The sequence below is a fragment of the Elgaria multicarinata genome, chromosome 3 (assembly GCF_023053635.1).
Source record: "Elgaria multicarinata webbii isolate HBS135686 ecotype San Diego chromosome 3, rElgMul1.1.pri, whole genome shotgun sequence".
Classification (NCBI taxonomy): domain Eukaryota; kingdom Metazoa; phylum Chordata; class Lepidosauria; order Squamata; family Anguidae; genus Elgaria; species Elgaria multicarinata.
In genome coordinates, this window is record NC_086173.1 from 14,279,246 (window position 1) to 14,562,274 (window position 283,029).

Below are 283,029 nucleotides of genomic sequence, written 5' to 3' on the forward strand. Positions count from 1 at the left end.
CTAAAACTAATATTACATGTTAATTTATCATTTATAGCAATATCCCATATTTCTTTATAGAAGATTGATATATATATATAAGAGCAAACATTGTTCAAGGCCTGGGTGATTAAAGAGGACTTTGCCACCAATGGGTACCATAACTGTGAAGACCCTCCTCACCTTAGATGTTAGGGACCCGGATGAAAGCCAATGAGTGCAGGACATGGAATAACGGGCTCAAGTTAAAGGAAGCCAGATTCTAGCTGGACATCAGGAAAAACTTCCTGACTGTTAGAGCAGTACTCCAATGGAACCAGTGACCTAGGGAGGTGGTGGGCTCTCCCACACTAGAGGCCTTCAAGAGGCAGCTGGACAACCATCTGTCAGGGATGCTTTAGGGTGGATTCCTGCATTGTAGGGTGACCATATGACCGGATTTGCCCGGATTTGCCCAGGTTTCTGATGACAAATCTGGGAGGGGGAGGGGAAATCTGGATTTCTCCCCAAAGAGCAGCTCTAATGGGAATTAACAAAAATGCTTATAACTCCATCATTTTTTAAGATAAAGTAATGAAACTTGGCACGATGGTAGCTCTTAGGAAGGGCTTTAGTCATACCAAATTTGAAACAGATCCGTTCATCCATTGATTTTTAGAGAATTTTTTAAAAATTGAGGTTTTAAAATTATTATTTTTAAAATTGTCATTTTTAAAGATAAAGAGATGAAAGTTGGCACCATGATAGCTTTTAGGTAGAGCTTTAGCCATACCAAATTTGAAACAGTTCTGTTCATCCATTGATTTTTAGGATTTTTATAAAATTTGAGGATTTTATAAAAAATATATGTTATTTTTAAAGATAAAGAGATGAAACTTGGCACCATGATTGCTCTTAACAAGGACTTTAGCTATGCCAAGTTTGAAACAGATCCGTCCATCCATTGAGTTTTAGGATTTTTTTAAAAGTTTGAGGTTTTAAAATTATTTTTTAAAAATAATTTTAACATGGCGACCATGTTGTCCTCCTTTTTGGTTTCCAAAATATGGTCACCCTAGCATTGAGCAGGGAGTTGGACTCGATGGCCTTGTAGGCCCCTTCCAACTCTGCTATTCAATGATTCTATGATTCTATGGGGATTGCCTGCACTTGATGGTGCAGGTGTTGTTCAGGACCTCCAAGCAGCACAGAGCGATATTGTGCAGGTTTCACCTGCTAGGGCAAGGAAGCAACCTCAAAAGGAAGTAAAGTGAGCCCTCCTTTTACCCGCAATGTGGTAGACGGGAGCCCAAAATGCCAAAGCTGGACCATGGGCAGCAGTCCAGAGAGAGCAAGTGGCCAGGAACCTGTAGCTACGGGTTCCAAATCACCACAGCTACTGAATCACCAGAAAAAGAGGAAATGCATCACCAAAACAGAGGGGCAAAAATTTGCATGCACTAATCCATTTGTATAGATGCAACCTTGGAAATAATTCCTATAACTGAAATAGAGATATGGTCCATCTCACCATAGTGTGGAAGACCACAAGCACATGTCCTGTGTGCCTTGTTTTGTCTGCTGTCCAGGTGGGCAACAGTTCTTATGGTTCTTTATCTTTAAACTAGAATTGGTCTAAATAGAGGTCTGTCCTCTGGTAGCCCTTCAAACAGAAGACTGTAAAAGAGGGCACATGGCCACCAGCGGACCAAAACATAATCCAGAACCAAAGGGCAAAACAGGAAGCAAGCAGGGATATGCAGACTGGGAAAAAACGAGCTCACCAGAGTTCTCCGATTTCCATCTCAAAGTTCATTCTGACTCGAATCCGTATCAGATTATAAACTTTGCTTTTTCCCCCTTCCACATGAAGATTAGTGCATATTTTCATGTTTGTTTTTCCAAATGTATGCAACAATTCCGCCAACTTTAAGATGTACGCATTGTTCTCCCATTGATTAAAGTGTATTTCTGTGTGATTTTCAAATGTACACATTTTTTCATGCACATTTTTCAAATGTACACATGCTGTACAACACTTCTTTTTTTCATTTTGGTCCACAGACCATATTGTGAACTCGTAAATGTATAAACTTGGCAGATTCCAAGTCCCGAAGGTGCGAAATGGGTAAATCCTGATAAAAACAACAACCCCAAACTGAATGAATTTCTCACACCTCACTAGAAGCAAGCATGTCAGAACTAGAGGACAAACCAGGAGGTGGGATGAAAGACCTATCCAGGAAGCAGGACCAAATAACAAGTCAGAACCAGAAGAGAAACCATGAGTCAAGCTCAAAGAGCAGCCAAGAATCCGGGAACACCCCAGAGCTCCATGAAAATCTAGAACTTGGGGCCATCCGCAAGCGCGTTTTACATGCGCCTTTGCTATTTGTGGTTGCTGAATAGAAGCTGCTTCTGGTTGAATGTAGACCATCTCACCAAAAACAGGATGGGTGTGGGCAAGGCCTCAAGGGCTTAAAGATTGAGGGAGGGCCAGCCAGGTCGATGAACAGGTCGCCAGAGCAGAAGAATGCATGGGCCCATCCCTGCAATGAAGGTACTGGGAGTTGAGGTACCCTGCTGTTAAAGATGCAGTGAATATGATTCATGCTTTTTTAAAAAATTGCAATAAAAAAGCTAACAACATGCCCCTACTTCCGCCGGCAGCAGATTTTTAAATACAAATTATTGTTTTAAAAAAATGCAGATGGCAAGTGCAATTGTAAAAGAAGCATTTGCCTGGAGCTGAGCCAAAATGTCATTTTAGAACTTTTCCTTCATAGACTGGGTGAGGTGCAATGCAAAAGCAGGGAAGGCATTCTGTCGTTTTCAGGAAGGTGTGGGGGGGGAAATTTCACATATTGGGAGATGGGACTAGGGAGAGACTTACCAGCAGCGAAAACAAGCCTTTTTCTTTTCTCCTTCCCTTCTTTATAAAAAAAAAAATACTCTGGCCATCACAGTAAGCTACCAGCACTCGTTTGTTGTAGAAAAGGACCATAGATATTTTTACAGCCAAAAACAATCCAATTAGCAGTTATAACCATGTACATGCTTGACTATAAAGTTGGGTGTGTGTGTTATTTTTAAGAGCAGTGAGCAGTGATAGACTTCAACATGATTGTGCTGGCCACGGTGCTAATACCAGGCCTGTCTGCTGCTATTTGGTGCTCTCTGAGAGCCTTCCAGGACACATAGGGGCTGCTCTTATATAGGCTTGAACCACAGTACTTCTCTATTTTAGAAATTAAGCCTTGCCCTCACCTCCGTTCTGACTGAGAAGACACGCCTCCCCTGCCCTGCAAAACAACAACAACAACTTTGGTGTGATGGTATTTGGTACCCGAGTGCAGCCATCCATTTTCATCCCTGCCTGCTTCCTCAGGCAAAAACACACACTCTCCTTTATGAACATATCTTCAGATCCAGGCATCCAAGCAACAAAAGCTTCTCAGAACAAGTCCGCACTCTCTTGTGCTGCGGTGTGCTGAGGATGGGCTGTGCTGGGCCACTCCCCACGGACCTTGTTTGCACAGATCTGTGGCTTCCACGGAAGCCCAGCCCAAGGAACACAAGCTGCAATGAATCACTGCAATATTGGATTAGATGTCCCTCCTGCGGATGGTTAATTCAAACCATCCCACAGCACAGCCTTCCAGCTCATGTGGAGGGATTTCTGCAGCAGGGCAGAGGGGGAGAAAGCAGGGATTTAGTGAATGGCACGACTCAGGCCCTCCATTTTGCTTTCTTCTCTGCTTTGCCCTTCGATCGCTAGGTGACCTAGACAAGTAACATCCCCTGGTTTTGCCTCTGCCTTGGTTTACCTCCTGTGAAATGGAGCGAACAAGCCAGCACTGCTTACAGCAGTGTTATTGGTGCTATCTGCATATAATGAATGAAACACCAAACCAACAATCCCAGACAGTGATGCATGCAGTGATGCAACCCCCTCCCCTCTTCACCCCACCCCACCCCACCCCACTGCACTAGATTGCATGAGAAACTAGAGCAGAGTCTGCTAGCAAAGGCTGCCCCTGTTGGCATATTTTGCTCCATGCCAGCACGTTTCATCCTGGGGCTGGCCCCTATGTAGGGTGACCCTATGAAAAGGAGGACAGGGCTCCTGTATCTTTAACAGTTGCATAGAAAAGGGAAGTTCAGCAGGTGTCAATTGTAGGCATGCAACACCTAGTGAAATACCTTCTTCATCACAACAATTAAAGCTGCAGGGGCTATACGAGAGTGACCCGATACAAAAGAGGGCAAGGCACCTGCAGCTTTAACTGTTGTGATGAGCAAGGCTTTAGGGTGGATTCCTGCACTGAGCAGGGGGTTGGACTCGATGGCCTTGTAGGCCCCTTCCAACTCTGTTATTCTATGATCTATGACCTGCAGCTTTAACTGTTGTGATGAAGATGGAATTTCACCAGGTTCCCCATATATACAAATGACACCTGCCGAAATTCCCTTTTCTATGCAACTGTTAAAGATACAGGAGCCCTGTCCTCCTTTTCATATGGTCACCATATTGTATGGCCTCGGACAGACTGTAAATGCTCAGTGGTAGGGTGACCACATGAAAAGGAGGACAGGGCTCCTGTATCTTTAACAGTTGCATAGAAAAGGGAATTTCAGCAGGGGTCATTTGTATATATGGAGAAATTGGTGGAATTCCCTCTTCATCACCACAGTTAAAGCTGCAGGAGCTATACAAGAGTGACCAGATACAAAAGAGAGCAAGGCACCTGCAGCTTTAACTGCTGTGATGGAGAGGGAATTTCACCAGGTGCTGCATGCATACAAATGACACCTGCTGAAATTCCCTTTTCAGTACCACTGTTAAAGATACAGGAGCCCTGTCCTCCTTTCCATATGGTCACCTTACCCCTATGTAAGGCACCCCCAGCCATTTTGCTGCACAACATGATCAGGTCATATGAGACACATGCCTATTTAACTCTCATAGCTTTCACCAAAGAACCCTGGGAACTGGAGTTTAGTGAAGGAGCTGATAGTTATCCATTGGAGATTTCCATCCTACCCTCAAGGAACTATAGTTCCCTGAATTCTCTGGGGAAAGAAATGCCTATTTAAGCTAGTGTTGGGGTGCTTCTGGGTGGAGACCTTTTAGAGCTATTAATCTTTTCATTTATTTATTGCCTTTCCTACACTGCTCAATAACCAAAGCTCTCTGGGCACTTTACAAATTAAAACTTAAAAATGTAAAATATGAAAATAAATTATTATTATTATTATTATTATTATTATTATTATTATTTATCATTATTCCTAGTAATAATTTCTAATAATAATAATATAAAACATAAAAATATTTAAGACAGAATAAAACTATAGCAATAAAATAAAAGCCAGAAATAGTGCAAGGATCTTAAAGCACTGGGAGTGGTGTCCCTGAAAAGGGCCTGTGCAGCCACTGGCTGCTTCCCCACAAAGCCAGCAAATACTGCTTAAAAGCTTGAGTTTGTTAAACTTTTCAACAGCGTTTATCACCAGCCGGCTTGGGTTGACTCAGCCTTCCATCCTCCCGAGGTCGGTAAAATGAGTACCCAGCTAGCTGGGGGAAAGGTAATAATGGTTGGGGAAGGCAACGGCAAACCACCCCGCTATAAGGCCTGCCAAGAAAACGTCAACGAAAGCTCCAAGTGTTAGTAATGACTCAGTGCTTGCACGAGAAGTTCCTTTCCTTTCCTTACTTACCACCATCATGGCAAAGCGGCCGTGATGCAGGGCAGACGCCATGACCACCTCACCTGCTGTGCTGTGCGCTAAGGAAGGATGTCTTGTCCAGCACTGAGATCGCTTGTGCTGCTGCTGCTGCTGCTGCTAAAACAGCACCCTTATTATTATTATTAAGGGTGAATGGGGGAGGAAGAAGCAGGTCCACCTTGCCTTAGGTGATGCACTGCCTTGTGCTGCTCGCTGTGGGGTCAGAGGCACTGCAGGCAATTGACCATATCAGGAGCCTGGAGCCTTGGTTGACCCTTCATTTTGTAGGCCATTCAGGGGCCCAGCAAAAAGGGTTTTTTGAAAATAGGTGCGGGGTGTGTGTGTGTGTGTGTGTGTGTGTGTGTGTGTAGAGAGCCTTTGCACACTGCAGTAGGACTCTACAAGTGCAGTGCTGCTGTTGGCAGGAGTAGATTTTGAGGTGAACTGACCAATTTTTCCCATGTCTTTCTCAAGTTCTTTTGGACAGGAGTCGGGGACAGGAGAGACTTCAGTCCAGCTCCTCTCCCTCCTGTTCTCTCCTGAGTCCAGATATCTCATAGCGAGAGTTGGCGGGGGGGGGGGGCAGTTCTCCTGAGGTTCAGACATTCAGGACCAGTAGAGAATGGCCCCTGGTAGCTCAAGGGAAGGGCCTGGCTGAACTGGGAGGCTCGGGGCAGGGAACAGCCTGATGAACATGATGAAGAATTAACAGCAGAAGCTTGCAAGCAGGACTGGTCAGCAGTCAGCCTCCTTAGACAGCTCCCAGAGCCCTGGCAGGACCACTGCTGATGGTGGCTCTAGGCCTTCCCTTTATTTTTATTTTTCTGGCCAAGCAGTGCCTGGTAGATGGATCTAACCACCCTTTAATTTTCCCACAATGTGCCTGACCAAATATGACTCTGGGGCATTCTGGAAAATTACAGAATGTCTAGGCCTGGCTGGCCAACACTGCATGGAGTGCTGCCACTGCAGCCAGATAAGCCTCATTGGCAGGGGGACAATGTAGGAGACTTTGGCCGTTGCTAGACGAAGGTTTAGCCCGGGCTGAAACCCGGGCTCACCCCTGTGCATGCAGATGACGCGCAGGGGATCCCGGGGTCAGCCCAGGCTAAACATTCCCTTGACCTGGGATAACTGGATCCGCTTGTGGCCCGGTATTCCCGCAGCCCCAGGCTGAGCCCGGGGCTGCAGAAGGTCTAGCTGGTTCCGCAGCTTTTCCCAGCTACGCGGCTTACTCGCAAGTAGCCGGGAGAAGCTGTGCCCATCGGGCTGGGGGGGAATCGCGGGGGGGAGAGATGGGGGCCGGGGGGAAGAGCGGACCCAGCAGGAGAGATGAGGGGGGAAGAGCAGAGCCAGGGTGGGGAGATCGCAGCCAGGGGGGCGGAGGGGGCATTGGACATGGCAAGTGGGGAGGCGGGGGAGGCGAATGGGTGGGAGGGGCATCAGACATTGGGGGGAATCGGGGGCAGGGGGAGCGGGGAACCCTTTTTTTAAAAAAAGGCCCACCTTATCGTTGGTGTGCTCCTGCACACCTGGCCCCTTTAAGTTTTTTTTTAAATGGCCGACGCAACGGGGCTTTCCCTTACCCCGTTGCGTGTCACGTGTAGACTGGGGCGACGGCCCGTGCTAGCTGCAGCGCGGACTCGCCCCTACTCCCCACCGGATTAACAGGTAGGTCTAGCAAGGCCCTTTGCTTCAGTCCCCCCTCAAGCCTAGAGCCAGCTGGGCCTGCCAGCAAGCCAAATAGGAAGTACCCTACCCCCTTGATTCTGCCCTCACCCCCATTCTGAGATGTTTGTGCTCTTTCCCCTGGAGTCTGTAAGAAAGAGGAGGCTGCAGAACTGAAACTTCAAGCAACTTGAACCAGCAGTATGAGGGAAGGTTACAACAGCTGGGATTGCTTAACTTGGAAAAAGGAGGCTAAGGGGAGACATGATAGAGGTATACAAAATGATGCATGGTGTAGAGAAGGTTGATAGGGAGACATTTTTCTCCCTCTCTCATAATAATAGAACCAAATAGGATTTTGCCATGAAGCTGATTGGTGGAACATTCAGGACAGATAAAAGGAAGTACTTCTCTACACAGCACATAGTTAAACTATGGAACTCACTACCACAAGATGTAGTGATGGACACCAATTTGGATGGCTTTAAAAGACGGTTGGATAAATTCCAGGGGGAGAAGGCTAACAATGGCTACTAGTCCTGATGGCTATGTGTCTGCTACCTCCAATTTCAGAGGCAGTATACCTATGTAACCTAAGTGGTGGGTGAGAGGGTGCTGTTGCACTCATGTCTTGCTTGTGAGTTCCTGGTCATCAACTGGTTGGCCACCATTATTATTATTATTATTATTATTATTATTATTATTATTATTTATATAGCACCATCAATGTACATGGTGCTGTACAGAGTAAAACAGTAAATAGCAAGACCCTGCCGCATAGGCTTACATTCTAATAAAATCATAATAAAACAATAAGGAGGGGAAGAGAATGCAAACAGGCACAGGGTAGGGTAAACAGGCACTGGGTAGGGTAAAACTAACAGTATAAAGTCAGAACAAAATCAAGTTTTAAAAGCTTTAGGAAAAAGAAAAGTTTTTAGTTGAGCTTTAAAAGCTGCAGTTGAACTTGTAGTTCTCAAATGTTCTGGAAGAGCGTTCCAGGCATAAGGGGCAGCAGAATAAAATGGACGAAGCCGAGCAAGGGAAGTAGAGACTCTTGGGCAGGCGAGAAACATGGCATCAGAGGAGCGAAGAGCACGAGCGGGGCAATAGTGTGAGATGAGAGAGGAGAGATAGGAAAGAGCTAGACAGTGAAAAGCTTTGTAGGTCAACAGGAGAAGTTTATATTGGATTCTGAAGTGAATTGGAAGCCAATGAAGAGATTTCAGAAGCGGAGTTACACGGTCAGAGCGGCGAGCCAGAAGATGATCTTAGCAGCAGAGTGGTGAACAGAAACCAACGGACTGATGTGAGAAGAAGGAAGGCCAGAGAGAAGAAGGTTGCAGTAGTCCAACCGTGAAATAACCAATGCATGAACAAGAGTCTTGGCAGAAGAGACAGACAAAAATGATTGAATCCCGGCAATATTATACAGGAAAAAATGACAGGATTTAGCTACTGCCTCAATATGAGGTTACCATGTGAGCAGAATGCTGGACTAGATCCAGCATGATCTTATGTTATGTTCACACATCTTCACTGAGATTGAGGCCCTTTCTACACCTAAGGATTATCCCAGGAAAATGGAGGGATCATAGAATCATAGCATAGCAGAGTTGGAAGGGGCCTACAAGGCCAACAAGTCCAACCCCCTGCTCAATGCACGAATCCACCCTAAAGCATCCCTGACAGATGGTTGTCCAGCTGCCTCTTGAAGACCTCTAATGTGGGAGAGGCCACAACCTCACCAGGCAACTGATTCCATTGTCGTACTGCTCTAACAGTCAGGAAGTTTTTCCTGATGTCCAGATGGAATCTGGCTTCTTTTAACTTGAGCCCGTTATTCCGTGTCCTGCACTCTGGGAGGATCGAGAAAAGATCCTGGCCCTCCTCTGTGTGACAACCTTTTAAGAATTTGAAGAGTGCTATCATGTCTCCCCTCAATCTTCTCTTCTCCAGGCTAAACATGCCCAGTTCTTTCAGTCTCTCTTCATAGGGCTTTGTTTCCAGACTCCTGATCATCCTGGTTGCCCTCCTCTGAACACGCTCCAGCTTGTCTGCATCCTTCTTGAATTGTGGAGCCCAGAACTGGACGCAATACTCTAGATGAGGCCTAACCAGGGCCGAATAGAGAGGAACCAGTACCTCACGTGATTTGGAAGTTATACTTCTATTAATGCATCCCCAAATAGCATTTGCCTTTCTTGCAGCCACATCGCACTGTTGGCTCATATTCAGCTTGTTATCTACAACAATTCCAAAATCCTTCTCATGGAAAAGAAGAAAGATAGTATTAAAAGCTAAGTTAGCACCCCACCATCAAGATCACCTCCAAGATCCTTCTCGTTTGTAGTATTGCTGAACCAAGTATCCCCCATCTTGTAACTGTGCATTTGGTTTCTATTTCCTAAAAGTAGAACTTGACATTTATCCCTATTAAATTTCATCCTGCTGTTTTCAACCCAGCACTCCAGCCTATCAAGATCACTTTGAAGTTTGTTTCTGTCTTCCAGGGTATTAGCTATCCCACCCAATTTTGTGTCATCTGCAAATTTGCACCTCCTCGTCCAAATCATTAATAAAAATGTTGAAGAGCACTGGGCCCAGGACTGAGCCCTGCGACACCCCACTCGTTGCCTCTCCCCAGTTTGAAAAGGTTCCATTGATAAGTCCTCTTTGAGTCCGATTCTGTAGCCAATTGTGAATCCACCTAATAGTTGTTCCATCTAGCCCACTTTTAGCTAGTTTGTTAATCAGAATATCATGGGGCACTTTGTCAAAAGCTTTGCTGAAGTCAAGATATATGACATCCATAGCATTCCCACGGTCCACAAGGGAGGTTACCTTATCAAAAGATGAGATCAAATTAATCTGACAGGACTTGTTCCTGACAAATCCATGTTGGCTTCTAGTGATCACCGCATTGATTTCAAGGTGTTTACAGATTGACTTCTTTATAATCTGCTCCAGAATTTTCCCAGGGATGGATGTCAGACTGACTGGTCTGTAGTTCCCAGGTTCTTCCTTTTTGCTTTTGAAGATAGGGACAACGTTAGCCCTCCTCTAGTCGTCCGGCACCTCACCTGTCTTCCATGATTGTTCTTTGCCTGCTCCCAGGATCCACTGTGTGTCATTTGGACACACTGGGATGTTCCCGGGCGGAAAGGCAGGTGTAGAAATGGCCTTGGTCCTGGTATCGTCCATGACTGTTGAAATCCTCTTTCCTGTGGATTCTGCTGCTGCTTCTCAGCCTTAAAAAGCTCCATTCAACGAGCGTTTTATTGCATGCTCATTGCTGGGCACTCACGGAGTTTGCTCAGGTCCCTCACATGACATCGTCTGCCTCCTGCATGCCTTCTGCCCTTCCTTTCGTGACAAAAAACCCCCTGGTTAAGTCTGATGTATTTTTAAACTCGGAATTGCTGCTCTCTCCTGCTGTGTGCAGGAGAAGCAGAGCCATTAGAACAGCGGACTCAATGGGCCTCGTGCTTGTTCTGTACTTCCTCTTTTGAAAGAGGAAGTAACTGAGGAAGGGAAACACGGGCAGAGAAGTGACGGTAGGGAGCCTGTTTCCCCTGTGTGATGGAGCTTAAACTGTCTTAAGCAGTTTTCTTTCAGCTTTTTCTTATCTTCCCTCTTCCTTAAGGGTCTCTCAACTGCCCTCCTCTTTTAACATTCTCCTTCCTTCACTTCCTGCAGCCTGTCCTCCCCTTGCCAGGTTGGATATTCCCATAATGCTGCAGTCTGGGTTCCATTTGGGCTATATGAATAAGTGGGCATCATATTTTGGAGAATTTGATCCATATCTGTCCACTCCAGTAGTTGCCGTCCAAACTAGATCTTCCTTTGTTTTACACCTTGGTAATGTTGAGCATTGGCTGACTTCACAGTACGAAATGTGGGGTGCTTCCAGTTGGATGGGTGCCAGGACTAACAAGCCAAAGGCATCGTGCAGCTGTTCTGGCTTTTTCTCCTGAATGGCTTATTCCATGAATGAAACGAAGCGATGGCATGATAAAAAAAAAGTGAAGGCTCTTAAAACGGTAGAGCAAAGGTCAGATCACTAAGTCTGCCACAAGGGGGCAGCACGTGCTTGGGGAAAAATGTTGACTAAATGTATTACTGATTATGGAGAGCGCAGGAAGGCTTCTAAAACATATTTGAGGGGAAAGTGGTCTTCGTGGCTACCTGCGCTTGGACTAACATGGAAACAAAACAAGAGGCGCCAGGGCTCAGCCCATCACACCATCTGACCCAGGATGCCCCTCATTCTAATTCTAGGTATCTGGTGACTGCTTGTGTTTACTCAGTGGTGAAAGCACTTGGCATATGCTCAGAAATTCCTTTATGGCATATGTTTGGGGTGGGATGGGGTGGGGGGTAAATACAGTAAATGTGACATAAGCCTACCTTTGGGTAAATAATGGTAATTTAAAAACTACAACCACTAATATAATCAGTAGTAGAAAGCTAAAAGGAACATAAGGCATTGAAGAACACATATGTGAGCCGTTGTAGCAAATGTCATGTTTCGTGGTTTTCAACATCTGAGGACCTTCAGAGAGGCCTGCACAACTCTCCCTGCACAACCTTAATCAGGTTCAGCACGTGGCCAAGTGACAGGAAGGATGAAACTTCACTGGAGGGACACTGGGCAATAGCATTTCTTGTTGACCAAGTGGCCACACACCATTATGGAGTTGGGAACATACACTTGGCCTGCAGAAGATGACAGATACTCATGGGCCAGGTGAGACAAGGTGTTTGTTGTGTAGTTTGGAACATCAGAAGCTGCCGTATACCAAGTTAGACCCCGGGGTCCACCTAGCTCAGTATTGTTGACTGGCAGCCCTGACTCTCCAGGATTTCAGACAGGAGTTTTTCCAGTCCTATTTGGAATGAACCTGCATCCAACGCTGGTGCTCTACCACTGACCCACATAAAAAGTTTTTTTAAAAAATGAGACAGCTAGAATGGAATGGGGGTGGGGGCTGAGGGAGATTGGGACTGTGACATTGGGGGAGGCTTAACTTACTCAGAATCCACACACCACCATTTTGCTGGCTGAGGTAGAGCAGCTAATGGTACCCAAAGTCAAGATGCATAGAACCCATGGCCAGCCAAGTTATTTTGGCAGAATATCCCACAAGTGTCTCATCATACCCCTAGCAGTGAAATGACAACAACAACAGCCATGTGGTGTGGTGCTTACAGTACTGGGACTGGGAGTCAGGAGACCCGGGTTCTAGTCCCCACTCAGCCATGGAAACCCACTGGTGACTTTGGGCTAGTCACAGACTCTCAGCCCAACCCACCTCACAGGGTGGTTGTTGTTGTGAAGATAAAATGGAGAGGAGGGTGATTATGTGTGTCGCCTTGGGTTCCTGTGAGGAAAACAGGCAGGATATAAATGCAATAAGTAAATAAAAATAGCTAACAATTTGCTGCCCTTTCATGACACTCAAAACCTGACGCAACTGCCTCACTCTGCTTAATGGTAGGGCCGGCCTCATATTTCTTTAAAAACAACCACCAGTACAGTGCGGTACAAAACTATGTGACAAACATCTTGTATAATTTGGTCATACAAGTAGCAGGTCTGGGAAGAAGCCATACCCGAGACCTTGGAGACCTGTTGCCAAGTTGAGCAGACCATGCTGGTTCTATGGATCCAACAGTTTGACTCTACAGGGATGCTTCAAATGTTCATATCCATACATACGTACCTGCACCGGGGTGTTCATGAATAAAGTCATATCTGTAATATATGTAAATGTATATTATGTATATGTGCATAAATTCATATGAGCGTATGGGGGTGGATGTGATTGCTTTGTGCACTCGTCTTCCAGCCTTTAAACCTCCATGGTGCTCCTTCCGTTATCTCTGTCCAAGAGCTCCATTGTATTAAACAGCATCTGGGAAGGATGCTTGCCGGATTTCTCTACTTTCTACTTTTGAAAAAAACAAACAACTATTTGCAGTGTAACAAATGTGGTCTTACGTTCTTAATATCGTCCCAAAGTCAGGGTCCTTAATCTGGTTAGGCCTCATCTAGAGTATTGCATCCAGTTCTGGGCTCCACAATTCAAGAAGGACGCAGACAAGCTGGAGCGTGTTCAGAGGAGGGCAACCAGGATGATCAGGGGTCTGGAAACAAAGCCCTATGAAGAGAGACTGAAAGAACTGGGCATGTTTAGCCTGGAGAAGAGAAGATGGAGGGGAGACATGAGAGCACTCTTCAAATACTTAAAAGGTTGTCACACAGAGGAGGGTCAGGATCTCTTCTCGATCCTCCAAGAGTGCAGGACACGGAATAACGGGCTCAAGTTAAAGGAAGCCAGATTCCGGTTGGACATCAGGAAAAACTTCCTGACTGTTAGAGCAGTGCGACGGTGGAATCAGTTACCTAGGGGGGTTGTGGGCTCTCCCACCCTAGAGGCCTTCAAGAGGCAGCTGGACAACCATCTGTCAGGGATGCTTTAGGGTGGATTCGTGCATTGAGCAGGGGGTTGGACTCGATGGCCTTGTAGGCCCCTTCCAACTCCGCTATTCTATGATTCTATGTTCTTCAAACCATTTCTGTGGGTGGGTGGACATAACCCTTACCGCAGGCTGTCAAGAATGTTAATCAGCCATCACCTCTGCGACTGTTAATCTTCACAGCTCCTCCTGTCGGAGTCAAAAATAGGCCAGGTTGCCACAACGGCTCCACTCCCAAACAGCTGCAGAAGGGAAGAGGTGGTTGAAGGGAATCAGCTTGGGAGCAGCGCCCTGCTATCTCTGCACATCGACACATGTTTAAAACCAACAGCGCCCACCACACTGTCTCTTCCTCAGCCAGTTTCTGCTTGGCTTCCCCGGCCTTAGACCACAGCTTAACGGTTTCCTGACTATTTCAGTACGCAGTACGTCCGGGACACAGGGCTTCTGTTTGAATGCGTGGATATGCAGCTGCTTTGTGACCATGCAAGGAAGTCACATGTATGTCTTCCTTCTCTCTCTCTCTCTCTCTGTGTGTATATATATATATATATATATATATATATATATATATATAGAATCACAGAATAGCAGAGTTGGAAGGGGCCTACAAGGCCATCGAGACCAACCCCCTGCTCAATGCAGGAATCCACCCTAAAGCATCCCTGACAGATGGTTGTCCAGCTGCCTCTTGAAGGCCTCTAGTGTGGGAGAGCCCACAACCTCCCTAGGTAACTGATTCCATTGTCGTACTGCTCTAACAGTCAGGACATTTTTCCTGATGTCCAGCTGGAATCTGGCTTACTTTAGCTTGAGCCTATTATTCCGTGTACTGCACTCTGGGAGGATCGAGAAGAGATCCTGGCCCTCCTCTGAGTGACAACCTTTTAAGTATTTGAAGAGTGCTATCATGTCTCCCCTCAATCTTATCTTCTCCAGGCTAAACATGCCCAGTTCTTTCAGTCTCTCTTCATAGGGCTTTGTTTCCAGACCCCTGATCATCCGGGTTTCCCTCCTCTGAACACGCTCCAGCTTGTCTGCGTCCTTCTTGAATTGTGGAGTCCAGAACTGGACGCAATACTCTAGATGAGGCCTAACCAGGGCCGAATAGAGAGGAACCAGTACCTCACGTGATTTGGAAGCTATACTTCTATTAATGCAGCCCAAAATAGCATTTGCCTTTCTTGCAGCCAAATCGCACTGTTGGCTCATATTCAGCTTGTGATCTACAACAATTCCAAGATCTTTCTCGTTTGTAGTATTGCTGAGCCAAGTATCCCCCATCTTGTAACTGTGCATTTGGTTTCTATTCCCTAAATGTAGAACTTGGCATTTATCCCTATTAAATTTCATCCTGTTGTTTTCAGCCCAGCACTCCAGCCTATCAAGATCACTTTGAAGTTTGTTTCTGTCTTCCAGGGTATTTGCTATCCCACCCAATTTTATGTCATCTGCAAATTTGATAAGCGTTCCCTGCACCTCCTCGTCCAAATCATTAATAAAAATGTTGAAGAGCACTGGGCCCAGGACTGAGCCCTGTGGTACCCCACTCGTTGCCTCTCCCCAGTTGCCTCTGCCTGTGTGTGTGTGTGTGTGTGTGTTGGTAGCAGGTTTTGTGGTGGAGGGGTTTACATTAGAAAAGATCTGAAATTCAAACCAGGAGTTCATTTCAATATAGATGCAACTTGCTGTGCTTTCCTGTCATGTCCTTTGTGGCTCAAAAAATTGGTTGAATTGCCACCAAATTGGATTATGACATTTATCTGGCAATCTGTATGACGGGGTACTGAAACCCCTTTCCCCTGACCAATGATGGTGTGGTGGTTTTCTAGTTTTTGGGCAGGTTCAAATGCCTTTCCCTAAGGCTTAGTTACTGGCAGCAAGATCTTTGAGCTTCAGTATGCCGATATTTATTGTAGCACTGACCCCACCCCTTTTACCCCGCCTACCATTGAGATGAGCCCCACCCACCCCAAGAATTTCTCTGAAATGGAATTTGGCTTTTGGGATGAAAGAGGTTCAGCACTCTTTCTGTGCAATCTCAGAAAGTTCCTGCATAAAATAATTGCCAGATATTCAATTATTTCAAATTTCTCTTGGGGAAAACTATCTTAGATTGTGTTAATATCCACCTCTGTTTGATCATCTTAAACATTACCCTTTCCTGTTTCTCTTACTTCTTCAGTGCCTTTCCCCACCTAAACACTCTTCTGCTTCTATCTCTCCATAAATTAGTTACATGGGCAATCCTGCTCAATCTAAGCTTATGTAGCAAATGGGATGAAATCCATAACAAACTGAGACTCAGTCCAGACAAGACAGAGGTACTGTTAGCGGGTGGTTCATCTGTCCGGCGAGGTGATGTTTGCCCTGTCCTGGACGGGGTTGCACTCCCCCTAAAGGATCGGGTCCTTAGTTTGGGGGTGCTCTTGGATCCAGAACTGTCACTTGAGGCACAGGTGAACTCAGTGGCAAAGAGCACCTTTTACCAGCTCAGGCTGATATACCAACTGTGCCCTTATCTAGACAGATATAGCCTAGCTACAGTTATCCATGCTCTGATAACCTCTCGTTTGGATTACTGCAATGCGTTATACGTGGGGCTGCCTTTGAAAACGGTCCGGAAGCTTCAGCTGGTACAAAACAGGGCAGCACGCTTACTAACAGGGACTGGCCGGCGAGATCACATTACGCCAGTCCTTTTCCAGCTTCATTGCGTGCCAGTCCAGGTCCGGGCCCGATTCAAAGTGCTGGTATTGACATTTAAAGCCCTAAACGGCTTGGGGCCAGGTTATTTGAAGGAATGCCTCCTCCCATATGTACCTACCCGGACCTTAAGATCATCTACAGGGGCCCTTCTCCGTGAGCCCCTGCCGAAGGAAGTGACGCAGGTGGCTACTAGGAGGAAGGCTTTCTCTGCTGTGGCACCCCGGCTGTGGAACGAGCTCCCCAGAGAGGTTCTCTTCGCACCTACATTGTTTTCCTTTCATCGCCAGCTGGAGGGGATCTACACTGCGTACTGAAGGCTCTTGCGTGCGCCTCCAGTGCGCCCCGAAAACGATTGTGTAGATCCTGCCTGGAAGAGGCAGAGGAAGAGGCGGAGGCGGCGGAGGCTGGGGAATCCGGCCGTGTCCTTGCTGCCGCCGCCGCCCACCTCCCCGCCGGCCTCCTGCTGCCAGCGAAAGAGCCACCCCGCCTTCTTCCGCCGAGCTCTCCGACCCGGGTGGCTCTTTTGCCGGCAGCAGGAGGCCGACGGGGAGGTGGGCGGCGGTGGCAAGGACGCGGCCGGATTCCCCAGCTGCCTCCTCCTCCGCCGCCTCTTCCAGGCAGGATCTACACAATCGTTTTCGGGGCACACTGGAGGTGCACGCAAGCGCCTTCAGTACGCAGTGTAGATCCGCCCCTGAAGACCTTTTTATTTTCTCAGTATTTTAACACCTAATTTAACTTAAATTTAAACTCTGCTGCTTTAATTTCATATTTTAACCTATATCAATTTTTGCTGTGTGGTTTTATCCTGGTCGTGCTTTTTATATTGTATTTTGTATTTGTGTTTTTAAATTGTTGGTTTGTTTTATTATGCTCTTCATGGTTTTAATTTTTGTGGACTGCCCAGAGAGCTTCGGCTATTGAGCGGTATAGAAATGAAATGAAATGAAATGAAATAAATAAATAAATAGCCTGTTGTGACCAATTTGTTCAACACTTCACAGATAAAATTGCTTGTATACATGCAGACTTGGATGCCATTCAAATCCAGTGGTTAACTTTGGCCTCTGCTGATCCAGTTTTAATGGTCACGGTGTTCCCTCAGTTATGACCTTCAGTACAACTTGCAACACTTGGAATGTCGTGAGCAGTCCTAGGGCTTCTTCACCAAGGGTGATCAAGATTAGCTACCCACAGATGTTGCAGGTCCTTTACATGATCTCATCAACCTCCAGGGACTCTTCGAGTTTATGACCTTTATCCGGCATTGTATAGCATGGAGAAACTCTTATTTTTATTTATTGCATTTATATACCACCCCATAACCAAAGCTCTCTGGGCAGCTTACAAAAGTTAAAAACAGTAAACATTAAAAACAAATATAGAAAATTTAAAAACTTAAGAAGCATAAAAATACCACAGTAGCCTTGTAAAGCATTTTCTCTATGAAATGCTTATGAAGTGTTTTACTTGCTTGGTATATTTCTGCTCTGGCACTATATCAGCAGCTGTAAAATGAAACATATAGAAAGGTATTCCCTGAATCAAAGCACATGTAAAGGCGCCGATCTTAATCCCACAAAGAATCTGGAAGCAGAAGTCCCAGTAAGGCTGCATGGTTTTAGCCTTGTATAGTGAAGCCCTCTGCAAATAGAATGTTCATGAATATTTCGGGTCTCTGCCTGCTAAGGGCCAGAAGAGATTGCCAAAAACACTTCCACATATCCATAACATAATGTGTCTTTTTGTGAACTTTTAACTGTAAACCACTTTGGGAACCAATGATGACTGAAAAGTAAGATATAACTACACATAATTACACACTCCGAAAAGCTGAGTCTGCTTCCGGGAAAAATTGGGGTTCTGTTTGCAAATAATACTAACCCAGGCTTTAGCATTCCAAGGATGAAGCTTTGTAAGCCTCTACCTTGCACACTCCTGATCCCTGTTCGGCACACCCACAAGGCTTTCTCTTTCATCTCAATTTTTGACTAACTACAGTTTAGCATTGCTTCCAAACTCAGACAAACCAGGGAAATCTTAACTATGATTAATTAAAACGAGCCAGTTTCAAACCATGGTTTATGAAGCTGGCTTGTTTTAATCAAATGTAGTTAAGAGAAACCACAGTTAAAGCTTCATGTCTAACGCTTAAACTTTATTTAAAAAATACAATTTAAAAAAATGGAAACAGAAGTGCTTGATCACCTTGTGGCCATGCTGGAGCAGAGAGGGATGTCTGTCGCCCACAGTGACAGCAGCCTGAGAGCTATGGTAGTCCTGTAATGATGGAAAGGATGAAAAGGCCACTTTACCCAGCCCAAAGAACTGAAGAAAGGTGGGGCTCTAGCTGGCATCGCCCACAGGCCATGTCTTGCCTTTGCTGCTGCCCTGCCCTGGCAACTATTTGAGTGGCTTTATGCAGCCAGGTTAACCCTCGGTGCTTAGAATAAGCTCCTATGTATTCGTACTCACATTTCTCTATATCGCATTTAAAGCCCTACATGGTTTGGGTCCAGGCTACCTGTGGGATCGCCTTCTCCCGTACAATCCACCCCACACACTCAGGTCCTCTGGGAAGAATTTACTCCAGCCAACAAAAACAAGGCTGACAACTATTACCCAGAGGACCTTTTCTTCTGCCGCTCCCAGTTTGTGGAATGGCTTGCCGGGAGAAATTCGTCAACTTAACAGTCTTCCAGAATGTAAGAAAGCCATAAAGGCTAACCTTTTCCGGCAGGCCCACCCAGTTGAATTTAAGATGCCTTTTTTAATGGTGTGCTGCTTTTAATGATGCACTGGTTTTAAATGTTTGAATTAGTTGTTTGTATTTTATGGTGTTTTTATTAGTGTTGTACCCCGCCTCGATCCAGAGGGAGAGGTGGGTAACTAACAAAATTATTATTATTATTATTATTATTATTATTATTATTATTATTATTATTATTTTGGTGCGAAGACACGAAATGGGGCAGAATAAGCCAGTGGTGCAGAAGTGGGGAATTTCAGTAAGCGAAGCTTTTCTCATCCCACCCAAGGCATGTTGTACCTACCAAAAGTCCTTCCTCTGCACCAGCTCAACCCAACCTGATGACCTCCAGAAATATTGGACTACAACTGCCATCATCTGGCTGAGAGTGATGGGACTTATAGTCCTGTTGGGGGAGGCTGCTCTACACAACCCTCAGAGGTCCAGAGTTCTCTCTTGGCTGCTGGATGCTCGGATCTAGGAATGGCAGATGAGTCATTGCCCTGTGGGGCAATTTTATCTCCCATCACCACCCTTACCAAATGTTAATGATTCATAAGGAAAAGAGAACTGGTTTCCAAATTTGGGTGGGATTGAAATATTCCACAGTTTTATGTTACATCTCTTATGTTACAGAGAGGCACAGGATGCCATCAACGCATTTCTGGAACTTAGTGCACTCTTCAACTCTTTTGGCTGATGCTCTTTCCATTAGGGCTGTGCACAGACCCCCCTGCTCCGCCCCGCTCCCGATCCGCAAATTGTGGATCGGGTCCGCTTCGCCCCGCCTTAATCCACCTAGGGTCCGCTGCTGAGCTCTGGCTCCGAATCGGAGCTCCTCAGCGGCGGGGGATGGAGCCAGGTAAGGCCCCCCTCCCTCCTCCCCCTTACCTACTTCCATCCCGGCAACTGCGGCCTGGTCTTTCTGTTTGAGTCCTCGGGCTCAGTTGAAGCATCCGCAGGGCCGTGGATGGATGCAGGTAAGAGCCCCCTCCCCCTTGCCCCCTTACCTGGCTCTGCCGCTGCCGCTGCACAGGTGGCGGCGACAGGGCCAAGTAAACCCCCCTTACCTTTTTTGCGGAGCTCCAGATCGAGGCGAAGGACCCGCCTTCACCTCGATCCGCTCCACGACACTCCGCTGCTCCCCCGATCCTCTTCGCCTCCGCCTTAAGGGGAGGCGAAGCACCCCAATCCGCTTCTGCTTCTCCGGTCTGAGGAGAAGCAGAGCACAGCCCTACTTTCCATCCTCTTGGGGAGCTCCCTCTTGCTGCAACTGATTTATAACGTGGAAGCTAACGCGTGTCAACTAATTAAGGCTCTTTAAGGCTGGGAGTTATGGCACTTTTGTCTGTCTAAACATGAATAGGATTGTGCCCTTGGTGGTTGTTTATTCGTTCAGTCGCTTCCGACTCTTCGTGACTTCATGGACCAGCCCACGCCAGAGCTTTCTATTGGCCGTCGCCACCCCCAGCTCCCCCAAGGTCAAGTCTGTCACCTCCAGAATATCATCCATCCCTCTTGCCCTTGGTCGGCCCCTCTTCCTTTTGCCTTCCCTTGGACAGCAATCCTAAATGGACAAGGAGGAGGATCAACTAAAACTTCTAAAGACCTGTCAGTTCAGGCAAGCCAGGGGTGGGAGTGGAAAGGTGAACACTTTACTAGGCTTTTTAATCTGGTGGGTCATTTTTGTAAACACACACACACTTGAAACCAATGGAACTAGCTATGCCAGCCTGATCCTGGGGTCCCTCAGGAGAACAGAGAAGCTTTGGATCTGGGTGCAGCTCCATTCTGCTCTGTACTGCCTCACTCTTGGAATGACCCATTTTGGGGCCTGCCACTGTTAGGAACACCACCAGCTTCAAATTTACATCCATAAATCTCTCTGCAATGTGTCACTGGGGCCAGCCAGGCAGACATCACTACTGCCACCACCACTGGTGGTGCTCCTCCCTGCCAATGGAAGGGGTTCTTTCCCTTATCCTAACCACCACCACCTGCAGCCAGCAGATCTGGGGTTTAGGATTGTTGTGCTCTTAATTTCTAGTTCATTTAAATGGATATTTGGGTTTTTTTGGTGGTTTTAAATTTTGTATATCTGTTTTTAATGCTCATTGTTTTTACCTTTTGTAAACCGCCCAGAGAGCTTCAGCTATGGGGCGGTATATTAATGTAATAAATAAATATTTAGTTATGTATTCATTTATATTTGTTAATTGCCCATAACAGAGTTAATACATAGTTCTGATCAATTCAGCAATTAAATTTAAATAACTTGTTAGATTGCCATTAACTTTAGGTTATATTATAACTGGGGTTAATACATTCTTAGGGATATTTATGCCAGTTTAAGATAACTTGCAATTTAATAAACAAAAAACTATCTTTAGTTATTATTATTTTTTCATTCTCTGTTACCATAAATAAACCTGAACCCAGACTATTTATTTATTTATTACATTTTTATTACAAACATTAAAACCATAATAAAACAACCAACAGTCTAAAAACACAAATACAAAATACAGTATATAAAGCACAACCAATGTGATCTGGCTGGCGAGATCACATTACGCCAGTCCTTTTACAACTTCATTGGCTGCCAGTCCAGGTCCGGGCCCGATTCAAAGTGCTGGTATTGACATTTAAAGCCCTAAACGGTTTGGGGCCAGGTTATTTGAAGGAACGCCTCCTCCCATATGTACCTACCCGGACCTTAAGATCATCTACAGGGGCCCTTCTCCGTGAGCCCCTGCCAAAGGAAGTGAGGCAGGTGGCTACTAGGAGGAGGGCTTTCTCCGCTGTGGCACCCCGGTTGTGGAATGAGCTCCCCAGAGAGGTCCGCCTGGCGCCTACACTGTACTCCTTTCGTCGCCAGCTGAAGACCTTTTTATTCACTCAGTATTTTAACACTTAATTTTAACTTAAATTTAAATTATACTGTTTTAACTCTGTATTTTAACCTTATATCAATTTTGCTGCGTGGTTTTATCCTGGTTGTGCTTTTTATATTGTATTTTGTATTTGTGTTTTTAACTTGTTGGTTGTTTTATGATGATTTTAATTTTTGTGAACCGCCCAGAGAGCTTCGGCTATTGGGCGGTATAAAAATGTAATAAATAAATAAATAAATAAATAACCAGGATAAAACCACGCAGCAGAATTTTAATTAATTCTGATTAAAATACAGAATTAAAACAGTAAAATTTAAATTTAAGTTAAAATTAAGTGTTAAAATGCTGAGAGAATAAAAAGGTCTTCAGCTGGCGACAAAAAGAATACAGTGTAGGCGCCAGGCGGACCTCTCTGGGGAGCTCATTCCACAGCCGGGGTGCCACAGTGGAGAAAGCCCTCCTCCTAGTAGCCACGTGCCTCACTTCCTTTGGCAGGGGCTCACTAAACACTAAACTAAAGACAAACAGCATCAAAAGCAATATGCAGTCTTGATTTACAACAGTGATGGCCTTCCAGATGTTGGACTCTATTTCCCATCAGCCATCATGGCCAGCCATCATGGAGTTGTAGTTCAACAGAATCTGGAGGGCTACATGTTCCCCAGCCATGACTTACAGCTTTACTGATAAATCAACTAAAGCTTTAGTAGATTAATCTATTTATTAAATCAAGTAAAGTTTGCAGCTCTTTTAGGAAACTCTTATTGCTAAGTGGTCCCAATTTTATTTTTCTGCCCGACCATTCAAGAAAGAATTGGGCTGTTTGGGAGAATACAGGTACAGCTCTCAGAGGCCCATTTGGAAAAGAGAGTAGCCCTCAACAAGCTGGCCTGTTCTAACCCTTCATAGAATCATAGAATAGCAGAGTTGGAAGGGGCCTACAAGGCCATCGAGTCCAACCCCCTGCTCAATGCAGGAATCCACCCTAAAGCATCCCTGACAGATGGTTGTCCAGCTGCCTCTTGAATGCCTCTAGTGTGGGAGAGCCCACAACCTCCCTAGGTAACTGATTCCATTGTCACACTGCTCTAACAGCCAGGAAGTTTTTCCTGATGTCCAGCTGGAATCTGGCTTCCTTTAACTTGAGCCCGTTATTCCGTGTCCTGCACTCTGGGAGGATCAAGAAGAGATCCCTTCACATTAATTATCCCTTACAGCGCTAAGTTGTTGTTGTTGTTGCTAGCTAAATCACACCCTGGGCGGCAGCGCTCCTAAGATCCTTTGCATACCAGGAAAAGGGTTTAAGGGGGGAAATGTTAAAAAATCAACAGATGACCCAATCCAATTCAAATTGGGTATGCTTACAGCTCTCCTTAATATCTATTACTGTGCCAATTTTGATGTCTTTATCTTTAAAACTTACACAGATGTAAGCATTTGTTTAATCTGAATGCCTAAAAGTATCAAATCCTGCTCCTGCGCCCCAGTGGCCGCTCAGAAAACAACAAATGATTCGCTCCAAAACTAGTAGCAAAATAGGTCGAGTCTTTTGGCTTTATAGCACGATTAAAACAGGATGCCTGGGAGTACGTCACAGTCAAAGCAGATTATAAACTGGAAAACGTCAGAGTCCTTTGCACGCAATTTGCAGTGATTGCACAGTATAACGCTGGCAGTGGGAACTAAACGTGCAATCTACTCAGAAGTCAATCGTATTTATTTCAATGGGGTTTACTCCCATTTAAGCGCATACAGAATTGAAGCTGAAACATCCTTATAGCAGGGGCCCTTTCTTTAGTGCTTTGCAGTTGCTATGGCGCAACACCATCTTTTTAAAAAAGAAAAATGGAACGCTCGCTCAGCAGCTGCTAAACTTCGCCTCCATCCCTGGGGCGGGGAGGAGGGTGAAGGGAGGTGAGTACTGGCTCCTCCATGCCAGGCTCCCTGGATCAGAGTGTTCATGCCCCAGTTGTTCACTGGTGCATAAAATTCTGCTTTCAGCAGAAATGTGTTTACTGCATGAATCAGAAAGGGAAGCATTTGCGTCTAGTGGTTAGAGTGGGAGGGGGGGTTAGAGAGGGTAGAGATAAAGCTGGGTTATATTCCAGATGCCAGAAAACAATGTCTTTTCTTAGAGATGCTCCAGGTTGTGTAATCCTAGCTCTGAGGTGGAGATGGCTCAAACAGACAGCAGGGACACAGCCATTCCTGGGTCTTGCTTTGGAGTCTGGGAGGGACACAAGGAGTTACGAGAAGGGCAGGAGAAGTCTAAACAGGAGCCAAGCCAGTGGGGTTCTTGCCACGGCAGTAGCTGGTGTTTCCATGGGGCAGCATCTAAGGCCCTGTGTTTCTCCTCCAGAAAACAAAACAGCTGGACACAGATTGCATTCTCTCCCTTGACGTCTGCCGTGTGCATGTCTCAGCTGGGTTTGTGGCAGTGACACAGACACGCTGTCTGCCCTGGGCGGACTGGCCGTTAAAAATGGATCTGATTAGAGGCTGATGGACTGCTGCCATTCATGGAGCTTGTGTGGGGGGCAGAGAAGGGAGGTAGTTCTTGCAGTGTGGAAAGTGTCACATTGGTCCTTGCATTCAGTTGTTGTATCTATTAGACTCAAAGGCAACTATGAAATATGAACCCGATCGCACTAACTTTGTGAAGAGAACAGGGATCATTCAGTTAGAGTTGCAATGTGATCAGTTCTGTGGACAGGGCGTGAAAGGCTGGGCTGCTCCAGATTCCTGCTTCCCCTACCATCTGCCAGGTGTGTGCCAGCTGGCCCCAATTTTGTCTGTCCATCAGCTGCTTTATGCCCATCTGGAAAGGGCAATGGTGACAGGCAAATGACTATTGAACATGTTTTAAGCATGAGTTTGACTGATTTCTGGATGTTGGTGTAGATGTATTTTGGTAAGCCCAGTTTCTGAAGGTTTTCTGTAAAAAAATAAAATAAATGATGTGAGTAATGGAATAATTGGAACTTTTTCCTGTTGCCATAGTTCTTTAACTTCCATGGCCAGTGGTGTATATTTTTCTCTCCTTTCCTATCATCATCATCATCATCATCATCATCACCATGTCTACCTGTCTCTCATTGTCTAGAGCTGGTTGCATAGGCGTGCGCAGCACATTTCATTAGGTGGTTCAGCCAGGGATTTTTTTAAAAAAGGCAAACATTGATTGAATATACAGCAATAAAGGACTTTTTTTTTTCATTCATCAAACAAACGAAATAAACGAAAACTGAAGTAAACTGTATTTTTTTAATTAACAAATAATCTGTACTGCACTGTTGTAATTATTTGATTGGGACTGAAGTAGAGGAGCACTAATTTTACTGTACTTATTGTCTTTAAATATGGTTAAATATCCCACAGTTACCTTGCTATCCTGTTTCTACAATTCTTTTTCTCCTGTCTTTTTTTCTTCCTCTCTTTGTTTTCAGGCTGCATCCTATTCACATTTACCTCAGAGTAAGTTTGATTGATCTCAGTGGGGCTTAGTTCTGAGTAGACATACATAGATTGTGCTGCAGCTCTGTTTTAAATAGGGATGTGCTCCGCTTCTCCTCGGAGCGGAGAATCAAGAGCAAATTGGCCTGATCTGCCTTGCCCAGAGGCGGAGTAGAAGCGAACCAGGGTCCTGGAGAAGCATGGCGAAGAGAAGCGGCCATAGGCGGAGCGCTTCTCTTTTCACAGAGCGATCCGCCCGCCATTTTGGATAATTTCGCCCATAGGATTGCATTGCAGAAAATATTAGGGGATAACTGTGTTGTTTTTAAAGCTATCTTTCTGAAATTTCGTGTGCTTAGAGAGTCATGGCTGGGGGTCATTTTGTGCCTACTCTCAGCACTCCGCATGGTGCGGTTTGCTTGCTATAATTTTCTAAAAAACAGGGTAAAAAAAGTGGGAGAGGTACCTTTTTGAAGTGCTGAGAGGCAGATTCAACTCCCAGTCATGATCACCTGATGAAGCATCCTCCAATCCCAAAGTTGCAGGAGGGGATAGGCAAAACAGGATACTTAGTAACTTGGGATACTGGGAAACTTCTCTTTCTTAGTCTGAACGGACTTTTCCCTGTGTTTTTTAAAACAGTAGCCCCACCAAATGCACAAACACAACCTGAAATTATATACTAAGCAAATAAATAACAGATAGGAAACACAGCACTGCTAGCCACCCTAACCTTGGTGAACAACTGAATAGATGTGGTGCAAGGGGATGAGGTCCCTTAGGGCATGTGGATGTGCCCAGTGCACACACACTGTGTCCTGCCCTTGGAGGGTAATCAGAGCCCTCCAAAGAGTAACTAGTGGAGACTAATGCCTGTCATGAGTTGAAGTGACAGGTAGCTTCTTAAACACTGGTGTGTACTTAGGGCCAGTCAAAAATTGGCATATCCCCCTCCCCCTGGGCACGTCCACTTTCCTCTTACTGGTAAAAGACAGACATAGCCTTTTTTAAAAAAAATCATTGTGGTTCAACTCCTTGTTGTTGTTATTATTATTGCTATTAATATTAATTAGTACTGCTATTATTAACGTTACTATTGTTGTCGTTGTTGTTGTTTAATAATGTCTGTGATCACAGTGCAGTCAATCAACTCTGAAGCAAGGATCACAAAGCTTTACTCTTATCCTCCTAGCCTCCTAGTTATGAGATGCAAAAGAAAAGGCATCTCTCTATGCTGCTCCCGCCTCACAGGGATGGTTTGCATTACTGGCTTTGAAATAATCCTTGGCTCACTTCCTTGTGCCCCCAGAAATGTCTGCTGCCTGCCTGCCTGCCTGCCTGCTACCTGCCTGCCTACGTGCCTTCCCCCCGGGGTGCTGCTGTGGTGGGGCATCTGCTGGGACTGACTCCCCCATACTAGATCTATGGCGTATCTCTGCCTGGGTCTCTGCCTGCCTGCCTGTCCTCCTCCTCTGTGACTGCCTCGCAGGGATGGTTTGCAATGCATGACTTACTGCTGGCTTTGAAACAAACCATCCTTGCCTCACTTCCTTGTGCCCCCAGAAATGCCTGCTACCTGACTGCCTGCGTGCCTTTCCCCCCGGGGTGCTGCTGTGGTGGGGCATCTGCCGGGACTGATTCCCCCATACTAGATCTACGGCATATCTCTGCCTGGCCCTCTGCCCGCTTGTCCTCCTCCCCTGCCCGCCTCACAGGGATCGTTTGTGTGTGTCTTGCTTTGTCTCAGGGGACATGTCCTTCCTGCGCTCACTTAGACTTTTTGAAGTTCCAAATCAATTTTTAAAGTGTGGAAGAAGATTCATATTTAGGGTTATCTACTCCCCAATTCATGGCATGTTGGGATTTCCTTTGAAATGGCCCCATTGAGCTGTCTGCAGCTTTAAATCTCTGAGATACTGGGGTGTCCGATTTTCAAAAATTCCCCAAAAATCAGGGGAGGCTTGGATTGGCTTGAGGCTTGGCATGCATGTGTATACGTGCATGAGGAGCCATGGTGCCTATCTTGAGGTTTCTAACATGAAAATTGATGGAGATATAGAAAAGGGTGTGTGAATTGGGGTTAGGGGTGCTGTGTTAGAGGTTAAAGCCCCCCCAAAAAATTAGGGGATGATGGAATTTGCTTGAAACTTGCCATGAATGTGGATGTGCCTGCTTCCAAGTTTTTATCTGTCAAAATGTCAGAGAAAAGCCCATGTCTGAAAATGGAGTGTCCGATTTTCAAAAATTCCCCAAAAATCAGGGGAGGCTTAGATTGGCTTGAGGCTTGGCATGCATGTGTATGCCAAATTTGAGGTTTCTAACGTTAACAGAAAAAAAGTTGTAGGCTTTTTTGGATTTCAATGCAAGCCTATGGGGGGAAAAGTGGAGCTCCGATCCGGATCCGGAGCTTCGCAGCGAACCGGAGCGGACTATAGGCGGAGCGGAGCGGAGCAGACCCGATCCGGAAGTTGCGGATCTGGAAGAGAAGCGGATTGGGGGGTCCATGCACACCCCTAGTTTTAAAGTGACACAAGATACACACATACCATGTTTACCAAAAGAATGGCTTGAGAAAAGGGGGGCTGGACACCCTAAAATAAGCAAGGGCAGATAGGAATTGTTTTAGCAAGCATTCTGAAAATGGTGCTGCTGAATGAACCCACCTTAGCCAGGAGGTCCTGGGGGGCATTGCAGTTCTCCCCCCTTCGTTTTCTCTTGCTGGAGTCCAGACTGGGGTGGGCGGTGGGGCAGCAATGAGGAGAGAAGGCACGTAAACAGACAGGTTCTCTCTCTCTCTCTCTTTCTCCCAAACATTAAAGTACCTGCAGGGCTGATGACAAGAGGATGGCAGTGGCTCCGAAGGGGGGAGGGCCCCAATCCACAGCTCCGGTCAATCATACTACTTACAGAAACAGTCCCCTCCTCGGCTCCACCACGTGCTGCTTCCTGGCTGCAGCGTGGCTGCTGCTCCCACCTTGTTCAGCAACTGTCGCGAGAGGTCAGGCAGAGCAGCTGGGAACAGGGAGCCGCTGAGTGAGTGAGTTAAAGAGCGAGTGAGCGAGCTGGGGGCGGCAGCGGCTGCACCGATGAAAAAAGCCTTCCGGAGGAGGAGCAGGGAGGGGAGCAGCTGAATTTGTCCCTCTTTCCTACAGCTAGCACCGGCCCTGCTACTGCAACATGGCTGTGGCGGCGGATTAGGGTGTTCAACTGAACCCTTTAAACCTGTTGCCCTCACACCAATGGCTGGTTGCTGGCATGCGCCACAGCTGGCCTGTTGAGACGATGCATAAAGCTGCCTGCTCCTCCCCCACTCCTTACATTTAGCCTTCAAGGGCAATGGAGAGGATATTTTCTCAAACCACGGATCTTTGCCCCTCCCCTTCCCCTCGTCACCAGTAGCACAGTGCACAGTGGCCGGTAATAAAAAGCTGGCAATCCCGCAACTGGGCCTGCTGCGTGCTTTCTATTTCCTAGCCACCAGGGATGCCACATTTACACCAGGCCTCTATTTTGTCTCCCAGAGCACAGCGGTGTAGTGGATCCAGGGCTCACAGGGACACAAGCTTGGCACTTTTCTATTAGCAGGGATGCTGGCGTCACCTGCCAACCCCCTCAAAATTCCCTGCTAGAAACGGTCTGTTGATATGGATCATCAGAGTTGCCTGCGCTTTTAGGCTCTCCTTGCAGGCTACAGGAACATCACGATGAGCGACTGCACTTCAACATTTACCACTACACCACTTCTGGAGCATATCTCCCTCGCCACATGAAGACAGTCGTGCTGGAATTAGCAGCACAAGCTCCTTCTATGGATGGTTTCATTGCAGTACCCTCTCAAAGGATAAGCAGAAACCCAAGAATATAAGAAGAGTCCTGCTCTGGCAGAACAAAGATCTATGTGAGGCCAGCATCTGGCTATCCAGATGTGTCAGAGAAGCTTAGAAGTGTGGGATGGAGTTAACATCCCACCCTCGTTGTTTGCTCCCTAGCAACTCTTACGCAGGGTACAGCTACACAACCACTCATTACTGTGTTTACTTCCTTATGTGTCTCTGATATTTCCAATGTGTGTTGTTCCATGTTAGTCTCGGTAGTCTACAATCAGATGTAGGCATGTGTCAGAAAGAAGGTGCTCCTTCAAAAGACACATTGCTGGCTGTGCTTCCGTCAGCTTATTATCCTGCCATATCCCATCATGCAGTGTTCTAGAATCTTATAATCATATGTGACATTGCACACTATCTCGGTGATAACCCCTAGAAATCCAAGGAGGATGGTGCTGGGCAGCAAGGCAACCTTCATGTCACAGTACTGCTGGCCGAGAGGTTATGTTGTCAACTTTCCAAATGTCAGTAAAAGACACCATTTCATCATGAGACCATACACATCACACTTTCAATACAAGCCTCAGGCAAAAGAAGAGGCGATTGAACATTGGCCACTACAGAGTCATTAAAATGTTCAAATCTGAGAGTTCGAGGAATGAATCCTATGTACTTGTGATAACGATTAATAACACTCAGGGCTGGTGCTACCATAGAGGCCACTCAGGCGGCCGCCTAGAGCGCCAAGCCAAGAGGGGCGCCGGGCGCAGCGCAGCACTCATGCGCATTGGTTGTGAGCCGGGCCTGGGTGGGTGAGATGGCGCCCCGTACCCGCCCAGCCGAAGCAAAGCCAGGGACGCTGGGGTGGGGGTGGGGTGGCTCCACGTTCGGACTTCCTGAACGGGCTGGGAAGAGAGAGAGAGAGAGAGAATGCATGGGTGAATGGGGTGCATGGGGTCTTTGAGTGAATGCATGTGTTCATGCGTGTGTTTGTTTGGAGTGAGTGATGCTGAGTGTGTGCGTGCACACACGTGTGAGTTGGGGGGATGATTTGGAGGCGATATTCCTATTAAATAATGCATTTTAGACACATAGATGTTCTTTTCCAATATGTTTGCTGTAATTTCACTTCTGTACCTAAGCAACACTTTTGGCAAGTATTTTTAGAGCAGGGAAAATCTGGCATTTAATTGTAAAAGTGAAAGAAAGTGTGATTTTCCCTTGTATATTTGTGCTATTCTGCTATACTACAGCACCACCTAGTGTTTATGTCACAGAAAGGCAGGAAAGGAAACACTCCTCGTGTAGTGCTCAGAGCTCAATTCTGCAATGAAAGTAGATACAGTAGATACAGCCTCATATGGAAAAGCTAAAAAACCCAGCAAAATTGCATTGACTAAAAAGCACAATACTGACAGGAATAGTGAGAGCAAAACAGAGATCCCTAAATATTTTGGCTCATGGGCACATTTGTAATTTTGAGAAAATGCTATGGATGCCTCAACAGTAGGGTGACCATATGAAAAGGAGGACAGAGCTCCTGTAACTTTAACAGTTGTATTGAAAAGGGAATTTCAGCAGGTGACATTTGTATATATGGAGAACCTGGTGAAATTTCCTCTTCATCACTACAGTTAAAGCTGCAGGTGCCCTGCCCCCTTTTGTATCTGGTCACACTAGTATAGCTCCTGCAGCTTTAACTGTGGTGATGAAGAGGGCATTTCACCATATACAAATGACACCTGCTGAAATTCCCTTTTCTATGCAACTGTTAGATACAGGAGCCCTGCCCTCCTGTATCTAACAGTTGGTCACCCTATGCAACAAAATGGTGGCCATAGTGGACAAGGCCAATCACAAAATACCTGCTGTGGTGGGCATAGATCTAGTAAAAAAAAAAAAAAGATCACTGGATCATGAATTTGTATGAATATTTACACAGGCTCCTCCCAAAACCACCATCAAATTAACACTTACAATGGTAGGTATAGAATGCATAGTAAAAAGTACAGATTCCGGCACAAAACCATGTATCCAAGGTACGAATCCCAATGGATCTTCATGATTTTTATATGGAATACCAACAAAGCCACCCTGAAATCACAAAACACATTGGTGAACATGTGGGGCCCAGATGCACTCTGGGTAAATGAAAATGGCGGGTGCTAAATCCTAAAGTAGGATTTACAGATTTTATCCATAGCTAATAGACATACCTTCCAGAAAGTACTAGATTAGTAGTTTTAGATCCATCCATGGCGATGACCATCACCACATGTGGCAGAAAAGCCTATAATAGTATATGTTGTACAAAGAAGTGCTTTAATTCATCTGTCCTGGATTTACTACCCAATTTCTTTTGAGTGACTACGGGTTCTAATGCGATGAGAACGAGAAAGAGAGAGATCTCCACCCCGACACAAAGTTTTATAACCATATGGACCAGCTGGGACTGTTTATTACAGGACCCCTACATCAAAGCGGTGGGGGGGATTTGGGATAACAGCCTAGAAAAGGGTATAAATTGTTATTCATTCTCCTTTGTTGGCACTTGAGGGAAATCATTAAGAAGCAAATAATTAAAAACTTAGATGGGGAAATAAACTTAAATACGTACAGGCACAGAGAAGGTATTTCACTATATATGTAAACAGGAAAGGACTGAATTAAAATTAAAAGTGAACAGGATAGTGTGGTGTGTACATTCAGCCCATTGCTAAAAGACTAAGTTAGAATCGTCCATGCATGCCGGAGCTATACTAGAGTGACCAGATTTAAAAGAGGGCAGGGCTCCTGCAGTTTTAACTGTCCGCCTTTTCATATGGTCACCCTACCACAGATGCAATTTTATGTATACTTAGGCCTTAGTTAGACCTACCGGTCTGGCGGGATGGAGGGGTGAAGATCTCACGATATTTTTATTGCGAGATCTCCCCTTCTGTTCCCATGTGGTGTGCGACGACCTTGGAGGGAGAGGCGTCGCATCCGCCATTTTGGGTTTTTTCTTAAAGAAGAAGATGTGCATAAGTGCTCATGCGCAAAAGGTAAAGTTTTTATTTATTTTTTAAAAAAATATTTTCCCCGCTCCCCACCCCACCCCACCCCACCCCACCCCCGATGGGCTGAGGAGTTCTGCGCCCCATGCACGGGTCCCGGCTCCTCGCGAGGAACCAGGACAAAATGTGGCGCCCGGCCACATGTTCTGGAAAAAGCAGGCCTAAAGTGTAGGGCGAGATCCCGGGGCAAGGGAGGGATCCCAGGATCGCCCTGGGATTTTGCCCCATCTAGCTAAGGCCTTAGTTAGGGTGACCATATGGAAAGGACGACAGAGTCCTGTATAACAAAGGGAATTTCAGCAGGTGTCATTTATAGGCATGCAGCACCTGGTGGAATTTTGGAACTGCAGTGTGATTGGCATCCTGATTTACATTTGCAGCGGACCAACTCTCCCATATTGCTGAAAGAGATGTCCACAATGGTGTCCATATACCATCAGTTTTTATCCAACTCCACTTTGACGGTGGAGGTAAGACCAGAATTGCAATATGAAAGAGAAGGGACAGCGCATGAAGAATTTTCAAAAGGGAACTTTGTAATCCAAAACACAAAAAAGCCTTTTTCAGCCATTGCAGTGGATCAAGCACATGAGCAACAAAATGCTTGTATTAAAGGTGAAGGAGGAGCTATCGGGCTTTTTCAAGACGCAAAAGCACTATGACTGGTCCAGAGATAAACAGGTTAGTTGATGAATTCTGTATTCCCCATATATACAAATTACGCCTGCTGAAATTCCCTTTTCAATGCATCTGTTAAAGATGCAGGAGCCCTGTCCTCCTTTTCATAGGGTCACTCTACACAAGCTGCTTTTCAACCCCCCAATTTCCTGGTTTTCTCAAGGGCAACCGCTTTCGGTACAGCATTTTCCCACAAAAACTGCTCCTTTTGAAGCTTTAAATAAAAATATAATACCGTCAATCCTGCCTAATCTAAACTCTCCACACACCAACCACCTCACTGTCTTCACATCACACAACATTCCTAAGGTAATTCTATTCCTAGGTAATCAGTTACCTAGGGAGGTTGTGGGCTCTCCCACACTAGAGGCCTTCAAGAGGCAGCTGGACAAGCATCTGTCAGGGATGCTTTAGGGTGGATTCCTGCACTGAGCAGGGGGTTGGACTCGATGGCCTTGTAGGCCCCTTCCAACTCTGCGATTCTATGATTCTAAGTCCCTAGAATCCAAACACCTCAATAAATAACTCTCACTCACTCCTCAAACTCACATACATCCCATAAAAACGGCCAACACTCTCTTTATATACTCCTTTCCCCCCACCTATTACATCTAAACCACACCCACTCAGTTCTAACATTCCATACTTACCAGACATACGAATCTAGACATATACAAGATACTAAATTATGGGGTAACGCCACAGCCAGGAAGGGGCACGGCCTTCTGGGGAATGCTGGAGAGCCAGATTGGGACCCTGGAGGGTTAGATTTGACTCCTGGGCTAAGGGTAAAGGCACAAGAGCAGTTCCAGTAAAACAAAATGGGCAACTCTAGCAAAAGAAAGCTGCGATTAATCCCTGCAACCCAGGCCTTACCTTCCCCTAGTGTTGCTAATGTTTGATCTGGCAGCAAGGTTCCTGTGCCATGACAGTTGCATAATAATACTAGGGCCTAGTGATTAGAGGATGAGAGAAACAAAGCCAGGCCCCAACCACCTGCTAGGGCTTTAACAGGTGGTTGATGAATCAGGCCTGGCATTAGCGGTTGCTGTGGTTGGGCACCTGTTTAAAGCCCGTAGAAGTTGTGCCATTGGAAACAACACCGCTGCTTTTTGCCTTCTCTTTTTGTCTGTGTACAAGCTCAGACTGAGACCAAATAAAGTTGTGCTACAGCAATAGGGAGCAAAAAGGTATGGAGTGATAACAGCAACTGCAGCAGCTGTGGCTCAGAGCAGATGCTTTGCATGCAGCAGGTTGCAGGTTCGATCCCCGGCATCTCCAGATAGGGCAGGAAAACTCCTGCCTGAAACCCTGGCTGCCAGTGGATCAAGGGTCTGACCTGTATAAGGGAGCTTCTGATAGAGCAGCATTTTGGGATCCAGCTATAGTAAGGGTGACCATATGAAAAGGAGGACAGGGCTCCTATATCTTTAACAGTTTTATAGAAAAGGGAATTTCAGCAAGTGACATTTGTATATATGGGGAACTTGGTGAAATTTCCTCTTCATCAAACCAGTTAAAGCTGCAGGTACCCTGCCCTCTTTCAAATCTGGTCACTCTAGTATAGCTCCTGCAGCTTTAACTGTGGTGATGAAGAGGAAATTTCACCAGGTTCCCCATATATACAAATGACACCTGCTGAAATTCCCTTTTCTATGCAACTGTTAAAGATACAGGAGCCCTGTCCTCCTTTTCATATGGTCACCCTAAGCTATATTCCAGTCCTATTCCTGCTGCCACTGCGCATTCACCTGCCTCTCAACGTCCCTTTCACTGCTACCATCAACAACTGCTCCCCCTCTCCAGTGCTGGCAATGATGAGGAAAAGGAGCAGCAGGAGGCTATCAAAGGTATAAGGTGGGTAGAGGAATAGGGAGTTATGGGGAATCTGGGCATAAGAGACACCAAAACCAGAATCAGGCCTTACCTTGACTGCCCTTCCCATTCTAGCTATTAAAACTCTCTGGAACAGAGCTGGCTCAAGACATTTCCTGCCTGAACTGAAGGACCAGATGGTGCCCTTCCCCCATTCAACGTACAGAAGCTGGCAGGACTAACAGCTGGACGTTATTTCAACACTGGGGACCGGACAGTGTCTCGCTCTGCAGCTGAGGGCAGCAGGCTTGCTTAGAGGGCAAGACGTCCGGCACATAGCTCTATCCTCAAAAACTCATCTCTCCCAGCATCTGCTGCCTAAGGCACCGCCTCTCTCTGCCTAAGCGGAGGCAGTGCGGTGTAGTGGTTACAGTGTTGGACTGGGACTTGGGAGACCTGGGTTCTAGTCATCACTCAGCGATGAAGCACTGACCTACTTCAGAGGTTTGCTGTGAGGATAAATTGGAGAGGAGGAGGACTATGTAAGCTGCTTTGGGTTCCTTGCAAAAAAAAAAAAAAAAGACAGGATATAAATGTTTAAAAAATATATTATGGAGGAGGAGGAGGACATAATAATAAGTAGGGCTGGCCAACAGAATCCTTGGGGTGTGGGAAGACATATAAAGAAGGCAGTCCTGGGATTCTGGGATCCCAGAAGGATATCTAGTTTGCCGCTGTATTTGGACTGGACTGGCTGTGAGGGTATTGCATTCTCCCAGTGCTTTAAATTGTACTGTTTTGTCTCTAGGATATTGGCGTTCACCACCACCACCCCTTTGGCTACCATGCCTCACTAGCACAGGAAGTGCTGCATTGTAAGGAGGGGTTCAGACACGCCCACAACTTGCCACTCTAGCCATGCCTTCGGAGGCAGCTTCATGTGCAGATAGTGTATTAGTTGGTGATCAAGTTTGTTGCATGCTTTATGTGCCATTGTCTGCACTTACGCCTGTCCTTACTGGCCCCTGAGCAGGCCATGCTGTGTTTTTATGTTCCTAGTCAGTTGGCGTCTGTAGGAGCCAGTGGCAACTCTAGGCATTTTGTTGTCTGACATTTTGCTCTTCTCACAGGCATTTGGCAGCATCTGAGTCTTTTTGATCAGGTCCTGGGTTGACTCTGGCTGATGGTTTTATATTGTTTTAGGTATATGTTGTTGTATGTGCTATCTGTTTTATATCCTTATGTGGATGGTTTTATAATATATTTTAATGTTTTTTAATTTTTGTGAACCACACAGAGAGCTTCAGCTATGGAGTGGTACAGAAATATAATAAATTCATGAAATAGTATAGAGTCCAAATGGTGTCAAGGCCAACACTTGAAAAGCCTTGCTGCACTATTCAGATACCCATTCCAGCCTTCCTCCCGCCTCCCCCCTGACTTTGCTCCAGTCCCAGGTTGACATCCCCAAGCCCCCTGCCTCTTCCCAAATGGTTCCCCAGCACTCCAGCGCCAGGGGCTCTCTTAGGGATGGTTCTGGGCATAAGGGTTTTTCTGTATCAAGCCACAATGGCAGGGGTGAGCAACTTGTGGCCTTCCAGATATTTTGGCCTACATCTCCCATACCCTCACCATTGGCTATCCAGGCTAGGCCCTATGGGAATTGTAGGCCAGCTCTGCACAATGGAATGAGGCTGATTTCCATGCTGATAGCTGCAGTGATCTGAACACCAAACTGGAACCTTCTCCACACCCACCTTCTAGTTAAGAATATGTCCAAATAAAGTTAGGCTGCCTTGGAGCATTAGGGCTGGTTGGTTCATCTCTTGATGATGAGGATAATAGCCATAGCAGCCTTCCCCAACCTGGTGTCCTCCAGGTTTTTTACTGCAAATCCCAGCATTCCCAGCCATTGGCCATGCTGGCTGGGCCTGATGGGATTTCAACTCCAAAGCATCTGGAGGACATCAGCCTTGGCTGCCATATGAAATGGTGACTTACGGCTGAGTCAGGTACCACGGGTGATGAGAGGTTTCCATATCCCCTCCAAACCTAAATGCTTGTAAAAGGATTGTGGGTAAAAGGTTTAAAATATACATTAAGTACCAGACTTAAAGAGAACGTTTATAAAATGATGTATAGATGGTATGTGTCTCCCTCAAAATTAGCCAAAATGTATTAGGGTACCTTGGGAGACTGTTGGAAGTGTGAAGAACAAGAGGGAACCTTTCAACATATATGGTGGTCCTGTAACAAAGCAAAATCCCTTTGGACTCACGATTCATTTGTTAATGCAAAAAATATTAAAGACCAATCTACAAATGAAACCGGAATCATTCCTGTTGGGACTTATGGACGATCAACTTAAAGAAAAAGGAGGAACGCTGTTTTTGTATTTGACAACAGCTGCTAGACTCCTCTATGTGCAAAACTGGAAAAACACACAAGTACCATCAATGGAGGAATGGCCGTCAAAGGTTTTGGAGTTGGCGGAGATGGCCAAACTTATGGCGTTAGTAAGAGAAAAATCGACAGCTTCGTTTGTATTGGACTGGAAACCTCTGATAGAATATTTGCAAGAGTTGGGAAAAATGATTTATATGTCTGTGGATTCAATATATAATGTTGGTGGACTTAGTACACAATACTGTGCTGGCTAGAGAGAAATAAAAATGCTATAATGTAACAGTATTTAGGGAACTAACTAGTAAGAACAGTTAGCCCACATGTCTGACATGAAGAATGCCTTAAGTGTAATATGGCCTTGTGTGTTTTGTAAGTGTGCTTTTATAAGTAGTATTGTCTTGTTTGTTAAGTTTTGACTTTGTGTAGAAAACAATAAAATAGTTGAAACGGCAAACTAAAATGCTTTTCAGTGGAAGCAGTTCACATATTCAAGTGCAAGTCACTGAGCCTTGAAGGCATCAAATGTTGTCCCTGTGGGTGTGAACTGGCCCTGGGTATATCGAGCCCAGTACTAAGGTGACCAGAATCAAAGGGGGACAGGAGGGTTCCTGTATCTTGAATCATTGTGCAGAGGAGGGAATTTCAGAAGGGAATTTCTCCACCCTGCATGACAAAATTCATCTTTGCACCTGATCACCATGGCCAGGACTAGTCTCCTCTGCTGGACGGCAACTTTCTTGTGACACAAGTGAAGGTCTTTCACTACCCGAGATGCCTTGATGAAGATGCATGGGCTGAAGTTGGGACCTTGCACATGCAAAGAATCTGCTTTCCCCTGCAGGACTGCATACCCACCTGTTAAAGGTATCAGAACACAGGACTCCCAGGTGCTGTGCTTTGTATACTCCGGTCTGCTTGTGTAAAGCTACAGTGCTAAACTGTCTGCAAGGGAAGCAGGTGCCTGGACACAGCCCTGGATGAGTCAGGAGAACACCACAAGCAGCAACGGCCAACTTTGAGTAGGGAAGATGCACTCATGGCAGCCTCAGAGCACATCCTCACAATTCAGCGTCCAGTGCACTTGGCACATGTGTGCAGGATCAGAGGCAGGGGCACAAGGGTGGGCAACTCAGAAAAGTCAAACACAAAACATGTGTTTCTTACATTTACATCATGTCTCCACCCTGAAGAGCTCAAGGCCATGCACATGGTTCTCTCCAATTTCCTACTTCTTACTATTATTATTTATTACATTTCTTACCGTGCCATAGCTGAAGCTCATCACAACAATCCTGTGAGGTAGGCTAGGTTGAGATAGTGACTGGCCCAAGGTCACCCAGTGATCCTCATGGCTGAGTGGGGTTTTAAATAGGGCTATGCAGTGGGGACCCCCCCGATCCGCCTCGGAGGCCGATCCAGAGCCCCCGAAGCAGCCCTGATCCGGGCTGTGCAGCCAGCACCCAGAAAACTCTCCCCACTTACCTGGTGCCTCTGCTGTCTGCTGCCGCAGATGGCGGAGGCACCAGGTAAGACCCCTCCCCTCTTACCTGTGTCCACCGGATGCAAGCTGGATGCAAGCCAGCGGCAGACGCAGGTAAGTGGGGAAGGGGGGCTTACCTGCTGCCTCCATCTTTCTTCTGACAGCTTCCGGTGCCACCGGAAATGAAAGGGCGTAGGCCACGCAATAACTTAAATTCGTGTGGCCTACTCCCTTTCATTTCCAATGGTGGCACTGGAAGCTGCCAGAAGAAAGATGGAGGCAGCAGGTAAGGAGACTGGTGGGGGGAAGCTCCGAAGCACCCCAAAGCTTCGGAGCCAATTGGCTTCGGACGCCTCTGCCTTCACCCGAACTGCCTCAGATCTGGTTCGGAAGGGTTTGAACCAACCTGATCCGCTTCGGATTTGGGGTTCAGATCCGAGGTGGTGCACAGCCCTAGTTTTAAACCTGGAGAGGTGAGAATTTTTCTGTCTAAACATGCATAGGCTTTTGCCCAAACTCAGCCTTTCCCAAACTGGCACCTCCAATAGCCATGCTGGCTGGGAATGAGTAGAGGTGCAGCCCAACACATCCAGATAGTACCAAGTTGGGGAAGGCTGCTGCTCCAGCTACTAGACCAACCTGGTCGCTACAACAGTATATTGCCAAACAGGTGGCACAGCCTTGCCTCCCAATAAATGGCTGCCACCTGTGATGTGACACCCCCACCCCCGGGAAGCTCTGGCTGTGGGCATCAACCTAGTGGCAGGAAGAGAAAGACAGATGTGACCCCAGGGATGCAGCTCATGGGGAAAGTCCTCCTGCACAGGTGCCACTGATATACATGGCAGATGCAAGAGAACCTAAAACACATTCATTTCAATGGCGCCTGCAGGTTCGGTGTGTGCGTGTGTGCACTGGCGAGAGTTTGCATTTCTCATCTCAAGCACTCACAGGCCGACTTGGGCCAGCCCTGGTGGACAGATGTACACCATCTGGCTCGAGTCAGGAGGTGCGGTGGGCGGTCTGCGTGTTATGGCGAGCAAACGCAAAGAAGAAGATAGCAAGGACTGGGGAGGAAGAAAGGAAATTTCGCCATAATTTTAGGCTGTAGCTAGACCGAAGGTTTATCCCTGCATCGTCCAGGGGTCAAACCTGTTCATCTAGGTGACACACAGGGGATCCAGTGCTCAGGCAGGGGCGAGCCCTGGATGATCCCAGGATAAACCGTAGGTCTAGCTGTGGCCTTATTCTCTCCCCCCGCCGATGCCCCAGCTGCACGCGTCCTCTTTGATGTAACAAAAGAGGGCTACCCGAGCCCTGTTCTCTTTTGCATCGGGGTCACCCTAGTTAGCAGAGCCAACTTTTTTTTTTCCCCTCCAAGGGCCTGATCCGGCACCTTGACCAGCAGCCTGGCGTGGAGAACTTGATCAGAGGGCCCTTTTCCTCGACTCTTTCTCCCCGTGCAAGACAAGCTTCACCTGCTTCGTTTCTGAGTAACGTTAAGGGCCCCGGAGCCAAACCAGAGAAACCCAAACCAAAAGTGGGGTGTGTGTGGGGGGGGAACCTGACCACCCCGCCGCCTCGTAGCGCGCGTGCTTGATTGGAAAGATGCGGGTCCATTTATCCTTCACCTTGGGAACTGCGGGGTGTCCGGACGCGCCTCCCTCGTGAGCGCGTCCGGCGTGCCGGGGGTTAACGTCTGGTCCTTGGCGAGCTTGTCTGCAAAATCCTCCCTCTGCTCTCCAAGCCCGTTCTTCAAAAAAAGGGGGAAAAAAGAAAATCAATCTTCGCGGCCCCTGGCCAATAAGAAGAGCCCTGGGCTTGCGGAGCAGCCAATCGGGCGGCAGCAACTGCACGGGTCTGACCCACCCCACCTCTTTCCTGAAAGCTGCCCACAGATGGGACGTGTATGTATAAGACGTCTATATGTTTCTCTCCATAGAGGCTCGACGTAGATTTGAACGGGAACCGGGAGCGAAGGGAATCGGCGCCGGGTTGGTTACAAGAGGCAACGCGGCGGGCGGCCGCTGGCACCTCTTGCTCCGGAGTCGCCCCCTGCAAGTGTTCACACACGGAGCAACTTCGGGTGCTGGGTTTTTTGGGGGGTGGGGGGGTTTGGCTCCCTGAGTAACTATGTCATCGGCTCCCGCTCCATCCAACGTGGGTGCAAACGCGGGACCGGGAGGGGGGAGCGCTGATCTCCGGCGCACCCCGCCCGCCCCGTCAGTTCCACCCTGGGAAGCGAGGAGCCTCGTCCAGACGGCTTCCGACAGCCAGCGAGCCTAAGCGGGTCCGGCAGCCGCCTTCCTCGGCAGCCGCCTTCCCCGGCCCCCACCCCGCGGAAAGCAACGCGGCTTTCTTTGGGAGGGAGCAGCGGCCGCCTTCGCACGGCGCCCCTCCAACTTTCTCCTTTCCTTTGGGCGTGCGAAAGGGAGGGATCGCCTCCCGCCCTCCCTCCGCTGACCGCCTTCATCTTCGCGCTGGGAATGCAAAGGGGGCGAAAAAGGAAACCGGCCCCGCCGCCGCCTTCTCTCCGAAGTGACACCCGCGGCACCCCGGGAGGAAAAGGCACACAAAGAAAGGGAAAGTGAGAAGCGTCTTCTTTGCACGCAAAGCCCCCGCCGCGCCGCGCCCAGGCGAGAGATCAAAGGAGGAGCCGTGAGTAAGACACTCTTTGGACGGTCCTGAAATGGCCCCTAGAAGGATCTCGGAGCATTTCGGGGGGGGGGATGGGTGGGGGGGTCGCCCTACCCCAGTCGCCCCCCCATCCCACTGGGCCTGGCTTTTGCACGCCCCAGGGGCAGACGCCACGGGGAGGGGAGGCCGCCGCCGCCTTCCCTTCCCTTCTAGTCTGTGGTCAGGATCAAGTGGGAAGGCGAAGCAGCGTGACGGCGCACCCGGGTCTTCAATCTCTCGGTCATGAGCTGTCCTAGACGGCGGGAGGGGAGAGAAGAGACCCGTCTTTGGCTCCTCCGCAGTCGAATGGGAGTAGACGGGGGGGAGGGGAGAGGGGGCAGGACGGGGGAGCCGTTGCGCCACTTGCCCTCGGTAGTACTTCATGTGCTTTGAAGTCCTAATCGCCTTTTCAGAAACTCCCCCCCCCCCCCCCGCCTCCGCTCCCAGTACATAAGATAAGGGTGGGACTCATTTGAGACTTTCCCAGAGAAGAAATGTTCTGCCATTTAGGGAAGTGAAAGATGGAGGTGTGCAATTCCCCTTCATCTCAGACTTGGGAGACGTCGTGGGCCGGCTATTGGGTGTTACAGAAGTGTAAATTAAGAAATAAAACATTTTCACAGAGCCCTTGTGGGCCTGGTAGGAGTGTTTTGTCCCTAGAATTAGGGCTCCTGCCCTTCTAGGGCCGGATCTACACTACTGCTTTAAAGCGCTTTATAACAGTTATAAAGCGCTTTTACTGCTTTAAAGCGCTATAAAACTGTTATAAAGCGCTTTAAAGCAGTAGTGTAGATCCGGCCTGTCCTGCTTTGGTTTCGGACTCAATTCGGCCAGTTTGGGGCTGTTGTTGGACTGCACCTGGCCTGCAGCTGTGCAGTCAAAACTAGCAGACTAAATGCATATGAAGGTGGGGGGTAAGTGGAGGGGGGTCAATTAAATGTATGTGGTTCTCCTACATTCCCCTGTTTCCCTGGAAGTGTTGTCTGAAGGCTAAATGTTCTGTTCTGGTTTCCTCAACCCCTAAATTAAAAGTTATCAACTGTTATTGACCTTAGGTTATTGACCTTAGAGTCAAACCTGACTCTTCAGAGTGGGAAGGCCCAGACCTTTTCGTTGCCAACCTAAAAGTCAAAGACTACTTCAAAGGTTAGGGAGTTTGGGCCCTGGCCCTCCACTTCTCACTCCCCTCAGCCAGCTTTCCAGAAACCATAGTGGCAGGCTCAGGTTGGCTGCACAAGCAATTCCAGCTGTACTTAAATAAATAATAATAATAATAATAATAATAATAATAATAATACTTCTTGGGATGCTGGTGAAACCTTGTGCTACCCGCGACATCCAGGGTTCTTGTGCGGTCTTGCTGAAAATGGTCTTGGCTGGCAACTGGCATTTCCACATTCTGGGTGGCAGCCGCTAAGGATCCTGGGGTGTGCACCTCTTAGATCATGCAATACTGCTCTTTTCTCTCTCTTTTTTTTAGGGGTAGTGGATATCGAGGAGTGGACAGAGAAGTGGGCTGCCTTGCTTGCTCTTAAGGATGGCCCCAAATTAAGCCTTCTAGGTGCAGTGGTGAAATGAGTGGGTGTGGTCAGGTGAATATTGAGTGCCAATGTGAGGTTTAGCTAGGGTGACCATATGAAAAAGAGGACAAGGCTCCTGTCACTTTAACAGTTGTATTGATAAGGAAACTTCAGCAGGTGTCATTTGTATATATGGATAACCTGGTGAAATTCCCTCTTCATCACAACAGTTAAAGCTGCAGGTGCCCTGCCCTCTTTCAAACCTGGTCACTCTAGTATAGCTCCTGCAGCTTTAACTGCTGTGATGAAGAGGGAATTCCACCAGATTCTCCATATATACAAATGACAGCTGCTGAAATTCCCTTTTCTATGCAACTGTTAAAGACACAGGAGCCCTGTCCTCTTTTCCATATAATAACCCTACATAAGCTATAAACTTATTTAAAAGGGGGGTTTGAACGCCCGAGGGTCAAATTCAGTTTTGGAGATGCTGTTGGGGGCGGGGGCTGCGGTCCAGTTGTAGGTGGAGCAAAGGCAAAAGGAGAGGGGTCAAAATACTCCAGATACCAGGATATTTTAGCTTAAAACTCCTCCTGTTAGTAACTAATCCTTACAAGAGGCATTTCGCCTTTTGGAATGAGGGACAACATACACAAGCCAAGAAATTGCCAAACAATCTGTGATTGGGGGAAAGGGGTTGGTTGTTGTGGGGCCAAGGGGGGGCCGTCTGGCGAACCTCAGAAGGTTAGATTGGGACCCAGGGGTTCAACACCCCGACTTTCAAAGTCCCATTGTATATTTGAATCATTAACCTTGAGGCTGAGCAGTGTACGGGCTGCAATCCTATACTCACTTTCCTGAGAGTAAAGCCCTGTTGAATTCAGTAAGACTCAGACGTGAGTAGGCATGTACAGGAGTCTGTTGATTGCTAAAAAGACTGGTGCCGGGGGACAGGATTCTGTGGGAACCCTCCTATCTGCTCATGAAAGCAGCCTTGCTCCTAAGTGTGTGGTGGAATCAGGCTGAAGTTGTTCGGTTCTGTGTTAAAGGTGCTGTATACATGCTCTGGGAAGCTTTTTTTTTTTTAAAAAAAAATAGCCTGCTTCATAAGGAACATTCGTTGCATATGGGAAGAATTGGGCTGGAATTGTAAGACAAAGGCTAACCTTGCTTGCAAAAGATTGCAAGGAACCTGCAAAGAATGTGCAGATGGTGTATCCAAAGTTTCTAGCTAAGCACAGCCATTAGGCAGAGTGAGGCAGCTGCTCTAGGCAGCTGCTTTTGGGTGTCGTGAAAAGTCAGCAATTTTTTACTTTTTAATTTATTATTATTGCATTTTTACTCCTAAGGAGAACTGCTAGTGGGATTTTTCTGCCTCAGGTACCAAAATAATTTGGCTAGCCCGAGGCTGAGCAATTACAGTAATTCTGCTGCTGTGCTTTAAGGCTCTTCTCTTGTAGTTAAGGAGTTTGGTGCTGACAAAATGGCTTCAGAAAGCAACCAACAAAGGGCATTTTCTTCAGTCTATGGTGGGTAGTGGTCAATATGTTGCCAGCCGGCACAGGTTCACCTTGCAGCGATATGGGCAGCAGTGCTAGAGGTTCATCAGACGAGCGTTTTATTGCATGCTCGCTACTGCCTACTTACAGATGTGCGCACATCCTTTAGATGATGATGTCCGCCTCCCACGTGCCTCCTGCTCCTTCCGCTTGTTTTTCCATCGCAAAATAGACCGCTTTTAATCTGACTTCTTTTTTTAAAAAAAATTCCACAATCTCCTTCTGTGTGCAGGAAAAGCGATGCGATAAAAACGCCCCCTGAATGGGCCATGTGATCTTTGTTTACTTTCTCTTTCCCCTCCTGGCAGAAAGAGGAAGTAAAGAGGGACAAAAGCGAGGGCGGAGAAGTGACGGTAAGGAAACACGATTTCCCCCCATGTGATGACACTCCTACTGTCCACATCAATATACAGCAACATGAACTGTGTGGCCATTGACTTCTTGTCCCTCAACAGAGGGCACCGAGAATGCCAGGAGAGGTCCATTCACTGGCACCTCATTCTAATCTAGAGTGATATTGCCACGGAGAACATGGAAGAAAACATTGAGTCATTCCATACCAGCAGTGTATTTGGGATATCTGGGCCTTGAGCCACCTCAACGGAGGTGCAAAATGGGCATATCAGAGCCCATCTATTGGAAGTTCTTCAAGGTAAAGTTATATAATAGACATGTTTTCGAGATGATAGATCAAAAGCCATACAGTCGCTTGCTTAAGGAGGCCATGAGGCCGACAGTTCTACAGCTTCTCATGGGCCTTGTGCCCCAGCCTAACACAACAAAGGTATAATTCTCTGCATGTTTAGACAGAAAAAAGTCCTACAACTCCCCAGCCACCTTAAAGCAGTTTAAGGCTGCAATTCCATACACACTTACCTGGGAGTAAGTCTCAGTGAACTTGAGTAGAACTTGCTTCCAAGTAGATGTCCATAGGATTGTACTGTAAATCAATGAAAACAATTGATGGGGGCGTTTAAAAAATTGTGACATTGCACGGTAGCAGTGAACAGGTTGTCATTGTTGTCGTTTTATAAAGCACAGCAACTTAAGAGCGAACTGTGGTTTCACAACCCTTGACTCATCCCTGGTACCAGTTCTTACTAGTGCCATCCTATAAATGTGTACTCAGAAGTAAGTCTCATTGTGTACAGTGGGACTTACTCCTAGGTAAGTGGGTTTTGGATTGCAGCCAAAGCATGGGTGTGGATGGGAGAGGGTGTGCAAGAACCTCTAGTTATCCCACTGCTGCTTCCAAATCGGTATCAGTTTCTAGCAAGGAAATGCTTCCCTTTCAGAAGAATCGTAGTCTAGAGGAGAAGTGGGCAGGAAGGACCCCTGACATAGAACAGCGTATTAGCCCTGTGCGATTCCAATTTAGCAAACCCTCTGGATGCTTCCTATGGCAGCTTCTCGCAAAAAGCTCATACGCCGCTACTGCCTTTCTCATGAATATTTTGCATTCCACCGTGGCCAGCTGTCTGCCCACATTGTGAACTTGGGGGGCAGGGGGGGGAAGGAACTTCCTGCAGGTCTGGTTTTATTTCTGTTAAAGTTACCTCCCTGCGTCACTGGATGAATCTGAAAATACAGCCGTTAACTTGCACACACAAAACACTACATCTCAGGCACGTCTCTGAGACACGTGAATGGCAAATGGATTTCTGAGTTTTGCCAGACCTGCCTCTCCCAGGTTGAACTATTCACACATTACAAAGATGAATCAGCCATTTCATGCATTTTAGGAATTTGGTTTGGGGAAGATTGGGGCAAGGGAGAGAAATAGCCGAAGTCAAGTGAAGGCTTGACTTTGCTCTCTTGGTCTTCCTCCCCATTCTGTGTGGAGCCTCTCGGTCAGGGGTGAACAATGCGTGACCATCCAGATGTTGGACTGCAACTCCCAACAACCCTAGCCAGCATAGCCAGTGGTGAGGGCTGATGGGAGCTGCAGTCCAACAACCCCTGCATGGCCACAAGTTGCCCCTGTCTCTTAGCCATGTGCTACACCTGCTCAAGTTTATTATGCTGCCGCAGCCAGGCAAACTGCCTAGTACAGCTGACCTCATAATGCTTACAGCTGCATACTCTGCCCAGAAGAGCTGCCTTTGGATGCTGAGCTGCATGTGAAGTAAGGGCCAAAGAAGACCCCATGCTTAAATGGTCCTTGCATTTATTGTGCAGGATTCTTGTTCTTTTTAAGCAAATTGCATGGTGGAGGGGAAAGGGCTGATAATCAACAGAACCAGAGCAGGCATGGGGGAAGAAATTAACCCTATCCTCCCCTGCTGCAGTCCCAAAGAAAACCCCTCCTCTGAAAGTGCTGTTTACATAGGGTGACCATATGGAAAGGAGGACAGGGCTCCTGTATCTTTAACGGTTGCATAGAAAAGGGAATTTCAGCAGGTGTCATTTGTATATATGGAGAACCTGGTGAAATTCTCTCATCACAGCAGTTAAAGCTGCAGGAGCTATACTATAGTGACCAGATACAAAAGAGGGCAGGGCTCTTGCAGCTTTAACTGTTGTGATGAAGAGGGAATTTCACCAGGTTCTCCATATATACAAATGACACCTGCTGAAATTCCCTTTTCTATGCAACCGTTAAAGATACAGGAGCCCTGTCCTCCTTTTCATAGGGTCACCCTAGGAATGAGGAAGGGTTTGTTTTAACAATATCGGAGGAGCAAGAGCTGCGTTTCTTTGAGAGCAGAGAAAGTGCTTTGAAAACACTTCACCCAAAATGTTTTATGGTTGTTGTTTTAAAAAAAGCAATCCCCACCTGCATTGTCACTCATCTCTACTCTCAACCAATTCATAGGTATTCTAAGGTCCTGCATACATTTACACATTTAAACAGGTTTTATGCCTTTGGGGCCAGGATGGCTGATTACCAAGCGTGCTTCCAGATGTGGCTTTTATCGTGCAGCTGCCCTGCATTAAATGTGGAATTTACTGGGGGCCCGAAATGATGTTGCCTCCCACGTGCCACCCTCCTGTGTCTTCCTACTGCTTCTTCCACCTTTTCTCTTTCCACAAAAAAAAAAAGTTTGGAGGCACCCTGAGAAAGCGGAGAGGGCCAACTCAGAGGTGACGTGGCCTCATCTCCCAGTGTCTTCAAATTTGAAAACAGATGCTGGGGGCACTTTGGTTTTGATTGGATTGCTGGGGGAAAGATACAGGGAAGGACCATTGCCTCCATGCCCCAGCTGTGGGCTTTCTGGGGATGCTAGTCTAGATCTGGGATAGGAAGAAAGTAGATCTCGAAATGCTTTGGACTTCAACTCCCAGAAGCCTCTGCCAGCATGGCCTGCAGTACTAGCAGTTGAAGTCCAAGATACCTAGAGATCTACCTTCTGCCCACCGTTGGCTCTATATCTGAGATGGACAGCCTGGTGACCTCCAGATATTGTGGACTACAGCTCCTATGAGTCCCAGCCAACATAGGCAGTGGTGAATATGGGAATTATAGTCCACAATATCTGGAGGGCACTGGTTTGCCTATTCCTGGTCTAGATGGAACCTTGAGCTGACCAAGGCAGCTCTCATTCCCATGCCACCCTTCAGTATTTACTCCTCCATTCTGGCTAGGGATGATGAGAGTTGCAGTACAACATCTCTGGATGACATCAGGTTGGGGGAGACTGCTGTAATGCTTGGTAACATCAGCAGCAGTTAATGGCCAGATCTACACTACTGCTTTAAAGCGCTTTATAATAGTTTTGACAACTGTATATGGAGTGTGTCCTGGGCCCCAACAGTTGTCAAAACTGTTATAAAGCACTTTAAAGCAGTAGTGTAGATCCGGCCAATATGAAGAAGATAGAATCATAGAATAGCAGAGTTGGAAGGTGCCTACAAGGCCATTGAGTCCAACCCCCTGCTCAAAGCAGGAATCCACCCTAAAGCATCCCTGACAGATGGTTGTCCAGCTGCCTCTTGAAGGCCTCTAGAGTGGGAGAGCCCACAACTTCCCTAGGGAACCGGTTCCATTGTCGTACTGCTCTAACAGTCAGGAAGTTTTTCCTGATGTCCAGCTGGAATCTGGCTTCCTTTAACATGAAATGTTGGGCTCCCTTCTCCTGCCACTCGATAAGGGGGGTGGAAAAATTCTGCAGAACCTCTGGGCTTCTGACGTTGTGTGTCCTGATGTTAATGTGTGGAAATGCATTGAACTCACAAAGCTGCCCCACCCCCCTGCATGCAATATCCTTGTACACCAGAGCCACTTAAGGATACTTCAGGCCTTGCTCTAGGGGAACTGCCCCACTTCAACTCTCTGAAATGCATTTACAGTTTTTTTTTATTACTCTTATTTATTGACTGCTCTTCAGCCATGAGACTTGCAATAGTTTCCAATGAAATCACCAAAATGCTATAAAAATCTAACGCAGCATACAATGGCAGTGGGCAGTTAATAATCCAGCATAAAAACAGGTCTAATAACAGAAGCAAGACCCAAAGGCCTGGGAAAATAAGAGCTTTTCTACACGAGGCTGTTTAACCACTGTATCTACTGTTGGTTTCATCACAGAATTGAGATCCAAGCTCTACACAACAAGCTTTTGCTTTTCTGCTACGTAACCTCTAGGTGGAGCTGTACTATAGTGGAATAGTGAAAACACATAAGTAGAAACAGCGCTGCGAGAAATAATACCCCATTTTCCCTGTTCTAAAGTAAACCGGGAAAGCACTCTGAAAGAAGCAGAAGTGAAACTGGAGAATCAGTTTGTTAAGAATGTAAGAAGTGCCACGCTGGATCAGACCGAAGATCCATCTATTCCAGCGCTCTGTTCACACAGTGGCCAACCAGCTGTTGACCAGGGTCCAACAAAGCAGGACATGGTGAAACAGCACCCTCCCATCCATGTTCCCCAGCAACTGGTGCACACAGGCTTACTGCCTCAGATACTGGAGGTAGCACATAACCATCAGGGCTAGTAGCCATTGATAGCCTTTGCCTCTAGGAATTTATCCAACCCCCTTTATGTTGAAAAAAAACTATAAACAACTGTGAATAAAGAATCTCTAGTACGCAATAAATGTCTCATGTATGTTATTTTGAGGGTCCTAGTTGGCAGGAAAATGATATATAATAACTTTTAATGAATAATAACCTGTCTTTCTTTTATTATATTTCTATCCCACCCACTTAACAAAGGTTCTCTGGGCGGTTTACAAAGAGTAAAACTCTAAAAGTACAACATAATTTAAATCTAGATATTTTTGTTGTTTATTCGTTCAATCGCTTCCGACTCTTCGTGACTTCATGGACCAGCCCACGCCAGAGCTTTCTGTCGGCTGTTGCTCCCCCAAGGTCAAGTCTGTCACCTCCAGAATATCATCCATCCATCTTGCCCTTGGTCGGCCCCTCTTCCTTTTGCCTTCTACTTTCCCTAGCATCAGTATCTTCTCCAGGGTGTCCTGTCTTCTCACTATGTGGCCAAAGTACTTCAGTTTTCCTCCAACACCACAGTTCAAAAGCATCTATCTTCCTTCGCTCAGCTTTCCTTATGGTCCAGCTCTCGCAGCCATAGGTTACTACGGGGAATACCATTGCTTTAACTATGCGGACCTTTGTTGTCAGTGTGGTGTCTCTGCTCTTAACTATTTTATCAAGATTTGTCATTGCTCTCCTCCCAAGAAGTAAACGTCTTCTGATTTCCTGGCTGCAGTCAGCGTCTGCAGTAATCTTTGCGCCCAGAAATACAAAGTCTGTCACTGCCTCCACGTTTTCTCCCTCTATTTGCTTGCTATCAATCAAGCTGGTTGCCATAATCTTGGTTTTTTTGAGGTTTAACTGCAACCCAGCTTTTGCACTTCTTCTTTCACCTTTGTCATAAGGCTCCTCAGCTCCTCCTCACTTTCAGCCATCATAGTGGTGTCATCTGCATATCTGAGATTGTTAATGTTTCTTCCTGCGATTTTAACTCCAGCCTTGGATTCGTCAAGCCCAGCACGTCGCATGATGTGTTCTGCATACAAGTTGAATAGGTAAGGTGAGAGTATACAACCCTGCTGTACTCCTTTCCCAATCTTAAACCAGTCCGTTGTTCCGTGGTCTGTTCTTACCGTTGCTACTTGTTTGTTATACAGATTCCTCAGGAGGCAGACAAGATGACTTGGTATCCCCATACCACCAAGAACTTGCCACAGATTGTTATGGTCCACACAGTCAGAGGCTTTAGAATAGTCAATAAAACAGAAATAGATGTTTTTCTGGAACTCCCTGGCTTTCTCCATTATCTAGCGGATATTGGCAATTTGGTCTCTGGTTCCTCTGCCCTTTCTAAACCCAGCTTGTACATCTGGCAATTCTCGCTCCATGAATTGCTGGAGTCTACCTTGCAGGATCTTGAGCATTACCTTACTGGCATGTGAAATAAGTGCCACTGTCCGACAGTTTGAACATTCTTTAGTGTTTCCCTTTTTTGGTATGGGGATATAAGTTGATTTTTTCCAGTCTGATGGCCATTCTTGTGTTTTCCAAATTTGCTGGTGTATGGCATGCATCACCTTGACAGCATCATCTTGCAATATTTTAAACAGTTCAGCTGGGATACTGTCGTCTCCTGCTGCCTTGTTATTAGCAATGTTTCTTAAGGCCCATTCAACCTTACTCTTCAGGATGTCTGGCTCTAACTCACTGACCACACCATCTGACCTATCCCCAATATTATTATCCTTCCTATACAGATCTTCCGTATATTCTTGCCACCTTTTCTTGATCTCTTCTGTTTCTGTTAGGTCCTTGCCATCTTTGTTTTTGATCATACCCATTTTTGCCTGGAATTTACCTCCGATATTTCTAATTTTCTGGAAGAGGTCTCTTGTCCTTCCTATTCTATTGTCTTCTTCCACTTCCGCGCATTGCTTGTTTAAAAATAATTCCTTATCTCTTCTGGCTAACCTCTGGAATTTTGCATTTAATTGGGCATATCTCCCCCTATCACTGTTGCCTTTTGTTTTCCTTCTTTCTTGGGCTACTTCCAGTGTCCCAGCAGACAGCCATCTTGCCTTCTTGGTTTTCTTTTTCTTTGGGACATTTTTTTGTTGCCACCTCTTGGACAATGTTGCAAACTTCTGTCCATAGTTCTTCCGGGACCCTGTCTACTAAATCTAGTCCCTTAAATCTATTCTTCACTTCCACTGCTTATTCATTAGGAATATTAGTGAGCTCATATCTAACTGATCTGTGGGTCTTCCCTGTTCTCTTTAGTTTGATTCTAAATTGTGCAATAAGAAGTTCGTGATCTGAACTACAGTCAGCTCCAGGTCTTGTTTTTACCGTCTGTATAGATGTCCGCCACCTTTGGCTGCAAAGGATGTAGTCAATCTGATTTTGGTGTCGGCCATCTGGTGAAGTCCATGTATAAAGCCATCTTTTAGGTTGTTGGAAGAGTGTGTTTGTTATGCACAGTGAGTTGTCCTGGCAAAATTCTATCAGCCTATGTCCCGCTTCATTTTGTTCTCCTAGACCATGCTTACCTGTAATTCCAGATGTCATTTGACTACCCACCTTAGCGCTCCAGTCTACTGTAACGAAAATAACATCTCTTTTTGGTGTATTATCCAGTAGGTGCTGCAGATCCTCATAGAACTGATCTACTTCTGCTTCTTCAGCATCTGTGGTTGGGGCATATATTTGGATCACTGTGATGTTAAATGGCTTACCCTGAATTCGAATTGAGATCATTCTATCATTTTTTGGATTGTATCCAAGCTCTGCTTTAGCCACTTTATTATTAATTATGAAGGCTACTCCATTTCTTCTGTGATCCTCTTGTCCACAGTAGTAAATCTGGTGGTGATCTGATGTGAAGTGGCCCATTCCAGTCCATTTCAGTTCACTGACACCCAGTATATCTATATTTAATCTTGACATCTCACCAATAACCACATCCAATTTGCCCTGGCTCATAGATCTTACATTCCAGGTTCCTATGGTGTGTTGATCTTTAGAACATCGGATTCGTCGTTCACCACCAGCACCGTCGGCCGCTAGCTTTCCTTTCGGCTTTGAGCTAGCTGCGTCATCACATCTGGGGCTAGTTGAACTTATCCTCTGTTCCTCCCCAGTAGCATTTTGACCATCTTCCAACCTGGGAGTCCCATCTTCCGATGGTATACCGACATATCTCTGGTTGTACTGATCCATTTAGTTTTCACGGCAAGAATACTGGGGTGGGTTGCCATTACCTTCCCCAGGGATCGTATTTAGTCTGACCTCTCTACCATGACCTTCCCGTCTTGGGTGTCCCTTCACGGTTTAGCTCATGGCATCCTTGAGGTGCTCAAGCTCCAGCACCACGACAAGGTAACGATCTCCTTTGCTGGAGAAAACCAGATATACAACCATTTTAAACTATCAACAACAATAAACAAACAAGTCATAAGACCTGTTAAATACCTTAGATGCTGTCAAATGCCTGGGAGTAGAGGAAAGTCTTAACCTGAGAAGATGACAATGTTGATGCCAGTTGGGCCTTACTGTGGAGAGCATTTCATAATCACAGGGATGGGGGGCACCACCAAGAAGGCCCTGTCCCTTGTTGTCGTCCTCCGAGGCTCCCTCAGAGGAGGAATTTGGAGGAAGGCCTCAGATGAGCACAGTATATGGGTATGTTCAAGCCATAATCATTATTATGTCCAAACCTTCAGGTTCCTGCTATAAATTTGGCTGCCGCGTTTTGTACAAGCTGCAGCTTCCAAACCATCTATATTTCCAACTTTTGATACTTGGGGGGTGGGGGGACTGATTTTTTCTGGATTAAAATTGAAGGTGAAAGTTTACTCTTGCACTCAAAAAGATATTGGCCATGTTCGTGGGGAATCATGGGAGACTTCTGAAGGCAGAAGGCTTGGGAAAGCTGGTGCAGATATTCTTCTCATGCCTATTAGCTGTAACGCAGCATCCTGGGGCATTTTTCCTCCCAGGTTTGAGATGATGACACTGCCTGTATATTGGCAGAGTAGGGGGAAATCAATGCTGAAGAGCAGCTTCTGTGCCCTAATGGGTGTATTTATTTTATTTATTTTATTTTTAAAAAACATTTTTATTCTGCCTTTCTAAAAGAAGAGATAGCCAGCGAACATACAGATAAAAATAAAATGATATGTCAAATCATGATCCATTCAAATGCGAGAGAAAATTAAAAGCAACGTTTTTCAAAAAACATAAATATAGCAGTAATCAAAAACTTATAACACAAAGCCACAGCTCAGAAAAGGCCCGCTGGAAAAGTGATTCATCTGAAGTAATGGATGGATGTAGCCAATGATATGACTTATTTCTGGGATGGCAACCTGGTACCCTTTAGATGTTTTCGACTACAACTCCCATGATCCTTCACGATTGGCCATACTACCCAGATCTGATGGGAGTTTTAGTTATTGGCCTCATTTTCTCAAAGAGCACTTCAGTCCCTCATGCAGGGCCCAGCCTACCATTGGGTAGAATGAAGTGTTATGAAAGGACAGCAAATTATTAGATATTTCATTTATTATTGTTGTATTTTTACTCCCAGGGAGAGGTGCTTGTGAGCTTTTCTGTCTCAGGTGCCAAAATAACTTGGCTAACCTTGGGTAATTTTTATCTTGATTTGTATCTCCCCGGCGGAGTGAGAGACATCAACTTGACCTGACCAGCGGGCTCAGATGGCCCTGCTTGGGTGTCGCGCAGTCTGGAAGTTGTGAAGCTGGGGAATGTTGTTTTACTTAAATGCTGTTTTAATCAAGCCCTTCTGAAGCTACTTCAGCATACTGTACCTTTGCAGTGTAAAAAGTTCAAAAACTACTGGTTTACAGGCGAATGGTTGGTATTTTCAGAATAACGTCATTCCTTCCATGTGGACTTTGCTCCTTCACACTGAGCTGGAAAAGGTGCAGAAGGGGCAACCTTTTCAATGGATTAGAACAACTCCCCTATGAGGGATGGATGCAACGTTTGGGGGTTGTTTAGCTTGTAAAAAAATAGATGCACCGTTTGAGAGACAGGTGTGCAAATGATGCATGGGTGGAGAAATTGGGTAGGGAGACAGTTTGCCCCTCTCCGGTATAATACTAGAACCCAGTGGGGTCAACCTATGAAGCTGATTGGTGGGAGATTCAGGGCAGGTAAGAGAAAGGATGTCTTCACACAGCACTTAGTTGAACTATGGAATTTGCTCCCACAAGATGGTATGATGGCCACCAATTTGGATGGCTTTAAAAGGGGATCAGAGAAATTCATGGAGGAGAAGGCTCTCAATGGCTACTAATCCTGATAGCTCTATGCTACCTCCAGTATCAGAGGCAAGTGTGCCTACGTACCCCAGTTGCTGAGAAACATGGGCGGGAACGTGCTGTTGCACTCATATTCTGCTTGTGGTTTCCTGTGGGTAGCTGGTTCACTGTGTGAACAGAGTGCTGGTCTAGATGGACCCTTGGTCTGATCCAGCAGGGCTCATCTTACGTTCTTACACTAAATTAGGACAAGGGTTGCCTTTCTGTTTCTTATATAGGGTTTTGGTTTTTTGTATTGCTCTTCCTTTCCTGCCTTGCTTTGCCCTCTTCCAAATACCACCTTTTGGGGGCAAACAGAGAATGGAAAGTGGTGCGGGAGAAGAGTTAATCTACCCCTACAAGGAGAATCATAGATTTAAGTATGGATTGGGGGCTACTTATTTATTTATTACATTTTTATACCGCCCAATAGCCGAAGCTCTCTGGGCAGTTCACAAAACTTAAAACCATAATAAAACAACCAACAGGTTAAAAGCACAAATACAAAATACAGTATCAAAAGCACAACCAGGATAAAACCACGCAGCAAAATTGATATAAGATTAAAATACAGAGTTAGAACAGTAAAATTTAAATTTAAGTTAAAATTAAGTGTTAAAATACTGAGAGAATAAAAAGATTTTAAAAAGCAGTTGTAAGCGCACTTATAAAAGGGCATTTTAAAGGACATTTTCCAATGAGTAGTTAGCTGGCCAGCATCCTTTTGTTTTGAGTCCAAATGGGCCTGGGTGTTTTGGAGCAATATCTGTCAAAACAGGGAGGTGTCCTCTTTAGCTCCTGTAAGTGTCTCTTTCTAGCTTCTTCCTTGCCACTCTTCTCCTGCTTAGAGGCAAAGCTGGGATTTATTTTTAGAAACAGGGGAAACACTGTGGTGACTGTAACTGAGCATGGGGAGTTGGTGTGGACCTCTAGAGCTGCAGAGGTATCATTACTGCCCTCCAGAGTTTTATTTATAGTTCCAGGAGGTTTACTTAGAGGAACACACCCACCAAAATTTGCTACAAAAAGGGAAAGTAAGCCCCTGGCTGGAGGCTGATGCAGTTCCTTAAAGGGACAGACTTCATTTCCATGCTGCAGAGACAAGCGTATTTAAGAAGTTGCACCCATCCACCTTCTCCTCACATATATTATGAGGCACAGTCAGCTGGCCCTTGTGGTGAAAATAACTACAGCAGGGGTGGGGAAGTTGTGGCCCTCCAGATGTTTTGGCTTACAACTCCCATCAGCTTCCACCACTGGCTATACTGGATAGTACTGATGTAAGTCAAAACATCTGGAGGCCGCAAGTGTACACTGTGGCCATAGTTAGATGGGGCAATATCCCGGGGATCGCCCCGGTATCATCCCTGTGCATTCACATGACGCACAGGGCATCCCAGGAGCAGGAAGGGATGATCCCTCCATTTCGCCGGGATTTTGCCCTACCTCTCCAGCCCTGTTTTTCCACAGTCCTGGGCTGATCCCGAGACCACGGAACGTGTGGCCAGGCGTTGCGGGTTGTCCTGGCTCCTTGTGAGTAAATGTGAGGAGCGGGAAGCCAGGCACGGGGGTGGGGTGGAGGGAGAGGGAGTTTTTTTTAAAAAAAAAATACTCATGATTTTCGCACAAGCGCTCATGTGCTCCTTCTTGTTTGAAAAATAAATTCAACATGGCAGCTGCGATGTCGCGTGCTGCATGTAGACCAGAGCGACGATCTCACCATCATAAAATCTAGATCAGCCTTCCCAAACCTTGTGCCCTTTAGATGTGTTGGTCTATAGCTTTCAGCACCTGGGCAATGCTGAGAGTTGTAGTCCAGCATGTCTGGAGGACAACAGGTTGGGGAAGGATGATCTAGGCAAAGTCAATATGTGTGCACCGAGTTGTTGGTTATAACGGTTTAATCACCCACGTCGTAATTTTAAGACTTTGAAACAGGTGCCAGAGGCCTCAGCTAGACAAGGGGGTAGTAGGGCAACGATCTCACAATTTATGATCGCGAGATCGTTGCCCTGGTCTACACGTGACATCGTGGCCGCCATTTTGAATTTATTTTTTAAACGAGAAGGAGCACTCGTGCGAAAACCGTGAGGTGTTTTTTTTTAAAAAAAAAACCACACCTTCTCCCATCCTTGATGGGGACAGAGCTCTTGAGGAGCTCTGTGCCCCGTGCCTGGCTCCTTTTGGTTACTCACAACATGCCGGAACAACCCGCAACGCCTGGCCACACGTTCCGCTGTCTTGGGATCAGTCCAGGACCATGGAAAAACCGGGCTAGAAGGGTAGAGCAAAATCCCAGGGAATTGGAGGGATCATCCCTCCCTGCTCCCGGGATGCCCTGTGCGTCATGTGAATGTACAGGGACGATCCTGGGGCAATCACCGGGATATTGCCCCGTCTAGCTATGGCCTAAGACATCCATGGTTTTGTACTTTAATCATGAATAACATTCATTTATATAGCACCTAGAGCTAAGCATTGTGAAAGGCATTAGAAGGGCTATCCTTTTCTACAGGTCACAATATAACTTTGTAAATAAACTTTGAGCAGGAAAGGTTGGATGACTGATTGCTGGTGTGATTTTTGGAGGTTCTGCAACCAGAAGGCAAATTAATTGTTTTAGGCTGCAATCCTATGTCTACTTACCTGGGAGTAAGCCCTGTTGAAATCAATAGGACATATCTCAATAGACATGTATGGGCTCATGCTGTAAAGCTTTAATAGAGAGTTGATGTGCTTTATTTTTTTCATAAGAAACAAACAATATTGCTACCTGAGCCATTGTCCACATGCAACCTCAACCCATGGCATCTTACCCTTTCCAGTTTCTCTACTTGAGGTTTCCCCAGCTTGGAGGGAATCTACACGTCGTACTGAAGGCGCACGCAAATGCCTTCAGTGCGACCCGAAAGCGCGTGTGTAGATCCTGCCCTGGAAGAGGCGCAGGAAGAGGCAGAGAAGGAGGCGGCTGGGGAATCCGGCCGCATCCTTGCCGCCGCCGCCGCCCACTTCCCCGCCGGCCTCCTGCTGCCGGCGAAAGAGCCTCTGCTGATCCTGGCTACTCACGGTGAGGAGGAAAGAAGCCGGGATGGGTGCCGGCAGCAGGAGGCCGGCGGGGAGGTGGTGGGCGGCGGTGGCAGCGACAAGGACGCGGCCGGATACCCCAGCCGCTGCCTCTGCCTCTTCCTGCGCCTCTTCCAGCAGGATCTACACACGCGCTTTCGGGTCGCACTGAAGGCGTTTGCGTGCGCCTTCAGTACGACGTGTAGATTCCCTCTTGGTGTCTTCCAAGTCTATGCTTTGGACTTCAATTCTCATCAACCACGGCCAGCATGGCCAATGGTCAGGAATACTGGGGGTTGTAGTCCAAAACATCGGAAGGGCACCAGGTTGGACAAGGTTGCAGTACTGGGCCTTTGGATTTGTCAAAAGGGTTTTTTTGTAAGGCTAGTGAGAAGGATGAATTTTGCCAGGAGCCAGCTTTTCTCTTCAGTCTGGCACTGAGGAGAATCTGCAGCCCATGGAATTTTCCATTTCTACACAACTCTTAAAAGTACGGGAGCCTTCTCAGGTCTGGACCTGACAATGCTTACAGTTCTGCACATGGCATGATTTCAGGGGTCCTTGGCATTTTGGGTAAAGGGGAAAATTCTTTCGTAGATAAAGGTAGTAAGGAGATGTTTTGTAAGATTAGCAAAATGACCATTGTCGTGAGAGGAAGGGCTGGTCTGGGAAGGAGGGTTTATAGCTATGTTGCAGTTGCAAGGGGAAGAAATTGGCCTAGCCCCAGAATAATCCCCATTGATCTACTTTCTGCCCTAGAAATGAACCGTTCGCTTCCATGGCAGAAAGTTACCGGCAGTATTGGGTCAGCCAGGCTGCTGCGGTTGTAGAAATCTTTCTCAACCGGTGCACTTTATTTATTTGTTACATTTATATCCTGCCTTTTCCTCTTGCAAGGAGCCCAAGGTGGTGTACTTGATCCTGATCCTCTCTATTTTACCGTCACAACAACCCTGAGAGGTAGGTTAGGCTGAGAGTCAGTGCCTGTGGCCCAAAGTCACTCAGTGAACTTCATGGCTGAGTGAGGACTAGAACCTGGGTCTCCCCAACCCCAGCCCAACACTCTGACCACTACACCGCACTGGCTTGCAACACTCTGGTGCTGTCTCCTCCCAAGAAAACCACCTGAAGGGGCTTGCTCTGAACCGTTCATTGCTCAAGGACAGGCGGCGTCTGTGTGTGCACGCCTAATATTTTCAAATGAAAATGTGCAGCGAAATAACTATGACGACTCACACAGAGTTTCTAGGTACTTGGCCTTCCAAAGACCCACTCTTGGGGCCTATTTGCGCTAACAACTTAAATAATTGAACCATCTTAAAAGCACCTTTATGGATTCTCTTCTTAGGGAGCTAGAGCTTTTTGCGCTAGTAGTGAATCTCTCAACGCTTCTGTTGCAGAAAGGGATGTAAATGCTTACAGCTCTTGCTTAGTGCTCGTAGCTGCAGGCGGCTGAGAAGCAGATGAGTTGGGCCAAGAGGTTGTATGTTAGGGATGGGCCAAGCGGTTGTATGTTAGGGATGGGCCAAGCGGTTGTATGTTAGGGATGGGCCAAGCGGTTGTATGTTAGGGATGGGCCAAGAGGTTGTATGTTAGGGATGGGCCAAGCGGTTGTATGTTAGGGATGGGTCAAGAGGTTGTATGTTAGGGATGGGCCAAGAGGTTGTAGGCCAGGTTCATACTGGTGTTCCTCACTGGGAACACACAAAGGGGAGACAGGCTTCTCCAAACACATGTAGATCTGCCTTCCCCAACCTGCTTCCCTCCAGTTGGGAGTTGTAGTGCAGCATATCTATAGAGCACCAGGTTGGGAATGGCTGATCTATAAAGGCATGTGTCAGAGGGTGGAGGCAGCTCTTCCTCCCATTCATGCTTTCCATGCATGGGGGTTACCCAGGTTCAGATTTTAGCTCAGTTCTTTGGTCACTTGGGTAGCTAGAAGTATCTTGGCCTCAGGTCTCTGCTGTATTTTATTTTATTTTATTAATTAAAGGGAACCCATCTTGCTGGGTTCCTAGAGATGTCGGACCTGGCCATGGTGACACATGTCTTATTTACATCCCGATTGGATTACTGTAACACACTCTACGTGGGGCTGCCTTTGAAGAGTGTTCGGAAACTCCAGCTGGTTCAAAGAGCTGCAGCCAGATTGTTGACCGGGGCTGGTTATAGGGATCACACAACTCCCCTGTTAAAACAGCTCCACTGGCTTCCAGTCTGTTTCCGGACACAATTCAAAGTGCTATAAAGCTCTATATGGTTCGGGTCCAGGTTATTTGAAAGACCGTATTCTCCCTTATGAGCCTGCCCATGCTTTGAGATCTTCTGGAGAAGCCCTTCTTTCAGTCCCACCTTCTTCACAGGCACGCTTGGTGGGAACATGGGAGAGGGCCTTCTCAGTGGCTGCTGCAGTGCTCTGGAATTCTCTTCCCGGGGAAGCTAGGCTGGCTCCCTCCTTGATGGGCTTTCGGAAGCAGGCTAAAACTTGTTTGTTCCAGCAGGCCTTTGGGGAATAATCAGGCCCTCCATCTATGTTAATGACTTATAATTTTGTTGTGTATTTTAAACGTGTTTTTCCCCCCAATGTATGTTTTAAACTTTGTAAGTCTGCCTTGAGACCCAGTATTGAGCAAAAGGCGGGATGATGATGATGATGATGATGATGATGATGATGATGATGATAATAATAATAATAATAATAATAATGGATTTGAAAAGGCTGCTCTTTTTAAGAGTGCAAAGAGTTGCAAAGAGAGACATTTCAAATTTCTAAGCACTCATTTCAACCAAATCTGTAGGCTTCTGCTATTCCCTCCTCCTCCCTGCCAGCTTTGTTTGTACCTTTTCTAAAACGCTGTTAGTGTAAAAAGAGTGAGCTAAGTGCGTTGGCTGTTTTGTGTGTGTGTGTGTTTAAGTGTGCAGTGTTCAGTGCATACTTCATTAACAATTTTGTTCCTTCCCTGTTTTGCTCTGCATTTAATTGAGGCTTCGATCATTTCTGATGGTAGCTGTTTTTACCCAAGGTGTCGTAAGCAGCAATGAGAATGCGAAATACATTTTTGTCTCTGGGTTCTTCCAGAGGACAAAAACAACAACAACCCAACACTACAATAAACTACGTTGCTGAAATATAGGGTGACCGTATGAAAAGGAGGACAGGGCTCCTGTATCTTTAACAGTTGCATAAAAAAGGGAATTTCAGCAGCTGTCATTTGCATATATGGAGAACCTGATGAAATTCCCTCTTTATCCCAACAGTTAAAGCTGCAGGAGCTATACTAGAATGACCAGGTTTAAAAGAGGGCAGGGCACCTGCAGCTTTAACTGTTGTGATGAAGAGGGAATGTCACCAGGTTCCTCATATATACAAATGACACCTACTGAAATTCCCTTTTCAATACAACTGTTAAAGATACAGGAGCCCGGTCCTCCTTTTCATAGGGTCACCCTATGAAATAGCACTAGTGCAATATGGATGGTGGGGAGTGAGTTGCAGCAGGAGGATATAATTGCACTGCCAGGGTGGGGCAGAGGCCACCTGGAAAACTTAAACAGGCTATATGCCCTGCAGTGCCAGAAAATGGGAGTTTACATCCAAAAATTCATTTTTAAAAAATGAAGAAAATTGAATGAGGTTACAGTGCTATAAGGGATAGAATATCCATGATCTTGCTTTAGGGGGATCACCTGTTTCCTGCTTTGTCTTTGGTTCTTTCTAAAAAGTACACAACGTTCCAGCCTTGAAGAAGGATACCATCACTGTAGGGGAGGGGAACCTTCTTCCTGTTCACTAGGGGTGGATGTTGTTGTTTTAGTTTAATTTTTAGCAGAGCTGGGGGGATTGCGTCAATGCAGGCAGCAAACCGTGCTGTGGCTGGCATGGCCCAGAATGCTCCTGCAGTTACATGGAAAACGAATGGAAGCTTTCTTTCAGAAGGGGAGTGTGTTGCCCATCACTTGGGGTGATGTCACAGGCCCTGTCCAATAGGCTCCCACATCGTTCATCACAACCACCATTCATGCTGATTTCTTGAGCTATAGATGTGCTCCCTAGAGAGCAGGAAGGGGCTCATATTTTCCAAATGACACCATATTTGTGGGGGCAAAATGTGACTGTGAAAGGACATAGAAAATGCATTTGTATCCTCTTTGCCAACACTGATAACAACTCAGAGTCTTGTTATAGCACGTCAAAGACTCAACATGTTGTTTACTAGGGTGACCATATGAAAAGGAGGACAGGGCTCCTGTATCTTTAACAGTTGTATTGAAAAGGGAATTTCAGCAGGTGTCATTTGTATATATGGGGAACCTGGTGAAATTTCCTCTTCATCAGCACAGTTAAAGCTGCAGGTGCCCTGCCCTCTGTTAAATCTGGTCACTCTGGTATAGCTCTTGCAGCTTTAACTGTGGTGATGAAGAGGGAATTCCACCAGGTTCCCCATATATACCAATGACACCTGCTGAAATTCCCTTTCCTATGCAACTGTTAAAGATACAGGAGCCCTATCCTCCTTTTCATAGGGTCACCGTACGTTTACCGAGTTTCCAAACTAAATTTGGGCAAGCTAAATGTGTTTGTGAGGTGAATTTCATGGGCTAAAGCAGGGAAGGGCAACTGTGGGAAATCCAGGGAGCAGTTTTGCCCCCAAATTCACCTGTTGGCCATACTCCTGCTGCTACCCCAAGGGTTTCTGTGGGGTGGTAATGGCAGCGAAAAAACACCACCAATTCGCCACCAATATTTGGCAGCAAACAGCTACAGAACATGCTTAATTTGGCCCAAGTAGCATTTCATACTGGTTTTCTGCTGATTTTTTCTGGTGGTTTGGGGGGGTTCTTTTTTATTTTGCTATAGCTGCGGTTGGGGGCAGCAGGGGCAGCCTTGTGATCAAGTGGGCTGTAGTCCATGAAAACTTATGTCGTGTTAATTTCCAAAGTCTTTTAAGTTGCTATTAGACTAGCCTTCCCTGATCCGGTGCCCTCCAGGTGGTTGGACTACAACTCCCATCACTCCCCGGATGATGGGAGTCGTAGTCCAATCCATTTGGGGGGTGCCAAGCTGGGGAAGTCTGTACTAGAGTGTTTTTGCTGCCACACAGTATAACACAACTACCCCTTAGAGAGTTCTCAACATTGTACATTCCCTGCTTGAAACACCCACCTGGAGAAGACCCCTGCCTTGCTTTCTTGGCAACTGGAACCCAAATTAACTGAACCCCCAGCAAATGTATTTTGTTTGCCCAAGCTTGCAATCCTATACTCTGATTTCTGGGAGTAACAGCCCCATTGAACCTAATAGGACCTATTCTTGAGTAGATTTGTACAACGTTGCACTGCCAGTGAGCCAAACGTTGTTTTTGTTTTTGCAAAACAGCCAAGCCAAAGCAATTTGAGGACACAGCAATATACATTCCTGCGCTACCGGTTCAGCATTTTAGTTCCAAACAGGAAGTATGTAAGAAGCAGATGATGTTATGTTGCAGGGGGTTCATTCTGTTGTGTGAACTGGACCATGTGCGCCAGCACTACAATTGCTGTGACGCTTCACACAATCAGACCTTCTAAATCAGCTTTCCTCAACCTGGTGCCCCTGAGATGTGTCGGACTTCAACTCCCATCAATAGCAATGCTGGCTGGGGCTGATGTGAACTGTAGTCCGGTACACCTGTAGGGCACCAGATTGGGGCAGGCTGTTCTGCATCATCTCATCCATTTGTGACCCGCCCAGAGAGCTTCGGCTATTGGGCGGTATAAAAATGTAATAAATAAATAAATAAATAAAATCTAAGCGCTGCCGTAATGCTTCTCATGTAAACGAGGTTCTGCATGATAAATGTCTTTGTTAATGCTTCCTGTGGCCCCCATTCAAATAGAAAGGCATTAAGACTGTAGATCTTCCGTACTTGTTCAGTGGCTGGATTCTGTCAGGCTCGGCTCAGGCTTCTTGTTTCAAACCAGATCGATCTGCCTGTGTGGCTGCATTTGAGAGGATTTCTCCTCCCTTGAACAAATAGGAAAACTTGAACTTCTTAGGATCCACTTTTAAGTTAGATAGTATGGAGGTGGCCCTACAGTGTGGTGGCCATGTCAGACAATGGATGCTGGATGTTGTTAAGGACAGCAGAACAGGAGATTCTTCTGACTCAGGGAGCATGATTTACCACAGAGGTGGGCAACGTGCAGACCTACAACTCCCATCATCCCTCACCATGGACTATGCGGGCTAGGGTTGATGGAAGTCAAAATACGGCAATGGAACCAGTTACCTAGGGAGGTTGTGCGGTCTCCCACACTAGAGGCCTTCAAGAGGCAGCTGGACAGCCATCTGTCAGGGATGCTTTAGGGTGGATTCCTGCATTGAGCAGGGGGTTGGACTCGATGGCCTTGTAGGCCCCTTCCAACTCTGCTATTCTATGATTCTATGATCTGGAGGCCACCTCTTCCTGGCTTCAGGCTATCGAAGGAATATGTGTTTGGATTAGGACTGGCCCAACTGCACAAACAAACCGAAGGGTGCCCTTGCATCTTTCTTCCCCTTTCCCCACTCTAAATCACCAAACACTTAAAAACTGCTATTCACACCACAGTGGAAATAATGCAGGCTAAGGGCGCAATCCTATCCACATATGGGGGTCATCTACACCAAGCAGGATATTCGACTATGAAAGCAGTATAAAAAAGGCAGGAGCCACACTACTGCTTTATAGCGGTACTGAAGTGCACTGCAGGATCTACACTACTGCTTTATAGTGATACTGAAGTACACTGTTGGGGCCCATGACACATCTACACCAAGCAGGATATAACACTATGAAAGTGGTATGGAAGCAGTATATGGTCTGTGTCAATGGGCCCCAACAGTTGTCAGTGCACTTCAATACTGGTATAAAGCAGTAGTGTGGCTCCTGCCTTTTATATACCGCTTTCATCGTGGAATATCCTGCTTGGTGTAGATGAGACCTTAGACAGGAAAAAAGTCCTTCAAGTTTTTTACTTTGAAAACAGGCATAAGATTATGTCCTGAATGTATGCTTTCATGGCCATGGATTTCCTTTCATGGCCATGGATTTCCACCTCCTTTGGCGGTGCTGCTGTTGTTATTGTTGCTGTTGTTGCTCAGCAACTGGTATTTTGCAGGCATACTGCCTTTGACTGTGGAGGTTCCAAAGGACTATCACAGTTAATAGCCATTGATATCTCTCTCCATGAATTTGTCTACTAAGCACAACCAAGAAGTCACTCTCTCTCTCTCTAATTGTCTTACTCCCAAGGACAGCGGGAGATGATGATCTTCGTTACTGGGGTGGTTGGGATGGGCCAAGATGGGCCACGTGGCTTAGGTCCCAGGTACTTGTTGGACCCTCATGTCTCTCCGGCCCAAGAGTAAATTTAGGCAAGCTGGTGCACCTCTCCTTTTCAATGTGTCCCTTTTGTCCCTCTGCTTGTCCCAATATGCCTCTTTGTATCTGTATACTGGAAATGCTTGCAGGAGCAAGTAAGAGGAGAGAGAGAGAGAGAGAGAGAAGGAGACTAAAATGGAATGAAATGCCACACTAGAGGCATTCAAGAGGCAGCTGGACAACCACCTGTCAGGGATGCTTTAGGGTGGATTCCTGCACTGAGCCGGGGTTGGACTCGATGGCCTTAGAGGCCCCTTCCAACTCTACTATTCTATGATTCTATGTCCCTTCTATCTGAAGTGTTGTGGGGAACAAACGTGGCTCCAGCAGCAGTCTGTGTAAGGAAACGAGAGGAAGGAAGTCTGGCTCAGAAGCCAGAGAACCTGCAGCTAGTTTCCCTCCCAGCTCCTGCAAGGTGGGTGATACAAGGGGAAGGATGAGAAACAGAGCTTGGTCATGAGCGCCTAGAGTGATGACCTCAGCAGCTCCTGCCTGTCAGAAGAGATCCATGCTGACATCTTTGCGCTTGGAGGCACTTGGCTGCCTGCTTGAATGGATCCATGTGCAGCCGGGGCTGAACGCATCAAGAGAGGACTCGGTGCTTTGGAGGAGGAGGTGGAGGAGGGGACCCGGGCTCTGCAGATGGGGCTGGGATTCTAATGCGTGGCCTCAGGAAGGAAGAAACAAGGAGGGGGGATTGGGTCTACCCCCATCCCAAACCCTGGCCTGCCACCACAGTGTTTGGCACCCTACCTCTATCTTATTCTCTTTCTCTTTTGGGAACCATGACTGGTCTCATGCCCTATATTGAGACGAAACCCATGAGTTTCTTGAGATGCCAGCTCTACTTTATGCGTTTCCATGCATCTGCTCAGCTCCCTTTGCATAGGTGGGCAAACTTCATCTTCTTTTTTTTAAAACCCTTCATATTTTTAAAAAAATACAGAAGAACTTCATAAAGCAGTATTTCGAATGTGCAATAACTGCTTAGAGCAGTGTTTCACATACAAAAATATTTGCATAAATTGAAGATGCATTTTCAAAACAAAGTACTAAATAAATTGATTCAGTAATGTCTTATTAACGGTCTACATGTAATTTCAAACTGCACTTGGCTTTACTTTGATAATTTTACAAGGATTTAGCAGTAACATAAAAATAAGACCTATTTCTTCTTCATAATTTAGGCTGCTGTGCAGAACTCCTGGCTCAGTGGGACTTGCTTCTGAATAAACATGTTTTAGAATCCCTCGGTACACTATATCATTTAATAAATAATTCATATTCATTTAACAAATCTCTTGCAAGTTAGTAAATTCTTTTGGCTATAAAAGAAACCCTGCAAATTCCGTATTTGGTCCCTGGAGTATTTTATGGCCAATCAGCTGTAAATCACCAAGAGATCTCCCAGTTAGATCTAGAGTTGATTTCTGCCCACCCCCCATAAAAGACACAGGAAAAGTTCTCTCAAAATGATGTACAATGCAGGCAGTGTAGCCAGGCAATAGTCAGAGCCTCTCTCTACACAAGACTTATAAATGCTGTAATTACTTTTGGTTTCATTCCTTTTCTGCTTTTCTGCTACAGAATCTCTAGGGGGCACTATGCAATAGTGGAATACTGCAATTACACATGAGAAAATACCCTTTCTTTCACTTTTGCTTCTGTGAAAGAAGCAAATAATGCTTATTCACCGTTGTTAAAGCTGTGTCTTTGGAACAACAGAACCATTGAACTATAGCTGTGGTCTGGAAGGATCACCTGCTAACCATTTTTTTTCCTTTTTTAATAAAATAAAATAAAAATAAAGGAAGATATGTGCACTTCAAATCTGGAGGAGAAGGTTGTACACGACCAAGAACTAGGTTTTTAAAAAATAAAATGTGGCTTGAGACAAAACAATAAAGCTGTTGTAGTGTAGCCAGACAGGCCAGTGTTCCCCAACCTGTTCCCCTCCCATCAGGGCCAAACAAGTTCAGTCCTTCCTTCCCTTCACTAATAGGGGGATAATGCTAACCTATCCTGAAGTGCTGTTGGAAACAGCAGAAGCTGATAGCTCCGATGTCAGTGGGGCAGTGAATCCACTCCAGGTTGCAATCAAAACTCTAAAGGAAACATTCAAGGTGCAAAGGGTGATTCACAGGGCTTTGAAACAGATCCAAATTGAATTGAAGCAGGTCCGAATCAGTCTGAAGCACAGATAGACATGAAAATTGGCACCATGGTAGGGCTTCAACCCTGCCAAGTTTGAAGCACATCGGTTCATCCCCTGATTTTTAGGATTTTTTTTAAAAAAATTGAGGTTTAAAAATTATTATTTTTAAAATATGCTGTCATTTTTAAAGATTAAACTTCACACCATGATAGCTCTTAAGTAGGGTTTTAAGCATGCCAAGGTTGAAGCATATTGGTTCATCCCTTGTATTTTGGGGAATTTTTAAAGTTCAAACTCAAAACTCCTCATTGGGGTCTAGCACCTTGAGAAGCAACCACGTTTCAGGAAAAAAATGAAATTACAGACAGACATGAAAATTAGCACCATGGTAGGGCTTCAGCCATGCCAAGTTTGAAGCAGATAGGTTCAACCCTTGTTTTTTGATGGAATTTTATAAATGTGTGCTTTATTATTGTGTACCACTTGTGCACAACACACACAGACACCTACACACAAAGTAGAAGACATTGAAAGACTAAACAACACAGAACTCAAAGAGGATGTTATTATTGCTGCATACGGTGCAATAAGATGGACCCTGAAACAATCCTCCTTGCCTTCTATTAAGGGGATGCCAAAGCATCTCTCACTATCCATGTTTCAAACCACTGTGCCTATCTTGCAGGGCTGGTTTGTTTGCTTTTTGACAGCCTCTCTGGGCCAGCCTGCCTCTCTGCCCTTCTGGTGCCTGGGAGATGTAAATGGGCTGGGTGGATCAACCCTACAAGCTTATAGCATACTTATAGCTTATATAGCATTGAGCAAGGGGTTGGACTCGATGGCCTTGTAGACCCCTTCCAACTCTGCTATTCTATGATTCTATGCTCCCAGTGCTCCATGGCCATAGCTGCCTGCTGCCTCTTCTCCTCTGTGCCCGCCTTGCAGGGCTGGTTTGTTTGCTTTCGGCCGACTTAGAATCATAGACTCATAGAATAGCAGAGTTGGAAGGGACCTACAAGGCCATCGAGTCCAACCCCCTGCTCAATGCACGAATCCACCCTAAAGCATCCCTGACAGATGGTTGTCCAGCTGCCTCTTGAAGGCCTCAAGTGTGGGAGAGCCCACAACCTCCCTAGGTAACTGATTCCATTGTCATACTGCTCTTAACAGTCAGGAAGTTTTTCCTGATGTCCAGCTGGAATCTGGCTTCCTTTAACTTGAGCCCATTATTCCGTGTCCTGCACTCTGGGAGGATCGAGAAGAGATCCTGGCCCTCCTTTGTGTGACAACCTTTTAAGTATTTGAAGAGTGCTATCATGTCTCCCCTCAATCTTCTCTTCTCCAGGCTAAACATGCCCAGTTCTTTCAGTCTCTCTTCAGAGGGCTTTGTTTCCAGACCCCTGATCATCCTGGTTGCCCTCCTCTGAACCCGCTCCAGCTTGTCTGCATCCTTCTTCAATTGTGGAGCCCAGAACTGGACGCAATACTCTAGATGAGGCCTAACCAGGGCCGAATAGAGAGGAACCAGTACCTCACACGATTTGGAAGCTAGACTTCTATTAATGCAGCCCAAAATAGCATTGGCCTTTCTTGCAGCCACATCACACTGTTGGCTCATATTCAGCTTGTGATCTACAACCATTCCAAGATCCTTCTCGTTTGTAGTATTGCTGAGCCAAGTATCCCCCATCTTGTAACTGTGCCTTTGGTTTCTATTTCCTAGATGTAGAACTTTGCATTTATCCCCTATGTGTGCCCTCATAGCTGCCTCCTTGCCTCCCTACCTGCCTGAGCACCTGCATAATTCTCTCCAATGTGATCTGTCTGGTCCTGCCTTGCAGAGCTGTTTTGTGTTTCTGGCTTTGCTTTGACTCAGTTTCTAAGGCACATTGCTCCCAGCCAGGTAATGTGTGGGTTCTAGGCAGCCTACTTTCCCTTTTTGTCTCTGAATGGGAAGAGCCTGAGGATGTCAGCTTCAGAACAAAAGAAAAGTAGGGGAGATTTGCACTTGAAGGGAAAATGTGAACTTGAATGAATACACACCTTCTTAAATCACTCTTTGCTTTGAGTGGCTGCTTAAATTGTTCCCTTGAAAAATCGCACATTTAGCATTGGAAGAAAGGAAAGGAACCTGTCGTGCAAGCACTTGAGTCATTGCTGACTCCTAGAGGGGTGCCTGCTTTCGCTGACGTTTTCTTGGCAGACTTTGTAGCGGGGCGGTTTGCCGTTGCCTTCCCCAGTCGCAGTTACCTTTCCCCCAGCTAGCTGGGGACTCATTTTACCGACCTCGGAAGGATAGAAGGCTGAGTCAACCTGAGCCGGCTGCCTGAGAACCGGCTTCCGCTGGGATCAAACTCAGGCCGTGGGGAGAGTTTCGGCTGCAGTAACTGCCGCTTACCACTCTGCGCCACATGAGGTTCATATAGCAGTGGATTACAGGAAAACCAATGCAAGTCTATGGGAAAATGAAAAATCTGAATAATTTGGACATCCGAATCTCGATTCAGATCCAAGTCAAGGCGGACTGGGTCTGAATTGATCCGAATCAGCCTCAATTTAGAAGGTCCGAATCAGGATCCGAAGCAAATCATGGGGTCTGTGCACAGCCCTATTCTCTGGATAGTTCCTTTAGAGTTCTGGATAGCTCCTAATGAGAAATGGAATTGAGAATAAAACTGCCAGTATCACACTGCCTGTATACAAATCTATGGTGCAATCAAACTTAGAATACTGTGTACACCACCCCGTTGACATTGGGGCCATCAGCCTCCATTGGTTGGAAGGATGTTAGAGTTGCAGAATTTTAGAGGTCATCTAATCCAACCCCCTGTTCAGTGCAAAATTCCATGGCAAGCTAATAATGCCTGCAAAGCACTTTGTGCGCTGAGAAGCACGCTGCACCTGTCAGGGAGTGGAAAGAGGTTTGGGAGAGGCATTGCTTTGCTTCTCTTGATGCACTTTGCTTCCCTTGATGCACTTTGCTCGTTTCTTTTGTCCCATTGTTGCCTCTCCTCAAACAGGTTTTATTGAAATAATACAAAACCCTGCTTGCCGGACCCACGAGCAGGGTGAGCGTGTACAGCGGGAACACATGTCTCTTTTGATCTGCCTTCAGTGCTCTGAAGGGGTGGCGGTGGCAGTGGTGGGGGATTCCCCCCAGCTCAAGATGCCGGAGGAAACATCTGGCAGATTGCACCCTATATGTGAATTAGGGGGAGTCAGGGCAGCTTTCGGCTTGCCCATCAAAACCGGCCCCCGCGTGAAGCTTTAACCTGCTGCAGCAACCCAACAGGGACCTCCTCCTCCTTTCAGTGCACACTGGGATTAGGCGGCCTGCTTGTAACTGGGCTCAGAGGCACAGTGCTTCCCCTAAGCTCCTTACTCTCTTTCTAATTTGCTATTGGAACTGAATACATTAACGGGGATGGCTGTCAGCAGAATAGCCAAATCCCAGGCGGGGGGGGGGGGGCGTCCCCTGCTGCTGATTAATCCAGAGCAGGTCTCCTGCATTGCTGCCTCTTAATTCAAGCAGTGCTTGGCAGAGATCTTTCCCCACTACTGCCAGGGACTGTGTATGTGCATGTGCGCGCATGCATTTATATATACATACCTAACTCCTGCCATTTCTTTTTATGTGGCAGCAATCTAATCGTGCGCGCGCACACACACACACATGCAAATTCATCGCTGCCATGTTAAAAGGAATGGCAGAAGTTGCACTGAGCTTCAAAGCAGCAGCTCAAAAAGTCCGACACCAGAGAACAGATTTTGCAAATCAATGAGAAAGGTGGGGGGGGAGCTGTTTTGGTGAGCCAAGTCAATTGGAGGCTGCCTTACCGGGGTGGAGGATGCAGGGTGGAGGAGGGGGGCAAGGGCAGTGCTACCATAGAGGCCACTCAGGCGGCCACCTAGAGTGCCAAGGTAAGGGGGGCACTGAACGCCGCACCCGTACCATTCTGAAGCCGCCCACCCGCCCGCCCCAGTGTCCTGGCTTCGCTTCGACTGGGCACCCACCCAGCTGAAGTGAAGCCACACACACACCACCACCCCAGCGTACTGGCTTCGCTTTGGCTGGGTGGGCGCCCAGCCAAAGTGAAGCCAGAACGCTGGGGGGGCTGGAAGTTGCTCTCCCAGAGTGGTTTCCGGCCGGGTGCGCCATTCCAAAGCCCCACACCCCAGCCCAGCGTCCTGGCTTTGCTTCGGCTGGGTGGGCGAGATGATGCCCCACGCCCAGGTATGCTGGGGTGGGTGTGGGTGAAAGCAGCTCACCTGCCTAGGGCGCAAAATAGTCTGGCACCGGCCCTTGGTGGGGGTTAGGCTATTTGCTGTGGATTTTAGATAGTCAAGACCAGATTAAGGGAAATAGGGCAGGCTTGCCACCCCATATGTTCAAGGGGAAGCTCATTTTGGAGATGAACCTCTGCACATTTCTCCCCTCCCCACCCCCTCACTGGAATTCTAGTTTTTCTTCCTTTTTAAAAAACAAACACCATTCCACTTCCAAAGTACTTGGTGCTAGCCGCTGCATAAGTGAACGGATATCAATACCTGGGCTTAAATTATCCTTCATTGAAGTCCTGAGAAGTGAACAGTGCAGTTCTATATAGGTTGACTCAGAAGCAAGTCCCACTGAGTTTAATGGGACTTGCTCCCAGGTAAAGGTGTATAGGACTGCAGCCTCAAAGAGGTGGAGTTATGTAGGGTGACCATATTTGGGAAACCAAAAAAGAGGACGCCTAGTGTGTGTGGGGGGAAGCAGCTTTCTGAGTCCTGCAGAAAGTACGCTATTCCCCCACCACCTTAAAGAACCCGATTGGAGTGGAGGAGGGGAAAGGATTTCATTCTGCACCACCACCATCCATTCCAATTGGGGCCTTTTCTATAATGTCCACGAATGACCCACTTTCCCCTTTAAGACCTCAATTGGAGCTCGGGGTGGGGGAATGATGTGCCTCAAGAAAGCATGTCATTCCCTCCTGCCATGCTAATGGCAGCCTTAAAGGGGAAGGTGTGTCATTCCAGGACATTATTGAAAATTATAGAAAATCCCCCCTGACACCATGGAAAGAACAAAAACCAGGACAAATCTGGGGAAATCCTGACAGTTGGTCACCCTAAGGAATGTTTCAGTTGCCCCCTTGGGCTGGTTTCTTAAAATCAGACTTGCAGAATAGCTCTCATGTGCCTGAAAACCTTCACACCTGACAGTTTGGAAGAAAAACAGGGCCATCCTGTTTGGGTTGCTACATACTTGGGCATGCAAAAGTATAAAAATGTGTATCTTTATAATCTCCAAAATAGGTTTTCAAGGACCTGTGTACTTCCAGGAATGAGGGTATAGAGATAGGAAAATGTAGAATAAATCTGTTTGGATAGGAAACTTCCAGGTTCCCATGGAACACCAAAAAACCAGGAGCTCCTCCTTTGCTGCTTAATTTTGTTTTGAGATGGGGGGGGCAGGAGGAGGAGAGACATGACACACTGTGGCTCTGTCACTGCTCTACTAAAACCTGGATTTCTCCATTGTTTTCTATGGGCGGCTCTCCCTTCCATCCTGGGGCCAGCAAGGAAGGAGCAAGGCCTTTGGCAGGCTGACTGACCTAAGCTTTTCAGGCTGTGTGTCTATGCATTTGGCCTATGGTCGAGAGCGGCTGAGACATGAAATGTTAGGGTGACAGCTAGGGCAGGGAGGAAAAAGAAGCTCCTAACAGCTCTATAATGAGTATTCTGGAGGGGGACATTCGAGTTGCGGAAAGGTGGGCCATGAAGTTTAAAAGCACACACACAAAAAAAACCTTCCTGTGGCTATATGGGAATATTTCATGAAAAAGAAGACATCTGTTCTCTTTTCTACACTCCAGAAGGCAATAAATTGCTCAGGTTCGGGACTGGGCGTGAACCTAGAGAGCTTTGGATATTGGGCGGTATAAAAATGCAATAAATAAATAAATAAACCCCAAACCTGAGCCCCCTCTAGTGTTAGGTAGCACAATGGCAGAAGGAGGGCAACCAGGATGATCAGGGGTCTAGAAACAAAGCCCTATGAAGAGAGACTGAAAGAACTGGGCATGTTTAGCCTGGAGAAGAGAAGATTGAGGGGAGACATGATAGCACTCTTCAAATACTTGAAAGGCTGTCACACAGAGGAGGGTCAGGATCTCTTCTCGATCCTCCCAGAGTGCAGGACACGGAATAATGGGCACAAGTTAAAGGAAGCCAGATTCCAGCTGGACATCAGGAAAAATTTCCTGTTAGAGCAGTACGACAATGGAACCAGTTTCCTAGGGAAGTTGTGGCCTCTCCCACACTAGAGGCATTCAAGAGGCAGCTGGACAACCATCTGTCAAGTATGCTGTAGGGTAGATTCCTGCACTGAGTGGACTCAATGGCCTTGTAGGCCTCTTCCAACTCTACTATTCTATGATTCTATAAGGCTTCTGGTATTGGGGGGACAACGACTCTCTGTGGGGGTCCTCTCCACAGAGAGGCCTAAATAAGGGCTCTGTTCTAGGCTGGGAGATATACTGCAACCTTTTATTGCTAGGCCTGTTCGTTCCTACCCTTAACAATATCTTGTCTGTTTGGCACAGGCTTCAAAATAGTAAGAGTAGAGAATTGCAGGGCGTGTGTGCGTGTGTGTGCATGTGTGGTTTTGATTTGAGGCAGGCTTTCATTGCAGCAGCCTGGCTGTGTCTAGACACATGATCACTTCTCATTCATTTCTGATGGGACATCAGGTTACAAAGTGAACCTGCAGCTGGCCTGTGGGGGTTGAAAGACCATGGGCATCCCTTTCTTCTTCCTTCCCCCTTCTCTGTCATCTTTTTCTTTCTTCTCCAGCTCTCTCTTGCCTTCCGTCTCCTCTTGAGCAGAAGCGTAAAACACCCTGGCTACCTTGGCCAGCTCTATTTATTTATTTATTTATTACATTTTTATACTGCCTAATAGCCGAAGCTCTCTGGGCGGTTCACAAAAATTAAAACCATCATTAAACAACCAACAGGTTAAAAACACAAATACAAAATACAGTATCAAAAGCACAACCAGGATAAAACCACGCAGCAAAAATTGATATAAGATTAAAATACAGAGAACAGTAAAATTTAAATTTAAGTTAAAATTAAGTGTTAAAATACTGAGAGAATAAAAAGGTCTTCAGCTGGCGACGAAAAGAGTACCGTGTAGGCGCCAGGCGGACCTCTCTGGGGAGCTCATTCCACAGCCGGGGTGCCACAGCGGAGAAAGCCCTGCTCCTAGTAGCCACCTGCCTCACTTCCTTTGGCAGGGGCTCACGGAGGAGGGCCCCTGTGGATGATCTTAAAGTCCGGTCAGGCACATATGGGAGGAGGCGTTTCTTCAAATAGCCTGGCCCCAAACCGTTTAGGGCTTTGAATGTCAATACCAGCACTTTGAATTGGGCTCGGCCTTAGACTGGCAGCCAATGAAGTTGTAAAAGGACTGGCGTGATGTGGTCTCGTCGGCCAGTCCCTGTTAGTTACCGTGCTGCCCTGTTTTGTACCAGCTGAAGTTTCTGGACCGTTTCAAAGGCAGCCCCACGTATAACACACTGCAGTAATCCAAACAAGAGGTTATCAGAGCATGGCCCCATCTCACCTCCGGATGTGAGGTGATCCTCTTCTCCCCCGCTAAAAAAAACCCTTTCCAAGATGGAAGGTTCTTACCTTTTCATAAAACGAAACTGCTCTTCTGAAATTAATTTGGGTGGCAGTGTGTCTGGTAGCTATAACATTATTCATTTGACATCTCCCCTGCCCCCCATCCCCTGCCTCTCTCGTAATACTATAACCCATTGGGGTCATCCCAGATTCTGATTGGTGGAAGATTCAGGACAGATCAGAGGAAGGACTTCTTCACACACAGCGCATAGTCACACTGTGGAATTTGCTACTAGAAATGTCCAAGGGGACGGGGCCAAGACTCACTCAATGATCTCCATTGCTGAGCAGGGATTTGAACTCAGGTCCAAGTTTCAAAGTCAGCCCATCGCTCCATACCATCTGTCAGGGATGCTTTAGGGTGGATTCCTGCATTGAGCAGGGGGTTGGACTCGATGGCCTTGTAGGCCCCTTCCAACTCTGCTATTCTATTATTCTATTATGCTTTAGGGTGGATTCCTGCATTGAGCAGGGGGTTGGACTCGATGGCCTTGTAGGCCCCTTCCAACTCTGCTATTCTATGATTCTATGCATTGGGTTAGTTGGACATAAGTCTTTTGCAGTGAATCTGCAGGAGGCACATGTGGAAGGAGGGAGGGAGGGAACTGGAATTCGGAAACCACCTGGCATATACAGTGAATGGATCAAACCCTTGATGTAAATATTGTTTGCCAGCAAGAGTACCTGGAAGAAAGAGCAGGGTAGAGTCACAAAAGGAATCAGATAAATGGGGAAATGAATGCTCCAGACTGCTTTAGGGTGGATTCCTGCATTGAGCAGGGGGTTGGACTTGATGGCCTTGTAGGCCCCTTCCAACTCTGCTATTCTATTATTCTATGAAAATATAGACTGTGCTTCTATGCAGCAGCCTTGAATTTCAGTGGGGTTTCAGGGACTGATTGGATGTTTTCAGGGATCACTATGTCTACTTTTGATCGCAGAATTAAGATCTGAGCTCTACACAAAAAGTTCTTTCCCTTTCCTGCTTTTCCATTACATATCCTCTAGGTAGTGCTGTGCTATAGCGGACTAACGCAAATTCACAAGTAGGAAAACACCGTTTCTTTCACCATCAGAAATAATACTCCATTTTCCCTGCTCTAAAGAAACCCAGGAAAGTGCCCTGAAAAAACAAGCAAAATTGGAGCGTCAGATCATCGTCTAAATACAACCACGAGTAAGGAATCACGAGCGCACAATAAATGCCTCATGCAGAAGAGCCCATAGAGGATTAGGCTTTCATTGGCTACTAGTCATGATAGCTGTATAGTTCTGAATGCCAGTTGCTGGGGGAAAGCAGCAGGAGGCGGCTATGGCCCTCAAAGTCCGCTTGTGGGTATCTTCTTGACCACTGTGGGAAAGAGGATGCTAGACTAAAGAGACTATTTATTTATTGCATTTCTATACCGCCCAATAGCCCAAGCCTTTGGGTCTGATCCAGAACGGCTCTTCTTTTTATTTTCTTTTGCGTACCCCTTTTCAGTATTCCAGTCCAATCTCCATTTCTGATTCCACAATGCACCATCCCATTCCCATGCCCCAGCAATCAATCAGCATTCTATGGCCGCACTTAATCCTTTTATGGGCTCTTTGGGGGCTCTCCCCACCCAGGAAGGTTCCCCACTAAAGATTTGTGTGCTCTGCATACCTCCAGGGTCCCTGTGGCGTGAGTGGTGATGCCATTTTGGCTACATAAACAACAACACTCACTCCTGAACATCAGAAATTGAAGGGATGAGTAGTAATGATGAGGAAACCGCATCTGGAACCGAGCAGAGCCCAAGCGTAGGGTAGCCAGATGTTTTCTTTCACTTCCTGGTAAGGCTCATGTGCTGTTTAACAACGGCATAACCATCATCAGGACCATGGCTCAATAGTAGAGCGTATACTTTCCATGCACGAGATTAAGCTCTAGCGTCTCCAGACAGCAAGACTGGAGGGAAGATCCCTCCCTGAGACTTTGGTGAGTGGCTGCCAATCAGTGTACACAATACTGAGCAAGATGGAGTCAGCATAAGGCAGCTCCATATGATGTTAATCCAGGACTAAACAAGAGGAAACGATTCAAAGGAATCCAGGGATTTAAACAGAGGATACAAAAACTTGGCAACTCTAGTCCAAAGGCTAGACTTCTGTGCAACAGGGCTGCTCTTGAACGGCAACATTAACCACCGAGCCCTGATTGTCTCCAACGAGACCTGAAAAATCCTTCCTGTCCTCGAGTGCCTTTAAATTTCTTTTGACCATATTTTAAAAGTCGCTGGTTGTGGACAACTTTGCTGGGATCCTTCTGCAGTTTGCAACTGCCACCTGCTGGCCATGCCATGTCATGACAGATCTACACTTTGAAAATGGTTTGAAAACTGTGTATGGAGTGTGTCCTGGGCCTAAACCAGTGGTTCCCAAACTTTTTCAGGTAACCGCCCCTTGGTTCCACAAACTCATGCCCAGTGCCCCCTACCCTACACTATAAAAATCATTATTCAGAATAGCGGTTTTCAACGACTCACTAAGGAAGAGAATAACAATAAAATTCAAAAACAGTAACAATTAATTGAATATTTGTTCAAAATCTGAAGCATCCACCGCAGGCTTGCCGAGGGAGGGAGGGAAAAGGGAGCGAACGCCTCTGTTTTGCAGCCGGCGTGGCGGCGCACACCAAGCAGTGTATTCTCTTCATTAGCGTTTTGGTGCTTTTGAAACATTTCAATTCACTGTTAAAAGGACTCTTCTTAAACGGTATTAATACAAGTGTGGATTCTTCCCCTATATGGCCAAACTACCTTCTTCCATAAAAATGTCCCTGGGTGTTAAGACCTTCTGGAGAGGCGCTTCTTGGAAAAGACCACCTCGAGCGCCCCCCTGCCGCCCCTTTGCCTCTTAACGCCCCCCTATGCAATCCCACCGCCCCCAAGGGGGCAGTACCACCCACTTTGGGAACCACTGGCCAAAACAGATGTCACTACTGTTATAAACTGTCTTAAAGCTGTAGTGTGGATCCTGCCCTTGTCTCCTTCTGTAGGTTCAGTTCTTGACGTTCTGTCCATGAGTCATCTGTGCTCTATAGCAAGAAGGTACGAATGTTGTCTTAAGGTACCATCTAAAGTCAAGAGGAAAGTAGCTTGAACCTCTGCAAGTGGGCCTAAAACAGGAATGGGGGAGCCTTAGGCCTCTGGGCCAAATCTGGCCTTCCTGATGTCCCAGTGTGGCGCTCTGGGGTTCCACCCCCTTTATCCCAATTACCAATCAGGTGGTTTCCTGGTTTTTGTGCAAGGTTTTCTCCATTCTAAAAGGTTAAAATGCCTCTCCTTAGACACTGGCAGTAAGAGCTTTAAACTACAGCAGGCTGGCTGTTTTTGTTGTGATTTTGGTGTCCCTCCCCGCCCCATTGTCTTTGGTTCTGCCCACCACTGGAATGTGGACCTCAAGAGCATTTCCAAACTGAATATGGCCCTCAGACTGAAAGAGGCTCCTCACCCCTAAAACAACATTAAATAGGGTGACCATATGAAAAAGAGGACATGGCTCCTGTATCTTTAACAGTTGTATTGAAAAGCGAATTTCAGCAGGTGTCATATATTGTATATATGGAGAACCTGGTGAAATTTTCTCTTCATCACAAAAGTTAAAGCTGCAGGTGCCCTGCCCTCTTTTAAATCTGGTCGCTCTAGTATAGCTCCTGCAGCTTTAACTGTGGTGATGAAGAGGGCACTTCACCATATACAAATGACACCTGCTGAAATTCCCTTTCCTATGCAACTATTAAAGTTTCAGGAGCCTTGTCCTCCTTTTCATATGGTCACCCTACATTAAACCAACAACCACCACCCAGCCATTGACTACCAATGCCAACAGTCCATCCAGTGGACCCAGGTAGGGAGAGGCATTGCTTTTGCCTCTTTCGTTGCAGGTGATATGGCTAACCGGGGAGCAAGGAACGCATAAGCATTCAAAGCGCTTTGTATATGTTAGGAATCCCTACACAACAACCTTGTAAGGCAGGGCAGTCATCCTGTCCACTTCCTCTTTTGCCTCAGGGCTAGAAGGTAGCATTCTTTTGCTGGGCCTGTGTTTGCTCTGTGGGCTGCCCATTGCTAACCCTTGCTCTGAGGCGTTCATTCAGGAATCCTCTGAAGAGTGTTTTCGGAGACTGTCGAGTGTATTCTGTGGAACTCTTTTAAGCTTTAGGGATCTTCAAAATTTCAGGTGTTTTATTTTGTGGATGTCTGCAGGGCCTGTGGAGTTTTGAAATAAAAGGCGACCATTCATTTAATGAGGCAGTGGGGAAAAACTCACTTTACACAAATGCCCTCAGACCTGCCAACTACAGAAACCCACTGGGCCAAGGTGCCTGCCCAACATGCTTAGGAATGTATTCATTTTTTTCACATAAGAAAATAGTTAATATATTGCACTAGTGTAGCATAGTGCACTATGAGGTAAAGCAGGAAGTCCGTGGTTCAAATCTCACTGCTGGCATAAACTCCTTAAGAAGCCATAGACAAGGCAGCCTTTCTTGGTCTCAGTCCTCCCCAATCCAGGCTGCAATGTGGAGATGATGGTGATGATCATGATTTTGTGAACCACCCAGAGAGCTCCGGCTATTGGGCGGTATAGAAATATAATAAATAAATAAATAAATAAATAAATAAAATCATGGAGTTGAATGAAGGTCTTGAAGGCCCTCTTGCCAACACCTTGCTCAATACAAGGAATGCAGAACTACAGCATCCCCACCAGATGGCACTCTCCGGCCTTTCTTTGGAGACCTCTAGTGTGGGAGAACCCACCATAGCTATAGGTCTGTGGTTCCCAATTGGTGGTCCGCGGACCCCAGGAGGTCCGCATAACCCACCCAGGGGGTCTGTGGCACCATTCACGTATTCACCATTCATTTCTGGAGTCCACTGGTGACGAATTCCTACCAGAAGTAAAATATAACATCCCTGAGCACCTGCAGGATTTAGTGACTAGCTTCAAAGATTACTTCCCTGCACCTAATCGTGAAAACTCATGGAGAAGGAATCTTTTTGAATGTGGTGATGTACAACTAAGAACTCTATCTGTGGAAGAGCAAGATGCACTTGTTGACGTGACTTGTGATGGTTCATTGAAATCATTTTTCAAAGAATATAGACTGGACCAATTCTGGGTGAAGGTTTTTCCTGATTATAAGAAGTTAGGGGGGAAAGCTTTGAAACATCTAGTTCCCTTTTGTTCCACATATCTTTGTGAACAAACATTTTTGACATTTTGTTATATGAAGAAGCATAGAAACCGGCTCGATGTTGATCCAGATTTGAGATTAAAAGTAGGAAATACTGAGCTGGATGTGGAAGGGATTGTTCAGGACAAAAAGAGGCACAATTTCTCCCATCACATTTAGGTTTAGTAGCTGCTAGACATGTCATAATTTGCTCAGTTGTAAGCTAGACATTAGTAAAATTAAATTCATCTTTATATTCCTAACTAAATCATCGTCATTTTTGTGTGGTAATATCACAAATATCACAAATTTTATGGTCTTTTTTTTAGTATACCTAAAATCCTTTGCTTATTAGGGGCTACCCCTTATTTTCTCCAAAAAATTGCTTCGCACAGGTAACTACCATAGAGAATAAAAATTTTCAAAAGTAGGGGGTCCATGGCTTGGCATTTGAAAAACAAGGGGTCTGCAGTACTTAGCTAATTGGGAACCACTGCTCTAGGTAATTGCTTCCCTTCTTGATGTGCTCTAAGAATTGACTCACATTTCACTTTAGTGTGGTCTATAGGGAAGCCTGCTCCAACCTGCTGCTTTCAACCTGTTTTGGACTTCAACTCCCAGGATCCCTGACTATTGGCCATGCTAGCTAGTGCTGGTAGGAGCTGAAGTCCAAATCGTTGGGAGGACACCAGGTTGGGGGAGGTTGCTATAGATTTCTATTAAAGTAGGGTGACCATATGAAAAGGAGGACAGGGCTCCTGTATCTTTAACAGTTGTACTGAAAAGGAATTTCAGCAGGTGTCGTTTGTATGCATGCAGCACCTGGCAAAATTTCCTCTTCATCACAACAGTTGAAGCTGCCGGTGCCCTGTCCTCTTTTAAATCTAGTCACTCTAGTATAGCTCCTACAGCTTTAACTGTTGTGATGAAGAGGGAATTTCACCTGGTTCTCCATACATACAAATGACACCTGCTGACATTCCCTTTTCTATGCAACTGTTAAAGATACAGGAGCCCTGTCCTCCTTTTCATAGGGTCACCCTAATTAAAGAAATCATGGATTGCTATTATTTTATTTATGATTAGCAAACAGACATGGCTTTGCATGGGTGGGAACAACCTTCCATTTGGTACAGTGACACTGTACAAAGTTGCACAGTTGCACTGTACAAAGCTGCACAGCTGTCAGAGTTGGACACATTGTGTGTTCGTCCTGTGTAAGTGAAGCCAAGGCTGCTGGCACAGCTAGGCACTAGTCCCTGCATGGTGCACCCCTAAAGCCCCCTGAAAGAGAGGCCTACCCTCTCCATTCCCGTAAGGGGAGATGTTATCCCACAGCACCTAGGAGGGGACAGCTGAATAATTTGTCCCTCAGGCCTTCTCCCCCATGGCTTCAAACTGTACCTATTGCAAAGCTTTAAGTTGGTTATGGAATGATGTGACGGATGATGGTACTGCAGGGTTCAAACACACAGAGACTTTTAAGTTAATTAATACCATCAGGTGCAAACCCATACTGTCCCCTTAGTATGCATGCCAAATTTCAGGTACCTAGGTTGCACAGTCTTGGCACTATGGCTCAGACAGACAAACCTCTTCTATTATTATTGATTATTGTTCTTTAAACATGCATAATTTCTCTTTGCAGAGCATCCTTTTGACCCCATGCCCAAGTCATCCCCTGGAGAACTGGCAGAGGGCGCTTGATGCCAAAGCATCGCTGGCGTCCTCGAGGAATGAAGCAAAGCTGTATTTTGTGAAGGCAGCCCAGGTGGTTCACAGCATTCACCTCCTGCTGCAAGTTTCACGTCCTCCTTGCACGCAACGGTGGAACAACTTGCGAAGGGCAGAGCTGCATGGCATCTCGGCTACCAATTAACTGTGGAACAAGCCACACACTGTGGTTGGTTGGGTGTGTATCGCCATCATGGCATCATCTTGTTGGAGCAAAATTTGAGAGCAACCTAGAGATGGAAGCTGACAGGCTGCCACGGACCAGGTGAGATTATTTGCTCATCTAACCCAATATTGCCTCCTGTGGCTGGCAGCAGAACCCCAGGGACTCAAGCAGAGGCTGTTCGCAGCCTTACAGCCTGTTGCACTCTAGGTGTTTGGAACTACAACTCCCATCAGCCCCAACCAGCAAACTAATGACTGGGGATTATGGGAGCTGTGGAACAAGCCTTCTGGAGGGTGTCAGGGTGCCTCCCCCTGTGGGCAAATAAGGACCTGTGACCTGCAGGGGCTCAAGTTACAGGAAGCCAGATTCCAGCTGGACATCAGGAAAAAACTTCCTGACTGTTAGAGCAGTACAGCAATGGAACCAATTACCTAGGGAGGTGGTGGGCTCTCCCACACTAGAGGCCTTCAAGAGGCAGCTGGACAGCCATTTGTCAGGGATGCTTTAGGGTGGATTCCTGCACTGAGCGGGGGGGGGGGGGAGGTTGGACTCTATGGCCTTATAGGCCCCTTCCAACTCTAGTATTCTATGATTCAAAACAACTGGACGGCGCCAAACTGGGGAAGGCTGTCCTCAGGGCTGGGCAGAGGGGGGGCAATGGGGGCAGTTGCCATGGGCCTACAATTTTGAGGGGGCCTACTCCGAGTCCCCCTGGTAGAGGCAAAGGGGGACTCTTTGGTAAAGATTTGTTACAAAATAGCTATTTTTCTGTCACTGCCAGCAACAGTGGCCTCTAATGAGAGGAGCTTCGGTGTCCTAAAGCTAATCAAGTCATACTTTTGGTCCGCAATGGTGCAAGAACATTTGAATGGATTAGCACTTTTGAACATTAACACTGACAAGGCAAAGTTGCTTGATTTTTCTGTTGTTGATGATGAATTTGCCCAAAGAAAAGCACATTATTATTATTATTATTTATTTATATAGCACCATCAATGTACATGGTGCTGTACAGAGTAAAACAGTAAATAGCAAGACCCTGCTGCATAGGCTTACATTCTAATAAAATCATAATATAGTGTATATAGTGTATAAGAAGTGATGTCTTATATACATCTTGAATAAAAGCGCTTGCCATTACCTTTTTTAGGTAAGGTAAAGCCAGGGAGTTCCAGAAAAACATCTATTTCTGTTTTATTGACTATTCCAAAGCCTTTGACTGTGTGGATCATAACAAACTGTGGCAAGTTCTTGGTGGTATAGGGATACCAAGTCATCTTGTCTGCCTCCTGAGGAATCTGTATAACAAACAAGTAGCAATGTAAGATTGGGAAAGGAGAACGGCAGGGTTGTATACTCTCACCTTACCTATTCAACTTGTATGCAGAACACATCATGCGACGTGCTGAGCTTGTAAAATCGCAAGAAGAAACATTAACAATCTCAGATATGCAGATGACACCACTTTGATGGCTGAAAGCGAGGAGGAGCTGAGGAGCCTTATGACAAAGGTGAAAGAAGAAAGTGCAAAAGCTGGGTTGCAGTTAAACCTCAAAAAAACCAAGATTATGGCAACCAGCTTGATTGATAACCGGCAAATAGAGGGAGAAAACGTGGAGGCAGTGACAGACTTTGTATTTCTGGGCGCAAAGATTACTGCAGACGCTGACTGCAGCCAGGAAATCAGAAGACGTTTACTTCTTGGGAGGAGAACAATGACAAATCTTGATAAAATAGTTAAGAGCAGAGACACCACACTGACAACAAAGGTCCGCATAGTTAAAGCAATGGTATTCCCCGTAGTAACCTATGGCTGCGAGAGCTGGACCATAAGGAAAACTGAGCGAAGGAAGGTAGATGCTTTTGAACTGTGGTGTTGGAAGAAAATCCTGAGAGTGCCTTGGACTGCAAGAAGATCAAACCAGTCCATACTCCAGGAAATCAAGCCAGACTGCTCACTTGAGGGAATGGTGTTAAAGGCGAAACTGAAGTACTTTGGCTACATAATGAGAAGACAGGACACCCTGGAGAAGAGGCTGATGCTAGGGAAAGTGGAAGGCAAAAGGAAGAGGGGCCGACCAAGGGCAAGATGGATGGATGATATTCTGGAGGTGACAGACTTGACCTTGGGGGAGCTAGGGGTGGCGACAGCTGACAGAAAGCTCTGGCGTGGGCTGGTCCATGAAGTCACGAAGAGTCGGAAGCGACTGAACGAATAAACAACAACAAAAAGATGGATTAAAAATAGTAATAAATGAGGTGATCAAATGCTTCCCACTGCAAAGGGTACAGTGAGTGTGTGCTGAGCTATGATAGGTTCACCTGCCTGATGGATCACTGCACCTGTAGAAACCCTGCAGCTTGGGGAAATGGAAGAGTGGTGCCGGGAACCACCTAGACCTGTAAAATTCATGCTGCTGTTCAGTTCTGTCTGTCTGTCTGTCTTTTCCACATAAGCCAGATTTTCTGCAGTGTGAGACAGAGGAGGCTGAGAAAAAACACAGGAGAAGACCAACATTGTGTGGATCCCCATGAAAAGTGAGTGAACAGTGCACAACAATGCAACTACATGCTTTGTAAACTGCCCAGAGAGCTTCGACTATGGGGCAGTATATAAATGTAATAAATAAATAGTGTGGGAGCACTCCAGGTCAAGGTCCATGAGGCTAACAACCTAAAATGCTAATAACACTTTCATAGCTAGTGTTATCTAACCAGCGGTGGCTTTGGGTATCTACTTTCATTTCAACCAGAACCTTAAGATCTGCCAACCAGAGCCTGGTGCAAAAGACATTCCCTTAGAACGAAAGAATTCTAAGCCCAGGAATTTGAATGCCAGGATGGACGGAACTCACAGCCCTTCCACAGAAAATCCACTCCTGGTTACCCCAAGCTTTCTTCATTACAGAATATAATTTAGGGTGGAGGGGAAAGTCCTTTTTTGTTGGTGCATTGTTCAATTATTGGGAGTCAGAAATCCTTGCTGATCTACTGCAGATTACCCAGAGATCTACCAGGCGATCCAGATCTATGTAGCAAGTATGTATGTTTGCTCATACTTGCCTTACTGTGTTGAGTGGGGCTTACTCTCAGATAAATGTGCACACAGAAGTGCATCCGAAGGGATTGAACTGTAAACCAGGACGGCCCGGCCCGGCCCAAATCCCAACCCAGTCTTGTGCTGAACTTACCAGGTGGCTTTAGACAAGCTATTTTCTTTCACTCTCAGCCCCCACATCTGCAAATAGGATGATTTTGTTTGTTTGTTTGTTTATTCTATTTATATACCGCCCCATAGCCGAAGCTCTCTGGGCGGTTTACAAAAGTTAAAAAAAGTAAACATTAAAAATAAAAATACACAAAGTTTAAAAACATAAAAAGCATAAAAACAACAGTATCCTTATGAAAACATCACAGTGGTGATGGGCATGCTTGAAAGGATTCCTTGCTCTCTGAAAGCACTGTATGTGAATGCTAAGCTTTATTTATTTATTTATTTATTTATTGTAGGGCCTCCTGCCTTGATGGGCGGTGGGAGAGGGGGTTTCTTTCCTTTCAGTGCCTGATCCACAGGCTTCCAGCTCCTTGCTGCTGAAGCTTTTCACAGCCCCCATTTACGATGACCCCCAGAAGGGCAGAGAGGGCTGCTTCATCATTGCCTGATTACCAAGGAGGGAGACTGGGAGATCGTTCTCTAGATAACATTCAACAGAAAGGTTGCTTGTTTAGGCTTGTTCAACAGCCTGCACTTGACACCTGCCCTGTATTTATTACCAGGAAAAATCCTGTTGTTGTGTTAAGAGAGGTAATGATGTGGGAGGGAGAGCTTTGGTTCACCCCCCCCCACACACACACACACAGCTATTTGCTCTTTTTCCACCGCTCCTTGGGCCAGTTAGCAGCATTGCTGTAGGAGCCATTACTGATCAGTCGAAAGATGATTTTATTGTTGTATTTTAGTGCTGAGTTTTTGTGTTGAAATCATTGTGTTCACTGCTTTGGTAATTTTAATAATAATAATAATATATTTATTTCTTACCTGCCTCTCCCTTTGGATCGAGGCGGGGAACAACATTAGAACAGGAATCAACACATTTTTAAAATTCTTGATTTTACATTAATCTGAGTAGGCCTGCCGGAAAAGGCTAGTCTTTAAAGCTGCCTTAAAATCACACAGAGAGTTAATTTTATGAATCTCCTCCGGCAGGCCGCTCCACAATCTGGGGGCGACAGAAGAAAAGGTCCTCTGGGAAACTGATGTCAGCCTAGTTTTAACTGACTGAAGTAAGTTCACCCCAGAGGACCTGAGTGTGTGGGGCGGACTGTATGGGAGAAGGCGATCCCGCAGGTAACCTGGACCCAAACCATTTAGGGTTTTAAAGGTAATGACCAACACTTTGTACTTTGCCCGGAAACTAATTGGCAGCCAGTGGAATGATTTTAATGTTGGGGTAATATGCTCACCCCTAGATGTACTGGTGACCAACCCGGCTGCCATATTTTGAACTAGTTGAAGTTTCCGAACTAGGTACAATGGTAGCCCTATGTAGAGCGCATTGCAGAAGTCAAGCTTTTAGGTTACCAGCGCGTGCACTACTGCCTTTAGGTCTTCTGACTCTAAGAAGGGGTGCATCTGGCGTATCAGCCGAAGCTGATAGTAGGCAGTCCTGGCTGTCGCATCTATCTGGGCTGTCATTTGGAGCGACGGATCCAGGAGCACCCCCAAACTGTGAACACAGTCTTTCAGGGGGAGTGTAGCCCCATCCAGAATTTTGATGGGAACAGAATTCGTGAACGGAATAAAAAGTAAGGGAAGGGTCTCTTTCAGGCCTGAGCTGAATCTCCCTCTTGTCTCTGGTGACCCCAGCTTCTCTGGTGACCCCTTTCACCCTGGTATTAGGGAAATTCCTCTAACCTGGTAGGAAAGGGACGACTTCACAACCGGTCCAGAAACAGAGACTCTTTATTATACTGTGCACACAGGAGACAGCCCTTTACCTCATACAAATCAACGGCAGAGACTCTCTAACCATCAGCCATATCAGCATACATTTATACTTCATCCAAGTTGCTCAGATGAAGTCATACTTTTCCCTCCTCCCTCCTGTGACTGATCACAAGTCCCATACATGTTCCATAAGCAGAAACCCATTCTTACATAAAACAATGCCATATTTTGGCAGCCTATGACCTGTACAAAATGTTGCATTCTGTTCTTTGATAAGCACCTCAAGGAGAGAGAGGAATTCCAGAGTATGCTCTGACCCTTCAGAAATCCCAGGTCAGAGGTCTTTCGATGGTAAATAGATTAAACAATGTGCATCTCCAAGTCTGTGTTCCAAGAGGTCGAAACAGCCTTGGAGTCTTCTGTATCTTGTTTTGAAAGGCATGAAGGTGGGGGGCCGAGGGAAAGTGTCACCTCAAATTGAGGGGCTTCAAAAGGGGCATTTTCAGATTTCTCTGTCACTGGGATGATTCCGGATGAGGCTTTTATTGTGAAATTGCCCTGCCTCATCCATAGAACCTTTTGGGGTGGGGAGCATCTGGAATCCAACGTATTCCAGATGGAAACAGGATATGTCTCAGGAGGCTGCTATGGGGATCTGTCTGCCTTGCATGCCCACCTTCAAAGAGCTATGCAACCCTTCCTACCTGTACCCAGAAAAATGTGTTAGGCTCAAATCTTCAATTTGGTTTTGTTGGAGTTTTGTTGTTTACTCTAACATATCAAGAATGTAAAAGCAGTTGAGAAGCCTGGAATGGGAGGGTGTGGGCAGAGAGAAGAGAAATGTTCTATGTATGCTTTACAGCTGAAATAACACACATGGCTGTATAAAGCACACATACACCCCACCCTTTAGTCCATTAAGTCCAGGGTCTAAACTTGCCTAGCTGCACTGCTGCAATTCTCTGCATTGTCCTGCCCTGGGTTCCATTTCACATTTTTCCATGGTGCTCAGTGTTACCCTATTTTACCCTCGCAACTTGATTTTCACGGGGTTATTTATTTGATGTGTTCATTCAGAGAAAATGTATATATCACTTTTTCATAAATCCCAAAGCGATTCACATAATAAAACCCTTTTTATCATTGCACAAATGATTCTGTGGGGTAGATGCGGCCAAAAGATATGAGGCCAAAACCTCTCCACCGTGCCTGGGTCCAGCTCCAGGTGAGAGCCCCCTCCCTCCTGCTACCAACTGTGTCTGCAGAGGCCACCAGCGAGGGAGGAAGCAGCAGCCAGGCACCTCTCCACCGTGCCTGGGTCCAGCTCCAGCTGAGAGCCCCCTCCCTCCTGCTACCAACTGTCTCTGCAGAGGCCACCAGTGAGGGAGGAAGCAGCAGCCAGGCACCTCTCCACCGTGCCTGGGTCCAGCTCCAGCTCAGAGCCCCCTCCCTCCTGCTGTCAACTGTTTCTGCAGAGGCCACCAGTGAGGGAGGAAGCAGCAGCCAGGCACCTCTCCACCGTGCCTGGGTCCAGCTCCAGCTGAGAGCCCCCTCCCTCCTGCTGTCAACTGTTTCTGCAGAGGCCACCAGTGAGGGAGGAAGCAGCAGCCAGGCACCTCTCCACCGTGCCTGGGTCCAGCTCCAGCTGAGAGCCCCCTCCCTCCTGCTGTCAACTGTTTCTGCAGAGGCCACCAGTGAGGGAGGAAGCAGCAGCCAGGCACCTCTCCACCATGCCTGGGTCCAGCTCCAGCTGAGAGCCCCCTCCCTCCTGCTGTCACCTGTAACTGCTGAACTTTCCAACTAAGATTGTAGTGCCTGAATTTGCTTTCCTTTCCCCCCCTCCTCCTCCTCCCTCCCAATCCCCTTTCCTTTTGTGTCATGTCTTTTAGATTGTAAGCCTGTGGGCAGGGACTGTCAAGAAATACTTTTGTAAGCCGCTGTGAGAGCCTTTTTTGGCTGAATGGCAGCATAAAAATCCTTAAATAAATAAATAAATAAATAAAAGAAAAGAAGAATTCCTGGCCTGATCGCCCAGTGAGCTTTGTTGCCAGTCTGATCTGGACCCAGCTTTCCCCACTCCTGCTCCAACGTTGTGTCCATGGGGGCGCACCGGCTACCCCAAAATGGGGGCATATAATGACCAACTGCCAGATGGCAACACCACAGAGCATAATTTGGGTGTCCTGAGAACAATATGCCAGTTCCTTGGCTCCAAACGCTGGAAGTGAAACTGAACCCTCTTCCTTTTTGCATGATGATCCCCATTCACATCTAGTGACGGCCACTGATTTGGATGACTTTAAAAGGGGATTGGACAAATTCATGGAGAAGGCGGCTATCAATGGCTACTAGTCTTCATGGCTATAGGCTTCCTCCAGCATCAGAGACAGTAAGCCCGTGTACACTAGTTGTAGGTGGACTTGGGCAGGAGGGTACTGTTGCACTCATGTTCTGCTTGTGGGCTTTCTGTATGCATCTGGTTGACCACTGTGTGAACAGAATGCTGGACTAGATGGACCCTAGGTCTGATCCAACATGGCTCTTCTTATGTTCTTATGTAACAGGCAGCAATTCAGCAGATGAAACCGTTTCACCATTACTGGACTTCTTGGCTGGATTAAGTCAACTTATTTACCCCACCTCCGTTTCAGTCACAGAGACGCCATAAAAAAAAAAAAAAAGGACTGAGCAGACAGGTTCTCTCCCCTTCACCTTCGCATGGACCCTGTAAGGTAGGTTACTTCATTTTCATTTTACAGAATGGGGCACTGAAGCTGAGAGAATACCACGGCACGGGGCAGAATCTACTACACACACACACACACACACACACACACACACACACACACACATTAACACCTCTCTCCAGCACACGCCCAGACACACCCAGACACTCGCGCGCGTGCGAAAGGCAAGAGGTCTTGCGGAACATTCAACGCTGTCGGTGAGTTTTGTCAGTGGGGTCAAACCATCGGCTGTTGAGTGTACCATGCGGCCTTTGCAGGCACCAGAAGTGGTTCAGCTGTGGGGTGCAAAGAAATGGCTTTCTCTACGACAGTGAGTTCAACCCCGGGGCATGTACAAAGGGGTCACAATGTGTGAAAGGCACCTCTGCAAGGGAACAAAGGGAGGTTTCTTCACACACACACACACACACACACACACACAGCTTAAAGTACTTCTTGATTTAATTGCTTTGTAATCTACCTGTATAAAAAACTACTTTGGCCAGGATGCTCGTTGGCCTTACAAAGGCTGCTCCTGTTTTGCCCTCTGTATGAAGACAGACCAGATACCTGCAAACTTGATATTCATACAAATAAGGCTCCAGAGTCATGAAAACACTGTAAATGTTTGTGTGTTGCGTTTGTGTGTGTGTGTGTGTGTGTATTTGCATTTGCTCACATTCTTGCCCTTATTGCTACCGTTGACAGTTCAGCCACTCTTCAACCCAGGCACAGGGCACCTTAAAACATCCTTCCCCAATCAGATACCCTCCTGATGTGTTGGACTACCATGCCCATCATGCTCCAGCCTGCATGGGCAGCTCCTTTTTGTCATGTCTGCCCAGAACCATGCAGTTTGGTGTATGGTTATACCTACAACTGGGAAATGATTGCAGGAACTTCTGCGCACCTCTGCGCCTCTCCTTGAAAGTGGGGCAGAGATCTGTGTTGGTTCAGTTTTCATGCTTTCGTGCAATTACATTTGGATTATTTGTAAAATGGCTTAGAAGCCCAATTTTGGCCCAGAAAGGTGGCTTCTAAAATTAAAAACAAGTAGCGCCGCTCAGGGCTGGTGCCAGACTATTTTGCACTCTATGCAGATGAGCTGCTTTCACCCACCCACCCCCAGCGTCCCCGCCCCACTGTCCCTGGGCATGGGGCGCCATCTCGCCCACCCAACCGAAGCGAAGCCAGGACACTGGGGTGGGGGCCCGGCCGGCCAGCTGGCTTCACAAAGGCGCGCCCAGAAGCTGCTCTCCCAGAGCGGCTTCCGCCCGGGCACGCCGTTCCGAAGCTGCCTGCCCACTCCCCCACCCCAGCGTCCTGGCTTCGAAGCCAGTGCCGAGCCAGAAGCCGCTCCTGGCTTCAGAAAGGCGCGCCCAGAAGCCGCTCTCCCGGAGCGGCTTCCAGCCAGGCACGCCATTCTGAAGCCGCCCACTCGCTTCCCCACCCCAGCATCCTGGCTTCGAAGCCAGCGCCCGGACAGAAGCCGCTCCTGGCTTCGAAGCCAGGACACTGGGGTGGTGGGGTGGGCAGGCAGCTTCGGAACAGCGCACCCAGAAGCCGCCCTCTCAGAGCTGCTGTGGGAGAGTGGCTTCCGGGTGCGCCGTTCGGTGCCCCCCTTACCTTGGCGCTCTAGGCCGCCGCCTGAGCTGCCTCTATGGCAGCGCCGGCCCTGGCTCCGCTTTGCAGACCTGCCTGCTCCCTGCCAGTCTACTCTTGATGACTCCAGAGGAGATATGTGGGTCTACTCCAACGTATTCCAGATGGAAGCAGGATATGTCTCAGGAGGCTGTTATGGGGATCTGTCTGCCTTGCATGCCCACCTTCAAAGAGCTATGCAACCCTTCCTACCTGTACCCAGAACAATGTGTTAGGCTCATAGCCTCTCCCCCCACCCTGAAAAAGCTGTATATAAATAAAGTCAGAGGTTTACTGATTGGTGCTTCACTTTCCGGAGGCCTCATTTATACCAGCAAGAACTGTGACACTGTTGGAAGGGGAGTCTTGCTAGAATTCCTTTTCGGTAGATACTTGAGCCTTTTAGCACACCTTCCCCAACTTGGGGTCCCCAGAGAATGACAGTGCCCATAATATTTGCCATGCTGGCTGGGAGTGATGGGATTTGTAGTCCAACAGCCCCTGAGGACCCCAGCATGGGAAAAGCTGTGCTAGAGGACGTGATCTCAAGCACCTGCCAAACAGGAATCTTAGCATGACTCCCCTTCCAGCAGAGTCACAGCTCTTGCTGGTGTAAATGAGACCTCTGGGAAGTGCCGCACCATTTAGTAAACTTGTGACTTCATTTGCAAACAGCTTTTCTGTATGGACTATACTCAAAGTGGTTCGCAATGGAGCATGAAAGCAGCAAACCAAAATACAAATCCATCAACGAGACATAATTCTGCACACCACATCCCTCCGAAAGACAAGTCCCCAAAATGTCATAATAAACTCTGAATAAAAGGCACCTCTATATCAAAAGAATACATAATTCACTACTAACAGGGAGAGAGTGATGAAACCCCTCTGACCTAGCAGCACCATTGCAAAGAGGAACTTTACTTTCACACTTTTAAACTCTCAATCCTTCTGGACCTGATCACGTGGGCTGATGTGGCTAGGGATTTTGCATCCCCAGCACTTGGGAATCTTCTGTGAACAGCAATTCCATTGTGCTTAGTGCTCCTTTCTGACCCAGCCTTCCCCGGCCTGGTGCCCTCCATATGTGTTGGAATTGGAATACAACTCCCATCATTGGCAATGCTGGCTGGCGATGCTGGTGGAAGTTGCAGTCCAACACCTCTGAAGGGCACCAGGTTGGGTAAGCTGGAAGAGCAGGTATGTTTTCTTTTACAACTTTGGGACTTCGCTTCTTCCCCAAGGCTTGGGGTGTTTTAGGGCTTGATCCGAGCTTTCACAGGATCCTGTGGAATCCTGTTTCCAGACGATCTCTCTTCTGGACCGAGTCTCTGAAGCCTGCCTACAAAGTCACAATCGACATTCATTCTGTCAGTGGGTTGTGATGCTGGAGGAGAAGCACACTGATCAGTGAATGCAACTGTGGCTGGAAGGGACACTCAATCAGCACAGTTGTGGGACGTGCGGTGCGTCAAGGTGTTTCTTCTCACATCTGCTTGGCATCACCAGTGTAACTGTTAGGGAAATGCTCCTAACCTGATAAGGGAAGGAACGACTTCACAACTGGTCCAGACACAGAGACCCTTTATATTACTACGCGCGTAGGGGAAAGCTCCCCACGTACAAACCGATGGCGAAGACTCTCTACCCATCATCCACATCAGCATACTTTTATAACTTTCCAGACCCCTCTGCGCATTATACAAGAATCCCTCCTCCCATCTTCTATTGATTACATATTTTCTACATTTTCCATAAACAAAACTATTCTACTTAAAACAATGCCCCATATTGTGACAACTGTGTCCATTGTACGCAACTCCTTGTACTTTGATAAGACCCTAACTGAGGTCAGCCGAAAATGTCTCCAGCCAGCTGTGAGCCTCTTCTTGGTGCCCACTTGAAGGGGGGGGGCGGTCTTGTTGATAAGACTTCGAGATGCCTCTACGTCTGGGGAAATATGAAAACTTGTTTTTGGCCTCAAGGCTTTCTTTCTGATACGTTTTAGGGACTGTAACCTTTCCCTTATGTCAGATTAGCAGGGCGGATGAGTGGGCGAAGGGTTTAAGGCAGTGGTTCCCAAACTTCTTCAGGTCACCGCCCCCTTGGTTCCACAAACTCTTGTCCAGTGCCCCCTACCCTACACCATAAAAATCATTATTCAGAATAGCGGTTTTCAACGACCCACTAAGGAAGATAATAACAATAAAATTCAAAACAGTAACAATTAATTGAATGTTTATTCAAAATCCAATTACAATTTTTTAGTTCATTCAATTAAACATAATTGATGAACTTGATCCAGTGATATCATCTTTTCAAAGTCTGATAGTCATTTAGCAAGAATATTAGGTATCACATTTAGTAACTAGGGTAGAGTACCTCACTATTCTGTAAATTCTTAATGTGATGGATGGGCCTGATGAAGTGATTCCAGTTTCCCAATGTCTGGTTTAAAGTCACTTAACATGAGTCTTAAATCACCACGTTTAGTAATCTGGAGTCGATTTCTTTGCTTGGAGAGAAGTAGGCAGACCACACTAAAACCACATTCCACCAAATATGATGTTGGAAATGCAACCAGAAGCTCCTGAACCACTCTCCATAGTGCAGGATAGCAATTCACCATTAAAAGGACTCCTCTTAAACGGTATTAATACATGTGTGGATTCTTCCCCTATATGGCTTGCGACCAAACTACCTTCTCCCATAAAAATGTCCCTGGGTTTTAAGACCTTCTGGAGAGGCGCTTCTCGGAAAAGGCCACCTCGAGCGCCCCCCTGCCTCTTAACGGAAGCTGCAGCTCGTGCAAAATGCAGCAGCCAGATTGATTTCGGGAACCAGAAGGTTCGAACATATAACACCTGCTCTGGTCCGCTTGCACTGGCTGCCTGTATGTTTCCGAGCCCAATTCAAGGTGCTGGTTTTGACCTATAAAGCTTTACACGGCTTGGGACCACAATACCTGACGTGGAACGCCTCTCCCAACATGAATATACCCGGTCACTACGTTCAACATCTAAGGTCCTCCTCTGGGTGCCTACTCCGAGAGAGGCTCAGAGTGTGGCAATGAGGGACAGGGCCTTTTCGGTGGTGGCCCCCAGAATGATCTCCCTGACGAGGCTAGCCTGGCGCCAACAATATCTTTCCGGCACCAGGTTAAGACTTTCCTCTTTGCCCAGGCATGTGGCAGCACATCTTAATCACCTACATGTTTATTTTTAATGCTTTTTAATGCTTTACGTATGTATGTGCTGAGTTTTAAAATTTAAATTTTTTTATACTCGTTTATCTCAATTTTAGAATTCCTGTAAACCGCCCAGAGAGCTCTAGCTATGGGGGCAGTATATAAGTGTAATAAATAAATAAATAAATAAATAAATACCCACCCACCCCACTATGCAATCCCACCACCCACTTTGGGAACCACTGTTTTAGGGTAACCTTGAGTAGAAAGGGAAGGAGAGGCACATTTGTGTCTTTCCGTATAGAGGCACGAAGGTGGGGGCCAGAAAAGGAGTGTGCGTACTTTTGCACTTTTATTCACACTGGAATGAGGGGCTTCAGCTGTGTGTGTGGGGGGGGGCATTTTCAGGTTTTCCTGTCATAAAGTCAGGGGAAATCTCTTCACTCATAAGGCTAAGTTTTGCTAAGCGAGCTATTTATTCCATGCTGTGCCTTGCATGTGTAGCTCAAAAATAAGCCCTATATTTTCCATAGGAAGATTGGCTGTGTTGCCCAGGGGTCAGCCACGGGGTTATCAGGGGTGGGGATGGGTTCCTTGGTCAAATAGCAGCTTGCTCAGCTTTGAGACAAAATCACTCTGGGCTGGATTCAGTTTTAAGCTGGATCAACTGCGCTGAGGGAAAGGGGCTTCCCTGCCCCCCCACCCCTCCCACAGCAGCCCCTCCAGTCCCCTGGAAATGCCACCCAGAGAGTTAGAAGACCCTGCTGAAAGGGATGAGGGGGAATCCCCCCAAATTGGGTGGCGAGACCTTCAATGAGCGGAGCCCTTCCCCTTAAGGAAGGCAGATCCTGGATCCACACCTCTGAAAGGAGGGGTTTGGACTGGGGAATCAGATCGGTGGATTGGGGATGCTTAATCCTTTCCCATCCCACCATATTTAGCCCATAGTTTGCATGATATGCACATTAGGCTGTCCAGATTGGAGGGATTGGAATATGAGAAATGAAAGCTAGCCAGTCCTTCAGCTGTAAGGTAAGAGGTGCAAAGACTCTAGTGTTAGGGAAATGCCTCTAACCTGGTAGGAAAGGGGCGACTTCACAACCAGTTCAGAAACAGAGATTCTTTATTTACTGTGCACACAGGAAACAGCCCCTTACCTTGTACAAATCGATGGCAGAGACTCTCTAACCATCAGCCACATCAGCATACATTTATACTTCATCCAAGGGCCTTGCTAGACGAGGCCTTAGCGCGCTTTGAGGCCCGGTTTCCCTGCTGTGCTTCCAGATGACGCACAGGGGAATCCGGGCTCAAGGCGCACTGAAGCCTCCCTTAGGGCGCCATAAGCAAAGTCGCTTATGGTGCGCCTTCTCCGCAGCCCCGGCCTGAGGCCGGGGCTGCGGAACGTCTAGGAAGGTCCGTGGCTTTTCACGGCTACTCGCTTACGAGTAGCCGCGAAAAGCCACGGACTTGGCACAGCGCTCATACGAGTGCTGTGTCCATCACGCCAGGGGGGTTTGATCCCGGGGGGGGGAAGATGGGGGAGGGAAGGCCGGACCGGCAGGAGAGGGGGATGGAGGAGGGCGACACACGGGAGACGGCGAGGGGATGGCGGAGGGCGACGACGGGGACGGCGAGGGGATGGCGGAGGGCAACGACGGGGACGGCGAGGGGATGGCGGAGGGCGACGACGGGGATGGCGAGGGGGGGCGGAGGGCGACACACGGGAGACGGCGAGGGGGGGCCGGAGGGCGACACACGGGAGACGGCGAGGGAGGGCAGATGGGGGGGCTTAAGTAAAAAAAAACTTACCTTCTCCGGCGGCTTTGGGGCGCACGTGGCCCCTTTAAAACAAAACAAAACAAATGGCCACGCTGCAGGGCTTCGGTCGTCCCTGCGCGTTGGCCGTCTAGGAGGCGCGCATTAAAGTTAGTGTGCCATCGCCCCGCCTCCAGGCAGGCTCAGGTCTAGCAATGCCCCAAGTTGCTCGGATGAAGTCATACTTTTCCCTCTTCCCTCCTGTGACTGATCACAAGTCCCATACATGTTCCATAAACAGAAACCCATTCTTAAATAAACAATGCCATATTTTGGCAGCCTACGACCAGTACAAAATGTTGCATTCTGTTCTTTGATAAGCACCTCAAGGAGAGAGAAGAATTCCAGAGTGTGCTCTGACCCTTCAGAAATCCCTGGTCAGAGGGCTTTTAGTGGTCAATAGATTAAACAATCCACGTCTCCAAGTCTGTGTTCCAAGAGATCATAGAATCATAGAATAGTAGAGTTGGAAGGGGCCTATAAGGCCATCAAGTCCAACCCCTTGCTCAATGCAGGAATCCAGCTGCCTTGGAGTTTTCTGTATCTCGTTGTTTTGAAAGGCATGAAGGTAGAAGTTAGAGGGAAAGTGTCACCTCAAATTGAGGGGCTACAACAGGGGCATTTTCTCTGTCACTAGTATACCTGATCCATGCATTGACAGATGTTTGGTGGTGGGCACCTAAAGGGTGCAATTTTGTGCCTGCTTACAAGGGATCTAGTTGGAAGGGTACATGGGACTAGGGGAGAAAGAAGCAGGGATTGTATAAATGTATACTTTCCTGCAATGTGAAATCTATTTTGCACTTAGCGTAGCTATTGGCCAGGCTGCCTGGGACTAATGAGAGTTGAAGTCTAAAACCAGGATGGGGAAAGACTGCTATAATTAAGTCTGCTTTTCTTGCATTTCATTTTAGGACAGTTTCAACCTGCCAACTTGGGGACTTTTCCCATTGTGTCCACATTTTTCTTTTTCCCTGCTCCAGTGTTTGTTTTGTTTAACATCCCAAGGATCCAAATCTCAACAACTAGAAGGGCGTTTTCAAGCACAACACAACTACAATGCTTTGTGCACAAACAATTGTATGTTTTACAATGGGGTTTGACAAACATCCATATCAATATACTAAATAACGCTTTTCAAAGATGTTCATCAAGTAAGAAGTAGTTTGTAGCAGTGTATTGTTATTTAGTTTATTGATATGTATTTTTTTTGTCAATGTGCATTTTCAAGCACCTTCGGGTAAATAAAATTGTTAATGTATAAAGCACTTTTTTGTGGCTTGGAGATTTATAAGATTTTGTGGGACAATAGCTCATGTCCTAGATTAATATAATGCAAATACAGTTATGCACTGTCAAAAAAAATCAATGCATTTTAAAAGCGTTTGTTGTAGTTACTTATATTTCACAATATTGCAGCGTTAAAGTGTGTAAGATAACTATTATTGTTGTTGCATTTATATCCCACCTTTTTTCCACCAAGGAACCCAAGGCGGCATACATAATCCTCCTCCTCTCCATTTTATCCTCACAACAACAACCCTGTGAGGTAGGTTGGGCTGAGAGACTCTGTGACTGGCCCAAAATCACCCAGTGGGTTTCCATGGCCGAGTGGGGACTAGAACCCAGATTTTCCGACTCCCAGTCCAACACTTTAGCCACTACACCACACTGGCTCTCTATCTATTTTACTAGATAGAGAAGAAATGTCCCTCTAAGTACTCTTAAGAATTTCATATTTGATCAATATGATCTGCTGTTAATTCCTTACAATTCCTAGTTCCATTTCACAAGCATCCAGTTAACTTGTCCATCTAAATTTTGGTAAAGGTTTTCCTGAACCAATCCATGATAGAATTTCCCACTTGATTTCCTTATGCTTGCAATCACAGTATTTGCACATTTTCAACAGGAGGGTTATAATTATTCACACACATTTTTATTCTTTTTCCTAACAACAGTCCACAAAATCATATAAGATTATAAAATCACAAAAGGCAGATTTCACAGCTTGATCCCAATAATTGCAAAAATAATTCTTAGTACTTTGTTTTTGCCCCTACCAGAAAACAAACAAACCAAAAATTGAGTAAAGGGCAAAGCCACCAAATATGTATGGCATCTCTTGCCCTCCATTTCCAATATTTATTTATTTATATATATTTTAATCTTTTTTTATTGTGAATGTTAACAAAACAGAAAAAAGTTAATCATGAAAAACAAAAACAACAAAAACATTGCATGTATTCCATTCATTTTTTTAAAAAAAGGGAGTTATGCATAGGTTTCAAGAAAAGCGGACCATATGGCCATGTATTTATCCACTCACAAGTCGCACCTACATAACACCCATTCAAATGTTGATAATGTTGTTAAGTCCTCAATCCATTGCATTATGGGAGGTAAGCATTTGTCTTTCCAATGTGAAAATATAAGTCTTCCAATATTTAAACTACAAGTTCAATCGCAGCTTTTAAAGCTCAGCTAAAAACTTTTCTTTTTCCTAAAGCTTTTAAAACCTGATTTTGTTCTGACTTTATACTGTTAGTTTTACCCTACCCTGTGCCTGTTTACCCTACCCTGTGCCTGTTTGCATTCTCTTCCCCTCCTTATTGTTCTACTATGATTTTATTAGATTGTAAGCCTATGCGGCAGGGTCTTGCTATTTACTGTTTTACTCTGTACAGCACCATGTACATTGATGGTGCTATATAAATAATAATAATAATAATAATAATAATAATAATAATAATAATAATAATAATAATAATCTGAGTTGTGTTGTAAATCCTACTAAATCTCTGTAGTAGGGGTCCCCAATGTGTGAGCATATTTGGGAAATTAAGAAACTGCTGCAGGCACCACGACAAAATGGTGCACAGAATGTCAGACTTGGGCCATAGCTAGACCTAAGGTTTATCCCTGGATCGTCCAGGAGTCAAACCTGTTCATCTAGGTGACACACAAGGGATCCAGTGCTCACGCAGGGGTGAACCTTGGATGATCCCAGGATAAACCTTAGGTCTAGCTGTGGCCTTGATGTGAGTCTCAGATGCAGCACCACAATTTTAAATGTTAAAATGTCCTTGCATCAGCATTTTTATACTGTTTGTTTTATACTTTGGTTTTAATTTTTGTGAACTGCCCAGGGAGCTTTGGCTATTGGGCGGTATAAAAATGCAATAAATAAATAAATAATTTTTTTACATTTGTAGTAAATACCAGCATTACATCTGCAATGATAACCAAGCTTCTGCAGCTGTAACAGTAACCGCTCATATTTGCCCCTTGCTCAAGCTCCTTGGGGTAAGGACATCTCTATATCTTTAGTTTTATTTCATTGCTTGTAAAACTTTGGAAAACTCTACGAGTTAGCGCCAGACCAAGTTAGTCCTGTTTAGTCCCATTGACTGTACAGCACCATGTACATTGATGGTGCTATATAAATAAATAATAATAATAATAACATCAGTAGGAACGTTTGATCATGACTAACTTAAAACTTGATTTCAATACAAAGAGAACACTACTAACTTTGTCCAGATCCCATGTATATTGGTGGTGGTACTGTAGTGCTTAGGGTCAATTATGACCAGGGGGAGATCTGGGTTCAAATCCCCACTCAGACATGAAGCTCACTAGGTGACCTTGGGCCAGCCATTATCTCTTAGCCTAAGCTACCTTGCAGGGTTGTTACTAGGATAAAACAGTGGACAAGGGTGGTGGTGAAGAACCATGCACTTTAATGAAAAATAGGGAATAGATTTTTGACTCAAAGAGTCAAAAATCCCTTTGTAGGGAGTGATCCAGGATGAACAGTAAACCCAGCCTGGAAAGTGGTGGTGGTGGTGTTTTTTGCTGCAATTAAATTTAACCTTACCTAAAATACTGTTCCAATACAAATCAAAAATAAAAACGTTAACCACAGTTAAAACCATAAAATAAACCATTATCAAACGTGAGCTAATTAAACAACCAGGTCTTCGGGATAAACTTTGAACCGTAGTTGTAGAAGGACGAATTAAATCGTTCAATAGAGGCAGCCCCATGCAGTATCTTTGCGATTTTGTGATTTTCAGCTTAGTTGCAACAGTCAACTGTTCGGTCAGGAAGGTGATTTAACTTTTTTTAAAAGCTCCCCACCTCCTGCCTGCCTGCCTGCCTTTTGGGGGGTGGAGAAATCAAGGGAACGGCAGAAACAAGTCAAACTGTTTGGCTCCAGCTATTGTTGGGGAAAGGTGTCTAAGCGCTTGGAAGTTACTATCCAATCGGTTAGCCGGGAGCCGGTTAGCCAACATTGCCTGGCCGGCAAAATAGGAACACCATGACTTCTGATTTCCAGTTATGGAAGGACTATTTCCAGCTTGCCAAAGTGGTGGAAAGGATCTACAGAGAGGAGGACGGCCTGAAGGAGACCTCTCTCCCCGAGCACGGAGAGGCTTCCCTGGAAGGGAATGGCCAGGCGGAGGGGCTGCCTTGCTCTTTCTGCAAGAACAACGGAGAGTCCAAGCACGTCTACATGTCGCACCGGCTCAAGGACGCGACTGGAAGGGTGCGGTGTCCGATTTTAAGGAACTACACATGTCCTCAGTGCGGTGCGTCCGACGACGCGGCCCACACCCGGAGATTCTGCCCCTTAACCAACAAGGGCTACACATCCGTCTATAACAGTAGCATCCGGAATTCAGCGGGGAAGAAGAAAAAAGGTTAGTCGCTAAAAAGCAACTTACGCATTATATATTGTATTGGGCCCAGATTCAGGCATACTTCGAGTAGACGTATGCGCTTGAAATTAATGCGCTTTAAATTTCGTTGACGAACTTCACTCCCTTTAACCAATGGATCTACTTTGACTAAATCCAGATCCAGTCCCTGATCGATTTGTTTTTGCGGGGTGGGGGGCAAAATTGCTTTTGAAAACAACAACACCCCCAACTTTGTTTTCTCTCCAAATTTAACAGCATCAAGTGTGAATCTGCACTACTAGCTCTTCTAACGTAAGTATTTACCATGATTAAGTATACATTACAGGAATGGAGCTGGAGCCAAGCGCTACTATGGTCCGTAGACGACGCCACTCCTAAACGCCTGTCTGCCGGCCTCACGGGGCTCCGGATTCTCTCGCGTCTTGCTAAAGGTTCGGGAAGGAATTGGTTTGACCGTTTCCTTTCCGGAGGAATGTTGCAGGAGCAGCTAGCATTGCGCCCCTGCAGTTTATTTATTTAGGCTGCAAACCTATATGCACTTACCTAGGAGTAAGCCCCGTTGAATGCAATGGGACTTAATTTCGAGTAGACGTGTAGGATTGTGCTGTAAAACTTTTTAACCGCGGCTTTCCTTTAAAAGGAACTCTCAAGGCATCTTCTAACATTGTATCTCTTTTAGAACAGACAGACCCAACACTTACATGCCCAATACTTGGTTTCCATGCAAGGAGATAACAAAACTCCCAACTACCAAGTCAGAGTATTAAGCATAGTGCCTACAGATCTATAAATGGGCCTGTTCCCTGGTCACTTTCTAACCTCAGCTGGACCATGTGCAGCAGTGGCTTAAAGTGTTGTGTGCAACAGCACAGCTTGTGGTTAGTGCTAACCCCAGAGAACTAGAGTTTTGCTAACCACAGGCCCTGAAGTATCATCTGAACTGGCCCAATGGGATGAAAAAGGAGTTTATGGAGGAAAGGAAATAACATTTTCTTGGCATTTTTTGGGGTCGGAGATCTGCAGTCTTCCTCCCCCACCATAAACAAATGTTTATTATACAGTAACCTTTTTTACAGCCCAAAGTTATAAGCATAATTACTTTCCATTCAGGTTTCATCTTTTATCCTGTTCCCTCTGCAGTCTTATTTCAGGATTATTTTGGTGAAGGTAGAGACGGTGTCTCTATTCCTATATCCTTCATTGAATAAGATTTGATTATTGACCAATTCTTATCCCGGGATTAAAAAAGTTTTCAATGCTTATCTACTGAGAAATTAGCTCCATTGAATTCAGTAGAACTTACTCCCAGCCTTAATGTTTTCTTTCATTTTATTGAACTGTTTATGAATTGTATTAGTAATCTTGGGCTTCAGCTAGACGAAGGGGATTCCGGGTTAATCTCAGGGATATTGACTATCGAATGCTATGAAGTAATTGTGTTTAGCTTGCAAAGTCTTTCTAGGAAATATCATCCTCACCGATTTCCTTTGGGCTGTGGAATTTAAAACTGCCCCAAAGGTGATACCAGCTCAGACATGAGTGCATAGTCAAATTCCAGAAAGATAAATTTATCAGACAAAAAGGCGAAAAACCATGGAAAGGAACTTTCCCCAACCTGATGCCCTCCAGATTTTTTCAGACAGCAGCTCCCATCATTTCTAACCAGAAAGCCATGGCTAGCTGGGAATGCTAGGAGTTGCAGTCCAACACATCTGATGGGCGCCAGGTTGGGGAAGTTTGACTCTCTTTTTTTTTAAGCAATTCATTTTAAGAGTATTTAGTGTGTGATTACTTTTTGTATATCACAATTTAGCAGTGTTAAAAAGGTTCTGTGGTACCTTAAAGGCTAACAGGGCAGAACTTTCCCTGGTGAAATGTTTGTCCCAAATTGAAACATACTGGGCAGAGATGACAGACGACAGTGGAGCTAAAAGGCCTGTAAAAATGCATGCAAAATAAGAATGGAGTGACCCATTTACATGATTAAAGGCCTGTAAAAATGCATGCAAAATAAGAACGGAGTGACCCATACATGATAATGCAAACTTTCTAGTGATGCAGCATCTGAGACTCATATTAAGTCTGACATTCTGTGCACATCATTGGTTTTCAACTGGGTCATACACATTAGTAAATGAGAAAACATTTCAGGAAGCCTTCCTTGAGTGACTAGCCACGATTTAATCAGAACTGTTTCTTTAAAAATAGTAATTTTAATAAGGCTTTTTTCTACTATCTGCTCCGCTTCTAAATCTTGGATGTGGAGCAGCATACAGATATTGTAAATAAATAAATTTGTAAAGCCACCATCAGACTATTAATTTAGGGTGGTTGTGTAATAAAAGATGGATGGATAAAAACATCATGTGCATGTATGACCAAATGCAAAAGACCAGGAGAGCTCTTTTACATTTAGAAAAGGGAATTTTATCAAGTGCAGCTTTTCTTTCCACTGCATTAAATAAAAATTCATCGGATAAAATTACTCAATAAAAGTACAGAAGCCCTGTCTGCCTTTGCATCAGGTCAGTCTAGACAGAGGAACATGCTTGGTTAAAATGTTTAAATTCGGTCTGATACTGCAAGTTACAAAAAAGTGTCCTTATTATGAAAATGTTGACGGTGACACCTATTGCATAGCTACATCTTAGGCTGAAATCATATGCCCACTTATTTGCAAATAAGCCTCACCAAAACCAGTTGAATAAATATGGATAGATTCAATGGGGCTAACTCTAGTGTATATAGGAATTCAGCTTAAGTTTCCAGATAAAATTTTATTTTTCCTCAAGTGGGTTTGATTTTTTGTATCTGAACTAGTATCTTCAGAAACAACTATTTTTAAATGATGTGTGGGATAAGAAACACAGGCCCCTCATAGGCTCTGACAGCTGACTAGGTATTTTGGACACAATCGAAAATACTAAAGCATGTTTTGGCAGTTGCTGTTCATTTCAGTGTAGATTGTAAATGAGAACTTGCTGGATCTTTGGCATTTAAAGCAACATACATACAAGTAAGAGAAAACAAAGAATATTTGATTTCTATTTACCAAGTTGATTTTCTTTTCGGTGGGGGGAGATATTTTTTATTAGATTTCATTCAAGGAAGTAATGATACATAATCATCAGCACACAGGTTCGGTAACAATGTTGCCAGAATAGATATGGGGACAGAGTTGGGATCTGAGTCTGCTTCCTGTATATCTCTGGTGTGTGGTCTGTTGTTACTGGTGCATACCATACAAGGCTTGTGCTAAGTGTCATTGATCAGGATGAGCTGTAGATCATTGATTATATGTTTGAGTGGTTTTAGTTGGGAACTGTAGATGATAACAAGTAGTGTTCTGTTGTTTTTGTCATTACATCAGGGACTCATACACCTGCCTATCATATATGCTATAGAAGCCCTATCCAATAGAGCATTCTGCATAGGACAGACAGGCCAATCCCTAGGTCAGGGGTGGGGAACCTGCGGCCTTCCAGATGTTGTGATTGAAATTAAAGTTTGTATTGTTTTTATCATCTCTTTCAGGTGATATCACTTTTCCTGAGGTCTGGGGAGATTCTGGCTCTAATAATTCACCCTTAGTGGTTGATAACACGGAAATGAACTCATACACAATCCAAAGAAAACACGGGTACCACTGAAAGACTTGAATGACAATTTTATACAGGTGCATATCACACATGAGACCCTGGCAGTGAATTCTCACAGTGCTAATAGTCAACTCACTTCAAGCTATTGTTTTTCATTCAGCTGTTCTCTTTTTACTTGAATTAATGTACATTCATGTTCAAGGTGTCCAGAGAGAGAAATTTTATCTGATATCACAAGTTAGCAGTCCCAAGTCTAATTGTTTATGCTTCTAATTGTTTACTATGCTTATTATACTTTCATGTTTTTGTTTTAATGCACTCTTGATTTAAGTTATTTTTGTTAGCTGTTTTTTGGCGCTTATATTCTATGGTTAATGTTATATTTTTGTATGGTTCTTTGTTGTATTTATTTATTTATTTATGAATACAGAGTTTCCGTTTTAAATGTAAACAAAGGATGTCGCTGTTGTTTTTCATAATGGAATTCCCAACACATTTACAATTGAATACTAGTGAGGGATTTTCATTAGACAAGAAATCTAGGTTTCAGTGGAAGAAACATAAGTACGTTCTGGAGAAAGAAATCCTATGGCCCCCTAGACAGCATCTGCGGAGCCATAGAATTATTCAGATTTCTGCAACCAAGGCCAGGGACAGTGTGAGGATACAAACTTTTCCCAGCCTCCATTCCTCTCCCTCCGTGATGCCCATCTAGCTAAATTGCAGAGCAGGAGGTGCAGTTTGGAAGGTTACAAGTACCCAGGGTGGATACAATAGGATTGTACCCCAACACTTGCATTTGAATCAGTAGGATTTAAAAGTGATCAACTTCGGTTATCTTATGCCTAAATTTGTCATTGATTCCAAAACTTTAATTTGTGAAAAATTGAATAGTTAAACTAGAACTCTATAAATGAATAAGCATCATTTTTCAATATCTTATAAAGTGAAATTGGCTCTTAAATAAGATTTTTCTTTCTCTGCTTGTATTCTAAAAGCTACATTTTGGGCTAATAGAGGAAAATTGCAGATAGGCAAATGAAGATAGGCAAATATAGGACAGAAATGTGGAACATATGGCCTGCCAGATATTGTTGGACTGCAATTCCTATCATTCCTCATCATTGGAATCCTTGATCCTTGATATGACAACTCTCCATTTCTGCCAGGGGAAATCCCAGTCATAGCCAATAGTTCACATCCAGATCATAGTGCAGTTTAGAGGTTACATACATGAGCTTCTTAGATATGAAGACAGTGGGAAGGTGAATTAATGACCGTAGCAACTATTCAAAGTTGTATGTCAAGACACTAGGTCTGATTCTGAAAGCTCCTTCACATTACAGTGATAGCAGGATGTTCAAGCAAGAGTAAATCGTTATATTCAATATTAAGCTATTTTATTCTGTAACTGTGGTATATTCATTCAAATAAGATCATGGCCACACTGCTAGGCACAGCTGAAGAAGACTGCACCAGAACAGAGCAAACTCTTACAAATTTCAAAGCAAACAATGATATTCACAAGCTACAGCTCTCTCTCTTCCTTTTCACGGTACATAGTGTGCTTGTCATATTGTTCATGCTGTGAGGAAGAAGCTTCCCAGGTTGTCTGTTTCTCCGGAACTTCATTCTCTTGAAGGAATCCAGATCTCTGTGTGTACTCATGATCAGCCGACTACAAAGAAAAATAACAAACCACACCACAGTGCAATCCTCATTCACATGCTCAAGTCTTCCTGGCTTAATAGGAAGATTCTGGGTTTTTTGCTCCAAAATGAATGTAATGGGCTTGGATTAAAGAAGTGCAAATAAATCATGAAAGATAAGTTTTCAGTTTCAAGTGCCACATCCCCCCAGTTCTCAAGATGTTCCAACTACCACTCTGCTGCTGGACTGCTTAAGTTGTGGCAGGCCTGCAAAGGGAATTACTGTTCTGCCCCATTCTGGAACCAGAGGCTTCCTCACTTGAGCTATGTCTGATAACTCAACAGCAGCAAGGGACAACTTCCCATCAGTCAGTTAGAACTGCCACATAATCTTTACAGGCAAGCAGGCCCAATCTATAGCTCATTTTAGGTCACAGTGATGTAAAATCTAGGATGACAATTTCCCCTGACACACAGTCACGCATCCTGACATGCATTCAGACATGCGTCCACACACATGTACACACAAGCACCTGCACCCTCTCTAGGACACCCCACTAGGAGCCCACCCAGGGACACCTGGAAAAGGCGAATGAGCACAAGGCAGGGAAAGGGAGTAGCCAGACGCCCCTCAGTAAAAACTCCATTTACTCCCATGTAGGTGACTTCCAAGCCCCTTTCTTGCCATAATAAATAAATGGAATCTCTTCAAATCATAGAATAGTAGATTTGGAAGGGGCCTAAAAGCCTATCGAGTCCAACACCCTGCTCAATACAGGAATCCACCTTAAAGCATCCCTGACAGATATCTTAAAGCATACCTCTTCTTATGTTCTTGCTTGCCATTCTATTTTCAGTCAACATAATAAAACGTGTTCATTGTACTGATGCCAGTGCACCCCATTCTAACAAATTATTGCTGGTACATACTAAGAATCTAGTGCCTCAATTTGCTCCCTCCTCCCCAGCCCTTTTCTTTTGTGTCATGTCCTAAATTGTAAGCCCGCAGGCAGAACTGTGTTATTTCTTATATTTCTAAGCTGCTCTGAGAGATGTTTTGGCTGAAGGGTGGGATAAATATTCTATAAATATATTACTTCTGAAGAACAGGGCATACGTCAATTTATCTATAGGTATCTTGACTTCACTCCTCGTACTTGGAGTATATTACCAATACACCAACATTTCTGAAACACTGAAAATGCACTAACAGCAACGAGCACTCCCATATCATCCAAAGATTGATGGGGAAGCTCTAAAATGGCTGTGGATGCTATGAGCTGGCAGAACCACATTTATTATTCTTTCAGACAAATTAAGAAGTGTAATATAAGATATGACATGGAAATACGTTCTTACTTGAGATTAGAAAGCTCCTTAATCAGTCCGCAAACAACATCTGTTGCATCTTCTTGCTTGGATGGATCACAAATCCTCTCCATCACTTCATTCCTGATTAAAAGAATGATCAAGAACTGGAGCATCAGACCAGAAATAAATGACCCAGTCCACATCTAACAGCAACAAATCATGGGTTAATTAATTAACAAACAATTTGCCATGCTCACGTGCTGCCACCATTTTGATTACGCAGCCTCGAACCGGTTCTTCCATGACCTACAAACTTGGACACTATGGGTTAAACAAACCATGGTTAACCACAATTTCTTCTTAGGTTAATTGGGTTATTTAACCCATGATTAACCCATAGTGTCCAGGTTTATACATCATGAAATAACCAATCGGAGGTTGCATATTCAAAATACTGGCAGCACACACTAAGCATGTGACATGGCAAATTGTGGGTTAATGGGCCAATGTCCTCAAGAATTCAAAATTGGCCTTAATACTGTGTGGGTTTATCAAGTATCATGCGTTTTCAAACAACTCAAACAAAAGTGAAAATGTTTCCATGCAAAACGGAATTAGCACATACAAGTGGCACTTGAAACAAAATGTTTTCTATTCTTATTCACTGCTCCAGTCAATCAGCTATGCCTTCCTCCAGGATAGTCCATTTCTTTCCACCCCAAAACAGTCAAGTCAGTATTCTATGGTCATTAAACACACTCAGTCCTCACTGGGCTGGCTTGGGGGTCCCCATTTGGGGGTGGGTGGGTTTCTAAATATTTTTTGTACTTCTGAAAACCTTAGATACCTTTTTATGTGTGGATGTTGCTGTTTTGGCTACATAAGGCCCAGTGCACAGCTCTGAACTTTGACAATACTCCGTACATTTTCACTGATTCATTTTTATGACTAAATTTTTAACAGGATACAGTTGCTTTGGATTCTGTTAAAACATTCATCAGGGGTCACATGATAGACTAGTTGCCTGCATGATACTAAACCAAGAATATTCACTTCTGCAGGATATTGCTTGCTGTTATTTGAATCCCTTGAAATACAAATGAAAGTTTTCTTTAGGCTGACACACACATGCAAAACTACTCCTTTTAGCTGCTCATACAAATGATCAGGAGACAAGCATTAAGATACTGCTGGTTTAACATCACTGTAACTGAAAACTACTGTCATGGGCATGCATATCAGAGCCCCAGAAACAGTGACCCAGTTTGCAAGTAACAACAAATTATCATAGAATCATAGAATAGTAGAGTTGGAAGGGGCCTATGAGGCCATCGAGTCCAACCCCCTGCTCAATGCAGGAATCCACCCTAAAGCATCCCTGACAGATGGTTGTCCAGCTGCCTCTTGAATGCCTCTAGTGTGGGAAAGTCCATAACCTCCCTAGGTAACTGGTTCCATCGTTGTACTGCTCTAACAGTGAGGAAGTTTTTCCTGATGTCCAGGAAAATCTGGCTTCCTGTAACTTGAGCCCATTATTCCATGTCCTGCACTCTGGGATGGGTTAAACAACTCTTAAATAATTGGGGCCATATGGCAGCTGACAAGTACACTGCCACTCGCCCAATTGCCACTTTGCATTTTTCAGGAATGCCATGTTTCTGGGTTGTTCAATGCTACTTCCAAACCCGGAACTCATTAACCTGTGATTTGTTGTTGGGTTAAAACTGCGTTGTTTGCCTCTCAGCAACCCAGAGTTCTGAGTTGGCATGTCACATCAAACAACCGAGGAGTGTTCCTGGGTTGTTTATGAAAATGGATGCAAAGCAGAAGCAGCAAGCGTGCGGGAGGCAACGTGCTTCCTCCAGCATAGCTCTGCCAATTCATGGGTTAAACAGCTCATGAACTGATGTTATGTATGAACAAGGTTGCTATCCCCCTCCCCATATCTTGTCCTGTTTGTGATCCCCTCCAAATGTCCATGGGTTCCCTGCTCTCCTAAAATAACATCTCACATGATGTACGCAATAATTCTAGAATACATGTTTTAATTGTGAGTTCTGTTTCATTGCATTTTTTTCTTACTTAAGCAGCCAGCCTCAAGCCAGGGGGGGAAATAAAGATGGACATTTAAAAAACAAACAAACAAACAAACAAAAAACACTTTCATTTGCTTTGCTCTGGTGTTTCAGCACATTCTCACGTGGACATGAGCTTGATTAGACTGTCTAGAATGCAAAATAAGAAAGTCACATTAGGAAATCTACTTACCTGGCATTGTTTTGATGGGTTAAAACAGGGGCTAGTGTTTTGGTTCCATTTCCTCCCCCTGCAGAACACTGACCACTTTTATCTGTGGTACATGTATGTGGATTATCCAGAAAGGTTGTCTAAAGGGTGAGAAAAGCAGAAGCACAAGGATGTTCTTTATGTAAAATACAGCAATAAAAGACTTATTCAGTTATCTTGCTCTTTCAATTCTACAATCCCAATTAAAATCAAGTTGGGATATATGGATATACAATCCAGCTAGGTTTTAGGTTGAGCTACTTTGGGGAGGTAAGTGGACAAATCCTTACTCTTCGCCTCCAGTGTGGTCTGCTAGCAAGTCCCTTTTCACCACCACCATTTCCAGAATTATTGCCACTGGGCATGTTCAGACAACACGCTAAGCCATGGTTAGGCTGCTAACCCTTTTTGCAGCAAATGGTGAGTGTGTTTAATCCAGTTTGCACAATGTGCTATGTGATGGCTTACATGACAAGCTAAACCATAATGTTTAGCTCAAAATGCTTAACCACCATGGCTTAGTGTGTCATCTGAACAGGGCCATTGACTTTATTCTCTGTTTTTTTTCTTTTCCTCTCCTGCTGCCAAGATTTATATGGGGAGAAGAAGAAAGGACATTTAGACATCTAGGGGATAGCCCCATGCTGTTATAATTCCACTTTTTAGAAATGAGTGATGTGTATTTGGTATGAATGGGAACTGATCATTCAGCAAGGAGGGATTCTATTATGCACCCCACTGCCACCAAAGTTTGCACATAAGTGAGCAAGACAGGAAAAGGGAGTGAGAAAAGATGAGGATAGATACAGGCTGAAAGTTTCTTGAAAGAAAAGAAAAGGGAGAGGAAGCTTGGATTACTAACTGAGAAGCTACACAGAACACCTCAAAGGAGCTGGAGTTGCCCCAAACCAAGTGGAGGTTTGTATGCTTTACCTTACAAATCAACTCCCTATGTGAAAGAAACTAGACAGCAGGGAGACATGTTCCAACCTAGCCTTCTAACTGACATGCTGGATTTCTATGTACATTTTTTTTAATATAGGGAGGAGTATTCCATCATTTGAGTCCCATCTGAAGTTTAAAGTGGTACAGCCTTGACCCAGGCTTACACTGTTATCCGCTTTCTATAAGAATTTTTCCTTAGTGCAAGAGGGCAGCTCTTCCGATACATTTCTTCTCCCCTGACTTAAGTATGTTTCTTTGAGAAATGAGAAATAGTTCACAGAATCATTATCAAATAGTTGCAAAAGAGATTCTTTGGATTGGAAATTGTCATACATGTAAACTGGACAGACCTATACATTATTAATTGTAGTGATTTTCAACAGCAGAATGCCATTCAAAAGTATTTAAAAATTGGCACCTCATCATTAATGTATCCATTTCTTTTTAACGTTATAAGCCACTCTAGGATATTATTCTGCTACATAAATAAAAATAATTTAGGCTATAATACTGTGTGTAGTTGTTTAAAGTCAATTTCTTCTCATATCACTATGAGAGGTACCAATAATTGTGCGTAGGAATGTAACATTAACATAGTGAACCGCTCAGGGAGCTTCGGCTATTGGGTGGTATAAAAATGCAATAAATAAATAAATGGTTAATAACAGAATTTTAAGGCCCTATCTGTTGTACAGTAACTGATATTTTAAAATGCAGAATCATCACGTTCTTAATCTAGTCATTAGTATCTACTTACCTTGGGTGGTGACAATTCACGGCTGTTGCTTTCAAAGATGCCCTGCAACTGACTGTCAGGCAGAAATTCCAGATCCATAGAAAGGGGACCTGCACAAGGAGAGCATGTTTGGGCCCTAGCATCAAAACTGCTTGGCACAGTCATACTGGAACATGTACGCGATGCAAGGAGAGTCCTCTGGGTGTCTGAATCAGTATTATGTTCTCCACTAAGATCACCTATCCTCCTCAATGTTGGAAGAACCTCTACAGAGGAAAGACAACTTTCTACATGGACAGGTTTTCTCTTGTTTTCCACACACATGACCATTTCCTTTTTTCCATCCAGATTTGCATCGGTGAAAATGAAAGAGCTTTCTGTTAGCTTTTCTTTTGTTTCTGCCTTGGGAATCTTGGCTAAAGTTTGCTGGCCATTAACTCTATTTGATAACGTTTCCATAATTTCAATGGGTCTCAAATCAATTCTATCAAATTCTGGTTGTTTTGTATTTGACATCAAATTCTCACAACTGTTTTCCTTCTGCTGTTGTTGGGTCAGCAGGATTGGAACTTCAAGGTCAGGTGAGGCAGTGGTGATCTTTGCAAGGCTTACTTTCATTCCAGTTTCTTTTTCCTCTCTCCCCTTCTCTTCTCTACAAACAATATCTTGCACTGAGGTCTTTCTGTTCTCAGATTGAACATTCCAATCAGGCTGTGGGAATAATGGATTACTTCTTACAATAACCTGTTCACATTTTGATTCAGAAACATTTGCTTCCTTTCCCAAATAAATACAGCCAGATTGATTATCAGGAATGACTTTCCCAGAAATATCTTGGCCTTTGGCAATGTTTTGCTCTGCAACAGAGGTCTCTCTCCTACAAAAGCTGCTTTGTGCTGAAATTCTTCCCCTACCATTTTGTTCTACCAGTTCTTCATTTGTCCACAGATTGTCCTGGTCTGTGACATTTTCAGTAGTTGCAGATTTGCATTGAGTGTCTCCAGGTTCATTACTGCTGCAAATATAATTTCGTCCTTCAGTTTTCCCATTTATGGATGGATGACTCTGGTTTCCTTCTTTGGCATCAATACTTCCCATTTTAATCACACTGTATATACACGGATAGTTGCTTTGTTCCCCACATGTGGAAACTGATAAATTTGTCACTAGAGAAGGTTGTGTTATGCTGTTCTCTTCTTGCGGTTGGCTAACTATGCACTCAACAAGACCTACACCTTTCCTGCTTCCATTTTCAGTCCAGTTTGCTTCTTCTATATCAGCTAATTTTATATCCTGGATGGCTTTGTTTTGTTCCATACCCATGTCCAAACTATCCAGATGGACTTCTTCATTTTGAGTGCTTATAGTATGGTCAGCGATCCTGTCCTCTTCCAGCATGCTAATGTTCATCTCCTTAACAAATGGACAATTAAGAGACTTTACAGAGAATTTTCTTTCAAGGCCACCAACATCCTCATTATTAGGTGCATAAAGAGAAAAGGAAACCTGTTTCTCTGGCATGTCCTTTTCACAAATGCTTGCTTGTAAATTGGGTTCTGCTCCTGCTCCTTGATGAGCATCAACAAATCCTGAATTGGCATCATCATTGTTCACTCTTGTAATGCTGTCCTGTTCTTGCATTTTAACATCCAGTGTTTCACTCACTTCGTCACAATGGAGAGTCACTTGATTTCCAGCATCCTCTACTTTTGCCACAAATAAATCCATCAGTTTAAGTGACTCTGAAAAAGCCACAGCATTCTGGGCTGCATTGTTTGTTGTGTCAAGTACATTTCCATCCATTTGTTGCGCCTTAGAAGAAGTTAAAAATTGTGTTTGAGTAGAAAGAAGCAGCACAAATATTTAGCATTTGCAGTTACCTGTTCCCACACTGCCCTTCGTTGTTACCACTTCCAGATTCACTTACAGTAATACCGAAACAATTAAAATGAACAATATAAGCTGGCATATTAATAAATCTATTACAATAACAGAGCAATACAACCACAGTGGAAGCATTAAAGTGTTCATAAAGGTGTAGGAAAATAAAATGTGGTTTTTTTTGCATGGTGCCAGGTATGCCACCTTGGGGAAAGCATTCTACCATAACTAATAAGGCTCATTCTCCAGTTGCCACCTATCTAACCTTCTTGGAAGAAGGTCCTCCAATGATTACGTACAGCATACAGGCATCTACATGTGCCAGTATGCAGTCTTGCACATAATGGCACAAGTTATCCCATTCCACTAGGTAATACTCAAATCTTTTTATCTGCCTTTGACAAATAAACTTTGCTAAAACACTGAACCGTGGAATGTATACCATGAAACTCTTTTAACTTCTAGAGGGGGTTGTACTATTGCTTAAGGAGCAATTTCAGTTTGAGGGGTACTCCTATCGTTGTTGCTGGAGGCACATGTAGTCTCAATGACAGAAAGCACTTTCCATCAGCTTCAGCTGTTTCATCAACTGCAACCTTTCTGAATAAAAAGCCTAGCATCACTTTTCGATGCTCTGGTAATTTTCAGGTTAGACTACTGCAATGCATTATACATTGCACTGCCTTTAAGATGTTCTAGAAATTGCAGTTAGTGTAAAATACAGCTGCAACAGTGTTCAGCGGCCAACCATGAGGAAACACTTCTCTAAATGACAACTGTCATATTATATTATATTAATTATATTATATTCAAGCAGGTAGGGCTTGTTGTCAATTGCTAAATCAGTGCTCATACCCAAACAGTTGCAGTTTCTCCAAAATTCCGTTCAGTCAATGGCTGTTTTTGCTTTGTAAACACTGGTACTAATTTTCCACCCTTCAAACAAGAGTGAGATAATTAAGAATCTGATATACTCACTCAACAACTTACATAACTAAGCAGATAGGTATCAATAGAATGGATTTATCTGACTTGTGGAAAAACATATTGGCTTGGATCCTAAATTGCAGAAGTGATTCCAATCCAACAAAGGCTCATATGAGTGGATTTTAATTTTCACCAATTCACCCTCTCCCCTACAACCCCCAGCAAGTCTTAGTTCAAAAATGAATCACTACTGTAGCTAGACAGGGTCCTCAGAGTGAGGAACAAGGAAAGTTCAAGTTTATTTTGTGTAGTGAAAGTCATTCGAAAGAATTCGAAGAAAGCAAATTAACAACATGAAGCTACAGTTGCTGTTAAAATACTAACATAAGTTCAAAATATAACTCACATCATTTAAGAAAATAGAATGTGTGTGCCCCTACCCCAAAACTGTTTGTTTAGTGTATCATCTAAACTAGGGATGATACACTGGCTTGCTCATAAACAAGCCAGAATTCATAAAGCAAGAATAAACCCTGATTATGATCCTGGCTTGTAAAGTGATGTTTAGATTCAAATCATTCCTGTTTAGACATAAGGATTTTAGCACCAAAGCTGTTGCCTTCACAGAAATTACAACAAAATCAGCCACTTTCCTACCTCCATTAAGATGTTAATAGCTCTGAGAATTGTACAAGTCTATTCAACAGGGCTCCTAACAATTTTCCACCTCCACTATGAAGGTGTGTTGCTGTTTATAACCCTATTCATGTATTACTAATAGGGAAATCACAGCGAACAGGACTGTGGGTTTACCCCTCCCCTACAGCACTCCTTCCTCCCTTGCCACATTGAGCATAATGTCTGAAGGGAGCTTCCTGTACTCAGAGACTCCTTGGACAACTTAGAAACTTGATCACACAGTTATAAGACTCCATGAGTACCTACCACCACCAGAAATTAGGCAGAACATGGTGACGATTGGGTGAGAGAAACAATGCCACCTTGGGAGCAGGGATAACTGCACTACACAGTTTACACAATTTCTCTACTTACACAATTAATGTGTGAATAAAGCATGTATCTCTGAGAATTCTACAAGTCAGTGCAATAGCAGTCCTAGGATTTCTCCAAATTTCCTATAGTGACCACATTTTAAGTGACAGAAGAATAAATCTTCTACTAGTCACTGTTCACATATGCAGTATCATCAATTTAGTCAAACTTCCAAAACAAGTTACACCATGACTTAATATGGCATTTTGGTAACAGCCCTTCGAGTGAGAAATATAACAGGCAGAAAGAACCTAATAGTTAAAACATTTTAATGAACGAGATAGTCCAATAAAAATGCTCCATCTCACTTGCACTGTTTTGCACATTATTTGAAAGACTTAAGGGTATTCAATTCTTCCATGTGTTCTGTCCATGTGTAACATGGACAGAACATTGTTATCTTTTCGGCGCCAGGTCAAGACTTTTCTCTTCTCCCAGGCATTTTACAACATATGCTAAGGTTTTTTTTTTAATGGACCTCAGAACTGTTGTTGTTTAAATGGATACTGTTGTTTTATACTGTTTTTATATTTTTGACTGTTTTAAATTTTGTGTACTTTTTAATGTTCAGTTTTTAACTTTTGTAAACTGCCCAGAGAGCTTCAGCTATAGAGCAGTATATAAATTTAATAAATAAAAAAATGTCATGCCACCCCACCCCCCTCTGTTGGCTAATATGTGCACCAATGTCATTCTGTGGCTGTATTAAAGGGCCATACATGCATATACATGGAAGAGTTGTATGCACATGTACCTGTATCTGTGTATGGCCACCTACTTCACATGGCTGAATGAAGTGTATGTTGGGTCTTCTTGCACATTGAGCAAAATCTATGCATGTTTATTCAAAAGTTAGGTCCTTCTGTTTTCAATGGAACTTTCTTCCTAGTGAGTATGTTTAAGATTGTAGCCGTAGCAGTTTGTCATACAAGGCTTAAGACGGATGTGGGGAGTCAGTCTAGGGCTAAAATATCCACAGCGTAAGTCTTGGTGCACATCAAATCAATTTGATATCCCCTGATCACAAAAATTTGAATTTGTTCAAGTGGCAGCAAGAAAACAAGATACAAAATGGAAATCAAGGCAGTTATGCTTTAGAAGTACTTCACTTCATCTGAGTAAGTGCGAGGGTGCAGAGGAGGGGGGTGAGATCTTTGACTTGCCCTTCTGAGCTTGGATTGCTCGTCCCTGAAACACTTGCTTATGGGCCATAAGATTTCTTTCTTAGTAATTAAAATAATTCTAGGGAATTTCATCTTGTTTGAAAATCCCAGGACATTCCATAGGTTGGGAGTGGGGAACCTGTGGCCCTCCAGATGTTGCTGAATTACAACTCCCAGCATTCCTGGCACTGACCATGCTGGCTGGGGCTGATGGGAGTAGTTCAACAACATTTGGAGGCCCAGAGGTCCCACACCCCTAACACAGATGAAAGGATTTTAAGGAATATCAAATTTGGATGTCCAGAACTGGAATCCTAGGACCAGAGGAAGATAACCTTCCACTTCCTGATGAAAGACTTTGCTTTTGGGTGGCTACACACACTTTCTGGAACCTTTCCATCATCTTCTCCCCTCCTACCCACCACATGCACTTTAAAAAACAACAAACTAGATATCTGAAGAGTTCTGGGAAGCTTGAAAGCTTGCTCATGATCTCATCACATTTCTGTTAGTCCTAATAAAATGGCTACTTTGGGATTAGACTGGTATCATTAATAAATATCTATATAGAAAAAATTACATACCTTGTTGGACAAATATCAAAGCATTCAAGTTTTTTAATTAAACAGAATTCTACTTCAGGAAGAATGGAAGAGAAAGAAATTCCTAGCACATTCTTAGAAAGCCAAGTTGATTAGCAGTGCAAATATTTAGTCACCTCATTTACAAAATGTGTTACCAGTGTCCCCTACCCCATTTTAGCATTCACTAGCAGGATTATCTGTTGTAAAAAGCCAAGATCCATCCTATTGGTATTTACATTCATCAGTGTAATAGTACCCACAAGAGTCTTTGAAAGGTGCTATGGCAGGCTCCTTTTACAACAATGGCTGAGAGGTCAGAGAGTTTACCTTTTGGAATAACTGCTCATTCACAGGCGATAAACTTCTTGGTTCTAATTGCTTGCTACAGATAATTAAAAAAATGCACTGTGTATTGCTTTCATGGATGCCTTGCATCTGTCCCTTGCATTTAGAATGGTTTGTTTTGTGATGGTGTTGATCCCTGCTATAGAGCCAGCCATAAATCATTTTCAAGCACTTTAAGGCCAATCAACAGGGAAGTAAATGTGTTTTGTGTCCAGAGGGTATTCTGAAGTTAAGATTGTATGAGAAACAATGAGCTGCAAATTATGAAGCTATTTACAGGAGGTTTCTCTCATTAGTGTTCCCTACTCAGCCTTGACCCTTACTTCTCAATTGTACTCATGAATTTTATCATTTAAAAGAAATCCATGCACTGGAAGCTGTTGGGGGACAGGAGAGGGGGGATGAAAAAATACAACAAGGAAGAGTAAGAAAAAGGGAAAAGCATGGATATATGTGGCTTCTCCCCAAGTTTGTTAGTACTATGGCACTAAACCAGAAGTGAAGAAAAGGAGCCAATGGATCTGTAAGCTAGCGCTATAATCACAGTTTTGGACTGTGCTAAATGAATTAATTCTTCTGGTGTCCAGTCTGAAGCTAAGCTAAGATGAATAAGGATGAACATCACAGTCCTTTTCTGGGTTGCAGGTCACTGAATCAACACACCTAATAAAGACTTTATCTCTAGAACAGCCTTCCCAAACCTGGTGCCCTCCAGATGTTTTGGACTACAACTCCCAGGACTCCTGACCATTAGCCATGCTGACTGGGGTTGGTGGGAGTTGAAGTCTAAAACATCGGGAGGACATCAGATTGGAGAAGGCTTGAAAAAGCTTGCTCTTGAAAAAGCCTTACTCATTTACTTTACTTCCGATTCAAATAATAATAATAATAATAATAATAATAATAATAATATATTTATTTATTACCCACCTCTCCTTCTGGATCGAGGCAAGGAACAACATTGAATACAAAAATACATAAAATTATTAAAAACATATAAAACGAATATATTATTAAAATAACAGGGTATCTATTTACTTTAATAGAACTGGGATAATTGACTTCCTCTGATATCAATTGTAATCCTTTGACTTTCCAGTACTTCATTTTTTCACAGAAACTTTTCCTTTTCATAAGCTCAATAGTAAAAACGAATGGATGCCAGTTACAAATACAGCGTTAGACAAGCCTGACAGTTTCAAAATTGTAATGTTTTTCTGGTGTTTAATTATCCCTAGCAAGTATGTGGGAGAATAAATATGTCACTGAAATACATGTACTGAAGACCTTTTTATTCTCTCAGTATTTTTACACTTAATGTTAACTTAAATTTAAATTTTACTGTTCTAACTCTGCATTTTAATCATATATCAATTTTGCTGCGTGGTTTTATCCTGGTTGTGCTTTTTATACTGTATTTTGGATTTGTGCTTTTAACCTGTTGGTTGTTTTATTATGGTTTTAATTTTTGTGAACTGCCCAGAGAGCTTCGGCTATTGGGCGGTATAAAAATGTAATAAATAAATAAATAAATAAATAAATTATATGTCTCAGTCTGAAATAGAACTAATATGTAGTGACAGTGAAACTGAAGGTGGACCAAATACTTTAGTGGAAGAGAAAAGAACTCTGTTGAAGTAGATGAGTGGTTGTCAGCATATCATGCACAGTTCTTCAGATTGCTGACATTAATTAGTGCAGCCTTCTCCACCTGGTGCTCTCCAAATGTGTTGAACTACAACTTCCAGTATCTCCAGTTGCCAATGCTGAATAGGTGATGTTGGGAATTGTACTCCAGCAAATCTGAAGGGCACCAGATTGGGTAATACTGAATTAATGGACTGGTTCACACAACATAGCTGGGCCATCATGGGTTATTTAACCCATGATGAGCTGCAGGGTGTGTGAGGCTGCCATTTTGAATATGCAACCCCGGATCAGGGATTATGCCATCCTGGGCACTGTGGGGGAGTCAAGTGTTAAACTACACTTGTGTAACCCTATTACTAATTAAATAATTATTTAACCAATGACAACTTGCCAGGTTGTGCACACTTGGTCACTGTGTCAACAGTTTTCAGTAACATCTTCCCCTTACATTTAATCAATGTAAGGGAAATACATGCTGTTGTCTTTAAATTTTTACAAGTATTCCAATAAAAATGTCTAAACATAACATTTAAATTACATTGAATGTGCTTTAATTTCCCCCTTTAAATATTTCACGTTAAATATCAGATATTTCTCTGAAATTTTCCCTGGAGCAGAGATAGGAAAAATTTTTGGGCTTGTAGGCACATTTGACATTATGAAAAATGCTCTGGACCCAATTACAAATTGCCACATGGGTCAAAATATTCGGAACACCCCTCTTCCTTGGATTCTGACGTTTCTTGTCCTTCCCTTCCTCTGGATTCTCATTCTTCTTGTTCCCCTTTCTCCAGGTTCTTACTTTTTTGCCCCCCTTCCCCTGGGTTCTTACCAAGAGTCCTTGGTGGTGAGTGTGATTCCTCACCCAGCAAGCTGTTTTGCAGCAGGTTACCCTTTCCCCCATTTCTATTAAAATCAGTAGATTGTATTTAATTTATGAAGCATAATAATTACCCTAATTAAAAATTTCCTGGAGACCCAGATCACTGCTTGTATCCAGATCTATTGCCAAACTTACTCTGTTGGGTTTTTTAAGGCTAGTTCCTTCACATTCTTGAGGTGCTTGCACTACAGTTGCTATTAAGGAATAATTATTAGCCTGAAATGTCTGTACTGGCGTTTCTAGATGATTCTCTCCTGTCAGCTGGGTCTTCTTCCTAAGGCTCTTTTTTGCTTTGGGAATGCTGAGCGCCTTGCTTTCTAAATTTAAGAGGGGGGGGGATCCACAGTCAGTCATACTGGTACAGCTTTATGCAAAAGAAATACAGTAAATAATATTGATGTTACAATAGAATTTATTTATTTTATTTATTTATTACATTTTTATACCGCCCAATAGCTGAAAGTGAGACTTTTAAATTCCATTTCAACTGGAGTATTAAGCACATCATGGTTAAATCTTCTGTTGAAATTAACATATATTTATTACATTTATATCCTGCCTTTTTTCCTCCAAGGAACTCAAGACGGTGTACATAATCCTCCTCCTCTCCATGTTATCCTCACAACAACAACCCTGTGAGGTAGGTTGGGCTGAGAATATGTGATTGGCCCAAAGTCACCCAGTGGGTTTCCATGGCTGAGTAGGGATTAGAACCCAGATCTCCCAACTCCCTGTCCAACACCTTAGCCACTATACCACACTGGCTCTCATAGAATATATTTAATATTAACTGGAGTATGCTGTATCAAATGTATTGAAGCATAACCTCTCATAATTCTTACTTAAACAGATACAAGGTGAACAGCTGTTGAATATACAAGTGTGGACAAGTTCTCTATGGACAAGTTCTGTCCTATGTTTCCCTATGGGCAAGTGCTTTCCAATAGATCCCTATGGGCAAGTATGGGCAAGTACAATCATTTGTTTTAGTATGTCCCTACCCATACATAGGAAGGTCATAAGTTTTATCTATGGAAGGAAAGGAAAGGAACCTGTCGTGCAAGCACTTGAGTCACTGCTGACTCCTAGAGGGACGCCTGCTTTCGCTGACGTTTTCTTGGCAGACTTTGTAGCGGGGCGGTTTGCCATTGCCTTCCCCAGTCGCAGTTACCTTTCCCCCAGCTAGCTGGGTACTCATTTTACCGACCTTGGAAGGATGGAAGGCTGTCAACCTGAGCCGGCTGCCTGAGAACCAGCTTCCGCTGGGATCGAACTCAGGCCATGGGGAGAGTTTCGGCTACAATAACTGCCGCTTACCACTCTGCGCCACACAAGGCTCATCTATGGAAACTTGAATTTAAAATCACCCTGTTCAGACAACATGCTAAGCCATGATGATTTCTCTGCTGTGGCACCCTGGCTGTGGAACGAGCTCCCCAGAGAGGTTCGCTTGGCGCCTACATTGTTTTCCTTTTGTCGCCAGCTGAAGACCTTTTTATTTTCGCAGTATTTTAACACCTAATTTAACTTAAATTTAAACTCTGCTGTTTTAATTTCATATTTTAACCTATATACATTTCTGCTGTGTGGTTTTATCCTGGTCGTGCTTTTTATATTGTATTTCTATTTGTGTTTTTAAAATGTTGGTTGTTTTATTATGCTCTTTTGTGAACCGCCCAGAAAGCCTCGGCTATTGGGCAGTATAGGAATGAAATAAATAAATAAAAATAAATGACATAGGACCTGTTCAGAAGAAACCTTAAACCACGGCTTTAACCCTGGCGAATATGGCAAAACCCCTAATCACCTCTTTGCTGATTAGAAAAGGCTAGCATCCTTTCTGATATCTAGTGTAAGAACAAATGCACAAATAATGTGACTGTAACCCTACACACACCTTCTGGGGAGTAAGTCCTACATGATCACAGCAGGACGTACTTCTGAGTAAGCATGAATAGGGTTGTAAGTCATAAGATTTCTGTCCTGAAGAAGGCAGGATTGGGCTGCCAGCAACAGCTGTTCTACTGCATCCTCTTAAGAAACATAAAAAAACCAGAAGATTTTGGAATTTCAAAGCAACTGGAGCCACAACTGGGTGCATTTTTAATATTTTGCCAAGAGTTCATTTTGACACTTGTGTATCCTGTTTCCCCTGTCTATAAAACTGTAAAGAAACAGTTCTACTTACACATCCCAATTGTGTATTAAACTTCATGTTAGATCTGTGAAGTTCTGCTTGAAAGAGAGTATTTGCAAAGTAGAAATAAATGAATCCTGATAGAATTACAAGCAAAAAAGAAAGAATTAGAAAATAGGAATTTAGAAGAAGTACAGAAGAATTTGATTTACATGAAAAGAGAGTATTTCAAGAATAGTAATAAAAATTCAAAGGTGTTGGCGAGGATCACACAAAAGGAAAAGTCAAAGAATTTGATAGGGATAGTTAAAGATAAATTAGGAAAGCTATGCAGTATTATGAAATTTTTCAAGAATTTTACCAAGATATATAAAGAAAAGGACACATTGAAGACAAAGATGGAGAGCTATATAGATAAACATATAAAGAAGGGTCTGATAGGGGAAGATAAAGATTTAATGGAAAGATATATTTCTCAAAGTGAAATAGAAGAAACCATAGATAAATTGAAAGGGGGTAAATCCCCCGGTATAGATGGATTGGGATTGGAGTATTACAAAACGTTTAAAAAAATATTAGTACCGAAATTAATGAAACTGTATAATGGGATAATAGAAGGAGATAAGATACCACCATCGTGGGACCAATCATTAATCATATTAATTCCAAAGCCGGATAAGGACTTAACAGTCCCAGACTCTTACAGACCTATCTCATTAATAAATCAGGATGCTAAAATTTTATTAGCTATAATGGCAAGGCGGATGAACACATTTATAAGTAAGTATATTGGGGAAGATCAGTGTGGTTTTATAGCGGGAAGACAAATGCACAATTTAGTTGGAAGAGCTTTAAATATAGTACAGGAAATAAGAAAGACACAGATAAAAGCAGGAATAATAGCTTTGGATATATTTAAAGTGTTTGATTGTGTGAGTTGGCTAGCACTAAAGATAATAATAGAAAAGATGGGATTTGGAGAAAGATTTAAAGGCTTAATTGGACAATTATAATCACAAAATTCAGCTTTAGTAGTGATAAATGATGGAGTTACAGAAAAGATACAACTGGCCCGAGGAACAAGACAAGGATGCCCGCTCTCACCGGTCTTATTTGTATTGGTCATAGAACTATTGGCGAACGTGATAAGAGATGATAACAACATTGAGGGAGTAGGAGGTAACAAAAAAATAAAAATAAATGTTTGCAGATGATATATTGTTGACAATTAAGAATCCATTGGAGAAAATGGAAAGAATAAAATATAATCTGAGGGAGTTTGAGGACGTGACTGGATTATGAATAAATTGGACAAAATCAGAGATGATGTTATTTAATTATAATAAAAAAGAAGGGAAAGATTGGGAAAGTAAAGAGAAGAATATAAAAATTAAAGAAATAATGCAAAAAAAGAAGAAGGAGGGTTAGGACTCCCAAATTTAAAACTACATGGCTTGGGACCACAATACCTGATGGAACGCCTCTCCCGACATGAACCTACCCGTACACTGCGCTCAACATCTAAGATCCTCCTCCGAGTGCCTACTCCAAGGGAAGCTCGGAGGATGGCAACAAGGGAGAGCGCCTTTTCAGTGGTGGCCCCCCGACTGTGGAATGATCTCCCCGATGAGGCTCGCCTGGCGCCAACATTGTTATCTTTTCGGCGCCAGGTCAAGACTTTTCTCTTCTCCCAGGCATTTTTAACAGCTTTTTAACAGCTTTTTAACAGCATTTAACAACGTTAAGTTTGTTTTTAATGGACCCCACAATTGTTGTTTTTAAATGGATACTGTTGTTTTTATACTGTTTTTATGTGTGTGTGTGTGTGTGTGTGTGTGTGTGTTTAAATTGTATACTTTTAATGTTTACTATTTTTAAATGTTGTAAACCGCCCAGAGAGCTTCGGCTGTGGGGCGGTATATAAATGTAATTAAATAAATAAATAAATAATAAATATATTATGTAGCTAATAGGTTAAGACATGTAGTAGAAAGTATGATAGGATTAGGAGATTTAAGTTGGTTGGAGGATAGAAAGGGAGAAGATAAAGAATGAAAATTAGAAAATATATTTTTCAGAGAATATACAAAAAAATGGGGGGAAGAAATAGAGAACCCCCTTTTAAAAAAATCACTGGGTAATATGGCGTGCATACAAAAAGGACTTACTTCCAAGTATTTCTCCAATAACACCAGTGATAATGTTGCGGAATTTTCCAGGAAACTTAAAAGATAAGTTGGGGGAAATTTTAATAGAGAAGAATGTAATGAAGCTAAGAGATTGGCTAGGAAAGATGAATATTCGAGAAGAATTAGTGGAGAGACTAAAGGAGAAAAAATTATTGTGGTTAAATTATTTTCAATTAGAACAATGGACGAAGAAATGGCTAAAGGATAACGGAGAGTGTAGAGTGATTACGAAATTTGAGGAGCTGATCTTAAAAAAAGAAATGGAGAAAGGGGAAAATAAAATGATAAAAGGGTTAACGAGTGAAATATATAGAATACTAGTTGGGAAGGGGGAGACAGTAAGTATGGGTAAGATGGTCTGGGAAACTGACTTGAAGGTACAAATAGGGCAACAGAGCTGGGAGGGAATATGGAAACAAAGAGTGTTGAGAAATATGTCTGTGAGGATAAAAGAAAATTATTATAAGATTATATGGAGGTGGTATCTAACCCCGGTGAGATTAAATAAAATAAATAAGTTGAACTCAGCAAATTGTTGGAGAGGGTGACAAAAAAAAGGAACGTATTTACATATGTGGTGGGAATGTGAATTTGTTCAAAAATTGTGGAAAATGGTATTTAATGAGATAAAAGAAATTGTAGGAATGGAGATTGAAGAGACACCTATAGTGGCATTGTTATCATTATATGGGGAATTAAACTGTAATAAAGAGACAAAAGAATTGATAACGAATTTGCTGATGGCAGCAAGGTTAATGATATCTAGGAACTGGAAGGTTCAAGGAGATTATCATATTGAAGATTGGTATATTGGTACATTGATGGTGCTATATAAATAAATAATAATAATAATAATATGGGATATTGCCATTAATGATAAATTAACATGTAATATAAAAGTAAGAAGAGGAATAACAAAAATGAATGATTTCGAGGGAATATGGAAAGTTCCTAGAATTTGTTTTATCTGAGGGGAGTGGGAAACCACCTCCAGAAGAAACAATGAGATTTTGGAAACAGGACTAGATCCCGGGGTGGGAGGTGCACTTTTATGTTTAGTATGATTATGTTAACAGATTACACTAGAAAATATGCTATTAAGGTTATTCAACATTTATGTATTATGTGTTTTCTTTTATTGTATTTGATGTATGTTTAAGTATTGGAAAAATAAAAAAATAAAAAAAAATCTGTGAAATACTTTGGAAAAAATTAATAGAATATCTTATATAAAGGCAAAAAAATACATTGTAATTATATTACCTAAAATTGATGGCTTCTTCCTCTTACTCATCTTAATGACTTGGTGAATCTAAAAAGGAAATATCAGTTGGGGGTGAATGTTTAAATAAAACACTGATAAATGTTATACAATATATGTCATGGTGTTATGAAGGCTTAATAATATGCTTTTCTGAGACCTTTTAAAATCCATGAACATTGGCATTTACGAGCAATCCATTGTTTCAGTTGCATGAAAATCTCTCCTCCAGCTTTCTCTAATTAAAGCTGAAATTAATTTGGAGGAAGTAACACTCAGGCAAATCTTAGTTTGAATGTTAGGAGTGCAAGGGAAACGAAGAAAAACATCAAGCAGTAGTGCATTTTAAAAACTTTTCCAGTGCTCCATTTTCCTAATCCAAATAACCTTTGTCTAACACACTTGTATTAAAAAATAATTTTAAAAATATTTTTATGCCCAGTAAAACGTCGCAAATTGATTAATCTGAAGTGATGTTCTGCTCTAGAGCTAGCACAGGAAAAGGGATAGGCTAAACTATTCTCCCTCATGTATTTACAGAAGGAGCTTTTGTTTTGTAAAATGTCGAGGGGACGCATTCAAGAATGGAAAACTGAGGTGAAAGAATTCCAAATTCTGCCGTCTGGTTCTGTGTAATGCACGTAGCGGCTCTACCAGGCATTAAGACAACAGCTTAAAAGACTCTTTAGAATCACAATGGCAAGAGATCCTCCAAAGCCTTTCCCGCCAATTCTCCTCAGGAGCGGCTCGAGCAGATTTCAGCCGGCCGAAGGCTGACAAGCCACATCTCCCGCCTAATTCCCTCGTCTTAGCCCCACCCTCTCAGCTCTCCGAGGCCACGCCCAACTTAGCCCCACCCACCTAAGGCCTCGCCCCGCCCGCCCTCCGTCTCTCCAAAATCAACTTTCCCCGCCCATTCCAGCCTAGTTTGACAGGAACGTAGAGATAGAAGAAGGTTAGAGTAGCGCTCAACTCCTGGTTTCCGGTATTATTATTTTTTGGGGGGGGGGGGTCTCTTGCAAAGCGTGGTAAGTTTTACCACAGGTCTACATACAAGTGGTAGAAGAAGCCGGGCTGTCAAAAAGTACTCTGCTCAAGCCGCCACCACCACCACCCCGTCCTCGCTATAGGGAGGCAATAATTTTGGGGTATATTTATTCCGGGCTGTTGCAAAGGAAAGGGGAGAATAAATTTTAAAGCGCACCTACGGGGTTTTCCTTACTTTCGCACTGGGGTTTTTTTTTAACCCAAACACTCTGTAAAGTGCCATGTACGTATATATTTAATTTATTTTTTCCGCCAAAAATTGCGCTCAAGGTGGCTAACAATAAGAGCCCATAGCTAGTGGCTGTTTTAGATAAGATCGAGGAATGCATAATATTTCTTAGCTTCTCCACTTCCAGCTCCAATACGGAGACAATAACACTGGGCAGTTTTTCTCCCTTCCTAGCGCAGGAAGCATTAGCAGGCCAGCATTTTATTTTTTAAAATTAAAGTGCATTTTCCCCATTTGAAAACGCATAAACTCCCGCCTTTGCTTCCAGCTTTTGAGGGCTTGGGGGGGGGGGGAAACTCGTGGTGCCAAATTACTGCATCGATATAGTTGCTGGTTTTTCCTCTACGATCTCTTATGAGCAGTTGCCATTTTACTATGCTAACGACAGCTACGAAAACGAGTTAGACATAAGCTGATAATAGCTCTAACTGTATGATTTCATGTTTGATTCTTGCTTTTTGTTTTTTTCATGGATCTATGGATCGCAATAAAGAAGTATGTATGTAAGTCGGATCTGCAGAGAAAAGAAGACTCAAAGTAGGGGCTTGTTTGTGTGTAGGGATGGCAACGATGGTCGTAAAGCAAGGAGGGTGTTGACGCCAACGCTGTTGCTCATTTTCGCCCTTGCGAGAGTATCGAGTGGGAGAGAGCCGTAAAGCAAAGTGTGGTGTTGACGGCTGCCGGAGAGAAACCAGGAAGTGAGTGTTTGTGATGGGACCAGGGGGGCGGAGGGGAGGGGAGATGTGGGGAGATGTGTCCCCCCCCACCCCCGTCTTCTCGCGGGCGATGTTGGGCGGAGGGTGTAGAGTCGGACGTGCAAGTGCTTAGAGGAGAGAAACGCAAGGAACTGGTGCACCGTAGAGCCTGAAAGCCTAATCTTAAAAGATACTTCGCATGCTCTTAACTTAGTATCCTTAACAACCGTCTTGCAAGGTAGACCAACGGGGCTTACTCTGATTTCCCTGATCAGCATTTCATTTGATGTCTTTAGGTGTCTTCCGTCTGTGGAATGGGAATTCTGGCCTATCGTACATGTCTGTTGTAAGGATAACAAAATAATGCACATTAAATGCTTTGGAAGCTCAAGCACTGCAAACGTTCTAGATATTATTTACTGGGGGGGAGTGAGAAAGGGAGCTGAGCTGTGACTGGGTAGAGTTAGAATGATTTGTGACTTGACAGGGAAGATGGTAGTGTAGATATTTCTGGGAAACACAGATCTGGAAAGTGGGGAAATTTGTAGCCTGTTTTTATGTGTATTTACTTGGAGGTATGTCCCACTGGGATTTGATCTCAGGGCTTGCAGGTGTATTTCATTCAATGGGACATATACCTTAATAAATGTAAATAGCATTGCTACTCTATTGAACTCAGTGGGACTTGCTTACAAGTAAGGTACATAGGATTGGACTGCATGACACCAGAAGAAAGAAAGAGACATCTGGGGCTGTGATGGTGAGGAATTGGGCGGCTCTTGACTTGGTGGCATCGTTTTCATTTTATCTGGTGTTAATTGAACTGTCTTCTGGGATGCGGAGCTTCTTTGGAGAGGAAGTAGGGCAACAAGCAGCTGAAAGGGGAAATAACGTGGATAATTGGAGCGAGGGAAAGACGAACAAGGTCTGACTGATCCCATTAAATACCCAGCTCCATCTGTCCCAATGCTATCTTGCACTGACCGAGAGCAGAATAAAGAAAAATGAACAGGAACAGAAATCCACCGCCACGGGGAGGCAAGGGCACTGCTGCACCTAGACAGGTGAGTCACTATACAGCTGTCTTCCTGTTTGTGTGTGAGATACTCTTCCTTTCAGGTGCTTTGTTCAAGGACGTGTTGGTATCTGCTCCAGGTTGCTGCTATCCTGTCCTGAGTTCTGTGAAGTAATACTCTGTGCATTGTACAGATCCTCTCTTGGCTTGTGCCAACAGGTCAGACCTTCTGCTACAGGAAACTATAGTAATAGTAAAAGGGAACAATATAATTCTAAGTGCTGCCAAGTGCTGTGTTTTCATGACTCTAGTTGTAGTGTAAATGTTTCTGATTTTCTATATGGCCAAAGTCTCAAGCAGTGCTGCTGTTCCCCATGCACGGAGTGACTGACACATCTTGTGAACAGAGTAAAAGGCATGTCAGCCAAGATCTATAGTTTCTCTTCCCCAGTGGAGGCTGGTGGTGCTTAGCACCTTGGATAGCTTCTTTAGAATTCTGACTAAAGTCTGGAGTGGATTTATTGCCCCACTGATCATGGAGCCATCAGCCTCCACTGCTCATCCCTAGCATGTAAATATATTCTGTGATTCTATTTTACTTCTAAATTTATTTATTTATTTATTTATTTCATTTCTATACTGCCCAATAGCCGAAGCTCTCTGGGCGGTTCACAAAATGGGTTAAATGGTTGCTCTATAGCTTTAAGATTAGGCTGAAACAGTATTATTTATTTATTTATTTATTTATTTGTATCCTGCCTTTTGCCCAATACTGGGCCTCAAGGCGGCCTTACAAAATTTTAAACATATACATTTTAAAACCTAGGAAAAGAAATTACAATATTAAAACATTAAACGTTTAAAATACACAACAATTTTGCAAGTCCTTAACATAGATGGAGGACCAGATTATACTCCAAAGGCCTGCCGGAACAAAGAAGTTTTTGCAGCCAAAATTTCTTGACAAGAATGTCATAAAGTTTAAAGGATGCAAGAATGCAACTCTAGTGCGCTGATATACATATGCAATTACTGGGTCCAGAAACAGGCAGCAGCGCAGTGCTAATGATCCAAGCAGGACCATATGTCTGACTCCATGTCAAAGCCTGCACAAATCATCCTGACCTGGTTCAGAAATATGTACCCATTCCACAGGTCAGCCACTTGTGAGCTAAAACAGTGCTGTATGATGTTAATGGAACTTTTGCAACACTTAGCAATGTTCCGAGTTAGAGCTATAAACATATGAAGAGTGTCATTGAAATTCAGTTTAGGGCATAATCCTATGCATGTTTAAACAGGAAAAAAGTCCTACATCTCCCAGTATCCCCCAACCATAATGACAGACTGGAACATGCTGGGAGTTGTAGGATTTTTTTCTGCCTAAACACGCATAGGATTGCGCCCTTAGTTTTACTTCTGAAACTATCAAGGAGTGTTTCTACTGCTCAGTATCTGTGTAGTGGTAACAGCACGGGTACATCATTGACCTGGTTTATGGTTAGAGGGCAGAATGGAGAGGAGAGGAAAGTGCCCAATAACACTTCCCCAGTGTGAACTGGTAGCCAGGTGTGGCAAAGGTGAGATTAGTTGCCGGAATAATAATTGTGCAAAACACTTCCTTGTTCCGGAAATGGCTTGTGACTTCAAGAGGACTCTCTTCTTGCTTCTCCTCTCGACTCAGTGAGCTAGTGTAAATCTATCCCAGGAGTCCAGTCCACCTTTTGATATTGCAGCATGTGGCAAAAGATGCAGAATGTAGGGCAACCAGCTTTCCTTGTAATCCTGCTGTTGAAAATTGTTCACATTCTGAGGGCTTTTTCCTGGAGGATTATTATGGGCTGAGACAAAAGACCCTGATGGAAGGCAATAAGCGGTTGCCTAGGGCACTGGGCTCCTGCACAGTAAGTTAAAATGTTAACGGGATAAAAGTTCTATTAACAGATTGAGGCACAATGTTAGGACAACTTAAATGCTAGAAAACCACACACACACACACACACACACACACACACACACACAAACCTCAATGCCCAGTGGCTATTAGTGTAGGAGCCGCCAAAAGAGTTAATAACTTCCCTTTCTGAACTAGCTGGAGACTTGGGAAAGAATTGTAAAGGTAGAGGATACGGAGAAGTGTCAGTTCAACACATAGAAGCAAGAGGGTTACATTTCAAAGGGGATATGTTGCCCCCCCCCTTTTGGTGTCCCCCCAATTACGGTGCTTCTGAATTGTGCTCCTGGGTCTCTCCTTTTTCTTACTGTTACGTCTCCTCCATTCTTCCCAAGATGACACCTCTTCTTGTCAATTTCTTGTATGTTACCTACTCCATCTCAGCCCTTCCTTTGACAACTGAGACATTTAAGCATTCACTAGGCAAGACTACACATTACAGGCAAGCGAAAGTGCATTCCTGCGCACTTACGAAAGAACGGGGGGGGGGAATCTCTATATACACATCTGCATACTCCCAAAGCACCGATTTTTTTTTTTTTGAAGACAGCAAACAAATGACAGCCCCTCCAAAGTGCTGTTTGAGCATCGGTGTGGAGGGGCAGTTACTGGCAAGGGAGACTGGAGATCGAAAAGGGAGAGAGCACTGGCAGGATCACAAAGAGCGGCACGAGCATTTATGCCGCTCTTGCCAAGTGGCTCTGTAGCTGGTCCCAGCAACCCGTGGTAAAATCACTTTCCAGGTTTGGACAGCACAGCAACCCACCACGGATATGAACAGCCCTACAATAACCCATGGGTTCTTACAATGGCTTGTTTGTGAAAATTATGTCACCTTGAAGAATATGTGCCGGGTTTGGCCAACACAACAACTGTTTTGAGGATAAAATGGAGGGTGGGGGAAGGCTGTGTAAGCCACCTTGGGTTCCTTGCAAGAAGAAAAAAGGCAGTGTATAAATAATGGACAAAAGAAAATCCAACCTTTTACAGTGGGGGAAAAATGTGCAAAAGTCAGGAAATTCCCAAATGATTCATTGTTGGTGGGGGGAAAGGAATGGTAAGTAATTGGCCATCTGGAGATTTGGAGGGCCAGATCGAGACCCCAGGCAGGTGGATCTTCGCCATGAGATTGTGCACCCATGCCTTAGATCACATATGGCAGCATTAATAACCAACTTAGAACTTTGGGGCAAAGACATTAACAATAATCTCAGGCTATTATGGTTCAAGAATTTGAATACCAACAGTGCAATCATATATCTATCTATCTACTCTAAAATGGGTCCCATGGAGTTCAGTGAGCCTGCTCCCAGGATACTGGGTAAAGGATTGCAGCCGTAGAAAGACTTTTTAAAGAAGCTTCTGTGCTGCGAAAGTTGGATAACATGAGACTGTTTTATTTTAGTTTTTTAAAGAAATGGCTTTCCATGATTAAGGAAAAATGTATTATGGGGAGGCAAAGGTTGATGCAGAGATGAATGCTGATGGAAGCCTCTTGAATGCAAATATGCTTGAATTATAGGGAGCTCTAACCTTTGGACTTGGATGTATTCAGTGTGTATATGGCAGACCAATAACATTTAATACTGATCACAGCCCTCTGTTTGGTGCATAGAAAAGAACATGATAGACAGGGCCGGGCAAAGCTGGCAATCGGTCCAGGCCAGACGGGAAATGTAGGCCCCATTTCAAACTGCTCATTAAGTATTTTTGAATCAGTTCTAAATACATATGAACTAGAACGATTTATAAAAAAGGTAATGGCAAGCGCTTTTATTCAAGATGTATATAAGACACCACTTCTTCACATTCAAAAGTGCTTTACGTGCTTTTCTTTGGGCAAATTCATCATCAACAACAGAAAAATCAAGCAACTTTGCCTTGTCAATGTTAATGTTCAAAACCGCTAATCCATTCAAACGTTCTTGCACCATTGCGGACCGAAAGTATGACTTGATTCGTTTTAGGACACCAAAGCTCCTCTCATTAGAGGCCACTGTTGCTGGCAATGACAGAAAAATGGCTACTTTGTAACAAATCTTTACCAAAGGGACCCCCTTTGCCTCTACCAGGGGGACTCTGAGTAGCCCCCCTCAAAATCGTAGGCCCATGCCAACTGGCCCCACTGCCCACCCCCCTCTGCCCATCCCTGATAATAGATACATCCTCCAAAATAGAACTGCATTTCTATGGAAGTGTCATAAAATGCTTATAAGACACAGAATGATACAACACAGTCCAGGTTCTGTGTAGCCTTAATAATTCACCAGGTGCCGCTACTAACTAACGCTTTTGATAAGTGGTAGCACCACTTGAAAAGAAAGCATCTGCAAACACATATATCTTAAATGAACTTTACTGGAAGGATTTGAGTGTTTTTTCCTCTCATCTGGTTGGATTTTGTAGACATTCCCAGGGCACAAAGCCTTCATGGCTGCAAGTGTGCTAGTTCTATGGGCAAGTCCCCCTCAGCCCAAATTGGATTGCAAATAAACCAAGCTGTTTCCCCCAGAGCTGACTTAGAAATTGACCAACCCTTGCCTTCTGCCCAGCCATCCTCAACTCTCATCCCAACTAGTACTGGGGGATGTAACAGGAGCACTGGCGATAGTACTCCAGCCCATGATGAAAGAAGATGGCGATCTGATCCCTTCCTCCCCTTTGCCTCTGGTGTGTTGCTAGCATGCCAAGGACTGAGAGCCCCAGTGGCCCTTGGGAATTGTAGTTTTTCCAAGGGACACTGATGCCTTCTTTCCTGGTCTAGAGAAAGAAGGGGAAAAGAGATCCTATCATTTTTCTTTTAGCATGGCTGGAGTGCCAGTGCTGCTGCTCCACCTGTGCAGTCATAGAATCATAGAATAGTAGAGTTGGAAGGGGCCTACAAGGCCATTGAGTCCAACCCCCTGCTCATTAAGTGTGATTTGAAAGCAAGGGGGTAGGGTTGTGATGACGGAGGGGACAAGATTTTGGAGATCAGGGTGGCTCTCCAAACGGATGGGTAAGGTGAGAACTCATTAAGTTGGATTTTAATGAGAGCAAAATTTTGGAATTTACCTCTTCTTTGAGGCAAGTGTTGTGAGCTCCCAAAGATTGTACCCAAAGCCAAGCTGGGCGGGTTTCTCTAGCATCTCTAGTGCTAACATATGCATTATTCAAACATGCCTGTGCGGTGACATCTGTTGGCTATAAAGGAATGCTACTCCTGTTAGAGGATAATAAAACTCTAGAACTTCCATCGGGGGAAATTTCATCCCAAGTTCCATCTGTTGCCATCAATGCTCAGACAATGCCTGCAGTGTTGTGAATGCAGACAGCACCTCCAGAGTTCTCCCTTCCTTTTGGGCAGTACGTAGCTACATTTAAGGAAAGTTTCAGTGGAGTCTCAGCTGCATTGGATATACTTTTGCAAGAAGCTTGCAGCATGTAGCTCGCTTTTGCATGTGCTGATGACGCAAAGCAGCTGTCTCCAACCTGGTGCTCTCCAGATTTGTTGGAGTCTGAAGGGGACCAAGTTTGGGGGGAGAGGGGGAAGCCAGGGGGTTGGACTCGATAGCCTTATAGGCCCCTTCCAACTCTACTATTCAATGATTCTATGAAATTATGCTCTTCCAGTTGTTCGGTAGATGGTAGTATATTGCTCTTTGCTTGAGTAGTACTGAGGCATTCCTATTGCAACATTCTGTTAGATTTTTGGACAGTTACGGTCCGTCACATAAATGGTTTTGCTTTACAGTTCATCATCACCAAATCGCTCCCATTCAGTAAGCTGGTGTTTCTTTTCCAAACTGTGTTCCTTGGAAGCGTATCAGGGGCACCTTGAAGGGGAAATTAGTAATGGTTGACAAGCTTTCCTCCAAGGGGATACCAGTAGAATCATAGAATAGTAGAGTTGGAAGGGGCGTATAAGGCCATTGAGTCCAACCCCCTGCTCAATGCAGGAATCCACTCTAAAGCATCCTTGACAGATGGTTGTCCAGCTGCCTCTTGAATGCCTCTATAACTTGCAGCTCATGGAAGAGTGTTGAGAATGTCCTGGCGTAGGCCTGATGGGGCAATGGTGGGGCACAGCAGAAATGTGAACTGAGAATGTGCCCCCGAAACCTTTGCAAGGTGTTCGCACTTTGTGGCTGGCACTCAGGGATTCCTTGGGAAGGCAGATCAATGTTGCAAGGTTTCTCTCGAGGTATAGAGTACGGAAACTGCAGTGCTAGGCCATATCCTGTTGTTCTCATTTTCTTTCCTTCATTGGGAGGTAAGAAAATAATGAAACAGGATCTCATGCTTTTTATTTATTTATTTGATCACAGCTGCTCACAGGAGAAAATTAAAACAAGAAAACATCAAAATACAAACAAATCCAATAATATCATGGTGAAACAACAAACTAAATAAGAACACCTTTCGAAAGGAGAATACCACATTCAGCTAACCAACATGGAGGTGAATGTTTACATGAGCTGAATTAACTAAGCCCAAAGGCTTGGCGTCTCAGGGTATCCATGAATGGTGCCCAGCAGGCCTCTCTGGGGAAGGCATTCTACAGAGTTGCCACCACCACTGAGATAAATCTGCTCTTAGTAGACATCTCCCACACCTTATTTGGTGGAAGCACATAGAGCAAGGATCTTAGATGGAGTGCAGAAGAGGTCACATTTGAGAGAATCCACCCCTGAAGCATCAGGATAAGCCTTGTAGCCATAATTACAAATTTTACACTTGCGAAATAATTTCTGAATGAAAACTGGCTTCCCCAAACAGGCAGAGGTTGGTGCTGGTGCTTCTTTCTTCTTGAAAAGTAGGCAGTAGGTCTTCTAAGAACAGCTACTAATTTACAATAAGATCAGCATCACAGGAACTTACCTGTGAAGCAAGGACTAATATCATTAACAACTAAGGCTCCACTAGTTTTCATGACTGTGTCTTGTTCCTTGTAGATGGGCTTGCTGATGGATTTTTCTCCGGAAAGCATGGTGCCCAGTGAAGGGGAGGATGATCAGGAACTAGAGGCCGAGTTCCTGGCCATTGTTGGAGGACAGCCAAATGGAAAAAGTAAGTGGTCTTGAGGACTTTGTGTTGTTGGTGATTGCTTGAGACAGTGATTGGAGAGGTTTGCTGTGTGTGTGTGTGTGTGTGTGTGTGTGTGTGTGTGTGAGAGAGAGAGAGAGAGAGAGAGAGAGAGAGAGAGAGAGAGAGGCTATATGTCTTCCATGCCTAATCAGTTGCTGCTCTGGGGCCTTCTTTTCCTCCACACCTTTCTGCTTTTGTGGACTCTGAGCTTCTCTCCCTCTACAGTGTCGCCCCTCCACCTGACTCTTAAAGGCAGCTCTTCAGGCTGCGTCCATATTCTGTCTATCCCCTGCCATAGTCTCCACTCCCGGCTGGAGGAATGTTTTGGGTGACAGCACTGGTGCCTCATGCTTCCCTTTTTCTGGGGCAAGTGCAGGGAAGAGAGACTCACCTGCTGCTTCAAGGGCTAGGCCGTTGCCCCAAACCACAAGCTCACCCCTTGGACCTGGTTTGCATGATCATAGTAGGTTAAACAAGCCACGGTGTTTAACCTTAAACACGATGATTTGTTTAAGCTACTGCGAGTGCCATTTGCCAAATTACCCGCCCAGGCGTGGCTTGTCTTGTCATCTGAACCCTGGCAGCATGGCTTGTTGAAGGGGGAAACAACCCTCAAATAATCCATGGCTTGTTTAACCCACAGTGAGCGTGTGAACTGGCCCTTTGAATTCACTCCCATTTCCTTTTCCCCCTTCCCCCTGGCATGGATCACATGAATGCATCTTGGGGCCTCGATGCAAGTACACACACACACATACACAGAGGAATGCTTCTGCTTCAAGCCCTGCCAGTAGCCTCCTGTGTAATTTTTGAGTCTAAGGCAAAACTACACCCAAGTATTTGATGAAAGAATCTACTTGATTCTTACAAGCATCTTCCCTCTTGAGTACTTTGTTTTTCCTTACATAAGTTTGGCACCTGCCTTTCAGATGGCTTTGTGGTCATTCATTTATTTATTCCTCTGCAGAGGATCTGCATATAGTGCAAAATCAGTCCTGGACCAATCCAGACTTGATTTTGTGACAATGTATTATGGGTTGCTGCTTCTTTCCAGCTCCTTTGCCGATGGAAGCTATTGAACGAATGGCTGCTCTCTGCATGACGGATCTCGATGAAGAGGGTGGGGATGGAGAGGAAGATTTGGAAGATGATGATGAACTGCTGGTAAAAATGCCTTGCGGGGGAGGGTCTGGTTGCATTCTGCGGCTATGTTGCGATACTAGGAGATTTATTTAGCAGCCATGGTGTGGGTAGTGCCAGGGTACAGAGCCGCAGGACCCAGGACCACATCAGGCCCTCTAGGGTAGCAGTCCCCAACCTTTTTGGCACCAGGGACTGGTTTCGTGGAAGACATTTTTTCCACGGACCGGGGGGTGGGGGGGTTGAGCGGATGGTTTTAGGAAGCCCCCCCCCGCCCCCCCACTCCAGCGTCCTGGCTTCGTTTCGGCTGGGAGGGTGCCCAGCTGAAGCGAAGCCAGGACGCTGGGGCGGGTGGGCGGCTTCGGTACGGCGCGCCCGGAAGTTGCTCTCCCAGAGCGGCTTCCAGCCAGGCACGCTGTTCTGAAGCCGCCCCACCCCACTCCAGCGTCTTGGCTTCGCTTTGGCTGGGCAGGCGAGATGGCGCCCCGCGCCCAGGTACGGGGGGGTGGGGGTGGGGGTGTGAAAGGAGCTCACCTGCGCGGCCCAGTTCCTAACAGGCCATGGACTGGGACCGATCCGTGGCCCGGGGGTTGGGGACCCCTGCTCTAGGGGTCCCAATCTGGCCTTCCAAGTTTTTCCAGAAGGCCACACTCCTTTCCTCCAACCACCAATCATTTGGTGCCTTTCCTGAGGCTCAGTTACTTGCAGTAAGAGCTGTAAGCTGCAACGCGCTGATATTTTTGATATTTTGGGCCCGCCTCTTTTGTTTGACCCCACCCATCACTCCTCGAACTGAAAGAGGTTTGAGACTCCTATTTTAAGCTGCAATGGCTTGTCACCATTTCCCATGTATTTGTCTAAACCTGCTGTGTTCAGAATAGAGACTTCAAAAGTTGGAAGGGATCGAAAAGATAATCAAGGCAAGATTTTCGTACCAGCTATGCAGAGATCAATCCAATTTCAAACAGACAAAAGCTCTTTTTCTGGGTAGAGTGACTGAACCCCCCCCCCCCACTTAACAATGGCTTTCATGTACTTTCTTGTTTTGAGCAGAGTTTGTCAAGAAAGGGAAAGTAAACTTTGGTTGAAGAATGTCTACTTAGCCTCTAGATCAGCCTTCTCCAACCTGGTGCAGACGTGTTGGACCTCAATTCCTAGCATCCCAGAAGCAGGAGTAAAGAAAGTAGATAGTGGTATCAATGAAGGCTGCAGCTTTCAATGAGCTATTGAAGGCAGCTAAAATGGAATCAACTAGTGGCTGTGATGGAGGAGGGGAGAAAGGGATGCAGAGAGATGACAGTAGTCGGTGGACTTGGTACATTAAAGTTAAGGAAGTAGTGAAAGACTGAGGAACCAGGGGGGATTATGGCAGGTTTTACTTCTTTTCCTCTTAAAGTTAGAGAGGAAAGATGTGACGAAGCCATTAATCAGCAATATATAATATGTCTGTCTCTTCTTTTTCATGCATTGGTTATTTCTCGGTTGGACTACTGCAACCTTCTTCTCATTGGCCTTCCTTCTTCTCACATCAGTTCCTTGGTTTCTGTTCACCACTCTGCTGCTAAGATCATTATTATTATTTTTATTTATTTATTTATTTATATAGCACCATCAGTGTACACGGTGCTGTACAGAGTGCTGTACATCGTCTTGGCTCGCCGCTCTGACCATGTTACTCCACTTCTGAAATCTCTTCATTAGCTTCCAATTCACCTCAGAGTCCAATATAAACTTCTCCTGTTGACCTACAAAGCTTTTCACAGTCTAGCTCCTTCCTATCTTTCCTCTCTCATCTCACACTATTGCCCCGCTCGTGCTCTTCGCTCCTCTGATGCCATGTCTCTCACCTGCCCAAGGGTCTCTCCTTCCCTTGCTCGGCTTCGTCCATTTTCTTCCGCTGCCCCTTACGCCTGGAACGCTCTTCCAGAACATTTGAGAACTACAAGTTCAATCACAGTTTTTAAAGCTCAGCTAAAAACTTTTCTTTTTTCTAAAGCTTTTAAAACTTGATTTTGATCTGACTTTATACTGTTAGTTTTACTCTACCCTGTGCCTGTTTGGTGCATTCTCTTCCCCTCCTTATTGTTTTATTATGATTCTATTAGAATGTAAGCCTATGTGGCAGGGTTTTGCTATTTTATTGTTTTATTCTGTACAGCACCATGTACCCTGATGGTGCTATATAAATAATAATAATAATGATAAGGGAGGCAATCTTTGAATTAATACTGGGGAGTTGCAGTCTAACACCTCTGAAGGGCACCAGATTGGGGAAGGCTGAATTAATGCTCTGTTGGAGTACTCCAGATAGTTACATTTGGATAAAAGCTGGTACGGAAAGTCTTCATCCAAATAGCTTGCTGTGCTTCTAATCTTCGGACAGCTCTAAAGCAAAATGCTGGCGTTCTGTAGGGTGAATTTTTAAAATCAGAACATTTAACAAATATTGTTTCCCTCCTGCGTAGGCTGAACTCAGTGAAGTTCTTGAGGAAGACGCCGAGGCCAAGGACGCCCCGGTGCCTGTGCCTGCTAAGGTACAAGTGTAGGTCCCCACTTGGGTTCCTTGCTCTTGCCTTCTTGGTGGCCACTTTTTTCAACCAAGTTTGGGGGGAAATTGGTTTTTCTTTGCAGATCTGTGGCTAGCACTAGTTGATGTTGCAGGGTCTTGGGCATAAGGCATTCAGAGGCCCTGCCTGTTTGAGTCGTGTCCGCTGTAAATGCAAGGGGGCAGTGACTGGGACACATCCACCTCTTGCATATCCCATGAAATGAACAATGCTGCCTAGGTTGCCAAGGGCGGGAGCTGTGACCTGGGAAGCCCTTTGTTCAAACCTCGCCTCAGTTATGAACTCACTGGGGGACCATATGAAAAGGAGGACAGGGCTCCTGTATCTTTAACAGTTGCATAGAAAAGGGAATTTCAGCAGGTGTCATTTGTATATATGGAAAACCTGGTTGAATTCCCTCTTCATCGCAACAGTTAAAGCTGCAGGTGTCCTGCCCTCCTTTAAAACTGCTCACTCTAGTATAGCTCCTGCAGCTTTTACTGTTGTGATGAAGAGGGAATTTCACCAGGTTTTCCATATGTACAAATGACAGCTACTGAAATTCCCTTTTCTATGCAATTGTTAAAGATACGGGAGCCCTGTCCTCCTTTCCATATGGTCACCTTGCACTGTATGGCCTTAAACCAGGAAACCTGTGGCCTTCTTAGATTTTGTTTAACTCCCATCAGCCCCCAGTCAGCATGGGCAGTGGATGGGGATGATGGGAGTTGTTGTCCAGTATCTGAAGGGCAAGAGGTTTTCCACCCATGCCTTAGACACCCCACTATCATCCAGCCTTATTCCCACCCATCCATAATACGGAGATAACTGTGATTTACTGTTAGACCACTACTAAAACAGCAGCTGAGTGGTTGTGGTAAGGGTTACTGAGGTAGACTGTGAGTGTGTGAAGTACTTTGCATTCTTGGTCTAAAGCACAATGTAAATGCTAATTGTTAGCGGTTATATCACACTTCAGAGAGCCCAAAGCAATAAGCATACACACTCAGTAATCCTTGCACAAGCCCTGCAAAGTTGGTCCATAATAATTATGATAATAGCAGGAGAGCAGAGGTTTGGCACTGAGGTCATGACTTCTGAGAGTATGTGATTTCCTTTTCTTTACCAAACAGGCTAATTCCAAGTGGCTGTCTCTCAGTTTACAGCACACAGGCAGGTGGGCGCTATGGCAAGAGAGTGGAGGGACATTTCCCTAAACATGTGTCTGGAACTATTGCAAGGGTAGGCAACCTGGTGCCCGATATTTTGGGAGTCCAACTCCCATCAGCCCTGCCAGCATGTCCAATGGTCAGGGAAGATGAAAGTTGTAATCCAACAACATCTGGAGGGCACCAGGTTGCCTAGCCCTGAACATTTGGGTCAGGGCCCAAGGGCTGCAAGACTTCTATGACTTGCTCTTCTACAAATGACCAGTGTTGGTTTGCCTGAAAAGAAGCATCTGTTTTGTTCTCTGCCAGACAAACGATGCCCCAGCGGATTCCAGCAGCACCGAATCCATTTTGCTAGAAAGACTGGCCATGTACAAGGCTGCGGTTGCTAATGCAAAATTATCTGGGGAAAGCTCTAAAGTACGCCGCTATGAAAGGGGTCTCAAGGTAAGCCACGTAATATTTATTTAATTTATTTCTGGAACATTTATATCCCACCCTATATCATTAAGATCTCGGAGTGGTGTACAGTAATAGTCACTGGAACATAATTGTTTAGCTTGGTGGCTATCAGATCTTTATAGGAACACCGGAAGCTGCCTAAAACGGAGTCAGAGCCTTGGCCCATCTAGTCCAGTGTTACTGACACTGACCAGCAGCCACAGCTCTCCAGAGTTTCAGGCAGGAGTTTTCCTGTTCCTATCTGGAGATGCCGGGGATCGAACCTGGGACTTTCTGTATGCAAAGCAGGTGCTCTTACCACTGAGCTATGGACCCTTCTAGTTTATGTTAAAAATTAAGGGGGAAGGGCTTAAAAAAGCTTTTCTTCCAATAGCTGACTGGGGGATATCCCCTTCCAACACATTTGGAGGACACCAGGTTGTAAGCTGGAATAACTTGTGTTGAATTTTTGGGATGTGCTGTTACTTTATGACGCTTTTTTCTTTTTCCCCCCTTCCAGACTCTGGAAAACCTGTTGACCTCCATAAGGAAAGGCAAAAAGATTGATAACGATGAAATTCCTCCCCCGGTAACTTCAGGAAAGAACACTCCTTCCCAGCAGGCCTCTCCTCTGGAGACAGCGCCAGCCTCGCCGGCCTCCGTGCTTGGCAGAAGGGCTGCATTAGCCAACCACCTTCCTCCAGAGCCTGCTTCTGTGGCCCCTGAGCCACCACTGCCCATCTCACCGCCTGCCTCTGCACTGCCCCCCAAGTTGCCACCACCTGTCCTTCCAAAGCCAAAGATTTCTCCAGCCCCTGCTGGGCTGCTTGGGTCCCCAGAGACACCGCAGCCAAGGCCTGCCCCTTTGACACCTTCTCCTTATTTGGGTTTGTATTGAATGCAAATTTTCAGTTTAAAAAGACTTTAGTGTGTGTGTGTGTGTGTGTGTGTGTGTGTAAGAGAGAGACATCGACTTTGGACAACACATCACAGCTTGTCATGGCTGCCAGGTCACATACGCAACCCCTAGTCAGGGGTTGTCATGTTGTGTGAACCTGGTGAGCATGTGGGTTATATGAGGCTTAAACAACCCTTGCATAAGCCTAAAAAAGAACCTGGGTTATGCAGGGGTTGTTTAACTCTCACATAACCCATGCTAACTGGGTTCAGACAGTACAACATCCCAAGTGGGCGTTGCATATTCATAATGGCAGCAATACAGTCTCCACAGCCTCACGGTGGATTAACCAACTCATCATGGGCTATTGTGTTGTGCGAACATTCCCAGAGAGTTTTTTTGGGAAGGGTGACTTGCTGGACCACAAAGAAAGAAAGCCTCTTCCACCTTGAGTTAAAGCCATGTTTAGTCTTGCCTCAGTTTCCAGAGAGCTTCAGCTGTGGGGCCGTATATAAATACCCTATTTCTTCGATTCTAAGACGCACTTTTTTCCCATATAAACATCTCTAAAAATGGGGTGCGTCTTAGAATCGCGGGTGTGTCTTAGGTTTTTTTTTTTCTGTTGGTGGTACTGAAATTAGTGTGCGTCTTACAATCGATGGTGTCTTACAATCGAAGAAATATGGTACAATAAATAAATAAATGTTGGGCCTAGAAGCCTCTTACTGATCTGCACGGGTTTTAGCCAACTGCTGGTAGGCAGTGTGTCTCTTCACATATCTAGTTGTATCATCGGCTCCCTTTCCTCCTAGCCCTAATTCTTCCTACTAATATCTCCCTGGTGTTAGGACTCCTGGGTTTTAATTCTATCTCCCCATCAATCTTGCTGAATGGACTTGTACATAATATAGTAGTAAGATACCTCTAAGGCTCTTAGGTTTGTTTCATCAGAAGTCACAGTTCTCAAGACACAACAGCGCAATTCCTGTCCATTGCATGGGGTGAGGGGAGAGGTCTTTTCCCCCAAAAATAAATAAATTCATTATAAATTTGAAGTGAGCTTTACTTCGTTTCTTCACCCCTCCCCTGAATAGGAATTGGAGATGTGGCCTGGAAAAAAATTCCAGGGGGGAAAAAATGAACAAAGAAACCCAAATTAAAAACAACATTTTTTTCCAGAATGTTTTGGGATTTTTTTGGGGGGGGGGACTCTTCTTTTCCACCCACCCCCCAGGTTCCACCCACAAGCCCTCACATCTGTGTAACAGGAATTTTGTTTGATTTTTCTTTAAAAGAAACCTATTGTTACCCATCCTAGGCCTTTGGATTAGGGGCAGGACATAAATCCAAATGAAGCCCCCTACTAAAATCTCCACTTGGGAAAATGTGGGTCTCTGACATGATGGCCGAGATCCACGGAATACTTCAACTTGTTGCATGCACCCCCACACTGTGTTCAAATTGTGTTTCTCTAATGGCAGTTCCTTCTCTAATGGCAGGTGGCTTTTGAAATTGTGATGTGCCACTGCGGCCTGCAGTTTAAAGAGCAAGGGGGATCAAAAATATCTTGGGGGATGGGGGGGGGCAACTAGCCAAAATAGTTCTCTCCGGACTCCCAGTTTGTCAACTCTCTTGGATTGACAGGAAGGTATGGTGGCATGACGTACTTCTTTGCTTGTCCTCAGATTCCAAAAACTCCAGTGCTCAGACCGCCCTGCAAGCCAGACAGCGGGAGTACAAGCTGGCGGCACTGCAGGCTAAACAGGAAGGCAGCATTGAAATGGCTACCAAGTATTACCGCATAGCCAAGGTAGGCACGCTTCTGCAGCAAGGCTGTCATCCATTTGGCAAGAGGAGATGAAAAACAGACTTTTGGTGGTTACAGGGAAGTACGGGAAATGTTTCCCGGTGCTGTTTTTGTGCGAAAGGGATTCAACCCTGATCAGAGCAGGAAGAGGGACTTGGCAGCAGACCAGATGTGTCTGCTGTTAGGATCCCTGCGATGCAGGGTAGAGGACTGAGGAGGAGGGAGACGATGGGGCAAACCACCCACCCATAGTGGGTGGTTTGCCTGATCGGCAGCTGGGTGTGCTAACCATGCAAGGTGGGTTGTTCACAAAACGCCTCGCCCAGCATGGCTATCCACCCACCATGGATTACTCAGCAATACTACAAACAAGAAGGATCTTGGAATTGTTGTTGATCACAAGCTGAATATGAGCCAACAGTGCGATATGGCTGCAAGAAAGGCCAGTGCTATTTTGGGCTGCATTAATAGAAGTATAGCTTCCAAATCGCGTGAGGTACTGGTTCCTCTCTATTCGGCCCTGGTTAGGCCTCATCTAGAGTATTGCGTCCAGTTCTGGGCTCCACAACTCAAGAAGGACGCAGACAAGCTGGAGCGTGTTCAGAGGAGGGCAACCAGGATGATCAGGGGTCTGGAAACAAAGCCCTATGAAGAGAGACTGAAAGAACTGGGCATGTTTAGCCTGGAGAAGAGAAGATTGAGGGGAGACATGATAGCACTCTTCAAATACTTAAAAGGTTGTCACACAGAGGAGGGCCAGGATCTCTTCTTGATCCTCCCAGAGTTCAGGACACAGAATAACGGGCTCAAGTTAAAAGAAGCCAGTTTCCAGCTGGACATCAGGAAAAACTTCCTGACTGTTAGAGCAGTACGACAATGGAACCAGTTACCTAGGGAGGTTGTGGGCTCTCCCACACTAGAGGCCTCCAAGAGACAGCTGGACAACCATCTGTCAGGGATACTGTAGGGTGGATTCCTGCACTGAGCAGGGTGTTGTACTCGATGGCCTTGTAGGCCCCTTCCAACTCTGCTATGCTATGATTAGTGCGATGTGTGAACTCAGCCTGTGTTCAGATCTGTCTCTGCTGAGAACTCAACTCGGTGGCCTTTAGACAAGTCTCTGTTTTCTTAGCCTTGGCCTCTCCCATCTGCAGTTTGGGAATAATACTGATGCACTTTCTGTGGTTACTGAGCTCAAGAGCGTGGAGTGCTCTGAGCACATTTTAATGCTAGACAAATGCTAAGTATTGCACTGGAGGAGGCAGCAGCCAGAGAAATAAAATTGAACTGGCAGCAGATGGGTTGCCTGCTGTGGTTTATGGCATTTGCGAAGGAGGCTATAGGCGGGAGCTTGAGTAATTAAATAGGGCTATAGGAGCCAGTTTCTGATGCCAGTCACTTAGGAGAAGAATGGGGTCTGCTGGGAGCCTGTAGGCAGGTTATTTGGGCATTGCTTCTTATCTGCCCAAAAAAATGCAATCAAGAAGGAGAAATAGAGGAAATTGGGTCTAGGAAATTGGGTCAGCTGAAGCCCAGGAACCTGGATTTCCACTGAACAGCTGCAAAATGGTAGGGTGACAGGATGGAGAAGTAGCTGTTTGTGTTCACCCTTTAATTCACCCGCCACATTTTCCCCATAACACCTCCTGCCAGGTCCCAGCCAGGTTTCTGGATGTATGTGTTGCTGAATCATGGGAAACGGTGGACTAGGGGGGAGGCATTTGTGGTGGGGGAAATGACAGACAGAATGTAAAGGAGTGCCACATTGCCTTGCAGGTCACAACCTCCGTAAAAGGCTTGGCCAGCTTGTAGCTCTTTGCCTCACTTCACAGCGAAATTACAGGTTGAAAAGTTTTGCTGCTTAAGTTGCGCTCAGCTCTTCAGTTGAAAGGATAGAGAAGAGCAAACGGTTGACGTGTTATGTTCATGTCTTTCAGAGCTTGGACCCTCTTTTGGTATCTGTGGGTAAAGGAGAGAGCGTTGATCTCAGCCGTCTGCCTCCGCCTCCAGGTGAGAATGGTTGAGAACCTGGCTGAGTTTGTCTCGCTGTGTCCCGGGCGTGAGCTTTCCTAGCATATAAAACGGAGGGAATCTTCACCAGGAAGCAGGTTGGATTGGGATGGTGCACAAAAAGGCAAAATATTTTCTTCAGTGTTCCACTCACAATCCTCTGTGTTGAGAGATGGTATGCCAGTCCGATTTTCTAGTTGAGAGCAGGTTTATTGATTAATTCCCTAATCATAGCTGGCTGTTGCCCTAATACAAAGCGTCTAACTACCTGAAAACGTAAGTACATTAATCAGTTCTTTAATGAGCTCGGTATTCCTAAACTGAAATCCAAAAGCCTGAAACCATTTGGATTAATCCTTGAGCAATAATTAGGTCTGATCCAGGTAGCTCATCCTCACAGAGGAGTTGTCATAGCCAGGAACTGCTCTGTAGCCTTCATAGTCCAAGAGCCAGGCCAGGATTTACTTACTCAAAGAATGCAAAAGCTTAGTGAATATTTTTTGTTTATATATTACATAAGTGTCTCAGAAAAGTGAGTCTTACAAAATTCCAGTGGTGATCGTGGGCTGCGTGATGACATCATCAATATTACTGCCGCGCTATTATGTAGTTGCCACATTTAAATATGCATAACTTCTCACCCGTTTATGCTACAGAGATGGGTTTTTTTCTGAAATGTTTCAAATTTAATGACAAATACTTTTTGTAATTACACATTTTTGTTAACTCCATTAGTTTTTGAGATAATTTCATTTGAACGTATAAAATCAGTGTTCACATTGGTTATGTGTGACGTTTAACCATGATTTACTCGAAAACTATACGACTTTCAAAAGAATACTTACGAACAAAAAAGTTGCATTTTTAAATGAGGATTAAGAAAATGTATAATAACATGGGGTTTATTTACCCCAACGCTTAGGGAATTATGAGTGATATGTCGTTATACGTCCACTTTCTCAGGATTGTATGATTTTACAGTTTATCGTACAGCTGCCCACAACTGGAATTATGTAAGACTTGCTTTTCTGAGACACTTATGTCATATATAAATCAAAAATATTCACTAAGCTTTTGCACTCGCTGAGGTAAATAAATCCTGCACTGAAGACAAAGGACACGAAGTCTGGGGCTTCACATGAGACTATCAGGAAGCCAACTTCTTCCAAAGATGCTTTAGGGCTGCAATGTTATATACACTTACCTGGGCATAACTTCCCTTAAATTCAGTACGGCTTACCTCCGAGTAGGCCTAGATTGCACTGCAAGTGTCTCCTTTGCGTTGTTCTGCTCACAAAGCTGAATGCTAGTATGAAACGCTTGTATATTTTAGCAGCCACCCAGGTTTATAATGGCTTGTTTCAGCCTGGTGCCCTCCAAATGACTTGGTTCACTACTTTCATCATCCCTCAGCCAATATGGGCAGCATGATGGGAGCTGTAGTCCAGCGCATCTGGAAGTCACCAGGTTGGGGAAGAGTGAAGTGTTGCAAGTACTTATATCAATTCCTAGTTTTTGGCTAGGAAAACACACTTGTTCTTGTTTCTTGCTTATGGCTGCTGACAGGAACGAAGTGGAGTCTCCTTGTGTGAAATGCTTAGCCTGCTACTTAATTTTGTTACCTTTTTGCATATAGGGAAACCTTCATGTTTGCTCAGTAGTGAAAATCGTCTTGCCTTGTGGTTGGAGGAAGGATTGGGAATGCTTAAGATTCATTCCCAGCTCAGACATGTATTTATCTAGGAAGATTTAGATCCTGCCCTTTGAGTAAATGAATCGCATGGCTGCTTACAATACATTGTTTTATAAGCACACACATGATATACACCCTGAGCCCTGCCAGGGCAACTGTATTGAAGCAGATGCATTGTGAAAATGTGGTCTAATTGCTCGGCACACTTAGGGCCAGTTCACATGGCGCTTAGGGCTCACCATGGGCTACTACAAACCGAGGGCTATGTGAGGGTCATTTAACCTTTGAATAACCTGTGGTGGCCAGGTTTGGACAGTATGACGCAATCCCCTTTGAAATTGAATATTCATAATGGTGACTGCATGCACCTGGCATGTGCCATTTATTTATTTATTTATTACATTTTTATACCGCCCAATAGCCAAAGCTCTCTGGGCGGTTCACAAAAATTAAAACCACAATAAAATAACCAACAGGTTAAGAACACAAATACAAAATACAGTATAAAAAGCACAACCAGGATAAAACCACGCAGCAAAAATTGATATAAGGTTAAAATACAGATTTAGAACAGTAAAATTTAAATTTAAGTTAAAATTAAGTGTTAAAATACTGAGAGAATAAAAAGGTCTTCAGCTGGGGACGAAAAGAGTACAGTGTAGGCGCCAGGCGGATCTCTCTGGGGAGCTCATTCCACAGCCAGGGTGCCACAGCAGAGAAAGCCCTCCTCCTAGTAGCCACCTGCCTCACTTCCTTTGGCAGGGGCTCACAGGGAAGGACCCCTGTGGATGATCTTAAGATCCGGGCAGGTATATATGGGAGTAGGCATTCCTTCAAATAACCCGGCTCCAAGCCGTTTAGGGCTTTAAATGTCAATACTAGCACTTTGAATCGGGCCCGGACCTAGGCTGGCAGCCAATGAAGTTGTAAAAGGACTGGCGTGATGTGATATTTAATCCATGGCTTATCGTAGATTAAATAACCCACGGTGAGCCTGACGCGTCATGTAAACCATGCCCACAGGTGTTTGGGATGCGCGGGGAGGGGAGCAAGATAGAGAAGTGGTGTTGGGGAAGACACCCTCCCTGGCCAGATAAAATACTCAGAGTGGATGGGGAATTGTTTTCATTGGGGAGGGAGTTGCCAGCCTTTTAGGAATTAGCTTATTGTCATGCTTTTAACTGGTTGTCTGTTTTCCACAGATCAGCTGCCCAAGGAGATATTGTCATCCCTGGGCGTGCAACAGCCCCCTGTGGCAACGACAACGCCCCTTGCCCATGCTGTGACCCCTCCGGCACCAGCCGTGTCAAATGCAGGAGGTAGGAACCCCAAAACATTTCCTTGTTTCTCCCCTACCTGAAGGATGCTGCTGTACTGTGCAGAGCCAGTGGTTCAGCTAATGTAGGTCAGAAGTGCAGGTGCAAGTCTTGCCCCATCCTTTTTCTTCTGTGCTTTCTCGCTGGCTTTTCTGAAAACAGTTCTCACCGAATTAGGAAATCTGAATCTGGGTTGTGCCTTACTTATTAATATTTATTTTTCAAAAAATCTTTATACCCTGCCATTTTTTCACAGGTCAAGCAGCTCACAGCATAAAGAACATATCCACTGTAAAATTACCAAATATATATATGTATGGCAAAACATGGAAGAACAACAGCATTAAAATAACCAAGGATTTTTTTATTATTACTACATTTTTATACCACCCAATAGCCGAAGTTCTCTGGGCGGTTAACAAAAATCAAAACCATAATAAAACAACCAACAGGTTAAAAACACAAATACAAAATGCAGTATAAAAAGCACAGTATAAAAAGCAGTGTGTATATGAACATGATCTATGGAAAACACAAGGTCACCCATGACTGTAGGGGATCCCCAGGATGCTCCTTTTAGGTTAAAAATTGCCACTAGGCCATTTCTTAAAATTGAGGCTGTGGCGGATAAATCTCAAAGACTTGTTGGTCATTCACACACAAGTAGGAAGGAATCCCCTATAACTAGGAAAGATTCCTTTAATCTGGGTTGTGTCATGTGGAGTGTGGCTGGGTAGGATGAAGAGTAGGTACTGGTTCCTCTCTATTCGGTCCTGGTTAGGCCTCATCTTGAGTATTGCATCCAGTTCTGGGCACCACACTTCAAGAAGGACGCAGACAAGCTGGAGTGTGTTCAGAGGAGGGCAACCAGGATGATCAGGGGTCTGGAAACAAAGCCCTATGAAGAGAGACTGAAAGAACTGGGCATGTTTAGCCTGGAGAAGAGAAGATTGAGGGGAGACATGATAGCACTCTTCAAATACTTGAAAGGTTGTCCCACAGAGGAGGGCCAGGATCTCTTCTCGATCCTCCCAGAGTGCAGGACACGGAATAACGGGCTCAAGTTACAGGAAGCCAGATTCCGTCTGGACATCAGGAAAAACTTCCTCACTGTTAGAGCAGTACAACGATGGAACCAGTTACCTAGGGAGGTTATGGACTTTCCCACACTAGAGGCATTCAAGAGGCAGCTGGACAACCATCTGTCAGGGATGCTTTAGGGTGGATTCCTGCATTGAGCAGGGGGTTGGACTCGATGGCCTTGTAGGCCCCTTCCAACTCTGCTATTCTATGATTCCATGACTGGTAGCACAATCCTATACATCAGTCTTCCCCAACCTGGTGCCCTCCAGATGTGTTGGCCTTGCTGGCTGGTAGTTATGGGATTTGTAGTCCAACACATCCGGAGGGCACCAGGTTGTGAAAGGCTGCTGCACATGCTTAATCCCGCCATGATGTAAGTCGCACCATCTTCGGTGGTGCTTTACTCCCTAGCAAGTGTATTCACGATTGCAGCCTTAAGCTCCTTTAGGTATCTTCCAGTACAAAACATAAAATAATCAATTTATAAAAAGAATTTTAAAAATTATAGGCATTGAAAGATGGGAAAACAAAAAACAAATAAGAAGTTCAAGGAGCAAACATAGCCTGTGATATTTTAGAATATTTTTCACAACAACAACAGTTTATTGCGGCCAATAGACCATTCCAGCAAATAAAAATTTTACATACAAGCAAACTGAACATACCATTAACTATTAAAAATCAGGCGATCATAGAAGATCTAAAAGAAATGGCCAAGTTCAAAAACTTGGCCACTTGCTCAGTAATTGATTTGTCTATATTACAAAGTAAAAGAGACGTTAAGAATTCAGTTGGGTGACCAGGATAAGATTGTAAAATAGGGTTTAGAGAAGATCGTTTCTAGCCCCTAGATAAAATCTACAAAACAGTAAAACATGAGATACAGTTTCCACTTCACTATTGTTGCAGGGGCAGCATCTGTTGAGCACTGGAATTTTATTAAATCTGCCCTCCAGAAGTTTGGAGGGAAGGACATTAAGTCTGGCTAATGAAAATGCTCTCCGATATTTTAGAATAAAAACTCCTATCAGCCCCAGGAAGCATGGCCAATGGTCAGGGATTATGGGAGTTGCATTCCAAATGATGTGGAGGGTACCAAGTCACCTCTCCTTGGAGTAGGGGATTGGGCTGGTTCTAGGTAAGCCATCAGCTCCCCACCCACTCCACTTTTGTTTCCAGGTCCCTATTAGAGCGTCTTGTTCAGTGTAAGAATAAAGTTATATTGGATGGCACCCTTTTCTTCCAGATATACCCCCGCCCCCTCGAGATATGATGGAGGCCCTGCAGCAGAGGATGGACAGGTACAAGACAGCAGCAGCACAGGCAAAGAGCAAAGGAGATGACAGGAAGGCCAGAATGCATGAACGGATTGTGAAGGTGAGGTGCCTACCTGTTTTAACTAGAAGTCCCTGCTTCTGTTTTGGCTTGCTGCCTTTCCTGCTCAAATGCTATGCAGCATAAGTCTCGGGGTATAGTTTGAGTTGAGCAGGCTCTGCTAACATTTTTGCTCTTGCCCCAACATAACTGGGCTCAGAGTCACTAGGATGTATGCTGGTTTGCATTTTTCTGTTGTCTCGCTACAAAGGCAGGTAATGAATCTTAGGATTGATTGAATCCTAAGATTCATTATCTGGAATCTTGTATCTGTCAAACGTTTTGCAGAGAGAAGTTGGTGAATGTGGAAACTGAAATAAAATGTGGATTTCCAATTATTGTCCACTTAATATTCAGTGTTTGAGATCAATATTACACATTGGCCTCAACAATTTGCAAAAGGTTGGCACGGAGAAATCCTTATGGGTCAAATCACAAGAGTCAGAGGTCCACGTGTTCTCTTTACACTCTTCCTGTTTTGGGTCAGTGGGTTCTGCTTGCGGAAAAGGCAAATTTCAGCCTAGACTACTATAGGAATGTACTATTCCTGGATATAGACTTGAGCCAAATGACTCTTTGATTTCCATTGGTGATTTGCTTTTAAGGAGTAACTCTTTTTTTAAAAAATAAAAAATGCAATACTTGAAGATGAAGGTGTTTAAAGCACAAGTGATACTGAAAGAACAGTATAGAATAACAGTAAATAAAACTGTTCAGTGCAAGACAAGAGAGACTGAAATGTATGCAGTACAAAGCTGAACTAATTCTGCTTTCAACTCCAGGAAAAACAAGTCGGTATGCAGGCTGTGGATATGGGTGACTCTGGGTTAACTTTGCCTGCATCAGAGGCTAGCCTTTTGATGAACCTACAGGCACGTCATGTAATTGAAAAGTACTATACAAGCAATTAATTATAATAATTAAATGTAATTGCTTTGATTAATAATGTTCATCATCATTGGGCAGAGCAAATATTTATTTATTTATTGCATTTTATATATATATACTGCCCCATAGCTGAAGCTATGCATAAATATACATATATGCAACACTTGTTGTTGTTGTTGTTGTTTTACTGTGAGCAGCCCAACAAAAGTGGCTTTTACACAGTGGCTTTTACAAAAGTGGCTGTTCTACACAGGCCATATTCTCAAATCACACTTTTCAGCTTCTGCCTTTTTCCCCTCCACCAGCAATATCAAGAGGCCATCAGAACTCACAAGGCAGGGAAACCTGTTGAATTTGCTGACCTACCTGTTCCCCCAGGTATTTAGTTCCCATCTTTATTTTGGCAGCGGGGTGGTTGCTTTGGGTTTCTTCAAAATGTTTCCAGGTTTCAGCTGCCCTCGAGGAGGAGCAAGTAGAGGAAAATGGTGATGGAACTGGGGATGGTGGCTAGAGAGTGCGTTAAAACATTTACATTTCTATACCTGTGTCTTCGACACAGGAACAGAATTGGGTACATGACGGCCACATCATCATCTTACTGAAATGTTTGAGCTCTGCAAGAGGTGTGTCTCAGGCTTACGTCTCACCTTTCTAGCATGACAATGTTGCAGCAGTTACAGCAGTTTTGTATCCAATCCTGTACTTAGTGCTAAAATTAGTGGTAAAGCAGCAGTTTCTGCAGCCGAAACTCTCCCCACGGCCTGAGATCGATCCCAGCAGAAGCTGGTTTCAGGCAGCCGGCTCGGGTCGACTCAGCCTTCCATCCTCCCCAGGTCGGTAAAATGAGTACCCAGTTAGCTAGGGGAAAGGTAATAATGGCCGGGGAAGGCAACGGCGAACCACCCCGCTATAAAGCCTGCCAAGAAAACGTCAGCGAAAGCTGGCGTCCCTCCAAGAGTCAGTAATGACTCAGTGCTTGCACGAGGGGTTCCTTTCCTTCCTTTCCTTGACCCCCTTACCTCTTGTGCTGGCCTTCTTTGCTATTTTTTTAAAGGCTCCCAGTGAGTTGGTATGGGGTGGGATTTATGGATTTCATTAAGGACCCCTTCCCCCTGTACCTTTGAGCCTAGGACAATGGTTTTCAAACTCTACCTTCAGAGAAGCTTTTCTACATGTATTTGTCAACAGCAGAACCCCTGCACGTTACAGAGGATTCTGGAAGCGTCTTAACACACGCAAGCCTGGCCTGCACATGCAGTAGGAAGAGGTGATAGAATCCAGAGGTGGTAGAGTGGGCTGTATTATTCATGCTTCAGGTGGGCAGTGCGACTTTTCAACGCTCCGCACATATGATGTTCCCTGCAGTTGAAAAATGAGCACACCAAGGAGAGAGGTTCTGACTCCGTATGCACCGCACTGTATCGACAAATCCTTTTTATGTGATTTCCCCCCCACCTGCCAGCTGAAATGTGGTACAGTCCATTCTACCACCTCTTTCCTCTGCACACATAGGCCAGGCTTCAGTTCACAGTAGGCACTGGCCGGGAATGTTGGTCCTCACTGTTGCTCCAAGTGAATGGAGAGCACATCCTAGAACACCCCCAATATGCTATTGGAGCTGTGCATTGCAGCAGAACATCAGGCACGATAGGCAAGCTTTCCCACTGAGGAACCCTAAGATGCAGCAGAACTAAGTTCTGAAAACTGCCGACCTAGTAGGGAAAAGTATTGTCCCAACCAGCCTGTAAGTATGGATGGAGAGGCTCTGTTCACGCCACTTACCAGGCCCTAGCTGGCCATCCAACCCTGTCCGCCATGTGCGCTGAGTGGTCCGCAGCCTCCCACTTCCTTGCTGAGCCATCATTTTGTGTTAAAATGTCGGCTCGGCTTTTTTTGTAAAGGGCCCTTTTGCGCAAATGGCAGCTCTAAAGGGGGCGTTTATGCAAAATTACGGGCGTAAATGGTGTATTTAGACCAGTTATGCCTGTAATTTTGCGTAAATTTGCTTCTTTACGGCTGCCATTTGCGCAAAAGGGCCCTTTATGAAAAAGTCTGAGCTGCCATTTTAGGGCTTGGTGGAGGAGCGTGTTGCTCCATGGACTCCAGTCTGTGGGGGACAAGCTGGCAAGATATAAGTGAGGTTCGAGCCCCAAATGGATGCCCGAGACATCCCTACCGGTAACAATTTCCTAATAATTAGCCTCTTGATTTGGCATAGAAGCAGTGATGATGCATCTGGCAAATGCTGCCCTCTTATGGCAGCATCATATGATGTTAACAGAAAATAACTTGCGTTAACAGCATCCTCCATGCTGGGAGCTGTCGTCTAACACATCTGGAGGGCCCCAAGTCAGGGAAGGATGTTCTAGGTTTCCTCAAGGCAAAACTGGTGCCAAAATAGCTGGAGTTCCCATTGCCCGTGGAGATCTTGATTCCTTTCGAAACAGCAAAGCTAACAGCAAAGCTTGTACCCTTGAAAATGAGACGAAGGGCCCAGCCGGTCATGCTCTTCTTGAGCTGTCCTGTCCTGCCTCTGTGGCATTGCTACATGGAAGCTGCATTCCTAAGCATTATGGCTATGGACAAAGTCCCACTGAAGTCAGAGGCACTTATTTATTTATTTATTTATTGCATTTATATACCGCCCCATAGCCGAAGCTCTCTGGGCAGTTTACAAAAGTTAAAAACAGTGGAAATTAAAAAAGTATACAAAATTTCAAACCATCAAAAACGTAAAAACAACAGTATAAAAACAACGGTATCCATTTTAAAAACGACAGTTCTGGGTTCCGTTAAAAACAAACAAACTTAGCATTTAATGCCTGGGAAGAAAAGAAAAGTGTTGACCTGGCGCAGAAAAAATAACAGTGTTGTCGCCAGGCAAGCCTCATCGGGGAGATCATAATTGGGGGGCCACCACCGAAAAGGCCCTCTCCCTTGTTGCCATCCTCTGAGCTGTAGACACTCGGAGGAGGACCTTAGATGTTGAGCAGGTAGGTTCATGCCGGGAGAGGCGTTCCGTCAGGTATTGTGTTCCCTAAGTAAAGCTGCTTAGGGTCGGGAACTTCCATCTTGTTTTTGCTGTGTTGAAAACTGACAAATGGAATAGTTGTGGAGAGGGTGGACCCACCTGAGCAGAACTCAGTGTCATCCTCATACCCACATATCCCTAAAATTTCAGTGATAGATTTCATTTTAGGCATCCGTTTTAGCTAATTTAGTTAGCTATTATAACTAAATAAGTAATAGCCTTGTCTTCCACATTGATACACGTGAAATATTTATTAATTCATTTATTACATTTCTACACCACCCAATAGCCAAAGCTCTACTGCTACCCCTGGTTTCTTTACTCACAAATTTGCTGGAGCAAGCGTGCCCATATTTATTTTGCACGATGTATCCTAGTTCTGCTAGTTGTGGGAAAGGAGCAATGGACTGCGGACCATGAAGCTCCACCTCTGACTAGTAGAAATTTTTGTTCAACCTTGCTCCTGGCTTCAAAGATTTCAGCAGACAATGCCCACAGTTTCAAGCTTTTCTTTGCAGTCATAAGGGGTTGAAACATGCTTATTTTTAAAAAAAACGGAAGCTATGTAGCCAAGCCAGGAGATTTGAGAGTCTAGATATTAAGCCTCTGCCACCACGTCCTTTCTTAAATCAGTCACAGGTCAGCCTTGAGATGTGTTATCCTCTTTTACAGGTTTCCCTCCCATCCAAGGAATGGAATCTTCACCAGGAAATCAAAGCTTTGCGGGTATCCTTGAAACAGCTATGAAGCTAGCCACTGAGGAGGATGAAGACACTGAGGAGGCAAAAAAGGTTGGGTTATGTTCAAGCTTCGTGTGGCGCAGAGTGGAAAGTGGCAGTTACTGCAGCCGAAACTCTCCCCACGGCCTGAGTTCGATCCCAGCGGAAGCTGGTTTCAGGTCGACTCAGCCTTTCATCCTTCCAAGGTCGATAAAATGAGTACCCAGCTAGCTGTGGGAAAGGTAACTGCGACTGGGGAAGGCAATGGCAAACCACCCCGCTACAAAGTCTGCCAAGAAAACGTCAGCGAAAACAGGCAATGACTCAAGTGCTTGCACAAGAGGTTCCTTTCCTTCCTTATGTTCAAGCCCAGAGCCAACATGCATCTGTGGGAAACCTTACAAATGTGCATGGAGTGCTCGCCATGGGTCAGAATATGGGAATACCTAAATCCTACCTCCACAAAGGGAATTGTACAGTGGGTTGGCAAAATGACATGTACATTGGGAGTAGCTAGGAACTACTATTCTTTCTTAGACAAATTGGGTATCCCCACCTTCTTTGCAGCCTCCTTCTGTGGAAGGCTTTATTTATCCATTTATTTGTAATATTTATATGCCACTAAATAGAATAAAAACTATATTAAACATCACGTTTAAATATACTATTAAACAATCACATTTAAAATGCACTATTTAAAAACAATTCCAGCTACAAAAACAAGGCAAGGAAGAGTAAGATGGATCAGCATATCAGTTGCAAGCCAGAGAAAGCCTGGATGAGTAAGTGCATTTTCAGGAGGCGTTTGAAGCATACCACATTTCACTAGTAGAGTTACAGCTTCTTTAACTGCTTTAATATCTTGTGTGAGCCACTATGCAAGATTGGTGCTTTAGTGCATAGGGAAGAATCTTCATTGATCGCAATTGGGGTGTGCTCCTGAATTCAGCTCTAACCGGCATGCCCAGGTTTTGGAGGTAGCCAGGAGTGCGTTTGCACACCTGATGCTAGTGTGCCAGCTGCACCCATTCCTACAGATATCTGATCCGGCCGTGGTCACGTACGCCTTAGTTACATCCTGTTTGGACTGCTGTAATGCGTTGTATGCGGGCCTGCCTTTAAAACCTGTTCAGAAACGTCATTTCGTTCAGAATACTGCAGCTAGACTGCTGACCAGGCCAGTTACAGTTTTGTTGTTTATTCGTTCAGTCGCTTCCGACTCTTCGTGACTTCATGGACCAGCCCACGCCAGAGCTTTCTGTTGGTCGTTGCCACCCCTAGCTCCCCTAAGGTCAAGTCTGTCACCTCCAGAATATCATCCATCCATCTTGCCCTTGGTCGGCCCCTCTTCCTTTTGCCTTCCACTTTCCCTAGCATCAGCCTCTTCTCCAGGGTCTCCTGTCTTCTCATTATGTGGCCAAAGTACTTCAGTTTTGCCTTTAATACCATTCCCTCAAGTGAGCAGTCTGGCTTGATTTCCTGGAGTATGGACTGGTTTGATCTTCTTGCAGTCCAAGGCACTCTCAGAATTTTCCTCCAACACCACAGTTCAAAAGCATCTATCTTCCTTCGCTCAGCTTTCCTTATGGTCCAGCTCTCGCAGCCATAGGTTACTACGGGGAATACCATTGCTTTAACTATGCGGACCTTTGTTGTCAGTGTGGTGTCTCTGCTCTTAACTTTTTTTATCAAGATTTGTCATTGCTCTCCTCCCAAGAAGTAAACGTCTTCTGATTTCCTGGGTGACCATATTTTGGAAACCAAAAAGGAGGACAACATGGTCGCCCCCAAGGGAGCGTGTCCAGTACCAAGGGGTGTCCAGTACCCACCCGAACATAGCCTTGGTCACATATCTGATTTTACAGCACACATTTAAGACAAATCTGTTCTACATAACATCTTAATGTTAAAATCACTGAAATAAAGAACAAGTGAGAGATTCAATGTATCTGAAATTAACTTCACTCACTCCTACTTTTGTAGGTTTTGCTGTACTTTGAAGCTTTTGCTATACTCTGTGTGTTACATTCTCCCCTTCCCTCAAATATCTTTTCTGACTGTATCTTCACTCATTGCAAGCTGCTGTTGTTGTTAACAGGGTTTGCTACTGGCCCTAGATCTGTTTCAAATTTGGTATGGCTAAAGCTCTACCTAAAAGCTATCATGGTGCCAACTTTTGGCTCTTTATCTTTAAAAATGACAGTTTAAAAAATAATAATTTTAAAACCTCATTTTAAAAGAAAATCCTAAAAAATCAATGGATGAACGGAACTGTTTCAAATTTGGTGTGGCTAAAGCTCTACCTAAATCCTATCATGGTACAAAGTTTCATCTCTTTATATTTAAAAATGATGATTTTAAAAATAATAATTTAAAACCTCAATTTTTAAAAAATTCCTAAAAAATCAATGGATGAACGGATCTGTTTCAAATTTGGTGTGGCTAAAGCGCTACCTAAATCCTTTCATGGTGCAAAGTTTCATCTCTTTATCTTAAAAAATGACGGAGTTGTAAGCATTTTTGTTAATTCCCATTAGAGCTGCTCTTTGAAAAAAATCCGGATTTCCCCTCCCCCCTCCCAGATTTGCCATTAGAAACCCAGGCAAATCTGGTCATATGGTCACCCTAAGTTACAGGGAACGCATTACCACAACCTTCACTGGCTATTGGTCTGTTTCTGGGTACAATTCAAAGTGCCCTATTAAACCCTATGTGACTCAGGACCACCCTTTCCCATATGAAAAAGACCACCTTTTCCCATATGAGCCTGCCCAGGTTTTAAGACCTTCTGGGGAGGTCCTTCTCTTGGTTGCATAGGAGTCATGTCTCGTGGGGATGCAAGAGAGAGAGAGAGAGAGAGACGTCTCAGTGGTCACTCTCAGGCTGTGGAACTCCTTGCCAAGGGAGGTGAGGTTGGGTCCTTCTCTGATGTCCTTCTACCAGCAGGCAAAGACATGTTTATTCAAGCAGCCATTGGCATGTAAACTCGTCTGTTACTGAAGGCGATTTTAATTACTTGGGTGCTTTTATGATTGTCTTTATGTGATCTAATGGGTTTGTTTTTATGTTACATTTTCATTAAGATTTCGTTTTTAATCTGTATTTTAATCTACCCCGTGTCCTGTGGAAAGACGAGATATAATTTTTTTTAAAAAAATGCAAAAATGCCTCTCCTCACTCTTTTCAGCCTGACCTCTGCCCGTCATCATCCAAACCAGTCAGCTCGCTGCAGCCTAAACCGGTGCCCCAGCCAGGCTCCCGAGCTGTCCCTGCAACTCCGAAGTCAACCGTGGCTGGTAAAAGTGCCTCCAAGGTCATCGCAAAAGGTACGCCTGCGTCTGATTTTATGTGTTTATTCATTGCTATGCTTGTATAATAATATTGAGATATTAACATTATCTACGTGGTTTCTGATATAAAACAATGGCTTTCCCTTTTAGGAGAAGTGACCTAAAAGAGCAAAGGGACAGAGAAGAAAATAAGCCAATTCAAGTACCAGCTCTAGCATACTGTTGTGTAATAACCAGGTTGAATGGCCAATGCAAGAGGCGATTCTTGGGGGTTCTCTCTCTAGCTGCATATCAGCCACTAGGGGAAAAGATTTTAACGGTGCCCTTTTTTAATGTATGTAGACGTATTCACTTTTATTATAAAAATGTATGAATAAAATTACTGGTTCTTCTTCGTGGTCTCTGTGCATCACATATATGGGCTCTGCGCCTGCGTGGAGCTCGTTTCGGAAACTTCTATAGCTGAGGCAATACAACTCAATTGCACAACACCCCATTCGGTACTCACTGCCTCAACGTCGACAGCCTGAGGCAAGTGACTGTCGATCCTGGACTTATGCAGAGCGGCTACTTGGTATAAGCCCTCTACCTTCATTACACACTACTGTCTTGATGTTTGTACCACGACAAACTGCAATTTCGGTCAAGCAGTCCTGTCTTCCATCTTGATATGGCACACTGATCTGCACCTACCCTCCACCAGGGAGTAGGCTTGTTAATCGCCCATATGTGTGATGCACAGAGACCACGAAGAAGAAATGTAGGTTGCTTACCTGTAACTGTAGTTCTTCGAGTGGTCATCTGTGCATTCACACAACCCACCCACCATCCCCACTTTGGTGTTGATATCAATGTGCCATCGATACCAAGTGGTTTCTCTCCTGGTTAAGAGGCCAGCAGTTCGGTCTCAAGGAACTGAGGAGAAGGGCGAGGACCCAGAGTCAGTTGATGGTGGGGGAGGGGTTCCCACCAAAACCGTTTGCCTCAGCTATAGAAGTTTCCGAAACGAGCTCCACGCAGGCGCAGAGCCCATATGGGTGAATGCACAGATGACTACTCGAAGAACCACAGTTACAGGTAAGCAACCTGCATTTACAAAGACACGTGAACCTCAGAGTCAGTTGTTCACAGCCCTATGCTTTGTGCTGGTGTCCTTGATTATCATCTTCCTGGAGCAAGCCTTCCTAGGTTGTGTTGCCTGCATTGACAGGGACAACATGGTTAAGTCTGTACAGGGGTTCTTATAATGTAATCCATGCCAGGTCTTACAGATGTCCTGGTCACTCTCCTTAGACAGACAAATTGAGGGACTTTACAGGTGGTGTGTGGTGTGTGTGTGTTTATCCTGGTTGTGCTTTTTATATTGTATTTTGTATTTGTGTTTTTAACCTGTTGGTTGTTTTATGATGGTTTTAATTTTTGTGAACCGCCTAGAGAGCTTCGGCTATTGAGCGGTATAAAAATGTAACAAATAAATAAATAAATAAATAAATAAAATTTATTTCCAGGATCAGGCATGCAAACCCTCTGCGGTGGGATTGATTCCCCCTGTGACCCTTTCTAGTTCAAACAGTAGCAGGATCAGTGTGGGTGACGCACTTCTGTATCAGGGATTTCTGCAAGAATCCCTGGGCTATTTGGTGCCTGTCTAGAAGTGTCCTTGTCGCCCATCTCCAGTACCGACTGAGTCCTGCAGCAGCCTCCCCCCAACCTGGTGACCTCCAGATGTGTTGAATTACCATTCATAGCGGCCTCCTGCCGGCCCATCCTCGTAAAAAGGCACTGTTTTGCCCATGGCTGACTTGCATCTCCCACCCTTTGGGAAGCTCCTTGTTTTCTGCTCACAAGAGGCATGATGGACCTCCTTTCCCCACACCCTTTTCTCACTGCAGCTCAGCAGCAGCTGAACTTCCTGGAAAGCCGAAAGAAGCAGCTGATGCAGGCAGCTCTCCGGGCCAAGCAGCAAAATGACATCGAGGGGGCCAAGCTGTTCTTGCGCCAGGCCAAGGGTCTGGACCCCATGATAGAGGCGTCACAGAACGGGCTCCCCGTCGACATCACTAAGGCAAGTAGGCCTCTAATGTGTGTGGGTGTGCACACTTGTAAGGTGGGCATTGATCAGAGGCCCAGTGACTTCGAACAATCCCTTGACGGTAAAGAGAACCTTCCTCAGAGGCAGCCTTTACTATGAGGCAGATTCAGAGAGGCCTCAAGAGTAGCAGAAAGGGAAACAGGTCTGATCCATGATGCTCAGGAAGGCCTCCTGAGCAAGTTTCGTTAAAATAAAGGGGAGCCGGGCAAGAGAGTTCTTGTGGCGGTCTATTTGTTCTGTGTCAGACAAAAGTTTGCCACAGTGTCCCTTCTTGAACCTGCTGGCAAGGGGGAAAATATCCTTGCAGCTAGCCCATGTGACTTGGTGCCACTGCTGAAGAGCCTCTCTTCTCACAGTTGCTTAACCTTGCAGTGAGGCAGTTCACATCTGCAGTTGGCAACCTCAGGCCAGCTTAGAGCTCCTCACCGTTTAGAGTGGGAGTTCCCTCTGAGGGAAGCCCCACCCCATGTTCTCTGGGGCAACGATTCCACAAACGTTTTCTAAAGTAGGCTTAATACTATGGCGTTTTTAAAGTGCATCGCAGGTGTCGTCACCCCTCTTGCTGTGGTAACCTGTGTTTGTGCTTGGAGGCAAATCGATGACCCGGCCCTTTTTTGAAGTAGTTAATTCCTGAACTTGGTTTCCTCTCTCTCCTCTTTCTTCCCTTCAGGTGCCTCAGGCCCCTGTGAACAAAGAAGACTTCACGCTTGTGCAGCACCGTGGAGCCTGCCTCTCCCCAGAAACTGCTACCCAATACACCCAGCTCGTGAAACTGATGAGGCAGCAGCATGAGGTAGTGGAGCACAGGCATGCTTTGCAGATTTTGTAGCCTCTCTTTCCAGAAGATGAGTAAGAATACTGGAGAGCAAAGTGACCTTTAAAATGCAAGGGTTTCCTCCTGGGAGACCTACCAGATGTGAGCTCAGGGGTACTAGGATTGCAGTTGGTTCATGCTGCATTGAAACCATGTCTTTGGCATCACTGAGGTCATTCCTACCAGATCCTGGAGAGAAATGTTAGGAGAGGACAGTGGACTTCATGCCATGCTAGTGGGTTTCCTGGAAGCATTTGGTTGATCACAGGATACTGGACCCCAGGTCTGATCCAGCAGAGATCTTGAGAGGGAGAAACTTGACATGGTGGCAGCAAGCCACATTTGTTGTTTACTTCTCTCTCCCATTTATGAATAAAGTGCTGTGTAGTGTGTGTGTGTGTGTGTGTGTGTGTGTGTGTGTGTGTGTTCCATCAAAAGAGGTGTGTGAAGTGAGGAATGAAAACGTCCTCACATTCTGATGCTTCGGGCACTTTTCTCCCACCTGACTAATTTCTGTTATAAGCTGAGGCAAAAAAGGAGTTGAGGTAAAATTGAGGTTATAAGATGAGGCAAAAAAGGAACTGAGGTAAAATTGAGGTTATTAGATGAGGTAAAAAAGGGAATTGAGTTGGAAGGGACCTACAAGGCCATCAAGTCCAACCCCCTGCTCAATGCAGGAATCCACCCTAAAGCATCTTTGACAGGTGGTTGTCCAGTTGCCTCTTGAATGCCTCTAGTGTGGGAGAGCCCACAACCTCCCTAGGGAACTGGTTCCATTGTAAGCAGTAATCCACTGCAAGCATGCACTCGTCTCACCTTTCTGCTGACATCTTCCTAACCCGGAAATCCCACTACCATGATCAAAGACCATTCAACCTGACGTGGTGTACAACCAACTAACATAGCATGCGTGTGTACACATGCTCAAACCACAATAACTTATCCATTCCTAGTGCAAGGAGTTACACAGAGTTACACAGAAAATTCCAGAAGATTCTGGAATGTTCCTGATCTCCTACAGTGAAGTAGGGGTTACTGTTTCCCTTCATGTCTCTTTGTGAGGCATTTCAGGCCAATTCTCCTGCTCACTGGTAGTTTTGGCAGCTTTTATTGCAGTTTGGAACCTTTGTGGAACCATGTTGGGCTCAGCTCTGAGCCCCTCTCTTTTATCCCCTGCCATTTTTATTTCCTTCAGTCCAAAGGGCCCACTCTTTCTCATGGATGTCCTTCATGGCATGCCCACATTCTCTGCTTGTTGTGCTTAGCCCTGCACTTCCTTCCTCGTCGGTAGTGTGATGCTGAGGGCTTCAGGTTGCTTAGTCTTAGCAGAGGGTTGAGACAGGATGTGAGGGGAGGCTGAGAATAGTCTGTTCCGCTCCACTGCACCCTCATTTGTGTGCCAGGAGTTGGCGGTGAGGTGATCTGGAGACCCCTTTTTCCTAAAGAGGCCTAATTCAGACGTGGCAAACTGCACTGGGCCACCTGTGTGTCTCTACATGTCCTCCCACACATGTTCATTTCTGAGAGCAAGGAATAGCAGAAACTGTGGATATGTTGCCATGAGGCACATGTGTGTGCCAGGATAGGGTCCCTGCAGTTACCCTGGGTACTAAGTCAAAGGTGAGCAGATGGGTGAGTCATCTCAAAGAAACCGTGGATGGCTTCTGGGTGCCATGAGAAGAGAGGTTGCATACTTTGGCCATCTAAGGGCTGGTGCTTGACTTATTAAAGGGAGGAATGTGAGTTTTGCCTGAAGGCGTTTGCCTGGGAAGCTACATGACCTATGGGAGTGAGCCAGGACTATCCTCATGTGTCTTCCTTCTTTGTTCCAGGTGTGCATGGATTACTCCAAGAAGTTCACCCATTTAGGGAACATCTCAGAAACTACCAAGTAAGTGTGCCAGTGGCTTTACAAATATGCTTCCCCTCCTGGCATGTCCTCCCTCCCTCCCTCTCTGTACTGCTATACGCATGCCATGTCGGCCAGAATGTCCTCTTCATGACTGCTCTTCTGCATATGGGCTCTTCTTGGTGGCAGCTTGATGAGGCAAGTAATTGCATAGGTACCTTTTGGATTTTAGGAAACAAACTAAAGGATTTCCATAACAAAGTACAGGAGTACAAGAAAGGGAACAAGGAAAGGTAATAGTGAGTCTTTTGCACTGGTGAGTCTTCTCCTTGGAAACCTAACTGGTACCAGGAGGGGATGTACCTCCATGGTGGAGCAGATGCTTTCCCTGCCAAAAGTCCTCGGGTTCAGTCCAGGTTAAGGCTGGGAAAGACTCTTCTTTGAGACTCCAATGGATGTAGACCCAATGAGCCAGATAGACCAGTGATCTGACTCAGAATTGGCCAACTTCGTATGTACCCAAAACAAAGGAAGAAACTGGAAATGGAGCTGCTCAGATAGAGGTCATTTCCAGCATCCTACCAGACTTTGAGGTTTCCATATCTTCTTTGACTTTGGAGCATGAGAATGAGCCTGAAGTGGATGGATGGCAATCTTCTAATTGTCATCTGTCCCAATAACCAGTCCTTTGCCTCCACTTTGCTTCTATTCTCTTGTTCTCTATCCAAGTTGTATCCCGTTGTGAATTTAGGGCAGGGGTGGTGAACCTGTGAACCTCAGCCCACCTGTTTTTAACTCCGAGCTCCCATCATCTCTGGCCATTGGCCATGCTAGCCCAGGATGATGGGAGTTGGAGTTGAACAACATCTGTAGGTCCGCAGATTACCCACCTCTAATTTAGGGGGAAACTTGGGACCCTAATTAGTCCTCCACATCTCCCAGGTTCTTCTGTCTCCCCTTTTTTACATTGAGATACACAAAGTAGTGTAATGTGGCGATTAGCAGGTAGGACACGAGCGACCTCTTTATGTATATAGAAAGTCTACATGGATCGCATCCATAAGGGAACATAGGATAAGGTATCTACCCTATAGTTCTTTCCCCCTTCTTCTTTTTTTGTTATCAATTTTTATTGTTTTGCAAACATACATGACATAAAAGCATTACATCCAAGGAAAAGGGAAGAAAGGGGGAAAAATACACACACAAAGGTTCAGTTGTATTTTCAGCTCTCTACATATCACAAATTTGAATTATATTCTCTCCTTGTTTGATACATTTAACACAATAATCAAATTCTTTTCTATCTTCTAAGTTAACTATATCTCATACACGGAATCCACAGACAAATACATCATTTTTCTCTGTTTACTGCAAAAATTCTATCAGAGGTTTCCATTCAGATTATGAATGTGGTTGCTGATTTATCTCTCATTACCACTGTAAGTTTTGCCATCTCTGCCAATTCCAATGTCTTCAATAGGCATTCTTCCATTGTTGGCGTTGCTTCATTTTTCCACTTCTGTGCGTCTAGTAGTCCCACTGCTGTTGTCATGTATAAAAACAAAGTTCCCCCCTTCTCTTTCAGTTGGTTGTCCATTAGTCCCAATAGAAAGTCTTCTGGTTTCATTTGTATATTGGTCTTTAATATTTTTTTAATTAAAGAATATATTTGTGTCCAGAAAGCCTTAGCTTTTTTACAAGTGTACCAGAGATGCACTTGTAAATCGTCTTGTCTTATCGTTTACAAGCTAATTTAGCATGAGAATTGTCTGCTCTTAGTTCCTGACTTCCAGCCTCCAAAAACAGCTATCAGAGAAAGTTGAAACGCCATATCTCACCCTCTTGCACATCTTCTGTCATTATTGGCAGGAGAATCTACTCCCGAAGGCTTCAGATATCTTCTGGCATCTCTAGACGAATTCCCCTTATCTTCTGGGGAATTTTCCAGCACCGGAGTTCCCTCATAACGGCGTTTGAAGCTGTTTTTGTCTACTCCATGCAGAGGAGTTCTGCATGAAGCAGTCAGAGCGACAACTTCTCTGGGGCAGAGTCCCCGATTCTTTCCCCCTTCTTAACGCCCATTTCCATCCATCATTTCTAGAGAAATGTGCACATTTGTTTACATATTTACTATATTACACAGTACACAGTTTAACCATGGAATTCACTACCACGAGATGTAGTAATGGCTACCAATTTGGATGGTATTTTAAAAAAGGATTGGACAAATTTCTAGAGGAGAAGGCTGTCAATGTCTACTGGTCCTGATGGCCATTTGGTATCTCCAATATCAGAGGGCATAGAATCATAGAATAGCAGAGTTGGAAGGGGCCTACAAGGTCATCGAGTCCAACCCCCTGCTCAATGCAGGAATCCACCCTAAAGCATCCCTGACAGATGGTTGTCCAGCTGCTTCTTGAAGGCCTCTAGTGTGGGAGAGCCCACAACCTCGCTAGGTAACTGGTTCCATTGTCGTACTGCTCTAACAGTCAAGAAGTTTTTCCTGATGTCCAGCTGGAATCTGGCTTCCTTTAACTTGAGCCCGTTATTGTGTCCTGCACTCTGGGAAGATCGAGAAGAGATCCTGGCCCTCCTCTGTGTGACAACCTTTTAAGTATTTGAAGAGTGCTATCATGTCTCCCCTCAATCTTCTCTTCTCCAGGCTAAACATGCCCAGTTCTTTCAGTCTCTCTTCATAGGGCTTTGTTTCCAGACCCCTGATCATCCTGGTACCCTCCTCTGAACACACTCTAGCTTGTCTGTGTCCTTCTTGAATTGTGGAGCCCAGAACTGGACGCAATACTCTAGATGAGGCCTAACCAGGGCTGAATAGAGAGGAACCAGTACCTCACGTGATTTGGAAGCTATACTTCTATTAATGCAGCCCAAAATAGCATTTGCCTTTCTTGCAGCCATATCGCACTGTTGGCTCTTATTCAGCTTGTGATCTACAACAATTCCAAGATCCTTCTCATTTGTAGTATTGCTGAGCCAAGTATCCCCCATCAGGATACTTGGCTCAACATGATTGAGCCATGTTGGATCAGTCCAAAGGCCTGTCTAGCCTAGCATTTAAGCAGTGGCCAACTAGATGCCTTTGGGAAGCTCATGAGCACTGTAGCACCCTCCTGCTTGTATTCCCCAGCATTTAGTATTGAGAGTCCTACTGGAGGTAATATAGACACCATGACTGTTAGCCATTGATAGCCTTAGCCTCCATGACATCTTACAAGCTATCCAGCTCTACCTTGTTCAGGAGCCGGGGCCGGGGCTCCTTTCCCTGCCTGGCCTTTTGCTGCCACATGCCCATTGATCCGTGTGAAGACAGTCATTGCTGTGGTGTGGGCCAGCTCAAGCGGCCTGTGCTCTCTCTCACTCTCCTGCCTTGGTCTGATCGGGCTGTCAGGTTGGGGCGTGTGCTCCCACAGTCCTCCTGCACCAGGGGCCATCCCACCTCCCACCCCAAACACCTGATCTCATTTTGCCCAATTTGCAGATCTTTCAGTGTCCAGGATTGTCAGCATTTGGCAGTTTGATCTGAGTAAATTTCCTATCTATAACTTATGGATTCCACAAAAGGGTAATGGGATTAACTACTTCGCCTCGGCAGTTAGAATGGTCACTGCACTTGGTGCAATGTAACTCATACAGCCTGTCTACGGCAAACCACACATGCAAGCCAGTGTGTAAAACGGTGTAGTTAGAGTGTTGGTCTGGGACTCAGGAGACCCAGGTTCTAGTCCCCGCTCGGCCATGAAGCTCACTTTGTGACTTTGGGCCAGTCCCTGACTCTCAGCCTAACCTACCTCACAGGGTTGGTGTGAGAATGAAATGGTGAGGAGGAGGAGGAGGACCATATAAACTGCCATGGATTACTTGCAGAGGAAAAAAAGATGGGATATAAATGATAACGCATGGGCATGTTTAGCTTGGAGAAGAGAAGATTGAGGGGAGACATGCTAGCACTCTTCAAATACTTAAAAGGTTGTCACACAGAGGAGGGCCAGGATCTCTTCTCAATCCTCCCAGAGTGCAGGACACGGAATAACGGGCTCAAGTTAAAGGAAGCCAGATTCCAGCTGGACATCAGGAAAACGTCCTAACTGTTAGAGCAGTACGACAATGGAATCAGTGACCTAGGGAGGTTGTGGGCTCTCCCACACTAGAGGCCTTCAAGAGGCAGCTGGACAAGCATCTGTCAGAGATGCTTTAGGGTGGATTCGTGCATTGAGCAGGGGGTTGGACTCTATGGCCTTGTAGGTCCCCTCCAACTCTGCTATTCCATGATTCTATGATGATAATAAATCACCAGCAGTTAATACGCCAGCCAACTGATAACATGGCACAGGTTAACTTGTCAAACTCCAGAGGCCCGTAGATCAACCTCTATAATCTAGACATCTGTTTTGGTCTTCCCCGCTCCAGATTTGAGAAGATGGCTGAGGACTGCAAAAAGAACATGGAGATCCTGAAACAAGCCCATGCCAAGGGATTTCCACTGCCCAAATATCATTATGAGCAGCGGACCTTTAATGTGATCAAGTGAGTGAGCCATTGACTGGCAATGAACTTTACAGTTTTCTCCCTGCTAGATGCCAAATGCTTTCCAGTCCTCCTTCCTATTCCAACGAAGGAGCTTCAATTTCGCTTGTGCAGGGAACGTGTCTCTTAAAGTCACAATGATAAGAAGGCTAAACATTCAAACTTCTGGCAAACCAAAATTTTTGAAAGGATGCTGACACATTTCAAGGTTTGCTTGTACCCGCAGCATGGAGCAGGAATGACACCTAGGCTGAGGTGGGTTCAACAGCATCGTGTTTTTTAGCTTAAAGAGCTTAGTGTGGAATAGGGTCGAAGCATCAGGCAGCCCGACTGGGATAACAGGTGCTGGGATAACATGGATGGAGGTGTCACGAATCTCAAGCCCACCATGGCGTGAACCAGCCTGCCCAAACCAGGTGTCCTCCAAATATTTTGGACTTCTGTTCCAGTCAGTCCCAGCCAGCATGGCCAATGGTCAGGAATGCTTGGAGTTCTAGTCCAAAACATCTGGAGAGCACCAGATTGGGGGAAGGCTGGTGTAAACTGATACCATGGACTATTACTGTGACCTGGGTTTGTGGCAAGTGACCCCTCAAGATCCCTTATGGAATCCCCCTCTGTAGAACTGATAGCCCACCTGCCTCCCCTTATCCTGTGATGGATCCAGCACTGCAACAAAAAGTGATGGAATATAGGACCATGCAATTCATAGGCGAACAGGAATGTTTGCTATTTGAAATGGAAAGCCTCCGCATTGCATGATCAATCATAAGTGCAGGTGAAATTCTTTCCCAGCCTGCTGGGTCTCTGAACCTAGCCACTGTATGTTATGTGAGGGTTAAACAACCATGGTCTCTTGTAGGGTTTTGTGCTGGTTGTTTAACCCTGGCATAACCCATAGTGGCTGGATTTGGAGCGTACAACTATCTCTTGTCAGGGGATGAATATGCAAAATGCCGGCTGGCATGTTCCACGGCTCACCCACAGTGGGCTGTTTGATTGTGTGAACCAGGTCACTGAGTGCTAAAGCCAAGCGTGGAGGACAGGAAGTTAGCAAAGCTGTAGCCTTGGGCCAGGACCTTTATTTTATTTATTTATTTGTTTATTTAAAACATTTGTATCCTGCCTTATATCACTAGGATCACAAGGTGGCGTACAGATAAAAATCATACAATATAAAACAATAAAATATACATCGCTAAAAACAAATTAAACCATTAATCAAGTTAAAACCAGTATAGAATTTAAAAGCAGTAAAAACAATTAAAACAGTTAAAACAATGTGCAAGCCAGGTGAATTTAACCATTAAAGGCTTTGTTAAAAAGCCATGTTTTTACTTGGCACCGGAATAAAGTCAGCGTTGGCGCCAGTTGAACGTCCAAGGGGAGGGCATTCCACAGTCGGGGTGCCACAACAGAGAAGGCCCTCTCCCATGTCCCACCGTAGCATATGTGTTGCGTTGGTGGGATGCGGAGAAGGGCTCCTCCAACAGAACTCAAGTCTCGGGCAGGCAGATATAGGGAGAGGCGTGACCCTCATCAGCCCTCATCAGCATAGCCAATGATGAAAGATGATGGGAATTGTAGGCCAAACCATCTGAAGGGCCACAAGTTGTCCATTTCTGGTGTTGATGGATGAAGATACTGGGCAACACCTTGGGTGCAGTTGTTGTAAGGCATTTTGCCTGCAGTTTCATTTGCAAGGAAAAGAGAAACGTTTTCAAGCTTTGTGTGTGTGCAGACATATGAGTCAGAGAGAGAGGCTTCGTTCGGACAACCCAATAGTCAATGGTGGGTTAATAGTCAACTCCAGGTTGATTATCAAAGGGGTACTCCCCATACAGCATGATTATAATTAACCGTGGTGTGGCTTAACCCCAGTATCAAGTTGATTATTAGTCAACTGTGTGTTTGATTGACACATTCCCCCACCCTTTCTGCTGGGTGCTTTGGTCACTCTTGCTGGAGGACTGTAGGCAGCCAAAATACTCAACTCAATGGGGCGAAATAGTCCATGGAGCCCTACAGACAACACACTAACCAACAGTTGTGCAACTACTCAACTCTGCAGAGCGTTATTTTTCTCCATTGCTTATTTTGGGAAAATAACCAAAAGTTGACTATTCAACTAACTGTTGACTACTTGGTTATTGTGTTGTCTGAACGCAGCCAGAGAGATTCTATGCAGTTACATTTCTGTTTGGGTTTCATATGTAATGCCCTGACTATGCCTGAGCAAATTTGCTCCATACCTCTGAAGCGCTTGGCTGCTAGCTAGCCTATATCTTAAAGCTGGCAGTGATGTCCAAACAGAGCTTGCAGGTGCTGCTGAGTAACCCAAGCCTTTTGCTTCCACTGTTCAGCATTTGGTGAACTAAATGCTTTAGGGTGGATTCCTGCATTGAGCAGGGGGTTGGACTCAATGGCCTTGTAGGCCCCTTCCAACTCTGCTATTCTATGATTCTATGGTGTCTGGATCTAATAATTATCCTCAGCAGACATTGATTGGAACTTGTTCCCCACCCTCCATTTCTTTTCAGGATCTTTCCAGAATTGAACAGCAATGACATGGTTCTTTCGATCGTGAAAGGAATGAACCTGCCAGCGCCGCCAGGTAAAACATGTCATAGTTCCTGTCTCTGAGAGTGTGGGAAGAGAGCGCCATTTCTTTTAAGGCAGTTGGTCTAGGTGCATCACTATACTGCATCACTGTATAGTGATGAGTTTCCAAAGTCATTGGCCATGATTGTGGAAGGAGAAGGAGTTTAATGTTTCACCTTCTCTTTTCTATATTCATCCACTCTTCCAGAAGATCATAATAATAAAATTAAAAATGTGTATACAGCACTTTGTTACAAAGCGCTGTACATGACATAAAATAGGTCAGCAGTTTACAAAAATGCAATAAATACAATAATTCTGATAAAAGACCTTAACTGGATTTAACAGAATATATATATAATGTGTAGTGGCTACCCTACCACAAACATGCTCTACCTCAGAAACAACCAGCCAACCTCCCCTTAATCAAAAAGAAAGGTTTTCAAACCTTTCTTGAAAACCTCTATGCAAATAAGAAAGTCAGGGGTGGGCAACGTTTGGCAGACAGCCCACATGTGATCCCTCCTGGCCCTTTTTTTTCTCCTACTACCAAATCTGCCACCAAAATTCAACAACCCAGCAGCCAAAAAAGGCTTATTTTTCTTTGAGTTGATGGACATAAGTCACAGTTTGCTGCCAAATTGCAGCAGCAGAAAGAATGTGTAAATTCAGCCCTTTTTGGTTGGCATGCCTCTTGACAGCAAATTTGGCCCACAAATGAAGTGGTGGAGGCAGTAGGTTTGCGGGGGGTGGTGGTGGAGGTTGGCTTCTAGCAACCAGAAGTTTTTAGAACAGTACGACAATGGAACCAGTGACCTAGGGAGGTTGTGGGCTCTCCCACACTAGAGGCCTTCAAGAGGCAGCTGGACAACCATCTGTCAGGGATGCTTTAGGGTGGATTCCTGCATTGAGCAGGGGGTTGGACTCAATGGCCTTGTAGGCCCCTTCCAACTCTGCTATTCTATGATTCTATGATTCTAAGTTGCCCAGCATTGATGGAAGTGGAACAAGGCAATATATCTCTGAACAATTAAGTGGATGCAGGGGACAAGGAATAGCAGAAGGCTATTACTAATATGCCCTCCTTGTGGGCTTCCTAGTGACATCTGATTGGTCTTTGTGGGAGTAAATTTAGAGGAATGTCTTGTCTGATCCAGGCAAGTTGTCTCTAATATTCATTCCTCCCACCATCCCCTCAAAAAATGTTTTTTCTGTGAAATGTGAAAATGTTCATGCCCTCTTCATTCTTTTGTTACTATAATCGCAAAAGAGCCTGTGTTGCTTTTATATGGTGGTGGAGGGGGGAGAGGGAGGCAGGGAGGGAAAATAAATTTATAGAGATATTAAGCATTTGCTGCAGGCGCTGTGGTATGAATTCAGTTGTTACATACAAAACTGGCTTAGTTAAGGCAGCCTGAGAATAATCTAGGTGCAGGGGGGCGGACATTGCACCTTTCCTCTCCTGTGTCACGTCCGTGGCAGTGTTGGGAAGCTGGCCACGTAAGCCACACATTTCCCATCACTTTTGTAAATGCCTTAGTAAGCTGTGTGTTCAGACAAGGCACGAGTGAAGGGATGCTGAGTGCTTCTTGAGCACTTCCAGTCTCCAAGATACGTACTACTCTCGAATGGGACTTGAAGCGCCACAGGGATTGGGCAGCAGTGGGGAGAAGAGGGGCTCTTCCCTTCCTCACTTATCCCCCTTCTCTTGGCCGCCCACTTCTCAGAGTTCCCGTTTTCCTCCAGAGATGAAGAGAGTGAGGGAGAATCCCTGAATTTCCCTGAAGCGCTTTCCTTCCCCTTTATTCCTTAATAAGCAGGCACTGGCTCCAAAAGGGATTTCCCAACACCTCTCCAATGTCGGTCTAACTTAAGTTCCATTGGTTTCAGTAAATCTGCTCTAAGTAGGACAAATAATAATAATAATAATAATATATTTATTTTGGTATTGACATTTAAAGCCCTAAACGGTTTGGGGCCAGGTTATTTGAAGGAACGCCTCCTCCCATATGTACCTGCCCGGACCTTAAGATCATCCACAGGGGCCCTTCTCCGTGAGCCCCTGCCAAAGGAAGTGAGGCAGGTGGCTACTAGGTGGAGGGCTTTCTCCGCTGTGGCACCCTGGTTGTGGAATGAGCTCCCCAGAGAGGTCCGCCTGGTGCCTACACTGTACTCTTTTCGGCGCCAGCTGAAGACCTTTTTATTCTCTCAGTATTTTAACACTTAATTTTAACTTACATTTAAATTTTACTGTTCTAACTCTGTATTTTAATCTTATATCAATTTTGCTGCGTGGTTTTATCTGCTGCGTGGTTTTATCCTGGTTGTGCTTTTTATACTGTATTTTGTATTTGTTTTTTTAACCTGTTGGTTGTTTTATTATGGTTTTAATTTTTGTGAACCGCCCAGAGAGCTTTGGCTATTGGGCGGTATAAAAATGTAATAAATAAATAAATAAATAATAAATATTTGTTATCCACCTCTCCCTCCGGATCAAGGCGGGTTACAACACAAATGCCAACGCCATAAAATACATATAACTAATTAAAACGTTTAAAACTAATACTTTATTAAAAGCAGCACATTATTAAAAGGTATCTTAAAATTTAACTGGGTAGGCCTGCCAGAAGAGATCAGTCTTCATGGGTTTCTTTAAATCTGGAAGACTGTTAAATTGATGAATCTCTCCCGGCAGGTCATTCTATAATCTGGGAGCAGCAGAAGAAAAGGTCCTCTGGGTAATAGTTGTCAGCCTTGTTTTCGTTGACTGGAGTAAATTCTTCCCAGAGGACCTGAGTGTGTGGGGCGGATTGTGCAGGAGAAGGCGATCTCGCAGGTAGCCTGAACCCAAACCATGTAGGTCTTTAAAGGTGATAACCAACACTTTATACTTTGCCCGGAAACTAATTGGCAGCCGGTGAAGAGATTTTAAAACTGGTGTAATGTGGTCACCCCTAGGTGTACTGGTGACCAGCCTGGCTGCCATATTTTGAACTAGTTGAAGTTTCCGGACTAGGCACAAAGGTAGCCCTATGTAGAGCGCAATGCAGAAGTCGAGCCTCGAAGTTACCAGCGCGTGAACTACCGTCTTTAGGTTTTCCGACTCTAGGAAAGGGCAAACATTGGATACAGCCCGCTGCTCTTTGCTCTGAATTGCTCTTCTCGAGCAAGTATCTCCAGTGGGCTAGTTGCCACAGGGGCTGCCTTTCCAGGATACCACAAGCAGGGGCCATCGTGTAAAGGTCAACACTGTGTTCTGCAAAGAACCAGTGGCTTGCTTGCCCTGCTGAAGATGCTTGGAAGGACAGTTCTTTCTTGTTTTAAGTTTTTAATCTGAAAAGGCTTCCTGGCTGTTGGTTGGGTATCTTTCTGTTTTCTTTTCTTTTTTCAGGCATGTCTCCAAATGACCTGGATGCCTTTGTACGCTTTGAGTTCCCCTATCCCAATGCGGTGAGTTGGAGCAGTTTGAAATGTTGCCATTTTATCTACAGGGAAAGCATCCCCAGCCTTTTTGGGCCTGTGGGGCACATGTCAAAATCTGAGGATCTCATGGGCACTGCCACAAAGGGGCTGCTCTGCAGACCTGGTTGGTCACAAAGGATGAGTAATTTTCCCGGGGAACCGGAGGGGCGGTGGTGGTGGGGGAAGCCAGAGGCTTGATCTGAACCCCAAATATCAAATCACATCTTTGGGCCCACATCGCATGACAAAATATGCTTTTCTTGGAAGAAGAAACTTGTGATGTTCAGAGAAACAACCCTCACCCCCCCACACACACCCACACACCAGAAAGCAAACAATAGGCAAGACGTCCCAGTTTCTCAGGCAGCAGCAGGATTGCCTTCTGCTTTGCTTTCCCCCCCTGTTAAACACAGTTTTAACAGGAGGCTGCGCCCAGTGAAAAGCAGAGGGCTTTTCCACCTTCTTCTTTTCCTTCCCTTCTCCAGAATGCTTCAAGCCCTATGTGGGGCCCAGAGACCTTCTGGGGAAGGAAAGCAATTGGGTGGGGCAGCTGGAGGCCATTGCTTCGCTCTTCAGCTGCCCAAGGTAAAAAAAAGAAAAGAAAAGGGGGGGGGAGTTTTATTTTAAATTCAAAAGAATAAAATTGGGAGGGGCAGGGGGCAGATGCCAAGGTAGACGTGCAATGGGGTCTGCAAGTGCTGTGTTACCATATGCAGTGAAAGAGACCTTTCTACAACAATCTACACATAATATATGTGTAGGAAAATGGTAATGTGTGCAACTTATTAGATTATAGAATCATAGAATAGTAGAGTTGGAAGGGGCCTATAAGGCCATCGAGTCCAACTCCCTGCTCAATGCAGGAATCCACCTTAAAGCATCCATGGAAGATGTCTTGTCCAGCTGCCTCTTGAAGGCCTCTAGTGTGGAAGAGCCCACAACCTCCCTAGGTAACTGATTCCATTGTCGCACTGCTCTAACAGTCAGGAAGTTTTTCCTGATGTCCAGCCAGAATCTAACTTGAGCCCGTTATTCCGTGTCCTGCACTCTGGGATGATCGAGATGTTGCTTGTGATGATCATCATGATGGCTCCTTTGAGACACCGGAGTCGGATCTCAGGGACATGTGGTTCTCATTGTCTCTTCCACGTTTCTGTGTTTGCAGGAGGAAGCTCAAAAAGACAAAACCAACGTGATCAAAAATTCCAATTCTCCTGGTAAATTCCTGCGTGAGCGCTTTAGGCCCTGCTACAAAGAAAGGGTGCAAGCTTCCCTTCCCAAGGGCGAGGCCAAACTACACAGGTCACTAAAACTTGGAAGCAGGCCTCTGCACTGCTTGTGTCCTCTGTGATTTGGTTCTATTGTGCGACTGGTTGGTTGGGTTTTTTTATTTTTTGTTTTTGTTTTAGATTTTACTAATCTTTGTTTTGTGAACGACCCAAAGAACTTCAGCTATTGGGTATAGAACTGCAATCGTTTAATGTTAGTCTTGAACCGATAGATCGCTATGGCCAAAGTTGTCTGTGTGCTGTACAACCTGATTTTATTTATTTATTTATTTATTTATTTATTACATTTATATACTGCCCCACAGCTGAAACTCTCTGGGCGGTTCACAAAAGTTAAAACAGTAAACATTAAAAAGTATACAAAATTTAAAAACTATCAGAAACATAAAAACAACAGTATAAAAACAACAGTATCCATTTAAAAAACAACAGTTATTATTATTATTATTATTATTATTATTATTTATATAGCACCATCAATGTACATGGTGCTGTACAGTTTTGGGGGTCCGTTAGAAAACAAACTTAGCATTGTTAAATGCTGTTAAATGCCTGGGAGAAGAGGAAAGTCTTGACCTGGCACCTGAAAGATAACAGTGTTGGTGCCAGGCGAGCCTCATCAGGGAGATCATTCCACAGTCGGGGGGGGGGGGGGGTACCACCGAGAAGGCCCTCTCCCTTGTTGCCATCCTCCGAGCTTCCCTCGGAGTAGGCACTCAGAGGAGAACCTTAGATGTTGAGTGCAGTGTATGGATAGGTTCACGTCGGGAGAGGCGTTCCTTCAGGTATTGCAGTGCCAAGTCATGTAGGGCTTTATAGATTAAAACCAGCGCCTTGAATTGGGCTCAGAAACGTATAGGCAGCCAATGCAAGCGGGCCAGAATCGGTTTCACACACACACACACACACCCCGCCAAATTTTGGTTCTACCAGTGCCTAAGTGCTCAGGATGGGATGGTCCAAGAACTACCCCACCCCCACCCCGCTCCATGCAGCCACAATGTGCCACAAATATTCAGGAGTGATTTGAGCCTCCCAAGTTCTTAGAAGGAGGGCCCTTGATGCAAACACTGCCGTGACCCCCTTCCCCCAAACAGTGTCAGGTTGCTTCTCTCAAGGATGGTTGCTGTTGATTCACCTTCTGGCTCACTCTTTCCCTCTGGCAGAATTCCAAGAGAAGTTCAAGCTGTTTATTAATCGGGGGCACCGTGGGCTCAAGAGAGCCATTCAGACAAAAAGCATCAAGTTTGAGGTCATCCACAAAGGGTGAGCAAGACGCGACTCTGGAGCCAATGGGGCAGGTTTGAACATTGCTGGTGGGGGCCTTATCTCTATAACTCAGACTTCCCCAATATTGTGCCACGCAGCGCCAATTTTGGGGCTTGGGGTGGGAGGGGATGTCCTAGAACAGTGGTTCTCAACCTGGGGCGCTCCAGATGTGTTGGACTGCATCTCCCAGAATGCCCCAGCCAGCAGAGCTGGCTGGGGCATTCTGGGAGTTGTAGTCCAACACATCTGGAGCGCCCCAGGTTGAGAAAGGCTGTCCTAGAACATCAGCTTACAAAGACTAATAGCCCAGATCCACAAGTGCTCAGTTCATGGTTAAGATAGAATTAAGCCCCCCAAATCGTGGTTAGTTTTTTTTTAAATATAGGAATTCTAGTGTGCCTTTGCTGTAACACTGCAGCAGTCTGTGTGTTGTTGTTTTGAATAGGTGCGGAAGCAAGGGAAAGAAGCATCACCAAACCAAAGGGGGAAAAAGGTGTGGGGAGAGCAAAATTCTGGGGCTATTAATCTATATTTTTATCCTTAAAATAGTTCTTCGATGTACTCAATGCGTTTCAGACATTGTCCTTCGTCAGGAGCTATTTGTTTCATATGTAGCTCCTGACGAAGGACAATGTCCGAAACACGTTGAGTACATCAAAGAACTATTAATAGCCCCCGAACTTTGCTCTCCCCTCCTTTTTTTTTCTTCTTCGTTGTTTTGGGTAGGGCCACCCTGTAAATTCTACTGAAAAGAAACAAAGGCCAGAGTGGACCTTGGGTCTGTGAGTGAGACATGTTGCCGTGTTTCTCAGAAAACTCCTTCTTTAGATGGGAGGCAAATGACGAGGCCTGCTAGGTAATCTACAGAGCTTTTATTAGGTAACAAACATCTTTTCCATCTGAAGAGAGTCTAATCTCTTGGAAATTTCCCCCTAGGCAAAACTATGCAAACTAAGTGAGACAATTGTCCGATCAAGGAGAACAGGAAGCTTTTCCCCAAACGCCTGTAACTTCAGAGAGCCTGGTGCAGAGGCAGGTTCTGGTGCAACGGTAGCCGGACCGACTTTCTCGCGCTTTCTTTTTGCTCTGGGCGTTTTAACTTCTGGCGGACTCCAGCATCAGCTAGCTTGTCGGGGCGCTCTCCTCCGGAAGTAAGCTCACTTCCCACTGAGTGTGTAGGATTTGGCCTTGAGGAGATAAGCTCTGGAGAGGGCTGACTCCCAGCTGGTGAATCGCCCGTGAGAGCTGCTTCCCCCACTGGTACAGGCTGGCTGGTGTCTGGCGCTGCGTCTTCTAGTTCCGAATCTAATTCTGATTGATTACCTGAAACACGTTCTCCCAAAACAGGGGCAGTAGGGTTAGACATGACACATGTGGTTTAATACTGCCATTTCTCCCCAGAGGATTGTTCAAAACTGACCGGGTAGTGGGAACAGCACAGTTGAAGTTGGAGGCACTGGAGACATCCTGTGAGCTTCGGGAGATCTTGGAGGTAAGCCTAAACTTTCAGGCATGATATGCATGTAAAACCAGGCCCTCTAGTCAGATGGAGAGCAGCTGGAGTGAAACTGGGCAAGCTGGCTTTGCTTTGAGCTCAGACAGTGCCTTTGGATGCATCGTGCATCAGGCTAGATGCCGGGGTCGTGACATGGAGCTGAGCGCTGGGAGGTTTAAGGACGGATAAAAGCAAGTGCTGCTTCACACAGTGCGTAGTTGAACTATGGAATTCGCTCCCAGAAGACTCATTTATTTATTTTGTTTGTACCCCACCAAGAAAATGGCACTCAAGGTGGCTAGATGTAGTGATTGCCACCAGCTTGAATGGCTTTTAAAAGGGTTAGGCAAATTCATGGAGGATAAGGGTATCAATGGCCGCTAGTCCTGATGTCTATATGCTTCCTCCAGCATCAGAGTCAGTACACCTCTGTTGCTGGGGAACATGGAGGGGGTGAGTGGGCTGTTGCATTCATGTCCTGCTGTGGGCTTTCCATTTGGGCATCTGGTTGACCACTATGAGAAATAGGATGCTGGACTGGATAGGCTTGTAGACTTACGCAGCAGGACTTTTCTTAGAACGTTAATAGTTATTGCCTTTTGGGGGGGGGGCCTTAGGACCAGCATATCTTAGGGAGTGCCCACACCCAATTACATCAGGTCACCAAGAGAGGGTCAGCTTTGCTGTCTTCTGTGCTGAAGTTAGGCCCTGTGCAGGGCCTTTTCAGTGGTGGCACCTTGTGATTCTAAAGAGCGTTGATCCATTTAACTTGGTATGCCGCTTTGAGCAATTTATTGGGAAAGCAGCCTATGCATGATTGTAAACAAGTGATGAGCCTGGGTTAGGGACCCAAACTACCCCCTGCTCAGGGAGCTGCTCAGGCTTTGTCATGAAAATGACAGGTATGCCCTGCTCATTCTTCCAACTACTCAGGGGCTGGAAGGGCAGGCTGAATGATTCTGTGATGCACATGAAAGAGTGTGGACTGATAGTGGGACTTATTCAGTATGTGAGAGATGAAATGGCGCTTAGAGCTTGGTGGCTTCCCCTTGATTGGGCCGCTTTGCCATATTTATAGCTTCCTCCTACTCATCTTTCTCTTGCCTAGCTCTTGGAGGGTCGACGGCCCACAGGAGGCAAACTAGAAGTCATTGTCCGCCTCAGAGAGCCACTGACTTCCCAGCAGCTGGAATCAACAACGGAGAAGTGGCTGGTCATCGATCCCCTAACCATGCCACCGGTAAGAGTTGAGTAGTCCTGTGCATTCCAGAGGCTCTTTTCATTGAGAGCAAAACTGATCATGGCTTCGCATAGAGTTCTGGCCCTGATCCAAACACTAGTTCTGCTAGGACAATATGAAATCAGTGCTTAGTGTTCATCTGGAGTGTATCCAGTCTACCGGCTCCCTTCAGTCACTATGTTTCTGTAGTCCATTTGCCGTTTTGAGGGGGGGAAAGATGTCAGCTATGTTGCCAGAGGAAATGCATCTGCTGGTTTATTTAGAAATCAATGTGGGCTGGAAGCTCAACCAGGACAAGTATCTCTTCTAGCCTGAAACACCAGTGCCCACCAGCCACTGCTGCTGCTAAGAGGTTGCGTCTTGTGATAGGAAGAAGGGGCGGGTGATGTCCAGCGTTTTGCAAACTACGTACCTTTAAAAAAAAAAAAAAGACAATTCTGCACCAGGGTAGCCTGTATTTAGTAGCCTATACAAACCTTTGCCTGTTTGTTGTCTTAACTGGTTCCTCTCTATTCAGCCCTGGTTAGGCCTCATCTAGAGTATTGTGTCCAGTTCTGGGCTCCACAATTCAAGAAGGACGCAGACAAGCTGGAGGGTGTTTAGAGGAAGGCAACCAGGATGATCAGGGGTCTGGAAACAAAGCCCTATGAAGAGAGACTGAAAGAACTGGGCATGTTTAGCCTGGAGAAGAGAAGATGGAGGGGAGACATGATAGCACTCTTCAAATACTTAAAAGGTTGTCCCACAGAGGAGGGCCAGGATCTCTTCTCGATCCTCCCAGAGTGCAGGACACGGAATAACGGGCTCAAGTTAAAGGAAGCCAGATTCCAGCTGGACATCAGGAAAAACTTCTTGACTGTTAGAGCAGTATGACAATGGAACCAGTTACCGTATTTCTTCGATTCTAAGACACACTTTTTTCCCTAAAATAACAGCTCTAAAAATTGGGTGCGCCTTAGATTCGATGGCGCCTTAGAATCGAAGAAATACGGTAATTACATTTGTCGAGTCTGCAGCGGGACAGGCGGGGAAAGATGGTAGGGGGTGAAGAGCGAACGAGAGAGAAGGGAGTGGAGAGAGAAGCGGTGGGGGGAGAGGGGCAACGTCTCGGAGCATCTCAAATGTTGCCGCCGGGAGCCGGCTGGGAGGGACCCCAGCTCCGGCAGGCCAGTGAGCTTCCAAAGAGCTCGGCCTCGCCTCTGTTAAGGAGATGGGAAGCGGAAGAACCACCTGAGCAGCGCTGGTTGGGCTCGCCCGCCCACCCCCTCCCGTCCGTGTGAATGGTGCAGACCAGCTTTTGAATGCATGTGTGGCTGTCCGTTCCCAGGCAGGGGATGATTGGTTCCTGCTTCCCATTCATGTAACCTGCCTCTATGCGTGTGCGCGCACGTGTCTGTGTCTCGCTCGCTCCCTGTTCCTCTCCCCCTCCGCTGCGTGTCTGTACCGTAAAATTGCTTTGCTGGCTGATTGGAGAAATTTATTTTTTCTTCGAATCAAAGCTTTTTTTCCCTGTTGGTGGCACTGAAATTAGTGAGTGCCTTAGATTCGATGGCGTCTTACAATCGAAGAAATACGGTACCTAGTTCCATTGGTAACGGACCGTGACTGGCAGCTAAAGAAGTTGTAAAAGGACTGGCGTAATGTGATCTCGCCAGCCAGTCCCTGTTAATAAACGGGCTGCCCTGTTTTGTACCAGCTGAAGTTTCCGGACCGTTTTCAAAGGCAGCCCCACATATAACGCATTGCAGTAATCTTAACAAGAGGTTATCAGAGCATGGATAACTGTAGCTAGGCTATCTCTGTCCAGATAAGGGCGTAGTTGGTATATCAGGCTAAGCTGATAAAAGGTGCTCTTTGCCACCGAGTTCACTTGCGCCTCAAGTGACAGTTCTGGATCCAAGAGCACCCCCCCAAACTACGGACCCGATCCTTTAGAGAGAGTGCAACCCCGTCCAGGACAGGGTGAACATTACTTAGCCAGACAGATGAACCACCCACTAACAGTACCTCCGTCTTGTCTGGATTGAGTCTCAGTTTATTGGCCCTCATCCAGTCCATTACCATGCTCAGTACCACCACTGCCTCACCTGGGTTTGATGAAAAGGAGAGGTAGAGCTGGGTATCATCCGCATATTGATGACATCTCAACCTGGATAATCTCTCCCAGCGGTTTCATGTAAATGTTAATAGCATAAGGGATAAAATAGAGCCCTGTGGAACCCCATGGCCTAAATACCATGGCACAGTGCAATAATCTCCCAGCACCACCTTCTGGAATCTGCCATTTCTGTTCTTTGAAAGCTGGATTCTGTGGGCAGCTCCACATACTGTGGCTTTTCTACGTTACCATAGAATCTTCTAGCAGGTATGTAGCCCTGGTTATGCCCTTAGCTCTACTGCCGGCTTCTGTGGGTTATTTCCCTCCCACCCCTTTCTGGAAGCAGAGCAGATGGCCTTGGGCTCCCTTACATTTTGAGATCTCTGAACGGAAGTTGACATTTCTGCACTGGACATGCAAGGCCTGAACCATCTTTGCTTTCTTCATGCAGGTTGCACTTCCTAAACCAAAGGTAGCAGTAGCACCTGTGAAGGATATGAGCCGCAGGTATGTATCCCTTGGGCCTTTGCTGGGTTCTTCTGGGTTTGGGTTCCACATATAAAGATCTGTAGGGATCCTGTTCTTGTCGCTCTTTCCTTCATTCTTTTTCACTTGACCCTTGGGGCAAGAAAGCAAATGTAAGGCCCCAGAGCTCAGCTGATGCTGCAGTATGACAGAGGTGACTCTTCCAGGAGGGATCTTTTGGGCGTCCTTAAGTGCGTCAGAGCTGGTGAAGGGACAATTTTTATGTTCCAGGAAGTTCCGTGTAAGCCCCACTACTGTGGTTTTTCCTTTGTAAGCTGCCTCAAGGATGATTTACCTCGAGGCAAGGAGAGGGATATAAATGCCTAAATAAATAAATGGATAAATACCTAAATAAACAAATAGAAGCATGCAAGAGTGCGCCAGTTCTTTCCCATGGGGCTTGTGCAGTAGACCTTCCTGGTGGATTGTGCCCCCGTGGACCAGATCTGTCGGTTTTCCCACTCTCTGACCTGACTGATTGCATGGTATCGACCTGGCTTTCTGAAAGGGAGGCCTCATCCAAACAGCAGTCCTGCTGAGAAGGAGACTGCCTTCCATCACAGGAAGCCCCACTGCATCATATCTGTTGATGGAGAACGTGTGCTTGTGCAGAGATCTAAAACGGAAAATAGATGGCCCAGTTTGCTATCAGAAGTGACAGAGTAGCCTTTTTTTTTCCTTGTACGGTTTTTGTGACAATAGTTCTGATATCATTTAGATACCTCATTGCATCAGGACATTAGTGCCTAAGGGAGGGGCTAGAATTGTAAATATTCTGGAGCTGGTATGGGGGGTGGGGGGAGTCTAGAACCACTGGAGGCTGGTGGCTCTGTTTTGGTGGGGCTGTGCAGCCATTCTGGGTTTCAGTCAGAACTAGCCAGAATTCTAAAGGAGTTATCCAAGGCATTGAACCTATTTGGGGAATAAGGCTCAGCATCTTGGATAGCTCCCTTAGACCTCTGGCTTGTTCTGACTGAAACCCAGAATGGATTCACAGCCTCACCAACAACTGAGCCACCAGCCTCCACTGCCTAGAGCCATCCTATATCTAAGTCTTGGTTCCCTCCTTTTCAGTCAATATCATTTTTTCTCCACAGCACAGGAAACTCAGGCTGGAAGACCAGAGGGTTGCTTCAGACCACACACAATGAGTCCCAATGGTTGAGACAGGATGTAAGACATGTGCTGGATCAGACCAAAAGCCTGTCTCATCCTTCTCCAGTCTGGTGCTCTCCAGATGCTTTGAACTACAACTCCAAGCATTCATGACCTCTTTGGCCATGTTGCCTGCAGCTAGTGGGAGTTGAAGTCTGAAATATCTGGGGATATTTGGGGCCTATCTAATCCAGCATCCTGTTTTCCCTGGGACCAGCCAAATGCCCCAGTGGGAAGCCCACAAACAGGTCCCCCAGGCTCGTCCAGGATTTTATGTACAAACCATACTGGCTGTTACTTGAAAATGTTAGATACCTGAATTTTGTGAGATGGTCTAAGGCAGAGGTGAGCAACTTGTGGCCCTTTAGATGTTTTGGCCTTCAACTCCCATCAACCCTGGTGAGCATAATCAATGGTGAGGGAGCATGGGAGATGTAGGTGAAAACTTCTGGAGGGTCACATGTTGTCCACCCCTGGTCTAAGGGAGCAAGACAGACGGCTGGATGGCGTGCACAGAGGCAGGTGTCCAGCCCAGCACTTTTGGTTCTGCAGTGGCTGTTGATGGTCTCTTCTCATTTCCTTCCAGAACGTCTGTCTGCTCCCTGCTGTAGCTAAGCCAGCTCTGATGGGCCTTCTCTCTCTCTCAGGCCCTGGACGCTCCCTTGCATGGGATGTTTTGCTCCGTCCGGCTCTGGACGAGAAGAAAAAAATGTAGGACAACCAGGGAGGGCAGAGAGCTCTGCTTGCTTTTGCATTGGGAACCAGGGTTTAGTGGCGAATGGCAGGAGGGCAAAGCATTGGGGAACCCCAAGAGGAGGGGCAACTTTTATTAACCCCGAGCCCGCCTGAGTCCTTTTGATACCTGGGGCAGAAAATCCAAAGAGCATCTCCACAAGGGAGGTTCTCGCGCTCTTCTCACAGAGCTCCCATTCGTGGGTGGGTGGGAGGGCTTGGGCAGCAGAATATCCCGGTGGATTGTGCCATGTAGTACAGGTTGGTTTGGGGAGGCGGGGCTGTTGATTTGGGTCATCATTAAGGGCCCCCCATTCTGTCCCTTAGTTCATCAGTCCATCAGTTCATGATGCCCCACATGAACTGCCCCACTTTTTTTCTCATGGTAAGGTCTCTTCCCAGATAGCCATATCATGGCTATTGGCTATGAGAACTGAGAAGCACAGCCTCACCGTGGTTGGGGGAGCAGAAAGAGATGCTTTGGGCTATCGAACGTGGGGTGGGTAGAGCCTCCCTGCCTTGCTTGTGAACTTTTGTGCAATCTGGGTGGCTTCACCAAAATAAACAGGAAATGGGGGGGGGGAATGGATTTTTGGCCTGTTGCAATCTGGCATTTCTTGTAGGGTCGAGAGACAGAACATGATAAATAAGTGAGGGGCAGAGCAACACCAGGCTCCAGTAGAGGCTTTTTATAAGTACAGTTTCCCCTTGTTCTCAGGATTAGCGCCTGACCGGAGAGAGGGGTTGGGACTGGATGGTTGACAAGGGAGGGCTGCAGCCCCATTGCAGGCTCCTTGTTAGAAGGCCACGAGACGCCAGCCCAAGCGTGAGTGGAGGCACTCTGAAAGAAGAATGGGTCACTGAGGCTAGGGAAGCCTAGGGTGGGTGGGGGATGCTGGGAGTTGTAGTCAGCACATCTGGGAAGCACCAGGGTGTGGCTGCCCGGGCTAGGATATAAAATGGAGTGCTTGACTGCAAGGTGTGTGTGACTTGTGTTGTGTAAAGCAATGCCTTCCTCCAAATGATGCTCCATGGTGGGTGGGTGTGGGTGGGTGTTGCCTAAGATCTGCCATCTAGACACGTCCCAGGTTGAGCACCTGACAAACAGCACAGCTGAGCGTGCAGCTCCGGAGCTCACCCTCTGGATCCTTGCTGCTCTGGATACTTGATCCCCACTCCTCCTACTGCCTTGTGGACTTTTAAAACCCACATTGTGGCCTATGAGTGGAGTGAGAAATTAGCCTTTTGTGTGCCAACAGGGCTAAGCAAAAGTGATGTGAAAAGCCACGTGACGGTCATGCAGCAGCCCAGCGCCTGACTGCTCCTTCTCTCTACACAAACCCCACAGCAGCTCTTGAATCCAAACAGCCGAGTGATCTCAGACAGAAATTCTGTCTCTTGGGCTCTGGGCCCCACGCAAGAGAACTCGGGGGCTGCTGCTTCTGACCTGGGTACTTGCCACAGAGGGGACCTGCCGCCTTCATGTCATTGCACCTAGGGTTCCGCCCTTTGCCCTTGACCGGAGCCAACTCAGCTAGCTGCTTGGGTTCACAATTGGCAAGCGCTGGCTTTTTGAAAGGTGTGTGTGGGTGGGTGGGTGCTGTCCTGGACCACTTCCTGCCCCCGGAAGGGGTGCATGTTTCTTCAAGGGTTGAAGAAATTGCCTCTGTGCCGTGCGCCCGTTGCAGGCCTCCTCTCACGTTCACCCTGCCACATTTTCTTTTCCCTTCAGCAAACCTGTTTGCACTCTGCACAGCTTCAGCGTTCTGGCTTTTGACAAGGAGAGGCTGGAGAAAAAGGTCAGTGATGCAATTCTGGGTGGCCATTGTTGCAATGGAAGTTACTGTAATAACATCAGGGATGGGGAACCTCCAGCCTGTGGGTGTGGGTGTGGGTGTCCCCATCCAGTCCACCAGCGACTTACCCAGGCCGCACCCCTTCCCCCTAGATAAGAGATAAACTATTTCCCCTGCTCCCCCAAACCACACTGCATTCAGACTTTAAGCAAGGCGTTTTAAAAGCATCCATGCTTTAAGCAAAGCATTTTAATGCATTTAGGCTTTAACAAGCTATTATTAGCATGGGGGGCATTTTCAAGGGGTGTGTGTATGTGTGGTGTGTGTGTATCTAGGCATGCCTATATTGCAAAAACTAAAGCTGGTTTAATGGTCAAGAGGGCAGCAGGAAACTCAGACGGAAGGTCTTAGCAGCACTGTCACAAAATTGCCATGGTTGCTTGCTTGGGGAGGGCAGCATATCATATCAATGGTCATGGTGTAAAACCGGTGTAAGTTGGTGTTACTGTAGTCAATTGAAGTAAATTGAAGTGTTCTAGGGCAAATTCCCCAAATAATCAACAGCAGCTGCCCAAAACCTATGGAGCAGGTGTTCATGAGTACCCAAGAAATTACCCTTCATATAATCATGAAACTCCCAAGCTCTGAACAAAACAATTTCCCAGGGAACATGTGACATATTTTCAAATGACCTGACACAAAGGATTGTCCTAAGACATCCTACTTTTGGTCTCTGTTTGGCATTCCTGTCTGAGTGGGGTAGCAAAAGAAAAGCAACCCACTGAAATTTTGCTGTCTGTAGGCCAGAGGTGGGCAGATTTTAGGCTTGTGGGATCTACTTTGTTACTCGAATCCTGAGAGCCACCATTTGGAACCAAAAGACCTGCAGTTAGAATTAAAGAATTCTGAGCCCAGGAATTTGTTTTGAGTATCAGAACAGTTCTGCTGACACTCTTTACACATACACAAAATCCGCTCCTAGTTACTTTGCATAATTTAGGGCAGGAAGGGAGTCATTTTGTTGCTGCTACAACAGAGTCTAGAAATCTTTGCTGATCTACTGCCCATCACCCAGAGCTCTATCTTTAGACCCAGTTCTACCTTCTGCCCACCCCATTCCAAGCTGTTTTTGTCTGCCTCTCCTTTACAAACTATCTTCATCATCATCATTTATTATACGGTCACAGAATAATATAATTAAGACAGTAAAAACACAATCATTAAATCATTATGGTGAAGGCAGAGAAATTATTAAAACACACACATGTTTAAAATACCGTAACATATTTAAAACACCTGAGACTAGAAGTTGCAATTACGTTGGGGAAATCGTCTTACGAGTTCTTTGTACAGAGAAAAGGAACCCATCCACTTCCTCTGTTGTACCTTTTTATTTTAACAATTAGGGGGGAAAATGTATCTGGCTTTTAGTTTAATTCTGTGGAAGAAGCTTGCCTGCCCTTTCTGAGGCCTGTAGACTCCTTGCTGGACCGAACGAAAAGGAAGGGGGCACAAAGACATGTGGTCAGGCCTGCCCGTCCTTTAAGTTTTAGGGCCAGAGCACTCAAGTGGACTAGCAACTTATCAGTGCCTGCATCTCTGTCTTTCTCTCAGCCACCTGTTCAGGTGAATTATCCACAGATGCTCTAGTGCTGGAAAAGCAGGCATTCCCTGTGCTGAAGTGTGCGCTTGCCATCCAGTCAGACGTCCGGCACTTGGTCCCAGAATGTCTGCTCCTCACACCTGGGGGCTCTCTTGGCCTTACCTTGGGGATATACAAACCTCTTCCTCCTTCTTTTGGTGGCAGATGATGGCGTACAAGGAAACTGGCCAGAGATTTCCCAATGATCTAGCGGAGCAGCACCAGAATGTCATACGGATGATCCAGTGGCAAAAGTCTGAGCTTCAGCAAGGAGGCCCTGCGGTCTGGAAAGGTACACAGATGGGAAAGCCTCCCCATGAAGGCTTCATTCCGGGAGGACTCCATTCCCTGTGGCTGGGCAAATGGAACACTCCCCCCTCCCGCCCAGCCCCCCTCCCGTTGAATAAGTCCCATAAGGCCCAGCCAGCCTGATGGGCATTGGACTCCCGCTTAAGGCAAAGGAGGGTGAGGAGGAGCCGCTCAGGCTGTTCCCCCAACGGTGTCTGGTCTTCACTCCACAGAGTACGTCACCCAGTTGGAGCGGTATCAGCAGTGGTACACAGAAGCGGCACGGCGCCTTGGCAGTGAAGGAAAGCGGGTACGATTTCAGCCTGTTTCTCCACCCCCACCCTAAATCTTACATAGCGGGAGGGAAATTCCTTTCAGCTCCATCATTGCAGCGTTTCTGTGGCACCAACGCTTGCCTGCTTAAAGGAGCCAAAGGGATTACACTTTGTCAGGTGACATTTGAACCCAGGTGTCTACTTCAACACCCACCGCTTATATTTATTTGTATTCTTCGGCAGGAAGCGGCCAAGGATGCCCTTTACAAGCGCAATCTGGTTGAGAGGGAGGTGAGTGTCTCCTGTGAGGAAGGGGGGTTTGTTTCTACTGTTCTCTTCCCCCCTCCCTCCAAGTATAATCGTTGATTGAGGCCAAGCACTTCCTTGGTTCCCTTTTGCCTTCCTTGGTACCCTTCTGCCTTTTGTGGGGGTGACTGAGAGACGGCTTTCTCAAAATGCTGCAATACTACAAACAAGAAGGATCTTGGAATTGTTGTAGATTGCAAGCTGAGTAGGAGCCAACAGTGCGATATGGCTGCAAGAAAGGCCAATGCTATTTGGGGCTGCATTAATAGAAGTGTAGCTTCCAAATCACGTGAGGTACTGGTTCCTCATCTAGAGTATTGCGTCCAGTTCTGGGCTCCACAATTCAAGAAGGATGCAGACAAGCTGGAGCGTGTTCAGAGGAGGGCAACCAGGATGATCAGGGGTCTGGAAACAAAGCCCTATGAAGAGAGACTGAAAGAACTGGGCATTTTTAGCCTGGAGAAGAGAAGATTGAGGGGAGACATGATAGCACTCTTCAAATACTTAAAAGGTTGTCACACAGAGGAGGGCCAGGATCTCTTCTCCATCCTCCCAGAGTGCAGGACATGGAATAACAGGCTCAAGTTACAGGAAGCCAGATTCCAGCTGGACATCAGGAAAAACTTCCTGTTAGAGCAGTACGACAATGGAACCAGTTCCCTAGGGAGATTGTGGGCTCTCCCACACTAGAGGCCTTCAAGAGGCAGCTGGACAACCATCTGTCAGGGATGCTTTAGGGTGGATTCCTGCATTGAGCAGGGGGTTGGACTTGATGGCCTTGTAGGCCCCTTCCAACTCTACTATTCTATGATTCTATGAGAAGAGTTTTATGTCAGGTGCTCATGGGTGGCAATGTGCCCCCCCCCCCCAGGTACTGGTGCTCACTGAGATGCCCTCCTCTTCTCAATTTTTATTTTAGAAATGTATATTTTTATTAAGGGCAGCTGGGAGGGCTTCAATGCAAAGTGGGAGCCTCTGGCATTTCTCTCTCTCTCTCCATAGGTGCAGAGCAGCCACTCCAAGCTGGTGCCCTCCAGATGTGTTGGCCTGCAACTCCCATCCTGCCCTGCCAGGATGGCCATTGGGGGGTCGCAGTGCAACGCATCTGGAGGGCACTAGGTTGGGGGTGTCTGGTGGGTGGGGTAGAGATCCTCATTGTTCAGTGTGTTGCTCAGCTCTACCCAGCATTAAGGAATGTGGGGCATATGCCCAGTTCAAAGGGCTGGTTTTGACCTGGAAAGTAGGACCAGCTTGTTTAAGGCACTGCCTGTCTCCACGTGTTCCTACCCGGACATTTGAGATCTTCTGTGGGTGCCCCCTGCTGTCAGAGATAAGGCAAGTGGCTGCCAGGGGGGTGGCCTTTGCCGTGGTGTCGCCCCAATTGCAGAATGCTGCCCCCAAAGTGGTTTGTCTAGCACCCCAATAATAGCCTTTTGTCCCCCCAGCAAAAGACATTTCTATTTCCCCAGGGCTTTAGTTTGAATTTAGTTTTGCTGATGTTTTCTTAGGCTGCTTTGAGCTCTGCTGCTTTATTGGGATTTTTTTTTAAAAAAGTGTTTATTTGGTGTTTGTGATTTTGTTTCCCCTTTTTATGAAAATCTGATCATAGGGCACGTCATGAAAACTGTTTGTGCCAGCCTTCCCCAACATAGTTCCCTCCATATGTTTTGGAAGACAACTCCCAGCATTCCTGGCCATTGGCCATACCGGCTGGGGCTGATGGGAGTTGAAGTCCACAAAATCTGGAAGGCACCATGCCGGGGAAGGCCGCCCTTATGCTCTCCCTTTCCCTGCGAAGAGACGGTGGTGACAGAAGCACTGACTGCCCTCCATGTTTTCTCTTCTAGCTGCAGAAGGCTCTCAAGTGAAGGAAGGGCTGGCAGCGTGAAAGCTCTTGGACACCCTGGCCAAGCCCCCGCGGTGGGTGAAGGGCTGGGCTGGGTGGAGCCGTAATGCTGCAAGGTGACGCTGTGCCCTGGCAGCGGGGCTCTTTCTAGTCTTCACTCCATGTAATAAGGATGGGTGGCGACTCCCTTAGTCATGCGATGCTGCCAGGTGAAGAGAGACAATCTACGTGATACTTGCCTTGGTGCTCTGGCTCAGCCTGGCCTCTCCAGGCTCCTAGGGAGACCCTGAGCGATTCCTCTGCAGGGCCAGGCTGCTGGGTCTTGGGAGAGAAGAGAAATAATCCCCCTCTCTCTCTTTCTGTTCTACCTGCAACTACCAGGTACATCCCCATTTCAAGTCGAAATGGGCTTCACTCCAGTGGCTTCTCCCCCTTAGTATCCTGCAAATGAGAGATTTCTGAGCCTGCTGAGGCCAGGGATGGGAGAATAGGTGGCACTCCAGATAATGCTGGCCTCAACTTCCATCAGTCCCAGCTAGTGCTGAGGGATGATGGGAGCTGCAGTCCCAACAGTTGGAGGGTCACACATTCCCCATCCTTGAGCTAGACCCTCGTTGAAACTACAGTTTCCAAAATCCCTTGGTCTAGAGAGTGTGACTCCTACAGCCCTGAAACTGTTTTAAATGCTTCGTGCAGATCTGCCTGCGGTGTCTTGGCTTCTCTGCCTCAGAGGTCGGAAGGCCCCGCGGCTTCCGACATGTCCCAAGTGGAGTCACTGAGGAATTTGGCACCTTTTAAAAACAAGAAAGAGGTGATCCTAGCACGTCCCCCCAACCCTTGTAGTTTGCATTCAGTGCAGAACTCCCTGCATTGCTGCACCCCCGCCCCCACCTCCTCCCTTGCACCAGGCACTTTGCACGCACCTCTCTGAGCTCTGCTTATTTGCCCATTTTTTGTGTTCCTTCCTTTGAGAACTAAGCCACTCACTGCTTTTGACTGTTCAGATCCCCTTCTGAGTGGCCAAGAAGACCCCTTTGGAGGCTGAACGGTGAAGTTTTGCTTGCTCTAGATCCCAGGAAGACCCAGCTCCTGAACCTGCCTCAGGCCCCCCTGCAGAGGCCTGCAGTGATGGGAGGAGGCCTGGCAAGGTGGCATCTTTCTTTAAAGGCCCCTGACCCCTCTGCCATCATCCGTACAGCCCATTTCAGGGAAGAACATGTAATGAGCTCAGTGATTCAGGCTGGCTGCTGGGTCTTGATTTTGGAGTTGCTGCCTCTTCCGCCCCCCGCGCGACCAAAGGACCCAAGCAATGGGGCTGAGAGTTCCCTCTCCCATTAGAGAAAATAGTGGAAGGAGGTTGTCCCTTCCCTTGGGTTAAGGGCAGGCTTCCCTCCACTAGAAATGGCTTGTGGATGCCCAGACTGATTGAGCATCAGCTCAGCTTGGTGCACCAATGACTTGTGGGTTACAATCACTTGGCGCAGGGTTTCTGCAGGCTCCTCCTGTCCCAGGCTGTTCCTGACACCGTTCCTGTTGAATGAGGGATGGTGCCTGATAATCAGCAGTTTCTTGGCATGCCAGATGGAGAAGCACACGTCTTATCGAGAGGCCCCTCTGGTCTTGAGGGTTGCCAGGGGTGGGGTTAGGGTGTTGCTGTTGTAGTCTGTAGGTGTGCATTATCTGTAGGCACTGGGGCATATCAGTGTGGTCCTTATGGGAATTCACTCCCCTTTGGCGGCTGGAAATGTGACCTTGTAATGGCCGCATCCTGCCTCCTGCACTAGATTCAAAGACATTTTTAAGTATAAGAAATTAACTCAGGATTGTTGCTGGCTCAGGATGGATTAGGTGACGCACTGTGGGTTAGATCCTGCACCATCTTCCCTGCCACACCTACATTCCTTTTAAAACCAAAATTTAACCCCTCCTGTCCTTAGATAGTGAGATGATAAAAGGGAAACAAGTGTTCTACACAGCCTTTCTTCCCTGACCCCATTTTCCCAATCCCCACCCCCCACCCCCGCTGGGTATTAGGGAATTCTGATTTTTTATACAAGTGCCTGTCTCTGAGGTTGTTGCTCAGCTAGAGGCCTTAAAAGCCCACTGTTAAAAGCAGAGGCCACAAATCCGTGTTACGGCTTTATTTTATGCTTACAGTGACATAAATATATAGTTTTTAGAAGGGTGGGGAGGTTTTAAAAAGTTCTGTACGACCCGTACTGGAATCTTGCACCAATAATAAACCCTTGTGAAAACCTACTTTTCTTCTGTATTGTGTTCATGGGTCAGCACCGCGATCAGACGTCGTTCTTGTGGAATCTTGTAAGTGATCCCCTTTGCCTTATCACTTTAAAGTAAAGCCTCTCGCTTGCTTGCTCGCTTCCCGGCTTCTACAAAAAAGGCACAAGCTGTCAAACGGCACCGGCTCCATCTTCTTATCTAGCATTAGTTTCAGGTGGAAGTGAAGTGGTGCGGAGCAGAGAGAAGGGTGGCCCAGAAGAGGGAGAGGCACGGAAAGCAAGCCTTCATTTGTGTCAATGGGGCCCTGAAATCTGGAAAGCCGTGTGGGCAGCTTTGTTACTTATTTTATTTATTACATTTTTATACCACCCAATAGCCGAAGCTCTCTGGGCCAGGGCCGGTGCCAGACTATTTTGCACCCTAGGCAAGGTGAGCTACTTGCACCCCCCCTCAAATTGCGCGGAAGTCTGAACGTGTGCACGGAGTGGAGAGCTGGGACTGGCTCACTTTGATTTGGGACCGAGCCGTCTGGAATTCACCGGGACTTACTTCTATGCGAATGCAACCTGCTATGCAGCCTGGCGTCCCGATTCCCTCCACATGTTTACTCAGGGGAATAAGGCTTCCGAGTAAGGAGGCATAGGTGGATCGGGCTGCACTGGTGCCTCCCGGTGCAACACTTTCTCAGATGCAAGTCCCGTTGATCCACGTGCGCAGGATTGGGAAGCAGGAGAGTTTGCCTTGCGAGGAGTCCAGGAGTCCCTAGCTTTTGTGGGAGAAGGGAGAGGGAGTCCCGCTTGCCCAGACATCGCGGCCTGTTTGAGGAGAGAGGTGAGGCAACCCGGTGCCCTTTCCTCGGGAGTAAGGCAGAGGCTGGCTTGGGTCAGGGTCGAGCTTGCCACGTGCTTTTTCTTCTTCTTCTGGCGGCGGCCTCCCGGCTCTGGGAGGGCAGCTTCCAGGCAGAAGTCCGAACGTGGAGCCACCCCCCACCCCAGCGTGAGAATATCTCAGCTGATCGATCGTTTTGCAGCTGGACATGCATATTTGTAGTTAATTTTAACGTCTTTATGTGTCGCCACAAAGTAGAGTATTTCAGGCAAGCATTTATTTCGTCCGCTGGTGTCGATCGAGGAATTACAGGTAATGTTTGCCTGAAATCTCCTGCAAGCAATATTAATGCGTTCCCAAATGGTCTGATGTTTCCACGCAAATCTTGCAATGATCGATCAAGAGCCTCGAGCGATTTTTTGTGCGCCATTGTGCATTCATCCCAAACAATAAATTTGCATTTCTGCAATACTTTTCCCATGCCGGATGCTTTGGAAATGTTGCACATGGGAGTTTCAATGAATTGCATGTTCAATGGCAATTTCAAAGCGGAATGAGCAGTTCTTCCACCTGGTAGCAATGGTGCACCTATACCGGATGACGCAAGAGCTAAGGCTATGTCATTTTGGGATCGAATTGCTGCCAGAATCAATGTAATTAGGAACGTTTTACCAGTTCCTCCTGGCGCATATAAGAAGAAGATTTCTCCAACCCCGTTATTGACAGTTTGCATTATTTGATCGTAAATGCCATTTTGCTCAAGCGTTAGCTTAGGAATATTTGATTGCACATACGACAAAAGATCACCCGTGTTGTAATTTTGTTCACGACGCAATTCTACATCGAATGAAGCAGGAGCAGATCGATTCGGTGATGGCATTTCCAATTGATTGAGAACTTTGTTCACGATTTCTAAGCACAAATCTTCAATCATTATCAACGCTTCATTGTAGATTTCTGCTGTGAAATCCATGTTCATATTTGAATTTTCCTTGCGTATTCGATGGAAAATATCTTCAGCCATGTGCGATTTATATTTCTCCCATAACTCTGTTGGAGATGAAGGAGAGCAGGCGGTCAATATGATTGCAAACAATGCACGAATTTGATTTGGATGTGACGTGTTGTACGCGTTATTAATGCATACATCCCAGTGTCGGTCATTCTCCAATAAATTCAGAGCTTGACATGCACTGCGGAAAGTGGGATGTGTAATGCCGTTGACAATTCTCAATTGCTGGAAAGACATTGGACCGGGCACATTTACCAACAGCATGCGAAGAAAGAAGCATTCATCTTGATTGGGATGCACGGTGTACAGTCTGCCTATCGTCGTTTCTTTGAATATGCCATGTTGTCCGTCGACTCGCTCTCCTCGTTTGCGTCATTCAAATGATTTTCTACTCGCATTCCATGTGTAATACGTAGGCACTTCCGAATACAGCAGTGTTTTCGCAAACGTGTCATTTTGACATAACGTGAAGGAAGTTAACGTTGTAGCCAGTGGATTCAGGGCTATTTGTTGCACATTTGCAGCTGTGAAATAAACACATTGTCCATTTTCTAGATGTACTGCTAAGTGAACAACAGCTGGACTTCGTTGATGTATGGGAAATGAAAGAATTCGCCATACAGCTTCATTGCTGCTTATGTATCTTCCAGTCTGACAAGCATGTGTTGCTTTTACGTCCAACAGATGGCGCTGTTTTTCAAAAAAAGCATGTTTTTACCTGTGACAGGTGTGACATCTATATAATATAGGTATATAAAAACACGCGCGTATTCGAATGCAACGTTGTGTCAAAATTTCAAAGCAATCGGTGAAGAACTTTCGGAAAAAGAAGAAAGAAAGTTATAACAAAAACATATAAAATTGCAAAACATTAAAAAAGGAAGAAAGACGAACTAAAAAACAAAGGCAAAATTTAAAAAACTAACCAAATATTTCAATTGAAACGTAGAAAATTGGAAACATTGAAATGGAATCGTACAATATGTAGTATAGCATGTGTTGCTTTTACGTCCAACAGATGGTGAAGTTTTTCAAAAAAAGAATGTTTTTACCTGTCACAGGTGTGGTGAGGAGGTTAGTGGGTTTTGGCCCCTCTGCTAGGCAGGAATCACCTGGCAGTTACCTTTCTTCAGAACTTGGAACTTCCATAGAAGGCCGCAGTTCTGAGAAACATTGCTAGATGGCGCCAAATAGAAATAGGAGAGAAGGCAGAGGCAGTGGATTGGCCTACTGGTTGGTGATGTCACAATGACTTCTCTCCTATTTGCATAAGTGGCTTGGAGGAGGCCTCTGGGCTTTTATATACCCTATTTCTTCGATTCTAAGACACACTTTTGTCCCCATATATAATATAGTTACATAAAAACACGCGCGTATTCGAATGCAACGTTGTGTCAAAATTTCAAAGCAATCGGTGAAGAACTTTCGGAGATTTTAGATTAGGAACAAACGAACATTTACATTTTTATTTATATAGTGATTTCTAAATTTGAATCTATACATATAAATTAATATATGCATATTTTATGCAAATCAGCATCCTCTTTGGGCCTCTTACTTTGTGATGCATGTCCACTTTTTTGGTAGTTTACAAGCGGCCACCCTAATTGTGGGTTCTATTCCCTTATTTTAGAGCTAGCTTCCCGACAGAGACCAGCTTCTAATGGCTCAGGCCATACGTTCAGAAAGCAATCTGCACTCTAGGGAGAGGCTAGTAGATCTAACAAGTTCATAGAAACTGAGGTATCTGTTGGAATAACTCAACATGCAAATGAACAATGAGAATGTTGGGCAAAGTCGTGGTATTGTTCAAGAACTACAACGCTGATCTCTAACGTCTGGAGCAGCCTTCCTGGACCTGGTGCCCAAGCTGGCTGGTTCTGATGGGGCTGTAGTTCAACACAGCTGGAAGGCACCAGATTGGGGAAGGCTGCACCAGATCCCTGTTGGCAGCATGGAAATGGGCAAGCCTTAGAGTCTGACTAAGTGTACCCCCTTCCTTCAAAAAAAGAAAGAAAAAAAGAAAAGGCTCTGACTGGCCGGAACAGAAATGGGAAAAGCAAGACAGGATGTAGGAACTTAGTTTCCTGCAGAGATCTTTTAAAATGATGCCATAATCTCCCTCTCACAAACACACTGGAACTCCACGGCCGCCCAGAATAGACTGCTCCATGTCAGCCATCATGTCCTGTCAAGTATCCGGTTAAGTTAGCAGCTGGTTGACCGGTCTTCTTTCTTCTCATCTTTCCCCATTGGTTTCCATTCATCATTCTGCGGCTAAGATGATTTTTCTGGCTCGTCGTTTTGATCACGGCACCCCGCTTCTAAAATCCCTTCACTGGCTCCCTATCTCCTACAGAATTCAATACAAGCTTCTCCATTTGACGCTTAAAGCTTGTTGTGGTCTGGCTCCTCCCTATCTCTATAGGGGGTACACCTATAAAGAAAGAAAAGGCTCTGACTGTCCGGAACAGAAATGGGAAAAGCAAGACAGGATGTAGGAACTTAGTTTCCTGCAGAGATATTTTAAAATGATGCCATAATCACCATACTGTCCTGCTCGCACCCTTCGCTCTAATAACACTATGTCTCGGTTGGACTACTGCAACCTTCTCACTGGCCTTCCTTCTTCTCACATCAGTTCGTTGGTTTCTGTTCACCACTCTGCTGCTAAGATCATCTTCTTGGCTCGCCGCTCTGACCATGTAACTCCACTTCTGAAATCTCTTCATTGGCTTCCAATTCACCTCAGAGTCCAATATAAACTTCTCCTGTTAACCTACAAAGCTTTTCACAGTCTAGCTCCTTCCTATCTTTCCTCTCTCATCTCACACTATTGCCCCGCTCGTGCTCTTCGCTCCTCTGATGCCATGTTTCTCACCTGCCCAAGGGTCTCCTTCCCTTGCTTGGCTTCCTCCATTTTCTACCGCTGCCCCTTACGCCTGGAACGCTCTTCCAGAACATTTGCGAACTTCAAATTCAATCACGGTTTTTAAAGCTCAGCTAAAAACTTTTCTTTTTTATAAAGCTTTTAGAACTTGATTTTGATCTTACTTTTATACTGTTAGTTTTACTCTACCCTGTGCCTGTTTGGTGCATTCTCTTCCCCTTCTTATTGTTTTATTATGATTTTATTAGAATGGTAGCCTATGCGGCAGGGTTTTGCTATTTTATTGTTTTACTCTGTACAGCACCATGGACACTGATGGTGCTATATAAATAAATAATAATAATCTCTTACTCGCCCAAGAGTTTCTACTTCTCTCGCTTGTCTTCGCACGTCTTCGCTCACTGCCCCTATGCCTGGAATTCTCTTCCAGCACATTTGCGAACTGCGACATCGATCACAGTTTTGAATCTTTTTAAAAAACATTTCTTTTCTCAAAAGCTTATAATCTGTCATGTGACGATACTAGTTTTTATTATTTGTTTTATTGTCCCCCATGCTGCTTGGCCTTTCCCCTCCCTGTTTGTTACTGTGATTTTAGAATGTAAGCCATATGGCAGGGTGTTTTGTATTTTGTTTTATTTTGTTCTGTATGGCACCATGAAAATTGATGGTGCTATATAAATTATTATTATTATTATTATTAATAATAATAATAATAATAATCAATTTGACCGAATCAGGTGCTCTCCAGGGAGAAAAGAAAGTTTGCTCTTATCCTAATATCTCCACTTCCACTTGCTCCAGCTGCTTCCCTCTTTCATCTCTTGTGATAGAGGGGAGGAGGAGGATCATTAATACTGTGCAATAGCAAAAACAAAATCAATGCCACCAGAGCACTGCAACCAAAAAGAGGGAGACGCTCCCATTTTTCACCTCCCACCCAGTACACGTCTTCTTACGTTGGTGCTCAAATGAAAAGACAGAAGTGAAAACACAAGTGAAGAACTGCCGTTGGTCTGACATGTCAGAGGGCTTTCCACGTCCTTCATCAGTAGGGCTGCTCCATCCTCCTTCACCTGCCCCCTCACTTCCCCAGTCTTACTGTTCTCGCCCAAACCCCATACGGATGTGGCAGCCACTCCTACCTCACCTGGGAGTTGGGCACTGACTTAGGGGAAATAAAGTGCCTCTAGGCCAGTGGTTCCCAAACGTCTTCAGGTCACCGCCCCTTGGTTCCACAAACTCATGCCCAGGGCCCCCTACCCTACGCTATAAAAATCATTATTCAGAATAGCGGTTTTCAACCACCCACTAAGGAAGATAATAACAAAATTCAAAACAGTAACAATTAATTGAATATTTATTCAAAATCCAATTACATTCTTTTAGTTTATTCAATTAAACATAATTGATGAACTTGATCCAGTGACATCATCTTTTCAAAGTCTGATAGTCATTTAGCAAGAATATTAGATATCACATTTAGTAACTAGGGTAGAGGACCTCACTGTTCTGTAAATTCTTAATGTGATGGATGGGCTTGATGAAGTGAAACCAGTTTCCCAATGTCTGGTTTAAAGTCACTTAACAGGAGGTTTAATTATGTGGTGATTAAAGTCACTAATCACCACATTTAGTAATCTGGAGTCGATTTCTTTGCTTGGAGAGAAGTAGGCAGACCACACTAAAACCACATTCCACCAAATATGATTTGGAAATGCAACCAGGAGCGTCTGAACCACTCTCCATAGTGAAGGATAGCAATTCACCATTAAAAGGACTCTTCTTAAACGGTATTAATACATGTGTGGATTCTTCCCCTGTATGGCTTGGGACCAAACTACCTTCTCCCATAAAAATGTCCCTGGGTTTTAAGACCTTCTGGAGAGGCGCTTCTCGGAAAAGGCCACCTCGAGCGCCCCCCTGCCGCCCCATTGCAATCCCACCGCCCCCAAGGGGGCGATACCGCCCACTTTGGGAACCACTGCTCTAGGCAACTGGTGCCCTCTGTAGTACTCTTTTGCCCCTGCAAAATGAGGAGAGTAGAAAGTGGCTGCTACCTCCTATCCCATAAGGCAGCATAGGCAGCTGATAGGGAAGGTAAAATAAGAGGGAACCACCAGTCCTTGATCCAATATTTACTACGAGGATGGGGTAAGGGCAGAGCACCCACCGCGGCATTTCAGTCTCGAACGTTCTGCTTCTCTGTCACACTCAGAGGGTGCCAAAGGGGATGTTGGGATATGGCTTTTGGATGGCCAGGCTAGAAAGTGCTATTAGTATTTCAAGAAAAGCTCTCCTTGGTCCCACTGGTGGACCCCATTATCCTGCAAATAGCAGCTTCAGAAATTATTGTGGAGTCGATGGGAGGGGGAGATACCGTATTTCTTCGATTGTAAGACGCCATCGATTGTAAGACACACACTAATTTCAGTACCACCAACAGGGGGAAAAAAGCTTTGATTCTAAGAAATAATAAACGCACCCGCGATTCTAAGATGCACCTTGTTTTTAGAGATGTTTATATGGGGTGGAAAGTGCGTCTTAGAATCGAAGAAATACGGTAGTTCTAAGGCTGACTATGCTCCCCCTGTGCCTGCAATTCACTTAACAAAATATGCACATTAACTACATTCCCACGAGTAAAATCATTGCTAGTTTGGCCCTTGTATAAGAAGAGACTATCATAAGTCAATTGTCAAGTAGTGTCAAAACACTAAAATTAAATACCATTGGATGCTAAGCACTAATGTTGCTTATCAAACAGCGATGGCACCAAATTTCATAGTCGCCTTGTTTGGAACGCTGAACGCTACACATTATGAATTTGCTATGTGGTTCAGAATTGATTGCGCACTCAAGGGCATGCTTGGTAAAGTGGTTCACAGCTACCCCCTCAAATTTTCTGTTGTCCTCCTACCTAGACACACACACACACACCCAAAAAACCCTTACTTGAAATAGTCTCCGCTGTTTCCGTCATTGTTTGCTGTCACTACGATTCTGGCTCTGAGGAGAACAGAGAACTCCATTTTCGTATGGTGATCAGTGAGTAAATATCAAATGACATCATCACGCAGGCAGGGCCACGTGAATGCAGTCCTTCACAAAGGGGCCACGTAATGTAGTGACACATGATTTCAAGCCACAGGTCCCAAGACGCACCTTGATTTTGTACATGTGTAAAAATGTGTACACATGGAATGAGATTTTGTATTAAATGAAAACTCTTGTTCAAGCTTGGATGATGATTTTACTTTCTGAGTAAATAAGAAATTCACTCAGGATACGTTTGCCCTTCACTAGTACTCAGCTGAATATTCAAACATTTGGAGAATATTTAATGTCAAAATTCATACAGGAAAATGGCTGGTGCCGTATTTATTCCAGTTCCTACCTGTTCATTTCCTCTCAGCCTTTCATCACAAGAAAAAAATTCCAGTTGCTAGCTCATATTATATCCTGGGGGAAAAGATACCCAGTTGCTATGTCTTCACAAATAGACCTTTGCAAACAAATACAGAAACACACCAGGTTGATTTTGTTAAATTATTTCTCTTCCATTCATTCAGGGCATTATATAGAGGGGTCACCTTAGGGCTCAACAGAGCCCTGGGTTGAATCCAGACTTCGTCATCATGGTTGGTGTATAGAGGCAGCAAGCTAGCAGTTGCTGTGGAACATGGATGGGAGGGTGCTGTGGCACTGTGTGCTGCTTGGGGGGTCCCTGGTGCACAGCTGGTTGGCCACGGTATGAACAGAGTGCTGGACTAGATGGACCCTTGGTCTGATCCATGAAGGCTCTTCTTACGTTCTTAGAGTAGGCCTATTAACATCAGTGGGACAGCTTAAACATGCCTAACCTAAGTCCCATTAATTTCAGTGGCTTACTCTGAGCATGACAAAGTGTGAATCCAATCCCCTGGCTGCACATGAATACAGCACAGTGAGACATTGCAGGGACCAGGCGGTCTGTGTGGCTTTTCCACAGCCCTATCCAATCCTACCTTTTGCCTAGATGTAAGTTATTCAAGCTCCAATCTTGAATAATTTGCACCAACTCAGAAGGAAAGGGTGGAAGGGCATATGGGGGTGGGGGGGTAAGCACAGCTCCTGATCTTTGTAATGGCCCATATTGCTAAATGTGAACACAGAGGAAGGGTGGGGGGTATTGACAAAGAGATGTATTGAGCTCTCTGGTGATTGCTTTGCATGTGGGCACTGCACCCACACTGGGATGGATTGTACCCTTTTGTTAATTTGCTGCTGCATGAAAAAATCATGACAATGTTATGACAGACTTTCTCACGGTAGTTATGACGGAAGAGCTGTTAAACATTAACACCACCTGAAGCAAAAAAAACCCCAGTCATTATCTGTTCATTTTATTATTTTTTTGGTTATGATTATAAATGGCATTAACTTCATTTAAATGTGTAGAAATATCATATAGCAATCATAAAAGAGATTACACGTATATGAGGCAAATCCCAAATACAAGATTCAGCTAAAGACACGCAGCTCCAAATAAACATTTGTTTTAAGACCAACTATATTCTAATGGCTTTTACACAAGGCAGAACATAAACTGTGCAAAGATATCAGCCAGCAGATTCGCAGCTAAGACAGCAGCCCTTCGCCCAGCCAGCCACACCTCCTCCTCCACACTTCGGACGTTGGCTCCCCTAAATCCCTAAACAATGTGCGCTAAAATAATTTATATATAGTCATTTTCTTGTATATTAATATATATATATCTATATATTTATATAAAAATAGGTTGTACCCTTTGGTTATTTCAAAATGATTGGCAATAAAAAAAAATACATTATGGTTCATCTTATTTATTATGGGTTGGATCCAGATTTAAGCATGCAGACTTCTCTGCCCCCACCAGCTCCCTGTCAATGTTTCACAGAGGGTTGGGGGGAATTATTGAATGGGGTGAGCTATGGTGCAGGTGGGGGAGGGGGTCCCTGAAAATCAGGCAGACACATCTTCCACGGGCAGAGTCCATCTGTCAGATCCTGCATCCCAACCCAATTTTCTTCCCTTGCCTTCTGGTCATTGGTTGTTAGGGGAGACAAGTATTTTTTTGGAATTTAAAACCTAAAGAATTAAATGAAGAGAACTTTTCAACTCACAAAGCAAATAGGTATCAATTTTCTTTAAGAGCATCTATGAATGAATTTGGCGTTTTTTTAATAATGCGAAAGTGGATGGGTTTGCTTGGTGTGTAATGTGTTATTTCAATATTTAGGCAAACAATGTCAGATATGTATTGTTCTGAGATCTCAGCCGTCCAATATTAGGAAATCAAGAAATCAGATTATACAGAATAACAGAGTCACTGAAAAGGACTGAGGATTCCGATTCTAGGCAAAGAGTCCACTTCACTGGGAGAACATCTCCTGTGCAAACTGTTTAAATAAATAGAGCGGCACAAGAGCGCACACGCACGCTTGCACAACTCTTCCTTGTGCAAAAGAAACTGTCTGTGGCCTGGGCCATGGTGATTACCTTGAAAAGAGGGAGAGGGGACCTTCCTTGCAAAGAATTCACATTTTGCCAAAATTGTAGTGTAACATATTCATTCTAGTTCTATTGCAGAATTGCAATATTTCATTATTTCAAAACAAAACAAAAACAGAAACCCTTCTAAAACCCTCCTCAAATGAAGAATCACACAGGGCAGAGCAGGGCACCCACTGTGGCATTCGAAAATGAGTTCAAGTAAATGCATATTTAAACAGGGACGCTTTTGTTTAAAACAAGAACAGAAAAAGAACATCTAATCTGTGTGGAGTTGCTTCATTGGCCTCTTAAAAATACACCATCCCACTTTACAGTGGGAGGAGGAGCTAGGTCAAGGCTGTTTCCAGGTGAGGCTTTTATAGTGCCATCACCTTGCCTCCTTCATGGAATTTTATGGGGTGTGTGTGTGTGTCCACCTTCCATTCATAGCCCTCCTGTGTCCACCCTCCCCCACTGCTTCGTTCATCTTTCTCCTTAATGCAGGGAGTCTGTTGAGGAGAAAAGGAGAATGGCTGCATGATGCCCCTCTCATTCATAGCACTAGGAGCCCCCTTTCTGGAGGCACCTAAAAGCAAGGGATTTACCCAGTGGTCACTTGTGGCACTGCCATTGATCGAAGTTCAGCCTTGCAGAATCCCTTGCTCCTGAAGTAGATTTGGGTGAATGGGAAAACTATGAAGCAGGAAAGTCGTGCCAGGTTGGCTGAGAAGCTGCATCCACAGCTGTGTCCTTCACCGATCCTTCTCTTTGGCTCACTAACTGGCAGAATCGTGGCTGATCAAGCTTAGCTGGCTACATGGCAGCACTTCTACACCAGCTGCCTGAAGCCTGTACTCTGCTGGAAAACCAACCACCCTGGGTAGCGTAGCAGATGGGAGATTCCAGCTGATGGAAGGGGCAAGAGAGGTTGAGAACAGGCAGGCATTTATTGGGAAATGTACATGCTTGCAGTATGCATCTTCAGATGCTTTTCTTCCCTAGTCCTTGACAAGTTCTCAAGTACTTCTTCAAAGTGAAGCAAGAAAACCTCTGGGGCTAGCAAGAAATGCCACCATCCTATGTTGTGTTACTGAGTATCGCTGGACATCACCACGGCATTCTCAGGCTTCGGCGGCTTCGGCGTCCCCTGAAAAAGGCATTTTATGGTTAGTCTTTAATTAAACAACCCCAGCTTTTCCCTGCCTCTTTGGGCCTGCTCCTTCCCTCAGCCCCTTCCTTTTTCAGACAGTAACCACCTCAATTCAAACATCTGTTGGGTCTTCACACACAGTCCCCTGGCCACTTACAGCTTCATGTGCACATCAGATGTGGGTAGATTAGTGTTATAACCCATGGGCTGAATGAAAAGTGGAAGTACAGAGAGATGAGCAATTCAGCCTGGGTCATATGGGCAAGTTTTATATCAAAGGCCCCGAGAATCTTTTCTCCCAGAGATTCTGGAAACTGTCATCCCAGTTGCCCATGGGAAAAACATGCTTCTTCAGGGACTTGGGAGCACATACTATCTCTGCTGCCTCCAACATCTCCACCTGCCCCAAGTAATGTTTTATGGTCCTTGGGACAGGGGATGGTGCTGGAGGAAGGATTCTCACTGGAAAGGAGTGGGCAATGCTTGCAAGAATTTGGTGCTCACCTAAGGTATGACCAACAGCACGGGGTGAAGCCATAAGTTTGTCCCAGGCTCCTGGGAGGGCAACATGACATAAGGATTCATTTCTAGTGGTCATAAGTTTGACCTCCATATTTATAGGCCTTGAAGCCAAACACCCCTGATTATTGCAGCACACAAGAAGGTTCTTCCAGAAGGAAGTTCTCCCTGTAATACCGTGGGCCAAAGCTGCTTGGGGCTTTAAAGGTCATACTAACCCTCTAAAATGAACCTGATCTATCTTTGTCACTGGAGGTCCAGGTGACCCAGAGCGCCCATTATCAACTTCTGTTGCTACGCCAGCTATGCCTGCTCCTGGATAGGGACAGCCTAGCCACGGCCATTCATGCACTGGTAACCTCACGATTAGACTACTGTAACACGCTCTATGTGGGGCTACCCATGCGTGTGGTTCTGAAGCTGCAGTTTGTGCAGAATGCAGCAGCGAGGGTGCTCACTGGGAAGCCTAGCTCTGCCTACATAAAACCTGTGTTAAAAGAACTGCATTGGCAGCCTGTCAGCTACTGAGCCATGTAGAATGTTATGTTGTTACCCTATAAAGCCCTAAATAACTTGGGACCAGGATACCTAGTAGACCGCCTTCCCTTATATACACCCAGATGACATTTACAATCATTGGAGGAGGTCCTGCTCATCATTCCAAGAAGAACAGAATGCCATCATGAAGAAACTCGACGGTGGGCCTTCTCCGTAGCAGCACCCACCCTCTGGAAAACCCTCCCTTGTGCAGTTTGGGAGGCGGAAAATGTAACGTTCTTCCAGTGCCTCCTGAAAACATGTATTTTTAGACAACCTTTCTCTGCACTATAACTTATTCTGGTTTTATATGACATTTTAAAAGTTTCAAATCTTGATTTTTGTATATTATGGTTTTCATTGTAAACTGCCCAGGAAGGCTTTCTGTAGCCAGCAGGATCTGGATCAACTTTCTGGATCAACTGTGCTTTTGGAACTATGTGGAAGAAACTGTCTGCATTACAGAAATCAAACTAGGAAATGAGTCTAACAGTGGCTAGGTACCTACCATCCAGGAGGGCATGCTGCTGGCAAAAAGCACTCCTAGACACAGCCACAACCTGGCTAACCAAAAACAATGCTGAATCCAGAAGTAACCCCAAACTATAAACCTGATCCTTGTGACCCTCACCTACTCTGGAGTAAAGGTCCCCCCTCTCTCATCAACATCTCAATTTTGCCTGGGCAGAGCCTGAGTTTATTCAATGTCTTTCAACCTATAATAGACTCAAGACTCCTGTTCAAAGCCTCACCCAGAACTGAGGGGGACATAGGCCTTAACTAGACCTAAGGTTTATCCCAGGATCGTCCCGGGGTGCTCCCAGGATATCCTGTGTGTCATTTACATGAACAGGGATGACCCTGGGATGATCCCGGGATAAACCTTATGTCTAGCTAAGGCCATAGTCAGCATTCTCCAGCTATTTGGAGCATGTCTCCCAATAGTGTCACGTATACATTAAACATCATGGGAGGCAAGATGGAACCCTGTAGCACCTATAGAATAGTTCTCATGCAGCAAAGCAACACCTTCCAGTATGTAAATTTTTAGAATGTTTTAAGGATGTTTTAATCATGTATACTATGTTTTAATCAGGGTTTTTTTGTGTTTTATATTCACTGTTGTTCCCCGCCTCGATCCAAGTGGAGAGGCGAGTAATAAATACATTATTATTATTATTATTATTATTATTATTATTATTATTAATGTGAGGCAGCCGCGGAATCCCTGCCACACAATGCCTTCCATCACTAGCACAGACAGATGGCACATGATGATACTATGGTTAGTGGTTTTGAAAACCACAGAAAAACCCAGTAGAATTAACAGGGTCCCACTCTCTCTGCCTATTGGGAATCTCACATACAATAGGTCACCCATTGGGGCAACAGTGTTTCAGTTCCAGAGCCAGACTGAAAATACACCAGACTGAATCTTCATCCAAAATAGCCACTGCCCGCACAATCACCTTTCCCAAGACTGGTAAATTAAAGACTGGTATATAATTCCCTAGATCAAAAGGGTCAAGAAAGTGAGGGAATTCATTCAATTTAAGAAGAGAAGTGGACAGTTGTTGAGTTTGGTATCCCCGATCATCCTAAAGTGCAGGACACGGAATAATGGGCTCAGGAAGCCTGATTCCAGCTGAACTTCAGGAAAAACTTCCTGACTGTTAGAGCAGTACGACAATGGAACCAGTTACCTGGGGAGGTTGTGGGCTCTCCCACACTAGAGGCCTTCAAGATGCAGCTGGACAACCATCTGTCAGGGATGCTTTAAGGTGGATTCCTGCATTGAGCAGGAGGTTGGACTCGATGGCCTTATAGGCCCCATTCCAACTCTACTATTCTATGATACTCAACTGTAGCTCTTGCATATATGAAAATCACACTAGCTACTTACTGCACAACTAACTGCTAGTTAAGTACTATTTTCTTAATACAGATATTAGCACCCAGGTCTCTGCCCTGCTAGGTCTACTATCCTAATCCACCAGAGGAAAACAGGCTGCCTTTTCAAGGAACAGAGTTATATTCCATTGTAAGCCACCTTGAGGGTCATTCGATCAAAAGATGGGATCGAAATCTTCAACCAACCAACCACAGAAGATTCTAGTAAACACTGGAGAAATTGGAGTGTACAACAGCCAAGGAATATCTGTTGGGAAAAATGAAGGTAAGGTAGAGCACAGAAGGGTCAGTGCTACCCTTTGGCTGTGTGGAAGCACATTTACTACCTTCTCTGGTTTTCAGTATCCTCTGTGAAAGCACTGCTTGGAAGTGGGGCCATATGTAAACTTTGCACAGGAATTTTGCTAGACCAGACACTGACCTCTGCCATAGAACTCTTTTAATTTATCTTGGTTTCACCAAAGCATTTGACAAAGCTGCCCACGATAGTTTGGTTAGCAAAATCATTCTGTGTGTGCTGGGTGACAATACTGTCAGGTGAATTCAGAGTGTGTTGGAAATCCCTATTTGGAGTAAAACTGTCTGCATTACAGAAATCAAACTAGGAAATGAGTCTAACAGTGGCTAGGTACCTACCATCCAGGAGGGCATGCTGCTGGCAAAAAGCACTCCTAGACACAGCCACAACCTGGCTAACCAAAAACAATGCTGAATCCAGAAGTAACCCCAAACTATAAACCTGATCCTTGTGACCCTCACCTACTCTGGAGTAAAGGTCCCCCCTCTCTCATCAACATCTCAATTTTGCCTGGGCAGAGCCTGAGTTTATTCAATGTCTTTCAACCTATAATAGACTCAAGACTCCTGTTCAAAGCCTCACCCAGAACTGAGGGGGACATAGGCCTTAACTAGACCTTATCCCAGGATAGTCCCGGGGTGCTCCCAGGATATCCTGTGTGTCATTTACATGAACAGGGATGACCCTGGGACGATCCCAGGATAAACCTTATGTCTAGCTAAGGCCATAGTCAGCATTCTCCAGCTATTTGGAGCATGTCTCCCAATAGTATCACGTATACATTAAACATCATGGGAGGCAAGATGGAACCCTGTAGCACCTATAGAATAGTTCTCATGCAGCAAAGCAACACCTTCCAGCATGTAAATTTTTAGAATGTTTTTAGGATGTTTTAAGGATGTTTTAATCATGTATACTATGTTTTAATCAGGTTTTTTTTTGGTGTTTTATATTCACTGTTGTTCCCCGCCTCGATCCAAGTGGAGAGGAAATCCCTATTTCGAGTAATCGATGGTTCTTCTTCAAACTGGAGGGGGGTTTCAAGTGGGGTGCCGGAGGGCTCTGTGCTGGCCCTGGGGCTCTTCAACGTTTTCTTTTAATGACTAAGGCTGCAATCCTATGCCAGCTGGCTGGAGCTTGGTGGGAACGGGCGGACTTATTTTTGTCTAAACATGCATCGGATCGTGCCCTTAGTCTCAGAGGAAGGAGCGGAGGGAATCCTTGTCAAATCTTCAAATAACACAGATCTGGTAGGGATAGCTATCACCTCAGAAGACAGGATTAAAATTCAAAATGTTCTAGATAGAATGGAAAATGACTGATGTAACAAAATGCAATTCAAGAGAGAAAAGTACAAAGCCTGCATTTAAGAGGGAAATTAACACACAGGTATAGGCGCTTGTGTGGCGCAGAGTGGTAAAGCAGCAGTTTCTGCAGCTGAAACTCTCCCCACAGCCTGAGTTCGATCCCAGCGGAAGCTGGTTTCAGGCAGTTGGCTCGGGTCGACTCAGCCTTCCATCCTCCCAAGGTCAGTAAGTTAGCTGGGGGAAAGGTAATAACAGCGGGGGAAGGCAACAGCAAACCACCCTGTTATAAGGCCTGCCAAGAAAATGTCAACGAAAGCTGGCGTCCCTCCAAGAGTCAGTAATGACTCAGTGCTTGCACGAGAGGTTTCTTTCCTTTCCATAGGATAATGGATATTTGGTTTGGCAGTAATAGATGTGGAAAGGATTTTGGGATTGTAATCAGTCACAAGCTGGTGATGTGGATACAAAACAGGGCTACTGAAATTTTATGCTGCATAAATAGGACCATTATTTCCAAATCATGGGAAATAATAGTGCCAGTTTATTCTGCAATAGTCAGACCTCATCTGGAGTACTGTGTTCAGTTCTGAATGCCACATTTTAAAAAGGATGTAGAGAAGCTTACCTGGTTCCCTCAAATGTGATGGACAGCAACTCCCATCATCCCAGCCAGCATGGCCATGGGAGCTGTAGTCCATTACACCTGCAGGGAACCAGACTGCGGAAAGCTGATGTAAGACTAGAACAAGTTCAGAGGAGGGCAATGAAGATGGTCAGAGGTATGGAAAATAAGTCCTGTGAGAAAGCTTAGAGGAACTGGGTATGTTTAGCCTGGACATAATAGCACTCTTCAAATACTTGACAGGCCACCACCTAGAAGAGGGCAAAGACTTGCTCTCTGTGGTTCCAAAGGGCAGGACTAGCTTCAACAGTTTTGGGCTGAACATTAGGAGAAACATCTTAATGGTAACAGTAGTTCAATGATGGAACCTGGGCAAAGGGGCAGTGCGCTCTCCCTCACTGGAGGACTTTAAGCAAAGGCTGGGTTTTCTAGCTCTGGATTTTCTGCATCAAGTTGGGGGTTGGGCTAGATGGCCCAAAAGGTCCCCTCCAACACCTTCACCGTATGTGGTAACTCACCGGAGATGTGGATTTGGCAAAGTTCAGCTGAGCATACAGCATGATGGCAATGTCATTCTGGCCTGCTTCTAGTGCAATGGAGAGAGCTGTGCTGCCGTCCTGCAGGAGAAGACCAGGAGACAAGGTCACCACCACCACCACCACCACCGTGATGGCGATTCTTACTTGGCCACCATTTCTGTCAAGTGTGCACTGGCTGCCTATTCGCTACCGGGCCAGGTTTAAGGTTCTTGTACTTGTGTACAAAGCCCTAAACAACTTGGGACCAGGATACCTGAGAGAGCGCCTTCTCCCCTACCAACCTGCCCGGTCACTGAGGTCATCCCGAGGGCCTGCTCCTGGTGGTTCCACCTAGATCCATCCTCCGATTGGAATCCACCAGGGGAAGAGCCTTCAGCGTGGTGGCGCCCCTCCTGTGGAATTCCCTGCCTCTGGAGGTCAGGCAGGCTCCGACCTTGCACTCCTTTCGGCGCCTCCTGAAAACATCTTTATTCCAAGAAGCCTTTCTTTAACATGCAGCCTTGGATTTCTGATTTTTGCTTCTTTTTAAATTTTGTTTTAACTGTTTTATTCTGTTTTTATTTTCATTTTACCTTGTACACCGCTCCGAAATTTTTCAATGGGGAGCGGTATATAAATGTTCTAAATAAATAAATAAATAATAAATAAGTGTGAACATCTCACTTCAGCTGCCTTTACCAAGGCTCCCAGTTCCTGGAATTCCAGGAGAAAGTACCTGCAGCATCTAGACCCCGTGAGACTGTTAACAGCGGGCATAGCTAAAAGGAGCTTCCATGTAACTTTCAATGCTGGGGACAAACTGGGGAGAGGCCACCACCTCCCCGCCGTCTCTAAGCACCTGAAGACAGCTGGATGGCCACTGCTGGAAACAGAATGCCGGGCGAGTTGGATGCTTTGATCTGATCCAGTCAGGCAACTCTCATTCTCTTATGTCCACATAGCTAGATTCTGCTGCCATTCTCTGGGTATAGCTTGACAAGTGAGTTAAGAGCGGTTCCCATAGGGCCCAGGGTGCTGGGGGAGGTAGTGGTGATGGTCCTGGTGATCGGGAAATGACAAGGTAGGACCATCTGAATTTGATAAGAAATGTAAGGCAGCAATAATACAAATGAAAAAGGACCATTTCTTGATTTCAATGCCCAGCTTCTGCTTCTTCTTTTAAAAGGTGCTGAGGCTCAAGCCTGCCAACTGAGGTTACTCAGTAGGGTGGAAAAGCCATGATTTCTTCAGCTATTCCAGGGCTGAACCTTGGCACAGATTTACATGCTCAATTTACAAGTGTGGTTTGTTTTGGATATCATGTTAAAGGTGTTCCATGGACTTTGTGCAATATGCAGCAATATATGCTTTTAAAATGTAAGGGAAAGCTCTTTGTATTCCCCCCACCCCATACTGTGCGAGTATGAACCAGACAGCCAGGATGTGGGCACAGACATAGAAGAGACGAGGGGCTCCCTCCACTTGCCAAACCCAGCGGCCATACAGGGCAGGACTCACATTGTCTGAGAGGGCAACATCACAGCCAGGAGTGGCCAAGAGTAGGCGGACGATCTCAGCATGGCCGTGTTCGCAGGCGCACATCAGTGCGGTGGAACCATCGTCGTCTTGCAAGTTGACATCTGCTGCGCTGGCTAGCAAGGCGCGCACCATATCAAGACGCCCGTGGCTGACAGCCAACATGAGAGCCGTCTGCCCAGCCTGCAGGGGTGGAGAGAGGGGGAAGCAATGGCATTAAGCCATTGAACCGCCCAGAGAGCTTTGGCTATTGGGCGGTATAAAAATGTAATAAATAAATAAATAAATAAATAAATGGAAGAGCTTTCTGCAATGTTTGGCCCACAGAATCTCATGCATCCCCCCCTCTTCTTCCAAGTTCTCAAAGTGGAAGGGCTGGTCGGACTCAGCAGCCCACCCTGGCAAAAGGAAAGTATCCCCTCGTCCGACTTACACATCCAACTCCCTGCCGACAAATCTGGTACCTGGCTGGCTTTGGCATTAACGTTGCCCATTTTCAGCAGCTGCACAATGGTCTCCATATCACTCTCTGAGCGGGAGGCAGCCAGTGCTGTCAGCATGATGGCTGTGTAACCAGCTTTGTTCTGCTGGTCCACGTGGCATAAACCTAGAAGAGAACGGAATCGTTAGAGGCCTCATCCCTTTGGAATGGAAGACGTGGATCAAATGGGTTGTGTAGCCCTAACTCTGTCCCAAATCATTGCCACCAGGCACCTGTCTGAACTTGTTTTCAAAAATCTTCAAGAAAGGAGATCCCACAGCCTAGTTAGTATTATTATGAGCTTTCCTGATGTTTAACCTTGATATTCCTACCATTGTTTCTTATCACAGCCCTTGGCAGACCTGTATCAGTCCTTGCACCAACCTCTCCTTGTTTTAGGCCAGCGATGGTGAATGAGTGGTCATCCAGATGTTGGACTGCAACTCCCATCATAGAATCATAGAATAGTAGAGTTGGAAGGGGCCTATAAGGCCATTGAGTCCAACCCCCCTCTCAGTGCAGGGATCCACCCTAAAGCATCCCTGACAGATGGCTGTCCAGGTGCCTCTTGAAGGCCTCCAGTGTGGGAGAACCCACAACCTCCCTAGGTAACTGGTTCCATTGTCGTAGTGCTCTAACAGTCTCACTATAGGCTACGCTAGTAGGGGCTAATGACCACTGGAGTAGAACAACATCTGGGAGGGCCACACATTCCTTTTGATGTCATCAGAAGTAAGTTTCAGCCATGTAGGCCCACAGCCTATAAGGCAAGGCTGATTGGGATACGCCCTTTCCTGGAGCGTGCATACGACCCATGATGGCGGTGAAAAGAAAGGCCACACATTCCTCACTCCAGCTTTAGCCCAATCTCTTTTCTCCAGACTTCAAAGGATAACTGTCCCAGACCACCAATCTCTCTCCCTCTCTAACTGGTGTGGTGTGGTAGCCAAAGCATCAGACTCTGATGTGGGAAATTGAGTTTCAAAACTCCATTCAGCCATGAAGCTCACTGATTGCCTTGTGCAAATCTCTCACCATAGAATCATAGAATAGCAGAGTTGGAAGGGGCCTACAAGGCCATCGAGTCCAACCCCCTGCTCAATGCAGGAATCCACCTTAAAGCATCCCTGACAGATGCTTGTCCAGCTGCCTCTTGAATGCCTCTAGTGTGAGAGAGCCCACAACCTCCCTAGGTAACTGATTCCATTGTCGTACTGCTCTAACAGTCAGGATGTTTTTCCTGATGTTCAGCTGGAATCTAGTTTCCTTTAACTTGAGCCCGTTATTCTGTGTCCTGCACTCTGGGAGGATCGAGAAGAGATCCTGGCCCTCCTCTGTGGGACAACCTTTTAAGTATTTGAAGAGTGCTATCATGTCTCCCTGTTAGCTGAAGTCTCTCCATTTTTAACAGGAAACTAAAGTTGCAGGCATAATATCATGATGTCCTGTATGCGAGAATGTCTCCTTGAGTGCATCCTTCTTATCTAACATAAACAAGAGCCCTGGCTCCAGTGCTCTGCTGGGTCAAAGTTAACTTCTGTAACTTACTGTCAGGCCAAAGGTATTGTTTACAGAACTGTTTAGCATAATTAGCTATGCCCCAGTGTTATGTTCTGATTGGTTAATACTGCAACAGGGCCCTGCCCCTTGCAAGCTCAAATACTGTACTGTATTCACTATGTCTTTTGTCTGATTGCTCCCTTTGAAGAGACCAGGCCTTGATTACTAATCAATAAAGCGCTTTTGAACCCTCTGTCGCTGGAATGGTGGAGTCGTGCTTAAGGGCTGTTTGGATTTCGTCCTTCGGTGAAAAGAACATTGATCTAACATCCCCTCAATCTTCTCTTCTCCAGGCTAAACATGCCCAGTTCTTTCAGTCTCTCTTCATAGGGCTTTGTTTCCAGACCCCTGATCATCCTGCTTGCCCTCCTCTGAACACGTTCCAGCTTGTCTGCGTCCTTCTTGAATTGTGGAGCCCAGAACTGGACGCAATCATCCAGATGAGGCCTAACCAGGGACGAATAGAGAGGAACCAGTACCTCACGTGATTTGGAAGCTATACTTCTATTAATGCAGCCCAAAATAGCATTTGCCTTTCTTGCAGCCATATTGCACTGTTGGCTCCTATTCAGCTTGCAATCTACAACAATTCCAAGATCCTTCTCGTTTGTAGTATTGCTGAGCCAAGTATCCCCCATCTTGTAACTGTGCCTTTGGTTTCTATTTCCTAAATGTAGAACTTGGCATTTATCCCTATTAAATTTCATCCTGTTGTTTTCAGCCCAGCACTCCAGCCTATCAAGATCACTTTGAAGTTTGTTTCTGTCTTCCAGGGTATTAGCTATCCCACCCAATTTTGTGTCATCTGCAAATTTGATAAGCGTTCCCTGCACCTCCTTGTCCAAATCATTAATAAAAATGTTGAAGAGCACTGGGCCCAAGACTGAGCCCTGCGGTACCCCACTCGTTGCCTCTCCCCAGTTTGAGAAGGTTCCATTGATAAGTACTCTTTGAGTCCGATTCTGTAGCCAACTGTGAATCCACCTAATAGTTGTTCCATCTAGCCCACTTTTAGCTAGTTTGTTAATCAGAATGTCATGGGGCACTTTGTCAAAAGCTTTGCTGAAGTCAAGATATATGACATCCACAGCATTCCCACAGTCCACAAGGGAGGTTACCTTATCAAAAAATGAGATCAAATTTGTCTGACCGGACTTGTTCTTGATAAATCCATGTTGGCTTCTTGTGATCACCACATTGATTTCAAGGTGTTTACAGATTGACTTCTTTATAATCTGCTCCAGAATTTTCCCAGGGATGGATGTCAGACTGACTGGTCTGTAGTTCCCAGGTTCCTCCTTTTTGCCCTTTTGGAAGATAGGGACAACGTTAGCCCTCATCCAGTCGTCTGGCACCTCACCCGTCTTCCATGATTTTGCAAAGATAATAGTCAAAGGTTCTGAGAGTTCTTCTGCTAGCTCCTTCATTACTGTAGGATGCAGTTCATCCGGCCCTGGAGATTTGAACTCATTCAAGGAAATTAGGTGTCCTTTGACCATTTGTTTATCAATCTCAAACTGTAATCCTGCCCCCTCAACTTCTCCTTCACTTTTTCCAGGGGGGTCATAGACCCACTTTTGGGAGAAGACTGAGGCAAAGTAGGAATTGAGCACTTCAGCCTTTTCTTTGTCATCTGTTATCAATTTGCCATCTTCATTAAGCAGTTGAACCACCATTTCTTTCCTCTGTCTTTTACTACTCACATATCTGAAGAAAGCCTTTTTATTGCTTTTAGCATCCCTCGCTAATCTCAGCTCATTCTGAGCTTTAGCCTTCCTGACGCCATTTCAGCACTTCTGCGCCACTTCTCTGTACTCTTCTTTTGTAGCCTGGCCTTCCTTCCACTTCCTATATGTATCCCTTTTTGTTTTCAGGTCATCTCTAAGCTTTTTGTGGAGCCACATTGGTTTCCTCTGTTGTCTTCTATCTTTTCTCCTTGTTGGAATTGTTTGTAACTGTGCCTTTAAAATTTCCTTTTTTAAATACTCCCACCCATCCTGCACTCCTTTTCTCATTAGGCTCACTTGCCACGGGACCTTACTTATCATAGTTCTGAGTTTATTAAAATCAGCTTTCCTAAAATCCAGAGTACATGTATTGTACTTTTGTCTCCTTCATAACTTCATAACTTCATAACTTCATAACTTCATAACTCCTTCATAACTTCATAACTCCTTCATAACTTCATAACTTTTGTCTCCTTCATAATCAAGAATTCAAGTATCTTGATTATGGTCACTTAATCAAGTGGTTTACTTTCCCCCAGAGTTCCCGTAACTGCCACTTTATCCACTAAGTCATCCCTATTGGTCAATATCAAGTCAAGGATTGCCGATCCTCTAGTTCCTTCCTCCACTTTCTGTAGGAGAAAGTTATCACCCACGCATGTCAGGAATTTCTTGGAAGGGCCGCTTTTGGCAGTACTGGTCTCCCAACAGATATCAGGGTAATTGAAGTCCCCCATCACTACTACATCACACTTCCTTGAAACACTGGCAATTTGTTTCTCAAAAGTTTCGTCCTCGTCTTCTCCTTGATTGGGTGGTCAGTAGTAGACTCTGATTATCATGTTCTTTTTATTCTTTGCCCCATTTATTTTAATCTATATGCTCTCGATGGGGCTCCCAGTCTGATCCGCCTGTATTTCTGTGCAGGGATAGGTATTTTTAACATATAGTGCAACTCCACCTCCCTTTCTATTTCTTCTGTTCTTTTTGAACAAGTTATATCCTTCAATTGCTATATTCCCGTCATGGGAGTCATCCCACCAAGTTTCAGTTATACCTATCAAGTCGTATTTGCCTTCATGTAATAAGAGTTCAAGTTCGTTCTGTTTGTTTCCCATGCTCTGGGCATTAGTATATAGACATCGAAGACCATGTGTTTTATAGTCTGGCTTTGTTCCTACATTGTTGCGGACACTATTTTGGGGCAGTATTGGAGCTGTTCTCTGTACTGTGGTGCCTTGGCCTTCATCCATTGTTGCCTTGAGGTTTACGTCTCCCGCCCCCTCTCTTGCCACAAAGAGTAGTGCCCTCCTGAGTTCCTTGGAAGTTGGCTGGCTGGCTGAATATAAATCTAACACAAATAAATAGACTCTTCTCGATCCTCCCAGAGTGCAGGACAAGAATAACGGGCTCAAGTTACAAGAAGTCAGATTCCGGCTGGACATCAGGAAAAACTTCTTGGCCGTTAGAGCAGTACGACAATGGAACCAATTACCTAGGGAGGTTGTGGTCTCTCCCACACTAGAGGCCTTCAAGAGGCAGCTGGACAACCATCTGTCAGGGATGCTTTAAGGTGGATTCCTGCATTGAGCAGGGGGTTGGACTCGATGGCCTTATAGGCCCCTTCCAACTCTACTATTCTATGATTCTTGGGAATGTCCCCTTCCAAAATATTATGGTTGTGTGGCATGCAGCACTTTGGAGTTCTTGCCACACAGAGGTCTGGAGGTCCTGGCACAGCTGAAGTTCTAATGCCAAGATGCTACGGCAATGGTGCTGCTCCAGGAAGCCACTACCATTTGTCTAGGTGGGCCGTCCGTGTTCAAAGGACTCCCGTTGGATTCCAGATTTCCCCACTGTAGTGTGTCCACCCTACCTGTTTCAAGAAGCTTTATGACCACAGGGAAGTTGGAATGTGAGACGGTGTAATGCAAGGCTGTGTTCCCGTTGGCATCGGCCATGTTGATTATGAACTCCAGTAGTTGTGGGGAGATGGCCTGGAAAGCAGCCAAGTGCAGAGCGACCAATTCGGGATCTGCTTCTTTGTGGCAGGAGAGCCTCAGCCAATAGTGGAGCACTGCAGTATAAGCCAATTTCTACAGCATTAAAGGGGAAAAACAACAGCATCAGCACCTGTCAGGTATGAAGCTGCTATGTCTCACTTCTGCCTTCTTTCTTTGCCCTTCTTAGTGAAACACTCTGGTTTCCTTGGACATTCCCACCCTCCATTTCCCTCCTCTGGCACACCTGCGTGGCAAATTTAAGCTGATTTTAATTTAGCTCAAACGGAATTACTTCCCCATGGAACATGCAGATATTCCGAGTTCTTTTGTATCAGACATCTCCTCTCCAGCTGGATGGGGTCCAAAATGACCTCTAAAGCCACTAATGGAATAAATCTCAGCCCATAAACATTTGCCCATAAAACCATGAGCCTCTAGTGTAGCATTCTGGCAGACGTACAACACAGGCTTCACACATGGGAGCTACATTACCCATTTAAGTCCTCCTCCACCCTCCAGAACTTTAGCAATACATATGTGTACCATTTCTTCATCCATGTGTGCACTGGGGCTCTCTAGGTATTTCTGAAGGAATTCACAGGCTGAAAGGAGCTCCTTGCTGAGTCCCATCCTGGTAGTCAAAAGGAAAAAGGAGAGAAAGATTAGCTGTTGAACATAGGCGACTATAAGCTGACAGTGGCTGTGTTTGCACATAAAGCTAAGACAGAATTTAGCGTGGAATGCATGAGCCCCTGCAAAGCCTCAGGCTCAGGTATTCCTCCATCCCCATTTCCTCCTCCTACACCTATGTGGCCTAGAGGAGGACTTAACTAGGGTTGTGTTTCACTTTCCATGATTGGCTACTTGTTATATATGAACCAGGAATCATGGTTTAAAACAAACTCTAGTTTGTTAAACAAGCCAGCAAAACAAGCCTCTTTTTTGGCTGGCTAGTTTAGCAATTGACTACGTTTGTTTTAAATCACAATTCCTGTTTCACACAAAACAAGAAGACAGGAATTAGGGAAAGTGCAACTATGTGAGAAGAGAAGGAAGTGTGAGAATCTGAGAGTTTGCTCAGGATCACAGAGGCTCATTCAGGTTAGGCGAAACCCTGACTAAGTGTTACATGAGAAATGAACTTGAGTTCCTCTGAAAGGAAAGACAAACGTCACAAAGATAGTGTTTACAGTGAATTCATCAATTGTGGTGAAAGTCCAGCTTCCCAACTAAATGACTGGTGTGTAATACCAAAAGAACTGAATACTGGGTTTTACCAGTGCTTTAGGTATCTCCTTATTCATATATACTTTTGAAGGGGAAAAAATGTTTTTTAAAATTGCAAAACTACTCTTGCATTGGGGATGGGTGATATTATGAGGGCAGGGGGTAGGGGGCACCTAATTATTGCCATCTATAACTGGTTTCTACTTCTAACTTGAAGAACTGTTATCCCCAGTATTTGACCCTAGAGGGGAATAGATGCACTTGGGTTGAACTACAGTGACAGTAGTTCACTGTTCTATAAATGTTACATAAATTTTCACTGTGATTCTCCTCAATCCCTATCTCCAGTGGAACACACACAGCCATCCTGAACTTACAAAACGACAATTTGAGGAGCAGATGGGAAGGAGGAGAGGGGACAATTCATGTAACTACATTTTACACCGTGAATTTTCCCCAGCAAATTTGTCAGGCTGTTATCAGTTTTGTGACTGTGCTCACAGGGTTGGAAGATGCGAGGCTGATTCACACATGGATGTTCATCAGTCATGAATGACTCTCACGGTGTGTGAGGTGATACAAACGTTCTGTATCTACCACCCATGAAAGTCAACACCTGATGATGCAGTGATCAAGTTCGAAATACGCTTGTGTGAACCAGCTCTGTAATTCACTACATTATGAAAAATGAGTTGAAACATCTAGCAAGTTGTGATTTGGACAAGTGTTATTAAAGCTGCTCAACTGATCTTGTGAATGTTACATCAGCTACTGAAAAAAGTCAATTCAGATTGCCTTTATCTTGATCAACTTATACAGAAGTAGAAAACATTTTTTTTAAAAAATAAATGGGGGCAGCACCTCGAAAAAAGCCCGAGCATGCTCGGTGACTTCCAGGAGCCATAGAATGTTGTCAGTTGCGCGGGCGCACACAACCACCCCCACACCAGCACCCTAGAATAGCAAGGTGGAAGAAACTGGCCTGCTTGAGTCCCTAAGCGCTTATAGTATTCTAGAAGGCATGGCTCTGTGGCTGAAACCATGAACAGAAGCCTTCCTGTTATGGCATGGGTGTGTTGAATCCCTTTATTATGAGTGTGCATGTGTGGATTACCCCTACACCTCTGTTGGCCACATGACATCAGGGTGTGGGCCCATGGCCCCTGAAGTCATCTGTCCCTGGCTTCAGTGTGTGCATGCTCTCTCTGTTAGCAGAACTCAGGCTACAGGTCACTGACCTGAGGCTAAAGGGTTAACAAACACCTACAGGGTGGGAGGGGATTGCTACAATGCTTGTCTTGCTACTTCCTGTCTCCTCCCTCCTTCTTCTTTCTGCTGTTTTACCCACCTGCATGGTGTGCTGACCACGATGGGGGAACCAAGCCATCCCATCGTAGAATATGTCAAATGTTGCTAAGTAAAGTTTTCTTTCAAACCACCTGGAGTGTTTCTATTGTCTGTACGCGTGGCTACTCACAGGGAGCTGATTCGGTCAACAACAGGTTATGGGCCCAGGACGCAAATAAAGAATAACCCGTGAAAGGAATCACTTGGGAACCTGTGAGTACTGCTTATCGGTTAGACAAGAAAAGAAAAGAAAACTCTTAGAGTGTGGGACGATGGCTGAAAGCAACACATACGCAACCATGGCAAAGTTAGACACCAGGAACTACCAGACATGGAAGTTCAAGATGGAAATGGTGCTAGTAAAAGATGACTTGTGGGAGGTTTTAGAATCAGCTCGACCTGCAGAAAACCCCCAGGACTGAGATAAAAAGGACAGAAAAGCAAGGGCAACAATTGCTTTGTCGGTCCAAGACGACCAGTTGCTCCACATTCGAAATGAGAAAACAGCAAAGGGAATGTGGGAAGCATTGCAGAAAATACATCAGCCTAGCAGTATAAACACAAAGCTCTTTCTGAAGAGAAAACTGTTTAAAATGAGGCTGGAAAGAGGTGCTAGTTTGCCAGACCATGTAAATGCAGTCCTGCAAGTGGTTCAAGAACTAAGAGCAATTGGCTCAGAGACCTCGGAAGAGGATGTCGTGTCCATCATTTTGTGCAGCCTAGATGACTCCTACGAACCCCTCATAACAGCCTTAGGAGTGTGCCCCGAAGCAGAGTTAAAATTGGACTATGTGAAGGCCAGGCTGATTAGTGAGTGGACTCGCAGGATGGAAAACATGGCCGATGCCTCATGTAACAGGACAAAGGCTGGGTGGGAAACGAAGGCCGCAAAGGAATCTGAGAAGGCCCTAAAGGCCAAGGCCAAGCAATGTTATACATGCGGGGCGAAAACACACCTTAAAAGGGACTGTCCCAAAAACGGCCACAAGAGGGAGACGAAGGGCAATGAAAAACATGCCCGGACAAACCTTTGCAAATTGGCCTCTCTTGAACCATCCAGAACTCAAGGGGACAATCTGGTTTGGATATTGGACTCAGGGGCCAGCTGCCACATGACTAGCCAGAGAGAGTTCTTCACCAAACTGGATCATCGAAGGCAAAGTTATGTTTGCCTGGCAAATGGAGAACAGATAAGAACAGATGGGGTGGGAGAAGGCACCATAGACTGCATAGCCCCACCACATGGCGGGAAGACAAAGCTGACAGAAGTCTTGTTTGTGCCAGACCTAGAAGGGAACTTGCTCTCAGTGAGAAAGCTTGCAGCGGATGGATTTGTCCTGCTTTTCCAAGAGGACAGATGCCAAATCAGCAGAGATGGAAGCCTGTGGGGCAGTGCCATGGCAAGAAACTCCATGTATGAGGTCACCAGCGGCAGAGAAGAGGCCAGAAGGGCAGAGCACATACCCACGACAGCTGCATCCACCTATGGCACAGACGCATGGGGCACAGAAGTATGGAGGCAGTAAAAGAGTTGGTGACTAAAGGACTCACTGCAGACCTACAAATCCCAGCGTGCAAGTCAAAGATGAACTGTGTTTGCTGCATCAAGACCAAGTTCACGCGAGCCCCACTGCTCAAGGCAAGCGAGAGCAGAGCCAAACAACCATTGGAGCTCATCCACTCTGACCTTTGTGGACCAATGAAGGCAGTAACCCCTGGAGGGGGTAGGTACTTCCTTACTTTCATTGATGATTATTCCAGGTTCACGACAGTGTACATCATCAAGCATAAGAACGAGGTGCTGAGTAAGCTGAAAGAGTTTGTTGCAGCGGCCAGGAACAAATTCCATAGGACATTGGGTGCCATTTGCACTGACAATGGAGGAGAGTATGTAGGAAAAGAGATGGGAGCATACTTGCGGGCCCAAGGCATCAGACACCAGAGGACAGTCACCTACTCGCCGGAACAGAACGGTGTGGCTGAGAGGCGCAACAGGTCACTCCTAGACATGGCAAGAAGCATGCTGTCAGATGCAAACCTACCATTCAAATTCTGGGGAGAGGCGGTGTCGACAGCGGCCTACATACAGAACAGGCTGCCAACCAGAGCCACTGATATGACACCCTTTGAGGTGTGGCATGGAGCCAAGCCAAAATGGGCCACCTGAGAGTGTTCGGATGCAAGGCCTATGCTCACATCCCAGAGCAGAAGAGGACTAAGCTAGGTGACAGAGCCATTGAAGGGGTCCTGGCGGGATATAGCCCCTACAGCAAAGGCTACAGAATCCTCATTCCACGAGACTGTAGCATCATAGTCAGCCGAAGTGTGCAGTTTGACGAGACTGCAAGGCCCGGGACTATGGAGTTCATAGAGGTGGATCTAAGTGCACCTGACAGCGGAGAAGGGGAGCCCAAGGCATTCAAGCAAGATGAGGGGGCGACCAACATGCCCAAAAGCAACAGCGAGGCCAGCAACACCGAGGAGCCCAACCTGGAGGCAATAGAGCAACAAGAACCCAGGAGGTCAGAGCGGGCTACTAAAGGGGTGCCACCAGCCAAATACGGTGACTATTACTTCACAGCCAAGGCACAACAGGTCCAGGAGCCAGCGAGTTGGGAGGACATTGCCCACTTGCCTAAAGATGAGGCAGACAAGTGGAGGAAAGCAGCTCAGGAGGAGATGGACTCATTACATGAGAATGAGACCTGGACCCTGGCCAAGCTCCCACCCAATCGCAAGGCAATCGGCTGCAAGTGGACTTTCAAAGTGAAACGCAACGCAAGCGGCGAAGTAGAGCGCTACAAAGCCAGGTTAGTAGCAAAGGGATACTCTCAAAAGTATGGGGAGGACTATGATGAAACTTTTGCCCCAGTAGTAAAACACACAACCATCAGAGCCATGCTGAGCATAGCAGCCAGCAGAGAGATGCAAGTCAAGTATCTAGACATTAAGACTGCATTCCTATACGGTAAGATAGAAGAGGACCTGTACATGATGCAACCGCCAGGATTTGCAGATCCAGAAGGGGCGGGGAAAGTGTGTAAATTGCACAAGAGCATCTATGGACTTAAACAGGCAGCCAGAGCCTGGAATGAAAAAATTAATGGAGTCCTAGTAAACCTGGGTTTCACCAAAGGGAAAGCAGACCCTTGCCTCTATACCAGGCAGAAGGGGGGCAGATGGACATACGTGTTAGTGTATGTGGACGACTTGGTCCTGTGCTATGAGCAGGAAAGCGACAGCACAGAAATCATGCTCAAGTTGAGGCAGAACTTTGAGATTAAAGATCTGGGTCCCATATCACATTATCTGAGCATACAGGTCGAGAAGGGGAAATACGGGAGCTTTCTCCTTAACCAAAGACAAAAGATCGAAGAGATGCTGCTAGAGTTTGGAATGGCAGAGGCGAAACAGGTCAAGACTCCCATGACCACAGATCATCTGAAGGGTCGAGGCGATGACATTCCACTACCGGACAACCAGCAGTATCGAAGGGCGATTGGTAAGTTGTTATTCATTGCAACAGTTACCAGGCCAGACATCGCTGCAGCTGTGGGCATCCTGAGTAGGAAGGTAGCCAACCCATCTCAGCGTGACTGGAACGGAGTGAAGCGTGTGATGCGCTATCTGAAAGGCACTGCGGATGCCAAGAGGCACATCCATGGGACTGGTTGGGTTTGTGGATGCAGACTGGGCAGGCGACGAGTCAGACCGTAAGTCTACGTCGGGAAGCCTGTTCATATACAATGGCGGAGCCATCAGTTGGGCCAGTAAAAAGCAGGCGGTTGTAGCCATGTCTTCCACAGAAGCGGAATACGTGGCAGCGGCCAGTGCATGTCAGGAGGCGATTTGGCTCAGGCAATTACTCACTGACATGGGGCTGGTGATCACTCAAGCCACAGTGCTACATGAGGACAATCAGGGGTGCATAAAGCTAGCATTGAGTGAGAAGCTGAGACCACGGACGAAACACATCGACGTGAAGTATCACCTGATAAGAGACCTAGTAGAGCAAAGAGTGATTGAGCTAAAGTACTGTCCAACCGAAGAGATGGTGGCAGATGTGCTGACAAAACCCCTACCAGGGGAATTGCACCAGCGCCACCTGATGGGCATAGGACTGATGCAATGACCTATTTGGACTGGCGCAGTGCCCTGTGGCCTTTGAGAAGGGGTGTTAGCAGAACTCAGGCTACAGGTCACTGACCTGAGGCTAAAAGGTTAACAAACACCTACAGGGTGGGAGGGGATTGCTACAATGCTTGTCTTGCTACTTCCTGTCTCCCTCCTTCTTCCTGCTGTTTTACCCACCTGCATGGTGTGCTGACCACGATGGGGGAACCAAGCCATCCCATCGTAGAATATGTCAAATGTTGCTAAGTAAAGTTTTCTTTCAAACCACCTGGAGTGTCTATTGTCTGTACGCATGGCTACTCACAGGGAGCTGATTCAGTCAACAACACTCTCTGCAAGGCTGAAATTCTGAACAGAAGCCCTTCCATTATTGCGTAACACTTATGTTGTGAGCCCGGAATAATGGCTCAAGTTACAGGAAGTCTGATTCCGGCTGGACATCAGGAAAAACTTCCTGACTGTTAGAGCAGTATGACAATGGAATCAATTACTTAGGGTGGTCGTGGGCTCTCCCACCCTAGAGGCCTTCAAGAGGCAGCTGGACAACCATCTGTCAGGTATGCTTTAAGGTGGATTCCTGCATTGAGCAGGGCGTTGGACTCGATGGCCTTGTAGGCCCCTTCTAACTCTACCATTCTATGATTCTATATACTGTAACTTTCTGTTGTCCCACTTACCCAGCAACTATTACTGACAATGCTAGAACTGAGGAAGCCTGATTTTGAGTCTCAGCAGCTTCCAGAATCTGGCTTCCTAAGAATAAACTTGTCCAAAGCAAAACTCTGAAAAGTTTCCAGGGCCTGAGTAGATGCACAGAACTTTGAGGATCTCCACAGTTTGTTGTCCTCCTCCTTTCTAACCCCTCATCCTGTACCCATCCCCCCACCCCCACCCTTCAAATTTCTTCCTTCCATGATTGCTTGATTCTGAGCAAAACTTTAACAGTACTGTGAATATTTGTAAAACATGGCACCCATGCTATAGGCTTTGCATCATTTATTCTGGCATAATATTTGGTTTCCCCAGGGAAGAGAGTGTGGACTAATCTTAGCACAGAGCCCTGATAGCCCAGGAGATGGCCAAGCTGATGGTTACCCAGATTTGGCTGCTGGTTCCTTGCTGGGGCCTGCTGGGGCTGGCAAATTCTCCCCCGCGGTGGGGACTCCAGAGTGAGATGTAGCTGTCCCAGAAGGCTTTGGAGGCTCCGCTATCGTTGCCTGTGCTGCAGGGAGCCCCTCGCTCGCTTCATGGTATTCACTCTCAGTGCTCTCATTGTCCGAGACGTTCTCAGCTGTGCTGGAGTCGTCGGAGGAAGTGGACTCATACCTGGGAAGGGGCAAAAGCAGGGAGTGAGAAGGAGACCTGTCCTAGAATCCGCTCCCACAGCAGAGAGGAGATTAGGGAATCCTGGCTCACTTCTTGATCTGTGCTACTGAAGCACTTCCGGGCGGAAGATTTTGCAGATGCCAGGTGGGTGCACTGATTTGGGGATCCTTGCAAGCCACACAGGGACTCGGAAGATTCTTGCTGGTGCAATTACCTGCGGGATCGCCTTCTCCCATACAGTCCTCCCCGCACACTCAGGTTCTCTGGGGTGAACTTACTTCAGTCAGCTAAAACAAGGCTGACATCAGTTTCCCAGAGGACCTTTTCTTCTGTCGCCCCCAGATTGCGGAACGGCCTGCCGGAGAAGATTCGTAAAATTAACTCTCTGTGTGATTTTAAGGCAGCTTTAAAGACTAGCCTTTTCCGGCAGGCCTATCCAGATCAATGTTAAATCAAGAATTTTTAAGATGTATTGATTCCTGTTCTAATGTTGTTCCCCGCCTTGAGAGGCGGATAAGAAATAAATAAATAAAATTATTATTATTATTATTATTATTATTATTATTATTATTATTATTATTATTTGGCATCAGTGGTATCAGCGAGGGAGGCACAATCCCAGTGATGGATCACAACTCAACTGTTGTGCAAAAGCTTATAAAACCATGTAGCCACAGGCTTGAGGACAGGGGGAGGGGAGTGACACTGCTTTCCTACTCTGCAAATATATGTGAACCGCCCAGAAAACTTCAGCTATTGGGCGGTATAAAAATGTAATAAATAAATAAACAAATAAATAAATAAGGCTAAGTGAGGCAACCAGGACCATGGGAAGCTGCTCCTGCTGCCTGGATGAAGCTGGAGGCCGTGCTCCCTTCAGGGAACTGAGGAAGCCCCCTGCTCGATTGCCATCCTGGAATGAAGGATTCACTGTACCCGCCATTGACGCCCACAAACTGGAGGCTCTTCTTGCTGGCCAGAATCTCTGTAGGTTCCTCCTTCTTCTTCATGATGGACCGGATCCCTGCCGTGAGTGAAGCTGTGGTCAGTGGTCAGTCAGAGGGTGGCTCCACACAGCATCCCGCGCGGCACCCCTCTCCACCCCACACTTCTTACCTTGGTCTTCTCCCTCACTTGGTGCATCTAGTTTAGGCTCCTGGGACAGGCAGGGGGCCATTTGCTCTGCCTGGAGGGGGTCTGTAACAGAGTGCTCATTTCTCTCTAATGACCCGTGGGGCTCTGGAAGAGGAGAGAGGCCACAGTATCAGCATAGGCTCCTCAGGCTTCTCCGAGACTTTACCGGCCATGTGGCTCCTGTACAACGCAAGGGCTGGCCTCTTGCTCTACCTTGAAGACTTTCTTCTGCAGTAAAGACGAAGCTCTCCCCTCGCCCCCATCCCACAGCCTTCCACAATTACAGTAATAGAAAGTACATAGGAGGATCTATTATGGAACTGGTTCAGTTAGAGTGAGGAGAATATGCAAGCATTGTTCTCCCCATCTACCTGCTCCATGCCTCGTGTACAGAAGTATCGATGCAGCAAAGGACTCAGCCACATGGAAGCAGTAACTACATGCGCAATGGCAATATGTGGAACGGCCCTACACATCTGCAACTTTCAGGATTTCTTCCATTCAACCCCCCCCAGAATTCATACAGCTGGATTCTCCTCTCTGCTCCATCCTGCTTCCTGTGGCCGCTGAAAAGAAACAAGAGAATCCCACTTCTAAACTGGGGTGGGGAACCTGTGCCCCTCCAGATGTCACTGGGCCCAAACTCCCAGCACTCCCAGCCAGCCAGCCTGGCCAATGGCCAGGGAGGATGAGAGGTGTCACCCAACATTTGGAGAGCCGCAGGTGCCCCCCACCCATTTCTAAGGGTGCATGAGGTCCTATACCAGTCTTTCCCAAGGTGGTACCCTCCAGATGTTTTGGGCTGCAACTCCCAATATCTCTGACCGTTGGTCATGGTTGGGACTGATGGGATTTTTAAACTCCAAAACAAATGGAGGGCTCCAGATTGCAGAAGGCTGTATTACACTCAAACTGCCCATGTCCGGGCCCCAAGCTCCAGCTAGCCCGTCCCAAAGTGGCTAGGAGTTCACTTCCAGCCCATATAGGAGCTTCTGATGTGGTCTTCATACGTAAAGCTCACAACACATCTAATACAGCGGAGAAGCCTCGAGAGGGAACGTTGCCTTCTCTTGGGCTCCCCAGGGATCTGGAGGTCAGGTTGGCTCCTGGCCTATGAGGGCTCTTCCCTCCTCCCCACATATTCTTTGTGGCAAAGCTGGCTCGTAACTGCAGCTGCCAATAAACTTTTCGTTCCAGAACTTTTGATCTCACCCTGGGAACTTCACAGTCTATTTTCAGAGCTTCTCTTTCCCTTGCTCCTGCTATAAACAGCTGGTAAAAATCAACATCTTAGATATACAAAAGTCTTTAAATACAAGAGTTGGATCTTGGGCAACTGCATATCTGATGTGTAAGTGACTGGAAAACTCCTTATTCGTAGTCCTTTATTTTTCTTGCATTATTACTTACCTTGGACACATCAAATGGGGGGAGTGGTAGGAAAACTCTAAACCAGGCATAGGGAACCTCCAACCCATGGGATAGATATCAGGCCCACCAGCATTCCCCCCAGGTCCCGCCCCCTCTCCCAACAAGGAAAAGCTGTCTCTAATCAGCAGCTGATCGCAGAAGAGAGATTTTCCATGCTGCACAATAAGAAAGGGAGGCTTTGTCACTGTGCAACAGGGGGAAAGCTCTTATCTCTGATCAGCTCCTCATGGAGATAAGAGCTTTTTCTTGAAGGTGAGAAAGGGCAAGGGCTAGAGAGAAAGCTGCTCAGTGATTCTGTTCAGCTTACTTCTGAGGACTGTCCTGCAGAGTTTTGTTCTGCTTAGTTGTGAGTAGACATGCAGAGGCTTGGTATTTAGGATGTTATTTGAAAAGTGCTCCTAAGAGCTTCAGTCTGGCTACTAAGTGATTCAGACTTGTCCTCCTTAGTTGAATAGGCTTAAAATTGGTAATAACACAATTTCTGTAGAAAATAATAAAATTGTTAAAATTCAAAAAAAAAAATTGGTAATAACATTTGCCCCCACCCCAAGTTCTACATCTAGGAAATAGAAACCAAATGCAGAGTTACAAGATGGGGGATACTTGGCTCAGCAATACTACAAACGAGAAGGATCTTGGAATCGTTGTAGATCACAAGCTGAATATGAGCCAACAGTGTGATGTGGCTGCAAGAAAGGCAAATGCTATTTGGGGCTGCATTAATAGAAGTATAGCTTCCAAATCACGTGAGGTACTGGTTCTTCTCTATTCGGCCCTGGTTAGGCCTCATCTAGAGTACTGCGTCCAGTTCTGGGCTCCACAATTCAAGAAGGATGCAGACAAGCTGGAGCGTGTCTAGAAGAGGGCAACCAGGATGATCAGGGGTCTGGAAACAAAGTCCTATGAGGTGAGACTGAAAGAACTGGGCATGTTTAGCCTGGAGAAGAGAATGTTGAGGGGAGACATGACAGCACTCTTCAAATACTTAAAAGGTTGTCACACAGAGGAGGGCCAGGATCTCTTCTCGATCCTCCGAAAGTGCAGGACACGGAATAATGGGCTCAAGTTAAAGGAAGCCAGATTCCAGCTGGACATCAGGAAAAACTTCCTGACTGTTAGAGCAGTACGACAATGGAACCAGTTACCTAGGGAAGTTGTGGGCTCTCCCACACTAGAGTCATTCAAGAGGCAGCTGGACAACCATCTGTCAGGGATGCTTTAGGGTGGATTCCTGCATTGAGCAGGGGGTTGGACTCGATGGCCTTGTAGGCCCCTTCCAACTCTGCCATTCTGTGATTCTATGATTTTGCCTTTGGCCCCACCCACAGATGGTGTGCAGCCCACAAGACTGAATTGGGTTCCCAACCCCCGCTCTAAACAGAGGGCCATCGTAGTTTGAGCACTGGCTGCGTTTGTAAGAAGATGTGCCAAATACTCTTCTGGGAGGGGGAGGAGGTGTTCTCCTCCTCCCCTCAAAGCAGACTGAACGATAGGTACCCTGTCCCTTACCAGTTGTTTCTTGCTTTCCGTTTCCAACCTCCTCAGTGCCGACGATGCTGATCTTTTTCACAGAGTGGAAGGTGGTAGCTGTGGTCACCGGACCGGCATGAACCGGAAAAGTGGTCTCCATCACCTCATCGCTACGATATGTGGCATAGAGTGGCATCTTTGCTTCCTCAGACCCTGAATCTTTGCTTGCCAAAGCTTTGAGGCTGGCATATGGCTCCTTGTTCTCCAGGGTTTGTGCCCTCTGTGGCCTGTGATCCAACCCTGTGGCCGTGCTGGCTACAATCTCTGGTTCCCTTTCCACTTGGACAACCTTGACTGTATCTACCCGAATGGGGGCATCCGGGTGCCCCTGAGTGCTCCCATTACACCATTGCTCTGAACCTTCTCCCCCTACACCCCATTCTCTCAGGCCACCATCGCTTGTGGATGTTTCTTTGTCCTCCTGCACCCTGCCTTGACCCTCCAGTTTCTGGTGGGCCACCTGGAGTTCTTGGAGTGCCCTTTTCAGCTGTGTCTCTAGTACGGCAATCTTGGTGGACAAGGCCTGAACAGCTTGGCGCTGCCGTTCTTCCTCTGGGGAAGGCAACCCCAACTCCTCCTCCCTGACTGCCACCCCTACATCACACCTCCCCACCTCCCCACTCAACTCTCCATCTTCAGCTGACATGCCCACACCCACCGATCTCACTTCCTTCTTGTCCAGCCTGCCCCCTGTGTCAAGCTTCGTACTGCCCTCTTCTGCATTTCCTCCTGCCCCCTCCTCAGGGATGTCTATGTAGAGCTCCCCCCTGGATTTTCCCTTGCTAAAACCCCCCGGATGTCCCAAGAATTTCTGGCTTTTGAGCTGGACACTAAGTTGCCGCTTCTCCTCCTGCAACACGGAGATTTTCACCTGAAGCACTGGGATCATCTTGACCTGCTCTTCCAACTGGCGCAACTTCTTCAAGGCCACAGCCATCTGCTCCCGAACATGCTGGAGGTGCCCTGGGGTGGGTGAGACTGGGGTGGACAACCCAGAACCAACTGGTGTGAATTGTCCAGGAGCGCCTTGCTGCGAGCCATTGTAAGAAGTCTGACGAGAGAGGCACTGGCTTCCCACCAACGAGCTGGTTGAGCCAGATACGCTGCTATGGAGACTTCCGAGGCCCGTTGCCCTGGGCCTTTCCCCATCTCCTGAGTCTGCCTGGTCCTCTAGCTTTTTTCTGGCATCCAGCAACGTTTTCTCCACCCGGGCATTGAAGTTGCTCGGCGTGGTGTTGGTGTACTGTGGGTAGAAGCTGCGTCCACAATAAGAATAGGAGGAATGGCGACTGTCCATGCTGGCGTTGGAGCAAAGGGATTCAGTAGAGGTCCACCATGACCCAGTGTAGCCATAGCCCCGTGGCAGTGAGCTGTAGCGTGGTCGACGGTGGACTGGAATGCGCTTAATTGTGTGGCCCTTCTCAATGTCATCCACATACTTGAGAAAGTCCAGGTCCAGGCGGTAGCCATAGGGGGTCTCCACTGAATAGGACAAATCTTGCTCCTTCCCATGGAAGGCTGCAGCAGAGGTGGGATTGGCCTTCCCTGTGGAGCACAGAGGAAAAGAGAGCAGCTTAAAACATCATATCCCGACGTAATAATCATGTTGAATCTTTTCAGATCATGGCAACCTAAGATCTCAAACTGTGTGGATGTACTTATACAACCAGACCCATTTGTCCCCAGTCCAGTGTGTGGACAGTTTAACTTCAAAGTAATTGGAATGTTTATGATCATTCAATGACATCACAGAGGCTTTTCCAATAATATGGGGGATTAAGTTCAACTGAATGAAGCAGAACTCTTACACCCAGCAACTGGGGAAGTTATGAAGATTGTACCCCTTCATTTTCTCTGCTTACTTGGGAAATCAGCAAACCGCTATTATTATTATTATTATTATTATTATTATTATTATTATTATTATTATTATTATTATTATTATTTTGCATGCTGAGAAGTTTAGTTTGATGCCTCAATCTCTCTGCAGCCATATTAAGTGTCATAATAGGACATCCAAAACGCCCCATGACCCACTGGGTTCTCTTGCTTTTATTGTGGAATTGCCTTCATGTGGGATCTTCCAAGAGTGGAATAAATCATGGAATATTTGAAATCTAGCAAGTTACAAACCTAAAAAAGAAATTTTAAAATTGTTATGTGTGTGCAAGATGCTGTATGTGTACATTGACACTGCTGCAGAGGCAAGATATCTATTCAGACTCAGTAGACCTGAATCCCAGGTGCCGAAGATAAACAACCACAGGGGACAGCCATCACCAGCATGCTCTGCTTGTGAGTTTCTGAACTTGGGCATCTGGCTGACAACTGTTAGAGGAAGCATGTAGGCAGACCTTGGTCTGATCCAGTAAGGCAATTCTTCCTACATTATGTAGGCACTGTGTTACATCACTACATCTCACCTGGATTTTACATGCACCAGGCAAAAAAGTAGTATTTATACAATGCTCCTGGAATAAAGCCCAGGAGTCCTGGTCTCATTCTACTTCCTACCAAACCCTGAACCTTGGATTTTGTACCAAATCCAAGAAATGAACCTCCAGAACTGTCTAGGGCTGATGTGCAGCAGCTTGATCCAAGACAGCAGAGCTGGCACCGGTACACAAGGACTGGCTTCTAGCACACCCATCATGCCCACGGTGCTTCCAGATGACACACTTATGGTGCCATTGCCCAGCCCAGTCCACAGAATTTTATATGAGGTCCAGATGTTATTGTCTTCCATTCATAATCCTCCTGTGTTTCTCCTCCGTTTCTCCAGTCTTTTTCTTACAATGGAAAGCCCGTTCAGGAAGAAAAGACAGAATTGTTGCACAATGCCTTGTGGTGGTTAGTGCTGGAAACCTTCCATCTAGAAGCACCTCTGATGCCTCATGCTGTTGTTATCTGTTCAACACACCCACACACCTGGGAAAGCCGTCTCCATGTGCAGAACCTGAGCCATTCTTTAATCGTGGTCCAAATTCAATGGGTTCATCCAAAGTGGCAAAGAAGCCTTCTCAGAAGACGGAGCAAACCCACACAGCCTGCAAGAGAGACACAGATACCGTTCAAATCTACACTTGCTTAAGTCAGCCAGACCAGAACAAAGGGCTATCAGTCTGCTTGCTGCATCAAATGTTCTTGGGAATGGCTAATGGGCAAAGTTTTGACAGTATTATAGATGCTAGACCAATTGCCGCGTGGCCTAGTTAATCAGTTCCTATAGCACTGTTTGTGTTTAGTTATCACTACCAAGCATTTAATCCATGCCCATCTTGTGCTAAAAACAGACCTTACCATGAAACAGCTGGTCTCAGATATATAGGTTAGAGCTCAAAACCAACAACAAAACGCAACACTAATAAATTGGAATACAGTCAGAAAGAAAATTTTAAAAACCACGTTGCAAAGATGGTAACGCTGCAGTGTGAATTAAATAGAAGTGAAATAAAGAGCAATACATGCCAATGGTCATCTTGGAGCTGCAGAAATTGATATGTGAAGCATATTCTGACATGGACACACACGCCCCATCTAATATTCAAAATGGCGGTTGGCATGCGCCATGGCTCATCAGGGTTTAAATAGTGGGCTGTCATGTTGTGTGAACTGGCCTATTGCCTCTTAGGTGTTAGATACCACCTGGCAAAAGGTTTATTTTTGTATATATATATGGAAGAGAATGTAAAGGGTGGTGATACCCACATCAGCGGCCACATGTTCAGGTCAGCAGCCTCACCAAACTTTTCTTCCAAATAGATACCACATCAAGGTGTTATTCACTACTATAAGTAACTTTGGGAGCAACTGACAGCTAGCAGGGGGGGGGGATTTTCAGTAGGAAAACAGCACAGGGAGGAATGGGTAAACTCTTCTCCCATATACTACAGTCTGGATCTGGTTTAGAGGCTCCCACAGTTGCTGGTAATTAAAGAAAGCAATGGAAAACCCTAAACACAGGGTTCAAAGGCATGTTTAGCGTCACATGTAGCTTGACCCTCAGCCATAAACTGCCAGCCCTTTTAGTGCCGGAGGTGAAGGACAGGACAATACTCTCCCATTCCACATACAGAAGCAAAGTGGACTGGTAATCACATCTTATTTCACCGGGGATGGAACGATGTCCTCCACCACACCTGAGGGAAGCAGGCTTGCTTAGGAGGCATAAGCCAAGCCAAACGACGCAACAGAGGGAATTGGTTGCCACCCCACACATTGTCACCCTACACACCAGCATCTGACTGGTTCACTCCGCCTAGTGAACTATAGGGCCACCCTTAAAATGCCACGTTTAGGATTTCCATGATAATGTAGCTGAAACACAGAGGGAAACCCTACACACACGCGCACACACACACACACACACACACACTATATAGTTGGCAAATATTACATATTGTTGGGAAGGAGGGCAGAGACTTGTGAGAGCTGTGGAGGTGCGAAAACCGGGCCACGGGGATCGCAATAGGGCAAGGAGCCCATGGAACTGGAGGAGAGGAGCAAGAGGCGGGCTGAAGGGACTGACCAGCCAAGCCTTGGTCTGCATCTCTCCCGTATTCTTACATTTGTGGGAAAATCACGGCAAGCCATGAAAATTCCTCGCCTCCTTATCCATTTTCTCATTTCTGATCTCACATTCTCTGGCTGCAAAGCACAGCCACAAGGAAGGCGGTGGGGGGAGGACACTTCCTGTGTCCTCTCCCCTCCGTCCCCCCATTTCCAAAAATCCCCCAGCCCAGCCCCGGCGCTGGGTCAGCAAATAGTCTTGTGCTTTCTCCCGCTGCTCCCGCTGCCAAAGCCTCAGCGCACCAGACGGTCCTGCTGCCTTGGCCTCTTCCCGCCACCCCACTCCCTCAGCAACTCCAGCCAAGGCCTGGCAGAGAGCAACAATGCAGGAGCCTTTCCAGTCAGAATTCCTGTGTCAAAGGGGAACGCCGCAAAATGAGTACGGAAGAGTTGAGGCCTGGAGCGGGAGGCGCCGTCACTTCAACTGCAGGCAATGGGCCAGCGGTGAATCTCTTAAAACAGCAGGGATGTGTGTGTGTTGGGCCTCAAGCCTGCCTTGTATGTCACATCCGCTGGGCCTGGAAGACCTAACCCCTGGTATGGAAAGGAAAGCCACTCTGTACATGTTTAAAATCTCTTCAGAGTAACTTACTTTGCATACCTTAGGGCTGTCCCGGCCCAGGCCACTTCTGAGGCTAAACCCTGCGGAGCTGCAGGACTAATTTAGATCAGCCTTCCCCAACCTGGCATGCTCCAGATGTGTCAGATTACAGTTCCCATGATCCCCAGCCAATATGGCCAGGAATGCTGGAAGCTGTCACTCAAGACATCTGGAGGGCACCAGGTTGTGGAAGGCTGACTTAACAGGGTATGGCGGCAACCTTGGATGGCTTTTTAAAAGGATGACACAATTCAAATGGGGGAAAGATCCCGCATCACTTTTAGCCATGATAACTAAACCGAATTGTCATGTTCTGAATCCCAAACGCTGCTAGAGCCAAACCACACATCTGTTACATTGTCCGCTCCCAAAGGAATCTGTACGGCCTCTTCGATTAATTTCCCTTTCATTCATTTCCTTCCCTCCCAGACCCCCACAGGTCCATCCTCCAAAATATTCATTCCCTGCAATTAATTGCCCCCTCTGTTAGGGTGACCATATTTTGGAAACCAAAAAGGAGGACAAAATGGGGTCATGCCCACCAACATGTCCAGCCCCCAAGGGGGTGTGCCCACCCAAACATGGCCTTGGTCACAATCTGATTTCACAGCACACAATTAAGACAAATCTGTTCTACATCAGCGGTCCCCAACCCTTTTGGCACCAGGGACTGGTTTCGTGGAAGACAATTTGTCCACGGACCGGGGATGGGGGGTTTGAGGGGATGGTTTTGGGAAGCCCCCCGCCCCACCCCCACTCCAGCATCCTGGCTTCGCTTTGGCTGGGCAGGCGAGATGGCGCCCCGCACCCAGGTACGCTGGGGCGGGGGTGAAAGCAGCTCACCTGCGCGGCCCGGGGGTTGGGGACATGTTCTACATAACATCTTAGTGTTAAAATCAATGGAATAAGGAACAAGTGAGATATTCAGTGTATCTGAAATTAACTTCACTCATTCCTACTTTTGTAGCTTTTGCAGTACTCTGAAGCTTTTGCTATACTCTGTGTGATACAATCGCCTCTTCCCTCAAATATCTTTTCTGACTGCAAATCCTTCACTGGATGACCATAGTCTCACCTCGCCTAACATTTAACACTCTTTCCTCATCACCTTTCTCATATCTATACTAACACATTCAGCACAATGCTACCCCTGAACAAATGAAGCAGTTGACAAGTACAGAAAAATCTAGTACAACAAACAAGCAAACAAGCATTCAGAAAGAGTATAAAATACTCCCAGCTCAAAGCCTTAAAAAAAACCTATAACAACAACAACAATGGCCATATCCTTAAAACTTGTTTGGGTTTGGGGCCTTTTTTCAAAATGGCCTACACAGTTTGAGGCCTACACAGGCTTGGATAGATTTTTAGTTTTCCTCTTAAATACTGGTGAAAGACAAGCCATGCAGCTGCTTGGATGCTAAAGTTAAATGGGCCTAATTTATTTACTTCAACAACTTTGCCAGGGCTGGAGGCAGCCAAAGTAGACATAAAATAGTCATTAAAATGTTACTATTAAGATTGATGGAACCCTTATCTGGACAGAGATAGCCTAGCTACAGTTATCCATGCTCTGATAACCTCTCGTTTGGATTACTGCAATGTGTTATATGTGGGGCTGCCTTTGAAAACGGTCCGGAAGCTTCAGCTGGTACAAAACAGGGCAGCCCGTTTACTAACAGGGACTGGCTGGCGAGATCACATTACGCCAGTCCTTTTACAACTTCATTGGCTGCCAGTCCAGGTCCGGGCCCGATTCAACGTGCTGGTATTGACATTTAAAGCCCTAAACGGTTTGGGGCCAGGTTATTTGAAGGAACGCCTCCTCCCATATCCATATGTACCTGCCCGGACCTTAAGATCATCTACAAGGGCCCTTCTCTGTGAGCCCCTGCCAAAGGAAGTGAGGCAGGTGGCTACTAGAAGGAGGGCTTTCTTCGCTGTGGCACCCCAGTTGTGGAATGAGCTACCTAGAGAGGTCCGCTTGGCGCCTACACTGTACTGCTTTCGTCGCCAGATGGACCTTTTTATTCTCTCAGTATTTTAACACTTGATTTAAACTTAAATTTAAATCTTACTGTTCTAACTCTGTATTTTAATCTTATACCAATTTTGCTGCGTGGTTTTATCCTGGTTGTACTTTTTATATTGTATTTTTTAATTGTGCTTTTAACATGTTGGTTGTTTTATTATGGTTTTATTTTTGTGAACCGCCCAGAGAGCTTCGGCTATTGGGCAGTATAAACATGTAATAAATAAATAAATAAATAAGTAAATGAACAAGGGTGTAATCCAGGGTTAAACCTACCAGTTCAAAATGGGCACTTAGGACATCCAATTCTGACAGGCATGAGAGGCTGTTCCATGCAAAAAAGCCAATGCTGATTTTTAACCACACTGCCATGGACTGAGGCCGTTGTGTGAGTGCCAGCCAGCATGCACAGAACTTGGCATATATCAGATTTTTCACTAGACTGCAGCTGCTGTTTTTAACTCCCATGCTCAAGCCTGCTTCAGCACACAGCTGAAAATCAGCACATGCTGGTTAAACAGAAGACAAAAGAAGCCGCCCACGGTGCGAGGTGGTCATGTAAACGGGCCCAATGTTCTGAGTCAACCGTTTTCCTTGGTAAGCAGCAGCTGACTCATTTCATTCACACTGGGTAAAAACAGCCTGCACCACAAATCCAACGCTGAGAGACAAGAGATCCCACACATCTTTAAATTGGGAAGCGGAGCGAGAGGAAGAGTGGACTGTGCTGTGCTGCTCCAAGTCTCAAAGTCTTACTGCAAGAACTCCCGCTGACCTATCACTGCCGGGTAATGACGGCAACCCTTTGAACTAAAGACACCTGTGATCTATGCCTTCTTTTAGTTTCTGAGGCTGGTAGAAATGCTCTGAGTCTCCCCGGGTGGGGGTTAGCGGGCTGTGAAAAAATTATTTGGGATGCCGCCAGCCATTACATCACAGCCACGCCTTTTGGTCTATGCCAGCAAGATGCCTGTCCAGATGCGAAGATTTGCACCTGGGAAATCTTTTGACAACCCTTCATGCCTCACCTCCAATCAGAGGGCCCGTGCTCCCCACCTCCCCCAGCCCACAGATCCTCTTGCTTCTTGGCTGCTAGGAGCCCAGTGTGTGTAAACTGAGCCAGGCGGGGAGGGTCAGAGAGACGTGTGGCATACAGTCAAGACAGCACACCCAATGACAGGAACCGGGACAGACCCTGTCTGAAAGAGCCCTTTAGGCTTCTTTGCAAAATGAGACTTCCTGGAAGGAAAAGGGAAAAGAAGCAAGCAGGAGGCAAATGAGCAAAGCAAACAGAGTCCCCGAGGCTGAGAATTAGGAAGAAGGAAGTCACGTGCTACCTGCTTGGTTATGCTACCACATCAAAGACATTTCAGAGTCAGTGGTTGAGTCAATCTGAGCTTAGATGACCATGGGTTTGTTATTTTTAATACAGCCCATCCCTGAGAATACTCATTTCCCGCTTATCATAGAGCAGCAAACCTTTATTAGGATCAATGAAAACGTCACAAAATTGTAAGCAAGCATTCAAGTTCTCAGAACTCTTCATCAGGTTGGAGATTGGACAAAATGGGGAAGGTGGTTGAAAAAGCTGAGTATTATATTGTTGCCCCAGTGTCTATTTATTTATTTATTATTATTTATTAATTACATTTCTATACCGCCCAATAGCCAGAGCTCTCTGGGCGGTTCACAAAAATTAAAAACATTCAAAGTATAAAACAACAGTATAAAACCATAATATAAAATACAATACAAAAGCTCCACCAGATAAAAACAGCAGCAATGCAAAATTACAAACTTAAAACACCAAGTTAAAATTTATTTATAGACTGTTAAAATGCTGGGAAAATAAAAAGGTCTTCACCTGGCATCTAAAAGCATATAACGTAGGTGCCAAGTGAACCTCCTTAGAGAGCTCATTCCACAGCCGGGGTGCCACAGCAGAAAAGGCCCTCCTCCTGGTAGCCACCTGCCTCACTTCCTTTGGCAGGGGCTCGCAGAGAAGGACCCCTGAGGATGACCTTAGGGTCTGGGCAGGTACATACGGGAGGAGGTGTTCCTTCAGATAGCCTGGCACCAAGCCGTTTAGGGCTTTAAATGTCAATACCAGCACTTTGAATTGGGCTCGGACCTGGACTGGCAGCCAATGAAGCTGGAAAAGGACTGGCGGGATGTGGTCTCATCGGCCAGTCCCTGTTAGTAACCGTGCTGCCCTGTTTTGTACCAGTTGAAGTTTCCGGACCATTTTCAAAGGCAGCCCCACATATAACACATTGCAGTAATCCAAACGAGAGGTTATCAGAGCATGGATAACTGTAGCTAGGCTATCTCTGTCCAGATAAGGGCGCAGTTACCACTGAGTTCACCTGTGCCTCAAGTGACAGTTCTGGATCCAAGAGCACCCCCAAACTACGGACCCGATCCTTTAGGGAGAGTGCAACCCCGTCCGGGACAGGACAAACATCACCTCGCCCAACAGATGAACCACCCGCTAACAGTACCTCTGTCTTGTCTGGATTGAGTCTCAGTTTGTTAGCCTTCATCCAGTCCATTACCGTGCCCAGGCACTGGTTCAGAACAGCCACTGCCTCACCTGGGTTTGATGAAAAGGAAAGGTAGAGCTGGGTATCATCTGCATATTGATGACACCTCAGTCCACATCTCCAGATAACCTCCCCCAGCGGCTTCATGTATATGTTAAACAGCATAGGGGATAAGATAGAGCCTTCTGGAACCCCATGGCTTAGGAGCCATGGCACAGAGCAATAAGAAGTCTACGATTTACAATGGTCTTAAGATGGTGTTCAGAAGAGTTATGCATACCTAATTAGATTAGTTTTACTCACTGCCGGATAGTCAGGCAGGTTCTGAGGATCAGGTGCATAACAAAACATTTTGGAAAATAAAATACAAGTAACAAATGGATCTCACACGTGTGTGTATCTGTTTAGATATGGAGTGGTATATAAATCTATCTATGAAATAGAAAGGGGGACAGCAAGGGCTGATATGCCACTTTCCTCCAATGGAGTCCTGCCTGGTCACCAATTCTGGCCCACTTGCACTGGCTGGCTATACGTTTCCAAGCCCAATTCAAGGTGCTGGTTTTAACCTATAAAGCCCTACATGGCTTGGGACCGCAATACCTGATGGAACGCCTCTCCTGACATGAACCTACCCATACACTGCGCTCAACATCTAAGGTCCTCTTCCGAGTGCCTACTCCGAGGGAAGCTCGGAGGATGGCAACAAGGGAGAGAGCCTTTTCAGTGGTGGTCCCCCGACTGTGGAATGATCTCCCCGATGAGGCTCGCCTGGCACCAACACTGTTATCATTCAGGCGCCAGGTCAAGACTTTCCTCTTCTCTCAGGCATTTAACACCATTAAACAACACTAAGTTTGTTTTTTAACAGACCCCCAGAACTGTTGTTTTTAAATGGATACTGTTGTTTTTATACTGTTGTTCTTATGTTTTAAATTTTGTATACTTTTAATGTTTACTGTTTAAAACTTTTGTAAACCGCCCAGAGAGCTTCAGCTATGGGGCGGTAGATAAATGTAACAAACAAATAAATAAATAAATATGTAACAGATTGATGACCTCTATTTGTATAAATTACTTTAAATTCACCTTTTCACAAGCAACAACAACAAAAATACGTTGAATTTGCCCTTCAGACATAAGAGGTTTATATTCCAAACAGGAAAGGATACAAAGAAAAAAAAATCACAAGGCTAATGTGTCTGAGCTTGAGTCTCTTTTCAGAAGCTCATATTTGGAAGAGGAAAATGCAATAGAGGCATCTCCAAGACAAGCAAAGGATCCAAAATACAGGGGGCTGCCATGTTGGTGCCGTGTTTCCCCTAAACCCTGCGGTTTCACTCCTGCGGGGTGGCGCTAGGTAATCCCCACTCCAAGGAGGGAGTGTGAGGTTTCCAGCGGCAGCCTTCTGGGTACTGGAGCCGCCCACCCACTGCCCTCCCGCTACCCTCATCCTGGCTTTCAGTAACCAATCAGAGGTCACCTTCAACCAGAGAACACCCCCGTAGCGAAACTGGAGCGAGGTTAGTCGGCAGAAGGGCCGTATTCACCTTGTTCCAGCCAAAGAAGTTGGGCTAAGTGCCCACCGTTTTTTACTCGCAGCTTCGCAGAAAGCCCTGCAGTGGCTGTGAGGTGGATGTTGTGGCACTGCGCAGCACAGCAAGGCTTTTAAAGTGTATAGACAGCCCGCGGACTATAACCATCCTTCTGTGATTGCTAGACTATCATAACCTTTCCAGACACAGGAGGAGATTCAGTCACAGCTCTTAGCTTTGCCAGTGTTTCCTTTGCAGAGTCTGAGGAATACCCTGAGCTTTAGGCACATAGTGAACAAATCTCACTCCCTCGACTGCAGCAGCATGGCAGGGAAGGAATATTTAGTCCATCATTATTATATCAGGAAAGCATCTGTAGCCTGGGGTAAAGGGTGCTGCTTCCCACACAGGCCAAGAGAGGCGTGAAGTTTTTCCAGAGCTATAGCCAGGCAGACCTGCAACTCCCAGCAAAATTCCATGTAGTTGGGTCACATACAGACATGCCAGGACTCTGGAAAGTTTGAGGCATGCAGGCGAGCGACACTGAGTCATGATTACAGATTTCATGCTTCTAAACCTACGCTGCTCCAGATCAACAGCCATTTGAGCTCTTGCAAAAGGCTTGAGTTTGAGATGTTGGCTTGAAGGAAACCCACCTGCAGAGATGGCTGGGAGGAAGGACATGCATTTCACATGGTAGGTAGGGTGATGAGGCCTGTATACGCTGCTGGGCAGAGCTCCAGAAGACTCTGGAAAAAAGTTGATTCCAAGGCAGGATGTGTGTGTGTGTAAGGTCCGCTTACACTGGCTGCCTGTATGTTTCCGAGCCCAATTCAAGGTGCTGGTTTTGACGTATAAAGGCTTACACGGCTTGGGACCACAATACCTGACGGAACGCCTCTCCCAACGTGAATATACCCGGTCACTACGTTCAACATCTAAGGTCCTCCTCCAGGTGCCTACTCCGAGAGAGGCTCGGAGTGTGGCAACGAGGGATAGGGCCTTTTCGTTGGTGGCCCCCAGACTGTGGAATGATCTCCCTGATGAGGCTCACCTGGCGCCAACGCTGCTATCTTTCCGGTGCCAGGTTAAGACTTTCCTCTTTGCCCAGGCATATGGCGGCACATCCTAATTGCCCACATGTTTAGTTTTTAAATTGGTTTTTAATGTTTTATGTGTGTATGTTGTGTGTTTTAGAGTTTAAAATTTTGTACACTTGTTTTTACCTCAATTTTAGAATTTCTGTAAACCGCCCAGAGAGCCCTGGCTATGGGAGCGGTATATAAGTTTAATAAATAATAATAATAATAAGGGGTTGGGGGAGGAAGAGACTATAGCGCAGACGCTGGTAACTTCAGTAGCGCACACACTGGTAGCTTCGAGGCTCGACTTCTGCAATGCGCTCTACATAGGGCTACCTTTGTGCCTAGTCTGGAAACTTCAACTAGTTCAAAATATGGCAGCCAGGCTGGTCACCGGTACACCTAGGAGTGACCACATCACACCAGTCTTAAAATCCCTTCATTGGCTGCCAATTAGTTTCCGGGCGAAGTATAAAGTGTTGGTTATCACCTGGGCCCAGGCTACCTGCGGGATCGCCTTCTCCCATACAATCTGCCCCACACACTCAGGTCCGCTGGGAAGAATTTACTCCAGCCAACAAAAACAAGGCTGACAACCATTACCCAGAGGACCTTTCCTTCTGCCACTCCCAGTTTGTGGAATGGCTTGCCGGGAGAGATTCATCAACTTAACATTCTTCCGGAATTTGAGAAAGCCATAAAGACTGATCTCTTCTGGCAGGCCTACACAGTTGAATTTTAGGATGCCTTTTTAATAATGTGCTGCTTTTAATAATGTATGTGTTTAAAATGTTTTTATTAGTTATATTTTATGGCGTTTGCATTTGTGTTGTACCCCGCCTTGAGGGAGAGGCGGGTAACAAATAAATATATTGTTGTTGTTATTATTATCATCATCATAAATTTAAGAAAAGGGGCTGAGTGAAGGTGTGAACAGTATTTCCCCAAAGGAGAGCTTGGCTCTAGGGCATCGCCTCTAGCCAGAAAGCCACTCTGCCTCGTGAAATAAGTGCTCACCTTCTACCTCCACAAAAGCCAGGCAACTGACAGGCTTCACTGGCTCATCATTCAGAACTCAGCCCTGAAAGGTTTCCAGGCCAAGGCTCAACCTTGGATATTTATTTATTTATTTATTACACTTATATACCGCCCCCATAGCCATCGCTCTCTGGGCGGTTTACAGAAATTCTAAAATTAAGATAAAAACGAGTATACAAAATTTAAAATTCTAAAACACAGAACATACACATAAAGCATTCAAAACCGTTAAAAAACTAAACATGTGGGTGATTAAGATGTGCCGCCATATGCCTTGGCAAAGAGGAAAGTCTTAACCTGGTGCCGGAAAGATAGCAGCGTTGGCTCCAGGCGAGCCTCGTCAGGGAGATCGTTCCATAGTCTGGGGGCCACAACCGAAAAGGCCCTGTCCCTCGTTGCCACATTCCGAGCCTCTCTCGGAGTAGGCACCCAGAGGAGGACCTTAGATATTGAACGTAGTGACCTGGTATATTCACGTCGGGAGAGGCGTTCCGTCAGGTATTGTGGTCCCAAGCCATGTAAGGCTTTATAGGTCAAAACCAGCACCTTGAATTGGGCTCGGAAACATACAGGCAGCCAGTGCAAGCGGACCAGAGCAGGTGTTATATGGTCGAACCTTCTGGTTCCCGAAATCAATCTGGCTGCTGCATTTTGCACGAGCTGCAGCTTCCGAACCGTCTTCAAAGGCAGCCCTACATAGAGTGCATTGCAGTCATCTAACTTGGAGGTTACCAGAGCATGGACAACTGAAGCCAGGTTATCCCTGTCCAGATAGGGGCATAGCTGGGCCACCAACCGGAGTTTGTAGAAGGCACTCCGTGCCACCGAGGTCAAGTAACAATGATGTATCTAAAAGAACCTTAAGCTATGAACCTGCTCCTTCAGGATGAGTGCAATCCCATCCAGAACTGGTAGAACACCCCCCATATGTGGAAGAACACACACAGAACACATCCCCTAATCACTAAGTATCATAGAATAGCAGAGTTGGAAGGGGCCTACAAGGCCATCGAGTCCAACCCCCCCTGCCCAATGCAGGAATCCACCCTAAAGCATCCCTGACAGATGGTTGTCCAGCTGCCTCTTGAAGGCCTCTAGTGTGGGAGAGCCCACTACCTCCTAAGGTAACTGATTCCATTGTCATACTGCTCTAACAGTCAGGAAGTTTTTCCTGATGTCCAGCTGGAATCTGGCTTCCTTTAACTTGAGCCCATTATTCCATGTCCTGCATTCTGGGAGGATTGAGAAGAGATCCTGGCCCTCCTCTGTGTGACAACCTCTTAAGTATTTGAAGAATGCTATCATGTCTCCCCTCAATCTTCTCTTCTCCAGGCTAAACATGCCCAGTTCTTTCAGTCTCTCTTCCTAGGGCTTTGTTTCCAGACCCCTGATCATCCTGGTTGCCCTCCTCTGAACATGCTCCAGCTTGTCTGCGTCCTTCTTGAATTGTGGAGCCCAGAACTGGATGCAATACTCTAGATGAGGCCTAACCAGGGCCGAATAGAGTAACCCCAGTCAGTTTTGCTTATATGATAAGTTAACTCAAGATAAGCTCCTCAACAAAGCATCCTTCTCCAATTTGTTTCCGTGCTCAAGAAGAGTTAAGTGAGAAGTCTCTTTTGCGCGAGCTCAAGGCATGAGAAGTGATCAAATAAACAACTAAATGGTGATCTTAAATATGCAGAGCTATGCAGTGCACAGAAAGCAGTATAAGCTCACACTGGGGTGAACTGCCACCTGGACAAACAGAATACACCAAATGGTTTTGGGTGGGCCAGGAAAATGTGGTGGGAAGAGATATCAGAGGAGTCCTTGCAAATGAGCACACAACCAGAGTGCACTCATAAATCCTCACTCCCGTAGGAATTTAGTTTTGGGGAGAGGCGGGAAATGGTGCAAGTAAGAGGAAAGGAAGTAAGATGACAGCAAACACACACACACACACCCAAAACAAATCCAGAAAACCCAATAGTGTGGTCAGGGGTTCAGCTGGGAGGAGAGCAACCAAAACATGGCACTCTGTAAATGTATGTGCACACATTTATTTCCTGGCACAGGACTTAGTGCTCTGGCTTAAAGAAAATATCTGGGATATACGGAACAGTGGGCTACTATTTATTTCTTTGAAAGCTAGAAACCTGATGGCATCTATTATATGAAGCCTGACAATCTCTCAGGACATTGCTATGGTGGCAGAAAAGGACTGACAAGAAATTCTAAATTCAGGGCGCAAACCGCCGTCCAGGTATCGCTTGCTGCTGGTGCTGCCTGGCTTGCTTGAGTTTCTCACTCTGCATGTGTTCTGGCTGTATGAATGTACGTGTGCGTGTGTGTGTGTGTGTCTGACAGCATCATCAGATGGGGGGAACATGTTTCCTTACCATTGCTCCCCCCCCCCGCTTCTGTCCCTCATTTCCTCTTTCTTTACACTGGGAAGAAAGAGGAAGTAAACAATGACCACGTGTTTTTATCCCGCTTCTTCTTCTGCATATAGCACGTTTCACTACCACTGGAAAAGTTGGATTTTCCGGGTCTTTTTCTGCAATGGGAAATCGAGCAGAAGGGGCAGGAGATGTGCGGCAAGCGGAACGTGTCATCGAAAGGACCCATGAAAAAACGTGAGTGGCCAGTAACAACTGTGCAATAAAACATGATGATGCTCTGAGTAAGTTAGTGTACTGCACAGGCACCACTTAAAAAAAAAAAAACCACCGACATGGGCCGTAGCTAGACCTAAGGTTTCTCCTGGATTGTTCTGGGGTCAAACCTGTTCATCGAAGTGCCACACAGGGCATCCAGCGCTCAGGTAGGGATGAACCCGGGATGATCCTGGGATAAACCTTAGGTCTAGCTACGGCCCCAATTGGGTGTGGACGTCGGTAAGGAGTGACCCTCTAAGCAAAAAGCTATGTCCTCTGGTTTGGCTGGGGGCTGAGGAAGTGAAAGGAGCTACTGGGAATACCCAGATAAAGGCAGAGTGGTCCGCTCCAATGTTCTCCTGTGGAGTCTTTCCCTTTTCCTGAAGCATGAGCACATGAAACCAGGTGAGCTACAGGGGAGAGATGTGTGCCGAGCAACTGGTGTAGAGAGGAGGAAGAACCAGACTTCGAGCAAAGCATATTTCTTTGCAAGTTGTTTGCACAGGGTGATGGGGACCTGGGCGACAGAAGAGAGCGTGGGCTCTGGCTAGGTGGTCCCTGCCCCCCATGCTTAAAAAGGAACCGCCTCTGGTGCACTGGAAGATGCTGATAAGTATTACTTTCAAGATTATCTCACGCTACGCCATTGTCATGTTTAACAGCATGGAGCAACACTAGCCTGCCTCATATTACAGTAAAATTAAGTCCTCAAAACCCAGGTCTACTCTTGCTTATGGCTGCCTGGAGAAGCCATTTTAAGCCTTCTGGAAATGGCTTTCGAGGCCCATGATGTTCGTGATAGGATCAAGGCTAATCCTGGAGCATTCCCTTCATATCCAGGCCCTGGCGACAAATACAAAAAGACAGGGATAGGAAATCTGTATATACATCAAATAATTATATTGATTAAATATTTGTATGACCAAAGCTGGCTCCCAAAAGCTTTATGGAGCTGTGGTGTGGTGATTTGGAGATATCGATGCTACAGAGGTTTTCACAAATAAGTTTCTGAGAGAACTGTTGGGTCTTCCACCCAAAATACCAATGGTCCTTGGGGCAGAGGTCAGCCTTCCTTCTACTAATGTTAGAATTGATAAGTCCCAACTGTCCTACCTGGAAAGGCTGGCAGGCATGAGACAATGTTTCCTCCCAACCTAGGCAGTGATATCAGGTACTGCTGGCAAGAATATGCAGCATTATACTACAACACTTAAAAACCACATTTAGGGGGTCATTTATGGTCTAATGTAAGGCATCTGTCTGCCGCACATCTCCTGGAGATTTAGCCTGTTTAAAACATAACACAGCAGACAACAGTGCCTCTATGATTTAACATCTTCGGCTCGCAGGATGCCCTTTACAGGCCTAAGATCTCCAACTATCCCATCAAATCTGGAAAGGAGATATAAGAGTATGCCAACTTTACTGTGCCAATGTATTTGTAATATAGATAAAGTGGAGGACATTGTATAGCATGATTTACAGTGTCCCTCCCCCTGTGTAATAAGCCCAGCTAGAGATGCGGATCTACACCAAGCATGATATAACACATTGAAAATGGCATATATAATGTGTCCTGGTCCCAAACAATTGTCAGAACCATTATAAACTGTTATAAAGCAGTAGTGTAGATCCTGCCTGGGTGTTTTCTTTGTACAAGAGATGGCTGGTCAGTGGAAGGAATCTTTAGCTTGCTGGCTGATAACAACACGTAGGGCTGGAATTATCCACCATAGTTGCAAGAAAGCTGCTTCGAAAGTATTTGGCTGAGACCAGTTCCTTATTTTTCATCCCAGGCAGGAAGGTATAACCCAATACATCCATTGTGGAGGACTCCAAGCACCAAGGGCAATGCATTCTCATGCAACAGGATTTCCACATTGGGAATTTCCATGGTTACATTTGAAGAATTGGACAACCCTATTCTAGAAGAGGCTGGAAAACTGATCATTCTTGAAGATGGCATCATAAAGGCAGTCAATGATATTGGACCAGCATAGTTCAGGAAATTCTTGCAAATACAGCTTCTTGGCTGGTTGAAGGACATTACTGGTACAACGTCAAATAATTGTTTCCCACTACTTGGGGAGGCAGAGTGGGGAATAAAAGAAGTTGCTGCTTCCAAACAGAAAGAACAGAGTACTGCTATGAAGAGTGAGCTGAATCTCTTCTCAAGACTATGCCAGTCACAAACAGGAGGTCAAAACACATTAAACACAGAAATCATCTTTGGCTACCTCCTGTTTCAGCACTTGGAGAATTCAGGTCTGAAACAAAGAGCTTTCTCACACCAGGGTTATACTGTGCAATCACTGCGAATCCCATGCAAAGGACTCAGAAGTTTCCCACCTTATAATCTGCTTTGACTGTGAAGTACTCCCAGGCATCCTGCTTTAATTGTGCTATAAAGCCAAAAGAAGTGCAATATTGAGCTACCAGATTTCGAGCATATCTTCCGAGCGGCCCCTGGGGTGCAGGAACAGGATTTTAAAGAAAAATTAAACAAATGCTTACATCTGCGTAAGCTTTAAAGATAAAGACATCAAAATTGGCACGGTAATAAATATTAAGGAGAGCTTTAAGCTTACCAAATTTGAGTTGGATTGGGTCATCTGTTGATTTTTTATGATTTTTTTTTACATCCCCCCCTTAAACTCATTTCCTGGTATGCAGAGGATCGCTGCCTCCTGGTAGCAGCAACAACAACAATGCCGACAGCTTAGCACTGTAGGGAATAATTCGAAAGAACAGGTACGTAGGATGAAGCTCAAAGTCTTATTAGGAAGCATTTCTTTTGCAGCAATAGTTAACACTTGTTCTGTTAGTGATACAGTAATTACTGGTGATACTGGTGAATATGCTCAAATGTTTCAGGAGTATCTTGTTAATCATCTGACATGGCTAATTTTGTTCCAGGCAATCATGAAGAAGTGGACTTGAGAATAACGCTCTGTACATGAGATGTTACTACCACTCATGGTTGATAAGAATTCTGATAGTTTCCTTTCTTTCTTTCTTTCTTTCTTTCTTTCTTTCTTGCATTTCTATACCACCCAAAAGCTGAAGCTCTTTATGTAGATTTGCACTGAACAACTGTAGATGAGGTTTGGTAATTGAAATAACGTTTTACATGCATAGCTGCTCATAGTATTCCATGAAAGGGGAAAACACTCTTGGTATTCTTCCTGTGTTACAACTGGTGAATGATGCTTACAACATGAGAAATGCAGAGCACTTGCTTGTTTCTTAAATATGCATTGATGCAGACAGCCATGGTTAGCTTTGTAATATTTTGTGAGAACTCTTCCTACATGTTTAGCCTGGAGAAGAGGAGATTGAGGGGAGATATGATAGCACTCTTCAAATACTTGAAAGGCTGTCACACAGAGGAGGGCCAGGATCTCTTCTCGATCCTTCCAGAGTGCAGCACACGGAATAAAGGGCTCAAGTTACAGGAAGCCAGATTCCAGCTGGACATCAGGAAAAACTTCCTGACTGTTAGAGCAGTACGACAATGGAATCAGTTACCTTAGGAGGTAGTGGGCTCTCCCACACTAGAGGCCTTCAAGAGTAGGGTGACCATATGACCGGATTTGCCCAGATTTGTCCGGGTTTTTGATGACAAATCCGGGAGGGGGGAGGGGAAATCCGGTTTTCCCCCCAAAGAGCAGCTCTAATGAAATTAACAAAAATGCTTATAACTCTGTCATTTTTTAAGATAAAGACATGAAACTTGGCATGATGGTAGCTCTTAGGAAGGGCTTTAGTCATGCCAAATTTGAAACAGATCCGTTCATCCATTGATTTTATAAGAATTTTTTTAAAATTAAGGTTTTAAAATTTATTTTTAAAATTGTCATTTTTTAAAGAGATGAAACTTCGCACCATGATAGTATTTAGGTGGAGCTTTAGCCACACCAAATTTGATACAGATCCATTCATCCATTGATTTTTTAAGAATTTTTTAAAAATTGAGGTTTTAAAATTATTATTTTTAAAATCGTCATTTTTAAAGATAAAGAGCTGAAAGTTGGCACCATGATAGCTTATAGGTTGAGCTTTTGCCATACCAAATTTGAAACAGATCTGTTCATCCATTAATTTTTAGGAATTTTTTAAAATTTGAGGATATATTTTTTTTAAAAAAAAATGTTATTTTTAAAGATAAAGAGATGAAACTTGGCACCATGATTGCTCTTAACAAGGAATTTAGCTATGCCAAGTTTGAAACAGATCTGTTCATCCATTGAGTTTTAGGATTTTTAAAAAAAGTTTGAGGTTTTAAAAATATTTTTTAAATTATGACATTTTTAAAGATAAAGGGCTGAAAGCTGGCACCATGATAGCTCTTAAGGAGAGATTTAGCCATGCCAAGTTTGAATCAGATCTGTTCATCGATTATTTTTTAAGGATTTTTTAAAAAGTTCAAAGTTTTAAAATTATTGTGTTTTAAAACTGCTGGAGCCATATCCTTCAAACTCAGGTTGTCAAACCTCCTCTTTGGGATGTTGCACACTGAGCAGTTTCAGCCCTTGGCATTAAAAGGATCTCTAGTCTTTAGATAAGAAGTTCTGGGCAAGCAGGGCACCTTTCCTGTTGCAGATTTGGTGTGCAGCACAGCACAGCACAGGCAAGGCATCCACAAATCAAAATGTGGGAAAGGAGAGGTCAGTCAAAGCTGCCCACAGGGCAAAACAGAATGGGCCAGAGGCCTTTTTCTCAAATTTCCACATCATGGGCGATGAAGGGTCATCTTTAGAGAAAAACTCTCTTGACCAACAGTAGGGTGCCAGTCGAGAGAGAGGCTCTCTTCTTTGCGGATGCCCTGTTGCTGCAAATGTTGGAACCTGGCATATCATAGCTTTGCTTCGCACCACTTCCCTTCCACTTCACTTTGTACACTTGTGAGCTAGGCTCTGACTGCACTGCTGGGATGCAATGCAGAACATTTGAAATGCATACCAGAGAAAAATAGATAGATTTGTGGCTTTGGCTGGCTGGCATATCTCTTAGAGACAGAGTTAGACTGAAGACACAACTCAGAGATGGCTGTAGCTGAGCCCTGAGAGGCTGCTGTACCACACAGAGCCTTTTAAAGAGTGTCTCAGAGCTTAGTTTTGGTGCAGGCAGAGGCGGCTGGCGGTGGAGTTTTTTTTAAAAAAAACAAGAGTCACCGGATGCAACCAAGCCATAAGCTGTTGCCCTACCCCCAGCCACATGGTACAAGTGCACATCTTGGCTGGACCATTGGGAGACTTTGGCAGAGAGAGAGGGGGGGTGGGGGATTATTTGAGGCTGGAAATGTTGGCAGGCTGGCATAAGGCAGAGAGAGGCTGAAGGCAACCCAGATGCACCTGTAGCTTGGCCCTGAGGCTGGCTTGCCACGCAGAGTGTTTTAAGAGTGCATCAAAGTTGTGCAAGAGGAGAGGAGGTGGAGGTGGCTGGTGGCAGAGGTTTTTTAAAGTATTGGGCAAAAGGCAGGATATAATAATAATAATAATAATAATAATAATAATAATAATAATAATAATAATAATAATAATGTTGTTGTTGTTGTTGTTGTAAGAGTCACCAGACATGACCAAGCAATAACCTGCAATAAGCAATATCCCAAGCCACAAGTGTGCAGCCTAGCTGGATCATTGGGAGACTTTGGGGGGTTGGGAGAGAGAGAGAGAGATTGTTTGAGGCTGGAGGCTTTGGTTTGTCTGCAATGACTTAGAGTGAGAGACAACAGAGGCTGCACAGACAACCCAGAGACATTTATTGTAACTTAGCCCCATGGTGCTGGCATGAAACTCAGGGCATTAGGAAGAGGGTCTCAGAGTCGCATGTTTGTGCAGGAAGTAGACAGGAGCTCTAAGTCTGGATGTGCGAAGTGGTTCCAACACACAAGCCTTGAGAAGCTAATGTATATAAGTGAGAAGTGTGAATGGGCAAAGTAGTGTTACTGCCACAACACCCACCCTAATGTTAGAGTAGAGAAACTTGTGACAATTATACACAAGCTTTTTTTAAAAAATGAAATTTTAAAAAGCCAGCCATCCGGCCGGCCAGTAGCAAACCCTGTTAACAACAACAGCAGCTTGCAATGAGTGAAGATACAGTCAGAAAAGATATTTGAGGGAAGGGGAGAATGTAACACACAGAGTACAGCAAAAGCTTCAAAGTACAGCAAAACCTACAAAAGTAGGAGTGAGTGAAGTTAATTTCAGATACACTGAATCTCTCACTTGTTCTTTATTTCAGTGATTTTAACATTAAGATGTTATGTAGAAGAGATTTGTCTTAAATGTGTGCTGTAAAATCAGACATGTGACCAAGGCTATGTTCGGGTGGGCACGCCCCCTTGGTGCTGGATACGCCCCCTTGGGGGGCGACCATGTTGTCCTCCTTTTTGGTTTCCAAAATATGGTCACCCTATTCAAGAGGAAGCTGGACAACCATCTGTCAGGGATGTTTTAGGGTGGATTCCTGCATTGAGCGGGGGGTTGGACTCGATGGCCTTAGAGGCCCCTTCCAACTTTATTATTCTATGATTCTACACCTCAATTACTAACTCATTCTGTAGCTATGAAGACTTTATTTAGTTCTACAGAATAAAGCTGCAATTTTTGTCATGGTTTCCTGATTCTTTGTTTATGGAAGTATTTAATTCTGTTCTCTTTCAAAAGCTAAGTCAGTCTGACACTAATTATGTTTGCACTGGTTTCTAAATATACATATAATGTTTTAATAAAACACTTTGCTGCCAGTTTTTGACGGAAGTCGTTCTTATTGAAAAACGGCTGACTTTTAACAGAGAATTGTTCTGCAATAAATTGCATTAACTAATAAATGGCAATCAAGTGAAAGGGGCAAGAGGTTAAAACAAGCCCCCTTTGTGCATAATTTAAGTTATCCATGGACCTTATTTACGATTGTGCTCTATTCAAGTGGATTTTATCTTAAACGAAGCCTTAGTTGTGTGCATATATGCACATACATTTAGCAATCCTTAGCTTGACTGCAGCATGTCTCTGTGTGTACATCTTTGATTTCAAAAAAGTTGCAGGGGGAAACAACATAATTAAATGTTTATTATGCATATTTAAAACAAGATTAACGGTGTATACCCTGCTCCGCACCCCACCTAATTCCTCATCCCACCTCCCACCCCCATACACACCAACTTTGGAGAAAAGCAAGACAATAGCAAAACATGTTTTACTCTAGAAAACCTGTAAGTATTTAAAATCTTTTAAAAGTACCTAAATAACTCTTCGTGACAAATGAAAATCAGCAACAACAAGCTGTTCCCGGAAAGACTACTCTAGTCATGAGACTCTATAACTCATCCAGTCGCAATTGTCACTTTATAAAGACTCCAAATCACCTTGTATGAGAATGCATGGCAGCAAGAAATAAGGCAGAGTAATACAGAGCAAGTAACCACATGGCAGAAAACCCCACCATGTGACAAGCAGATTGGACTCTATGGGCTCACTGAGCTTTACACACCAGGGTTATACTGTGCAATCACTGCAAATTACTTTCAAAGGATTCCGACGTTTTCCACCTTATAATCTGCTTTGACTGTTAAGTACTCCCGGCCATCCTGCTTTAATTGTGCTATAAAGGGAAAAGCCTCGCTGTATTTAGCCACTAGTTTTCTAGCGCATCTTCTGAGCGGCCACTGGGGCACAGGAGCAGGATTTGAAAAAAATTAAACAAATGCTTACATCTGCATAAGCTTTAAAGATAGAAACATCAAAATCGGCACAGTAATAGATATTAAGGAGAGCTTTAAGCATACCAAATTTGAATCGGATTGGATCATCCGTTGATTTTTTAATGATTTTTTACATTTCTTCCCCTTAAATCCTCTTGCTGGTATGCAAAGCGTTGCCGCCCAGGGTACAACAACAGCAACAACAATGAAAGCTAAATGCTGGAGGGGATAATTCGAAGGAAACAGGTACGTGGGATGAAGCTAATTATATCATCATCTGGCCAGACTTCCCAGCTTTATTCCACAGATACGCTCAATTAACATTGAACATAGAAAGCTTTTCTCCCTCTCTCATAATACCCGGGGTCATCCCATGAAGTTGATTGGTGGGAGATCCAGGACAAATAAAAGGAAAGGCTTCTTCACACAGCGCTTAGTTAAATTATGGAACTCGCTACCACAAGATGTAGTGATGGCCACCAATCTGGACGGCTTTAAAAGGGGGGTGGATAAATTCCTGGAGGCAAAGGCTATCAATGGCTACTAGTTCAGATAGGTTGTGTGCTATCTCCAGTATTCGAGGCAATAAGCCTGTGTGCACCAGTTGCTGGGGAACATGGGTGGGAGGGTGCTGTTGCACCATGTCCTGCTTGTTCATCCCTGGCCGATGGCTGGTTGGCCACTGTGTGAACAGAGTGCCGGATTAGATGGACCCTTGGTCTGATCCAGCATCAGGGCTCTTCTTATGGTCTTATGCTCTTAAGCTAAGGAATCTGAAATAGTGTCAAGGCAACGCCAAAACACCACAAAGCATTCTGAGCTACAAAAACAACAGCAAGTGAAGTGGAGCAATTGTTGTTTTTCACAGCGTAGGTCAAGCAAATATATTCCACCAATGATAGATGCCTTGCGACAGCAAATCATGCGTGTCGTTTACTAGGCTGGTCATGTGTAGTGACAATAACTGGTGAAGAAACAGGCTCTTTAACCTCTTGTCAGTTGCCTGGGACTTGATTCAGAGTAACGTAAGATAGAAATCACATTGGATTTCTCTTCCAAAGGTTCAGCATTCAAGCTGTGAACTGATTTGCTGTGGATGCAAAACAGCTTGTTCTGAAAACTATTCCAACGGAAGAATGGAATCTAATACAGCAGTCTGTGTTTGTGCATATGTCATTGAGCTCTATCAGACCAGCATTTTACTGCATGCTTGTTACTGGGCTCTCACAAATTTTCGCGGGTCCCTCTCACAATGTTGTCTACCTCCCGCGCACCTCCTGCCCTCTCTGGCCTTCTTCGTGCCACAAAAAAACACCCCAGTAAGTCCGACTTATAAGTTGCCGCGATCTCCTGCTGTGTGCAGGAGAAGCAGCGGGATCAAAACAGGCCACTGAATGGGCCATGTGTATATTGTTTACTTCCTCTTTCAAAAGAGGAAGTAATGAGGGGCAAACATGCAGGTGGAGAAGCGACAGTAAGCAAACATGATTTCCCCCTGTGTGATGATGCTCAATGTCTCTGATGAAAATTCTGGTATGTGTAGAACACTCCTCACTAACATTGGGCAATTTCAACAGCAAATTATTAAGAATCGCTCCATCACAGGGACAGGTATTTTAGCAGCAGTCCCAAGCCTACTGATGTCTCCCTCTTGTGTGTGGATTGCGCTATTTCTGGCTACATAAGGGTCAGCACCACAAACATTTGCAAACGGAGGGAAAGATACCATATCAGCTTCAACCTCGTTCAAGGCGCGAACTTAAGGATGCAAATCCTCCTGTTCTCCCCAAAACAGGCTCCATGCAAGTGCGCGTAAAACATTTGTGGGCACTAAAAGAGCCCACGCTGCCACTTTCCCGTCAAGGGCCCCAGTAGAAGGCAGCAGAAGTGGTGGCAGACATTTCACCTACTTGGCCATCTTGAGTGACATTTTTTTGACAAAAAAGTTTGATATAAGTAAAATACATACGTAAATACATAAATGGGCACCAACAGAGATGAAACACGTGCCATTAGTGCGGGATCACACAGCCACATAAATTCTACTTGGTAGCTGCTACAGATTGGGGGATGGGACGTACCCTACTGGTGGACCCCACTCTTTACAAGGGTTCCCCTTGAAAGAATTGCCAATACGGTGCCCCCAGTCAGGATGAAACTCCTGCCACACCCTAGTCCAATAGTTGGCAACATGGTGCCCTCCAAATCTTTTGGACTACAACTCCCATCAGGCCCAGCCAACATGGACAATGGTCAGGAATTAAGGAAGTTGTCATCCAAGGTCCCAGGTTCAATTCCCAGCATTCATCAGGTAGGATCTGAAATCCTCGAGGGCTGCTGTCAGACTGTAAGCCTGCAGCCCAACCTTTTCAGACCTTGAGTGAAGATCCATATTTTACAGGAATCTGAGTTCAGTAGAAGCCAACCCCTTAACGGAGACTAGCTCTTGTTTTCTTTAATCGTGTGATAACCCTCCATTTCTGATGCCAGTGGTCTAGCCAGCAAATCAGAAAATGACTTAATGGCTGCACCCACCTTCCTAACAACCCTTCTCTTGAATGGTAAAAGAACTGGGAAGTTCTATCTAAACAAAACATTGTGCAGAAGAGCTTAAGTTCTGGATGCATAACGGGGAAGAAAGAGATGAGATAGGCCTATTCAGGCATCCCAACATGGTGCCAACTTATCAGATGCTCTAGGGGACACTGTTGGGCTACATCAGACTATAGGGTTTTATTACAGCTGGCAATGGCATGAAGAGAAAAGCCACATCCTTCCAAAATTGTCCAAAATGATACACACACACTCTTTCCGGGTGAGCATGGCTAGAGGACAAGGGAAGCCACTCCCTCTAACATCCTTCACATGAAGATGGCACCTCTCAAGTGGGCGTATGTCTTTACATTCAGCCAGTAATACCCTTAAGTTCTATAGCCCATTACCTAGAATCCTATGTCTCACAACAGCCAGATAAGCACTCAAACTATTAGTTAAATCAGCAAGGATATATTCAAGAGACCATGGCACTGCCAGACCCGGGTGGTATCCTGCACTCCCTCCTTCTTCTCTGGCATTTAAGGTTAATGCATTCCGTTAACCATTTTGTGGTTAAGCAGCATGGTTTAGCGTGTTGTCTGAACGGGGCCTCTGTCTCTCTCAAGAGATGGAAATGATTCTGAAGCACACAGATTATACAGCTATGTTAGAGGACAAGAGAGGGAGGGCGCTTCCGGCCCCCAGGCTCTTGGCCATGACCCACCCCCGCATCCAACATGCAAGCTCACAGTGAATTTTCCATGGCATGTTGTTCACCCACCAGGCCCCTCCCTCCGCCCATGTTGGTGACATCTATACAGAGATCACTTTCCGTATTAACAAACACAGCACTGGTAAACACAAGCTTTAGGGTCTCCTCTCCATTGTCAGGGCCGGTGCCAGATAATTTGTGCCCAAGGCAAGGTGAGCTACTTTCACACACACACACACACACACACACACACTGCCAACTTTGATTTTTAAGAACAGATGTTTCCTGGGGAAAAAATAAGGAGCACAAAACTTGAAACTGCTAAATTTATTTTAAAGTGCAAAAAATACGTCATGCCAATTATAGCAAACAAATTGGAAAGGAACATCTATGGGTCTAAAATGCATTATTTAATAGGAATATCACCTCCAAATCATCCCCCCCAACTCACACGCGTGTGCACACACACACTCAGGATCACTCACTCCAAACAAACACATGCATGAACACATGCATTCACTCAAAGACCCCCTGCACCCCATTCACCCATATATTCTCTCTTTCTCTCTCTCTCTCTCTTCCAGGAGCGTTCCGGAAGTCCGAACGTGGAGCCGCCCCACCCTCACCCCAGCGTTCCTGGTTCGCTTCAGCTGGGCGGGCGCAGGGCGCCATCTCGCCCACCCAGGCCCAGCTGAATCCTCGGGCCAGGCCAGCTCACAGCCAACGCACATGAGTGCTGTGCTGTGCCCGGCGCCCCTCTTAGCTTGGCGCTCTAGGAGGCTGCCTGAGTGGCCTCTATGGTAGCACCGGCCCTGTCCATTGTCTGTCATTATGGGAAAACCACCCTGAGGACTCAGAAGAAGGGCTTTGGTTCAGTGGTAGAGCGCAGGTCCTGCACACTGAAGACCCCAGGTCCAATCCCCAGCATTCGTCAGGTAAGGCTGGAAATAACCCCTGCCTGAAATCCTGGAGTAGTCCTCGACCTTCACAGACCCCGAATCCACCTTCAGCCCAAACATGCATTTGCAGGCCTACTTCCCTCTCTTTTTTTTAACCACAAATTTACATAGTGACAGTGCTGCTACTTCTGTGACCCTCCTTGGGTGACTAGGTCCGTGATATGGGTCCCAAACTCCCAGTTGAAAACCCATGGTATACTGAGCCAGGCACTCCGATGGGCTGGCTCAGTATAAGGCAATAAGCAGGGTAGAGGAGGGCGCTGGGGTGCTGCCACTGTCTGTCCCTCCTTCCCTAAGCCCTGAATGCTCAAGAAACACAATTAAGAGAAATCAGGGCATTTAAATAAGCAAACAAAAATTTAAACTTCCAATTATTTGGAGGAAGTAAATAAATGTGGAAAGGCTTTAAGCACAGAAATCCACCACCCTCTCTCACACACGCACACACACATCAGTTACCATGGCAATGGGTAACAAGGCTAGGAAAGAAATACTATTAAAGTTGGATGGATTGTTCAGGTAGTATTTCCGTAGTTGATTTGTTCTCCCTCGCTACACACTACGATTCCCAAATTGCAGATGTGTGGGGAGAAAGCCAGAGACCTGCTTAGAGTCACACAGTAAGCCAATTCGAACCCAATTCAAGGTCTAATAGTCAAACCACTGAAACACATTGCCCTGGTTTGCACAACGAGTGCGGTTAATAAGCCACGGTGGCACATATTCCTAATTACCCAGGCAGGTTTTCATGTTGTCCAAAACCAGTAAGGGTAGATCATGAAAGAACTGGGCATGTTTAACCTGGAGAAGAGAAGATTGAAGGGAGACATGATAGCACTCTTCAAATACTTAAATGGTTGTCACACAGAGGAGGGCCAGGATCTCTTCTCGATCCTCCCAGAGTGCAGGACACGGAATAACGGGCTCAAGTTAAAGGAAGCCAGATTCCAGCTGGACATCAGGAAAAACGTCCTGACTGTTAGAGCAGTACGACAATGGAATCAGTTCCCTAGGGAGGTTGTGGGCTCTCCCACACTAGAGGCAGCTGGACAACCATCTGTCAGGGATGCTTTAGGGTGGATTCCTGCATTGAGCAGGGGATGGACTCAATGGCCTTGTAGGCCCCTTCCAACTCTGCTATTCTATGATTCTATGTGAACTAGGTCACTAGCTCTTAAAGTCTAGCTGCAGGATTATATCACTAACGCAACACATAAACAACGATGCTGAATATTGTCACTTCCTATTTGGCCACCAAGGATCATCGAAACAGCATTTCTATTAATGAGCTGCAGTTTGGGCTAAGGCAGGTTGCCAGAGCAGCAGCAACACTACATGAATATATTGTTAAAGAACTTTTAGAAATGGGTCTCAAAATACGTGTTTGGGCTAGAAGTGGGTCCTGGGACTAGAGACGTTGAAGCCCTTTATACTGAAGGATTTGGGGCTCTTCAGTTTGGAAAAGTGGAGGGAAGGCACACCATAAGGATTTAGAAACTTATCAATTGTGTAGTGCAGCTTTCCCCAACCTGGCTGGGAATGATGGGCGTTGCAATCCAACACATCTGGAGGAAACCAGGATGGGGAAGGTTGGGGTAAAGAAATGTTCTCTCCCTCTCTCATAATACTCCAGGCCATCTAACGGTTGCTTGGCAGGTGATTCCAAGGCATAAGAAAACACTTCTTCACACAACACATATGGGAATGCACTGCCACAGGAATACGCAGCCTGGTGCCCTCCAGATGTTTTAGATTACAACTCTCATAATCCCTAAACGTTGTCCATGTTGTCTGGAGCTGATGGGAGATTGCAACTCCCATCGTTTTTGTGAACCGCCCAGAGAGCTCCGGCTATTGGGCAGTATAGAAATGTAATTAATTAATAAATAAACAAACACATGGAGGGCACCATGTTGCCTACCCTAGTTTAGACTGCTGTAAGACAGGATTAAAGCAGTCTCCCCCAACCTGATACCCTCTTGATGTATTGGACTGCAACTAACTGTGCTGGATGGGGATGATAGTAGCTGTAGTCCAACACATCTTGGAGGGCATCCAGTTGGAGAAGGCTGGATTAGAGAAAGTAATGGAGAACAGGTCTGTCAGCATCTGAGGAGAGCCATAGGAGCTAAATGGAACCTCCATGGCTAGAGGCGGGATACCAGATTCTGAAGGCAAGCAGGGGTGAGCCGTCCCCTTCAGGCCCATCTTGTGAGAACCCAGAGCCCTCTGGTTGGCCATTGTTAGAAACACAATGTGGGCCTGGAGGACCCCTCCCCGCATCTGATCCAGCAAAAGAAACTCTTGCATGCTTATGAGAGAAGAAAGCAACAAAAACAGAATTCAAGAAGGGCAAATGAAACTCTGGGAAGAGGTGGGGGGGTTGGGGGGGAGGGCTCTAGTATCCAGAAACAAAGAGACTGCTGCTGGCAAGGGGCGAGGCCAATATAAAAGAATCTAGAATGCAAATTAAATGACAACAGGCTGAAGGAAATGGCTGAGCAGAGGCCCAAGGCTGAAAGGTTAGAGAGAGTTTTCAAAGGTAGGAAACACAAAAAGAGCCCCGCTGGATCAGACCAAAAGCCCATCAAGTTCAACATTTTGCTTCCCCGCAGTGGCCAGCCAGTGGAGGAGACCCAGCAGGACCTTGGGAAGGGTGCTGAACCATTTTCTGCTGATGGTTCCTGGATAACCTCTGGGGCACTTTTTATAAACTCCATCTGATTTTCAGACTGGGATCATGACTCATCTCAAGGCACTCAGCTACCACCATCCAATCTTTCGGGAAGCTTGGAGAATGGCAACAAGGGAGAGGGCCTTTTCAGTGGTGGCCCCTCAATTATGGAATGATCTCCCCAACAAGGCTCACCTGGCACCAACATTGTTATGTTTTCGGCGGCAGGTCAAGACTTTTCTCCCAAGCATTTAACAGCATAAGAACATAACCTCTGGGGCACTTTTTATAGCTTCGGCTATTGGGCGGTATAGAAATGTAATAAATAAATAAATAAAATAAATAAAATAAACATAAGAAGAGCCATGCTGGATCAGACCAAGGTTCCATCTAGTCCAGCACTCTATTCACACAGTGGCCAACCAGCCATCGGACAGGGATGAACAAGCAGGACATGGTGCAACAGCACCCTCCCACCCATGATCCCCAGCAACTGGTGCACACAGGCTTATTGCCTCGAATACTGGAGATAGCACACAACTACCAGGGCTAGTAGCCATTGATAGCCTTTGCCTCCAGGAATTTATCCAACCCCCTTTTGAAGCCATCCAGATTGGAGGCCATCACTACATCTTGTGGTAGTGAGTTCCATAATTTAACTATGCGCAGTGTGAAGAAGTACTTCCTTTTATTTGTCCTGGATCTCCCACCACTCAGTTTCAGGGGATGACCCCATTGGGTTCTAGTACTCCTCTGCTGAGGGAACTGCACTGGCTGCCTATTCGCTACCGGGCCAGGTTTAAGGTTCTTGTACTTGTGTACAAAGCCCTAAACAACTTGGGACCAGGATACCTGAGAGAGCGCCTTCTCCCTTACCAACCTGCCTGGTCATTGAGGTCATCCGAGGGCCTGCTCCTGGTGATTCCTCATAGATCCATCCTCTGATTGGAATCCACCAGGGGAAGAGCCTTCAGCGTGGTGGCGCCCCTCCTGTGGAATTCCCTGCCTCTGGAGGTCAGACAGGCTCCAACCTTGTACTCCTTTCGGCACCTCCTGAAAACATCTTTATTCCAAGAAGCCTTTCCTTAACATGCAGCCTTGGATTTATGTTTTTGCTTCTTTTAAATTTTGTTTTAACTGTTTTATTCTGTTTTTATTTTCATTTTATCTTGTACACCGCTCCGAAATTTTTCAATGGGGAGCGGTATATAAATATTCTAAATAAACAAATAAATAAATAAATAAATAAATATTTTGAGAGAGGGAGAAAAATGTCTCCCTATCCACATTCTCCATATGCTGAGTTTTTTTTTTAACTGACCCTAGAATAGTTGTTTTTAAATGGATATTGTCTGTTTCTGTATGTATTTTATGGTTTTAAATTTTGTATATTTCTTTTTAATGTTCACGGTTTTTAACGTTTGTAAACCACCCAGAGAGTTTCAGCTATGGGGCATTATATAGATGATGATGATGATGATGATGATGATAATAATAATAATAATAATAATAATAATGACATCATGGTGCAATCACCACAGCCACACTATCCATTACAGAACAAAGGCGAGTTAATGCTCCTGAAGCAATGCCAGCAGGCAACAACACCTTTCTGGCAGGTGAAGGCCCCAACCTCCAGGTGAGGCTTTTATCCTGCCCTCATCCTGCTTTGAGTCATGGGCTTTTACAGGAGGTCCACATGGTAACATCTTCCACTTGTAACGCTGCTTTTTTTGGGGGGGGGGATTTTCCTTTCTACAAAAATGATTAAGGCGGGAAAGGATTAGGGTGAGGCAAGAGTTGTATTCAAAGAGGTGATTCAAGAGAAGAGGCACTGAGGCAAACGCCAGAGCAACCACTAGATGGATGCAGGCAGCCTCCAGGCAGAGTCCAGCAGCAACAAGACACACTCACGCACAGGCTTTGCTCTAGAAAGGAAACATATACAGGGTCAAAGGTGGAGGGAGGGAGTCATACACTGATGGGGGTGGGTGGAGCAAGGCCAAGGGCCCCCAGGACAGTGTTGAGCTCAGAAGACCCACAACCTCAAAGGGAAGAGGTGGCAGCTGGGAGATAAGCCCATCAAGCTATCAAAAGGACAGCTCAGTTCAAGGCTCCTTGCAGCTGGAGGCCCTTATACAGGGGTAGGCAATCTGGTACTCTCCAGATGTTTGTTTGTTTGTTTGTTTATTTATTTATTTATTTATAATATTTATATCCCGCCCTATATCACTAAGATCTCAGGGTGGCGTACAGATAAAAACATACAGTATAAAACAATAAATATACACAGTTCAAAACAAATTAAACCATGATCCAAGTTAAAACAATGTATAATTTAAAAGCAATAGATGCAGTTAAAACAATGTGCCAGTGAGTTTAACCATCAAAGGCTTTGTTAAAAAGCCATGTTTTTACTTGGCGTCAAAATGCAATCAATGTTGGCGCCAATCGGGCCTCCAAGGGGAGGGCATTCCACAGTCGGGGTGCCACCACAGAGAAGGCCCTCTCCCTTGTCCCATCATAACGTATATGTTGCATTGGTGGGATGCGGAGAAGGGCTCCTCCACCAGATCTGAGGTCTCGGGCAGGCATATATAAGGAGAGGCACTCTCTCAAGTATCAAGGTCCCAAGCCGTTTAGGGATTTAAACGTCATTACCAGCACCTTGAATTCCGACCGGAAGCGTATAGGCAGCCAGTGCAGTTCCTTTAAAACTGGTGTTCATAGAATCATAGAATAGCAGAGTTGGAAGGGGCCTACAAGGCCATCGAGTCCAACCCCCTGCTCAATGCAGGAATCCACCCTACAGCATCCCTGACAGGTGGTAGTCCAGCTGCCTCTTGAAGGCCTCTAGTGTGGGAGAGCCCACAACCTCCCTAGGGAACTGATTCCATTGTTGTACTGCTCTAACAGTCAGGAAGTTTTTCCTGTTGTCCAGCTGGAATCTGGCTTCCTTTAACTTGAGCCCGTTATTCCGTGTCCTGCACTCTGGGAGGATCGAGAAGAGATCCTGGCCCTCCTCTGTGTGACAACCTTTTAAGTATTTGAAGAGTGTCATGTGGGCTCTGTAAGATGTACCTGCCAGCAGTCTAGCTGCTGCATTTTGCACTAGCTGCAATTTCCGCGTCATCTTCAAGGGCAGCCCCACGTAGAGTGCATTGCAGTAGTCTAATCAGGAAGTTACCAGTGCATGCACTTCTGTGGCTAGGTTGTCCCTGTCCAGGAAAGGCCGTAGCTGGCGGATCAGCCGAAGCTGACCCCAAGTACTCCGTGCCACAGAGTCCACCTGGGCCTCCAGTGACAATGATGAATCAAGGAGTACTCCCAAGCTACGTACCTGCTTCTTCAGAGGGAACGCCAACTCATCCAGAACAGGCCGCTTACCCAATTCCTGGACTCGGGACTTCCAACTCCATCAGCCCCAGCCAGCATGGCCAACGGTCAGGAACGCCAGGAGTTGTGGTCCAAAACATCTGGAGGGCACCTGGTTGCCTCCCCTTGCCCGGGTATGTTGAATTTATGCCTGCCTACTCAGATCTATCTAAATTATTCTGAGGACTGAAAGTGAATCTAGGTTTAGTACACAGAGAACCAGCTCTGCAAGACTTCACCATGTAGCGAAACAGAGTGGAACCTCTCAAGCAAAAGGCCACTGCATCAAACCCTACCCTAGAGGCTATTAGCAGAGATAGACAAAAGCAGCTGATTGGAGACAGGAAGGGTGGGTGGGCATCCTGACCCCAGGGGCTTCCTGCTCTGCTAAAAAGTATAATCCACTATCAACAACCATCCAATGGAAAAGGAAAACAAAGCTTTCAAAAATAGCAACACAGGAGGGGGGAGGAGGAGGGAGAAGGGCTTTGATTTTGAGGCACACAGAAACTCAGGCGTTGCGAATGCAACAAGGAAGGGCAGACGCAATCAGACGATGGCCACGAGAGATCCATCCCAACCAGAAATGTTCCCAGTGGTTCAGTAAGCAAGAGGGAGACCACGGACTTGGTCACGGCACAAGGCAGTTCCGTGTCCTCCTCCGAGAGAGTCAGAGAGACAATGAACATAAATCGAATGCGTCCAAAACTGCAGATATTGACCAGGAAGAAATACAAGACAGGGAGATGCGAAAGGGAGGCCTTCTTCACTGATGGACCCACCTCTGGTAGAGAAGGGCCCTGCCTCAAGATTCCCAAAGCAGGTCTCAAAATCACTACAAAGCAGTCGTCTTGCAGGCACGGCATTAGTGACAAGGTCTGGAAACCTCTGGTCTTATGCCAAGGTCACAGGCTACCAAATTCCCATGGTAACTTCACATGCTGGGGTTCTTAGGTGAGTACAAACTCCCAGTATGAGTTGCCCCACAACCATATTCTAAAATGACACCCCACTGCCTTTCGCTGCCTCTGGGAAATTCCCAAAACCAGTCCTTAGGATCTTGCCATATGATGACCAATGCTAACCTGTGGAGGCGCATTTGCACAACAGAAAACAACCCTCAGCCTGGTGATTCCAGAATTGGCTCCCTGCTTGGGCAGAGGAGGAGTCAAGGGGTGGCAGGGAAAAGAGCGAGACCTGAACTAGCAGCTCACTTGAGGTCCGCTGAGATTGGCAGAGGGCTAGGTTGGCAACCTGTAACCACCTCAGGCCAGTTGGAGCCCCCTCCCAGTAAACGAAGGTCGCTGGTGAACACTGGAAGAGGCTGGTTTCCAGGAAAAGGGAAAGCCCATAGTTTCGCCATAGAGCACCTGCTTTACACTCGCTTTCCCCAATCTGGTGCTCTCTTGATGTGTGGGATTACAACTGCAGCCAGCATAGGGACATTGGCTGGGGATGCCAGCAGCTTTAGCCCAACACATCTGGAGGGTGCCAGCTTGGGAAAGGCTCCTTAACACACACATGGTCCTGCTTTCATCTGATGGCACCTCTAGTTCAAGGATCTCAGACAGGAGGGCTGGGGCCCCCAACGACCTGACACATTAGGGCAGGAGTGGGCCACACGCAGACCTCCAGATGTTGTTGGAGAGCAACTCCCATCATTCCTCACCAATGGCTGGGGCTAATGGGAGTTGCAGTCCAACAACATCTACACCAAAACAGTAGGAAAGGGATAAAATCATAGCAATAGAATCAACACAGTTACAATGAAGGTTTTAAAATGCGCTTGGAAGGTTATTATTTTTTTGCTTTGCGCCACGAAGGCATAAGGGTGGTTTCTGGTGAGCCTCCCTGAAGACTGTATTCAAGAGGCAGGGTGCCACAGCTGAAAAGCCCCTCCCAGTAGGGGAGGGGCTTTTCACCTGCCTGATCTGAAGAAGGGCTTCCAAAGACGATAGTTAATGTATGCATGTGGGAGATTCCTTTTAAACTCTAAATGGCTTGGAACCTGACTAAGTAACAGTGCTTTGAACTGAGTTTCGAAACAGTCCAGCAAGCTGTCCCCAGACCCGTGAGATATACTCCCTTTGTCAGGACCCAATTAGTAGCCTAATTGCTATATTTTGGACTACATTTAGTTTCTGAGTAGTCTTCAAAGGCAGCTCCACAAACAACACATCGCAGTACTCTAGCCTGAAGGTTATGAGAACGTGGCTAGCTTGAGCAATTCGCAGCAGAAGCGTTGGTGGGGGTGATGACAGAGCCAAGCCAAGAGGAGCAGGACAAGCGAGGGAGGAAATGGAATACTTTCACGCAGGGTGGGCACACGCATGCTGTGAGTGAAGAAAGCAGCATGAGCGCATCGGTTCTTCAGCAGACAGGCAGAGCAGCCCCAGCCCTTTCCCCCTATATGGAAGCAATTTTCTCCAAAAATAAACAATATTGCAGGCTGCTACATGAGAACTTCCTCTTGCCGACAAAGAAATCTTGGCAATGGTGGAGGAGGCACAGAATATGAAACATCAACCCGGTGGGAGCGCAGGGAGCAAGGAATTCAACAGCCAGGCTTTTCCAGGAGCAGGAAGTGGGCCGGCAGAGTAGGACTGAAGCAGCAAAAGCCAAATCTGGGAAAGTGGAAATAGGATTTCCCTTCCAGAGGTCAGTAGGACGAAGAGGAGGACTGGCTGGTCGAGGAAGAGGTCATAAGGTCACTTGACTTTTCCACGGACTGCTGATAGCAGGCGACTAAATTTGGTACCAGTGTGGAGTGAGCTCCTATTCAGGTTTCCAGCCACTCAGGCTACTGCAGAAATTATAATGGATTCAAAGCCAGCCAGCCCATATATTTCCAACCCGGGGTGCTATTTTTCATCAGCCCACACTTTGATATGTGTGTGCATGAACACGCACACACCCACACTGGGATAGACACATTTGATATATGTGTGCATTAACATGCACACACCCACACTAGATCACAAGCTGAATATGAGCCAACAGTGTGATATGGCTGCAAGAAAGGCCAATGCTATTTTGGGCTGCATTAATAGAAGTATAGTTTCCAAATCACGTGAGGTACTGGTTCCTCTCTATTTGGCCCTGGTTAGGCCTCATCTAGAGTATTGCATCCAGTTCTGGGCTCCACACTTCAAGAAGGACGCAAACAAGCTGGAGCGTGTTCAGAGGAGGGCAACCAGGATGATCAGGGGTCTGGAAACAAAGCCCTATGAAGAGAGACTGAAAGAACTGGGCATGTTTAGCCTGGAGAAGAGAAGATTGAGGGGACACATGATAGCACTCTTCAAATACTTAAAAGGTTGTCACACAGAGGAGGGCCAGGATCTCTTCTCGATCCTCCCAGAGTGCAGGACACGGAATAACAGGCTCAAGTTAAAGGAAGACAGATTCCAGCTGGACATCAGGAAAAACTTCCTGACTGTTAGAGCAGTACGACAATGGAATCAGTTCCCTAGGGAGGTTGTGGGCTCTCCCACTCTAGAGGCCTTCAAGAGGCAGCTGGACAACCATCTGTCCGTGATGCTTTAGGGTGGATTCCTGCATTGAGCAGGGTGTTGGACTTGATGGCCTTATAGGCCTCTTCCAACCCTGCTATTCTATGATTCTATAAGTGACGGTCTGGACCCCCTATTGTGGGGAGAAACTGCTACCTGATCTGAGGGGCAGCACGCTGCCTCCACAACAGAATTCAAGCGCCTGGCTTCCCCACAAGGATGAGTGTCACTCCTGGTAGAAAATAAGTCCCCAGCCACATGCTTTCCCAGGGTGTGTAAAGCTCTTTAAAGCCACCCTCCATCTGAGGTCTTTTCAGCACTTCCCATTTGTTGAAATACCCGCTGCTTCCTGCTTTTCCAATTCCCCCTCTTCCAATTTGCCACAACACTGCTGGAGATGGCATCTGTCCTCAGGAACTCCGAAGCCAAGGGTGATTTGCAGATGTGATTTTCGGTAACGCTTTTTCCACTTCTGTGTCCTGATCTTCAGTTTCCAACAGGGTTCATTGCCGGATCCTGAAACGGAACCCTTTGTTTTCCCCACAATCCTTCTTTTCCAAGCCTTACAGAAGCCACGGTAACAACCACCTCGTGCAGAGCCAAAACAAATGCCAGGGACTCATTTGTATGTAAAGGTAGACAATCCATAACCATCCATTCACTCTGTGCACAGGAAAACCAGAAACCGTCTCCTTCCAGTCTGCAGGCTGAGATGCCTCAATCAAATGACTCACCTGCAAGCGGTGAGCTTCCCCAACTTTCTCTTCTGTTTGGGAAGAAAGACTTCCTGGTTCCTGTCGCCTCATCTTTCTTCCTGACTGGCTGCGAGCCTCATCTAAGCCTTTCCCCACAAGATTAACCGCAGTCCTGACGACTCTTGGAGAACCATGGCCATTAGCTGCATCTTCCCTACTGCCGTATGCCTGACATGCTTTTTCAAGCCATTGGCTCCTTGGTATCATAGAATCATAGAATAGCAGAGTTGGAAGAGGCCTACAAGGCCATCGAGTCCAACCCCCTGCTCAATGCAGGAATCCACCCTAAAGCATCCCTGACAGATGGTTGTCCAGCTGCCTCTTGAAGGCCGCTAGTGTGGGAGAGCCCACGACCTCCCTAGGTAACTGATTCCATTGTCGTACTGCTCTAACAGTCAGGAAGTTTTTCCTGATGTCCAGCTGGAATCTGGCTTCCTGTAACTTGAGCCCGTTATTCTGTGTCCTGCACTCTGAGATGATAGAGAAGAGATCCTGGCCCTCCGCTGTGTGACAACCTTTCAAATACCTTTTAAGTATTTGAAGAGTGCTCTCATGTCTCCCCTCAATCTTCTCTTCTCCAGGCTAAACATGCCTAGTTGTTTCAGTCTCTCCTCATAGGGCTTTGTTTCCAGACCCCTGATCATCCTGGTTGCCCTCCTCTGAACATGCTCCAGCTTGTCTGCGTCCTTCTTGAATTGTGGAGCCCAGAACTGGACGCAATATTCTAGATGAGGCCTAACCAGGGCCGAATAGAGAGGAACCAGTACCTCACGTGATTTGGAAGCTATACTTCTATTAATGCAGCCCGAAATAGCATTTGCCTTTCTTGCAGCCATATCGCACCCGGCTCCAAATCTCTCACTCTTCAAACACTGATCTTCACTTTCCCTTGCCTGATCACAGAACTCCTCTTGTCCTCAAGTGAACCAGCCACGGAGAGCCTATTAAGCTGCCAGCCCCTGAACCACAGCTTAATGGATTCGTGCCATTAGCTCAGAAACTGCCATTGGAAGTGGCGAGCCTTCCGCCGTTGACGCTGATGGCAGAACCAGGTTTCCGAAGACCATTTCAAGGATTCTAGATGGCGGATCGCTCTGAATTCCAGTTCTGCTGCTGACTGACTTGACACACAACTCACTCGTGTGCCTCATCAGCCACAAGACACTGCTGATTGCCTGCCTCAGGCCTTACCAAACTATGAACGCACATCAATCTTGCATTATGAAGGAGGGACGGGGAAAGGCCCGAACTCATCACAATGGAAGGGGATGAAATTAGCCAGATGGTGCATGCTGAGCCAATCGCCTTTCAACAGCCCCAACTCCATCACCTCAGCCCACTTGGAATATTACTGCAGCCTGGCCGATAAGGAGCCAGTTACTGGCACTTTGTGGCTCCTAAGAATCTCTCCCAACAGCCCAGAGGAAAACATTGATGCATTGCCCTTGGAAACAGAAATGGGACTAGGAGATTTGGCAGAGACACACAGCATTGGGAAGAATTTGGAGCTTCTCTCTAATCCAGGTAGGAACATACACCCCAAGGAATCAAAGGGAAGGAAGGTGCATGTTCATGCCAGTCTTCCATTCCAGACATCACAGAAGAAGTCACCATAGTTGTGACCAGCAAAGGTTTCTCTCACCTCAATCAGTGCCCCCATTCCCCACCCTCCTCTCTCTGGCCATAGCTAGACAGGGCGAAATCCCAGGGTGATCCACATTGCCACATGATGCGCAGGGGATCCCTGGATCAGGGAGGGATCATCCCTCCCTTGTCCAGGAACTCGCCCTCCCCTTTAGGCCTGTTTTTTCCACGGTCTCGGGCTGAGCCTGAGACCGCGGAACGTGTGGCTAGGTGCTGTGGTTTGTCCCGGCTCCTCGCGATTCCTTATGAGAAGCTGGGAGCCGTGTACAGGGCCCAACGCTCCTCAAGAGTGCTGTGCCCGTCGGGGGGGGGGGGAGTGGGAAAAGTAATTTTTTTTAAAAAAAAACAACTCACCTTTGCGCACGACTGTTCGTGTGCTGCTGGCCCTTTAACAACAAAAAAATTGGTGGGCGTAATGCTTCTCCGTCTGAGGTCATCACGTGCCACGTGTGAATTGAGGGGGAGATCTCGCAATGAAAATACCGCGGGATCTTCACCCCTCCATCCCGCTAGGTCAACTAAGCCCTCTCTTTCCTGGCTGGAGGGAATGCGGCATGCTGGCCCCACATGTTCATCTCCCTTTTGTCCTCCCTTCTCTTCTACCCAACAATCCCAATGTATCACTGACCCTGCAAAACCACACGGGAAAAGGTCGTTCGATCTTCTGCGACTGGTGCAGGCAGAGAACACATGCATCTTACCCTAGAACATTCCAATCCAAACTAACAATCACTGGGAGTGAGAGAAAAAGGCAATCTTTTAACGACCCCAAGGGTTTGTTCATGTATTACAGTTTCAGTGGCTGTGCTCTCAAGGTCACTATTCCCTGTCTAGGATATTCCATTCACACATTGTCCCTTGGGTGATTTGCAGGCTGTCAGACTCCTGGCTGACCCAAGCCCAGGGGAGACCTCTTCTGAGGAATGGGGTTCTTCAGCAAACCCAAACACCAGAGAAGACATGGGGAAACCTGTTGCAGGGATGCCTCGCCTGAGACCCCAAAGAACTCCTTCAACCCTGTGCCAAGCTCTCCTCCCCCGCCCCATGGCTTTCTGGAGCACCAGCGGTGATAAATCAAGAGTCATTGGTGGAGCACTTGCCTGGCTGATGGAAGAGTCTTTTGCCCAGGGTATACTCAAGAGAAAGGGTCTACTTGGGAGAAAGGGTCTATTTGTGAGAAGGGAGACCCAGCTGTCACCAATGAAGAAACAGACCCAGCTGCAACTGGTGAAACAGGGAACAGCAAGTATATCAACTCTCAGCCATTCCCCCAAACCATTGCTGCAGCTAATGGGTGTCTCTAGGAAAGGCTGTGAACTTTGCCACCATAGACAATAATCCACCCACCCATATGCTCCTAAAGTTCTTTTACTTTACTCAGACAATACTGGAAGAGATATCTCTCTCCCCCGCCCCCGCCCCCACCCCCCATTAGTAAAGGCAGAGAAAACACATTGCCAAGATCTAGCCTCTTCTAACTAATCCCTGGCCTTGACTATTCACTCACAGATTCTAAAAACTCCAGAGATATTTCTGCCATCGACCAGCCATCTGGAATTTAGGCCTGCTGCTGTTGTTCCTTTCATCCAGGCAGCAGGACTCTGATGCAGCCAGTGGGACTTGGCCTGTCTAGTTTTCATTTCTTGCCACATAGCACTGACTGATGCTGCTCTGCCCCATAGCCCTGACGAATGCACCAAAGAGCTCCTCTGAGGAGGAGACCAGGAAGCTCTCACATCTGGACACAGCATGGGCTCACTTGCCACAGATGTGGATTGGAACGGAGAAGCTGGTCCCAGGGCCAGGAGGGGCTAGCCCAGCCTTCCTTGTGTGTTGTATTACACACATACCTAATCCCCAGCCAACACGGCCATTCCGTGCTGGCTGAGGATGATAGAGGGTGTAGTTCAACATGGAGCCACCTTGAGCCAACCAACTGTGGGGCATTCCTGGGTCGCTGTTACGTCGGGTTAGAGCAAGGACCAAAGATTTATCCAGTGACAGAAGGAAACTGATTGCAAGCAAGGCAAAACTGATTGCAAGCAAGGCAGGGGAGCCACAAGGCAGCAATAGTCAAACAAGCCAGTGTGGTGTAGTGGCTAGATTGTTGGACTGGGAGTCGGGAGATCCGGGTTCTAGTCCCCACTCGGCCATGGAAACCCACTGGGTGAGTTTGGGCCAGTCACAGACTCTCAGCCCAACCTATCTCACAGGGTTGTTGTTGTGAGGATAAAATGGAGAGGAGGTTTATGTATGCTGCCTTGAGTTCCTTTTCCTTTAAGAGGTGGGATATAAATGCAATAAATGAAATAAACAAGGGAGCCAGGACAACCTCTCTGGTTCCAAGCATTCTCTTGGTGATGTAGCTTTTAAAAGAGCCACAGGCCAAAACCTGACCCGGTGCTGGGTCTGTGGTGCTTATGACGTTGGCTAGCAACACCTCCCCACCTGTTCTGAAATCTAGTCTCCAAACTTGGAAGAGTCCAAAACAAAAGCCATTTTTAATGTTGTGTTTTTACCCTCTCAGCTCAGGCCTCGATTAAGCCCAGGGTGGACCAAGCACTCACTTGGAAAGGCAATACTGTTTGAGCTGCCAACAAAGCAGCCTATGAGTCCAGACGTGCTTCATTGTGGACAGGGTGCCTTGGCTCAGTGGCACGGCACTGGCTCTGCATGCCGAAGGACCCATGTTCAATCCCCACTTCAAAGGATCTCAGGCAGAGGTCCCTGAAGCCATGGAGAGCTTCGGCTATTGGGCGGTATAGCAGTGCAATAAATAAATAAAATAAATAAATAAATAAATAAATAAATAACTCTGCTAAGACAATGTAGGCAATACTGGACTAGGAGAATCAACATCCTGATTCAACAGAAGGCAACTCCATATGCTGGCTCACCTCCAGGTCTCTTGCACGAGAACTGAAGGTGCTGGGGTGCATCTCTTGGATTTTGCAGTCACCAGGGATATCGGGTCAAGAGGGCAGGGCTCCTGCAGCTTTAACTGTTGTGACGAAGAGGGAATTTCACCAGGTGCTGAATGCATACAAATGACACCTGCTGAAGTCCCCCTTTCTATATAACTGTTAAAAGACACAGGAGCCCTGTCTTCCTTTCCGTATGGTCACCCTAACCAGGGGGAGCAAAACACTTTAAATTGGCTGCAAACAAATACTGGGCTGTAGAATTCCCTGGGACGAAGAACGAGCAACGTTCTATTGATATGGCAAACCTGCCAGAGTAATATTCCGGAACTCCCCCAATTTACTGGGACTATCTTTTTAAAATCCCCCATATGATTTTTGCACAACCACTGGCAAGGCAATCCAGGCACAGGGTTGCCCTTTTTTAAAGACCAGTCCTGCACCAAAGGGTCCCATGCAGTGCTTTGTCCAAAGGCCCCGTTTCCTAGGATGCTGTGCCGTATGGAAATGAAACACCTGAAGCTGGGAGAAGACAGAAAGCTAAGGGTAAGGGAGCAATCCATCAAGAAACAGGGCAGATGTCAAGATGAAGGGGGGGGGGGGAAAGAAAGACAGAAACATAGACAGTTCTGGGCTCCACAATTCAAGAAGGACACAGACAAGCTGGAGTGTGTTCAGAGGAGGGCAACCAGGATGATCAGGGGTCTGGAAACAAAGCCCTATGAAGAGAGACTGAAAGAACTGGGCATGTTTAGCCTGGAGAAGAGAAGATTGAGGGGAGACATGAAAGCACTCTTCAAATACTTAAAAGGTTGTCACACAGAGGAGGGCCAGGATCTCTTCTCGCTCCTCCCAGAGTGCAGGACACAGAATAACGGGCTCAAGTTAAAGGAAGCCAGATTCCAGCTGAACATCAGGAAAAACTTCCTGACTGTTAGAGCAGTACGACAATGGAACCGGTTCCCTAGGGAAGTTGTGGGCTCTCCCACACTAGAGGCCTTCAAGAGGCAGCTGGACAACCATCTGTCAGGGATGCTTTAGGGTGGATTCCTGCATTGAGCAGGAGGTTGGACTCGATGGCCTTGTAGGCCCCTTCCAACTCTGCTATTCTATGATTCTATGATATCTGGATGGCCTCCCTTTCGGATTACATATTTTGTTTTGGATGACTCACCATTTTTGGCCTTTGCAATATTATTGCACAATAACTGTGCAATAACCATGGGGAATAATGCTTTCAGAGTATCCACCCAAGCAATCAAATAAGTTGAGAACTGCTGCCTATCTGTTTTTAACGTTCATTATTTTTAACTTGTGTAAACCGCCCAGAGAGCTTTGGCTATGGGGCGGTATATAAATGTAATAAAATAAATAAATAAAAAATAAACAACTTTATGGCCATGACAATCAACGTAAACCATGCAAGAACCGAGCTTGTTAAATCAAAGGAAAGTGCTTCAAGATTGCTCCTCCCCTTCTCAAGATAATCTTAATTAATGCTGCAGAGTAAAATCCACATGCAAGATCTCTACTCTTTTTTTAAAAAAACAAATTAATAAACCCTGAGATTTTGCAAGATAATATCAAGAGGACTGTTCTGTTCCACTCCTGGCATTGTGACTGGAATGATTTTAGGGTGCAATCCTATGCACGTTTATACATTAAAAAAAAAAAAGTCCTACAACTCCCAGCATTCTTCAGCCAGCCATGCTGGTTGGGGCATGCTGGGAGTTGTAGGATTTCCACACACACACACACCTAAACAAGCATAGGATTGCACCCGCAATCTCTTTTATTGCCTATTTCAATACTGTGCTGTGGACACTCCCACATTCTGCGTGGGATTAAGAGCCTGGTATTTATTTATTTATTACATTTTTATACCACCCAATAGCCGAAGCTCTCTGGGCGGTTCACAAAAATTAAAACCATCATAAAACAACCAACAATCTAAAAACACAAATACAAAATACAGTATCAAAAGCACAACCAGGATAAAACCACGCAGCAAAATTGATATAAGATTAAAATACAGAGTTAGAACAGTAAAATTTAAACTTAAGTTAAAATTAAGTGTTAAAATACTGAGAGAATAAAAAGGTCTTCAGCTGGCAACGAAAAGAGCACAGTGTAGGCGCCAGACGGACCTTTCTGGGGAGCTCATTCCACAGCCGGGGTGCCACAGCGGAGAAGGCCCTCCTCCTGGTAGCCACCTGCCTCACTTCCTTTGGCAGGGGCTCACAGAGGAGGACCCCTGTGGATGATCTTAAGGTCCGGGCAGGCACATATGGGAGGAGGCATTCCTTCAAATAACCTGGCCTCAAGCCGTTTAGGGCTTTGAATGTCAATACCAGCACTTTGAATCGGCCCGGACCAGGACTGTCAGCTAAAGAAGTTGTAAAAGGACTGGCGTAATGTGATCTCGCCAGCCAGTCCCTGTTAATAAACGGGCTGCCCTGTTTTGTACCAGCTGAAGTTTCCGGACCATTTTCAAAGGCAGCCCCACATATAACGCATTGCAGTAATCTTAACGAGAGGTTATCAGAGCATGGATAACTGTAGCTAGGCTATCTCTGTCCAGATAAGGGCGTAGTTGGTATATCAACCTAAGCTGATAAAAGGTGCTCTTTGCCACCGAGTTCACTTGCGCCTCAAGTGACAGTTCTGGATCCAAGAGCACCCCCAAACTACGGACCCGATCCTTTAGGGAGAGTGCAACCCCGTCCAGGACAGGGCAAACATCACCTCGCCGGACAGATGAACCACCCGCTAACAGTACCTCTGTCTTGTCTGGATTGAGTCTCAGTTTGTTAGCCCTCATCCAGTCCATTACCGTGCCCGGGCACTGGTTCAGAACAGCCACTGCCTCACCTGGGTTTGATGAAAAGGAAAGGTAGAGCTGGGTATCATCTGCATATTGATGATACCTCAGTCCACATCTCTGGATAACCTCCCCCAGCGGCTTCATGTATATGTTAAACAGCATAGGGGATAAAATAGAGCCCTGTGGAACCCCATGGCTTAGGAGCCACGGCACAGAGCAATAATCCCCCAGCACCATCTTCTGGAATCGGCCATCCAAGTAGGAGCTAAAATCACTACCTTAGGTGCACACTAATGGACAACACAGGAACCCTTTGGTGAAGATCTGAGATCAGTGAAAAGACTTTAAGAGTGTGCACAATGAATTTTCTTTATCCATTTGGAGCTGGAATTTGGTGGTCTTCGTTTGATAAGATACCTGAGATATTCTGTAATCTACCTCTGCTGGTCTTGTCAGATCATGTTACCTGGCAATTCGGTTATCAGATAATGTTAATTGGCAATTCAGTTATCATTTGTGGTTGAACTGACCTCCACCCCCTACCCCATCGATACCAGAATTTAATTAATACAATTTTGTGTTGGGTGCTGTATGCTTTGGGGAAGAGGTGATGGCTATTTCTGCCACACACACCCAATGATGAATATTTAACTGAAGGGTCAATTTGGAATACTACAGTACTTAAAAGAATATGGTTAATTAAATACAGTTTAATCATTTATAATGAGTGCAATTAGATTGCGAGTAATGGTAACATCATTATGGTATTGTTTCAGTTCAGTTCTACACATTTAATGTCTTAGTTGACATTGAATGTATTGCTGCTAATGCTAAACCATTTTCATTGGCGACTCTTTTATTATGAAATGGAAAGAGAATTTATTAATAGTTTCCAGTCATCAGTGCTTGCCAAAGAGGAAAACACAAAACAGCACCATTGCTTTTATGTATGTGTGTGACTTCCCCACCCTAAACTGGGATAGGTCTGATATCTTATACAAGAGCTAAAAGAATGTTAGCATTTCAAAATCCAAAAGAATGCAATGGCACTGCATAACCATGAGAAAAAAACAAAATCCGATTTAAATGGTCTCCTACGTGGTGAGCCAAGGCAAATTAAATTAGGTAACTGAGCACAGATGCTTGACGTTATGCTGAAACCAGAGGGGTGCAAGGGGCCTGAAGACCCCCAGTGTCTTCTGCATGGACCCTCACCCATAGATGCTTCCAGGCAGAGGGCTCCTAGCACTACCAATCAAAAGCGATTGTTACAAGTGAAGGATGTAATCTTCTGGATACCCCCTGCCTCGCCCCTGTAACAGGCTGTGAAAAGAAGGGAGATTGCATGATAAAAGCCTCATCTGGAAGCCCTAACCCCTACAGCTCAAGAACCTAGAAGGCAAGAGTTGTGAAACACCCAAGGAAGCGCCCATAGCATGGCAGGTAAACCTCTGAGCACAAGGGACTTACGCCACACAGCTTTTAAGCAGTGGTGCATTTTGGAGCAGACACTCGGGATCCCACTCAGCAGGAGCAGGAGGACCCCCAAACACAACCCAGCTGGTTTACCACATATTGAAGTAAGTGATATAATACACATTCCTCGCTAAAGAGCCCTAAGGCCATTCAACCCAGAGTCTAAAATTACCTAACTGCACCAGTGCGTTTTAAGGGCTGCTCTCTCCTGTCCAGCAAGCAGGGTAGCAAGCAGGTTGCTTTTTAGCTGATGCTCGCTCGTGAAAAATTAATTTCCAGAAAATAGAAGTGTTGAATGAAGCCTGGAGACCTAGCAGATGATCATAGAATCATAGAATAGTAGAGTTGGAAGCCATCGAGTCAACCCCCTGCTCAATGCAGGAATCTACCTTAAAGCATCCCTGACAGATGGCTGTCCAGCTGCCTCTTGGAGAGAGCCCACAACCTCCCTAGGAAATTGGTTCCATTGCCATACTGCTCTAACAGTCAGGATGATTTTCCTGATGTCCAGTCGAAATCTGGCTTCCTGTAACTTGAGCCCGTTATTCCGTGTCCGGAACTCTGCGATGATGAAGAAGAGATCCTGGCCCTCCTCTGTGTGACAACCTTTCAAGTATTTGAAGAGTACTATTATGTCTCCCCTCAATCTTCTCTTCTCCAGGCTAAACATGCCCAGTTCTTTCAGTCTCTCCTCATAGGGCTTTGTTTCCAGACCCCTGATCCTCATTGCCCTCCTATGAACACGCTCCAGCTCGTCTGCATCCTAACCATGAAGCCTAACCAGTGCCGAATAGGGGGAAACCCGACGTCACGCGATTTGGAAGCTATACTTCTATTCATGCAGCCCAAAATAGCATTTGCATTTTTTGCAGCCACATCACACCTGTAGGCTCATATTCAGCTTGTGATCTACAACTATTCCAATATTCTTCTCGTTTGTAGTATTGCTGAGCCAAGTATCTCCCTTCTTGTAACTGTGCATTTGGTTTCTTTTTCCTAGGTGTAGAACTTGGCATTTATCTCTATTAAATTTCATTCTGTTGTTTTCAGCCAGCACTCCAGCCTATCAAGATCACTTTGAAGTTTGTTTCTGTCTTCCAGGGTATTAGCTATCCCACCCAATTTTGTGACATCTGCAAATTTGATAAGCATTCCCTGCACCTCTTTGTCCAAGTCATTAATAAAAATGTTGAAGAGCACTGGGCCCAGGACTGAGCCCTGCGGTACCCCACTCGTTGCCTCTCCCCAGTTTGAGAAGGTTCCATTGATAAGTACTCTTTGAGTCTGATTCTGTAGCCAACTGTGGATCCACCTAATAGTTATTCCATCTAGCCCACTTTTAGCTAGTTTGATAATCAGAATGTCATGGGGCACTTTGAGGGAAGCAGCTTGAAAGCAGTGGGGGTCACTCTCCTGTTTTGAGGCTGTCTTTAAGTCCCCATAATGTTAAAAGAGCTCAGTCAGAAAATGAAGACAAACAGCAACGCAAGTCCTTACTGAAGCCCTACCTTCTGAATGCTGGAAGCCTTCTACAACTCCCCCTTGAGACTTCTGGAGATTTCACCAGGTACCTGAGTTTTGCCCATCTGTTTTGTAGCACACCTAACCAACCATAAAGGTTAGCAATAGCAACATGCGTTCTTTAAAAGAAGTGAAAGCTGAAAACCTCAGAAACCTAAATTATGTACCAAACAAACCTCCAAATTTTGTAGGATGGTCATGGATGTTTGAAGAGGCATAAACCGAAAATGGACTGGAGAAACGTGAATGGCTTTTCTGTAAAATGTTCAGAGTATCCATCTTAACGTTTCAAAAACCAGGGACAGAGTGTACAATTCATTTCCTGTGCTACTAAAAGAATTGTTGTTGTTATTAAGATGAATGGTGCTTGGCATTGATAAAATACTTTCTGAAGATAGTTTGAATCTTCACATGGCACATAACTTACCTTGTAATCTTTACAACAACCCTGTAGTAAACTTGATGAGTACGATAACCATCCCTATAGAGTCTGAAGCAGAGAGAGAGAGAAAAGGGGCTTGACAAAGGGGACACCTACTCAGTGCATGGTCAAGGCAAGTGCTGAACCAGGGACTTTCTGATTCATAACTTAACAGTGCAATACCATACCTGTCTGCTCTGATCCCATTTAATTCAATGGGACTGTCTCCCAGGAAAGTCGGTGTGGGATTGCAGCCTTACCTCAAAGTCTTTTAGCCACTACCCAGCTACACTGAAACATCTGGATGGGTTTGGAAAGGCTTCTTTGTTGAGCCCTTGTCAGACTAAGCAAAGGCAAGTTTATTTATGCCTTGACAAAAATTGTCTGTGCCTCTAACATCACTGGGCTTGATTGAAGCCTCAGCCAATTGTCAAAGCTGGGTTAAACCCACAAATATGCATGAATATTAATATTCATAGCATACAAATTAGTTCCAACATCATTTGGAACATGGGATCTAACTCACTGGAGTGCCTTTTGTATTTTTTTTAAAAAAAATCCTACCAAGTTTAGCCTTTTAAAAGTGTACGCTGTACTTCCTGAAAAACTCCTTTTGCAATTTTCTTCTAATCCCCGTCCATTCCAGAGAGTGAGTAAGTCTCTCTTCTTCACAAAACTGAGCAAAGCAACTAACACAAAAGAAAAATCATATTAGCACAAAGGAAAACGTGCTGTCATTTGACACCTATTGGGGAAAGAATTCTCAGACCCCCAACTTTAAAGGAGAAGACCAGCAGTTCTGGTCGCGCAGGGAAAATAATGGGGGAGGGAACACGCTGCTCCTAGCTCCTCACATCCTGATGTTTTTCTGTGATATAGAACAAAGACAGAAACTGAACTTTCTTTGTATAAGGCAAAATCTTACAGCACATTTTCAAAACAGCTTAATCCTAAGGTGCTTCTGGATGAGATTTCTACTGTGCAATTGCTCTGCCTCAAAACGCAGAATTTCTAACAGAGGATCCAGAGAATGTAGCCTTCAGTTTGGAACTGTTTTGCGTTTCCCACGGCTTCTTCCATCTTTTTCCATACCAGGAAAAAAAAGAAAACTATTAAGGAAGAAAAGACAGTATAGCTGCCCAACGCCTTTTCCTAGCCTTTTGAAAACAAAAACAAAAATTGCCCTAAAAACCGACACAACAGTGTATGAATACATATGAAGAAGCCCCAAAATGGCAACCCGAATTCTCTAGAATTCTGAACTGCAGTGTCGAACAAGGCAACTGCAATGCTTCATTTAAGTGTTTCTAGGATTTCCCAAAACACACAACAAAGATTTTTTGGTTCTCTTCACGCATGCCGGTTTAGAATTCCTTTTGCATTTGTATTTGCTCACTTATGCCTTCACAAGCTTTCTGGATGACTAAGAAACATTCTACCTGGCAGCCCAGGTACTTCAGTGGAATGTGCCGCTGTAAAATAGACACATCATGGATGGATGCTGTGGTTGGCTTCTGGAGCAGGGCATGTTTGGGGGTGTGAGCCTCCCCTGCGCACTTTCCACACATTCTTCTCAGCAAAGATTGGCGGTGTGCCCATTTATCTAGGCTGCCATTTGAAGCACTGGAGAGAGCAGCTGCCAAATGTACTCCATAATGAGAAATGGATTTCCTTACAGCCGGCTAAAATCTACAAACATGTCCCGTTTGGTGGTTCTTGGTATGGCCAAACGTTCTCTATTTCTGTAGTTTTATCCACAAAGCTGTCATCGGTCATGAGCAAATGCTCTAATCTAAGAAGGGGGCATTCTTTGGCTGGCAGCTCCTGCCAAATATCAAAGGTCTTTTCTACCCACCTATCTTCTCACCAACCCCAGTAGCATTTTAATGGTTTATTTATTTATTTATTGCATTTCTATACCACCCAATAGAAGGAGCTCTCTGGGCAGTTCACAAAAATTAAAACCATTCAAAGTATAAAACCATAATATAAAATACAATATAAAAAACCAGATAAAAACGGCAGCAATGCAAAATTACAAATTTAAAACACCGAGTTAAAATTTATTGATAGACTGTTAAAATGCTGGGAGAATAAAACGGTCTTTAGACCTGGCGTCTAAAGGCATATAATGCAGGTGGCCAAGCGAACCAACTTCCTTAGGGAGCTCATTCCACAGCCGGGGTGCCACAGCAGAGAAGGCCCTCCCCTCCTGGTAGCCACCTACCTCACTTCCTTTGATCACTTATTTATTCATTAAATTTATATCCTGCCTTTCCACCAAAAAGCGGCTAACAAATATAAAATAAAGACGAAAAACGAATCTTGATTAAAACATAAGAACAAATCAACTCAAAAACAATTACAACCACAGCAATGAAAACAAAATAAGCAGTACCCAACCAGTCTCATGCATCTCACCCACTGTAGTGGAGGCAAAAGTCACACCATCATTGTCCCCAGCTACCACCACGACCACCACCACCCACATTCACCAGAACTCCTTTTAATATATCCAGGGCCCAAAAACACAGAGATGGGAAGATAAGAAAACGGCTGATGGAGAGGAAGCCATGCAGCAGCATTCGGCACATCTGGGGGAACACCAGGGTGGGGACAGCTGACTATCTCCTTGGTGACCTTTGGTTTTCAGATCTGGAGCAACAGGCAACCCTTTGGCCAAGTGCTCTCTGGTCCTCTTCCAGCTGCATCCTTATTCCCTATATGTGGAGGGATGTCTCATGGCCAAGCCTTCACATCCAGGCCCTAGGAAGGTCGGCAGCTTCAACTACCGGAGCTCTAGGCTATTCTTAGCATCTGAAACTCAAGAGTGGAAAGAAGCCAGAAGTTTGCAGTACAAAGGCCTGCTTGTGCAAGGAGGAGGAGGAGGAGGAGATGAAAAACAGTCTCCAGAGCTTAGAGTTCAGGAGGGACGGGAGAGGTTTGGCCCAGGGTGAAGGAGCGGAGGAGCTTCTGGAAAGAAAACAGAAGGAACACAAGGGAGAGAGGGAGAGGGCAAAGAAAAACAAATCCTCAGCAGATGTATGGAAGGTCTAGAGTATCCACACCCTAAAGGCAACCAGAATTCCAGCAAAGAATCTTATTCCTCCACTTCCTGCCTATGAGTCACTCCTGGCTCCTCCCTGGAGATGGGGCTGGCCCACAGGCCTGGAAAAAAGAAATGCCTGGCAAGGCCCATGGTGGGGCCATGCCCACAACAAGGGAACACTGGAAGCAGGGCGGGCCCTGGGCCCTGGCCTTGCTACAATCCAGTCTTCACTCAAGAATCCCGTTAATTATACCAGGGACAAGACCTCACAAAGTGGCCATGTGGTCACTTTTAAACTTCACCCGGCTTCTTTGGCAGGGGTGGAGCTGGTTTTGTTCTTTTGCCCCGTTAGGTTTTTGTTTTAAAGTTCTGTTCAGGCCTCATCAGTTGGCAATTTTAATGTTTGCTTGTATTCAGATAAAAGTAACACATACAAATAGTACGCAGAATATTTCCGCTCTGACAAATATATTAGCCCTTAGGCCTCTGAGCAGCCGCTGGCTGAAGTTGTTTCATGGAGGTTTGCGGCCCTGACTGTGTGGGCAAAAATGCAGAAATAACATAGGAGCATATTCAAATGGCAAAGTGCTTACTGGCAAGGTGATTTAAAACCCAAGGAAATGCAAGGCTAATACCATTCCTGCCCTCAGTGGTCAGCCTGTTAAAATATACTGTTAACCATTCATCCAAAACCGCATTTAAGATTCACAAGGTATTATATAAAGCAACATCCCCCAACCTGGTGCCCTCCAGATGTTTTCTACTCCCAGGCCAGCATGGATCCTGGCACTTGTAGTCCAGAAACATCTGGAGGGCACCACATTGACGAAGGCTGATGTAGAGGCAGAGCATGATGAAAAACACAACTGCTTTTCATTCCCCAGCCATGCAAGTTTATCCGCTGTATTTATACCCTGCTTTGTACTGTAATAAAGGCATTTGCCTTATTTTTACCTCCTATGCTTTTGCTGAGGTCTCAGTCCCTTTTACTGTGTCATGCTAAGCACAAGCGCTCTGGCTACTGAAAGCAGGAATTGCTGAGGTGTGGATTTGCATGACTTTGGAAATTTCAGTTGTTTTAATCTCTCTGCATTTAACCTTTGGGCTGAAATTCTGGTGTCCTGGTCCAGCAAGAAAAACCAATGCATACAACTGAGAAGGATGAGTTTCAGGATGCCCATCTGGTCTCCGCTGAAATTGATGGATGTGTCTGAGGATGCACATTCACATCTGGGGCTAGTAGCCATATACAGCAAAAGGATAACTAGAGGTGGATGAGAGCTTCTGTGGAAGGGCCTCATACCACTCACCCCAACACACACACACTTCTAGTCATCGTGCTACGCTTCTGCATGAGAAGTGTTTCTCTGTGCCTGGGGAATGCTATCACTCAAGGCACTCTTCTCCGCTCAGCTGTGCCCTTCACTCTTCTGTCACCTGTCGC

General features: G+C 45.5%; 4 protein-coding genes across 4 annotated transcripts; 2 read left to right on the forward strand and 2 right to left on the reverse strand.

The window, feature by feature from the left end:
- Positions 1–100,962: 100,962 nt before the first annotated feature.
- On the forward strand, positions 100,963–105,143 carry NANOS3 (nanos C2HC-type zinc finger 3). The gene is made up of 3 exons (XM_063118951.1): positions 100,963–101,344; positions 101,600–101,635; positions 104,879–105,143. Exons 1-2 carry the CDS (start codon positions 100,963–100,965, stop codon positions 101,623–101,625), a joined length of 408 nt encoding a protein of 135 aa, XP_062975021.1. The 3' UTR covers positions 101,626–101,635; positions 104,879–105,143.
- A 1,071-nt stretch (positions 105,144–106,214) lies between these two features.
- Positions 106,215–113,314, reverse strand: BRME1 (break repair meiotic recombinase recruitment factor 1). Its single transcript, XM_063119361.1, has 4 exons — positions 111,892–113,314; positions 110,172–110,290; positions 107,952–108,044; positions 106,215–106,621 (listed from the first exon to the last, which is right to left on the reverse strand). The coding sequence occupies exons 1-4, from the start codon at positions 113,278–113,280 to the stop codon at positions 106,465–106,467; spliced, it is 1,758 nt and encodes a 585-aa protein (XP_062975431.1). The 5' UTR covers positions 113,281–113,314; the 3' UTR covers positions 106,215–106,464.
- Positions 113,315–127,774: 14,460 nt separating this feature from the next.
- CC2D1A (coiled-coil and C2 domain containing 1A) lies at positions 127,775–192,933 on the forward strand. The gene is made up of 30 exons (XM_063119360.1): positions 127,775–127,917; positions 128,867–128,978; positions 135,818–135,932; positions 137,005–137,114; positions 139,556–139,624; positions 141,115–141,252; positions 141,767–142,133; positions 143,830–143,954; positions 145,889–145,961; positions 148,857–148,973; positions 151,300–151,430; positions 152,621–152,693; positions 156,019–156,137; positions 159,253–159,391; positions 161,248–161,420; positions 162,118–162,240; positions 164,094–164,152; positions 168,539–168,655; positions 171,196–171,269; positions 174,648–174,706; positions 175,884–175,935; positions 177,174–177,273; positions 178,678–178,768; positions 179,880–180,011; positions 182,561–182,616; positions 186,254–186,320; positions 188,125–188,251; positions 188,481–188,557; positions 188,766–188,813; positions 190,676–192,933. The coding sequence occupies exons 2-30, from the start codon at positions 128,919–128,921 to the stop codon at positions 190,694–190,696; spliced, it is 3,012 nt and encodes a 1,003-aa protein (XP_062975430.1). The 5' UTR covers positions 127,775–127,917; positions 128,867–128,918; the 3' UTR covers positions 190,697–192,933.
- Positions 192,934–202,042: 9,109 nt separating this feature from the next.
- On the reverse strand, positions 202,043–238,040 carry KANK2 (KN motif and ankyrin repeat domains 2). The gene is made up of 12 exons (XM_063119333.1): positions 237,997–238,040; positions 232,386–232,504; positions 229,437–231,002; positions 226,479–226,601; positions 226,299–226,386; positions 225,132–225,362; positions 217,872–217,959; positions 217,202–217,421; positions 212,022–212,164; positions 211,540–211,740; positions 210,022–210,120; positions 202,043–204,306 (listed from the first exon to the last, which is right to left on the reverse strand). The coding sequence occupies exons 2-12, from the start codon at positions 232,420–232,422 to the stop codon at positions 204,247–204,249; spliced, it is 2,856 nt and encodes a 951-aa protein (XP_062975403.1). The 5' UTR covers positions 232,423–232,504; positions 237,997–238,040; the 3' UTR covers positions 202,043–204,246.
- Between the last annotated feature and the right edge of the window lie 44,989 nt (positions 238,041–283,029).

What these genes read in the sequence shown, in the direction of transcription:
- CC2D1A (XM_063119360.1), top strand. Translation starts at nt 128,919, where the DNA reads ATGAACAGGAACAGAAATCCACCGCCACGGGGAGGCAAGGGCACTGCT. An exon ending in AGTATTACCGCATAGCCAAG is followed by an intron (nt 143,955 to 145,888) that starts GTAGGCACGCTT and finishes CATGTCTTTCAG; the next exon opens with AGCTTGGACCCTCTTTTGGT. An exon ending in TGCATGAACGGATTGTGAAG is followed by an intron (nt 151,431 to 152,620) that starts GTGAGGTGCCTA and finishes CCCCTCCACCAG; the next exon opens with CAATATCAAGAGGCCATCAG.
- KANK2 (XM_063119333.1), bottom strand. Translation starts at nt 232,422, where the DNA reads ATGGCTCAGGTTCTGCACATGGAGACGGCTTTCCCAG. An exon ending in TTAATGCCAAAGCCAGCCAG is followed by an intron (nt 211,741 to 212,021) that starts GTACCAGATTTG and finishes CCACCCCTGCAG; the next exon opens with GCTGGGCAGACGGCTCTCAT. An exon ending in TTGCCAAATCCACATCTCCG is followed by an intron (nt 204,307 to 210,021) that starts GTGAGTTACCAC and finishes TGCCTTTTTCAG; the next exon opens with GGGACGCCGAAGCCGCCGAA.
- NANOS3 (XM_063118951.1), top strand. Translation starts at nt 100,963, where the DNA reads ATGACTTCTGATTTCCAGTTATGGAAGGACTATTTCCAGCTTGCCAAA. An exon ending in AGCGGGGAAGAAGAAAAAAG is followed by an intron (nt 101,345 to 101,599) that starts GTTAGTCGCTAA and finishes CAAATTTAACAG; the next exon opens with CATCAAGTGTGAATCTGCAC.
- BRME1 (XM_063119361.1), bottom strand. Translation starts at nt 113,280, where the DNA reads ATGAACATTAGCATGCTGGAAGAGGACAGGATCGCTGACCATACTATA. An exon ending in GTGAATTGTCACCACCCAAG is followed by an intron (nt 110,291 to 111,891) that starts GTAAGTAGATAC and finishes CTCACCCTTTAG; the next exon opens with ACAACCTTTCTGGATAATCC. An exon ending in ACCCATCAAAACAATGCCAG is followed by an intron (nt 108,045 to 110,171) that starts GTAAGTAGATTT and finishes TCTTTTAATCAG; the next exon opens with GAATGAAGTGATGGAGAGGA.